The following is a 243,793-nucleotide window of genomic DNA, read 5'->3' as shown; positions in this document are numbered from 1 at the left end:
TTTGGTTCCAGGTAGAACCCTTTTGGATCCATGTAGAATCCATTCTACAGACGGTTCTACATGGAACCCAAAAGGGTTCTACCTTGAACTAAATAGGGTTCTCCTGTGGGGACAGCCGAAGAACTCTTTTGGAACCCTTTTTTTCTAAGAGTGCACACCTAGCACACATAACAGCAATGCACAAGGCCTATCTCCCTTCTAAGTCACTGCTAATAAAATAATAGGTATTTGATGTTTGAGATGAATCAGAACTGATGCAAATACGATTGCATAAATGTAAATTTACTAAATATTTGGTATGTAACAGAAATGATGGCATAATCAAATGCATGTATGGGGGCAAAATGCAGTGTGCAATACTCTTGAAGTTTGGTTGCTTTGCCAGATTACCAGTGCGAGGCCCTCCTCTTGGCTCTATGGTTAGGGGTTGTGAATGTGAGTGGTCTTTACTGTCTTCACCAGTAGATGTGGCTGATGGTAAGGCTGATGCAGAGCCCCAGACAGGGATCCTAGAGGTGATCTATGATGACGTGCCCTGTGAGGGACCACTCTCTCCTGACGAAGGTGAGTTCTGGGGTAAGGGCCGGGGCTGGGGCCACTGAGTGCTTTTATTGTGCATTGTGGGCACATCAGATCAATGGACATCAGGCTTGGGTTAAAATGTCATTTGGTTCCTTTTAAAAAACTTGACTTGTGCTTGATTAAGCTTGAGGGTCTGCTGTCTAAAAATGCACTTTCAGTATTTGTGCTGTATTGATGTCAGCACATCTCTGTGTGTGTGTGTCAGGGGACATGATCTATGAGGATGTGCACAGAGAAGAAGGGCCCCAGGGTGCAGGCAACGATTGGAGCTCCAGTGAGTTTGAGAGCTATGAGAGGCAGTCTGATACCGAGAGCAAACTACCAACCCTCAGCAAGGTAGGAGAGATGGTATTCCATTTGTATATCTATGTCTGTCTTTTTGTTTTTGTGCGTTTGTCTTAAATGCACAAGACATGACTCAAAGAGAATATTTCAGCCAATGTTACTGCTCCTCACGCATGCTTTTTTATTCATGTGAGAAACTGGTGGGGAAAATACAAAGGACATGAAAAATGTATCAACCCTGTCTGCGTGGGTTGTATCTCGCTTTGTGGCCTGAGAGTAAACAAGCTCCCTTGTCACTTGAAAGGCACCAATGCCATGACACTGTCTAGGTGCTGTATGTTATAACAGTTATATATAAAATCTATGGTTATAACCATACAGTAGGTGACTGTAGCCTCTCCCTCCTCCACATGGGGGCAGTATTTACTCATTGACGTTGTGCTCTATTCTATTTGGTCAGACTTGGTCCAGTCTCATCCCTGTTGCATGTATGTCTGTAGGGAATATTTGCCTGAGCTAGTGCTATTGGTACATAGATGTGGAAAATATTCCCTTAAATATTAAAAAAATAATAATAATGTATTGTAAACGCTGATACCACTTAATTTAATAATATCCTAATATCGTATGAAATTATATCCTCAGAACAGGGGAGCGATTACCTACTTGTTATGAACAATTGTTTGTTATGTTTGGGCAGTAACGATGGAGGCATTACTGTAATAAATATCACAGTAGGAGTGTGCCTCACGCCTCCCCTCCTGCACAACACTCCCTTCACCAAGATCAGTGCTATTAGTCTCGGTTGACATTACCCTATGACCAGCGCAGTGCTCTAAATTTCCAATCTCCATACTTGTGATTAATCCTGTTGTTGCCTTGCTTGTTTTGCCTTGATCATTTCCCCTCCATTTTCCGCCGTCTCATCTTACTTCCTTCATCCCTGTGCCCTGTTGTGTGGTTTAATGCGACCTGCCCTGACATGCCCCACACCCCACTGCTTTGACACCTTTCCCCGTACTGTAGCAGTACTCTCCTGACGTGCGTCGGCTGAGGGAGCATTGTGCCAGGACCAAACGTGAAATAGTCATGAAGCAGGGTGTCAAAAACAACTACGACACCAAGGTATATCACTGGCAGTAAGAGAACACAACATGACACCAAGGTATCTCAGCCTAGACCTCAAAACTACAGCACCCAGGAGGCTATGCAAGGATAACAATGACTAAAGCCAAAATATGTATTCTGTAGTATGATGTGCATTTTAACTGATTAGATATTCACATGATTAACTTTCTTTACCATCCCCCCCCCCTTGTGTTTCTGTACTCTCCTCCAGACTGTCGCTCTCATGAAAGATTTGTCTCCCTCCTTCTAGTTTAGTATCAGTTTTGGGGACACATGAATAAGTAAAACACATTTGCATCAAACACGTTGCCAGTTGCTCCCAGTTGATAACCTAGTTTCTATCATTTAAAAATAGTGACATCATTTAAAAATACTGTCACCATGTGTGTATATTGGGTCCGCAGGCTTTACATGACTCTGCAGGGCTTCAGTGATGCTCAGAGTGGGGTTTGTGGTTAGATGAATGGAGCCACACTGAGCATGACTCCACTACCTCCCCACAACTACAGCCCAGTCTGCTACCATAATCTCCTCATAGACTTCCTGATTAGAGACTAGACCAACGGAGATGCGCAGATGTCGGCATTAATGGCTTGATGCATCTAGTGCCCCATCTCTCAGATCTTCAGTCTCTCTCTCTCTCTCTCTCTCTCTCTCTCTCTCTCTCTCTCTCTCTCTCTCTCTCTCTCTCTCTCTCTCTCTCTGTGTGTGTGGATTACTGTGCAGTGTTTCCTGGCTCCACTCTCCCTCTCCTCGTGGACTAACTCTTCTAGTCTCTTTGTCCTTTTGAACCAGGTTCATCAGCTAATGAAGGCCGCCAGGAGCGGGGACCAAGGATGGACTGGACAAGACCAGAATAGCTTTTATGCAGAAAGTCTCCTTCCTGCACAAGAAGGACCACTCAGGTAATCTGAGAAAAAGTTATTCAAACCGATTGTTTGTCAAATGACTGTGTCAGATTAAAGTCTCCCTCTTATAGCGATATGTATGAATTTGTAGTGAAGTGAGAGTTTCTGTGGAAGATCGGAGTTCACATACATTTCAGTCGCCTCTTTTGAATTAAGCTGCGGTGAAGAATTTGTTTGATGCTAGCCGGGCCAAAACTAATGTTAAGGCAGATAAAGGAGAAAGCTTCCCATTGTTTTTCCAATCCCAGCTTTAAAATAGAAAAAGACTCCTGGAAAAATGATCTTAACAATGGAAGATATTTCAAACAAAACAGCCGGGATATGTCGAGCTGGCTTGCTCCCATTAAAGACAGATGTTGTGGCCAACTGAAGGTTTTGATGTGTAGGAGAGCAATGGGCAGAAAATCTCACATGACAGGCTGCACCCCAGGAAGCCTCGTTGCACAATGGAACCAGATTACCATCCATTAATGGAGTGTTGAGCAGCTCCAGAAACCACAGATAACAGAGCCACGACTCAAACACATCTTCAAACAATCAAACAGACCAGTGGTTCTATTTTTAGCTGTTGATCAGGGGGAATCTGTGCAGCATTTTATATTTCTGATACTGAGACACTATTATTGTTCCAAAATCATTAATTGGAATGGTGTTGGCTGGTGAAAAGCAGTTTTAGTATCTGCGTCTGTATGGTTGCTCAGTTGGCTCAGTTGATAGAACATGGTGTTTGCAACGCCAGGGTTGTGGGTTCGATTCCCACGGGGGACCAGTACGGAGAAAAAATGTATGAAATGTATGCATTCGCTGTTGTAAGTCTCTATGGATAAGAGCATCTGCTAAATGACTAAAATGTAAGTTGGGAATTTTTGAAGTGCTTTTTGAACACATTCGTACTCAAGCTGAGAAGTCCGAGTGTTTGAACGTGTTTTTGAAGACGTACTGTCTGTTCGCCTCTTTTACTTCTATTAAGATACAGTATTGTTTAAAATTTATTTTTCCCTCCTGAGTTTTTCTTGCAGAGTGCTAATCTCTTCATGTTTAAGAGGTAGTACATTTGGAGTGTTACTCCAGTTGAGATATGAAAGCTTTAAATGTGCCTCTGTGTGTGTTTGTGTGCGTGTGTGCCCCTGTGCAGAGGATGTGGAGGATGACGCAGGGTACCTGGATGTGGCTGTGTCAGATGTGAAACATCCTCCTGCACAGCTGAGCCCTATGCCTGAGGGACTGAGCAGCCAGCAGGTCTGTATGTGTGTATAACATATGTTTGTTTGTCTCTGTGTGTGTGTGTGTCTGTCAGAGGATTCTGTGAATCTCTTAGGTAATGTTATATGCATGCAATGATGCAAACATTATTTTTCTATTGCCAACACTGACTCGGTAGTACGTTTGGGAGGAATATGTCTGCTACAGTTAAGTACAGCGCTACTCATTTCAAGGGAAACCTCAAGGTAAATCCAGGCCTCATGCATAGAAGGCTACTCCACCCAAACTCTCTTACCAAATTACAATCACACACAGGCATAGTACTATCAAACAACCTGTCACACACAATTGAGGCTGTATGGCATACAATCAACTCCCATCATGCCCTTTTCTGTGTGTGACCTTTGATCTTCGACTTGTATGTTTCCTGATTGGCCTCTTCTGTCCTCAGGTGGTCAGACGTCACATCCTGGGCTCCATCATTCAGAGTGAGCGCAGATATCTTGAATCCCTCAGGAGAATCCTTGAGGTAAGTCCTTTTCTCCCTGCCCCACCCCTCCACTCCACCCTACCCTTACTCTGACAGATGTAATACGTTAATCTTTTCAGCATTTAAGAATGAGGCTGAAAGGAAAACTGGAGAGATTTATCAAATAACCAGGCTTGCTACATATAAATAATCATGATGAAATAGATTCCTTTTACATCTGTGGTGCCCCGCTGATGCTAATAAAGAGATTCTCTCTCTGTCAGGTTTTCACAGAATCACAGCATGGGTTTCACTCTTTTTTCTGTTGTCTCTCTTTTTCTGTGGCAGAGAGAGAATCATTCGTTATCTCTCCTATCAGATGAAGAGTGACACACCTGCTGAAATGGGATCAGGTGTGATCAATGAGAGGGTTATGCTCTGGAAAATATTTTCTGTGAATATACGATGTATTACCTTTGTTGTGGCATGTTTGATAATTTGGGATGTTTAGCCTTTTTTGTGATTTTGCATACCATTCAAGTCCAAACTCACTGATAAAGGAAAGATAAAAACAAAAGCCAAGAGCGCAATTATTAGGCATTAAGAACTGCGACTTCAGTCCTGTAATATCAGAAATTGCCTGTGTTATTCCCCATGTCCATATTCCACTTGTCGATAATTCATTTGCTGTGGAGGATTTATGGTTGGGCAGGGGAGGCTCGTAAAACAACAATAGTACCACTAGTCTGTCATCTATTGTTGTTTCCAAACATTGACTTTCATTGCTTTCACTTTCATTTTCTGCTGACTGCATCTGGCAGTTTCTGATTGTACAGGCTACATTAGCCATGACTCTCATCTTAAAAGACACTGCAGTCACACGTTTTACATAGTTGACTAGTTTGATACTCTACAGCATCTTGACTAATTACAATTACTTATAAGATTGTTACTAACTGACGATTCCATCAATGTACCTTTCATTAAGGGTCCAAGGCACACGTGATGGTGCTGTTGTATCTGTTGAGAGATGTTGCTATTGATGTGATACTTTTTATGATCAGGGCCTACTTGTGTGTTTTATTTCGTTCTCCACCGTAAAGCACACCTAATCCAAGTTAACCTGGGTATACTATTTCACCAGGAGTACCAGAGGCCCTTGCTGGAGGCGGACCCACGCATCCTGAGCCCACAGAAGATCCGGCCTGTATTTTACCGCCTACGGGAGATCACTCAGTGTCACTCCATGTTCCAGATCGCACTGGCGTCACGTGTGGCTGAGTGGGACAGCAGTGAGAAGATTGGGGACCTATTTGTGGCCTCGGTTAGTGTGTGTGCGTGTGTGTGTGTGTGTGTGTGCGTGCGTGCGTGCGTGTGAGAGAGTGTGTCAGTTTTCCCATAGGGCATTGGAAGACAATTTCCACAGACACAGTTATAATGAGCTGCACTTAAAATTGAGCAAACATCACTAACTTCAAACATGGAGACAATTACAGCTGAGATGAATATCTCTTCTGCAGCATATACACTCTGAAAATGTGTGTTTATAGAATTGGCACAGGACTATTGGACTAATGTATGAGTGTGCTGCTGTGACCCTCTGCAACGTGGTCATCCATAAGGGTTGCTGATTATTTACCTATGAAAGATGCCATTTTGATCCCTCTGCCCTCCTTCTGGTCTTGTTTATTGTAATGTTCCATTGATATCCTGACACCAGCCAAATGGGCCTATTTTGAGAGGTGGGAGGGAGGCTGGGTGTTGGGACTAAACACTCCTCATTCATTTCTCTTTTTCACCTGACAGTGGATTTGTTACCCAGCTGTTAATGTTTTATGCTATTAGTTGGTCTCATACTATCTGTGTGTTGTTTGTGGCTGGCTTGCAGAGAAGATGAAGGAGAAGGTTAATTTATGTGAGACTGCTTCTTCAGCTACTACTGCCTGCTTTGTGTTTAATCAAAAGAGAGCGAATGACTGTGTGCCGCCGCAGCAGGATTGTGGATTGTGAAGGGTGTTTGTTGGTCTCCTGGATGGTAAACAGGTCAGGGTCTTAAATACCACACTTAAATGGCAATTTTCTACCCTTTTCTTCCCTTCCATTCCATGAATAGGATTGTTAGATGAGCTGTGGAGCTACTGACTTTCAAGGAACTTAATGTTGTCAGATGCTTTTACAAATAAATGACCAAGCATGACTAGTTCCTGAATGAATTTGTTCCATGAAAAACCCAACAGATTCCTGATGTGAAATCCAAGGATTGTTTCTCTTGCGTTTCCCATAACCCCACCTTTCTGTGTTTTTACAGTTTTCTAAGTCGATGGTGCTAGATGTTTACAGCGACTATGTCAATAACTTCACCAATGCCATGGCACTCATAAAAAAGGCATGCATGTCCAAACCAGCTTTCCTGGAATTCTTAAAGGTGAGTCACAAAGTAGAACCGCCCATGTTTTTTTCTCTATTGTTCTTTCAATACACTCTAACCCACGGTCACTGTTGACCTTCATCTACTATTTAATTTGGCCCTCATAGTATAATTCTACTGGTGTCTTGATACTTGGTTAACCCATCAGAGTCTAAGCCCTGTCTAAGCCGGGTGAGGGGAAGGAGGGGGGGAGGGGTCTACTAAGCTATACGGAATTGTTTTAAGAAGGTCATACCAAGGATCATTTAGCTATTTGATTTTGAATTTTAAGACCCCTTGAAGTGAAAATGAACAATTATTTGATGAACAATTATTTTTGGCCTTACTGCTATTAGCCCATACAAACACATTGAATAACAGATTCACTACATGGAACAACAGACAGTTTCAAAAACATATCAAAAGTGTCACGCTCTGACCGAGGAGAGCTGTGTTTTCTCTGTTTATCGTTGCTGTCTATCGTTGTCTCTGATTGGAAGCCATACTTAGGCAGCCTGTTTTCCTGTGTTGGTGTGGGTAGTTGTTTTCCATTTTGTTAGTATACCTGACGGAACTGTTGGCTGTCGTTTTGTTGTTTTTGGTTTAAGTGTTTTCATTAAAGTAAAGTATGAGCACTCTACACGCTGCGCCTTGGTCCCCTTTATATGACCCTCGTTACAGAACTACCCACCATGATTGGATCAAGTGGCGTGCCCAGGCAGAAATGGACACCTGGTCACATAAGGAGTGGACGGAAAGGAGAAAATGGACTTGGGGCCAGGTAATAGAGAGATATCGGAGCCTACCGGGGAAGAACGAGAGGCAGCCCTCAAATTTATTTTTTGGGGGGCACACGGGTAGTTTGGCTGGGCCAGGGGTGAGACCTGAGCCAACTCCCCGTGCTTATTGTGGTGAGCATGTGCCTGCCTCTCGCACTCTCTCACCAGTGCGCCTCCATAGCTCAGTACGTCCTGTGCCTGCTCCTCGCGCTCTCCCTCCAGTGCACCTCCATAGTCCAGTAAGTCCTGTGCCTGCTCCTCGCACTCTCCCTCCAGTGCGCCTCCATAGTCCAGTGCGTCCTGTGCCTGCTCCTCGCACTCTCCCTCCAGTTCGCCTCCATAGCCCAGTACGGCCGGTGCCTGCTTTGAGCACTCGGCCCTCAGTGCGTCTCCCCAGTCCAGTGAGACCTGTTCCAGCTCCACGAATAAAGCCTCCAGTGATAATCGATGGTCCGAAGCCTGTAGAGATGATCCATGGCACGAAGCCTCTAGTGATGATCCATGGCCCGGAGCCTGTAGGGATGTTCCATGGCACGAAGCCTCCAGAGGTAATCCATGGCCCGGAGCCTGTAGAGATAATCCTTGGCAAAAAGCCTGTAGGGATTATAAATGGTCCGGAGCCTGAAGGGATAAACCATGGCACGAAACCTGTAGGAATAATCCATGGCCCGGCACCTGTAGAGATAATCCAGGGTACGAAGCCTCCAGTGATGATCCTTGGCGCGGAACCTGTAGAGATGATCCATGGCATGGAGCCAGCAGCAACGGTCACTAGTCCGGAACCTATAATGACGCTTCCCAGTCCGGAGCCTCCGGCGATGCTCCTCAGTCCGGAGCCCCCAGCGACACTCCTTAGTCCGGAGCCACCAGCGACACTCCTCAGTCCGGAGCCCCCAGCGACGTTCCTCAGTACGGAGCCTCCAGCGACGCTCCCCAGTCCGGAGCCTCCAGCGACGCTCCCCAGTCCGGAGCCTCCAGGGACGCTCCCCAGTCCGGAGCCTCCAGCGACGCTCCCCAGCCCCCAGCCTTCAGAGACGGTCTGCAGCCTCGAGTCTTCAGAGACGGTCTGCAGCCCAGAGTCTTCAACGGCGGTCTGCAGCCCAGAGCCTTCAGCAGTGGCTTTCAGCTCAGAGTCTTCAGTGGCGGTTGGCGTTTCAGAGCCTCTGGCGATGACCCACGGTCTGGTTCCTCCGGACACACAGAAGCGGGGGGATCAGTGTGCGGGTGTGGGGTGCTACGCCCGGAACCAGAGCCGCTGCCAAATATGGATGCCCATCCGGACCCTCCCCAATAGGTTCAGGTTTGCGGCCGGGAGTCCGCACCTTTGGGGGGCGGGGGGGTACTGTCACGCTCTGACCTAGGAGAGCTGTGTTTTCTCTGTTCAGTTAGGTCAGGGTGTGATAGGTGGGTGGGCATTCTATGTTTTTGTTTTCTATGTTTTGGCCAGGTATGGTTTCCAATCAGAGGCAGCTGTCTATCGTTGTCTCTGATTGGAAGCCATACTTAGGCAGCCTGTTTTCCTGTGTTGGTGTGGGTAGTTGTTTTCCATTTTGTTAGTATACCTGACGGAACTGTTGGCTGTCGTTTTGTTGTTTTTGTTTTAAGTGTTTTCATTAAAGTAAAGTATGAGCACTCTACACGCTGCGCCTTGGACCCCTTTATACGACCCTCGTTACAAAAAGGAAGTTTGTTCTGAATTTTCTATCCTATATTTGAGAGATATAATAAATATTTGGTTGTTTTTTTGAACATATATTTAACCCCATATTTTTGGCATTAAACAAACTCCATATAATCTTCCATACATTTTTTAACTGGTACCGACGGACCTTCAGACGAGCCTTGTGAGGCCTGAGCATGTAAATGTTCATCAGAGTCTCACTTTTGCACAGAGGGGTCATAGTGTGAGGGGTCACATCCGGTTCGGATGCTAGAGACAGAAGTTGGTAGATCGGCTGTACCAACTTCAGACCAGTCTCCTGATACTTGTGGAGGTTGTAGAGCAAAATGGAGAACACCTCTTTCCATAGAGGGATTCTTATAGGGATTTTTTTATTATGTTAATTCGATTTTCGCGGGGTGCGGACAGCAACTACATAAAAGTGTAGTTGCTTTATTCAAATATTTTCAAGCTGGCCTGGTTGTGTTTACTTGTTGCAAAACTCTGCACTAATCATAGAGAATATTTATATTGCACCAATTAGCAACTCTCACAACTCTCCCCGCCCCATACAGTATATTTAAGGATCTCAGTCCGGCTTCAACTTACTCTTGAAAGTTGTAATTGTAGAATAGACAAGGTGAAATTTAAACAATTTGTAGTAATGTTCAAGTCGCTCAAATTTCACATGAATACACATTAGACATTGCAAAATGTATAGAACTGCAAGAAAAGTTGCTTTAAAACTGCAAAAACAATTCTGCACCCCATGACAAAATGTGTAGAATTGCAGGAAATAAGCTTTAAAACTGCAACATTTTCTCTCCACCAACATGTGGGGTGTGAACAGTTTGTTTCATGAACAGTGCTTGTGCCCATATAAATAGATGTGGCATGTGAACACATCCACTTCCCAATTCTCTAATGACCAGCACAGCCACCAGATTCTATTTCTCCACACCTTACTAACCTAAACCCACTCCTACTCCCACAATCATGCACTTTCCATATCTTGTCCTCTGAATAAGAGGTGTCTAGAGGGGTCTTTCTCTCTGTGTTTTTGCTTATCTCCTGATTTTACTATGGTATGCTGTTTATCTAAAACGTCTTATCCTGTGTTGTGTAGAAGAAGCAGGCGTCCAGTGTTGACCGGATCACCCTATACGGCCTCATGGTGAAACCCATCCAACGCTTTCCCCAGTTCATCCTTTTACTGCAGGTATATGCCTTTAACAGCACCTTCACTGCTAACATTGACAAGATAATGTCACATGAGAAAACGAACAGATAAACAATCTGAAAATGTTTTATGGACCTAATCAAGAGATTAACACATGCGATGATACATTGAGCCATTGAAAACGGATAAATACATGAGATACGGTATAACACCATGCATGGTTCTACCTAGCTAGTCTAACCATATAAGCTTTTAATGCAGTAGGCTTCTTTGTCTTCCTTTACGTTTCCTGTCTCAACATTGTGTGTGGAAAGATTTTGATTTCAACTTGCGTACTGGAACTGCAGTACCTCATTCTATCCATAAGTAGGGGTTGATTATCCATGACTTCAAAAGATAAGTTGTGAATGTGAATGAGGCATTTTCCTCTTCCCTCAAACTCAGCACCCTGGAGAGGGAGTGTCTGTGTTAAACCATATATTACACAGGGAACTAAACTCAAAGCACTGAAACTCTTTTGGGACTCACACACAGAATACAAGGCCTTATTTATGCAGGTCCACAAGCACACACAGTTGCAGGTAAGCCAGACACACACACAGATCTGGGATGAACTCAATAAATACTTGGATTTTTAAAAGAAATATGAAAATGAGAACAATGTGCTTACTAGGCTCTGGGCCGTAAAAACACAGAAAACAATGCACACACACACTTACACACAAACCAACACCTCTTCACTTTATTTAGTGTTTGTTTCTCTCTTCACTGTTTCTCTGTCAGGACATGCTGAAGAACACACCTAAGGGTGACGTAGACTGCCTGCCTCTGCAGCTGGCTCTGACTGAACTAGAAATGCTGGCCGAGAAGCTGAATGAACAGAAGCGTGTGGCCAACCAAATAGCTGAGACTCAGCAGCTAGCACGCAGTGTCAGCGACCGCTCGCTCAGCAAGGTGACAGAAACACTGCAATACATATGTACGCAAGCACATGCACGCACACGCACCCCCCGACACAAGCACACACCGGCACACACAAACCGACACTGACACATACACACGCACGCACACAGAGTAATCAACCTGCTTACTGTGTGGCTCAACCCCAGAGCCCTTCCTCTACCTCCTCTGTGTTATCAGCATGAGCCAAACACCTATGCATTAGCATATATAGCCATCACTTACATTACTTTCCCAAACATTAGTCTAGGAAAGCATTTTATTTTTGAAAAATCTTTGCCCAGATATTATGTCCATTATGGCCCCTGAACAGTATCTAAACACCACGGCGTTTCTTCTCCATTACCACACTGGAATTACAGTCCAGACACTGCAAATCTGAACAAATGCATTTTTGAATAAGAGGAATTAAGGGGTAAATGAGACATTTAATTGGAAGCTATATCTCCCCGTTTCTCCTTGTCCTTCTCCCTATCATTTCCCCCCTCCTTTTCTTCTGCTATTATTTTCTTCCCTCTCCCTCTCTTTCTCTTGCTCACTTTCTCCCTCTTCCTCCCTCTCTTTGTCCCCACCTGGAGCCCATCATCTCCCTCCCTCCCTCCCTCCCTCCCTCCCTCCCTCCCTCCCTCCCTCCCTCCCTCCCTCCCTCCCTCCCTCCCTCCCTCCCTCCCTCCCTCCCTCCCTCTGTGCCTCCCTCTCTCTTTCTTTCTATTGGTCCATGGTGGTGAATTTTCCAGAGCCCTGAGATGAGCTGATTTGGCCAATCTCGTCAGCTCCACACAGAATTCCATTTACTGCGGTGAGACTGCAGAATTTCAATAGGAAGCAGTTCTCTTCCATTATCCCATAACATCCAATGAAATATTAATTATTTGTCACTAAGTATCTAAGTCAGTGGAATATGGGAGATAACACTGTGAGTGGGAACAGGCTGAGGTTTCCGTTTCAGTCTATATCTCAGACACACACTCACACAAAACAGTCACACATGCATACACACTGTTGACACTTGGGACTTTTCAGAGGGGCCTTCCATGACTTACGTCTCTCTGCCTCTGGAGGGTGCTGTAGTTCTGTGTTCATAGAAGACAGGCTACTGTTTGACTAATGACTCATTTCCCAAGCCATCTGAACAAAAGCCAAGCACAGCTACTGATTCTCCACAGATATAACAATCCATTTTGTGAGATGTGATGGGATGTAGAGCACTGTGCGTTGTAAAATGGACAAAACACAGATTATTATTATTCATAAAAATGGTGTTTCTATCGAACAAACAGAAACATCAGAGTGGGACACTATCTGAGCTGCATATTTGTACTTTACCGTTAGTTCAGTCTTTTGTTTTACTGTAGTTGTAATGACTCTTTTTTTCAGAAGATTGTTTTAGAATACATAAAACTGACTGTATTGATTCAGCTGTACATAAAAAATGACTGAACCAAGTAATGCTTTCAATCAGATTACCCTTGCCATATGTACCTTAGGAAAAGTATGTCTTGTGTGTTCTCACATACTGCAGTATACAAAGACATTTCTGTGGATATTTTCATGTGTCTGTGTGTATATAGTGGCGATTTTAGCATGTAAATCTTGGTGGGGAAAAACCCCCAACACTAAACAATACATTAATTGCTCTATAACGGTGCCAAACGGTGCCAACAAACTGTTAGGGCCTACATAAAGCTGTTCCAACAGCAATGTCCCAACAAACAGTCCCAACACCTTACCACTGCTACACCTGGCTACCAGAGGAGCCTTGTCTGGCAGCGAAACAGCCTCATTTACTTCCTTTAAAAAAACAACACTGATATGGCTGACTTGCTTAAACAAATGTGGTTTCTACTGACATCTGTGATGTACAAACTATGGAATAAGTTGACGATAAGAAGCAGTCCGTAATTTCGATTAAGATATTAATGATCGAGCTAGGATGGACGTAGTCAATATAACAATTTTTTTCAGCACTTCTGAAATGTACAGCGCCAGAATTCAGAACATGGGCCGTTCTTACAGTATTCTCCCTGTACACCAAGTCAGAACCATAGGATAAATAAAGGGGGCATATAAGCAGACAATGAAGCTCTTACAATATTCAATGACTACATTTCTCTAAAACAGGCTATAGGCTACCTGTGCACTACCAAGTCAGAACAGTAGGGGAAATGATGAGCCAAAAAGGGACCAAATGATTGAGGCACATGGACTACTAACAGCTTACTACACAACATACACTTAGTATTACTTTCTTAGCTACAGTAGTATACAGTACATATCTTCCTAGCATTTTACATAATTTATGCAGCAGCATACAATACATTTTTTGACTCACCTTGTTGTGCTGTGCTCACTTGAACAGGAAGGTGGCACGGCGGTCCTTCGAGGGAAAATTTTGTCATCAAAGTCTGCCATTCTCTGGATTTATGGTGCTGGTGAACTTCTGAACTCTACAAAAAACAAGTTTGAGTCATGATGTCTGTGATCTTCAGGTCGGAGCTCTAGAAAGAGACCCGAGTTCTCGACTTGCAATTCCGAGTTAGATGACCGTTCAAAACGTATTTTCCCAGTCGGACCTCGTTTTTTAAGATTTCCCAGTTACGAGTTTACAGTTGTTTTGAGTTTGGCAGAAGTCATGCTGGATTGTTTATCCTTTTAAGCTTGGAAAAGAGACCCTTAAACCTAGACATGGGACCACACACCCACTCCACTGAATAGCAGGCTAGTGATTGCTTTGCAATGCTTGCAGTTAACCACTGATTCCTTCCAAACCACTCATTGTTGAATTTGGGATTTTCAACTTGTTGTATAATGTTTATGTCCATTGAGCACCGATACGTTTTATCTATAATTTCTCCGAATTTTTTATCTTCATATGACAAGGATTGAAAAGGATTTGCCGATAGATTGTCGACTTCATGATGATGACTGCTAGCTTGCTAAGATTTTGAAAGTATGATGTTGACATGATCAGTCCAGAGCTACTGTAGATGTACAGTAAGGGGAAAAAGTATTTGATCCCCTGCTGATTTTGTACGTTTGCCCACTGACAAAGAAATGATCAGTCTATAATTTTAATGGTAGGTTTATTTGAACAGTGAGAGACAGAATAACAACAAAAAAATCCAGAAAAACGCATGTCAAAAATGTTATAAAATGATTTGCATTTTAATGAGGGAAATAAGTATTTGACCCCTCTGCAAAACATGACTTAGTACTTGCTGGCAAAACCCTTGTTGGCAATCACAGAGGTCAGACGTTTCTTGTAGTTGGCCACCAGGTTCGCACACATCTCAGGAGGGATTTTGTCCAACTCCTCTTTGCAGATCTTCTCCATGTCATTAAGGTTTCGAGGCTGACGTTTGGCAACTCGAACCTTCAGCTCCCTCCACAGATTTTCTATGGGATTAAGGTCTGGAGACTGGCTAGGCCACTCCATCTTCTCCTTCTTGAGCCACTCCTTTGTTGCCTTGGCCGTGTGTTTTGGGTCATTGTCATGCTGGAATACCCATCCACGACCCATTTTCAATGCCCTGGCTGAGGGAAGGAGGTTCTCACCCAGGATTTGACGGTACATGGCCCCGTCCATCGTCCCTTTGATGCGGTGAAGTTGTCCTGTCCCCTTAGCAGAAAATCACCCCCAAAGCATAATGTTTCCACCTCCATGTTTGACGGTGGGGATGCTGTTTTTGGGGTCATAGGCAGCATTCCTCCTCCTCCAAACACAGCGAGTTGAGTTGATCCCAAAGAGCTCCATTTTGGTTTCATCTGACCACAACACTTTCACCCAGTTGTCCTCTGAATCATTCAGATGTTCATTGGCAAACGTCAGACAGGCATGTATATGTGCTTTCTTGAGCAGGGGGACCTTGCGGGCGATGCAGGATTTCAGTCCTTGACGGCGTAGTGTGTTACCAATTGTTTTCTTGGTGACTATGGTCCCAGCTGCCTTGAGATCATTGACAAGATCCTCCCGTGTAGTTCTGGGCTGATTCCTCACCGTTCTCATGATCATTGCAACTCCACGAGGTGATATCTTGCATGGAGCCCCAGGCCGAGGGAGATTGACAGTTCTTTTGTGTTTCTTCCATTTGCGAATAATCGCACCAACTGTTGTCACCTTTTCACCAAGCTGCTTGGCGATAGTCTTGTAGCCCATTCCAGCCTTGTGTAGGTCTACAATCTTGACCCTGACATCCTTGGAGAGCTCTTTGGTCTTGGCCATGGTGGAGAGTTTGGAATATGATTGATTGCTTCTGTGGACAGGTGTCTTTTATACAGGTAACAAACTGAGATTAGGAGCACTCCCTTTAAGAGTGTGCTCCTAATCTCAGCTCGTTGCCTGTATAAAAGAGACCTGGGAGCCAGAAATCTTTCTGATTGAGAGAAATACTTATTTCCCTCATTAAAATGCAAATCATTTTATAACATTTTTGACCTGTGTTTTTCAGGATTTTTTTGTTGTTATTCTGTCTCTTACTGTTCAAATAAACCTACCATTAAAATTATAGACTGATCATTTCTTTGTCAGTGGGCAAACGTACAAAATCAGCAGGGGATGAAATACTTTTTTCCCTCACTGTACCTTGATTTGATGTAATTTTATCTGTGACCAATGACTTTGAGCCTACTTGGATGGGCACTTCTAACGTAACTCTATGGCAGCACCCAAGTGGCTAGAATTGTCGAGCTCTACCTTTAAATTTTGCGTTGACGAAGTGTCCCCATGTGTGACAGAACACTGAGCCAATCACGGTGCAACTAGAGAACATTACCAACCCCTACGCTCCACATATTCCACTGGCTGCCCCACCACCACAGAAAGCACTGAGCTAGGCTGAAACACCTGCATTTTAGAGCTCTCATACTCAAGAAAGCAAAAAAGAGACCATGTTTGTATTCTGCTTTATTAAGTCAATAATCTATACATTCTTTTTTTTACATTGTTTGTATACTAATATGTGACACGTATTAATGCCAAAATAACATGCAAAACAGGCACACAAAACACCTGCCCTGACTGACAGGTCGCATGTGAATGTATTCTGTGTGCACTGACTGGACAAATCTCCCTTGATCTGACACTGATCCCAAATGAGACACTCACTTAACCAGTCTTTAGGCTGCCTGTTGTGCTCCTTAGCAATTGAACTGAAACCCTGGAGAATTTGCCATTTGTGATGTGCCTTTTGAGACAGTGTCCTGATTGCTCTGCCCCTTTAGCAACTGATCTCAGACCAGGGGTCTCTGGTGCTTTGTGAGACACTGATTGAGACGGTGTATGGGGAGCGAGGCCAGGTCCTGAAGTCTAAGGAGCGCAAAGTCTTCCTCTTCAACGATATCCTCATCTGTGCCAACATCAACGTCAAGTAAGTGGTGTCTCTGTAGAGTAGAGTGAGTTCTGCTAAACAGCTCTACAGTCTGAATACACAAACACCTTCCCAGCTCCACAGCAGCAGCACCACAAGGCTCAGCCTACAAAGCTTTACAGGGATATATTTAGGCAAACTGCATAGCAAAGAGCAATAGCTAATAGGCGTTCTCTAGCACTATCTGGAGGAACAGGAGCTTTATCAGCTTTAAACAAACTGCAGGCAGCTTAACTAGAGCAACAAGAGTCCTAGATCACTGACATAAAATACTTCTTGGTCCCTCTACAATTTATCCTCTATGACAGCACCATTGTTCACATCGTCTCAGAGCTAAAGGTAAACAGCAAATATTTTCCTCCATTTACAAAGCTCCTGTTTGAGACGTTCATACCTCAAAGCTCTCTTGTTCAGCCTTCAAAGTAGTTATCACCCCATGTTTCGTTCAACTTGATTCCCCTGAAGTTGACTTTGCCTGCCCTCTAGAATTTTGACAACGTGATCATAACGTTGATTGTATGCGTGATTACAGGAATATATGAATATGAAATTAACTCTGCTCATAGCCGGGGGTCCCGCTGTCTGCCGTGAACACAGCTGATCAGAAGGATTCTAATTCAGCTTCTCAGCTCTTTATGTGACAATATAAGGAGCTATACCTCAGTTCTCCTCCTGTTGGTGGTTTGGGATTAGTCCTGCTGTTAGGAAGAGAGGGATGCTGGGAGAAGCGTTGACTTGTTTGCTTGTTTTCTTCTCTTTTCAACCACCAGGGGGCCCCTTGATATCAGCAGCCTAGTACCTGTTGGTCCTAAGTACACCATGAAGTGGAGTGCCCCCCTGCTGCAGGTCCAGGTAGTGGAGGTGGGTCAGGAGGCCTCCCAGGCCAAGGAGACCCTGTTCCAACATGGAGGTGCCAAGCACCCTGGCAGTGCCTGTCCCCCAGGTTGGTAAACCTACTGAGTGATCCATCCATCGCCTCTCTATCCCTGTAGTCCAGCTAATCTCATCACTTGGCCAGACTCCTAGTCTCAGCCCCATGGTCTGACTCAGCACAGCCTTCTAATCTGTTTGCTACTGTGAACTATCCCAGTGAATTCTGGTGACGCAGCGCTGTCACTCTGATTGAGGATGTGTTTGTGAAAAGAATAGCGATGATGGTCACTTGGTTCCATTTGCCTGGGCTGTTTTTATCTGCGAGAGATACAGTGGGAAAACAGAGCTGCACCCTCCACAGTCTCATTTCACTCTCTGATAGACCACAAACATATCTAGAGTGGTGTCATCAATCTGCAGAGATTATTCCCTTCCTCTCCAGCTCCAATTAGAGAAGCAGCAGCACTAGATAGGAATCTAATGGCGAAACAGGCCTTTTTTCACCCCTCACAAAACTCTGTTGTGCGTACAGATTGGTGGAGAGATCACTGATAAATGTGCTATGGGAAGGAGGAGATACAAAGCCTTATCATGATGTAATGGAACGGCCTTTAAATATTAATGGCGCCTTTTACAGCAGCGTCTGACCGTGTCACGCTCAGTGAACAGCAACAGTTTAACAGGGATGCCAAGATTAGGTTTAGATTCTCTGAAGATTAAGCCTTAAAGTCTTAAAAGTTTACTGCATCGCTGTGGGATGATTTAAGTTGACATTAAAGGGTCTATCACCCCCTTCTCTCGCTCTCTCCTCTCTCTCTTTCTCTGTCTCTCTCTCTCGCTCTCTCTCAATTCAATTTCAATTCAAGGGGCTTTATTGGCATGGGAAACATATGTTTACGTTGCCAAAGCAAATGAAATAGATAAATAAAAGTGAAATAAACAATAAAAAGTGAACAGTAAATGTTACACTCACACAAGTTCCAAAACATTTCAAATGTCATATTATGTCTATATACAGTGTTGTAACGATGTGCAAATAGTTAAAGTAAAAAAAGGAAAATAAATAAACATAAGTACGGGTTGTATTTACAATGGTGTTTGTTCTTCAGTGGTTGCCCTTTTCTTGTAGCAACAGGTCACAAATCTTGCTGCTGTGATGGCACACTGTAGTATTTCACCCAATAGATATGGGAGTTTATCAAAATTGGATTTGTTTTTCTAATTCTTTGTGGGTCTGTGTAATCTGAGAGAAATATGTGTCTTTAATATGGTCATACATTTGGCAAGTGCAGCTCAGTTTCTACCTCATTTTGCGGGCAGAGTGCACATAGCCTGTCTTCTCTTGAGAGCCAGGTCGGCCTACAGCGACCTTTATGAATAGCAAAGCTATGCTCCCTGAGTCTGTACATAGTCAAAACGTTCTTTCATTTTGGGTCAGTCACAGTGGTCAGGCATTCTGCCAAACAGCATTCTAGTTTGTGCAGTTTTTTTGTTAATTCTTTCCAATGTGTCAAGTAATTATCTTTTGGTTTTCTCATTATTTGGCATTAATTGTGTTGCTGTCCTGGGGCTCTGTGGGGTCTGTTTGTGTTTGTGAACAGACCAGCTTGCTTAGGGGACTCTTCTCCAGGGTCATTTCTCTGTAGGTGATCGCTTTGTTATGGAAGGTTTTGGAATCGCTTCTTTTTAGGTGGTTGTAGAATTTAACAGCTCTTTTCTGGATTTTGATAATTAGCGGGAATCGGACTTATTCTGCTCTGCATGAATTATTTGGTGTTTGTCCCATCTTGTGAATCCTTGGTTGGTGAGCAGACCCCAGACCTCACAACCATAAAGGGCAATGTGTTCTATAACTGATTCAAGTATTTTTACTCAGATCTTAATTGGTATTTCAAATTTTATGCTCCTTTAGAAGGCATAGAAGGCCCTTCTTGCATTGTCTCTCAGATCGTTCACAGCTTTGTGGAAGTTACCGGTGGCGCTGATGTTTAGGCCAAGGTATGTATTGTTTTTTGTGTGCACTAGGGCAACTGTGACTAGATGGAATTTGTATTTGTGGTCCTGGCAACTGGACCATTTTTGGAACACCATTATTTTTGTCTTACTGAGATTTACTGTCAGGGCCCAGGTCTGACAGAATCTGTGCAGAGGATCTAGGTGCTGCTGTAGGCCCTCCTTGGTTGGGGACAGAAGTACCAGATCATCAGTAGACATTTGACTTCAGATTCTCTCTCTTTCGCTCGCTCTTTCACTTGCTATTTTGCTCTCTCGCTCTCTTTCGCTCCACATCTATTTATAGTTACCTGTCCCCTGTGGGGGGGGGGTCCGGCCTAAATCCCACACTCCCACGGCTTGGCGAGAAATGGGCTCATTTTTCATCTCCTGCAGGCCCTGATGCCCTTCCTTATTGATGGAGAAGGCTGGCCTTCTGGGAACTGTTTTGTATCCCCACTGTGTCTGGTCTTGTGCCATCCCCATGTACCCACACACAGGCTTACCTTCTCCCTGCCACCATTACAGAGTTTTTTATACTGATACTGACACGAGACTGCAATGCACAGCAATGCTACACTGAATCTATGCTTCATCTACATGCAGTGAGCTGGTGTCCAGGTTTGGATGGGGATTAGTCTATGGCTTTGGTGCAGATTTGATATATTGGGGATTTGGAAGCAGTGGCTGCTGTAAATTCCCTCAGGTTAGTTCCCAGAGCTGGATGCAGCACCAGCTGGACTATATGCTGAGGATGAAGATTCCTGCTGGCTGTTGTTACATGAAGCGGCTGCCTCTGGGAGGAAGGGCAGGGGCCCCTGTGGGCTCAGCCCTGCCTTGCTGCTTCGTGCCTGGCGGCCAGTGTGATTGACCGTGTCTGAGTGTGAAAACCAATCCCGCCACACCAACGGGATTACGCTGGATTACAACTCAGCACATTCACCTCTGGGGCTGGGGCCAACTCTAGGCAGGCGGGGACACAGCGGACCTGTGTGCCAGCGAATCCCAAAGCCCCACAGCTACAGGGAAGCCATTGTTTACAGAGACTCGCGGCAGGCACACCTCTTTATATTCAGATGTGTCTGCTATTGATCGTGTCTCACAGATGTCAGATGTCTATGCCCGTCCATGTGAGAGATCCCATTAAATCAGTGAAGGCTGGTGGGAGTAGTTACAGGAGGATGGGCTCATTGTAATGGCTGGAATGGAATGAATGGAGCGGAGTTCAACGTGGTTTCCATATAGTTGCGTTCGATACCGTTCCATTTATTCCATTCCAGCCATTACAATGAGCCCGTCCTCCTATAGCTCCGCTCGCCAGCCTCCTCTGCACTAAAGGCTTAAAGGTTACAAAGGCTCTCTTAAGAGAACAATACCTGCCTCTCTCCACTCTCTGACTATTTGTCGATACAGCCACACAGCCACCCCCTGGCTTTACACAGCCACTAGATTCCCACAAAGGGCCATGCTTCAGTTACCTGCCTTGTGCCAAAGCCGGACTGCTACTTGATTATGTGGTTGTGATGACAGCACAGGACAAGGCTACAGCTACATCTTGCTGCAACATTGAATTGTGTTGTGCTCCTGGAGCCTTGTGTAGAGATGTGGACCAGGGCATTAGGGAGGGAGGATGGCAGTGAGAGGTAGAGCTATTGATTCCCTGAGGTTGGAGAGGTAGACTTTAAAGAGTGTGCTTCAAAATCGATTGGTGAATCTCACATCTAATGAGACACCTGCATTCCTTTTGTTTGGGAAAAGGGCATCATATAGCTCCAAATGGCCTCTCTCTATCTGCTTTTTAGTTATGCATTCAGACTCCCGACATCATTCAGACTGTTCAACAAATAACGGTGGTGATCGATCCATCACACATTGAACTCCTTTCTTAGTGGAACGAGAGTTTCAACAAGTGCACGTTTTCTTTATCACTTCCACTAGTTATTGTAGTTCAGGAAAGTTTCGAAATGCAGTTCCATTTGGGGATTGTTGTTTGACCTTGAGATGATTCATGATGTCTTCAGGAGCATTGATGTGTGTGACATGTTAACTGGTGTAACCTGTTGATGTGTGCACTGTAGTGTGACAGGCTGTGTTGTGTGTTGACCACAGGGAAAGTGATCCTGGGTCCTCCACGGCTTTACCAGGAACTCCAGGACCTGCAGCACGACATGTCTGTGCTGGAGGAGGTCACATTACTGGTGGGAACACTACAGGGGACATACCAGGTACACCCCACCCCACTACTTACTATATAACAATATCCCACCCCACTACTTACTATATAGCAACACCCCACCCCACTACTTACTAGATAACAATATCCCATCCCACTACTTACTATATAGCAACACCCCACCCCACTACTTACTATATAGCAACACCCCACCCCACTACTTACTATATAGCAACACCCCAACCCACTACTTACTATATAGCAACACCCCAACCCACTACTTACTATATAGCAACACCCCACCCCACTACTTACAAGATAACAATATCCCACCCCACTACTTACTATATAGCAACACCCCACCCAACTACTTACTATATAACAACACCCCACCCCACTACTTACTAGATAACAATATCCCACCCCACTACTTACTATATAGCAACACCCCACTACTTACTAGATAACAATATCCCACCCCACTACTTACTATATAGCAAAACCCAACCCCACTACTTACTATATAGCAACACCCCACTACTTACTAGATAACAATATCCCACCCCACTACTTACTGTATAACAACACCCCACCCCACTACTTACTATATAGCAACACCCCACTACTTACTAGATAACAATATCCCACCCCACTACTTACAATATAACACCACCCCACCACTTACTATATAGCAACACCCCACCCCACTACTTACTATATAACACCACCCCACCCCACTACTTACTATATAGCACCACCCCACCCAACTACTTACTAGATAACAACACCCCACCCCACTACTTACTAGATAACAATATCCCACCCACTACTTACTATACAGCAACACCCCACCCCACTACTTACTATATAGCAACACCCCACCCCACTACTTACTATATAACACCACCCCACCCCACTACTTACTATATAGCACCACCCCACCCCACTACTTACTAGATAACAATATCCCACCCCACTACTTACTATATAACAACACCCCACCCCACCACTTACTATATAGCAACACCCCACCCCACTACTTACTATATAGCAACACCCCACCCCACTACTTACTATATAGCACCACCCCACCCCACTACTTACTAGATAACAATATCCCACCCCACTACTTACTATATAACAACACCCCACCCCACCACTTACTATATAGCAACACCCCACCCCACTACTTACTATATAGCAACACCCCACCCCACTACTTACTATATAGCAACAACCCACTACTTACTATATAGCAACACCCCACCCCACTACTTACTATATAGCAACACCCCACCCCACTACTTACTATATAACACCACCCCACCCCACTACTTACTATATAACAACACCCCACCCCACCACTTACTATATAGCAACACCCCACCCCACTACTTACAAGATAACAATATCCCACCCCACTACTTACTATATAGCAACACCCCACTCCTTACTAGATAACAATATCCCACCCCACTACTTACTATATAGCAAAACCCCACCCCACTACTTACTATATAGCAACACCCCACTACTTACTAGATAACAATATCCCACCCCACTACTTACTATATAACAACACCCCACCCCACTACTTACTATATAGCAACACCCCACTACTTACTAGATAACAATATCCCACACCACTACTTACAATATAACACCATCCCACCACTTACTATATAGCAACACCCCACCCCACTACTTACTATATAGCAACACCCCACCCCACTACTTACTAGATAACAATATCCCACCCCACTACTTACTAGATAACAATATCCCACCCCACTACTTACTATATAGCAACACCCCACCCCACTACTTACTATATAACACCACCCCACCCCACTACTTACTATATAGCATCACCCCACCCCACTACTTACTAGATAACAATATCCCACCCCACTACTTACTATATAACAACACCCCACCCCACCACTTACTATATAGCAACACCCCACCCCACCCCACTACTTACTATATAGCAACACCCCACCCCACTACTTACTATATAGCAACACCCCACCCCACTACTTACTATATAGCAACACCCCACCCCACTACTTACTATATAACACCACCCCACCCCACTACTTACTATATAACAACACCCCACCCCACCACTTACTATATAGCAACACCCCACCCCACTACTTACAAGATAACAATATCCCACCCCACTACTTACTATATAGCAACACCCCACCCCACTACCTACTATATAACAACACCCCCACCCCACTACTTACTAGATAACAATATCCCACCCCACTACTTACTATATAGCAACACCCCACTACTTACTAGATAACAATATCCCACCCCACTACTTACTATATAGCAACACCCCACCCCACTACTTACTATATAGCACCACCCCACCCCACTACTTACTATATAGCAACACCCCACCCCACTACTTACTATATAGCAACACCCCACTACATACTAGATAACAATATCCCACCCCACTACTTACTATACAGCAACACCCCACCCCACTACTTACTATATAGCAACAACCCACTATTTACTATATTGCAACACCCCACCCCACTACTTACTATATAGCAACACCCCACCCCACTACTTACTATATAACAACACCCCACCCCACCACTTACTATATAGCAACACCCCACCCCACTAATTACTATATTGCAACATCCCACCCCACTACTTATTATATAACAACACCCCACCCCACTACTTATTATATAACAACACCCCACATCACTACTTACTATATAACAACACCCCACCCCACTACTTACTATATAGCAACACCCCACCCCACTACTTACTATATAACAACACCCCACCCCACTACTTATTATATAACAACACCCCACCCCACTACTTACTATATAACACCACCCCACCCCACTACTTACTATATAGCACCACCCCACCCCACTACTTACTAGATAACAATATCCCACCCCACTACTTACTATATAACAACACCCCACCCCACCACTTACTATATAGCAACACCCCACCCCACTACTTACTATATAGCAACACCCCACCCCACTACTTACTAGATAACAATATCCCACCCCACTACTTACTATATAACAACACCCCACCCCACCACTTACTATATAGCAACACCCCACCCCACTACTTACTATATAGCAACACCCCACCCCACTACTTACTATATAGCAACAACCCACCCCACTACTTACTAGATAACTATATCCCACCCCACTACTTACTATATAGCAACACCCCACTCCTTACTAGATAACGATATCCCACCCCACTACTTACTATATAGCAAAACCCCACCCCACTACTTACTATATAGCAACACCCCACTACTTACTAGATAACAATATCCCACCCCACTACTCACTATATAACAACACCACACCCCACTACTTACTATATAGCAACACCCCACTACTTACTAGATAACAATATCCCACCCCACTACTTACAATATAACACCACCCCACCACTTACTATATAGCAACACCCCACCCCACTACTTACTATATAGCAACACCCCACCCCACTACTTACTAGATAACAATATCCCACCCCACTACTTACTAGATAACAATATCCCACCCCACTACTTACTATATAGCAACACCCCACCCCACTACTTACTATATAGCACCACCCACCCCACTACTTACTAGATAACAATATCCCACCCACTACTTACTATATAACAACACCCCACCCCACCACTTACTATATAGCAACACCCCACCCCACTACTTATTATATAACAACACCCCACCCCACTACTTACTATATAACACCACCCCACCCCACTACTTACTATATAGCACCACCCCACCCCACTACTTACTAGATAACAATATCCCACCCCACTACTTACTATATAACAACACCCCACCCCACCACTTACTATATAGCAACACCCCACCCCACTACTTACTATATAGCAACACCCCACCCCACTACTTACTAGATAACAATATCCCACCCCACTACTTACTATATAACAACACCCCACCCCACCACTTACTATATAGCAACACCCCACCCCACTACTTACTATATAGCAACACCCCACCCCACTACTTACTATATAGCAACAACCCACCCCACTACTTACTAGATAACTATATCCCACCCCACTACTTACTATATAGCAACACCCCACTCCTTACTAGATAACGATATCCCACCCCACTACTTACTATATAGCAAAACCCCACCCCACTACTTACTATATAGCAACACCCCACTACTTACTAGATAACAATATCCCACCCCACTACTCACTATATAACAACACCACACCCCACTACTTACTATATAGCAACACCCCACTACTTACTAGATAACAATATCCCACCCCACTACTTACAATATAACACCACCCCACCACTTACTATATAGCAACACCCCACCCCACTACTTACTATATAGCAACACCCCACCCCACTACTTACTAGATAACAATATCCCACCCCACTACTTACTATATAGCAACACCCCACCCCACTACTTACTATATAGCACCACCCCACCCCACTACTTACTAGATAACAATATCCCACCCACTACTTACTATATAACAACACCCCACCCCACCACTTACTATATAGCAACACCCCACCCCACTACTTACTATATAACACCACCCCACCCCACTACTTACTATATAGCACCACACCACCCCACTACTTACTAGATAACAATATCCCACCCCACTACTTACTATATAAAAACACCCCACCCCACCACTTACTATATAGCAACACCCCACCCCACCCCACTACTTACTATATAGCAACACTCCACCCCACTACTTACTATATAGCAACACCCCACCCCACTATTTACTATATAGCAACACCCCACCCCACTACTTACTATATAACACCACCCCACCCCACTACTTACTATATAACAACACCCCACCCCACCACTTACTATATAGCAACACCCCACCCCACTACTTACAAGATAACAATATCCCACCCCACTACTTACTATATAGCAACACCCCACCCCACTACCTACTATATAACAACACCCCACCCCACTACTTACTAGATAACAATATCCCACCCCACTACTTACTATATAGCAACACCCCACTACTTACTAGATAACAATATCCCACCCCACTACTTACTATATAGCAACACCCCACCCCACTACTTACTATATAGCAACACCCCACCCCACTACTTACTATATAGCAACACCCCACCCCACTACTTACTATATAGCAACACCCCACTACATACTAGATAACAATATCCCACCCCACTACTTACTATACAGCAACACCCCACCCCACTACTTACTATATAGCAACAACCCACTATTTACTATATTGCAACACCCCACCCCACTACTTACTATATAGCAACACCCCACCCCACTACTTACTATATAACACCACCCCACCCCACTACTTACTATATAACAACACCCCACCCCACCACTTACTATATAGCAACACCCCACCCCACTAATTACTATATTGCAACATCCCACCCCACTACTTATTATATAACAACACCCCACCCCACTACTTATTATATAACAACACCCCACATCACTACTTACTACATAACAACACCCCACCCCACTACTTACTATATAGCAACACCCCACCCCACTACTTACTATATAACAACACCCCACCCCACTACTTATTATATAACAACACCCCACCCCACTACTTACTATATAACACCACCCCACCCCACTACTTACTATATAGCACCACCCCACCCCACTACTTACTAGATAACAATATCCCACCCCACTACTTACTATATAACAACACCCCACCCCACCACTTACTATATAGCAACACCCCACCCCACTACTTACTATATAGCAACACCCCACCCCACTACTTACTAGATAACAATATCCCACCCCACTACTTACTATATAGCAACACCCCACTACTTACTAGATAACAATATCCCACCCCACTACTTACTATATAACAACACCCCACCCCACTACTTACTATATAGCAACACCCCACTACTTACTAGATAACAATATCCCACCCCACTACTTACAATATAACACCACCCCACCACTTACTATATAGCAACACCCCACCCCACTACTTACTAGATAACAATATCCCACCCCACTACTTACTAGATAACAATATCCCACCCCACTACTTACTATATAGCAACACCCCACCCCACTACTTACTATATAACACCACCCCACCCCACTACTTACTATATAGCACCACCCCACCCCACTACTTACTAGATAACAATATCCCACCCACTACTTACTATATAACAACACCCCACCCCACCACTTACTATATAGCAACACCCCACCCCACTACTTACTATATAGCAACACCCCACCCCACTACTTACTAAATAGCAACACCCCACCCCACTACTTACTATATAGCAACACCCCACCCCACTACTTACTATATAACACCACCCCACCCCACTACTTATTATATAACAACACCCCACCCCACTACTTACAAGATAACAATATCCCACCCCACTACTTACTATATAGCAACAACCCACCCCACAACCATACTATATAACAACACCCCACCCCACTACTTACTAGATAACAATATCCCACCCCACTACTTACTATATAGCAACACCCCACTACATACTAGATAACAATATCCCACCCCACTACTTACTATACAGCAACACCCCACCCCACTACTTACTATATAGCAACAACCCACTATTTACTATATTGCAACACCCCACCCCACTACTTACTATATAGCAACACCCCACCCCACTACTTACTATATAGCAACACCCCACCCCACTATTTACTATATAGCAACACCCCACCCCACTACTTACTATATAACACCACCCCACCCCACTACTTACTATATAACAACACCCCACCCCACCACTTACTATATAGCAACACCCCACCCCACTACTTACAAGATAACAATATCCCACCCCACTACTTACTATATAGCAACACCCCACCCCACTACCTACTATATAACAACACCCCACCCCACTACTTACTAGATAACAATATCCCACCCCACTACTTACTATATAGCAACACCCCACTACTTACTAGATAACAATATCCCACCCCACTACTTACTATATAGCAAAACCCCACCCCACTACTTACTATATAGCAACACCCCACCCCACTACTTACTATATAGCAACACCCCACCCCACTACTTACTATATAGCAACACCCCACTACATACTAGATAACAATATCCCACCCCACTACTTACTATACAGCAACACCCCACCCCACTACTTACTATATAGCAACAACCCACTATTTACTATATTGCAACACCCCACCCCACTACTTACTATATAGCAACACCCCACCCCACTACTTACTATATAACACCACCCCACCCCACTACTTACTATATAACAACACCCCACCCCACCACTTACTATATAGCAACACCCCACCCCACTAATTACTATATTGCAACATCCCACCCCACTACTTATTATATAACAACACCCCACCCCACTACTTATTATATAACAACACCCCACATCACTACTTACTACATAACAACACCCCACCCCACTACTTACTATATAGCAACACCCCACCCCACTACTTACTATATAACAACACCCCACCCCACTACTTATTATATAACAACACCCCACCCCACTACTTACTATATAACACCACCCCACCCCACTACTTACTATATACCACCACCCCACCCCACTACTTACTAGATAACAATATCCCACCCCACTACTTACTATATAACAACACCCCACCCCACCACTTACTATATAGCAACACCCCACCCCACTACTTACTATATAGCAACACCCCACCCCACTACTTACTAGATAACAATATCCCACCCCACTACTTACTATATAACAACACCCCACCCCACCACTTACTATATAGCAACACCCCACCCCACCACTTACTATATAGCAACACCCCACACCACTACTTACTATATAGCAACACCCCACCCCACTACTTACTATATAGCAACAACCCACCCCACTACTTACTAGATAACTATATCCCACCCCACTACTTACTATATAGCAACACCCCACTACTTACTAGATAACAATATCCCACCCCACTACTTACTATATAACAACACCCCACCCCACTACTTACTATATAGCAACACCCCACTACTTACTAGATAACAATATCCCACCCCACTACTTACAATATAACACCACCCCACCACTTACTATATAGCAACACCCCACCCCACTACTTACTAGATAACAATATCCCACCCCACTACTTACTAGATAACAATATCCCACCCCACTACTTACTATATAGCAACACCCCACCCCACTACTTACTATATAACACCACCCCACCCCACTACTTACTATATAGCACCACCCCACCCCACTACTTACTAGATAACAATATCCCACCCACTACTTACTATATAACAACACCCCACCCCACCACTTACTATATAGCAACACCCCACCCCACTACTTACTATATAGCAACACCCCACCCCACTACTTACTAAATAGCAACACCCCACCCCACTACTTACTATATAGCAACACCCCACCCCACTACTTACTATATAACACCACCCCACCCCACTACTTATTATATAACAACACCCCACCCCACTACTTACAAGATAACAATATCCCACCCCACTACTTACTATATAGCAACACCCCACCCCACTACCCTACTATATAACAACACCCCACCCCACTACTTACTAGATAACAATATCCCACCCCACTACTTACTATATAGCAACACCCCACTACATACTAGATAACAATATCCCACCCCACTACTTACTATACAGCAACACCCCACCCCACTACTTACTATATAGCAACAACCCACTATTTACTATATTGCAACACCCCACCCCACTACTTACTATATAGCAACACCCCACCCCACTACTTACTATATAGCAACACCCCACCCCACTACTTACTATATAACACCACCCCAACCCACTACTTACTATATAACAACACCCCACCCCACCACTTACTATATAGCAACACCCCACCCCACTACTTACTATATTGCAACATCCCACCCCACTACGTATTATATAACAACACCCCACCCCACTACTTATTATATAACAACACCCCACCCCACTACTTATTATATAACAACACCCCACCCCACTAGTTATTATATAACAACACCCCACCCCACTACTTATTATATAACAACACCCCACCCCACTACTTACTATATAGCAACACCCCACCCCACTACTTGCTATATAACAACACCCCACGCCACTACTTACTATATAGCAACACCCCACCCCACTACTTACTATATAGCAACACCCCACCCCACTACTTACTATATAACAACACCCCACCCCACTACTTACTATATAGCAACACCCCACCCCACTTCTTACTATATAACAACACCCCACCCCACTACTTACTATATAACACCACCCCACCCCACTACTTACTATATAACAACACCCCACCCCACCACTTACTATATAGCAACACCCCACCCCACTACTTACTATATTGCAACATCCCACCCCACTACGTATTATATAACAACACCCCACCCCACTACTTATTATATAACAACACCCCACCCCACTACTTAATATATAACAACACCCCACCCCACTACTTATTATATGGCAACACCCCACCCCACTACTTACTATATAGCAACACCCCACCCCACTACTTACTATATAGCAACACCCCATCCCACTACTTACTATATAGCAACACCCCACCCCACTACTTACTATATAACAACACCCCACCCCACTACTTACTATATAGCAACACCCCACCCCACTTCTTACTATATAACAACACCCCACCCCACTACTTACTATATAGCAACACCCCACCCCACTTCTTACTATATAGCAACAACCCACTACTTACTATATAGCCACACCCCACCCCACTACTTACTATATAGCAACACCCCACCCCACTACTTACTATATAACACCACCCCACCCCACTACTTACTATATAACAACACCCCACCCCACCACTTACTATATAGCAACACCCCACCCCACTACTTACTATATTGCAACATCCCACCCCACTACGTATTATATAACAACACCCCACCCCACTACTTATTATATAACAACACCCCACCCCACTACTTATTATATAACAACACCCCACCCCACTACTTATTATATGGCAACACCCCACCCCACTACTTACTATATAGCAACACCCCACCCCACTACTTACTATATAGCAACACCCCACCCCACTACTTACTATATAACAACACCCCACCCCACTACTTACTATATAGCAACACCCCACCCCACTTCTTACTATATAGCAACACCCCACCCCACTACTTACTATATAGCAACACCCCACCCCACTACTTACTATATAACAACACCTCACCCCACTACTTACTATATAGCAACACCCCACCCCACTACTTACTATATAGCAACACCCCACCCCACTACTTACTATATAACAACACCCCACCCCAACACTTACTATATAGCAACACCCCACCCCACTACTTACCAGATAACAATATCCCACCCCACTACTTACTATATAGCAACACCCCACCCTACTACTTACTATATAACACCACCCCACCCCACTACTTACTATATAGCAACACCCCACCCCACTACTTACTAGATAACAATATCCCACCCCACCACTTACTATATAGCAACACCCCACCCCACTTCTTACTATATAGCAACACCCCAACCCACTGCTTACTATATAGCAACACCTCACCCAACTTCTTACTATATAGCAACACCCCAACCCACTACTTACTATATAGCAACACCCCTAACCACTACTTACTATATAGCAACACCCCACCCCACTTCTTACTATATAGCAACACCCCAACCCACTACTTACTATATAGCAACACCCCACCCCACTACTTACAAGATAACAATATCCCACCCCACTACTTACTATATAGCAACACCCTACCCCACTACTTACTATATAACAACACCCCACCCCACTACTTACTAGATAACAATATCCCACCCCACTACTTACTGTATAGCAACACCCCACCCCACCCCACTACTTACTATATAGCAACACCCCACCCCACTACTTACTATATAACAACACCCCACCCCACTACTTACTATATAGCAACACCCCACTACTTACTAGATAACAATATCCCACCCCACTACTTACAATATAACACCACCCCACCACTTACTATATAGCAACACCCCACCCCACTACTTACTATATAACACCACCCCACCACTTACTATATAGCAACACCCCACCCCACTACTTACTATATAGCAACACCCCACCCCACTACTTACTAGATAACAATATCCCACCCCACTACTGACTATAAAGCAACACCCCACCCCACTACTTACTATATAGCAACACCCCACCCCACTACTTACTATATAACACCACCCCACCCCACTACTTACTATATAACAACACCCCACCCCACTACTTACTAGATAACAATATCCCACCCCACTACTTACTATATAGCAACACCCCACCCCACTACTTACTATATAACAACACCTCACCCCACTACTTACTATATAGCAACACCCCACCCCACTACTTACTATATAGCAACACCCCACCCCACTACTTACTATATAACAACACCCCACCCCACAACTTACTATATAGCAACACCCCACCCCACTACTTACCAGATAACAATATCCCACCCCACTACTTACTATATAGCAACACCCCACCCTACTACTTACTATATAACACCACCCCACCCCACTACTTACTATATAGCAACACCCCACCCCACTACTTACTAGATAACAATATCCCACCCCACCACTTACTATATAGCAACACCCCACCCCACTTCTTACTATATAGCAACACCCCAACCCACTGCTTACTATATAGCAACACCTCACCCAACTTCTTACTATATAGCAACACCCCAACCCACTACTTACTATATAGCAACACCCCTAACCACTACTTACTATATAGCAACACCCCACCCCACTTCTTACTATATAGCAACACCCCAACCCACTACTTACTATATAGCAACACCCCACCCCACTACTTACAAGATAACAATATCCCACCCCACTACTTACTATATAGCAACACCCTACCCCACTACTTACTATATAACAACACCCCACCCCACTACTTACTAGATAACAATATCCCACCCCACTACTTACTGTATAGCAACACCCCACCCCACCCCACTACTTACTATATAGCAACACCCCACCCCACTACTTACTATATAACAACACCCCACCCCACTACTTACTATATAGCAACACCCCACTACTTACTAGATAACAATATCCCACCCCACTACTTACAATATAACACCACCCCACCACTTACTATATAGCAACACCCCACCCCACTACTTACTATATAACACCACCCCACCACTTACTATATAGCAACACCCCACCCCACTACTTACTATATAGCAACACCCCACCCCACTACTTACTAGATAACAATATCCCACCCCACTACTGACTATACAGCAACACCCCACCCCACTACTTACTATATAGCAACACCCCACCCCACTACTTACTATATAACACCACCCCACCCCACTACTTACTATATAACAACACCCCACCCCACTACTTACTAGATAACAATATCCCACCCCACTACTTACTATATAGCAACACCCCACCCCACTACTTACTATATAACACCACCCCACCCCACTACTTACTATATAACAACACCCCACCCCACCACTTACTATATAGCAACACCCCACCCAACTACTTACTATATAGCAACACCCCACCCCACTACTTACTATATAGCAACAACCCACTACTTACTATATAGCAACACCCCACCCCACTACTTACTATATAGCAACACCCCACCCCACTACTTACTATATAACACCACCCCACCCCACTACTTACTATATAACAACACCCCACCCCACCACTTACTATATAGCAACACCCCACCCCACTACTTACTATATTGCAACATCCCACCCCACTACCTATTATATAACAACACCCCACCCCACTACTTATTATATAACAACACCCCACCCCACTACTTATTATATAACAACACCCCACCCCACTAGTTATTATATAACAACACCCCACCCCACTACTTATTATATAACAACACCCCACCCCACTACTTACTATATAGCAACACCCCACCCCACTACTTGCTATATAACAACACCCCACCCCACTACTTACTATATAGCAACACCCCACCCCACTACTTACTATATAGCAACACCCCACCCCACTACTTACTATATAACAACACCCCACCCCACTACTTACTATATTGCAACACCCCACCCCACTTCTTACTATATAACAACACCTCACCCCACTACTTACTATATAGCAACACCCCACCCCACTTCTTACTATATAGCAACACCCCACCCCACTACTTACTATATAGCAACACCCCACCCCACTACTTACTATATAGCAACACCCCACCCCACTACTTATTATATAGCAACACCCCACCCCACTACTTACTATATAGCAACACCCCACCCCACTACTTACTAGATAACAACACCCCACCCCACTACTTACTAGATAACACCACCCCACTACTTACTATATAACACCACCCCACTACTTACTATATAGCAACACCCCATCCCACTACTTACTAGATAACAATATCCCACCCCACTACTTACTATATAGCAACACCCCACCCCACTACTTACTATATAGCAACACCCCACCCCACTACTTACTATATAACACCACCCCACCCCACTACTTACTATATAACAACACCCCACCCCACCACTTACTATATAGCAACACCCCACCCCACTACTTACTATATAGCAACACCCCACCCCACTACTTACTATATAGCAACAACCCACTACTTACTATATAGCAACACCCCACCCCACTACTTACTATATAGCAACACCCCACCCCACTACTTACTATATAACACCACCCCACCCCACTACTTACTATATAACAACACCCCACCCCACCACTTACTATATAGCAACACCCCACCCAACTACTTACTATATAGCAACACCCCACCCCACTACTTACTATATAACACCACCCCACCCCACTACTTACTATATAACAACACCCCACCCCACCACTTACTATATAGCAACACCCCACCCAACTACTTACTATATTGCAACACCCCACCCCACTACTTACTATATTGCAACATCCCACCCCACTACGTATTATATAACAACACCCCACCCCACTACTTATTATATAACAACACCCCACCCCACTACTTATTATATAACAACACCCCACCCCACTACTTATTATATAGCAACACCCCACCCCACTACTTACTATATAGCAACACCCCACCCCACTACTTACTATATAGCAACACCCCACCCCACTACTTACTATATAACAACACCCCACCCCACTACTTACTATATAGCAACACCCCACCCCACTACTTACTATATAGCAACACCCCACCCTAATACTTACTATATAGCAACACCCCACCCCACTACTTACTATATAGCAACACCCCACCCCACTACTTACTATATAGCAACACCCATAACACAGTCACAGTATACTCCAGCAATTTCCAAAGAGCCTCTCAGTGGAAAGGTGGCCTTTTGGATCTCTATTTTTTTAAGGTGGAGTAAAATGGGCTTTACGCCATATTACTGATTTTCACACTCAGCCCAGTTATATTATAAATGTCCACCAAACAAATATAGGAAATACTTCTGCATGGCTCATTGACTTCATCAATTTATTTGATTCTTACTGTTTGACTGGAGGGACTTAACTGTAAAAGTGGTGTAGGAGATGTAATGTGTATGACGTATTTGATGGTATAAAAGTGCTTTGCCGTGGGTTGATGAAAGGGTCTATAAATCGAAGCAGTTTTATGAGGAAGGGGTGGTGGGTTCTTTTAATAGAGAGTGTAAGTAAACTCAGCAAAAAAAGAAACGTCCTCTCACTGTCAACACCGTTTATTTTCAGCAAACTTAACATGTCTAAATATTTGTATGAACATAACAAGATTCAACAACTGAGACATAAACTGAACAAGTTCCACAGACATGTGACTAACAGAAATGGAATAATGTGTTCCTGAACAAAGGGGGGGTCAAAATCAAAAGTAACAGTCAGTGTCTGGTGTGGCCACCAGCTGCATTAAGTACTGCAGTGCATCTTCTCCTCATGGACTGCACCAGATTTGCCAGTTCTTGCTGTGAGATGTTACCCCACTGTTCCACCAAGGCACCTGCAAGTTCCCGGACATTTCTGGGGGGAATGGCCCTAGCCCTCACCCTCCGATCCAACAGGTCCCAGACGTCCTCAATGGGATTGAGATCCGGGCTCTTCGCTGGTCATGGCAGAACACTGACATTCCTGTCTTGCAGGAAATCACGCACAGAATGGGCAGTATGGCTGGTGGCATTGTCATGCAGGAGGGTCATGTCAGGATGAGCCTGCAGGAAGGGTACCACATGAGGGAGGAGGTTGTCTTCCCTGTAACGCACAGCGTTGAGATTGCCTGCAATGACAACAAGCTCAGTCCGATGATGCTGTGACACACCGCCCCGGACCATGATGGACCCTCCACCTCCAAATCGATCCCGCTCCAGAGTACAGGCCTCGGTGTAACGCTCATTCCTTTGACGATAAACTTCAATCCAACCATCACCCCTGGTGAGACAAAACCGCGTCTCGTCAGTGAAGAGCACTTTTTGCCAGTCCTGTCTGGTCCAGCGACGGTGGGTTTGTGCCCATAGGCGATGTTGTTACTGGTGATGTCTGGTGAGGACCTGCCTTACAACAGGCCTATAAGCCCTCAGTCCAGCCCCTCTCAGCCTATTGCGGACAGTCTGAGCACTGATGGAGGGATTGTGCGTTCCTGGTGTAACTCGGGAAGTTGTTATTGCCATTCTGTTAGTGTCTTAACGACCGTTCCACAGGTGCATGTTCATGAATTGTTTATGGTTCATTAAACAAGCATGGGAAACAGTGTTTAAACCCTTTACAATGAAGATCTGTGAAGTTATTTGGATTTTTACGAATTATCTTTGAAAGACAGGGTCCTGAAAAAGGGAAGTTTCTTTTTTTGCTGAGTTTATGTCAGTACTGTCCATAAATATAAAGGTGTGAGTGTAAGCATGAGATATGAATGTTAGCTTGTGAATGTACACAGAAGTGCATCATGTAGGAGTGGATATAAGAATATTGTGCACATGGGAGTATGTACTGTAGCTATATTTTCTTGTCACAGCAGAATGTTCTTGTGTGTTTGTGGATCATAGAACCTGAACACGACTGTGGCCCAGGACTGGTGTCTAGCTCTACAGAGACTCATTCGGATCAAGGAGGATCAGCTTCAGAGTGCCAACAAGTGCCGCTTACGCCTGCAGGTGCCTGGGAGACCAGACAAGTGAGTATTACATCAATATTACTGGGCCTTGTGTTAAAGTCATACTGTAGTACCACCCAATGTGTGGAATTCATCCATTATCTTCACACTTGTGTGATTTTACGATTTAAAGACGACAAATTGAACTGCAAGGGCTTGTTTTACACTGCCGTCTTGACTCCACAAAATGGGTTGCTGGAGAAATTGCCTCATCCATAACTCGGAAAACAGGCCATCACACTCAACACTAAAAGAGAATGGCCGGTGACAAACATTTTAATGTGCCTGGGCGCTAACGTTACGATGATGCAGGAGCCTGACGTTGCGTTCGCTTAACCTCACTGAGCACATTACCTGGCATTACGCTCAGCCAGTGTTAAAAGCCTGACCCCATCTCTGCCACAGCTGGCTGGCAAATTAGAGGTGTGCACCGCAATTGGTCATTAACTGATCGTTCACATATTCACTTCCTTGAGAACGCAAATGGAATGATAGTATTAGCCATGTTATTTTCATGGAGTTCCATTCATATTACAGGTATAGCCAGTATTGTGTGTTTTTCATTTGTTCGGACAGAATAAAAAAAATTAAAAAAGCTATTGTAGTTCAGCTCAAGGACACACATAAAGTGGTCTTTGACTGACAGGTAATTTTGTCATTTTTAGATATTCTAAATCTAAAGGCTCCTTAATGGGAGCTTCTATAATTCTCTCACACTGTGATGAGTCTGAATGTGCTTATCGTAATGTGCTCAAGTGGCTATGGACTCAGCTGAGAGTAGAGGAGGAGGATAGAGAATGAAGACAGATTAGAGTGGGAGTCGTGCTGTGGCTGCTAGTGTGTGGAGGATGAGAGGGGGAGGAGGGGAGTATTATGAGCAGGGAGGGAAAGAGACCTTGATCCACCTCCATAACATAAACGGGGCAAGGCAGGGTGACAGCAGTGAAGACCTAAATGTACCCATCCAACCTAAAGTGACAGCTTGAGCAGCACAGCACTGCAGATTGGTACCCCCCCCCCTGCAGGCCCAAGCTGCTTTCTCGATGTTTGGTGGAGCCAGATGTCATGCATACAAGAAAGTCCCAGCATCCCCTTTGAGGAGTACCACATCCCCTTGGTCCCATTGATAATGTCATTAGCAGCAGCATGGACCAGGGAGGAAGACCCCCGTACCCCATCTCTGTGGGTTGTATCAGATAGTGTAACATTATCTGTTTGTAGCAGCTGACAGACCTCATTCTGCCACACAGAGAAGCAGGTTTCTACAATGTAAAGTGGGGGAAATGCTTTGAGCAAGTAGAGTACTATACAGACCTGGACTCCAGTGTAGAGTGTAGTGATGGTTATAGTATATTGTGAAGAGAGGCATGCGATAAAGTAATAAAGAGAGAGAGAGCTGAGCAGGGTCTGATAGCAGACTAATTGTTGCTGGAGGCTGGGTGGTTGCTTGGCCGGCAGGGCTGACTGTTGAGGTGGCAGGGCCAGCAGAGTGCCTTAGGGCTGGGTTTGGTAGTGATTGGTGGGGTGTGGGGGGTGATAGTTGGCGCGGTGGGTGCCTCAGCCATTCAGACACGACCCAAGGTGCAATGGTAGCAGATTGCAGGAGAGAACAGAGGGTAGACTGGGCACACCTATCTCTTTCTTTCTTTCTCTCTTTTTCTTTCTTTCTCTCTGTGTGTCTCTCTTGCTCTTGGCATCTTGCTCTCTGTGTCTCTCTCTCTGTCTCCTTCTTTCTCTCTTTTCTCTATTTTCTCTATTTTGTTCTCTCTTGTTTTCTCTCTATTCTCAATCATGCACACAGGTTGATATACAGTCTTGCTCTGTCTCTGTGAGAGTGGTGGAGGGAGAGTGGGTCCACAGCAGAGTCCCCCTTTACTGAGTCGGTCCCCTCCTGTCATCCTGGGAGTTTCCAAGCAAGCAGCACATCACAGCCTCCTTTCCCTCCATCCCTCCACGCAGAGCAGGGACAGACTGAGCTGAGGACGTGAGGGGAATCTCTACTGAACCGCCGTACGTGTGACAACGCATCATTAACATCTGCTTTAACTATGGCTGCTTTAATGGTGCTATACACACACATATATAAGCCAAGTGTGGAAAGAAGACCTTTGACTTGCTGCATGGCACGTGCATCATTCACTCCCCTTGCAATGAGCAGCTAAGTTGTGACTTTCCCCGTCCAGCCAGGTCTGGCCTAGGCACACTGATGCTCCCACAGGACCTCTGTGTCTGTCCACTCTTTGTGCATTAATGACACATGTGTGCCTCAGCAGTGACCAGCAGCCATACATCAGCCCGGGTTTGGGCTGTGGGCCGGGTCCTTGCTCCACTCTATTCCGCCATCATGCCCGTGCCTACTTCCTCATGCTGCTTGTGTACCAGCACACCTGCACTGCGCCTGTCAATCAGGCGATGGGATGACTCCAAGTCTGCTCTGATTAGCATGTTTGGAGCAGCGTGAGCGTCAAGTATTACCCTCCCTGGCAATCTGATGAAGTGACCAGTTTCATTCTCATCTTTCTCCCCCTCTCCCTCCCCTCTTGCTTCATCTCTCTCTTTCTTCAGGAAATTGCTTCTGCTGTATTTAAGCAGTGAAGGGTATGAATTACATCTCTGTGTGAAAGCCCCACTTTTTCAACATGTCAAATAATTTGGAGATCTTACTCACATCTTTCTGTCCTCCTCTTTTCTCACGCTCTCACTCAGTCTGAGCAGGCAGGTATGACAGAAGCAGATTTGAGAGAGAGAGAGAGAGAGAGAGATACGAGTCACTGGGGATGTGTACTGCTGTTGTATCTTTTATCACTCAACCTGAAGCAAGTAGTATCTGTGTCCTTGTTTATTCATGTAGAACAGAGGAAAAACTAACATTTAAGACAAGTATTGCATAGAGACTGCAAGGATGAGTGTCAGCAGGAGGAGTTGGTGAATGTAAAACTGTGTGCCATTGTTGAGAGGTAACATGGTAGCACAATCACAGCTGCTGATCTCAGAGTGCTGAGCCACTACTGGAGGCCTAAGACCTTTAAAAAGTTCCACACTGAGCTCCCCCTGTTCAAGGATCACATTATTCCCACATTCAGGTCCAGAACTGTCAGCTTTTACCCAGGGTGTAAGAGGCATGTCGGGGGCCAAGGGGCGAGGAGCAGGGGGGCAGAGTGGGGATTCTGGCCTGTTAATCCAGCTCCCTGGCTCCTTCTTTGTGTGTTAGCAGTTCATGCTCCCCTCTCATCCCTTCTCTTATCTGATCTGGGCGTCTCTACCTTCAGGGTCCAACGGCGCATGCCGTATCATCTGACCTTTACATCACTTCCACCATCCTGATTGAAACAGGGGGAGGTGAAATGTGCTGTTTGTTACGGCTCTGTGGTTACAGGACTCTTACTCCTTCAAATCAAATCAAAGTTTATTGATCGCATCCAAGGTTTAGCAGATGTTATAGCGGGTGCAGAGAAATTCTTATGTTACTGGCTCCTAACTATGCAGTAAAATGTAATACACAAATTGTTATAATATTTCTTTTAAATAAAAATCAAGAAATGTCGAAACAAATGTAATTAACAACCCAGATAGCACTGTAACAGTAATCCAAATGCAATCTACCGTAATTTCCGGACTATTAAGCGCACCTGAATATAAGCCGCACCCACTGAATTAAAAAGAAATAAATATTTTGAACATAAATAAGCCGCACATGTCTATAAGCCGCAGGTGCCTACTGGTACATTGAAACAAATGAACTTTACACAGGCTTTAACGAAACACGGCTTGTAACAAAAATAAATAGGCTTTAACGAAACACGGCTTGTAACAAAAATAAATAGGCTTTAACGAAACACGGCTTGTAACAAAAAAATTATAATTAGCAGTAAGCTTTAGTTGTCTTTTTGCACTTTTTGCATGAGTCAATTCCTCATGCTGCTGTTTCCAACGTCTTATCATCGACTCATTAAGACAAAGCTCCCGTGCAGCAGCTCTATTTCCTTTTCCAACAGCCAGATCAATCGCCTTCAACTTGAAAGCTGCATCATATAAATTTCTCCGTGTCTTTGCCATGATGAGGTGACAAAATGACTACCGTAATCAGAATGATGGGAAGTTTGAGAGCGCTCGATTTAATCTAAACAGTAAACAAAAAAGTTGTTTGACCGTAACCCGTTCGGCAATTTCATTGGTCTAATGAAAGCTTCATGCCGCCAAAAAACTGAGCACGTCACAGAATGTGTTTTTTGGGAAAAAAGAAATTGAAAGCGGGAAAAATCCATATATTAGCCGCGTCATTGTTTAAGCCGCGAGGTTCAAAGCCTGGGAAAAAGTTGCGGCTTATAGTCCGGAATTTACGGTATACGTACAGTATATACAGTGGATGAATTTACACACGATTTACTAAGAAGGAAATGTACAGCAGTAGATATATTAGAGTGAGCTATGTCAAGAATCAAGTATATAAATGAATGTGTGGTGTGTATAAACAGTGTAATTAAACTATTAGAATGAGCTATGTTGAGAATACACTATGTTCAGTGGTTTAATGTCTCTATAACATGGGACAACAGTGAGTGTGTGTGTGTGTGTGTGTGTGTGTGTGTGTGTGTGTGTGTGTGTGTGTGTGTGTGTGTGTGTGTGTGTGTGTGTGTGTGTGTGTGTGTGTGTGTGTGTGTGTGTGTGATAGCTTGTGTGTGTGTGAGTAGTGTGCATCACCTGGTAGATGGCTAGTGATGGCTGTTCAACAGTCTGATAGCTTGGCAATAGAAGCTGTTTTTTAGTCTCTTGGTCTAGGTACTGATGCACCTGTACTGTCTGTCAGACAGTAGCCAAGTGAACAGTCCGTGGCTCGGGTGACTGAGGTCCTTAATTTCTTCAGCTGTCTGAGATTGTAGAGGCACTGTTCTTCACCAGGGTATCAGTTTGGTGAGACCATTTCAGGTCCTCAATGAAGTGCACGTCGAGAAACTTGAAGCTTTTGACCCTATACACTGTGGCCCCGTCGATGAGGATGGGGGTATGCTCCCTCGTCTGTCTCCTGTAGTCCACAATCAGTTCCTTTGTTTTGTTGACGCTGAGGGAGAGGTCTCGACATCTCCTCCCTTTCCCTCTCCCCCTCGTCATCCTGTCCCCAGAAGTACCTCAAGAGGAGAGGAGGCATTCTTATAGTACAGTAGAATATCTACAGTATGTCTTTATTAATGCAGAAGGGGGGTTTGTTTACAACATGTGTAAAATAGATAGGCCTACAGCATTGAATAGTCACATACGACTAAGCTTCCAAATAAAAAGCAGACCAGAATTTCATAATCACATAATCCAACCATATCACAATCCCATGGCGTATCCAAACATACATCCATAGACCAGTCTGCAGCGGTGTCCTGGTTTTGGGAAGCTAATGACCATAGACCTATCTTATATGACACTGTGTAGACCTAAAGAGAACTTGAATTTTTGGAATTTCAGTTTGAAAGTCTGAAATAGCACCTGGAACTTTTTCCTTGCTCTGTGTGGACTGTCACTGAGAAGGAACAGGCCTTTTGCAGAGCATTTGTATGTGGTATTTGTCTTTATTGATTTGCTCTGATTTGCTCTATGGAGCACTATACCATTATTCCTACACTTATGGCTCTTTTCCGGTGCAGTGAATGGCCCATAAAACACAGATGGGCTTTTAGCTGCTGCTTTCTGTAGACAGTAGAACAACGGTCTTGATGAGGTCCCCACAGAGCATGAGTCAGTTGTTTTAACTTGTGTGTGTGCATTCCCCTCCAGGTCGGGACGTCCCGTCAGCTTCATGGTGGTTTTCAACACCCCCAACCCCCTCAGCAAGATCTCCTGGGTCAACCGGCTGCACCTGGCCAAGATTGCGCAGCGTGAGTACTACATTACATGACCCTTCCTTACCCTTACTGAAACAAAACACCAGTTACATAATACAAGCTGCAAAATATACACAGTGAATTGATTTCTATGGTGTTGTTTAGGCTTTATAGAGTAGTAGTTACAACATTTCACTTACAAATCCTTGCAAAAGAGTAGTAATATATAGGATAAGGTGGTTAAGGCAGCTGTGCTCCTGCTAAGGCACTTTCTGGTTTGTTTTACAGTCATTGGCTCAGTGAAAGTCTGGTGTTATGTGTTATTGAATCACATTAACCAAAGACGTCCCCCAGGGATAATGTGTTCTGTATAATGTGTGCTTGGCCTCAGAGGCTAGGCCATATTGAGCTGAGCATGAAGGCACACACAGTCTGAGGAGACTGCATCAGCACTGGTCCCTTTCCAGCAGGGAGCAGCACTGTGATTTTCTTTCCTACTGCCTCCCCCTCCAGTCTCCCCCTTCCCCACTCCCCACTACCTATAGCCTGGCTCTATAACCGGAGTGAATCCACCCAGGGATGCTGGAGGCCATCCATTGGGAGGTTCATCAAAGCGTGCTCTGAGCAACTGACACGGGGCTAGCCAGCCAGGGCTACTGTACATGATATTAATCTGATTTGCCATGGTGAAACTAGCTCCCCCATCACTCCCCCCATGACTTCCCCTTGACTCACCCAAAAACACATGCACACATACATACAGTACTCATGGTTTTGTGTCTATGGTATTGCTCTCTAAGCGTCCTGATAGCGTGTTACTTGGGCCGGCTCTGTATTTGGGCTGCTTAAATCCCAGAGGCCGCTGGCTTCACAGTAAGCTCCTGTACACAAATCTGTAAAGGTTTCAAAGGAAGTTACTGGAACCAGATTAAACACCACAACATGAAATGCATTTTACAGATGAGCAGCCAGAGATGCAATTGAACATCATCCTGTTGTGGTGGTGAGGAATACACAGCCCCAGGGACAACTTGCAAAGGGATCGATAGGGCCAGGACTAAGTCTACTGTTATGTGTTATAGGCTAAAGTAGTCATGTCTGTTTGGCTATCTATCCACAGTGTTAGTTTCTGTAGACATCTGCATATCTCTCTGTCCTCAGAAATGCCAGTGAAAAGACCACTAGAGTGGATCTCTGCATGGTGCTGCAGCTCTGTGTCTCACAGTGGGGCATGAGGTAGTGTGCTGCATACGTCAGTGCTGGAGTACGTCTGTAGGCTCTCCAGCAGAGCCCGTGGGGTGTCTGACTGTCAGAAAGGCATAAAAAAAATCAGGCAGGGAGGATACTTTCAGTTGAGTATACCACAGCACAGCAGCATCCACAACACAGCAGTGCTGATTAGGACAGGTGATCTATTGAAATTATGTAGCTCATAGATAGCTTCCACAGTAGCAATTATAGCTTATATAGTTAACTTCAAAATATTGGGACAGTGACACATGAAATGATACAATGACAATGATGGTAAAGTGCTGTCAGCTTTAATATGAGGGTACTTTCATCCATATTGGGTGAACCATCTACAAATTACAAACATTTTTGTACATTTTTTGTATAAATTCACTTGTGTATTAAAGTAGTAAGAAGTTAAGTACTTGGTTTCATATTACTAGCACACAATGACTACATTAAGCTTGTCACTCTACAAACTTGTTGAATGCATTTGCTGTTTGTTTTGGTTGTGTTTCAGATTATTTTGTACCCAATAGAAATACTGTAAATGGTTAAAAATGTATAGTGTCCTTTTGGAGTCTCTTTTATTGTAAATAAGAATAGAATATGTTGCTAAACACTTCTACATTAACATGGACGAAATGCAAAGCCAAATTACTCTCAAAACACATTTTAGAACCATTCTGAAAGCTTTAGTCTATGTAGTATATTCTCAACCCCATGACCGTACAAACAATATGGTTTTGTTAGACTAGGACAACAGTGTGGAAATGTGGTTTGTTTGGTATTTTGATTTGAATTGTTTCCTCCCCTTACCCAACTTTTGCCAAGTGTTTGTATTATCCGGTTATTACTTGGAAAGCGAATGTTTTTGCAGAATAGATTGGTTGCACAACAACAAACCACCCCAATGCCAATCTCACGATGCTTCTCAAGCTCAAGTTATTGGAAATCTTTTAATGGTGATGAGCAAATAACGAAGTGGTTGTTGCGGTTTAAGTGGAAAGATCCCCAAAACACAGATAGCAGCTAGCTACTCAGTGAGAGGGACAAACATTTCCAAAAGCCTATTAAAAGTTCAATATTAGGAATGTTTTTAATATAAAACATTATGACCTGTCATAAAACATTCTCTCCATCACTTTACCTGCCTGTATGCACTCTATATGCACTTATTTTTCTGGCTTCCTTATTCCTTATACTCAGTATTGCAATAGTTACGTATAGAATAGGTTTATTACTGTAGGACTATACATTTAGACCTAACATACACTACAAGTCCAAAAGTATGTGGACACCTCTTCAAATTAGTGGATTCGGCTATTTGAGCCACTGTATAACATCGAGCACACAGGGGCGGCAGGTAGCCTAGTGGTTAGAGCGTTAGGCCAGGTTGCTAGATCGTATCCCCAAGCTGACAACGTAAAAATCTGTCTTCTGCCACTGAGCAAGGCAGTTAACCCAGTGTTCCTAGGCCGTCATTGTAAATAAGTATTTGTTCTTAACTGACTTGCCTAGTTAAGCAAAGGTAAAAAAAAATAAAACACAGCTATGCAATCTCCATAGACAAAAATTGTCTGTAGAATGGCACGTACTGAAGAGCTGTGGAATCGTCTAGGAGCACAACTGCTCAGCTTGAAGTGTTAGGACACATAAGCTCACAGAATTGGACCAGGGAGTGCTGAAGCTCGTAGCGTGTAAAAATCGTCTGTCCTCGATTGCAACACCTACTACCGATTTCTAAACTGCCTCTGGAAACAACGTCAGCACTGGAACTGTTCATCGGGAGCTACATGAAATGAGTTTCCATGGGCGTGCAGCCGCACACCATGCGCAACGCCAAACGTTGGCTGGAGTGGTGTAAAGCTCGGAGCCATTGGACTCTGGAGCATTGGAAACGCGTTCTCTGAAGTGATGAATCACGCTTCACCATCTGGCAGTCCGATGGACAGATCTGGGTTTGGCGGATTCCAGGAGAACGCTACCTGCCCCAATTCATAGTGCAAACTGTACATTTTGGTGGAGGAGGAATACTTGTCTGGGGCTGTTTTTCGTGATTCGGGCTAGGCCCCTTAGTTCCAGTGAACGGAAATCTTAAAGCTACAGCATACAATAACATTCTAAGCGATTCTGTGCTTCCAACTTTGTGGCAACAGTTTGGGGAAGGCCCTTTTCTCTTTCAGCATGACAATGCCCCCGTGCACAAACTGCGAGCCAGGCCTAATCACCCAACATCAGTGCCCGACCTCACTAATGCTTTTGTGGCTGAATGGAAGCAAGTCCCCGCAGCAAGGTTCCAACATCTAGTGGAAAGCCTTCCCAGAAGAGTGGAGGCTGTTATAGCAGCAAAGGGGGGACCAACTTCATATCAATTCCCATGATTTTGGAATGAGATGTTAGACGAGCAGGTGTCCACATACCTTTGGCCATGTTGTGTACTTACACTTTATACAAAATATGACAATGTCAAAGTGAAAAGAAAATCCTACAAATCTTTACAAATTACTAAAAATGATATAACTAAAATATAGTCGTATTCACACCGTTTGTTTAGGCAAGCCTAAATTAGTCCAGCAGTAAAATATGGCTTAACAAATCACATAATAAGTAACATGGACTCACACTGTGTGAAATAATAGTGGTTGACAGGATTTCCCTGTTTACACACAACATCTGTAAGGTCACACAGTCAAGTATTGAATTTCGAGCTCATATTCAACTACAAAGACCAGAGAGCTCTTCCAAAGCCTCATAAAGAAGGGCAGTGATTGGTAGATGGGTAACAATAACACATCAGACACTTAATATTTATTTAAGCATGCCAATTTAATAATTATGCTATGGATTATGTATTGAACCACCCAGACACATCAAAGACACAGTTGTCTTTCTGAACTGAGATGCAGGACAGGAAGGAAACTGCTCAGGGATTTCACCATGAGGTGATTTTAAAACAGCTAGTTCAATGGGAGAAAACTGAGAATGAATCAACAACATTGTAGTGACTCCACAATAATGACATAATTGACAGAGTGAAAAGAATAGGATCGGAATATACAGAATAAAAATCTTTCAAAACATGCATCCTGTATGCAACAAGGCACTAAAGTAATACTGGAAAAAAAGTAATGGCAGAGGAATACACCTTTTGGCCTAAATGCTAGGCCTTATGTTTGGAGAAAATCCAACACATCACTGAGTAACTGCCACCTTAAATTCAAGCATGGTGTGGTGGCGGTATCATGGTATGGGTATGCTTGACATTGACAAAGACTGACAAAGACCGATTAACATAAACGGATGGAGCTAAGCACATGCAAAATCCTAGAGGAAAACCTGCTTCAGTTTTCTTTACACCAGACCTATAACACAAGGCCACATATACACTGGAGTTGCTTACCAAGAAGACAGTGAATATTCCTGAGTGGCAACGATTTGACTTAAATCTGCTTGAAAATATATGGTAAGACTTGGAAATTGCTGTCTAGCCATCATCCCCAACACCTTGCCAGAGCTTGAGGAATTTAGAAAAGAATAATGGGCAAATATTGCATAATTCAGGTACCCAAGAAGACTCACAGCTGTAATCGCTGCAAAAGCTCTTTCTAACATGTATTGGCTCAAGGGGTGAATACTTATCTAATCAAGGTACTTTTTGTTAGTGTTAATACAATTTAGGATAACAAAACTCCACTTTGACACTACAAAATATTTTGGGTAGATCGTTGACAAAAATAGACAATTAAATCTATTTTAATCCCACTTTGTAACAACATAAAATGTGAAGAAATCCAAGGGGCTACTTATGATAGGCAATATAGGTGAAAATCCATTGAGACATTGTTGAGGCCACAGTGTGAACAAAATGGATTTGCATCAACCCGGCCAGGATGTCAATTACATGTTAATTGCATTACACCCCCACTTTGCTTTCCCATTTAACCAAATGTAATTACAATAAGGGAGTTGTTGATGTAATTTCACGGATGGCCTGCCATCACTAGGCCCTCTTGTCATTTCATGGTCATTTCTATTTCAATCAGCAGTTGAACTCTACTCAGCTGTATCCTGTACGGACAGAGAGGGGTTGCCTTGCTCCAAAATGTCTCCAAATGGCTGATGCCCCAAATAGCAAACACTCGAATGCATGATTTAGTGAGCTATTAAACATCACAAAGCTCATTTTGGAGCCATACTCAGCCTTGTAGCTACCAGTGTTTATGTTATAACCCCCCATTTATATAACACACTTATATCCCTCAGGTATGCTTTCATGTACACTCCTTACTGTACCGCACAGAATACGCTTAGTGCCAATTTGCCAAATGCTATCCCCAAAGTGTACTTTCAAAACACATCAATCACATCTCATTGCTTACACTTAAGCTACAGGAACATAATTGTATGCCTGAGGTACAACTTGAAGCACATTAATAGCATGATTTGTCTTGTAGCGTAGCTCTTTGTCTTGGGCACATACATTATATATACAGTAGGAATGTCTGCCAGATATGAAAAGTTTGTTGATGTAGAGGTTTTTACTTTGGATGCATCCAGCAGTAAGGCCTTACATCACAGACACAATATAGAACAGATGCCTCCAGTAAAAAAAACTTTGAGAGCTTGGGCTGATAAGGTTACATCTACAAAAATATGATTCTGAGATATTGGCTTTAAAGTTCCAAAACCCTTATTGGTTTGATTGGTGACAGCGACTTTTGTCTTGTATTCTTTTGTACTTAATAACATGAATTGGGGTATTTAGAATACTACATAGGTAGAGAACATTGAACAGAACAAGGATATGTCAATAATTACATTTTGCCAATTATAACCTTATAGTCCCAAGCTCTCGAATTGTGTCACCTTGGGACCACATGTCCACAATTGCCCAACAGTGGTGCTGCAGCACACTCAGAACTCAGGAAAGCTACGTGTTCCGCAGCATCTCCTATGCCACTTCAATTGGGACTAATGTTTCTAAGAGGGTCCTACAATAACATAGCCAGACACATAGCCTAATAATTAATAGGTTCATTTTGTGCAGAATAATTAATTACTATTTCAATGTATGGACTTCCAGCCTTTCCAGGCAAGGTTAGGACTGCTGATTTGACGGCCCACACAAGCAGAGCAGACAAGTGAGAGGAGTTGAGGCGCCAGAGACAGAGAGACAGAGGAGTGGATAGAGGCAAGAAGAGAGAGGTTGAAAGGGATGGGAGGGTGGAAAGGATGATTGAGACAAGCAATCAGTCCCACCACAGGGAGCAGAGGGCAGGCAGGGGGCTGTGGCCTGCGGTTACCTTGCTATCTCTAAGTGTGTCAGACTCTCCTCTTCCCCAGCAGCCGATTGATAGACAATGCTTGAGGAGTGGAGTGTGGCTTGACCGTCCTGGCACACACTCTAAGACGCCCTCTTAAAGAGATTCTCCAGTAGTTTTGTATACTTTTTAGCCAGTAGTTCTGAAAGTAGTGCTCACAAGCCAAAAGTGTTCCCCTAAATGGTGTACTACTTACTGTATGTCACATATGTGCAGATATGTGCACCACGTCATTGCTCTCTCTCTCACTCTGCTGTGTGTGCATCTCACTAGCTGTCACTCAAATAGCGAAGGGCTGAACCTTATTGGATGGAACTCGAATTGCTAGGCTGGCCCAGGAGGGGGGAAATGGCGATGCACAGCTTCCAGTAAACAGTCGCTTTCAAACTAGGGATTTCGTGGCTAATTAAGATTTTTTTTAATTCTGCTCATAGATGATGTCTGTATGAACTACACATTGACACATCCAGCCCAAAGTGTGAGGTTTAAAAAACACTTACTAGTCACCAAAGTTCCAGAGCATGTCTTTAATCCACTGCTAACAAGCACTATGATGAAGCACCGGGGAGCAGAACACAGGAGATGGGCCATGCGCTTCCTGTACCATGTTGTAGGTTCAAGTTGAAGAGATGTCCTTCAGATCCATGCTGTCAGTTCAAGTTCTGTACAAGTTAATGGAAAACTGTAATTTATACTGTAACTTAGGGTATCATCAACAGTAAAATACCCAAATGTTTTACTGCGGCATACTATAAATTATGGTGCATTGTGTGAACATTTTGTGGCGGGAAATAATTACTGTATTTCGAATGGTACTGTATTTCCACCCCACAGAATACAGTACCGGACCATATCTTTGGAGCGTCATAAACCTTTTGACCAATTGTGCATTGGATCCCAACCTTTTTTGAACCATGGCACCCCTTGATGGGATATACAATTCTGCAGCACATCTACAATTTCCCTATTATTGGTAATGACCTCCATCTCATCTGATCCATACTGCAAATCATCGATTTTCTGTGACAATTTTTTATAGATGAAGTATGGTTTATTTTTAATAATTTTCATAGTTTTCACAGTTCCTTACTCATGGTGGTGTATTTCTGTGTACCCCTTTAAGAGAGTCCTGTGAATATGAAACAGAAAGAAAAACATGTAGCTCTGGTAAAATAAGAAAAATGACCACTTTTGGGTTTAAAAAAATAAAATGTATTAATTGTATTAACATTTTTTATTCAGATTTTTCAGGGGGGGCTGCAGCTTTGGCAGAGGCTGTGGTGTAGCTAAGCCAAGAATCATATATTAAAAATTCAACCTCTCTGGCTAAGCCTAATCAGACTTGCCTATGATAATGGTTTTCATAGAAGAAGTAAAATGATTCAAATGGCTTTGCTTGTGATGCACATCCCTCAAATCATACAAATGTAACAGCCTGAGCACACTGGACTTGAAACAACAACAACAATACACCATGTGCCGTTTAATGTATTATCTGACAGGCACTAGCACTCCCAAGTAAAGATTCCATCTGCATTCCACAGGTCATGTTTATAAGCGAGTGTTCCAAAAAATGTATCAAGATTAGGAAAAGTTTCAGGGCATATCTGAGAGTTCCTCAAGGTACACCAGTGCCGCAGCACACCGGTGGGAACCACTGCAATAGTGGGGGCATGATATTGTTGTTTCTAGTCATTAAGATATTTTGAGGCATGCCTTGTAAGAGGTTATATTGTTGTACCTGCGAGTGAGAATGTTGTACCAATTTAACTCATATTTGGTTATAGTGCTCCATCAATTTATAATGTATAGGGGACAGATTGTAGTAGCAGCAAGTCTTAAACCTTAAATGGTTGAGCATTTTGCCATGTCCTTTTGATCTCTTTTGCCCTGTAGTGTCCCCTTTACAGTGTAGTATTGTGCCTCTGTGGTGTCATTCAATGTATCTCCTTCAGGGCTCACGTTACGTATTATGGTTGTTATGGCAACTGCACGTTTATTTGCCTTGCTTAAGCAACATCAATTTCTATATGTTTTTTGTTGTAGTTATTCAGCACTGGATAAGAATGATGGAAAGATGCCTAGTGATGATGAGTCAAATACAAACAATAAAGCCGTTGCCACATGCTCCACTGTATGCTGCTAAGCTTTAACATTTCTACACCCCGAAATGAATCTGTCAGACCGCAAAGATTATCTCAACATCTCACTGTGCTCAAACAGTGGGAAATGTTTATGATGAGTAATACATTATCAGGGATTTAATTAACAAATCCCACTCTTGCATTGATCCCTAGGAAATATCAATTGCGCTGGTATATTTAATTAGTCTATAACTTTGTATCATAGGGTTGATAGACTGCTGCACTCTGGAAATTAAATCATCATCAGCAAAAGACTTGAAACACAAGCCTGATTTGAATATAACATCACAACCGGAGAAACTAAACCCCTATGTGGAATGGCTTGAATGCACCTTTCCATGTTGGGATCAATCACCATTTCAACTCCTGTCTGTTGAATTGGACATGTCAATTTGTCACAGGATGCTATTCAATTCTTGAATGGATTAAAACTTGGATGGAATTGACCCCGACTCCCACCACATTAATAGGCTTCCAAATAGAACAGATCACACTGAGTATGAATAGTTGAAGGTCAAAATACAGCATTTAAACTTGGACAACAGCTAGAGAGCTCTCATTCATTAAACCAAAGGTGGTAGAGTGTGTTTTAATAAAAAAAACTAAGTGGGAGCAGATCGTCCATGGCCTAGTCCAATTGGTGAAGCTTTAAAGACAGTTGTCCAACATTCATTGTGCTACATTTGATCAAGTCAAGGGAACAAGGCCTGACATTTTGATGAATGCAATTGAGCGTTCTCTTGCTAATGGTTTAGCTATTCAAAATCACAGACTCCTACATGACCAAGACAAGGTTATTTTGGGGCAGCTTTTTGATAGTTCACTGCAACGACTTGCTTGACTTCTATGGAATGTTCATTTTGAAAAGGCAATTTTGCAATATGTAAATGTTTCTGTTCGGTTTTCAATGGCAAGAAATACATGAAGGACAGATTAATTGTTGGCTACGGTCATACTACAGTCTGTGTATTTGGATTTGGCCGGATTAAGTCGTCATTGTAAATAAGAATGTATTCTTAACTGACTTACCTAGAAAAAGTTAAAAATAAATAAAAATGTGGTCTTCAGCAGTAAGTCCAGTACATTTTGTACTGATGTAGTATACCACAGCACAGTTTACCACAGTACACTTTGCTTTATTATGGACGACAGGTTCAGTACACATCAATGCATCCTATATCAGAATGTAGGCACTGGCACTCACTTAAGGGTAGGAAGCATGATTTTTTTACTCATCAAATGAACAATACAGTGTGGTCAAAGACTTAGTAACTTAGTTGTAGTCATGATCTGGTTACCTATAACTACAAACAAAGTTATGATTTCTTCAAACATACTCACAATGGACTATTTCTCAACATCATATGGAGAATCTACTCTGCGTTAACTAGCTCGAGCTGGCTAACGTAAACCACTTGCCATACTGATTTGTTGGCAGTGGTGAGCTACAATACACCAATCATGAGGAGGTATAACGTAAACAACCAATCAGATTCCCCACACGTGGGAGCCACATGATCCTGCTCTGCTTTTCCATTCCATGTAGCTCTGACTTCTCCTGCACCACTGACAGGCTTGCCTCTGGCTCAAAAGGAAAGTAGAAAACCATTCCTGCCTGCTCTAATTGTTTAGCTAGTACTTCGTATGGTCTTCATTTGTTTTTCACCCTCCAAATTGTTTGGTCAACTTTGTATTATTGTCTCTGTAGTCTATCTACTTTGGATTTACCTCACTATATGTTAATTTGATTAGCTAACTCTCCGTGCTGCCATTTTTGTGTGTGTTTCTGTGGGTTCCTGCCTTTGCTAGACTAGTTGCTGTTGATTTCTGTCATATTACTTAGCTCTGTCTCCCATGGTGGTTGGGTAGCTAGGCTAGTTAGCTGGCTAGGCTAGCTAGCAGGCTAAAATAACTAACTTTAGCTTGCTGGATGACTGGCTTGCTGGCTAAGATAAATGCATATACCGGTAACATTATTTGATAACTGGTTGGATGTATTTCCAAAGTAACCGTTATTGATTTGACAAAACCTTGGTTTTATTTAATGTAGTTGTAAGCTAGGTGTTGATAGCTACTGGCTGACTCATTCTGTGTTAACGTAACGTTAGCAGGCTAGTAGGGCTAATGTTAGTAGCCTAGTTGGCTAGCAACCTTGCAAGCTGATTTGTAACAATAGATTCATAAAGTATTTGCTTGTAAGTTGGCAGAAAATCTTATTGAAATCAGTAGTCATGCAAATGACTTGGTTTCATTTCAAGTTATACTTTTGAAGTTATTTCTGTTGGCTTTTAAGAGTGTGCAAAGCTGTTATCAAGGCAAAGGGTGGCTACTTTGAAGAATCTAAAATATAAAATATATTTTGATTTGCTTAACACTTTTTTGGTTACTACATGATTCCATATGTGTTATTTAATAGTTTTGATGTCTTCGCTATTATTCTACAATGTAGAAAATAGTAAAAATTAAGAAAAACCCTTGAATGACTGTCACGCCCTGACCTGAGAGAGACGGTTTGTTTCTCTATGTGGTTAGGTCAGGGTGTGGGGTGGGCATTCTATGGTGTCTTATTTCTTTGTGTTGAGCCGAGTATGGTTCCTAATCAGAGGCAGCTGTCTATCGTTGTCTCTGATTAGGAATCATATTTAGGCAGCCTTTCCCCCCACCTGTAGTTGTGGGATCTTATTTTTGTACTGCTTGTTATAGCCTGCAAGACGTGACAGTCGTTTGTTTATGATTTTGTTTAAGTGTTCTGATTTATAATAAATAATAAGATGAACACTCACCACGCTGCACCTTGGTCTACTCCTTTGGACGGTCGTTACAATGACTAGGTGTGTCTAAACTTTTGACTGGTACTGTACATTCAGTCTGAATCTGCCATCCTATAAGTTGGTGTGTGACTTCAAAATGAGGGGTGTTGTAAAAAGAAAATTCATCAGTGATTGGATCGTATCTAACCAATCAAAGTATCAAAGTTGATAACGTCATCATGTAGGCTGGCTCTGGCCCAACCCATCGGTTTCTGGGACCAAGAATGTGTTTGCTTTCTAGAAATCGTAGGTGAGTGAGGCAAATCCAGACTCATCGTGGAGAAGAAACATTAGTTTGGGTAGCCAGGCAGTTTGGGTAACCAGGAAATAGAAGTCATATTATAGGATTCTTTTTTGTTTAGTTGTATATGAGGCAGCCAGATGGCATAGAGAAGCAGCCCCACAGCAGCATTCAAGACTGGAGTGGATGTGTCACGAATTCCACCGAAGGTGACTCCCCTGCCTGCTCGGGCGGCGCTCGGCGGTCGTCGTCACCGGCCTACTAGCCGCCGCTGATGCCTTTTTCCTTTTCGTTTGGTATGTCTTATTGTTTGCACCTGTTCCCCATTTGGTTCTCTTGATTTATGGTTATTTAAGCCTGTTTATGTCACCCGATTTGGCTATCGCTTTCTGTAAAAAGAGGGCGACCCGATTACCACCTCATCGACGAGGGGATTGCGTGATAAACCTCCAGGTAAACGCTACACTTCCCAGGAGTCACGTGTACCCATTGTCACAGGAGGAGACGTTGGCTATGGAGACATATGTCACGGAATCTCTGAGACAAGGGTACATTCGGCCCTCCATGTCACCCGTCTCCTCAAGTTTCTTTTTCATGAAGAAAAAGGATGGTGGGCTGCGTCCGTGCATTGATTATCGAGGTCTAAATTCTATCACAGTAGGGTTTAGTTACCCGCTACCGCTCATTGCTACGGCGGTGGAATCATTTCACGGCGCGCGTTTTTTCACGAAATTGGACCTCAGGAGCGCATACAATCTGGTGCGTATCCGGGGAGGAGACGAGTGGAAAACCGCATTCAGTACCACATCGGGCCACTATGAGTACCTCGTCATGCCGTATGGGTTAAAGAATGCTCCAGCCGTCTTTCAATCCTTTGTTGACGAGATTCTCAGGGACCTGCACGGGCAGGGTGTGGTGTAGTATATTGATGACATCCTGATCTATTCCGCCACCCGCAGGTCATTCTCCGGACGACTGCTGGAGAATGACCTGTACGTTAAGGCTGAGAAATTTGAGTTTTTCAAATGAGCCGTTTCCTTCCTGGGGTATCGCATTTCCACCTCGGGGGTGGTGATGGAGGATGACCGCGTTAAAGCCGTGCGTAATTGGCCGACTCCGACCACGGTAAAGGAGGTGCAGCGGTTTTTAGGGTTTGCCAATTACTACCGGAGGTTTATCCGGGGCTTTGGTCAAGTTGCTGCTCCCATTACCTCACTGCTGAAGGGGGTCCGGCACGCTTGCGCTGGTCAGCAGAGGCGAACAGAGCGTTCAGTCGCCTGAAGGAGCTGTTTACCGACGCTCCCGTGCTGGCTCATCCGGATCCCTCTTTGGCATTCATAGTGGAGGTGGACGCGTCCGAGACTGGGGTGGGGGCCGTGCTATCACAGCGCTCGGGCACGCCACCCAAACTCCGCCCGTGCGCTTTCTTTTCCAGGAAGCTCGGGCCGGTGGAGCAGAACTATGATGTGGGGGACCGGGAGTTGTTAGCTGTGGTCAAGGCTCTGAAGGTGTGGAGACATTGGCTTGAGGGGGCTAAGCACCCTTTCCTCATCTGGACTGACCACCGTAATCTCGAGTACATCCGGGCAGCTAGGAGACTGAATCCGCGTCAGGCCAGGTGGGCCATGTTTTTTACCCGTTTCCGGTTCACGATCTCTTATCGGCCAGGTGCACAGAACACGAAGGCCGACGCACTGTCCCGCCTATATGACACCGAGGAGAGGACCATCGATCCAGGCTCCCATCATTCCAGCGTCGTGCTTGGTAGCTCCGGTGGTATGGGAGTTGGACGCGGAGATCGAACGGGCGTTACGGTTGGAACCTGCACCATCGCAGTGTCCGGCAGGTGTCCAGTACGTGCCGCTTGGTCTCCGTGATCGATTGATTCGATGGGCCCATAATCTCCCCTCTTCGGGTCACCCTGGGATCGAGAGGACAGTGCGGAACCTGAGGGGAAAGTACTGGTGGTCCACCTTGGCCAAGGACGTGCGGTTGTATGTTTCCTCCTGCTCGGTGTGCGCTCAGAGCAAGGCTCCTCGACACCTGCCTAGAGGGAAATTACACCCCCTCCCCGTTCCACAGCGGCCGTGGTCGCACTTGTCAGTGGACTTCCTCACTGACCTTCCCGTCTCTCAGGGGAACACCACTATCCTGGTCGTTGTGGATCGGTTCTCGAAGTCCTGCCGTCTCATCCCGTTGCCCGGTCTCCCTACGGCTCTGCAGACTGCGGAGGCCCTGTTTACCCATGTCTTCCGGCACTACGGGGTGCCCGAGGACATCGTTTCTGATCGGGGTCCCCAGTTCACATCCAGAGTTTGGAGGGCGTTCATGGAACGTTTGGGGGTCTCGGTCAGCCTGACCTCGGGTTTCCACCCTGAAAGTAATGGGCAGGTGGAGAGGGTGAACCAAGAGGTGGGTAGGTTTCTAAGGACGTATTGCCGGGACCGGCCCAGGGAATGGGCGAGATACGTCCCATGGGCAGAAATAGCCCAAAATTCCCTACGTCACTCATCGACCAACATGTCACCGTTCCAGTGCGTGTTGGGCTACCAGCCGGTCCTGGCTCCATGGCACCAGAGCCAGACCGAGGCTCCTGTGGTGGAGGATTGGGTGCAGCGCTCGAAGGACACTTGGAGAGCCGTCCAAAACGCACTCACTAAGGCGAGTGGACGGCAGAAGAAGAGCGCTGACCAGCACCGCAGTGAGACCCCTGTGTTTGCACCAGGGGATCGAGTCTGGCTCTCGGCTAGAAACCTGCCCCTCCGCTTGCCCTGCCGGAAGCTGGGCCCGCAGTGTGTAGGGCCGTTTAAAGTCCTGAGGAGGATAAACGAGGTGTGTTACCGGTTACAACTTCCATCTTACTACCGTATTAACCCCTCGTTTCATGTGTCTCTCCTCAGGCCGGTGGTGGCTGGTCCCATGCAGGAAGGTGAGGTGCCGGAGGTTCCTCCACCCCCGCTGGACATTGGGGGGTCCCCGGCGTATAAGATACGCGCCATTCTGGACTCCAGACTTCGGGGGGGGGCCTACAGTACCTCGTCGACTGGGAGGGGTACGGTGCGGAGGAGAGGTGCTGGGTACCTAGGAAGGACATTTTGGACCCCCCACTACTGAGGGAATTCCACCGCCTTCATGGGGATCGCCCTGCGCCTCGTCCTCCGGGTCGCCCTCGAGGCCGGTGGCGGCGCACTGCGGGAGCCGCGCGTCAGGAGGGGGGTACTGTCACGAATTCCACCGAAGGTGACTCCCCTGCCTGCTCGGGCGGCGCTCGGCGGTCGTCGTCACCGGCCTACTAGCCGCCGCTGATCCCTTTTTCCTTTTCGTTTGGTATGTCTTATTGTTTGCACCTGTTCCCCATTTGGTTCTCTTGATTTATGGTTATTTAAGCCTGTTTAGCCCGCCCAGGTTTGTGCGGGATTATTTGCGTCAGTGTGTTTGTTATTGGATGTGCTGGCGATCGTATAGTGTTGTTTTATGTGCGTGCTGTGCGCCTGTTGTTTTTGGGCACCTCGCATTTTCACGCCGGTTGTGTTGGCGTCGACCGTTTTTGTTGTGTTAAGGAATAAACACATTATCTCCTTACCTCTGCTCTCTGCGCCTGACTCCTACCACCACTCCTAGCATTTACTGACAGGATGACTGTTTTACCTCCAGACTATCCATCCTTAGTGTATTGGTTCTAAGGTTTTATTTTTGAGTGGTTGACATCCAGACGCAGCTCCTGACAGCAATTTTATGTGATGGTGTGTAATCTGTCACAACTGATATTTTCTAGTTCTTTTCCACATTTGGCAGTGGTGTACTGACCAGTGCTGTACTGTGGCTAGGCCGAGCTCCCCTCTCTCTTTCCTCCCTCTTTCATTCAGACCTGATGAGACACGTTGTTTGTTTATCTTTCACCTTGATGCTTCAGTTTACAACACAACATTAAGCAGAATAATGGCAGCTGGAGAGAGGGAGGGAGGGAGGGAGGGACAGAGATATTTGGCTGTGGAGCTTTGGCTGTGGAGCTCTGGCTTTCTGCTCTATCTGAAAGGGTTAGAGGGTCTTTTGTGAATAGAATGTATTATCTCTGATTCATTAGTGACTTTGGCCGTGTGTGTGTGTGTGTGTGTGTGTGTGTGTGTGTGTGTGTGTGTGTGTGTGTGTGTGTGTGTGTGTATGCACATGCCCATGTGTGCTTGTGAGCGAAGTTTACTGTCTGTCTTTCTCTCATTAAGGCCTACATTAGACTGGTTGTGTGTTGACTGTTTGTTCCGAGGGGCAGGCACCATTACTTGTCATCATTAATACACAGGAAAAGCTGAATGGCAGGGTGTGTTTTCACAATGCCTGTATTTTGTTTTTCTTCTCCCTCCCTTCATGCACACAGTACTTAAGGAAATCAGAATGGGTAACAGTCTTGGATGTACTCAGGTATTTAATATCACCCTCCACAACAAATAACATCAGCAGGACCAATACCTTTGCTGAACCAACAATCACTTGGTTGCCAAACATACAGTAGTTGAGTGTTATTTATGCTCATTGAATGATTAGCTGAAGAAAGGTGCTGAGCACCTTTCTGCAAAGGAAATCAGTGGAACCTCTGACCCACGCGGACCAGCTTCGGGCAATCTGCCTTCAATTAGAGCCTTTTAATAAATTACCCTCATAGCCCTGATCCTCCCTGGGAAGAGCTCTATCTGAGAAAGGTTCAGAGATCATCTCAGAGGGAGATCATTTAGGAATACTTTGCAGTTATGAATACTTTATACATGATTGCAACCCAAACACTAAATAGCCCAACTTCATCATTATTGATTAATCAGTTGATGATCTGTCTGAGCCTGCTCCTCTGATTTGTCAGGTAGTCTTCTCTGGCAGGATACTTCATCTGGTTGCTCTGGTCAAATGCTGTACCATTTCTAATGTGTATTGATTTGACATAGTGCATGTGCCCATGTATTTCAATGGCCAACACTAGGGAGCTACAGTACATCATCATTTGCAACCTAACTTTCAACATAAATACCACCCCTCAGTGATTTAGACTAGTGGATTTTAGCGATACAGTATGTTTTTTCTTCTGGCATACGAGAAAGCCTGGACTTTCCTCTTTTTTTCTTAGCATTGTTGTCAAAAGACATCTCAACTCTATCATTCTGAAGACACACTCAAGGTTTCACTGTTCCTATTCACACTGGTTCAGAGAAATATGGAATAAGTTATCATAAGAAATGAGTATCAGATATGAAAGCCTGTCAACAGAAGGCGCTTTGACCTTGACCCTGTCCTCTCACTCACTCCAGACATCACTGAATGGATTCATATTTTGAAGGTCATCAATCTCAAGGAGGTTATAAATGTGTATCATCATGAACAATTATTCAGTACTGTACTGAGGCTTGTAAACATGAAGCTATGCAGAGTTAAGAGGTGTTAAATGTACGTGTCTCCAGTACATATTTATCTATGGAAAATCTGAGAATAAGGGTTTAAAAGCAGTGCGACATCTTGAGGTACTGTATCACCTGCAAATTCACTCCCTCTTTTTGTGTACCAGTCCTTCTAAGGGAAACCCATCTGAAATGTTATGAGTTGTGGAGACAGAACTCAACTAATTGGCCCTTAAGTCTCCTGTATTCCTACCTGCACTGCAACAGCCAAATAGCAAAAACAACCGCCCCTGTCAAATTAACTGGTCGCACATCTCAAACCAAATGAGGTGTTTAAGATACACTGTGATGTTAATGCTTTGGAAACAGCAACTCTGTATTTCTGTGGCTTATTGCATATTGATATATGCAGTTATGCACAAGACACAGGGAGTAAATTAAAACAAGCTGTTTGATTGCACGCACAATTGCCTTTTAGTTAGTTGCAATTGACAGTTACGAAATTACTTAATGGAGGTATTTTGGCAGATTTGTGTTGTGTCTGGCGAGCAGGTGCACCTGTTGTAGTGGCTTCGAGGTATTCAGATGTCATGCGCCAGCCAAATTCTTTATTAACCAGCGATTGCCTTTCTCCTGCTGGGGCAGATTCTTGCTGTTATTTTCTCTTTAATAAAGGATCATCACCAGTGTCTTAATCAGTGTTGGCCTAGCATGGAGCTGCTGGGCGTGGGCTGTACCTGGTCCCATCTCCCCTTGCTCTGACTGATTACACACACACAATTCTAATTATCCTATTCATATTACATACCTGAAACCAATTCATCGGGTTACACTTTGTTTTGGAAACAAGAAAATAGACCGTGTCCACTGTTCAGTCAAGTATTTCATATTTCTTGTGATTGCTTATTTGATGTGGGTCCTAAAGAGCCCACTTGGAAGGCTCAACTGCAGTAAGTACAAATACAGTTACAAGGTATATGCCATTACGACATATGATTGATTGGAATTAAAACCTGTTGTCTTTTCTTCTAGGAGAGGAGAACACACCAGGATGGTTCTGTGCAGAGGATGAAGGGAAGACCATGGCACCATTTTGGCCTTTACTGGCCTGCCGTGTGCCTGTCTTTACCACCAAATCCTCGGACAGGAAGGTGAGTTCCAGGTTAAAACGCCTCTTTGTTCGACTCAAGTCTTCTAGTTAAACAGAGTAGTGTGGGTTCTTCGATAGTTTTTAGAATTGTTTCTCAGACATGAACTGAGGCACACTGTAGGGCTAAACAGAATGGCCGCCCCCTATCGACATCACCACGCAATCAATAATCAGATCGCAGCAACAACCATGAATGAGGAGTATAATATTATGTCTACTCAGCTATATTACAGTGCAATTAAACACACTAATTTCCCATTGAAGGCAATCAAAGAGTACTTGCTGCAGCCCAGGAGCTAAAAATACCCTGTCTCAGGATGATCTCACTACAAAGGTCCTAGGCTATCAAAATATTAAGATTGCATTGAAAAGACAGGTCTACAGTTGAAGTTGGAAGTTTACATACACTTAGGTTGGAGTCATTAAAACTCATTTTTCAACCACTCCACAAATGTCTTGTTAACAAACTATAGTTTTGGCAAGTCGGTGAGGACATCTACTTTGTGCATGACACAAGTGATTTTCCAACAATTGTTTACAGACAGATTATTTCACTTTTAATTCACTGTATCACAATTCCAGTGGGTCAGAAGTTTACATACACTAAGTTGACTGTGCCTTTAAACTGCTTGGAAAATTCCCCAAAATGATGTCATGGCTTTAGAAACTTCTGATAGGCTAATTGACATCATTTGAGTCAATTGGAGGTGCACCTGTGGATGTATTTCAAGTCCTACCTTCAAACTCAGTGCCGCTTTGCTTGACATCATTGGAAAATCAAAAGAAATCAGCCAAGACCTCAGAAAAAAATGTGTAGACCTCCACAAGTCTGGTTAATCCTTGGGAGCAATTTCTAAACGCCTGAAGGTACCACGTTCATCTGTACAAAGAATAGTACGCAAGTATAAACACAATGGGACCATGCAGCCGTCATACCGCTCAGGAAGGAGATGCGTTCTGTCTCCTAGAGATGAACGTACTTTGGGGCGAAAAGTGCAAATCAATCCCAGAACAACAGCAAAGGACCTTGTGAAGATGCTGGAGGAAACAGGTACAAAAGTATCTATATCCACAGTAAAACGAGTCCTATATCAACATAAGCTCAAAGGCCACTCAGCAAGGAAGAAGCCACTGCTCCAAAACAACCATAATAAAGCAAGACTACGGTTTGCAACTGCACATGGAGACAAAGATCGTTCTTTTTGGAGAAATGTCCTCTGGTCTGATGAAAATAGAACTGTTTGGTCATAATGACCATCTTTATGTTTGGAGGAAAGAGGGGGATGCTTGCAAGCCGAAGAACACCCTCCCTACCATGAAGCATGGGGGGTGGCAGCATCATGTTATGGGGGTGCTTTGCTGCAGGAGGGACTGGTGCACTTCACAAAATAGATGGCATCATGAGGGAGGAAAATTATGTGGATATACTGAAGCAACATCTCAAGACATCAGTCAGGAAGTTAAAGCTTGGTCGCAAATGGGTCTTCCAAATGGACAATGACCCCAAGCATACTTCCAAAGTTGTAGCAAAATGGCTTAAGGACAACAAAGTCAAGGTATTGGAGTGCCCATCACAAAGCCCTGACCTCAATCCTATAGAAAATTTGTGTGCAGAACTGAAAAAGTGTGTGCGAGCAAGGAGGCCTACAAACCTGACTGTTACACCAGCTCTGTCAGGAGGAATGGTCCAAAATACACCCAACTTTTTGTGGGAAGCTTGTGGAAGGCTACCCGAAATGTTTGACCCAAGTTAAACAATTTAAAGACAATGCCAATCAAATACTAATTGAGTGTATGTAAGCTTCTGACCCACTGGGAAATAAAATCTGAAATAAATCATTCTCTCTACTATTATTCTGACATTTCACATTCTTAAAATAAAGTGGTGATCCTAACTAACCTAAGACAGTGATTTTTTAAAAGTCAGGAGTTGTGAAGAACTGAGTTTAAGTGTTTTTGCCTAAGGTGTATTTAAACTTCTGACTTCAACTGTAGATGCACAAAAGTCACATTGTGTTCTGATTGTGTTCAGATCTGTCTGACCACCACAGGAGGTGCATTGTGTGCAGATATTTCCTGTCTGGACACAATCAGGCTACCGAAGTGCATACAGTTGGTGACGTCATCAGCACTTCGCTTTGCTTGCTAGCTTTCTGGCTAGTTACAGAAGTTAGCAGGCTACTTAGCTACAGTAGTTAGCTACTGCCATCAAGTTGTTGTTGTGTAATTAACATATTTGCCTATTCCACCATTTTCAGAATGCATACTTGCATTTGCATATAGCGTGGGAAAAGGGAATCCGGAAACAATGTGGGCACATTTAAATGTAAATGTAGATGCATGATGTGTTCGGAATTCTATGATCAAAACTTCATGATTAAAATTCCAAAACTTTATTAACTGCCAACTCTAGACACGACCGTGGAGTCTTAGAATTACAAGGTGACACTGTACCTTCCACAGCAAAGCTGGTTAGAAAGTGGCGATCGATAGAGCCTGTGAAGAGTTGGGAGCCTCTCATAGATCAAATGGCAAACTCAGGTGAGAGACAGACTAAAAGGGTTTCAGGACTCCGTCAAAGAGTTATAAAAATCAATTTGCAGTGGCTGGAAGATGATATTCAGACTACATTTTTAGCTATAATGCGGTTATGGGGCTTGCATCGCAAGGTGGGTGGGGGATTCCAAATTACCACCAGAGGAGGATGTTATAAAGTGATCAGGCAGTTACCTTAATGGTCGTGGGACACCCAAGCATAAATCAATGTTCCGACATTAGATTAAGATCCCACACACAACCCAATAGTCTGTCTGGAAACTATGTGGGCAACGGAGCAAGGGGGGTCCTCGGCAGCTGGAAAAGTTGAGTCTAGAGGAGACAAACATGCCTCTCTATTACTGTGGGTTTTAGAACACTCCCAGAGGATCGCATGGAGCTTCTGGATTCTTCGACTAATATCTGGTACACCTGCTGAGAGAGTGAGCCAAAGCAATTCATGGACTTGGAGCCAGAAGTACCACATTGCTTCAGGATTTGCCCACATTCTCTATTTCTGACACTAACAAATGAAGCACCTGCGCATGCCAATAGAAGGGCATATCTGTCATTAATATGAGCTGACCATGAAATTGCCTGATACCGAATTATTTCCTTGGGATGAGAGACAGCTTTGTGTTTGTGCTTGCATGACAGTATGTGACTGTGTGGGTGAGTTTCTGAAATTAATGTTTTTGTGTGCACATTAGTTGTTGATGTAGAGGATGTGGGAACAAGGGGCTGGGAGAGGCGAGCTGAATATGTTTTCTCTTTAACCAAAGAGAAGGTGGTAAGTCTTTCATGCAGAACAGCCTGTGATTAAGGGCTTAACTCAACAGCAGCCCCCCTTCCTCTCTTTTTCTATCCCTTCCTCTCTCTTTCCCTGTCTTTCTCTCATTCTTTCTCCCTCTCTCTTCTTCTGTCTCTCTCTTATCTCTCTCTCCTGTTTCCCTTCCTCTCTCTGCAGTTCTGCCTTTGCACTACGACTGGGAAGCACACGCCTCTCTGTGACAAAGCTCCCAACATCTCTTTCTCCCACGTTGGCAGCCTCACTTGGCAGTCTGACTTGATTGAGGGCGAGACAAAAAAGACATCCAGATTAAAAGAGATGTGGCCGAAGGGGCCAGAGTCGTTACGAAAGAAAAATAAAGTTCCAAAGCAGCGTAGCATGAACAACATGTGAGCAGAGTATGGGTCACCTGAGGGAGCTCAGCCCACTGATCGCTGCTGTGCGCTCTGTACTCTGAACACTGCTCTGCTCTGCTCGCTGGGAGATGGAGAGGGCTGCCGGGCAAAGTCGTTAGGCACCAGAGAAAACCCTTATCACAAGTCTCTGTTGAGTGAGATCAGTAGGGACTGACTGACACACACGCACACGACCCAATCTACCAGGCATGGTTTGACCCACTTCTGAGGCACATAAGCAGTGTCTGTCATTGCTAATGTAAAACATACTGTAGCCCTTTGTTGTTCTTGGAACTAATTAGAATATGTTAACCATGCAATGCCTCCAACTTTAAGCTCTACTGTATGTTGAAATGAGGTCTTTGTAGAATGTATTGTATTATTAGAACACCATACCCCTACCCCATTGCCCACCTCACCAACCACATGTGAACCTGTTGTTCATAAAACTAATACAGAGGGGTGAAAGTGAGTGTTCATGTTGTCCAGGGAAGTGGCTGTAGGCTGTTGCCTTTGTCTAACTCTGCTGGGTGTTAAAAGGGTTTTAGTTGGCTTGTCTGTGGTGCTCAACTTGAATCCCCCAGCTAGGGTCCAGCTTCACCACTCCACTCTCCTCCTTTCTCCACCGTGAATGTCACAGGGAAGTGGTCTGCTGTGTTCCCAAGGCCGTCTATTTCCATTCCATGTAGCGTATGTCCCACTCAGACGCTCCAAGGCCAGGCTAATGGAGCAGGGTTTGGAGCAGGGTTCTTTCTCCCTCTCTCTTCTTCTGTCTCTCTCTTATCTCTCTCTCCTGTTTCCCTTCCTCTCTGCAGTTCTGCCTTTGCACTACGACTGGGAAGCACACGCCTCTCTGTGACAAAGCTCCCAACATCTCTTTCTCCCACGTTGGCAGCCTCACTTGGCAGTCTGACTTGATTGAGGGCGAGACAAAAAAGACATCCAGATTAAAAGAGATGTGGCCGAAGGGGCCAGATCCGACATACAGATGTCGGATCTTAATTTGAGCAAGTTTTCTACAGGAAATATTAATTATTATGTGGATTATAATAAATTGATACATTTTAATGTGGAAATTACAAACTTAACTTCTTGGGGCTATGTGGGACGCTAGCGTGCCACCCGTGGTGCACCCTATCAACAGCAGGTGCATTTCAAGAGCGGCAAATTTGAAACCAAATAAATGTCAAAATTCAAATTTTTCAAACATACAACTATCTTACACCCTTTGAAAGATAAACATCTCCTTAATCTAACCACGTTGTCCGATTTCAAAAAGGTTTTATGGCGAAAGCATAAAGTTAGATTATGTTAGGAGAGTACATTGACAATAGCTGTGTGTAATGTTTTGTCAATTCAAAGACGGGCGTCACCAAACCATAAAACCAGCTAAAATGATGCACTAACCTTTTACAATCTCCATCAGATGACACTCCTAGGACATTATGTTAGACAAGCATGCATTTTTAGTTCTATCAAGTTCATATTTATATCCAAAAACAGCGTTTTACTATGGCATTGATGTTGAGGAAATCGTTTCCCTCCAATAACCGGCAGTCAAGTCAGCACCACAAATTAAATAATTAAAATTAGAAAACATTGGTAAAATATTATATTGTCATTTAAAGAATTATAGATTTACATCTCTTGAACGCAATCAACTTGCCAGATTTAAAAATAACCTTACTGGGAAATCACACTTTGCAATAATCTGAGCACTGCGCCCAGAAAAATATGCTTTGCTATACAGACAAACGGCCATGTTGGAGAGATCTAAAATCGAAAATACTATGTAAATAATCCATTACCTTTGATTCTCTTCATCAGATGTCACTTCCAGGAATCCCAGGTCCATAACGAATGTAGTTTTGTTCAAAAAAGCTCATCATTTATATCCCAAAAGCTCCGTGTTGTTAGCACATGATCTAAGCCAGCCGGACTTCTCGTCATGAACGAGGGGAAAAAAATATATTTACGTTCGTTCAAACATGTCAAACGTTGTATAGCATAAATCATTAGTGCCTTTTTTAACCAGAACATGAATAATATTCAAGGTGGACGAATGCATTCTCTTTTATAACGTATTGGAACGAGGGTACCCAACATGAACTCGCGTGCCAGAGTCTAATCGGCCATCACCGTTCCATGGCTCTTGTTCGGTCAGATCTCACAGTAAAAGACTCAAAACACTTTGTAAAGGCTGGTGACATCTAGTGGAAGCAATAGGAAGTGCCAAAACATTAATCAACCCCTGTGTGTTTCAATGGCATAGGCTTAAAGGTAATTCAACACATCAGGTATCCACTTCCTGTCAGAAAATGTCTCAGGGTTTTGCCTGCCAAATGAGTTCTGTTATACTCACAGACACCATTCAAACAGTTTTATAAACTTTAGGGTGTTTTCTATCCATATATAATAAGTATATGCATATTCTAATTACTGGGTAGGATTAGTAACCAGATGAAATCGGGTACGTTTTTTTATCCAGCCGTGAAAATACTGCCCCCTAGCCCCAACAGGTTAAGAAGCCTTTTAAACCTTTAATTCTCAGCAACAAAAGAGTTATCAAATTAAGATCCTACATCTGTTGCTCCTACATACACCTGGCGGGTTCTAAGCTTTTTCGTCATGATTGAACAGCGGCCTTTGGTAAGACAAGGGGTGGCAGCCTTTGCATATTTGTAAACAGCTGCTGCACGAAATCTAAGTAAGTCTCGAGGTTTTGCTCGCCTGAGGTAGAGTATCTCATGATAAGCTGTAGACCATACTATTTACCAAGAGAGTTTACATCTATATTTTTTGTAGCTGTCTATATACCACCGCAGACTGATGCGGGCACTAAGACCACACTCAATGAGCTGTATACGGCCATAAGCAACAGGAAAACACTCATCCAGAGGCGGCGCTCCTAGTGGCCGGGAGCTTTAATGCAGGGAAATTCAAATCAGTTTTTCCTCATTTCCATCAGCATGTTACCTTTACTCCACACACAGAGACATATGCAAAGCTCTCCCTAGCCCTCCATTTGGCAAATCTGACCATAATTCTATCCTCCTGATTGTTGCTTACAAGCAAAACTAAAGCAGGAATCACTAGTGACTCGGTCAATATGAAAGTGGTCAGATGAAGCAGATGCTAAGCTATAGGACTGTTTTGCTAGCACAGGCTGGAATATGTTCCGCGATTCTTCTGATGGCATTGAGGAGTACACCACATCAGTCACTGGCTTCATCAATAAGTGCATCAGTGATATCATCCCCACAGTGACAGTACGTACATACCCCAACCAGAAGCCATGGATTACAGGCAACATCTGCACTGAGCTAAAGTGTAGAGCTGTCGCTTTCAAGGAGCAAGACTCTAACCTGGAAGCTTATAATAAATCCCGCTATGCCCTCCGACGCACCATCAAACAGGCAAAGCATCAATACAGGACTACGATTGAATCATACTACACCGGCTCCAATGCCCGTTGGATATGGCAGGGCTTGCAAACTATTTCAGACTACAAAGGGAAAAACAGCCACGAGCTGCCCAGTGACACTAACCTACCAGATGAGCTAAATTACTTCTATGCTCGCTTCGAAGCAAGTAAAACTGAAACATGCATCAGAGCACCAGCTGTTCCGGACGACTGTGTGATCACGCTCTCCACAGCCGATGTGAGTAAGACCTTTAAACAGGTCAACATTCTCAAGGCCGCAGGGCCAGACGGATTACCAGGATGTGTACTCCGAACATGCGCTGACCAACTGGCAAGTGTCGTACTGACATTTTCAACCTCTCCCTGTCTGAGTCTGTAATGCAAACATGTTTCAAGTATACTACCATAGTCCCTGTGCCCAAGAACACTTAGGTAACCTGCCTAAATGACCACTGACCCGTAGCACTCATGTCTGTAGCCATGAAGTGCTTTGAAAGGCTGGGCATGGATCACATCAACACCGTTATCCTAGAAACCCTAGACCCACCCCAATTTGCATACCGCCCCAACAGATCCACAGATGATGCAATCTCTATTGCACTCAACACTGCCCTTTCCCACCTGGACAAAAGGAACACATTTACATTTACATTACATTTAAGTCATTTAGCAGACGCTCTTATCCAGAGCGACTTACAAATTGGTGCATTCACCTTATGATATCCAGTGGAACAACCACTTTACAATTGTGCATCTAAATCTTTTTAAGGGGGGGGGGGGGGGAGTTAGAAGGATTACTTTATCCTATCCTAGGTATTCCTTAAAGAGGTGGGGTTTCAGGTGTCTCCGGAAGGTGGTGATTGACTCCGCTGTCCTGGCGTCGTGAGGGAGCTTGTTCCACCATTGAACACCTATGTGAGAATGCTATTCATTGACTACAGCTCAGCGTTCAACACCATAGTGCCCTCAAAGCTCATCACTAAGCTAAGGACCCTGGGACTAAACACCTCCCTCTGCAACTGGATCCTGGACTTCCTGACGGGCCGCCCCCAGGTGGTAAGTGTAAGGAACAACACATCTGCCACACTGATCCTCAACACGGGGCTTCTCAGGGGTGCATGCTCAGTCCCCTCCTGTACTCCCTATTCACTCATGACTGCATGGCCAGGCATGACTCCAACACCATCATCAAGTTTGCCGAAGACACAACAGTGGTAGGCCAACGATGAGACAGCCTATAGGGAGGAGCTCAGAGACCTGGTCGTGTGGTGCCAGGACAACAACCTCTCCCTCAACGTGATCAAGACAAAGGAGATGATTGTGGACTACAGGAAAAGAATGACCGAGCACGCCCCCATTCTCAATGACGATGCTGTAGTGGAACAGGTTGAGAGCTTCAAGTTCCTTGGTGTCCGCATCACCAACAAACTATCATGGTCCAAACATTTTTACATTTACATTTTAGTCATTTAGCAGACGCTCTTATCCAGAGCGACTTACAGTAGTGAATGCATACATTTCATTTCATACATTTTGTTTTTTCTGTGCTGGCCCCCCGTGGGAATCGAACCCACAACCCTGGCGTTGCAAACACCATGCTCTACCAACTGAGCTACAGGGAAGAGGGCACGACAAAGCCTATTCCCCCTCAGGAGACTGAAAAGATTTGGCATAGGTCCTCAGATCCTCAAAAGGTTCTACAGCTGCACCATTGACAGCATCCTGACCGGTTGCATCACTGCCTGGTTTGGCAACTGCTCCACCTCTGACTGCAAGGCACTCAGAGGGTAGTGCGTACGGCCCAGTACATCACTGGGGGCAAGCTTCCTGCCATCCAGGACCTCTATATGAGGCGGTGTCAGAATGAGGCCCTAAAAATTGTCAAAGACTCCAGCCACCCTAGTCATAGACTCTTCTCTCTGCTACTGCAGGTACCCTCTGTATATAACCTTGCATGTTATTTTACTGCTGCTGTTTAATTATTTGTTAATTCATTTTTACTCATCTATTTTTTCCTTAACACATATTTGTATTTTTTTTCTTGACTTAAAGCATTGTTGGTTAAGGGCTTGTAAGTAAGCACTTAAATGTAAGTTCTACACCTGTTGTATTCGGCGCATGTGACAAATACAATTTGATATGATTTGTATAGTAGCTCCGTGGGGGACATTGTTTCAGAGTTTACATGCAACTTCTGCTGTCAAAATACGAAGATTACATTGAAAAGACAGATCTGAACACAATCAGACCACAATGGGACTTTTGTGCATCTACTGTAGTCCTGTCTTTTGAATGCAATCTTCACATTTTGATAGCAGAACCTGCATGTAAGTCTGAAGTGTAGACACAGCGTAGGACCTTTGTAGTGAGATCATCCCTGAGACAATGTATTTTTAGCTCCTGGGCTGCAGCAAGTACTCTTTGATTGCCCTCAATGGGAAATGACTGTGTTTAACTGCACTATAATATAGCAGAGTAGACATAATATTATACTCCTCACCACCCTTTCCAAGTAACACAATAATTCAGATAGCCATGTTAACTTCACCTTCATGTGGGTGTTAGCAAGCTAACAACCAGGCTAGGTAGTGCTAGGTATCAACAGCCAATCCAGTAGGGACTGGAAGCTATAACAAGCATGTGTATTCTCTTCCCATTCTAAGGAGGACATCACATCACTTGTGTGCTGTGGTGCTCACTGTAGAGCATGTCACATGCTTGTCTCAGTTAAGATCATGCTTGTGCATACAACATGTCTCCCTAGAGCCCAGGAATGTGGCAACATCAAACTTCTCACTTTCAAACCGCCCTCAGAGGATGGCGGTTCTTGATCACGAAGGCAGCAGTGAGAGAAATGGGTGTGCCTGCACCTGGACACACAGCAGAATCCCTCCACGTCTCCTCCAGACTGAAAAAGCATCCTCCTCAGCGTCTCATAGGGCTCTAAGAGATCTAAGGCCATAAAGATTCTCAGAATAGTTTTTTTCCCCCACATTCCATTTATAAGGGCATTAGAAGGAATGAAGATGGTGATGGCTGGTATGCAGCACTAGAGCTCTTTATAATGCCTTTGCAGATTTCATTATGTAGTCTTTGAAGTGGATAGTGACAAGCTTTTTCTATTTTTTGTTGTTGAGGATTAGCTCCTGTAAACAGAGACTGCAACAGAGACTGCCTAATACACTCGATTAGTACACAGAGATCACTAGCCTCGCCAAGCAAGGTCACTGTTATTGGGTTTTTAAATCCATTAAACAGACGTCATGGCGAGACCATTTCAGTGCAGTGTAGACACATTAAACATGGTCACTGGGTTCTCTGCGCTTGTTTACTAGACTTGTTTTGTGTGTGTGCTGTGTGCTGTACATGTCCCTCTCGCTCTCTGTCTCATCCATCTTTCCTGCTGATGGGAGGATAAGAGAGGAGGCAGTGGCGTGTTCTACTACTGGCCCTAAAGGAGTGACTCAGAGTGCTGGAGATGAGTTTGTAGAGGGGCCATCACTACTGGTCTCAGGCTGTAAGTGTTAATGGAGTCTTTTTATAGCTCCGTTGGGTTTGAAAGATCTGCTGATTTATGACAATGACTCGAAGCTGTTATTTCGTTGGTGGAAAAGGTGGCTCAATTTGAAGGCTGTATGTGTGCTTGTCACCATGCCATAGATGACGTGCCCATGAAATAGGGATAAAAAAAAGAGGGAGAGAAAGGGAAAGGGAGAAAGGTGCCCTTTTCCCTGATGCAACATCCATCTGTTGGTTTATTTTTTTCCTCCCCAACATGTTTTTGGGTAAAGTCATCAGGATGACACCTTATGCAATCGCTCTCTTCCTCTGTTCTTCATGAAGGTCGTTCTCTTCCTTTCTGAGCAGCAGATATCATCCTCCTCTCTGATTTGTGGTGAACAGATGCCATAGCATGGATTAAAAGCTCTTCCTCAACACAGATCCGCTGGGACGTAGCAGGCTCCCTTTCTACTCTGCAGCGCTATCTCTCTGGCAAACATAAACACACAAACAGCGGGGTGAAAAAGTGCCTGTGCTTGCCTGTTTGAAAAGCACATTCCATCCCTGCAGCCATTTTCCCCATCCCTCATCAAGGCTTTGCTTTATTAATTGCTAAAGCCGTAACCTCCCCAGCCCCCCTGTCTCACAGGAGCAGCGTAATTCATTAGGAGGGCTATAGATTTCTGGTGAAGTGGGGTTCATTTCAAACAGCCCTAATCTGTCACTTGTTTATTCATCTCCTTCCTCCTCTCTCCCGGTGTGTCAAAAAGCGTCAGAGGACAACTGATCTCTCCACACAAACAGTCAGCCACTGCTCATCCCCACAGTTCAAACGGGACAAGGAGACAGGCCCTCGGAGGGAGGATTATGGGGATGCAGGAGGAAGTGTCAATCTAATTTCTCTGTGCTAGCTGGATCACAGCAGACGTGTCGCCTGGATACGGCTGGGCCTCCCGGTCAACGCGGTAGGGTCGCTGGGCTCAGCAAAAAAACACCTGCTGCAGTCCAGACACGCCTAGCCTAGGTTGTCACCGTCACCATCATGGGGACACAGTGACAGCACACAAGCTTCTACTGCTTAACACTCCCTATCAAAGAAGCACTCTTTACAGGGTCAGGGCAAGAGCCACACTTCTGGGTTTTAGAGAAAACAACTCACTTGGAGTTGTGGCTGTTCCAACATCTTAACCTAGATGTAGTGTAGACAGATACCAAGGTCTCATCTTTGTGGATCTCTTCATGTCAGTACTAAAGAGTATCAGATGCCAAACGTATTGAGCCAAGATAATGTTTTATATAGCTGGTGATAGTCTGCACAACTCTGCTCCCTAGCTTCCTGCTGGGTATATTGGGCTCCCCCCTGTGAGATTGTTAGTGTTGTTGCGGTCTGTAGAGTCTTCAGAGGTAAACTCAAATAGCACTGATGAAGTATATGAGTTTTATTGGAAATAGACCTAAAGTATGGCAATTAAATATATGTGAAGGTAGGATTAATCACGTGCTTTACATTATCATCCGTTCAAGCCTCTGAATGATGTCAACATCCTTATGAATACTCCCCAACTATATTAATGGATAGCCATAACACGTATGGTTTGACAGAAAATGTGGACTGTCTGGTCACATTTGTTTGTGTGATTACCATGGTAGTAAAATGGTTATCACAACCCTCAGTTTTTCCTTGCTTAAAGCTTTTTCTGTCTGGCTTCCATCGAGCTGAGGAACACTCAACTCTGTTCTCTTATATCAAGGCGGAGTCGACTTTAGATAACTGCTAGCAACAACATTGAGTCACCATCAGTCAATTCTTGTAAAAATGTAATTGTGAAAACGCTAAGTTTGTCCTGTACAACTGCGGTCCTGAAATTCATACCTTTGATAAACTTTTAGCAACCACTGACTTTTTCCTCATTTGTGTTGCTCATAGTACATACTACGTACTACGTACTACATACTACGTACGTAAATTGAGATTCAATTGGATCCGTGTAATCCAGGATCCTTGGGACGTCCCTACACCATTGAAGTTGAAATTAAAAATGGTTAGGTAAGGGTTAAGGTTAGGGTAAGAATAGGGGTTAGGGTTTAGGTTAGGGACGTCCCAAGGAACCCGGATAGCACTGACCAATTCAATTGGCGCACATTCGCGCTGAGTTGAGCAACACAAATTAAGAAAAAGTAGGTGGTTGTATTCGATAAAAGTTTTTTTTAGTAAGTATGAATTTCATCACCCCGCGGAAGGACAGCAGTTGTACAGGACAAACATAGATACAGCAGTGGAGGCTCCTCATATGAGTGAGGGGAGGACCATCCTCCTCAGTGAATTTCAGAAAATAAAATATTAGATAAAACTATACTAAATATATTCACGTCACCAAATAATTTATTAAAACACACTGTTTTGCAATGAAGATCTACAGTAGCCTCAACAGCACTCCCTGGGGTAGCACTATGGTGTAGCCAGAGGACAGCTAGTTTCGGTCCTCCTCTGGGTACATTGACTCTAATATAAAATCTAGGAAGCTCATGGTTCTCACCCCCTTCCATAGACTTACACAGTAATTATGACAATGTCCGAAGGACGTCCTCCAATGTATCAGAGCTCTTGTAGTTGTCGACCTAATCAAAGGATCAATAAATTAATCTAGTACGGAAAGAATAAACTACAGTAGGCTAGCACTGCAATGCATACAATGTGCTAGTAGTTTACTCAAAGAAAGAGAAATAAGATGTATTTATTCAAAAATGAAGGAGAAGCAAGAAAGAGTGCTAGCTATATTAATTTATTGCCACTGGGGGCCATCGGTGTAACTGCTAAACTGCTTGCTGTACACTGTACTGCATGATTGTAGCGGGTTTATTAAAGCGTTAGTTCTAGTAGCTAGCTATGTTGACTATGACGTTAGCTAATATGGTGACAACGATGTAGGCTGTGTGTAGCGGTTCGCGGTTGTCGTGTCTTTGACATCATTGAACTGAAGACTTATTTTTAGTTTACCAAATCAATACTATGTAATTATTATTACACGATTAACTAATCAGGTAGATGTAATTAACTAGGAAGTCCGGGCACCAAGGAAAATATTCATATTACAAAGTTATAATTTTCCTAATATAATGTTCAGATAGTTTAATATCTGATCAATTAGTCTTCTAATTAATGATGAATTGTTCTTTACCTCACGTTGGTCTCATTCCAAACGTTGTAAATTGTTGGTTATCTGCACGAACCCAGTCTTCACTATGAGTCATCCATACATCAATTGTCTTAAATCATTTATTTATTAACTAAATAAATAATCACAGAAATGCACAAACAAGCAAGTAGATATGGTTACAGGGAAATGATAGGGGAATGTGCCCTAGTGGGCTAAACCGGCATGGCGGCTTGGTGGACAAAAGGGAAGTGGGGGTCGACTGAGATAAAAGACACTACAAAGTTGATAATTATAACAATTAAATGCTAATCCCTTGCACATGAACACTCACTCATTCGGAAATAATTGCAATCAATATATATATTTACGCTCAGTGTGTCGTCTTGATCTCTGTTGGAAAGTTCGTTTCTGTTGGAGAGTTTGTCCGCACACTCACTCTCTCTCCTGTGGTTAAAATGGGTAGTTCAGTGTAACATTCAGCAATGTTGTTAAAGAATAGATGTTTCAGCGGTTGCCGGTCTTCACGTTCAATGATACCGAATTCCTAGCTGCAGACTAGTAATTAGTATCAAAGATTTGTTCCTATTCTGTTGGTTAGATAGTCTCAGAGTTTAACCACGTGGTATGGTTAAGAATTCAGCAATGGGCTCAAACCTTAGCCCTCTCGTAATTGAGGTAAGCTTGGTCTCTACTCATACCTTAAGCCCTCTCGTAATTGAGAGAAGCATGGTCTCTACTCAAACCTTAGCCCTCTCTGAATTGAGAGAAGCATGGTCTATACTCAAACCTTAGCCCTCTTGGTAATCGAGGTAAGCTTGGTCTGAAGTGGGAAAACCCAGGTGGGGGTTTTATTCGGAACATAGAAAAGGGCTGTCCCATGACGCCAGGTCATGTCTGTGCTCCTGGGGGCGGGCCAATGACTTAGTGAAACTTTAAACAGAAATACAATTCTCTCACATTAACATCATTACATAGCATCACATCATTTCACAAATATTTTCATTTTTACTCATTCATTTTATACCACAATTAGATGCAAGCCTCACAACTGAGACTCTTGTATAAACAGGGTCATGGTAATGTGGCTGTATTGTCTCTCATGAGTTTCACAAAATTGTACCAAACGGACCAGTTCGTAGCTGGCTGCTTCACCAACCTTTTATACATTCTCCAGAACATGAATATTGTTCAGTTCTCAAGTTCTGTGAGGTGGAAGAAATTCCTTTGTTTTCTCAATGAAACTCACTCTCTCTATATACTGTCTGGCCATGAGGAAGAATCTCCTCCAAGAATTTATGACCTGCCTAACAGCAACTTGGGTGTAGGGGAGAGAGAGAGAGAGGGGGATGGTGCAGAGAGAGGGGGATGGTGCTCACTGTACCCAAAGAGGGCAATGTCATGACATGGTTATGGTGTGAAGGTTTGGGTTGGAAAGGTTTTCGCCTGGTTACAGTCCACAAGCAAAGGGAAATGGTGAGTGGAGGAGAGCGCGTAGATATGAGAAGGAATTATACAACGAGCAAATAATCATGGTCTTTGTATGTGGCTGCTATGAAAGTGAATTGTGTTTGCGGTGATCAGGCGTGTTGAGGAAGAGCTTTTATGTTTCTTAAACAGAAGCAAACAGAACGAAACGGGGATAAACATACCTGAATTTGTAGAAACTTTTGCAACTGTTGGACTAATGATTACACCCTAGATCAGCTATATGCAGGCAAGCGTGTGCGAGGTGATATTGAATGTGTCACCTTGACGACTCAAATTTTTCTCTCGACCTACGTGGTAAACTTTCATTCAGAAGCTAGGTTGTAGCATTCTAATGATGGGTATAGGGAAAATGTTTGCATCACGTAGTAGTCTAAACCAATTGACGTTACATTGTGCTGGGTGAATGGAATATGAATGACAGTCATCCAATATGCTGTAATAGAAATAAGGCCATGCTTATTCAATTTGTTTTATCTTCCCTCAATTTAAACTGCACCGACCGGCACTGAGGTACAGGTAAGCATTTTCAGAATTGACATTTTTTAAAGAATCAACTGATGGTGACTCAATGTTGTTGCTAGCGACCAGTTCTCAATAGTCAACTCCACCTCGATATAAGAGAACAGAGTTGAGTGTTCCTCAGCTTGCTTCCATCCATGTCTTGTCTTCTTTACTACACTCCATACCAACAGAGGACAGTGTGGTGCTGGTGTTCAGATGCAGGGGCAGCCTGAGCCGTTGCACGGCTGGACTGTGAGGTCATCTACAATGAGGCTGATCTGTTGCTGTGACATTTAACATACTAATTACTGGAAATCATCCGTGCTCTAGCAATGCCTGGGAGTGGGGAAAGCCACCCTTGTCCTCAACCCCTCCACCCTCAGCCCAGCGTCTCACTTCACTCTGTTCCTGTCAAGATAGCGCACAGCCACATTGTACAACCAGGATGGGAACACAGCAGATGGGCTAAATCTTAGCCTACTTTTGCTTGATATAAAAGGAGACTAATGTGCCAGAATGATATGAAATCATTGCATCACTATAAAGAAAACAAAGCAAACTAGTTCTGCATCCCACCCTGTTTCTGAATGTTCCTGTTGCATTGTTCCTGTCTGTTTGTTGTGTTGGTTTGTTCTCTCCTTCGATCTGTGTTTGTTCTCTCCTTCTCTCTGTTCTTCTCTACTAATTACTCGTGTCAGTCACCCCTCTACCTGAACCCAATACATGGCCCACTGCCAGATTTTACTAGAACACTAGCTACCTCCATGACTACCGTGTTCATATTCAGAAATGTATAAGTCGGCTTGTTTTTTTTACATTGTCCAGAAAATGTATCAAGTCGCGGCATACAAAAACAGAAAATGTATTAGTATTTTTGAGAGAGTCGTGCATTGCATTTCTGTTTTGTCAAGCCAGTCAGGCCACAATAGAATGGTACAGGGGAAATTCCAAACCCAGGATATTACTTGATTCTATGTAGAGACGCCTTGGCAACTGTGCCCACGTCCCACTGTTTTTGTCTCAGGGGGCACCAGAGGACCCTTTGTTCTGAGTCCCATGCCATCTGATCTGGAGGATTAAACCCTGTGCCTCCCGTTTGGTGCCATCCAGAACCCCTGTCGAGACGCCGTTGTGGTTGTGACATCTTATAGGTGGGCAGAGATCCCCATAGCCCAGAACAATTTGGCCTCATGCAGATAGATTTGTGCCTGGCAGAGAGAGGGAAAGATGGATGAAGGGAGAGATGGAGGGAGGCGATTGACGCCACAGAGAACTCTTGACCTGTGGTCCTCTTTTGAAACCTATTCATCGGGGGAGAGTCCATCGCTTTCATCCAGGCAAGTTGGAACCGCCCGCCATGACCGCGGGGACGGAGGGAGCGACATGCGGAAATTGCATCACATTAGTCGGACATGTTGCAATCGGTCAGCGAGCAGCTGTGAAGGACACAAGGAAGAGAAAAATCTGTGTTGAGTCACGATTATGAGTTTGTGATGTCCTGGCAATGTCAGGCTGCGCTCAGAGCAGAAATATGCAAAACCACTCTCCCACTTCATTCCAGTTATTGCCTGATATGATCTGTGGGATAGCCAAAGGAGACAGCCAATCGTTACTCTACAGTCAGTACTTATAAAATTGAAGGAGACATCCCTGGCTAGGCTTAATAATAAGCTGATAGCCATATGTTTAGCCCGGAGCTTTGACCACACTATGAGCTTAGCTACGGGTCAATGAAGAGTTAAAAACAGAAAGAGAGCAGCACCCTATTCAATGAATTCCTACTGCTGCAGATGGTTTAATCATAGTCTTCCAATGACTTTGAATATTCTGAGTAATAGAGGGCTGCAAGCACAGCAGGTGGTTGACACTTTGATCTCTGTCCGTTGACGCTCATGGAATTTAAATCGCTGGATGACATCCAGCTCATGAAATGATAACATGAGCAGTGTGTCTCAACTTTGATCCTGCCATCCTTCTGGGTTAGATTCACTGGACGATATTGAACAACTAACAAGCAAACACAGGTCTGTCCCATTGGTGGCAGAGACATGTGCTCTTATATCTCCCTCTCTAACTTTAAGCATCAGCTGTCAGAGCAGCTTACCGATCACTGTACCTGTACATAGCCAATCTGTAAATAGCACACCCGACTACCTCACCCCATATTATTACTTACCCTCTTGCTCTTTTGCACCCCAGTATCTCTACTTACACATCATCATCTGCACATTCATCACTCCAGTATTAATGCTAAATTGTAATTATTTCACCTCTATGGCCTATTTATTGCCTACCTTCCTACTCTTCTACATTTGCACACACAGTACATAGATTTTTAAATGTTTATTTTCTATTCTGTTATTGACTGTGCGTTTGTTTATGTGTAACTCTGTGTTGTTGTTTTTGTCGCACTGCTTTGCTTTTTCTTGGCCAGGTCGCAGTTGTAAATGAGAACTTGTTCTCAACTGGCCTACCTGGTTCAATAAAGGTGAAATAAAAATTAAAAGTCTGGAAGCTGTCTTAGAGAGTCTCTATAAATACTGCCACTGACTGTGTGTGTGTGCCTGTGTGTGCATACACATGTGCGCGCGTGTGTGTGCGTGTGTGCGTGTGTGTGTGTGTGTGTGTGTGTGTGTGTGTGTGTGTGTGTGTGTATGTGTTGGTTTACTTTTGGGAAGGGGGCGTTACCTGACTGTCACTGTTCAATCCTAACCCTCTATTGATTACATTCCTGTGAAATAATCCACTGTGATTCCCTTGTACAGAATACTAAACATGTATCATGTAATGAACACATCCTATTCTCCAGCACATGCTCAAGGCAGTTTGTGTGGATGGTAATGGTGAATTGCCACACAGTCTTGTCTGCATGTTCACAATAAAACCCCTGAAAGTCCTAACCTGCTTAGTTTGCTTTACCTGCAGCCATTCATTTCAGTTTGACTGGAAATTCAGTTCCCGGCCATCCTGACTGTAGCCTACGGCAATGGGAGGGTGCAGTGAGGGATGCAGTTGGGAGCAGGCGCCAGAGCCAGTCAATTATCAGTTAATAAACAGCGGAGGTTTTCTATTAGTGTCTGTTAGTGCGTGTGAGAGATTGCTATGTGGAATTGGGAGGGGGGCACTGTGACTATGTGGTATTGAGCAGGAAAGGATAGGAGAAGGGAGGGGAGGGAGGAGGAGCTTTGCCTTGGGTGTATTATACCTAAATCCATTGGGTTGCTTTAACTTGGCTTGTTTTGTTGTTGTAATTCTGAGCTTAAAATATAATACATCTGCAAACAAACTCACAATTCTCTGCTGGGCAGGCCCAAACTGTAAGCTCAGGAATCACACTCTAAAAGACATCCCATCAGTGATGATACAGCACACTTTCCAATAAAGATAATCCATTACACAGACAATGCAAAGCCTGTTTGCTGCAGTGTGACTTCTCATTGATAACGTTACAGGTCCACTGGGTTCGATATTTGTGCCTCGTAGAAGCACGCCCAGCAATCTTCACACATCTAATGTGCGGTAAATGTAGACATAGTGGAGTATATATTTCACAGCGGCTGCACAGGAACTTAACTTTAAGGGTTAACACACACGTCCACCTGTGTTTCCCTCAGGAGGAGAACAACATTAATTGGTTCTGTCGAACCAGAGACAAAAGCCTGACAACACATGTAAACTGTATAAATAGTATAAAACATGGTTCTATTGTGTACTGTTACCAGTGACAGTACCTTCAATCACAGGCCAGATTATTGGCTTTGACAGCAAATGTTGATGCATATCTGTTTGGCTGCCATTGATGCAATATAAAACATGAATAGTGACTATCATAGAGGGGAAGGCCAGTCCCTGATGATGTGTGTAGGAATATCTATGGCTATACATCCTTCCCCTGTTTTCCTAGCATGCTGCAGTGCGGCTCTGGCCTACACTAACCATAGTGTCAATCTGAAGGCGGCATATGGACTGGCGCACCCTTGGGGTAATGGGTGGGGCAGACTCAGTGTCGGGCGTTGGGTCATTGGGAACCGGCAGCTGGGAGACCGCCCTCTCATCGCACCAACAAATCCCCCTTTAATTAGCTCACCTGCTGATCCTCTTCCCCTCTCTTCCCCACGTTCCCCAAAGTCCTCCATCAAATCTCCGCTCGATCTGGCTTACCTGCCTCCCTCCCTCCACCCTACATCCTCCCCCCTCCAACTGGGATCTTGTCTGCTCTCCTTGGCAGACAGCTGTAGTAGACGGTGAGGGAGAGTGGGCTGCTGACTGACAATTGCCTTAGCGGAACCTAGATTTTTAAATGGTTCCTCACTGACACCTTATTAGAATTGGCAACCTCAATGGCGTGTGCATCGCTGGAAACCCCACATGCTGCCTTTGTACCTGTCGATGCTTCCTGTACGTTTTAGGTGGAACTGGTTCACACCTTCCAGCATTATGATTTACATTATTGAGCGTCCGCTAGTCATTGTCAACACTAAAGATGTGCATAATCTAGCACTTGCTGTCTGCATTTAGTTCAATTTGGTCAAGGGCCTAGCTATATACACACACACACACACACACACACACACACACACACACACACACACACACACACACACACACACACACACACACACACACACACACACACACACACACACACACACACACACATATTAATTTTATTTTATTTTACTAGGCAAGTCAGTTAAGAACAATTCTTATTTTCAATGACAACCTAGGAACAGTGGGTTAACTGCCTTGTTCAGGGGCAGAACGACAGATTTTTACCTTGTCAGCTCGGGGATTCGATCTTGCAACCTTTCAGTTAGTCCAACGCTCTAACCACTAGGCGACCTGCAGCGCCATACATACACACATATATATATACACATGCACACACACACACACACACACACACACACACACACACACACACACACACACACACACACACACACACACACACACACACACATCTTTATTTTTACTATTTACACTACTATGAATTAACACATAGAATCATGTAGTAATGAAAAAAGTGTTAAACACATCAAAATATATTTTAGATTTTAGATTGTTCAAAGTAGCCACCCTTTGCCTTGATGACAGTTTTGCACACTCTTGGCATTCTCTCAACCAGCTTTATGAGGTAGTCTCCTGGAATCCATTTAAATTAACAGGTGTGCCTTGTTAAAAGTTAATATGTGGAATTTATTTCCAGCTTCACCTGAAATGCTATTCCAACAGCCTTGAATGTGTTCCCACATATGCTGAGCACTTGATGGCTGCTTTTCCTTCACTCTGCGGTTGAACTCATCCCAAACATCTCAACTGGGTTGAGGTTGGGTGATTGTGGATGCCAGGTCATCTGCTGCAGCACTCCATCACTCTCCTTCTTGGTCAAATAGCCCTTGCACAGCCTGGAGGTGTGTTTTGGGTCATTGTCCTGTTGAAAAACAAATGATAGTCCCACTAAGCACAAACCAGATGAGATGGCATATCGCAGCAAAACACTGTGGTAGCCATGCTGGTTAAGTATGTCTTGAATTTTAAATAAATCACAACAGTGTCACCAGTAAAGCACCATCACACCTCCTTCTCCATGCTTCACGGTTGGAACCAGACATGGGGATATCATCCGTTCACCTACTCTGCGTCGCACAAAGACACTGCGGTTGGAACCAAAAATCTCAAATTTGGAATCATCAGACCAAAGGACAGATTTCCACCGGTCTAATGTCCATTGCTCGTGTTTCTTGGCCCAAGCAAGTCTCTTTTTCTTATTTGTGTCCTTTAGTAGGGGTTTCTTTGCAGCAATTCGACCATGAAGGCCTGATTGACGTAGTCTCCTCTGAACAATTGATGTTGAGATGTGTCTGTTACTTTATTTGGGCTGTAGTCAGAGGTGCAGTTAACTCTAATGAACTTATCCTCTGCAGCAGAGGTAACTCTAAGTCTTCCTTTCCTGTGGCGCTCCTCATGAGAGCCAGTTTCATCATAGTGATTGATGGTTTTTGCAACTGCACTTGAAGAAACTTTAAAACTTCTTAAAATGTCCGCATTGACTGACCTTCATGTCTCAAAGTAATGATGAACTGTCGTTTGTCACGTGTGCTCCCTCTCCGGCCTTTAGGTCACCAGGCTGTTCGTTAAGCCGCACACTTGTCACCGACGTTACGCGCACCTACGCATCGTCAGACTCACCTGGACTCCATCACTTCCCTGATTACCATCCCTATATATGTCACTCCCTTTGGTTCCTTGCCGAGGCTTCATTATTTCTGACTCTGTTTTCATGTTGGTGCGTTGTTTGTGTTTCGCGTTCATTGTTTATTTTATTTATTAAAACACTCACTTCCTGAACTTGCTTCCCGACTCTCAACGCACTCATTACATCATTTCTCTCTGCATATTTGAGCTGTTTTTGCCATAATGTGGACTTTGTCTTTTACCAAATAGGGCTATCTTCTGTATACTGTCATGGAAATTCTAAAGAGGGGACTGTAGATCCTTTCAAACAACCTTATTATAAGATTTGCAAAAATTGAGCAGTCAACAATCCACTCAACATACAGTATAGTTCAGAGTTGAAAGGTCAATGAACAGACATTGGTTGAGAGACTGCCAAGAGTGTGCAAAACTGTCATCAAGGAAAATAATGGCTACTTTGAAGAATCTCAAATATGAAATATATTTTAATTTGTTTAACACTTTTTTGGTTACTACATGATTCCATATGTGTTATTCATAGATTTGATGTCTTCACTATTATTCTACAATGTAAACACCCTGGAATGAGTAGGTGTGTCCAAACCTTTGACAGGTACTGTGTGTGTGTATATATATATATTTGAGAGAGAGAGACAAATCAAACTCTGACTGTGAAAATTACCTGCAAAGGCCAGCGGTCTCCGGTGACTAATAAAACCCACTGTCTGCAGCCCACAAAACCAGCAGTAGCCCATCGCTACGCTGCTGTCCCTTTGCTTCAGCTACCAGCCTCCTCCTTCTAACCGCAGGGCTTCCATATGGAGCCATATTATTACTGCCGTTTAATTACCAATCAAAAAACATCTCACTCCTCGTAGCTAGCCAAGAGGAATAGCGAGGGAGAGACAGGCAGAGAGGGAGAGAGATTGGAACACGTGGGCTCTATAAGCAGAGAGAGAGAAGAAAAAAGGGGAGGCAGAGCAAGAGATTGATGGAGAGAGACAGTGCATCTGCGTGATGAATGTGAATAGATGTAGAGAGACCGAGGGGATGTGGAGGAACGCACTCACTGGACAGATGGGCAGAAGCAGTCATCTGTCCAGCATAATTTTTGGGGGGGTGTGTTTTGTGTTTACAAACACACCCTGCAAGGGAGAGAGGGAGGGATTTGGCAAGTGAATGTTATAAATTACCCATGATTGATGTTTCCTGCCTTTTGGACAACAGTAAATGGCGTGCAGCATCCATAGCTGACCTCGTTGAGCCACATTCCCACCCCAGCACCACACAATTAGATGTTCTGTTTGCCACATGGCCCAGCATCACCACCACCAATAAACATTCCCTCACAGCCATGGCTATAGTGCTGGTCAGGGAGGCTGCATGCCGACAGTGCTTTGTCTCATGGGGACACCAAGATTGAGAAGCAGCTATTCATTGGCCAACACTGAAAGCCTCCAGGCCTAAGACTGCTGTTGTTGCTCTTATTCTCTGAATGTCTATTTCTATTGTTTTACTACTGACTCATAGATCTGAGAGCTGTGCTTAGCCAGTTATAGCCCTTGTATTGCAGCGATTCATACTGCTCCAACTCTGGACTGGTCTGTTATGGTCAAGGTAAATGTCACACTCCAATAGCACTTAAAGTCCTCCAGTGGATTCCCTGTTTTTCATGTACTGTATACTGTACCCTCCCAAACTTTTTAGTAATAGAAAATGAGTTGATGCTAAAGTTTTTTTTTTCATCATCCATTCATACCCAAATAAATTCTCATTCAGGAGCAACATAATGGCTACAATTGTTCTGCAGGTCCCAGGTACTAACTGTGCTCTTTCAATTGTGAGGGTGCAAATAGCACAAACCAAGTACATGTACATTTATTGTATGTGAGGGGGTGTTGAGAAGCAGAATCTACAGATGGCTGTGGGCAGTAGGTAGGAGAGGTCTGTGCTGTAGTGAAAGGGCAAGGGTGCTATTATAACAGTAGGAGCTATGGAAACCATGGTTCAAACTCTGACAAGGTACTGTATGTTAGCCCATTTTAGACAGTCATAAAATGCCTTCGTTGCAGGAGGCCACTATTATGATTGACATCCTACCAAATGAAAAGCTTTAAAGAAACATCCTTTGTTTATTTCAACATGAAACAGTGCATCCCCATCAATTTCCCATGCCTGGTGCAATTTCTCAATGTGGTACTGTCATTTTGTCAGTAGGAGAACTGTGCTGTGAGTGCTGCTTGAAAGGAAGTTCCCAATATGAAAAGAGTGGCCTTTTTAGATGGAAAAACACCTGTCAGACTCCAGGGAAATAAACGTCACTCACAGGTTGACAACTTAGATCTGCTGGACATGGTAACACGTGTTGACGATGGAACACGTGAATTGATACCACACCACTGAGAAACGGGCCTATGTCTTGGCTGAATCTAATCCTCTTACAGGGCTCTATAAGCCGATCCAGATGTGTAGAGTCAATCCCAAGGGAAATCAGTCTCCAGCTAGAAGAGCAACTGTACCTAAACCATATGGGGATGAATATTTAATTATCTAAATGAACAAAACAATATATAATATTCAGTAGCGTTGCATGGGTAAAATCACTGGGGAAGCAAAGCCAGAAATGAAAAGCCATATTACAACCTTTGTGTTGTGATAAGTGCTTTGTTTGCTTTATAACCTGTTAGATTTATATGCCTTGTGACTGTGATATATAGGCCTAAGGCCGAGACAATAAGAAGAAACAGTGGCAGAATAAATTAAACCACACCTGTTTTATCACAAAACCAAAGACAACCTCTGTCTGGTGAAGTCCACAAAGTGTATTGCATGTAACAAACAGTTGCATGACCGACAGCATGGTCAAGTTAATGTTTCCGACATTTTCGGGTTAACGATACTGAACAACTATTGATTTAGATACACGGAGAGTTACTGCACGTAGCAAAGAAAACAGGAGCTGTCTCCACTATTCCAGCACCATCATCAAATCATCTATGCTAATACAGTGAAAACTAAAAGATACCAAAAACAATTTAGTCCAATCAACATAAGCTAAAAATTATTTGGCTGTCCATGGTTGTGATTTCTGTGTGTGTGTGAGTAAGTAGAAAAAACATGTTGACTCACCCTACTTGTAGAGAAATGCCAAAGCCATCCTCCTCTCTTTCATGTTGATGAAATAGTCTATGACTCCGTCATACAGTGCACGCTTTTTTCACTAGCCTAACTTCCTTTCATGGGCAATGATGAGTCAGCTACTTAACATCAGCCTACTACATTTAGCTACATATTGAACTTCCATCCTCTCAAGCCAGGGGCACTATGTACGAATTTACGAATGGATCAGAATCACCTTTATAATCATTGGCCAGAACGGAGAATTAAGTAAAACCACAAGTCCAAATCCTTATCTCCCTGCATGGCTAATTTAAGAAACAGACAATTTTAGCTAGCTAGCTAGCCACCTATGCTTTCTCCGGTGAGAAATATTCAGCCTCTTGCGAATTGGCATGTCTATTTTCATCCTCTTACACTGCCCCCCTCGGTCTAGACCCATCTAATTACTGGTGTCAAAGCAGTTAGTTACTTTCAGGAAGTTCCTGCTGCACTCTGACAACACAACAGAACTCTGACCAGGGCACGACTCCAGATATCTATTCCCACAAACAAGTAGAGATGAGTTTGCCAGGGGGTACATTTTTGGGGGAAGCCTGCCTACACGTCACTGGTAATATTTTTTATTGCTTAATATTTGTTTTGTTTCCTTTTTAGCTTGAAGCTGCCCTTCACAATCCGGTACAGTTCTCTGCAGGGTGCACCTTGCTACCTCAAGGCTACCTCTGGGTGAGTGACACATGCAGTGCTTACAGGCACACACACACATGCACGCATGCACACAAACACACACATGCACACACGCATGCACACAGACATGCACGCGCACACCAAAGTATTTAACAAACATTAACCATGACACCTTTTGATACTAATATCCTTCTGTAATATTCTATTTATATTGGCTGACCCTTCACTTTCATATACAGTGGGGCAAAAAAGTATTTAGTCAGCCACCAATTGTGCAAGTTCTCCCACTTAAAAAGATGAGAGAGGCCTGTCATTTTCATTATAGGTACACTTCAACTATGACAGACAAAATGAGAAAAAAAAATCCAGAAAATCACATTGTAGGATTTTCTATAGATTTATTTGCAAATTATGGTGGAAAGTAAGTATTTGGTCAATAACAAAAGTTTATCTCAATACTTTGTTATATACCCTTTGTTGGCAATGACTCAGGTCAAACGTTTTCTGTAAGTCTTCACAAGGTTTTCACACACTGTTGCTGGTATTTTGGCCCATTCCTCCATGCAGATCTCCTCTAGAGCAATGATGTTTTGGGGCTGTTGCTGGGCAACACGGACTTTCAACTCCCTCCAAAGATTTTCTATGGGGTTGAGATCTGGAGACTGGCTAGGCCACTCCAGGACCTTGAAATGCTTCTTACGAAGCCACTCCTTCGTTGCCCGGGCGGTGTGTTTGGGATCATTGTCATGCTGAAAGACCCTAGCCACGTTTCATCTTCAATGCCCTTGCCGATGGAAGGAGGTTTTCACTCAAAATCTCACGATACATGGCCCCATTCATTCTTTCCTTTACACGGATCAGTCGTCCTGGTCCCTTTGCAGAAAAACAGCCCCAAAGCATGATGTTTCCACCCCCATGCTTCACAGTAGGTATGGTGTTCTTTGGATGCAACTCAGCATTCTTTGTCCTCCAAACACGACGAGTTGAGTTTTTACCAAAAAGTTATATTTTGGTTTCATCTGACCATATGACATTCTCCCAATCTTCTTCTGGATCATCCAAATGCTCTCTAGCAAACTTCAGACGGGCCTGGACATGTACTGGCTTAAGCAGGGGGACACGTCTGGCACTGCAGGATTTGAGTCCCTGGCGGCGTAGTGTGTTACTGATGGTAGGCTTTGTTACTTTGGTCCCAGCTCTCTGCAGGTCATTCACTAGGTCCGCCTGTGTGCTTCTGGGATTTTTGCTCACCGTTCTTGTGATCATTTTGACCCCACGGGGTGAGATCTTGCGTGGAGCCCCAGATCAAGGGAGATTATCTGTGGTCTTGTATGTCTTTCATTTCCTAATAATTGCTCCCACAGTTGATTTCTTCAAACCAAGCTGCTTACCTATTGCAGATTCAGTCTTCCCAGCCTGGTGCAGGTCTACAATTTTGTTTCTGGTGTCCTTTGACAGCTCTTTGGTCTTGGCGATAGTGGAGTTTGGAGTGTGACTGTTTGAGGTTGTGGACAGGTGTCTTTTATACTGATAACAAGTTCAAACAGGTGCCATTAATACAGGTAACGAGTGGAGGACAGAGGAGCCTCTTTAACCTGTTGGGTCTAGGGGGCAGCATTTGCACGTCTGGATAAAAAAAATGTACCCGATTTAATCTGGTTACTAATCCTACCCAGTAACTAGAATATGCATATACTTATTATATATGGATAGAAAACACTCTAAAGTTTCCAAAACTGTTTGAATGGTGTCTGTGAGTATAACAGAACTCATTTGGCAGGCAAAACCCTGAGACATTTTCTGACAGGAAGTGGATACCTGATGTGTTGTATTGACTTTAAACCTATCCCATTGAAAAACACAGGGGTTTAGGAATATTTTGGCACTTCCTATTGCTTCCACTAGATGTCACCAGCCTTTACAAAGTGTTTTGAGTCTTCTGGAGGGAGATCTGACCGAACAAGAGCCATGGAACGATGATGGCCCATTAGACACCTGGCGCGCGAGTTCATGTTGGGTACCCTCGTTCCAATACGTTATAAAAGAGTATGCATTCGTCCACCTTGAATATTATTCATGTTCTGGTTAAAAAAGGCCCTAATGATTTATGCTATACAACGTTTGACATGTTTGAACGAACGGAAATATATTTTTTCCCCTCGTTCATGACGAGAAGTCCGGCTGGCTTACATCATGTGCTAACGAGACGGAGATTTTTGGACATAAATGATGAGCTTTTTTGAACAAAACTACATTCGTTATGGACCTGTGATACCTGGAAGTGACATCTGATGAAGAGAATCAAAGGTAATGGATTATTTACATAGTATTTTCGATTTTAGATCTCCCCAACATGACGTCTAGTCTGTATCGCAACGCGTATTTTTCTGGGCGCAGTGCTCAGATTATTGCAAAGTGTGATTTCCCAGTAAGGTTATTTTTAAATCTGGCAAGTTGATTGCGTTCAAGAGATGTAAATCTATAATTCTTTAAATGACAATATAATATTTTACCAATGTTTTCTAATTTTAATTATTTAATTTGTTACGCTGACTTGACTGCCGGTTATTGGAGGGAAACGATTTCCTCAACATCAATGCCATAGTAAAACGCTGTTTTTGGATATAAATATGAACTTGATAGAACTAAAAATGCATGCATTGTCTAACATAATGTCCTAGGAGTGTCATCTGATGGAGATTGTAAAAGGTTAGTGCATCATTTTAGCTGGTTTTATGGTTTTGGTGACCCTGTCTTTGACTTGACAAAACATTACACACAACTCTTGTAAATGTACTGTCCTAACATACTCTAAATTTATGCTTTCGCCGTAAAACCTTTTTGAAATCGTAAAACGTGGTTAGATTAAGGAGATGTTTATCTTTCAAATGGTGTAAAATAGTTGTATTTTTGAAAAATTTGAATTTTGACATTTATTTGGATTCAAATTTGCCGCTCTTGAAATGCACCTGCTGTTGATGGAGTGCACCACGGGTGGCACGCTAGCGTCCCACCTAGCCCCAAGAGGTTAAGCACTCGATATGTCAGATTTTAAAATAGCTTTTCGGTGAAAGCACATTTTACAATATTCTCAGTAGATAGCCCGGCATCACAGGGCTAGCTATTTAGACACCCACCAAGTTTAGCACTCACCAATATCAGATTTTCTATTAGAAAAGTTTGATTACCTTTCCTGTTCTTCGTCAGAATGCACTCCCAGGACTTCTACTTCAATAACAAATGTTGGTTTGGTCCAAAATAATCCATCGTTATATCCAAATAGCGGCGTTTTGTTCGTGCGTTCTAGACACTATCCGAATGCTAAATAAGGGTCGCGCGCATGGCGCATTTCGTGACAAACGATTTCTTAATATTTCATTACCGTACTTCGAAGCATGTCAACTGCTGTTTAAAATCAATTTTTATGCCATTTTTCTCGTAAAAAAGCGATAATATTCCGACCGGGAATCTGTGTTTCGGCAAATAAAGGGAAAAACAGAAAGACGGGGGCGGCCAGTGCACGAGCCTAAGCCCTTTGTCCTCTGATAGACCACTTAGCAAAAGCGCTCGTGTGTTTCAGCCAGGGCTTTGAATTAAGTCATTCAGCTTTTTCCTGGGCTCTGAGAGACCATGTGAGCCGTAGGAAGTGTCACGTTAGAGCAGAGATCCTTTGTAATGGATAGAGATGGCAAAGAAGTTCAAGAAATGGTCAGACAGGGTACTTCCTGTACAGAATCTTCTCACGTTTTGGCCTGCCAAATGAGTTCTGTTATACTCACAGACACCATTCAAACAGTTTTAGAAACTTTGGAGTGTTTTCTATCCAAAGCTAATAATTATATGCATATTCTAGTTTCTGGGCAGGACTAATAATCAGATTAAATCGGTACGTTTTTTATCCAGCCGTGAAAATACTGCCCCCTAGCCATAACAGGTTAAGACCAAGCTCCCGTGCAGCAGCTCTATTTCCTTTTCCAACAGCAAGATCAATCGCCTTCAACTTGAAAGCTGCATCATATGCATTTTTGAAAAATTAGAATTTTGACATTTATTTGGATTCACATTTGCCGCTCTTGAAATGCACCTGCTGTTGATGGAGTGCACCACGGGTGGCACGCTAGCGTCCCACCTAGCCCCAAGAGGTTAAAGAAGAAGTTACAGGTCTGTGAGAGCCAGAAATGTTGCTTGTTTGTAGGTGACCAAATACTTATTTTCCACCATAATTTGCAAATAAATTAATAAAAAATCCTACAATGTGATTTTCTGGAGAAAAAAAATCGCATTTTGTCTGTCATAGTTGACGTGTACCTATGATGAAAATTACAGGCCTCTCTCATCTTTTTAAGTGGGAGAACTTGCACAATTGGTGGCTGACTAAATACTTTTTTGCCCCACTGTACACTCTTAGTAAAAAAGGTGCTATCTAGACCTAAAAGGGTTCTTTGGCTGTCCCCATAGGAGAACCCTTTGAATAACTATTTTTGTTTCCAGGTAGAACCCTTTTGTTTCCAGGTAGAACCCTTTCGAAACCGTTTTGGTAGTATACGAGAGTGTGGGAGAAAGAAAAGACTACAGAGGGGTTTTGTGATGAGTGGAGCAAATTTCACTGGCAGACAAAAGTGCCACAATCCCTGGACTTGTTGGAATTTAGCTGGATTTAAAATAGGACCACTTTCTGTGAAAAACCATGCCTCAGAAAATCATCTGTTAATCTTAGTTTCATTTTTTGGTGCCCCTCCTTTCTGTGAAGAATGGGCAATTGATGGGGTAATCCTCCTAAAGTAGGTCGATAAATCAGGTGGATAAATTGGGTGGATAATGCCAGACAGTGGAAGAAGCCCTCTAGGACCTAGCTAGAAAGGCTGTGCTCCCTATCTGGGACTTAATTGTTTTAGTGGTTATCCTGAAGATTCTGAACTCTACTCACACAACTTACACTGACACCCCAACACACACACACAGTCTACATACGCCCACACACACATAACATTCACACACACACACACACACACACACACACACACACACACACACACACACACACACACACACACACACACACACACACACACACACACACACACACACACTGCTGCTACTGTCTATTATCTATCCTGTTGCCTAGTCATTTTACCCCAACCTACAGTAAATGTACAGTACATAGCTAGCTCAATTACCTCATACCCTTGCACATCGACTTGGGACTGGTACTCCCTGTATATAGCTATGTTATTTTCTATTTTGTTATTGACTGTGTACTGTATTTATTCCTTGTGTCACCATTTCTATTTCATTTTATTTTATCTTAAACTAAGCATTTCACTGTTATTCTACACCTGTTGTCTACGAAGTATGGGACAAATACAATTCGATTTTAGAGCACCAGGCCCTGTCTAGCTCTGAGGGGGTATACATGGTTTGCATCCCAAAGGGTACGCTATTCCCTACATAGTCCAAGACTTTTGACCAGGGCCCATAGGGCTCAGGTCAAAAATACTACACTAAAATGTTGCTAATAGAATGCCATTTGGGATGCATCCCTGCCTTTTAGAGGACAATTATGTTTATGTGGAAGAGACTATGCTCTATTTGACCTTGAATATGCACCAGAAATCACAATAATAGTAGACTTTATCATTGCTGAACCTTGTTTTACTCCCAATATTTTTTTGTTGAGGAGACCACAGCACACTTTTTATTCACTCCACTGGTGCACCCAGCTGGCGCATTGGGCATCAACAAAGGCTCTTTGGCCATCTTCCCCACTCAATGTACAGTCATGGCCAAAAGTTTTGAGAATGACACAAATATACATTTTCACAAAGTTTGCTGCCTCAGTGTCTTTAGATATTTTTGTCAGATGTTACTATGGAATACTGAAGTATAATTACAAGCATTTCATAAGTGTCAAAGGCTTTTATTGACAATTACATGAAGTTGATGCAAAGAGTCAATATTTTCAGTGTTGACCCTTCTTTTTCAAGACCTTTGCAATCCGCCCTGGCATGCTGTCAATTAACTTCTGGGCCACATCCTGACTGATGGCAGCCCATTCTTGCATAATCAATGCTTGGAGTTTGTCAGAATTTGTGGGTTTTTGTTTCTCCACCCGCCTCTTGAGGATTGACCACAAGTTCTCAATGAGATTAAGGGCTGAGGAGTTTCCTGGCCATGGACCCAAAATATCGATGTTTTGTTCCCCGAGCCACTTAGTTATCACTTTTGCCTTATGGCACGGTGCTCCATCAAGCTGGAAAAGGCATTGTTCATCCCCAAACTTCCTGTATGGTTGGGAGAAGTTGCTCTTGGAGGATGTGTTGGTAACATTTTTTATTCATGGCTGTGTTCTTAGGCAAAATTGTGAGTGAGCCCACTCCCTTGGCTGAGAATCAACCCCACAAATTAATGCTCTCAGGATGCTTTACTGTTGGCATGACACAGGACTGATGGTAGCGCTCACCTTGTCTTCTCCGGACAAGCTTTTTTCCGGATTCCCTAAACATTCAGAAAGGGGATTCATCAGAGAAAATGACTTTATCCCAGGCCTCAGCAGTCCAATCCCTGTACCTTTTGCAGAATATCAGTCTGTCCCTGATGTTTCTCCTGGAGAGAAGTGGCTTCTTTGCTGCCCTTCTTGACACCAGGCCATCCTCCAAAAGTCTTCGCCTCACTGTGCGTGCAGATGCACTCACACTTGCCTGCTGCCATTCCTGAGCAAGCTCTGTACTGGTGGTGCCCCAATACCGCAGCTAAATCAACTTTAGGAGATGGTCCTGGCACGTGCTGGACTTTCTTGGGCGCCCTGAAGCCTTCTTCACAACAATTGAACCGCTCTCCTTGAAGTTCTTGATGATCCGATAAATTATTGATTTAGGTGCAATCTTACTGGCAGCAATATCCTTGCCTGTGAAGCCCTTTTTGTGCAAAGCAATGATGACGGCACGTTTTTCTTGCAGGTAACCATGGTTGACAGAGGAAGAACAATGATTCCAAGCACCACCCTCCTTTTGAAGCTTCCAGTCTGTTATTCGAACTCAATCAGCATGACAGAGTGATCTCCAGCCTTGTCCTCGTCAACACTCAGACCTGTGTTAACGAGAGAATCACTGACATGATGTAAGCTGGTCCTTTTGTGGCAGGGTTGACATTTAGTGGAAAAGTTTTTTGGGGGATTCAGTTCATTTGCATGGCAAAGAGGGACTTTGCAATTAATTGCAATTCATCTGATCACTCTTCATAACATTTTGGAGTATATGCAAATTGCCATCATACAAACTGAGGCAGCAGACTTTGTGAAAAATAATATTTGTGTCATTCTCAAAACTTTTGGCCACGATTGTACAGTACTTAAATAATAAATAAATAACAATGATTGAAGTGTTTTGCAATGTTTTGGCAACGTTGAGCTTGAGAACGTCAAGTGCTGCAGTTATGTAGGCCACATGTGTGACAGGTTGCAACACATGATACAGTACCTACCTTGAAAGATCAAGTTTTGCAAACAATCCAGCATCCACTGTTACCTACCATGCAATCATCACACAAAGCTTTTCAAACAGCATATATCTTCACCTAAGTAAGTGTTCTTCCCAATCTACTTTATGTCACATGCCTGTAATTTATTTCCTAACAACATCCCAAAGTTAGGATTATTCTTTTTTGGAAGATACACAATATCATAATAAGAGCTAGTGGAACCATGAATAAACAACTGGTCGGGCGCTCTGCTCTCCTCTGCTCACTCCCCCACTCGTCTCAGATCTACCTCCCTGGCAGGCTTGTCAAATGAGGGATGACACTAATCATGTTAAAGTGAGATGGGCTGGTGGGATTTCTGCTGGCTTTGATCACAGCAATGCCATTGTTTCTAATCAGTCTGATTCACATGCATTTCCCTGCCTGTCTACATTCGCCGCTTCATTCCCCTTCTCTGACTGGTGTATTTCCCCCTTATACCATAAATGACCTCTCCTCGCTCCCTCGTCCTCAGCCACTCCAGATTTCAGACAAGTTCAGATTCATCCTCATGGTGTGTAACGTGGTAAACAAAGCGGGACTGAAACAGAATAAGAGCTAAGATTTTAGAATGAGTCATTGCCAACGTTACAAACTTCAGCGTTCACTTGAGCGTTCACTTAGCCTCACCACCAAGGCATGTCTATTTTCATCCTCTTACACTGCCTCCCTCGTTCCAGACCCATCTAATTACTGCTGTCAGAGCAGTTAGATACTTTAAGGAAATTCCTGCTGCACTCTGACAAAACAATAGAACTCTGGCCAGGGCACGACTCCAGATATCTATTCCCACAAACATGTAGTGATGAGTTTGTCAGGACACAGTCATTTCACTGGGTCTGTGGAGGAATTGGATGGAGAAGGACAGGGGCAGTTGGATGTGTGGGTGGTTACGTGTAGGAGAATGAGGGAGTTGGGATTGCTTCAGGCTCTTGTTACACAGAGCCACTTGTCTTGAAGCTTTGTTTTCGGGGAGCTCGTCTCCGTAGTTTTCCCCGTGTAACAGTCCATTATTTGCTCTGGCTCGCTAGCCAGAGCCCAAGGGACTTTTCCCTTCCAGATCAGCATGCTGATACAAATCTAACAAATGATTGCATGCAAATAAGGCCAGGGAGGGGAGTCGAAAGGGTCTAAAGACTATATTTATCCCAAGTCTTATTCACATAATGTGACTCCTGTGGAAAATCCATCTTTGCTATTCAGTGTCAGTTTTTGGGAGGGACAATACACTTCAGTTGGACAGTTGCATCAGTCCCATAGAGAGAAAAACAGCTTGGAGAATCCTGTTGAAAACCCATGACGACTTCACTTAATGATTGGAGAGTGTGATTTGGAGCCTCCTAATTGAAATTGCTACAGCTCTAGGTTTACCCTCTGCCTCTCTTCCCTTCCCTTGTAGTGACATTGGCAGGCTTGACACAAGGCCAATATTTGATTTGACTTATTATTTGATTTATTAGGATCCCCATTAGCCGACGCCAAAGGCGACAGCTAGTCTTACTGAGGTGCGACACATAATGAAAAGACATTACAAACAAAATACTTTAATTTACATACACTACCGTCAAAAGTTTGGGGTCACTTAGAAATGTCCTTGTTTTTGAAAGAAAAGCACAGTTTTTGTCCATTAAAATAACATAAAATTGATCAGAAATACAGTGTAGACATTGTTAATGTGGTAAATGACTATTGTAGCTGGAAACGGCAGTTTTTTTTATGGTATATCTACATAGGTGTACAGAGGCCCATTATCAGCAACAATCACTCCTGTGTTCCAATGGCACGTGGTGTTAGCTAATCCAAGTTTACCATTTGAAAAGGCCAATTGATCATTAGAAAAGCCTTTTGCAATTATGTTAGCACAGCTGGAAACTGTTGTCCTGATTAAAGAAGCAATAAAACTGTCCTTCTTTAGACTAGTTGAGTATCTGGATCATCAACATTTGTGGGTTCCATTGCAGGGTCAAAATGGCCAGAAATAAAGACCTTTCTTCTGAAACCCCTCAGTCTATTCTTGTTCTGAGGCTATTCCATGCGAGAAATTGCCAAGAAACTGAAGATCTCGTACAATGCTGTGGACTACTCCCTTCACAGAAGAGCGCAAACTGTCTCTAACCAGACTAGAAAGAGGAGTGGGAGGCCCCGGTGCACAGCTGAGCAAGAGGACAAGTACATTAGAGTGTTTAGTTTGAGAAACAGATGCCCCACAAGTCCTCAACTGGCAGCTTCATTAATTAGTACCCGCAAAACACCAGTCTTAACGTCAACAGTGAAGAGGCGACTCCGGGATGCTGGCCTTCTGGGCAGAGATTCGGCCCGCCTTTTCCTGTAGTCCATGATCAGCTCCTTTGTCTTGCTCACATTGAGGGAGAGGTTGTTGTCCTGGCACCACACTGCCTGGTCTCTGACCTCCTCCCTATCGGCCGTCTCATCGTTGTCCATGCCTACCACTGTTGTGTCATCAGCAAACTTAATGATGTTGTTGGAGTCGTGTTTGACCACACAGTCGTGTGTGAACAGGGAATACAGAAGGGGACAAGTACACCCCCAAGGGGCCCCAGTGTTAAGGATCAGCGTGGCAGACATGTTGTTGCATACTCTTTCCACCTGGGGAGCAGCCCCTCAAGAAGTCCAGGATCCAGTTGCAGAGGGAGGTGTTTAGTCCCAGAGGCCTTAGCTTAGTGATGAGCTTCTATGGTGTTGAATGCTGAGCTGTAGTCGATGAACAGCATTCTCACATAGGTGTTCCTTTTGTCCAGGTGAGAAAGGGCGGTGTGGAGTGCGATTGTGATTGCGTCATCTGTGGATCTGTTGGGGTGGTATGAGAATTGGAGTGGGTCTATGAGAGATAGTAGTGGCTATATAGTCAAGTAACATCCTTAGTATCTTTCCATGTAAGTTGTCAATGCCAGTACCAACTTTACAAAATTCCAACATACACTGCTTTTCTTTCATTATTTGTTTTTTTAATGCATTTTATTTCCAATGGTTTTTTGGTGAATAAACCATCTGATTCGATGAAAGATGGAATTGAATTTGTCTTTCTGCCCATATTTTCATTTAAAGTACTTCAAAGTTGTTTCCATCATTCTTTATATCATTGATCTTGACTTCATAATACAGTTTCTACTTTTTGTTGAGTTTAGTCACATCATTTCTCAATTTGCAATAAGTCAGCCAGTCAGATGTGTAGCCAAACTTATTAGCCATTCCTTTTGCCCCATCTCTTTCAACCATACGGTTTTTCAATTCCTCATCAATCCATGGAGCCTGAACAGTTCTAACAGTCAGTTTCTTAACATGTCCATGTTTATAAATAATTGGAAGAAGGACTTTCATAAATTCATCAAGTGCAGCATCTGGATTCTCCTTATTAATCACATCAGACCAACACATATTTTTTAACATCATCCACATAAGAGTCACAGCTAAATCTTTTGTATGACCTCTTATACAGTATTTTAGGCCCCGCTTTTGGAACTTTGGCTTTCCTGGATATAGTCACTATATTGTTATCACTGCATCCAAAGTTTTACAGTATTAGTAAAAATGTGATCAATGCATGTACCTGTAGTGTTTGTTAACATCCTGGTAGGTTGATTAATAACCTGAACTAGATTTAAAGACACTGGTTACATTGAGAAGCTTCCTCTTGAGTGGACAGCTTGATAAAAACCAGTCAATATTCAAGTCTCCAATTAAGTAGACCTCTCTGTTTACTTCACATACACCATAAAGCATTTCACACATATTATTTAGATACTGACTGTTAGTACATGGTGGCCTATACAAAATTCTAACATACAATGCTTTTCTTTCATTATTTGTTTTTTTAATGCATTTTACTTCCAATGTATTTTTGGTGACTAAACCATCTGATTCCGGATTAGTCTCCCGCTCATTGAAAGCGGCAGCTCTAGCCTTTAGCTCGATGCGGATGTTGCCTGTAATCCATGGCTTCTGGTTGGGATATGTACGTACAGTCACTGTGGGGACGATGTCGTCAATGCACTTATTGATGAAGCCAATGACTGAGGTGGTGTATTCCTCAATGCCATTGGATGAATCCCGGAACATATTCCATCTGTGCTACAAAAACAGTCCTGTAGTTTAGCATCCGCGTCATCTGACCAGTTCCGTACTGAGCGAGTCACTGGTACTTCCTGCTTTAGTTTTTGCTTGTAAGCAGGAATCAGGAGGATAGAATTATGCTCAGATTTGCCAAAGGGAGGGCGGGGAGAGCTTTGTATGCATCTGTGTGTGGAGTAAAGGTGGTCTAGGATTTTGTCCCCCTGGTTGCATGCTGGTAAAAATCTGGTAAAACTGATTTTAGTTAGCTTGCATTCAAGTCCCCGGCCACTAGGAACGCCGCTTCTGGGTGAGCATTTTCTTCTTTGCTTATGGCCTTATAGAGTTGGTTGACAGTGGTCATAGTGCCAGCTTCGCTTTATGGTGGTAAATAGACGGTTACGAATAATACAGATGAGAACTCTCTTGGTAGATAGTGTGGTCGACAACTTATCATAAGGTACTCTACCGCAGACGAGCAATACCTCGAGACTTCTTTAATATTAGACATCGCGCACCAGCTGTTTGACAAAAATTGACAAAAAGACACACACCCCCACCCCTCATCTTACCAGAGGTAGAATCTCTGTTCTGCCGGTGCATGGAAATTCCCGCCAGCTCTATATTGTCCGTTTCTTCGTTCAGCCACGTCTGGGTGAAACATAGGATGTTAAAGTTTTGGAGATCCCGTTGGTAGGATGATCATCAATTTTTTATTTTCTAACGATTGCACTAATGGAAGGCATTGGGAGTTTACTTGCTCGCCTCCGGCTTCTCAGAAGGATCCCCGATCTGCGTCCCCTTTTCCGGCGTCTTTTCTTCACGCAAAAGGCGTGGATCTGGGCCTGTTCCAGTGAAAGCAGGATATCCTTCTTGTCTGACTCGTTAAAGGAAAACGTTTCTTCTAGTCCGTGGTGAGTGATTGCTTTTCTGATGTCCAGAAATTATTTTTGGTCATAAGAGGCATTAGCAGCAACATTATGTAGACAATAAGTAAAAGATTAAGTTACACAAAACTGTAAAAGGTCAGCCATGTTCGTTGGCGACAACTTAACCAGATACACTATCAACCTTTTCACATATATTATTTAGATACTGACTGTTAGAACTTGGTCAATGTGCCCCCCCTCCTAATGACCTTGTCTCATTCTGTCCATTCTGTGAAGATGAGTTTTACAGGGGTCACCTTGTCATCTGATTCAACAGTCAACTGCTGTATTTCATCCCTTCATTGGGATTGAGTTTGTCATTGCTCAGTACCCGACTCAAGCATTAAATCAATCATCTTAAAGAAAACCCTCAATTGTCAAGCGATGCACAGCCTTTCAAAGTACAGTATTTTTTTATATCTCTGTTCTCCGTTGATGAAAAGATCTGAGTTTTAGAAATTGTTTGATGTTCTAGAGATGACATTATGAATCCATTACAGTCTGTGGTCTCTGAATCTGAGGGATATTTAAAAGTGATGGAGGACTATAGACAGGATTTGAAAGGATATTTGATTTTAACTTTAGTCTCTGCTGAAACTGCTGACAGGTGCGAATATCACATCTAAGAGGAATTACAGAAGACGAAGTGTTCTCCGTCTTCTGAAATTCTATCAAGACGTGCATATTGTAAGCATGAGCAAGTCACTAAAAAAGATGGCCCATAGTCTCCTATCCAACATATTTCTCAACCACCATTCACCCAGACCCTATTTGCCTGTGTTGTGTTAAGGCACCCGCATACTAGATTTGGTTTGATCCTAGCAGAACTCGGCTTGGTGAAGAAAACTTCTGTGCCTCGCAAACTCCCCTAAAAGACTGCTTGAAAAATGAGAAAGAAGCAGAAATATTAGTTTGTCTTCTTGAGCCAACGTAGAAACAACATAGCCATAACACTTCCTCTAAATAGTCAGAATTCATCTAAGATAAATCAAGAAATCTGTAATGAATTTTGACATTTTTGCAGAGAAGGTCTTAGTTGCACAATTTAACATTCACTAAGATGTTTGGTGCAGTATTTCTCAAGCGAATTTTATTTTCTGAAAACTATTTGTCTTTTGTTGAATGGCAAGAAATAACTGCTGACCAACCACAGACGAAGAGGGCGTAGACTTCGGCTACCAAACTTGGACTAGGCCTCAAGAAGAATGTCAAACAGCCGTAAAAAAAACCTGCCGAACACAAAAGTGGACAAATCATAATATATACCCAAACTGTTTAGACTGGGAAGCATGTTTGCTGTGACCGACGGTCTTTACTGACCTTTAAATGACCACCTCATTCTCTGCTGGTGGCTAGGGGAGAAGATGTCTTGACCCAGATACAGTTGAAGTCGGAAGTGTACATACACTTAGGTTGGAGTCATTAAAACTCATTTTTCAACCATTCCACAAATTTCTTGTTAACAAACTATAGTTTTGGCAAGTTGGTTAGGACATCTACTTTGTGCATGACACAAGTCATTTTTCCAACAATTGTCACTTATAATTCACTGTATCACAATTCCAGTGTGTCAGAAGTTTACATACACTAAGTTGACTGTGCCTTTAAACAGCTTGGAAAATTCCAGAAAATTATGTCATGGCTTTAGAAACTTCTGATAGGATAATTGACATCATTTGAGTCAATTGGAGGTGTACCTGTAGATGTATTTCAAGGCCTACCTTCAAACTCAGTGCCTCTTTGCTTGACATTATGGGAAAATCGAAAGAAATCAGCCAAGACTTCAGAAAATAAATTGTAGACCTCCACAAGCCTGGTTCATCCTTGGGAGTAATTTCTAAACGCCTGAAGGAACCACGTTCATCTGTACAAACAATAGTATGCAAGTTTAAACAGCATGGGACCATGCAGTTGTCATACTGCTCAGGAAGGAGACACGTTCTGTCTCCTAGAGGTGAACGTACTTTGGTGCGAAAAGTGTAACTCAATCCCAGAACAACAGCAAAGGACCTTGTGAAGATGCTGGAGGAAACAGGTACAAAAGTATCTATATCCACAGTAAATCGAGTCCTATATCAACATAAGCTCAAAGGCCGCTCAGCAAGGAAGAAGCCACTGCTCCAAAACCACCATAAAAAAGCTAGACTACTGTTTGCAACTGCACATGGGGACAAAGATCATACATTTGGAGAAATGTCGTCTGGTCTGATGAAACTAAAATAGTTTGGCCATAATAACCATCGTTATGTTTGGAGGAAAAAGCAGGAGGCTTGCAAGCCTGAAGAACACCATCCCAACTGTGATGCATGGGGGTGGCAGCATCATGTTGTGGGGGTGCTTTGCTGCAGGAGGGACTGGTGCACTTCACAAAATAGATGATATCTGAACATCTGAACATCTGAAGACATCTGTCAGGAAGTTTAAGCTTGGTTGCAAATGGGTCTTCCAAAATGGTAAATTACCCCAAGCATACTTCCAAAGCTGTGGCAAAATGGCTTAAGGACAACAAAGTCAAGGTATTGGAGTGGCCATCACAACGCCCTGACCTCAATCCCATATAACATTTGTGGGCAGAACTGAAAAAGTGTGTGATCCTAACTGACCTAAGACAGGGAATTTTACTAGGATTAAATGTCAGGAACTGTGAAAAAGTGAGTTTAAATGTATTTGGCTAAGGTGTATGTCAATTTCCGACTTCAACTGTATACTGTATCTTACTGACCATAGGTGCCTGCCTACTCTCTCTCTAGGTCAGTGGTTTCCAACTTTTTTTTAAAGGAATTCAGTCTGGATTTCAACTTACTCTTGAAAGTTATTATAGTAGAATGCACAAGGTTCAATTTCGAAATTTGGTAGTGTATCATCTGTTTTCCTCTTGTCATGTAAGTCATTGCATACCTTAGAGAACTATTTATAGCTTGTCAGAAATGTCCAGATCAACGAGCCTATGTCTGCTAACGTTTTTTAGCTAGGTTTTTCTAGTCCATAGATTTTGTAGTAATTTTTTGAGTCACTAAATATAACATGAATACACATTATACGTGTGATATTTGTATGAAATTGCAAGGAAATTTGCTTTAAAACTGCACATTTTCTCCACCGACGTGGGGTTTGTACAGAGAAATTGACATAGAAATAGATGTGGCGCGTACGTGGGATATTCCCTAATGCTGGTAGGGGTGCCTGAGTGAAAAGGTTTGGCAACCCCTACTCTAGGTGACTAGTGCTGTAGTATCTTAATGACCCAACTTTTCTCACTGTAGGTAGCCAGTGAGGAGTATCCCACCGTCTCTCTCTGCAGGTGACTAGTAAATGAGTATTTTACTGACCCACTTTTCTCTCTGCAGGTGGCCAGCGGAGGAGATGTCACCCAGGGGCAGGTGGAGATATTCTCCCTGAACAGGCCCACACTGCGTCCAGTGAAGACCCTCCAGGTGGGGGCCCCAGTGAGGTGTCTGGAGTATGTGCCTGAACCCAGACCCTCAGAGGAGGTGGAGGTTGTAGCCTTCAGGAGCTCTACTGGGGTGGGGAACACCATCTGTTTGGGACTAGATGATGGAAGGTGAGGAGAACACAGCTCTTAGAGAAATGGTCAAATACTGTAGTGTGAGTTACACAGCGATATTCTTGTATTTACTGTTGTTGGTATCACCACTATCATCCTACTCTGACTTCAATTTGTTTTCACAGAGAGTCATAATCTGTATTCAATTTATGTAAGGCTGCTCTCAGACTAGTAGTAGTAGATCGGACCAAGAAATCAGAGTTGATTTCATACACGTTGAATCCCGGTGCAAAACCATTTCTTATTTTCCTGTCTACTGTCTATATTTTCACATTTCTACTGCATGTCGTGATTGCATTACTTTCTCAGAACGAGAAAACAGTCTTCTTGCATTTGAGATGCAAGATATTGCCAGTTTACTGTAGTTATTTTCTCTTGTTTATTATTTTGATTTAGTGTTCTGAGTTATACTGAACATGAGCACTTACCACGCTGCACCTTGGTTTCCTCCTTTCGACGATCGTTACAGAAGATCCCACCACAAAAAGACCAAGCAGCGTGGTCCGGAGAAATGGACCTGGGAAGACATCCAGGACAGAAAGGGATCCTGGACGTGGGAGGAGATCCAGGTTGGATGGCATCGCCTCCCATAGGAACAGGTGGAAGCAGCGAGAGCAGAGCGGCGACGAGACGAGGAAGTAGCACGGCAACGACGGAAGCACGAGAGGCAGCCCCCAATTTTGGGGGGGGGGGGCACATGGGGAGATTGGCAGAGTCAGGGTGGAGACCTGAGCCAACTCCCTGTGCTTACCATGGGGAGCGAGTGACTGAGCAAGCGGTGATGTGCACGGTGTCGCCAGTGCGCACTCACAGCCCAGTGCGTCCTGTGCCAGCGCCCCGCATTTGCCGGGTGAAAGTAAGCATCCAGCCAGGACGGGTTGTGCCAGCTCTATGCTCAAGACCACCAGTGCGCCTCCACGGCCCAGTATATCCTGTGCCTGCTCCATGCACCTGGCCTCCAGTGAGGGTCTCCAATCTGGTACGCCCTGTGCCTGCTCCTTGCACTTGCCCGGAGGTGCGTGTCACCAGTCTGGCACCACCTGAGCCAGCCCCACGCATCAGGTCTCTAGTGCGCCTGCCCAGTCCTCTGTGTCCTGTTCCTGCTCCTCGCACTCGCCCTGAGGTGCGTGTTACCAATCTGGCACCACCTGTGCCAGCCCCACGCATCAGGGCTCCAGTGCGCCTTCCCAGTCCAGAGCTTCCGGCGACAGTTCCCAGTCCAGATCTTCCGGCGACGTCCCCCAGTCCGGAGTCTCCAGTGACATTCCCCAGTCCGGTGAGACCTGTGGCTTCTCCATGTAAGAAGCCTCCAGTGATGATCCATGGCACGAAGCTTCCAGTGATAATCCATGGCCCGGAGCCTCCAGTGATTATCCATGGCAAGAAGCCTGTAGGGATGATCCATGGCCCGGAGCCTGTAGGGATGATCCATGGCACGAAGCCTCCAGTGATTATCCATGGCCCGGAGCCTCCAGTGATTATCCATGGCAAGAAGCCTGTAGGGATGATCCATGGCCCGGAGCCTGTAGGGATGATCCATGGCACGAAGCCTCCAGTGATTATCCATGGCCCGGAGCCTCCAGTGATGATACATGGCACAAAGCCTCCAGGGGTGATCCGTGGCACGGAGCCTGCAGCGACGGTCCCCGGTCCGGAACCTCCTGAGACGGCCCACTGTCCGGAACCTCCTGAGACGGCCCGCAGTCCGGAATCTCCTGAGACGGCCCGCAGTCCGGAACCTCCTGAGACGGCCCGCAGTCCGGAACCTCCTGAGACGGCCCGCAGTCCGGAACCTCCTGAGACGGCCCGCAGTCCGGAACCTCCTGAGACGGCCCGCAGTCCGGAACCTCCTGAGACTGCCCGCAGTCCGGAACCTCCTGAGACGGCCCGCAGTCCGGAACCTCCTGAGACGGCCCGCAGTCCGGAACCTCCTGAGACGGCCCGCAGTCCGGAACCTCCTGAGACGGCCCGCAGTCCGGAGTCTTCAGCGGCGGTCCGCAGCCCGGAGCCTCCAGCGGCGGCCCGCAACCCGGAGCCTCCAGCGGCGGCCCGCAGCCCGGAGCCTCCAGCGGCGGCCCGCAGCCCAGAGCCTCCGGCGAGGATCTACGGTCCGGTGGCACAAAAGCGGAGGGATCACTGGGCGGAGCGGGGGCTACGCCCCGAACCGGAGCCGCCACCATGGGTAGATGCCCACCCGGACCCTCCCCTATAGGTTCAGGTTTGCGGCCGGGAGTCCGCACCTTTGGGGGGGAGGGTACTGTCACGCCCTGACCTGAAAGAGACATTTTATTTCTCTATTTTGTTACGTTAGGGTGTGGGGTGGGCATTCTATGTGTTGTATTTCTTTGTTTTGGCTGAGTATGGTTTCCAATCAGAGACAGCTGTCTATTGTTGTCTCTGATTGGGAATCATACTTAGGCAGTCCTTTTTCCCTCCTTCATTGTGGGATCTTGTTTTTGTACAGCTGAGTAAGCCTGCAGAACGTGACGTTCGTTTTCCGTTGTTTATTATTTTGATTTAGTGTTCTGAGTTATAATAAATACTGAACATGAGCACTCACCACGCTGCACCTTGGTCTCCTCCTTTCGACGATCGTTACAGTAATTTTGTTCTTGAAACATTATATTGAAATTGTAGAATTATATTAATTCCTATGGAATTGCTCCTTCTGGGGAGTACATTTTAGTACCCATAGAGTACCACAATATGAGTCAAAATACCTAGAGAGATTTACATGGTTATCAAAAAGTAATTCCAGGGTAGATCTACACGAAACACAACCCTTATTTTAAGTGTTTCTAAAATTCCCTATGGGAAAAATTTATGGTGGAAAAACAATTGGAATCATTTCCCTGTGTGACCGCTAGATTTGCTTTGGTATTATGACAGCATCAGCAATCCAGGGTTTATATATACATGTACATCATTGGAAAAGACAGAGTGTAATAGCAGCACAATTTCAGCATTTATTTTAGCGGGACACAATAGAATGACTGTCAACTCCGAAGTTAGTTAACGTTCGCTTTCAAGAAATAAAAAGTAATTGTAAAGAAAACAAAAAGCTCAGCACAGTCACTGAAGTTCAGATGGAATCGAGAAAGAACGAGAGGCTGCACACACAATACTGAAGCACCAAAGTGCCCAGTTACATCAAATGACACATTAACGAGGTACTCGGTCTTCATAAATTATGTTCATTTACGCTGTACCTGCTCCTTTTCCCACCAGCATCCTGGTGTATGGCAGTGTGAACACTGAGGCCCAGTGCCTGTTGAACCTGCGGAAACCTCATAGCTGCCCTGTCCTGTGCCTTAAACATTGCACCAACTTCCTGTTTGCTGGGCTCAGGGATGGAACCATGATGGTCTATGGAAGAAGTAATGGAGGTAAGAAGGTCTCTCCCTGGCCTCCCGAGTGGCGCAGTGGTCTAAGTTATGCCACTAGAGATTCTGGGTTCGAGTCCAGGTTCTGTCGCAGCCGGCCGCGCCCGGGAGACCCATGGGACGGCGTACAATTGGCCCAGCTTCGTCCGGCTTAGGGGAGGGTTTGGCCGGCAGGGATGTCCTTGTCCCATCGCGTACTAGCGATTCTGTGGCGGGCCGGGCACAGTGCATGCTGACATGGTTGCCAGGTGTACTGTGTTTCCACTGACATATTGGTGCGGCTGGCTCCCGGGATAAGTGGGCATTGTGTCAAGAAGCAGTGCGGCTTGATTGGGTTGTGTTTCGGAGGACTCACGACTCTCGACCTTCGCCTCTCCCGAGTCCGTACGGAAGTTGCAGCGATGAGACAAGACTGTAACTACCAATTGGGGAGAAAAACGGGGTAAAAAATAGAATAATAAAAAAAAGGTATCTCCCTGTATGTCAGGAATATAGTCCTCAGATTTAAATCCAAAATGGCAGAATTGTGTTGAAGCATCACACTACTAACATAGCAATTTATTTATGTCAGTAGTCATAGATGGACACTCAGAAATACATGTTTCAAGCTATCACCATTATAGCAATGAAAGCAATTGCAGTACAATTAAAGCAGGAGAATGGAATACATTTATAATTATGTCACGCCACTAATACTCTTACAAATATTAGCTAGTAATTGATATTAATTCAGATAATCATTGCATTCACTCATTAGCCTACTATAGCAACAATGTGTAAGAATTGTATTATATTGTATGGAATGTGACATTAAAATGGATAGGTTATTTTGTTATTAGACATTATGAACAGGGCTTGTATCTGTAACAAAAATGGCTTTTGATTTAGTAATCCAATCAAATTAGGAGTGCAATTATGAGTCTTACTGTTTCCTTGTTTCAATTTGTACATCTGTCGATTTGTACATGCTAATGCATGTTTCAATCTGCTGCAGTGAATGCTTCAGTGAGTGTGCAAGAAACATATTTTCTGTCATGCATTCAGTCTGCTTGGGAGACATGTAATGCGTGATAGGATTTTCAGGGGATTCCATCAAGTGGATACATTTGTGAAAAGCAACTTAATTAAGACTAGCAACCTTGGAAAATATTGCCTTAAAATACCTATTTTATTGCCCATTGTTGGTGATATTCCCTGCCAGTGTGAAGAAATGACACCTGAAGTCACCATACAGTGGTTGGCATGGTTGTGCTTTGGTCAGTCAGGCATATCATACAGTAGGGCCAGGAGGTTTAGTTAGCACAATCTCAATATTCACTCTCCCAGTCACCTCAGCCTGCGGGAGCACAATGGCTTTATCACTGTGCAGTGTGGTGTGGTGCGTCTGTCCTGGCTGTGTCAGTGTGGCTGCCTGCATCTCCACAGCACTCTACTCTGCTCTCACCTCCAGCCATGCAGAAAGGATGATTAATTACGCCAGTGTGCTGCGTGTCGATTAAATATGACTATTCATGTTATGTAAAATTAATAAATAAAAAAGAGGGAGAAGACAGGTGAAAAGCTCTGGAGTGGAGCGTGGATGGTGTCAGGCAATGTTTGTGCATTTTGCACAGCTGTTAAAGATTGATGCCCCTGGATGGTACGCTACTGCCTGGAAACCATGTCTGCAGGAGTAGGAAAATATCAAGTCCTCACATGGGACTTCTATCAAAAGGCATATGAACAGCCTTCCCAGCACATTGTTGCTTAACTGAAAATCCCAATTTCTTTTTTCCTTTTGTGGTGCATGTGGTAGAGCAGTGACATCGCTTGTGCATTGGCCGAGGGGACTTTTAAAAGACTGAATTTGAAAAGGTGGAAGAATGACATTTAGAACACGACAAGCAATTAACCTGTGCAAGTCATTGTGAAGCTATTCTGTTTTGAAAGGCAAGATATAAACAACTAAAAATGTTAATTAAATGGCTGTGTGCACTTTCTTCTTAAATGTTGCTTCATTAACGCACTGCAAATGAAATGCTTATGTAATGCGCTTTATAACACGTTGCCACAGAAGCAGGTATGGGTGCCCCGTGATTACAACTCAAAGGAAAAATGTCTGCTTCATTTTCACACTGATGTGCAAAAAAAAGAATGTTGCGATAAAGAAGTTGGAAAGCTGATTAAAGTGTATGGCAGATATTAGCATATGGTATTAAGAATGAATTATTGTTTAGCGCCCAAGTCTCAAAACATATTCCAGAGACACTGCTTTCATCAAATTGTGATTCAAGCTGGTGTGTGCATACGTGAGTACTCGTGTACAGTATGTGTGTATGTCTATTTGTGTGTATGTGCGCACATGTGCATGCGTAGTTGCGCATGCACATGTGTGTTTGTGAAACAGTAAGTATAAGTATTTGTATGTGTTTTCAGTTTGGAATATTTGTCTAGCAAACACCAGGGCAAGTTGCTTCAGTGTAAATAGAAGAAATATAGTTTAATTGCCTTGCTCAAGGCAACAGCTGCTGAATCACTACATTTCATAGTCAAACAGAAAGTGTAGCATGTATTTAAAACATAATCATAAACTGGTGATAACGAGTCATGATTTTGTCAGCTGTTTTAGCAGAGTTTTGATTTGTCCATTGTAAAGTAGGAGTAATGGGGCGGCAGGTACCCTAGGGGTTAGAGAGGCGAGCCAGCAGCCGAAGGGTTGACAGTTCTAATCTGTTGGGAAGTGAGCTGGCAACCGAAGGATTGCTGGTATCAAATTCTAGATGCTTTTGCTTGCCGTTGTGCCCTTGAACAAGGCACTTTACCACCCACAACAACTGCTCCACGGGCACCCTTCTACAACCTGTATGTATGTGGATCCTTCGGATGGGTTGGGATAAAAAAAGCGGAAGTAACATTTCGGTTGGATCTTGTGTAACTGACGAATAAAGTGATCTTAAATCTTCAGTTTAAAGTGTTCTAATCCTGAGTGTTGGTTGTGTTGTGTTCTCAGGTGAGCTGTGGGAGCCAGACTCCTGCAGGACTGTTATTGTGGGCCCAGAGCCGGTGCGGACTCTTCTGGTACTGGAGGACTCTATGTGGGCCAGCTGTGCCAACTCTGTGACCGTCATCGAGGGCTCCAGCCTTGCCACCCAGGTACAATAGGAGATGCACCAAGTGTTTTATAGTTTGCACAACAGCACACAAACACATACCTCCTGAAATGCTCCTGAAAAGCATCTTCACTTCCGCCTGGCATACTTTTCACAACTGCCTTAGAGCAGAGGCTCATGCACAGAATAGTCTCAACAAGCCCAACAATATCCTGTCTTTTCCTTCAACTCAACACACTTCCTATTGGAATTGTAAAATATATTCGAACTCAAAACTCCTTGAGTTATACATTGTTACTTAGCCTGAGTACAGAATGAGCTTTGAGGCAGCAGTGGCTCTCTGTGCTTGTACACTTTCCTGCCTGTCCAGTCCTCTGGAGATCAGAGCTTAGTCAGCTGAGTGACCACGCAAAGGAGACAAGGTTCTGTCTGGCTGGCTCCAGCATATCCCTCCTCCGCGTTGAACAGGCGTGTGTGCTCAGGTCGTCGCTGGTCGCTCCTTTCATAACTTTGTCTTCCTTACTAATGCACACCCTAGAGGGCTGACTTCACTGGGGCTGTGATGCGGAACTGGGATCAGGGAAGCAGCACTTGCCCCTGGGGCTGAGCAATAACTTTGTGATGGGGGCGCAGGCCAGGGTCGTGATCACTCAGACTCACCCCTCTCTACTACTTTAGTGGTCTAGCCCATTTACCTAAGTTAGAGCAGAGCTGACAGTAAGGCTGTTCTATCTTGAATTGATGATCCTTGATAGAGCCGGCAGTTAACACAGAAGGCTACACTGCGCTCCCTGCACAGCTCCTGTGTAAATGGGCAGCGCCACACTGGTGTGATATCGCAGTGTACCGAGCAAACAGAATAAAGCCCCTCAGACAGTCCTGTGGATCTGCATCCATCTCTCCTCCTTCTCCTCCTCTCTTCCCTTAGTGGGTTTGAAGCGACCTGTGTGTGTGTTCTGCATTATGACAGAGCTGTGGGAATGGTCCATCTGCCCTCAAAAAGAAGGGTTCTAAATCAGGCCTGTCGTCAGAGTCTAACCAAGGAAGACGGCATCGACACAGGGGCCTTTGATCAATATTGACAGGCTTGGCATGTCTACCTCCCTCTCCTCTCAACTCTATAAGATAGGAATATGCTTACTCCCCCTCCTTCCTCCTGTCCTACCCATGCCCACTCCCCTCCTTCTCACTCTCCTACCCATGCCCAATCCCCCTCCTTCCTTCCTTCACCTCCATGGCTGTGTGACTGTGGCTGTGGATTTGCTCCTCTCCTAAGAACAGACACATTGTCAAATCAAATCAAATCAAATGTTATGTCACATGCACTGAATACAACAGGTAAAATCAAATCAAATCAAATGTATTGGTCACATTCTGTACACATGGTTAGCAGATGTTAATGCAAGTGTAGCGAAATGCTTGTGCTTCCAGTTCCGACAGTGCAGTAATATCTAACAAGTAATCTAATAATTCCCCAACAACTACCTAATACACACAAATCTAAATGGATGGAATAAGAATATGTACATATAAATACATGGATGAGCGATGGCCGAGCGGCATAGGAGAGATGCAATAGATGGTATAAGATACAGTATATACAGTGGCTTGCGAAAGTATTCATCCCCTTGGCATTTTTCCTATTTTGTTGCCTTACAACCTGGAATTAAAATAGAGTTTTGGGGGGTTTGTATCATTTGATTTACACAACATACCTACCACTTTGAAGATGCAAAATATTTTTTATTGTGAAACAAACAAGAAGTAAGACAAAAAAACTGAAAACTTGAGCGTGCATAACTATTCACCCCCCCCAAAGTCAATACTTTGTAGAGCCACCTTTTCCAGCAATTACAGCTGCAAGTGTCTTGGGGTATGTCTCTATAAGCTTGGCACATCTAGCCACTGGGATTTTTGCCCATTCTTCAAGGCAAAACTGTTCCAGCTCCTTCAAGTTGGATGGGTTCCGCTGGTGTACAGCAATCTTTAAGTCATAAATGTTTGCCCTTAAACCACTTGTGTGTTGCTTTAGCAGTATGCTTAAGGTCATTGTCCTGCTGGAAGGTGACCCTCCATCCCAGTCTCAAATCTCTGGAAGACTGAAACAGGTTTCCCTGAAGAAATTCCCTGTATTTAGCGCCATCCATCATTCCTTCAATTCTGACCAGTTTCCCAGTCCCTGCCGATGAAAAACATCCCCACAGCATGATGCTGCCACCACCATGCTTCACTGTGGGGATAGTGTTCTCGGGGTGATGAGAGGTGTTGGGTTTGCGCCAGACATAGCATTTTCCTTGATGGCCAAAAAGCAACATTTTTGTCACATCTGACCAGAGTACCTTCTGCCATATGTGTGGGGAGTCTCCCACATGCCTCTTGGCGAACAACAAACTTGTTTGCTTATTTTTTACTTAAAGAAATTGCTTTTTTCTGACCACTCTTCCACAAAGCCCAGCTCTGTGGAGTGTACGGCTTAAAGTGGTCCTATGGACAGATACTCCAATCTCCGCTGTGGAGCTTTGCAGCTCCTTCAGGGTTATCTTTGATCTCTTTGTTGCCTCTCTGATTAATGCCCTCGTGCCTGGTCCGTGTGTTTTGGTTGGCGGCCCTCTCTTGGCAGGTTTGTTGTGGTGCCATATTCTTTCCATTTTTTAATAATGGATTTCATGGTGCTCCGTGGGATGTTCAAAGTTTTGGATATTTTTATTAATCACCCCTGATCTGTTGCTCTCCACAACTTTGTTCCTGACCTGTTTGGAGAGCTCCTTGGTCTTCATGGTGCCGCTTGCTTGGTGGTGCCCCTTGCTTAGTGGTGTTGCAGACTCTAGGGCTTTTCAGAACATTGTTCTATTGTATATATACTGAGATCATGTGACAGATCATGTGACACTTAGAATGCACACAGGTGGACTTTATTTAACTATTTGTGTGACTTCTGATGGTAATTGGCTACACCAGATCTTATTTAAGGGCTTCATAGCAAAGGGGGTGAATACATATGCACGGACCACTTTTCCGTTTATTATTTTTAGAATTTTTTTGAAATAAGTTATTTTTTAAATTTCACTTCACCAATTTGGACTATTTTGTGTATGTCCATTACATGAAATTCAAATAAAAAATTAATTTAAATTACAGGTTGTAATGCAACAAAATAGGAAAAAACGCCAAGGGGGATGAATTATTTTGCAAGGCACTGTACATATGAGATGAGTAATGTAAGATATCTTCTTACAACTAGGGGTTCCGCTAGTGGAATGCCTCGCCAATATCCAATGGAAGAACGTGGCGCGAAATACAAAAACCTCAAAAATACAATAATTTCAATTTTTCAAACATACGACTATTTTACACCATTTTAAAGACAAGACTCTCGTTAATCTAACCACATTGTCCGATTTCAAAAAGGCTTTACAGCGAAAGCAAAACATTAGATTATGTTAGGACAGTACTTAGCCAAAAACAATCACACAGCCATTTTCCAAGCAAGCATATATGTCACAAAAACCCAAAACACAGCTAAATGAAGCACTAACCTTTGATGATCTTCTTCAGATGACACTCCTAGGACATTATGTTATACAATACATGCATGTTTTGTTCAATCAAGTTCATATTCATATCCAAAAACTGCTTTTTACATTAGCATGTGATGTTCAGAACATGCATTCCCACCCAAAACTTCCGGTGAATTTACTAAATTACTCATCATAAAATTTGACAAAATACATAACAATTATTTTAAGAATTATAGATACAGAACTCCTTTATGCAATCGCTATGTCAGATTTTAAAATAGCTTTTCGGCGAAAGCACATTTTGCAATATTCTGAGTACATAGCTCAGCCATCACGGCTATTTTGACACCCGCCAAGTTCGGGGCTCGCTAAACTCAGAATTACTATTAGAAAAATTGTATTACCTTTGCTGATCTTCGTCAGAATGCACTCCCAAGACTGCTACTTCCACAACAAATGTTGTTTTTGTTCCAAATAATCCATAGTTATGTCCAAATACCTCCGTTTTGTTCGTGCGTTCAGATCACTATCCAAAGGGTAACGCGCAAGCGCATTTCGAGACAAAAAATTGTAAATGTTCCTTTACCGTACTTAGAAGCATGTCAAACGCTGTTTAAAATCAATTTTTATGGTATTTTTCCCGTAAAATAGCGATAATATTCCAACCGGAGAATTGTGTATTTATTCAAAGAGGAATAGAAAAAACAGCGTGATCTTGTGAACGTGCATATCCAATCTCTTAGTCACCAGGCAGACCACAGACAAACTGAGCTACAAAACTCTGCCCAGAGACAGGAGACGCCTCAATCCGCTTTCTGAAGGCTTTAGAGAGCCAATGGAAGCCTTAGAAAGTGCAATGTAACAGCACAGATACTGTAGTTTCGATAGAGAACCAAAAGAAGAACTACAAATTCTCAAACAGACCACTTCCTGCTTGGAATTTTCTCATGTTTTTGCCTGCCATATGAGTTCTGTTATACTCACAGACACCATTCAAACAGTTTTAGAACCTTCAGAGTGTTTTCTATCCAAATCTACTAATAATATGCATATTCTAGTTTCTGAGCCAGAGTAGTAACCTGTTTAAATTGGGTACGTTTTCATCCGGCCATGAAAATACTGCCCCCTATAGCGAAGAGGTTAAGTAAACATTACTAAAGTGGTATTGCTTAAAGTGACTACTGAGTCTCTATGTAGGCAGTAGGTTCTCTGAGTTAGTGATTGCTGTTTAGTAGTCTGATGGCCTTGAGGTAGAAGCTGTTTTTCAATCTCTCGGTCCCAGCTTTGATGCACCTGTACTGACCTCGCCTTCTGGATGGTAGCGGGATGAACAGGCAGTGGCTCGGGTGGTTGTTGTCCTTGATGATATTTTTGGCCTTCCAATGACATCGGGTGATGTAGGTGTCCTGGAGGGCCGGTAGTTTGCCCCCGGTGATGCGTTCTGCAGACCGTACCACCCTCTGGAGAGCCTTGCGGTTGAGGGCGGTGCATTTGTCGTACCAGACAGAGGTACATCTGTAAAATTGTGTATCTGTAAAAGTTTGTCAGGGTTTTAGGTGACAAGCCACATTTCTTCAGCCTCCTGCGGTTGAAGAGGCGCTGTTGTGCCTTCTTCACCATACTGTCCTTGTGGGTGGACCATTTCAGTTCACCATACTGTCCTTGTGGGTGGACCATTTCAGTCTGTGATGTGTACGCTGTGGGTGGAGACCTTACCGTGAAATGCTTACTTACAAGCCCTTAATTAACCAACAATATAGTTTAAGAAATAGAGTTAAGAAAATATTTACTAAATAAACTAAAGTAAAACAATGTAATAAAACACAAGATATTTCCTTAACAATAACGAGGCTATATACAGGGGGTACTGGTACCGAGTCAATGAGTGGGGGTACCGGTTTGTCGAGGTAATTTGTAAAGTGACTATGCATAGATAATAAGGAGCAGCGAGTAGCAGCAGTGTAAAAACAAAGAAGAGGGGTCAATGTAAATAGTCCGGGTGGCCATTTGATTAATTGTTCAGCAGTCTTATGGCTTGGGGGTATGAGTCTTTTGGTCCTAGACTTGGTATCGCTTGCCGTGCGGTAGCAGAGAGAACAGTCTATGACTTGGGTGACTGGAGGCTTGATTTTTTTGGCCTTCCTCTGACACAGCCTAATATATAGGTCCTGGATTTCAGGAAGCTTGGCCCCAGTGATGTACTGGGCCGTACGCACTACCCTCTCTAGCACCTTGCTGTCAAAGGCCGAGCAGTTGCCATAGCAGGCTGTGATGCTACCGGTCAGGATGCTCTCCATGGTGCAGCTGTAGAACTTTTTGAGGATCTGGGGACCCATGACAAATCTTTTCAGTCTCCTTAGGGGGAAAGGGTTTTGTCGTGCCCTCTTCACTTCTGTCTTGGTATGTTTGGACCATGATAGTTTGTTGCTGATGTGGACACCAAGGAACTTGAAACTCTCGACCCGCTCCACTACAGCCCCGTCGATGTTAATGGGGGCCTGTTTGGCCCGCCTTTTCCTGTAGTCCACAATCAGCTCCTTTGTCCTGCTCACATTGAGGGAGAGGTTGTTGTCCTGGCACCACACTGCCAGGTCTCTGACCTCCTCCCTATAGGCCATCTCATCGTTGTCGGTGATCAGGCCTACCACTGTTGTGTCATCAGCAAACTTAATGATGGTGTTGTAGTCGTGCTTGGTCATGCAGTCGTCTGTGAACAGGGAGTACAGGAGGGGACTGAGCACATGGCAGATATGTTGTTGCCTACCCTTACCACCTGGGGGCGGCCTGTCAGGAAGTCCAGGATCCAGTTGCAGAGGGAGGTGTTTAGTCCCAGGGTCCTTAGCTTAGTGATGAGCTTTGTGGGCACTATGGTGTTGAACTTTGAGCTGTAGTCAATGAACAGCATTCTCACATAGGTGTTCCTTTTGTCCAGGTGAGAAAGGGTGGTGTGCAGTGAGATTGAGATTGCATAATCTGTGGATCTGTTGGGGCAGTATGTGAATTGGAGTGGGTCTCGGGTGTCCGGGAATCATTTAGGCAGGTACAGCATTCTCACATAGGTGTTCCTTTTTTCCAGGTGGGAAAGGACAGTGTGGAGTGCAATTGAGATTGCTCTCAGTGTAATGCAGGGCTAATGAGCTGTTCAGGCGGTGGGACTTTAGTGATACTTTAGTGCTGGGGCTTTAGCCAGCAGTGCTTCTCTCCTCTGCTGATGAAGGACGTCGGGTGGTGCTGCTGTTTATGTGACAGCAGTGCTGGGTGGTAGGGGCATATTACCTCTGTCACGCTTTGCTTCCACTCTCGTGGTTGTAAGCAATGCAGAACTCAGCTCCCTAATACCACGGTGTCAATTGGGTGAGCAGTTGTTGCCTTCACTCTATTTGATGGTGAGGAAAGAGTGCTCCACTACATGTTCAGCATCACCATCCATTTTAGAAGAGACCTTAGTGCCAAATATATGCTCTGATAGGCTGATGGACACTCCAGGCAGTATCCAATGTTGTCAAGACTGGCAGTCATGCAGCCCTGTAAACAAATATCACTTCCACTAACCTCTTCAATTAAATTACCCTACCAGTCAATTAATTATTACTGTGGCTATGGCATTGGGCTCCCGAGTGGCGCAGCGGTCTAAGGCACTGCATCTCAGTGCTTGAGGCGTCACTACAGACACCCTGGTTTGAATCCAGGCTGTATCGCAACCGGCCGTAATTGGGAGTCCCATAGGGTGGCACACAATTGGTACAGCGTCGTCTGGGTTTGGCCGGTGTAGGCTGTTATTGTGAATAAGAATTTGTTCTTAACTGACTTGCCTAGTTAAATAAAGGTTACATTTAATTTTAAGTTTTGTGTTTGGCCTCACCAATGTACAGGGACAGATCAAATTTAAAGCAGCCAGATAATGACATATTCAGTGAAACATATGCTAGACAAGGTGTCATGATGACAAGGTGTCAGTTAATGATTAGTCTGTTAATTATGAATAAGTCTGTTTATGCCAAAATCACTGATTAAACCCCCCTCATAATTTCTCACGTTTCACTGACATTGTTAATGCTCTTTACATTTTGTACAAGTTTGAACTTGGTCTGTAATTAGATCTTAAATTCTTTGAAATAAGGCTTCTTGAATTGAAATCTCTATCAGAAAAAAAAACATTTGGTACCACTTTATTTGTATAGTCCATCCGGAGAAAACAAAACGTGTTTAAAATGTAGATGCTCTACAGATTATCAGTTATAGTTCAACTAACAATCTACCAACCCTTGCCCTAACCTTAACCTTAACCCTTGTCCTAACCCTAAACTTAACCCTAACCCTGTTCTTTTCTTTTTCTAAACCTAACCCAAACATATTTTTTTGTGGTTGCACTTGAAAAATGGGAGAGATGCAGTATCCTCTCCTCCCAAACAGAGCAGAGCATGCACCTACTGCTGTGGAGTCAATTAAAAGAGAAAACACATCAAAGGGTTCTCTTCTCTCCCCACTCTCAAACAAAGGAGGTCCCTCTGGCAAGAGCACACAAACAGGTGGAAATCCCTGTCCGCTGGTGCCTCGCGCTCTCTCTCTTTCTCTCTCTCTCACACTCACACTCTCTCACTCTCACTGTCTCGCTCTCTTTCTGACTAATCTCTTAGCCCCTGACTCTTAAACCAAGAGGACCTGGGAGATGATGCCAGAGCCAGCCCCTGTCATGGTGCAGACCTCGGGGGTAGCATGCCTAGCCATGATAAGGCGCGTTGCTCTTCCTCAGCGACTCATTCAGTTAAAAAAGTTTTTATTTAACTACGCAAGTCACTTAAGAACAAATTCTTATTTACAATGACAGCCTACCCCAGACGACGCTGGGACAATTTTGCGCCGCCCTATGGGACTCCCAATCACCGTCGGATATGATACAGCCTGGATTCAAACCAGGGACTGTAGTGACGCCTCTTGCACTGAGATGCAGTGCCTTAGACCGCTGTGCCACTTGGGAGCCCGAGTTTGTGCCTGAAAAGCCTTCTCTTTTCCTGTGGTCTTGAGAAGTTGGAGGGTGGGAGGATGTTGTATACTGACACAGTAGAAAAGATGCCCCAGTCTGTGAATCATTGATGCAGTTAATTACAAGCTCAAGAGAGACACACTATGGCCTTCTGAGAAAGCAGGTTTGGTAATCTCCAGTCATCTGGCCTACTTGGGTTTTGTGGAAAAGATTTAAAGAGGGCTACATTCAGATGTTCTATTGGTCTTTTCTAATCAAGTACTTCAAACAATGTGTAGGCAGGTTGCTTAGGATTCAAACCTTCTCAAACAGCCTAATTCATACTCTTAACCTCTTGGGGCTAGGTGGGACGCTAGCGTCCCCCCCGTGGTGCACTCCATCAACAGCAGGTAAATTTCAAGAGCGGCAAATTTGAATCCAAATAAATGTCAAAATTCAAATTTTTCAAAAATACAACTATTTTACACCATTTGAAAGATAAACATCTCCTTAATCTAACCACGTTTTACGATTTCAAAAAGGTTTTACGGCGAAAGCATAAATTTAGAGTATGTTAGGACAGTACATTTACAAGAGTTGTGTGTAATGTTTTGTCAAGTCAAAGACAGGGTCACCAAAACCATAAAACCAGCTAAAATGATGCACTAACCTTTTACAATCTCCATCAGATGACACTCCTAGGACATTATGTTAGACAATGCATGCATTTTTAGTTCTATCAAGTTCATATTTATATCCAAAAACAGTGTTTTACTATGGCATTGATGTTGAGGAAATCGTTTCCCTCCAATAACCGGCAGTCAAGTCAGCGTAACAAATTAAATAATTAAAATTAGAAAACATTGGTAAAATATTATATTGTCATTTAAAGAATTATAGATTTACATCTCTTGAACGCAATCAACTTGCCAGATTTAAAAATAACCTTACTGGGAAATCACACTTTGCAATAATCTGAGCACTGCGCCCAGAAAAATACGCGTTGCGATACAGACTAGACGTCATGTTGGGGAGATCTAAAATCGAAAATACTATGTAAATAATCCATTACCTTTGATTCTCTTCATCAGATGTCACATCCAGGTATCACAGGTCCATAACGAATGTAGTTTTGTTCAAAAAAGCTCATCATTTATGTCCAAAAATCTCCGTCTCGTTAGCACATGATGTAAGCCAGCCGGACTTCTCGTCATGAACGAGAAATATATTTCCGTTCGTTCAAACATGTCAAACGTTGTATAGCATAAATCATTAGGGCCTTTTTTAACCAGAACATGAATAATATTCAAGGTGGACGAATGCATACTCTTTTATAACGTATTGGAACGAGGGTACCCAACATGAACTCGCGCGCCAGGTGTCTAATGGGACATCATCGTTCCATGGCTCTTGTTCGGTCAGATCTCCCTCCAGAAGACTCAAAACACTTTGTAAAGGCTGGTGACATCTAGTGGAAGCAATAGGAAGTGCCAAAATATTCCTAAACCCCTGTGTTTTTCAATGGGATAGGTTTAAAGTCAATACAACACATCAGGTATCCACTTCCTGTCAGAAAATGTCTCAGGGTTTTGCCTGCCAAATGAGTTCTGTTATACTCACAGACACCATTCAAACAGTTTTGGAAACTTTAGAGTGTTTTCTATCCATATATAATAAGTATATGCATATTCTAGTTACTGGGTAGGATTAGTAACCAGATTAAATCGGGTAAAAAAAATTTATCCAGACGTGCAAATGCTGCCCCCTAGACCCAACAGGTTAAAGGAGGCGCTCCCACAATAATGTGGTTTGTACCGCATGCAAGGTAAATTATTGGATTTTTCACATACCACACTAAGACGTTATCCCATTCCACTACCTTTTCAAGCTATTTTTTATTAAATGAAAGCATGCTTTGCTTTTATACTTACAAGACCATCAGGCTTGATTGAGTGAGCTGTTTTGTCTCGTAGTAATGTGGTGCCTGCCTGTATTTCCTTTAACCTTTATTTTAGCAATAGAAATCAAATCACATTTTATTTGTCACATGCTTTGTAAAAAACAATTGTGACTGACAGTGAAATGCTATTTGGTTAACTACTTAGCAGTCTTATGGCATTGGGGTAGAAGCTGTTCAGGGTCTTGTTGGTTCAAGACTTGATGCATCAGTACCGTTTGCCGTGCGGTAGCAGTGAAAACAATCTATGACTTGGGTCTTTGACAATTTTTAGGGCCTTTCTGACATTGCCTGGTATAGAGGTCCTGGATACAATACGTCATTGAGAAAATGTTTTATTTTCATAATAAAATATGTTTTTTGGTCAGTAGGTGCCCAACATAACAAAAGGTGGTGGTGTGTTACTCAGATAGATAAAGCCTGTCTGTATTCCTGATTTCTGTAACCGTTAGCGTATCTGTGTAATATTGACATACGCTCAGAATATGCAAACATGGTCCTGTTTAATCAATTGCTGTGGTGATCAAAAGACAGTTCATTACTTCTGCCAAATGAATATGTAGCTTAAAGTTATGTTTGTATTTGTATTTATTTTTGCAATAAAGATTGTGATACTACAATTTCCAATAAGCTTATATCTAAAAATACATACAGCCTAAAGATGTGGGGCTAATATATACACACATCATTTTAATAGCAGGACACTGTAAAATCCATTATCTCTCTGAAGAGTATGAATTAGTGGTGTCTGAAAAATTCTATAATTTACCTTGTATGCGGTACAAATCACATTATTGTGGGAGCACCTCCTCTAAAAGTATGAATTAGGCTATTTGAGACGGTTTGAATCCTATGAAACCTGCCTAAACATTGTTTGAAGTATAATAGACCAACATAGCTACTGTAGTACTGTAGGACAAAGCTGTGTGCTGGAAAACCTTGGTAGAGCAAGGGTGGAGTAGACATTGTGGTGCTCATGTGAATTTCCATTCTTTTCAGCCTAATTATCACTTAAAGGTGCAATATGCAGAAATCGCTCTGCCATTTCCTGGTTGCTAAAATTCTAATAGTTTGCCTAATTTCAGTTTATGTGACAAAACAAGCAAGCGCAAAGAATCATTGTACCATCTAAACCACTGTGAAATATTTGTTAATTAACAAAAAATAGAGTATTTTCACCTGTTTGAAGCTGGTGCACAGAACCGAAAGTAAAAGACGTAAAAACACAACTTAAGAACGGGAAGCATAGAAATAGGGCACATTGAACAGATCTACCGCTTGTTAGACTTGCTTTCAATGAGAATGACAGATCTATAACTCACAATTCTATGTGAACTTGGTCAGGTCGCCCAAAAAGTTACATATTTAAGATTTAAAACAGTTTTTTGTTTTTAATCTGTATGGTTTTTACACAGGAAGGTGATTATGCCACATTATTATACAACACTATTAAATACAAATCTTGGAGAGGGGTTCTTATGTCATTGATCCACAGTACTTTCTTTAGTGTGCACATTTGTGTGCGTGCTTCTGTGTGGGTGAGTTTTTATGTGCATGCATACGTTTAATAAAGTCATATCTATGATATTATAACTTCATTATGGATAAAATGTCTATATACAGGTCCATAAAATAGTGATGTGCAAAGCAATGGTAAATAAGCAATTACAGACAGTAAAGTAAATTACAGACAGACAGTAAAGTCACACTTTATATGGTCATTTGTTTTGATAGCCAGAATGCAATATACCGGTATTATACCGGTATTATACCGGTATTATAAATGTCCAGATTTCTCTCACTGTACATGCTTCCACATTGGAAGCATGTACAGTGAGGGGAAAAAAGTATTTGATCCCCTGCTGATTTAGTAAGTTTGCCCACTGACAAAGAAATGGTCAGTCTATAATTTTAATGGTTCGTTTATTTGAACAGTGAGAGACAGAATAACAACAAAAAAATCCTGAAAAACGCATGTCAAAATTGTTATAAATTGATTTGCATTTTAATGAGGGAAATAAGTATTTGACCCCTCTGCAAAACATGACTTATTACTTGGTGGCAAAACCCTTGTTGGCAATCACAGAGGTCAGACGTTTCTTGTAGTTGGCCACCAGGTTTGCACACATATCAGGAGGGATTTTGTCCCACTCCTGTTTGCAGATCTTCTCCATGTCATTAAGATTTCGAGGCTGACGTTTGGCAACTCGAACCTTCAGCTCCCTCCACAGATTTTCTATGGGATTAAGGTCTGGAGACTGGCTAGGCCACTCCAGGACCTTAATGTGCTTCTTCTTGAGCCACTCCTTTGTTGCCTTGGCCGTGTGTTTTGGGTCATTGTCATGCTGGAATACCCATCCACGACCCATTTTCAATGCCCTGGCTGAGGATTTGATGGGTCATGGCCCCGTCCATCGTCCCTTTGATGCGGTGAAGTTGTCCTGTCCCCTTAGCAGAAAAACACCCCCAAAGCATAATGTTTCCACCTCCATGTTTGAAGGCGGGGATGGTGTTCTTGGGGTCATAGGCAGCATTCTTCCTCCTCCAAACACGGCGAGTTGAGTTGATGCCAAAGAGCTCCATTTTGGTCTCATCTGACCACAACACTTTCACCCAGTTGTCCTCTGAATCATTCAGATGTTCATTGGCAAACTTCAGACAGTGCTTTCTTGAGCAGGGGGACCTTGCGGGCGCTGCAGGATTTCAGTCCTTCACGGCGTAGTGTCTTACCAATTGTTTTCTTGGTGACTATGGTCCCAGCTGCCTTGAGATCATTGACAAGATCCTCCCGTGTAGTTCTGGGCTGATTCCTCACCGTTCTCATGATCATTGCAACTCCACGAGGTGGTAAGACACTACACCGTGAAGGACTGAAATCCTGCAGCGCCCGCAAGGTCTCCCTGCTCAAGAAAGCACATATACATGCCTGTCTGAAGTTTGCCAGTGAACATCTGAATGATTCAGAGGACAACTGGGTGAAAGTGTTGTGGTCAGAATGCAATAGAACAGATTTTTGTCAAATCACGTGATGTTATCTGGGTTAGCTTTCTCTGCTATCAGATATAAGGGTCATGTGACGAACTGCTGAGGTACAGTGAGGGAAAAAAATATTTGATCCCCTGCTGATTTTGTACGTTTGCCCACTGACAAAGAAATGATCAGTCTATAATTTTAATGGTAGGTTTATTTGAACAGTGAGAGACAATAACAAAACAATCCAGAAAAACGCATGTCAAAAATTTTAAACATTTATTTGCATTTTAATGAGGGAAATAAGTATTTGACCCCCTCTCAATCAGAAAGATTTCAGGATCTCTACATGTAAAATTAATTGTATTCATAAAAAACTCAGATGTACAGTATATCTAATTTAAAATACCAATGTAAACCGGGTCTAACGGTGGCCATACTGTTTGGTCATTGATTTGTATCTACATGTTCTGTGTGTAAGCATTTGGTTGCCAGCTCTAGGCCTATTTTAAGTCCCATCTCTACTATGGTTTCCATGGTGATGTTATTCACTGCTTCCATAGTGATGTTATTCACAGCTTCCCCCCTTCCCTCTCTTCCAGAGGTTTGAGGTGCACCCAGACCCCATGGTGAGCGTGGCCCATATGGTGCGGGCTGGGGGAGGAGTTTGGATGGCCTTTAGTGAGGGCTCTTCTATTCGCCTGTTCCACACTGAGACACTGGAGCATCTGCAGGAAATCAACATCTCCACGCGAGTATCTTTGCACAACCCAGGTACAGTACAGAACGCCCACCCTCAGGTTGGCATAGGGATTCATCTTGACCTTCTAATTCCAGGGACCAACATTTTCCTTCTGTTATTACAGTAGAGCCCAATGTCGCACTCTCTAACACTCCTGCCCTTAAGTCAGGTGTTGTATGACACAACGTCAACTCCACAAGTCTTTGCTATTTTTCTATCACAATCAAATCTGTCTTCAAGCACATGCAAATGCATGAGCCTAACCTGTTGTATTAGTGGGGTTAGGAGGAAAACATATGGCATACATTAGTCTGTTTTTGGGGCCCTCATTGTACAAGAGCAATGAGAGGGCACCAATTAAGTCACGCCGACGATGCGCTCCTCACTGGACAGGTATCTTGTCTTGCTGGAGCTAGCTGCTCCTTGGGTCCTGTGCTCCAGGGATTGACCTGAATAAGTAGCCTCCAGAACCTGAGAAGCCCTAATGAAGCTGTAGGGTAAGAGGCTGGAATTAATAAAAGGAGTAGAGTCATGAAGGCGCTGTTAAAATGCTGCCAGGCAAAGTTTTTCATTGCAGGAGTTGCCATGGAAACACTTGTTTTTCCTTTAACATCCCTGCAACGCTGGTATTGTGCCAGTTTTTCCCCCTTCTTTCTATTGGCGTCTCTCCATTTTCTTCTCTCCTCTCTCACTTTCTCTCTTCTCACCTTATCTTTCTCCCTTTCATTTTGTACTGCCACATCTCTTTTCTTCTCACCCGTATTTGCTGTCTTCATCTCACCCTCATTTTACCTCTCACTAAATCCCCTTTAGGATGATGTATACATTCTCCTCACCCTCCACCTTCCTACCTTCATGATACATTATATATACTGTATATCAGCCAACCCAGGTATTTCCATGGGAGAGTCAGGATAAACACGCAGCAGACACAGAAAAGAGTATGTCTGAGGGTAGTCATTCCACACATTGTCATATTGATTCAATCTCAGCCCAGGGACCTATGGCCCAGGGAGTCATTACATCCTGATTAACCTGGTGCCTCAACTCTCACACTGATTCTGAGGCTTATTTTGAGCTGATTCAGTGTAGCCTGTGCTCCCTTTCCCCTAATGCTGTCTGAATGTATTCAAATGTGCCTCCTTCCACCATGCATCTCAGCCCAGACAGAGTTTGATATTCTCCAGGTCAAAAGGACTGAGCATCAGAGTCGGACAAAACTAAAATGAGAAAAAGGCAGTGCACCAAATCAAGCTTCAGCAGCCAGACAAAGATAATTACTGTCAAGGGTTCCACTGTTGTAGCCCTTTCTCATGAAATGGATGGAGAAGGAAATAATAATAAAAAGAGTCATGTTTCAGAAAGCCCAAGCTTTTTTTTCTCAGATCAAAATGTTTTTTTGTTAGACCCTTGTAGAAGACATTCCTATCGGTCCAGATGTCTAGACTTTAGATAGTTCGGTGATCCTGAGGTCATTTCCTCCCTACTCCAGCACTTCCTGATGAAATATGCAGCATGTATGAGAATGAGAGAGGGTGGCAGGTTGGCCTCAGGGAAAGTTGGGAGACAGGGTGCAAGGGGGGTTAGGGGGGCTAGGATGAGGGGTGGCTAGAGGGGTCCTCAGGGCCTGAGAGAGAAAATGCTCCAGCTTCTCTTCTGCTGTGCTCATGGGTAAAGGAGCACCTGGTTTTTCTGGATACACTGAGTGCACATGAAACATGGAATATTGATTGAGTTATTACAGATCAATGCTCTTCCATTTCCACCGGCCTCTCTATTAATAGATAATTCATTCATGAATGATCTTTTCCCAAAATCCTCACCCTTTAACCTTTTATACTCGTGGGAATTGGCCTATATCGATGTGGCTAAATTGAAATGTTTCTTACAGAAGAAACATGGAAAGCATATGCATAACCATAGTAGCAATTGAAAGGGAACAGCTTGGAGATAATGGGAAAATTATTAGACCAAAGGTGAGGACACAACAGTTCACTTGACACAACACTGAATCCAAACATTACACTGATGATTTTATGAGCATTTTACATGTACTTCCTTTTTTGCCGCATTTGTTGATACCGAAATCTGAAAATACTCTGGTTGCATTCATTAACATGATAATAAGTACACTGCTCAAAAAAATAAAGGGAACACTTAAACAACACAATGTAACTCCAAGTCAATCACACTTCTGTGAAATCAAACTGTCCACTTAGGAAGCAACACTGATTGACAATACATTTCACATGCTGTTGTGCAAATGGAATAGACAACAGGTGGAAATTATAGGCAATTAGCAAGACACCCCCAATAAAGAAGTGGTTCTGCAGGTGGGGACCACAGACCACTTCTCAGTTCCTATGCTTCCTGGCTGATGTTTTGAATGCTGGCGGTGCTTTCACTCTAGTGGTAGCATGAGACGGAGTCTACAACCCACACAAGTGGCTCATGTAGTGCAGCTCATCCAGGATGGCACATCAATGCGAGCTGTGGCAGGAAGGTTTGCTGTGTCTGTCAGCGTAGTGTCCAGAGCATGGAGGCACTACCAGGAGACAGGCCAGTACATCAGGAGACATGGAGGAGGCCGTAGGAGGGCAACAACCCAGCAGCAGGACCGCTACCTCCGCCTTTGTGCAAGGAGGAGCAGGAGGAGTACTGCCAGAGCCCTGCAAAATGACCTCCAGCAGGCCACAAATGTGCATGTGTTTGCTCAAACGGTCAGAAACAGACTCCATGAGGGTGGTATGAGGGCCCGACGTCCACAGGTGGGGGTTGTGCTTACAGCCCAACACCGTGCAGGACGTTTGGCATTTGCCAGAGAACACCAAGATTGGCAAATTCGCCACTGGCGCCCTGTGCTCTTCACAGATGAAAGCAGGTTCACACTCAGCACGTGACAGACGTGACAGAGTCTTGAGACGCCGTGGAGAACATTCTGCTGCCTGCAACATCCTCCAGCATGACTGGTTTGGCGGTGGGTCAGTCATGGTGTGGGGTGGCATTTCTTTGGGGGGCCGCACAGCCCTCCATGTGCTTGCCAGAGGTAGCCTGACTGCCATTAGGTACCGAGATGAGATACTCAGACCCCTTATGAGACCATATGCTGGTGCGGTTGGCCCTGGGTTCCTCCTAATGCAAGACAATGCTAGACCTCATGTGGCTGGAGTGTGTCAGCAGTTCCTGCAAGAGGAAGGCATTGATGCTATGGACTGGCCCGCCCATTCTCCAGACCTGAATCCAATTGAGCACATCTGGGACATCATGTCTCGCTCCATCCACCAATGCCACGTTGCACCACAGACTGTCCAGGAGTTGGCGGATGCTTTAGTCCAGGTCTGGGAGGAGATCCCTTAGGAGACCATCCGCCACCTCATCAGGAGCATGCCCAGACGTTGTAGGGAGGTCATACAGGCACATGGAGGCCACACACACTACTGAGCCTCATTTTGACTTGTTTTAATGACATTACATCAAAATTGGATCAGCCTGTAGTGTGGTTTTCCACTTTAATTTTGAGTGTGACTCCAAATCCAGACCTCCATGTGTTGATACATTGGATTTCCATTGATTATTTTTGTGTGATTTTGTTGTCAGCACATTCAACTATGTAAAGAAAAAAGTAATTAATAAGATTATTTCTTTCACTAGGATGTGTTGTTTAAGTGTTCCCCGTATATTTAGGATAATGTTTTATAGCGTTGTAAATTTCGATTTTAAAATCATCTAATGTTAAAAAAAAAATGATACTGTATATTTCACGTGATCACACAGGTCACACAGAGGGCCAGAGACGAATGTGACCGACCGGCTCGATTCGGTCTTTTGTAGCAACATTTTTAATTGTGTTTTTTACATTGGATAAAAGTAAAGACCTTAAAAAAAAGTAAATGCTCTAGAAAATGGTATTTCATACACTACAGTTGGGGAACAATGGGAAAGTATTTCTGCTTTGAAATTTGATAAACTTGTGGCCCCACTTTTTTTGGTACACCTACTGGAGAGGTTTTCTTTGTCTACACCCATTCAGCATCGTTTACACCCTCTTAAGCCTTAGCCCACCCATCTCTTTAAGGATTCACATGAGGCTAAACAGAGTGAGTACGATATTGTACTAAACAGCCAAAGATTTCAAGACTAAAGGCTGGTTTATGCTACATCTATCGACATGTCTGCATACAGTTGTCACAGTGACATCATGAACATTCTATTGTCTTCCGACATCAAATTTGTCATTATGAAAAAGTACAAATACAAAAACGACAGGCTGCATGACATCAGCAGCATGGTGTTCCAAAATAGCACAGCTGGTGTATTTTCACACCAGTAAACCCATCCATTTAAACATTATAGTATATATGTCAATCTAGCAAACTAGGCAACTAAAAGTGACTTTCTAAACAATGTTTTGGTTTGTTTTCTAGCTTGTTAAGTTTAATATTATATATATTTTTTGTACTTTAACCCCTTTTTCTCCCCAATTGGTAGTTCCCAGGGTATTTACAAACAGCACAATTGGTAGTTACCAGGGTTTTTACAAACAGCACAGGAATGAAATCAACAACATGTGTTGACCACATCTTTACTAATGCTGCAGAAATTTGCTTTAAAGCAATATCCAAATCCATTGGATGTAGTGATCACAATATAATAGCCATATCTAGGAAAACCAAAGTTCCACAGGCTGGGCCTAAAATAGTGTATAAGAGGTCATACTTAGGTCAGCTTATTCCAGTTACTAATAAGCACGCACCCATTAAGAAAATTACTGTAAAGACTGTTAAATCCCCTTGGATTGATGAGGAATTGAAAAATGTTATGGTTGAGAGGGAAACTATACTATGAAACAAAGATAAAGTATATAAAGAATGATAGTAAAAAGCTTTGGAGCACCATAAATAACATTTTGGGGAAAAAAGCCAACTCGGATCCATTGATATTGCCAACTACTTTAATGACTTTTTCATTGGCAAGATAAACAAACTTACTGTAGGGATAACATGCCAGCAACAAACGCTGACACTACACATCCAAGTCTATCTGACCAAATTATGAAAGACAAGAATTGTACTTTTGAATTCCGTAAAGTCAGTGTGGAAGAGGTGAAAAACGTATTGTTGTCTATCAACAATGACAAGCCACCGGGGTCTGACAACCTTAATGGAAAATTACTGAGGATAATAGTGGACGATATTGCCTCTCCTATTTGCCACATCTTTGATTTAAGCCTACCAGAAAGTGTGTGCCCTCAGCTTCCCTCCATGCCTAAAGTCATTCCGCTACCCAAGAATAGTAACGTCCCCTTTACTGGCTCAAATAGCCGACCAATCATCCTGTTACCAACCCTTAGTAAACTTCTGGAAAAAATTGTGTTTGACCAGATACAATGCTATTCCACAGTAAACAAATTGACAACAGACTTTCAGCACGCATATAGAGGACACTCAACAAGCACAGCACTTACACAAATGACTGATGATTGGCTGAGAGAAATTGATGATAAAATGATTGTGGGGCTGTCTTGTTAGACTTCAGTGCAGCTTTTGACATTATCGATCATAGTCTGCTGCTGGAAAAACTGATGTGTTATGGCTTCACTCCCCTGCTATAATGTGGATAAAGAGTTACTTGTCTAACAGAACACAGAGGGTGTTCTTTAATGGAAGCCTCTCAAACATAATCCAGGTAGAAGCAGGAATTCCCCATGGTAGCTGTTTAGGCCCCTTGCTTTTTTCAATCTGTACTAATGATATGCCACTGGCTATGAGTAAGGCCAGTGTGTCTATGTATGTGGATGACTCAACACTATACATGTCAGCTATTACAGTGACTGAAATGACTGCAATACTTAACAAAGAGCTGCAGTTAGTTTTGGAATGGGTAGCAAGGAATAAGTTAGTCCTAAATATTTTGAAATCTAAAAGCATTGTATTTGGGACAAATCATTCACTAAATGCTAAACCTCAACTACATATTGTAATGAATAATGTGGAAATTGAGCAAGGTGAGGTGACTAAACTGCTTGGAGTTACCCTGGATTGTAAACTGTCATGGTCAAAACATATTGATACAACAGTAGTTAAGATGGGGAGAAGTCTGTCCATAATAAAGTGTTGCTCTTCATTCTTAACAACACTAACAATAAGGCAGGTCCTACATGCCATGTTTTTGTCGCACCTGGACTACTGTTCAGTATTGTGGTCTGGGACCACAAAGAGGGACTTGGGAAAATTGCTGTTGGCTCAGAACAGGGCAGCAAGGTTGGCCCTTAAAAGTACACAGAGAGCTAACATTAATGACATGCATGTCAATCTCTCATGGCTCAAAATGGAAGAGATTGACATCATCAGAACTTGTTTTCGTAAGAGGTGTTGACAAGCTGAAGGTACCGAGCTGTCTGTTAGGGATAGCCCCCTTTTAAATGTTTTGTTTGTTGCCTAAACGACATACCCAAATCTAACTGCCTGTAGCTCAGGCCCTGAAGCAAGGATATGCATATTCTTGGTACCATTTGAAAGGAAACACTTTGAAGTTTGTGGAAATGTGAATTGAATGTTGGAGAATACATCACAATAGATCTGGTAGAAGAAAATACGCTATCTTTGAAATGGAAGAGAAAGGTCCCGGTTCTAGCCATCAGTCTGGTTGTAATTCAGATAGTGTCCACAAGATGACAGCAGTGTATGTGCAAAGTTTTGGACGGATAACTTGAAGTATGAGTGAACTACAATACTTTTAGTGTGAAGTCCACAGGTACATTTGGGCAAATCGTGAAGGAGACATTCGCATTCATATTACATTTTCCTGCAAGAATATCGTCAAATCTGTATACTTGGACTTTGATTCAGCTTTCCAAGTATGAGTAGCCAGATTATAAATTCAACATTTGCAAAACAACCAGTTTTCATAACTTCATAACTCTGAATACTCTTATAATTTGTGTCCAAAATGAAAAGACATGCTGTCGCACAAGGTTAGTAGCTACATTTTACAACATATACCTGGTTTCCGGATACTGCCGTAAAGCCCAGCTCATTGGCTATCTAGCTTGCTTTGTTTGACCCCGATTGGTGCTTATTTGACAAAGATACAGTCATTCAAGGGATGACCGCCAGCGTCATCATTGTGCCATTAAGGCGTCGCTCTCTTAACAAATTTGGTGTCCCTAATGATATAGTGAAGTCTTGTTACGTTCTAGGATCTCTGAGGTATACATACAAACGTGATTTGACTCGTTGAAACAACGTTTAAGGTGAGATTTTCACAGATTCCTTTCTTTGCAAATTGAACGAGTGGATATACAAAATCAATCGTGCATGCTATATGGACCTTTTTAGGATATGAAAAATTGTCTTATCTAACAAAACAACACTTGTTATCTCTGGGACCCTTTGGATGATAAATCAGAGTAAGATTTCAGAATGTAAGTACACATTTCATATTCAGAGGTGAATTTATCAAACCTATCAGGTGAAAAAAAGTGTTTTGTTTTTTGGCGCTCTCCTCAAACAGTAGCATTGCATTTTTTTCCGCAGTAATAGCTACTGTAAATTGGACAGTGTGGTTATATTAACGAAATGTAATCTTTCAGCCGATATAAGACACTTGTATGTACCGACATTTGTTTCTCTAAAATCTGCGATCTGAACATGAGGCTCTGCATGATTTACAACTGTCCTGTTGACGGGACGCCGATCCTTAAGAAGTTTAAAATACTTGCACACAGCTCGGACACCCATGCATATCACACAAGCCATGCCACCAGAGGACAGGGGTGATGAGCTGCCAGGACTTACTGTGGGTGAGGTGTCGGACAGCAGAGTTTTGAACCATTGAGTTGATACCGGAGAGCAGTGAGTTGCAGTGGTCAAGATGGGAGGAGAAGAATACATGTATGAGGGTTTCAGGAACAGGATGGGAGAGGGAGGACCTGACTTTGGCAATGTTGCGGAGGTGAAGAATGAGGATTTGACAGTCTGTCTTATGTGGTGATCAAAGGAGAGGGTGGAGTCCAGGATGACGCCATGGTTGCGTGCGTGGGGGGAGGGAGGGAGAGACAGTGGTATCATCAATGGTGAGGGTGAGGTTGCCAGCTTTGGTGAAGGTGGATTTGGTGCCTATGAGGAGGAGTTCCGTTTTATCACTGTTGAGCTTGAGGAAGTTTTGTTGCATCCATGTTTTTATTGCAGAGAGGCAGGATTTAATGTGTTTAGAAGTATGTTGAAAAGGGATTTGGTGCTGAGGTAGATCTGGGTGTTATCGGCATAGCAGTGGAATTTAAGGTAGAAGTGACAGAGGATCTGACCAAGGGCGAGGATGAAGAGTAAGGGGCCCAGCACAGAGCCCTGGGGGACACCCTGTGTAACTGCAGCTGAGGTGTGGCCATTGAGGGAGATGTAGTGGATCAGGTATGCGAGGTATGATTGTAGCCAGGAGAGTACAGTGCCTTCAACGCTCAGACCCTCAAGCCTAGTGAGGGGATCTGATGGCTCACTGTGCCAAAAGCGGTACCCAGGTCGAGGAGAATCAGGATGTTGAGGGCACCAGCTTCAGCAGAGGTGAGGTCATTGACAACTTTGAGGAGTGTAGTTTAAGTACTGTGGAGGGGATGGAAACCAGACTGCAGGGGCTCGATTATAACAATAATTAGGTGGGTGCTTACATTTGTCCTATTTCACACATGCACAAGTTCAGTGGTGGAAAAAGTATTCAATTGTCATACTTCAGTAAAAGTAAAGACACCATAATAGGAAATTGCTCAAGTAAAAGTCACACAGTAAAATACTACTTGAGTAAAAGTTTTGGTTTTAAATATACTTAAGTATCAAAAGTAAAAGTAAAAGTATAAATCATTTCACAAACCAGATGGCACCATTTTCTTGTTTTTTAAATTTACGGATAGCCAGGGGCACACTCCAACACAGACATAATTTACAAACGAAGCATTTGTGTTTAGTAAGTCTGCCAGATAAGAGGCAGTAGGGATGACCAAGGATGTTCTCTTGATGTGTGTGACTTGGACCATTTTCCTGTCCTGCTAAGCATTTAATGGAGTACTTTTGGTTGTCAGGGAAAATGTATGGAGTTAAAAATACATTATTTTCTTTAGGAATGTAGGGAAATATAAGTAAAAGTTGTCAAATACATAGTAAAGTAAAGACCAAAAAACTACTTAATTAGTACTTTTACTTAAGAACTTTACACCACTGCAAATGATTATAAAACACTTTTGCATATCCCATTCCCCCTGAGACACCCTTGGAGAGTGGGGTTAAGAGCCTTGCTGAAGGGCACACTGACAGATGTTTCACCTACTCTGGGATTTGAACCAGCAACCTTTCAATTACTGGACCAATGCTCCTAACCACTAGGCTACTTGCACCCATATATAGGTTGCTGATTAGTAGGTGGGTTTGTAATTGGGAGGCAACAGTCCATTCCAGAGTCTTGGCAAGGAAGGGGAGGTTGGAAATGAAGTGTGTAATGCAGTGAGTGTACCAGACCATATTTATCAAGAATATCAACATGAGGGGGACAGGTAACCTAGCAGTTAGTGCATTGGGCCAGTAACTGAAAGGTTGCTAGTTTGAATACCCGAGCCAACAATGTGAAAAGTCTGTCGGTGTGCCCTTGAGCAAGGCACTTAATGCTAATTTGCTCCAGGGGTGCTATACTTCTATGGCTGACCTTGTAAAACAACACATTTCACTACACCTATCCGGTGTATGTGACAATAAAACATATTTTTACAATGTTAAGACAGTACTTAACAAAACCCCCATGTTTCCCTATTCCTATGTTGTAGGCCAGAAGAGCATGCGTGTCACCAGCCTGCTCATCTACCAGGGGCTGCTGTGGGTGGGCACTGTTCAGGGAATCATCATCACTCTGCCCGTGCCCAAACTGGAGGGCATCCCCAAAATAACAGGTACAGATGACGGAGGAGGATACCTAGTTGCTTCTGGGGGTATGTATGTCACCATTGTTCTTTTCTGGTTGTATCTCTGTCCTGCAGGAAAGGGGATGACCTCTCTGAATGCCCACTGTGGTCCGGTGGACTTCCTGGTGGCCACGTCCAGCACCCTGTCCCCAGAGCTACTGAAGAGGGATTCTGTGGCGGACGGACCTGACTCTGCCTGCGGAGAGGAGGACCGCAGTGACTCCTCCTCCCAGGAGTCTCTGTCGCAATCAGGCTCCTCCCAGGGGGAGGGGGGGCAAGGGGCGGGGTGTGCTGCTACAGTACAGGTTGCGCTCCACTTCGGGGTTGCCAGGGCGACCTCTAACGGCGGGGGGCGATGAAGCATCGGACTCCTCCCTGGAGTCTTTGGAGCACAGCCTGGAGGACGGCTTAATCTATGAGTTCAGTGACGACCCAGAGTTGTGGGTGCGGGGACGCCCCTGTGAGTGGGACAGGGGGCGCAGGGACAGAGTGACCTCGGCAGCGGTCATATCTGGGGGCAGGGGCTTCCACAGACTGAGGGAAGGGACAACGGAGCAGGCAGGGGTGGAGTCTTCAGAAACCACCCTGATGGTATGGCAACTACCACTGACAGTGTGATCTGGGTATCAACATTCAGGCAGTGTAGAGGGGAGAAGCAGATCTTTGCCCCAGCCCTGAATCCTCTCCATCCCGTAATTCCAGGAACATGAACCATGTGAAAAAGGACATTAGTGCTGGCACAGAGCACAAGGCCAGTTGATGACTCTTTGTGTTAGGGAGCTCCTGCATGCTCCATCTGAGCATGGGGCACTGCCATCCCATTGGTGGATCTGGATGGCCCTGCTTACTCATTCTCAGCCACAGGCCCAGAGCCTTTCTCGTGACAGCTTAAACTGGTCCTCTCCCCTCCTTACAAAAATGGATATGCCGAAATCAAGCATCATCAGAGCTGACAGTGCTTGCCTCACACACAGATTTCTCTCCCATGGTTGACAGCCTTCCTTTGTGAGTAAGAATGGACCACATTCCTTTGAGAGTGACACTTTGTTGAATCTACCATGCTGCAGTGCCGAAGATGGACCTCTTTTATCTGATCCTTTGGGAGAGAAGCCATCTGTTTAGGACTGAGAAAAGCTGAGAAACTACTGTAGGTGTACAAAGTACTTCACTGTTATTTAGTTCTATTAGTTCAGCAAACCTCAAGCACTCCCTGGCAATGTGAAATATGTGAAATGTCTGTCAATGTGTCACAAGTGAATCTGTGCTTTTAGAAAAATGAAAGCGTGTTGGACGCTGACTGTGAGTCCTTAATCGCCCGATTTTTTTTCCTGCTGCATAAATAGATAGGTTATCTGAGATATGAGAGGGAATAGAAGGCAATGTCTTTGATGTGTCCTGGTCTATCAGAGTTTAGTAGTTTTACATTTAAATGTTCCCACTTCTATTACTACAAAGTACAAAATGCACACCATACATGTTTCTTGTGGATGACGATGATATTGTCAATTTTAAGTCAGTTAAAGCAAATACATATCCACACCAGCATGATAATATGCAACAAACTTCATTTAACCTATGTTACACATCAAAAGGCCTACTGAATTAACTACAAAAGACAACGGCTACAACTAGACGCCATTAGTGGCTGTGTGGAGGCACCTAAAAGGGAGAATGCTTTGTATGGGTTTTTGTGGCAATTTAACACACACAAACCTTTGATAAATCTATCCCCTAGTGTCCTTAAGCATTTTTATCTCCTTTCGTTCACTCCCTGTTTGAAGCCATTGCCATCGGTGGTTTGGTGTGCTAACAGAGACATAGTAATCTCCTGCCCTGTTTCTGTTTCTATTCTATTCTGCTACAATGGAAATGGCCTACCTTTGACAATGTCTTTGAAAAGAGTTGATTGACAAATTAATTCAGATGTTTGGCTATGAATGCATGGTGTTGAAGACTTAGTGTTATTTTGAGTTTCCTATGCTGCTGGATGAAAATGATGGTTGATTCCATATTTTTTCACCACTTCTATAGAATCTGTTGTATTATTCCCCTTACATCTCCGTACCCGCGTTCTCTTTTTCATCCCAGTAGAAGGTCATGCTTTCTATGGTTCTGAAACATTATTTTATTTTACTTCGTCTCCCCGGCATTAATATACAGTTTCTTTGTTTAACAGGTCAAGGTCAACAGAAAACATAACTCAGTACAGTGTTGCGTTGTTTCTATCAAAATGTACAGTGCACATGATAAAAGCTGTTGAAAGCCTACTGTACAAGACTTGTTTAGTGTTCCTATGATAATACTATTCTACAACACTATTCTGGAGGTCACCCACATGTCAAGGTTATTTGGATGTAGCCAGAGTGTATGATTGAGTAACCTTTATGTAGTATACATCATTGGCGGTCGGTGCTGTTTAAGATGAGGGAGGCCAATCTTTTTTTTTTAAATGAGAATGGCCTTATTTCTATTACAGCATATTGGATGATTGTCATTCACATTCCATTCACCCAGCTAGCTCAATGTAACATCGATAGGTTTAGGCTACTACATGATACTCAAATTTTCCCTATACCCATCATGAGGTTACAACCTAGCTTCCAAATTAAAGTTTACGACGTAGGTGCACAGGTGGAGAGAGAAATGACATATTCAATATCGCCTTGCAGAATCTTGCCTGCATCTAGTTGATCTAGGGTGTAATCATTAGTCCATCAGTTGCAAATGAGAGTTTCTATTGGACAAATTCAGGTATGTTTATCCCTGTTTCATTCTGTTTGCTTCCATTTAAGTTTTTCAACAGAATCGGCAGAATGAATACACCCCTGACCACCGCAAACACAGTTGACTTTCATAGCAGCCACATACAAACAGCATGATCATTTGCTTGTTGTATAATTCCTTCTCGCATCTACAGTACGCATTCTCATCATCTTATACTTTCGCTTTCTCTTGTGGGATTCATATCTTAATGTGTATCTTAATGTGTGTCCGTCCTCTCATCCTTTCCCATCATTTTAGCCTCAATATTATTTTATCTATTCACACTCATAAATGGAGATTGTCTATTATAACTTTACACTCATACTAACCATGCTGTCTGTTCCTATAAAACTGATTTTGCAGCTACTAGAAGCTACCCATACTTTGACTCTCATTCACATAATTGAAAATAATGTGCCCTTATAATACTATAGACTTTGACACCCCTGTGGTAGAGAAAGAGGCTTATGATAAGTCACTCGGTTTAACTTTTGAACATGATGAAATAATGTGAAGCAGTTGTATATGTGGATAGAGTGAGCAGTTTAACATTAGATGTACAGTATAATGTTAAGTTACATTGCACATATAAAACATTGCTTAACTCCATTAAATGTCAATTCCAATTTCCCTTTGGTACGTTAATGAATACATGCTTACATACTGTACTTTGAAAGTGTTTCATAATTCATGTGTAATACGTCAATGTTAAATAAATACTTCATAGCGATAACATGATATTCCAATTATCTTTTGTGGGGCTCGAATTAAGGTTGGTGTGTTGATTTGAAGGTATCTTTGCAAGTCTAAAGCAGTTCAATTACAAAAAAAAAAAACTTTTGTCTACATTTCGACCTATTGTGTGATGCCTAATATGAGTCTAATCTGTCTGTTAAAGACCACTGTGTCTCTTGGCTCGTCTGATTTGGAACCGGACTTCACATTTCTCTGTTTGGACAGCCCATGTTAGTGAGGTCCAGCCCAGTCTGTTAGACCTGGTGACCCTCCTTGCGCCATCTGCCCATATGTCTCCACACCACTAGCCTTCCACGTGGGACACCAGCTGCATATCTAATCGCTGGCTCTCTACAGTTTGGGAGACATTCTCTCTGTGTAGCATTGCTGTCTGCCAACCCAGCCCAAGCAGCAGCTGACGACCCTGCTTACTACGGTTTCTGGATGGCCTGGTTGGCCATTAGGACTGTGTGCTACAAACCCCTGACCTGCCAGTTGCATGTCTTCAACACCCTCTCTTGTCCCCATGTCTCCTCATAAATAGCTAGGATAGCTCCCTGCTGACAGCAGCTGATAAACAGGGGAATGTCTTCAGCTAATAACGTTGATCAGCTAATAATCATGTTTTCCCCACTGTAGCCTACTCTCTGCAACAGAACGCAGAAGAGAATGGATCATAATGTGCTTCAACAGTCTTTGAGTGTGAATAATCCACATTGTTGTTCGCTTCTCCTTATTTCTCTTCATTTTCACAGCAATTTCTCATTTACCAAGCTGCTCACTCTTATTACTCACCATGGCCTTTTTTGCCTTTACTTCCCTTATCTCACATCATTTGCTCACATTGTATATAGTCTTATTTTTTTTCTACTGTATCATTGATTGTATGTTGTTTTACTCCATGTGTAACTCTGTGTTTTTGTATGTTGTCGAACTGCTTTGCTTTATCTTGGCCAGGTCGCAATTGTAAATGAGAACTTGTTCTCAACTTGCCTACCTGGTTAAATAAAGGTGAAATTAAAAAAATATATATATATAAAAAATTAGGCCTCCCCTGGAGAGAACTGCTTACCACAGAACAGAAGACAATGCAGAGGCAGAATGAAGAACATATAATGCCCTGTGCTGCTGTACCTGTACGGTGCCCAAAACCATCCATAGAACAGGGAACATAATACTGATCTGATAAAGCTCTGCTGAATTGCACCTTGTACCTGGGTCAGCAATAGAATGCATCCTTCCCTGCAAGCAAAACGACACACTGAGAAAAAGCCCAAAATGCTGCGCAAGCTTCCCCTGTCAAATAGAACTCAAACAGTAGTTAGTGCATTATGTCCCTTTTTTCCAGGGGAACTTCACAAACCCCTTTCTAAACCTTTCTAATGATATTTTTCCCAATTAACCCTGCCCCAGGAGAGATTTGGCTATCTTGAGCCCCAGCTTTGCACCTGTGAAGCTGGCGGCGTCACTCTCCCTGCATCTCAGGTATAATTTGCATGGCTCGGTCAAGGCTAAACTGGAGCGAATGAAGCGATGCAGTTTGAAGGTCTTCATGCTTTATCTATTGGCTCCAAAAAGCTGGGCATATTTGCATTGCTTTTCATTTCCGCCGGCTCAGCAGTACCCATGATAAAGGAAGAACAGCACAATGTACCAACTATCCTCGACAAAGAGGCTGGGGCTGACGATTTGCATTAAGAGAATACAAAGATAGGGCCCACATACACAGTCATATTGGGTGTTATTATGGGCCTCCATCAAAGCTCTTAGTGTATGTCTGTCCATAGTAACAAATATTAGGAATAGGCACAGCAATGGGCTTAGATCTGGTTTATGGGATGGCAAATGTTGGTAATACTGACCATTTAAATCTCATATGAATAAGCATAGGCCTATATTTCTCAGAGGTTTCTAGAAACCACAACTTAGATGGAAAGCTACTGAGGATGGTAGCTGACTCTATAGCCACTTCAATCTGTTATATATTTAATCTGAGCATAGAGGAACGTCTTTGTCCTCAGGCCTGGAGGGAAGTCAAAGTAATTCCACCACCCAAGAGTGGTAAAGCAGCCTCTATTGGTTCTAAAAGCAGACCTATCAGCTTGCTGCCAACTCTTAGCAAACTGTTGGAAAAAATGGTGTTTTACCAAATACAATGATATTTCTCTGTAAATAAATTAACAACATACTTTCAGCATGCTTATAGAGAAGGGCACTCAACATGTACTGCACTGATGAGTAGTTGAAAGAAATTGATAATAAGAAGATTGTGGGAGCTGTACTGTTAGATTTCAGTGACCATAATCTGTTGTTGAGAAAACATGTGTTATGGCTTTTCAACCTCTGCCATATCATGGATTCAAAGCTGCTGTATCTAATATAACTCAGAAGGTTTTCTTTAATGTAAGCTTTTATAATGTCAAACATATAAAGTGTGGTGTACCGCAGGGCAGCTCTCCAGGCCCTCTACTCTTTTCTATTTTTACCAATGATCTGCCACTAGCATTAAACAAAGCATGTGTGTCCATGTATGCTGATGAGTCAACCATATACACGTCAGCAACCACAGCTAATGAAGTCACTGTAACCCTTAACCTGTTGTGGATAGGGGGCAGTATTTTCACGGCCAGATGAAAAAAACGTACCCGATTTAATCTGGTTACTACTCTTGCCCAGAAACTAGAATATGCATAGTATTAGTAGATTTGGATAGAAAACACTCTGAAGTTTCTAAAACGGATTGAATGGTGTCTGTGAGAATAACAGAACTCATATGGCAGGCAAAAACCTGAGAAGATTCCAAGCAGGAAGTGGCCTGTCTGAGAATTTGTAGTTCTTCTTTTGGTTCTCTATCGAAACTACAGTATCTGAGCTGTTACGAAGCACTTTCTAAGGCTTCCATTGGCTCTCTAAAGCCTTCAGAAAGTGGATTGAGGCGTCTCCTGACTCTGGGCAGAGTATACTAGTACAGTTTGTCAGTGGTCTGCCTGGTGACAAAGAGATTGAATATGCGCGGTCCCGCGAACATGCTGTTTTTTCTTTTCCTCTTTGAATGAATACACTATTGTCCGGTTGGAATATTATCGCTATTTTATGAGAAAAATGCCATAAAAATTGATTTTAAACAGTGTTTGACATGCTTCTAAGTACGGTATTTTTTTGTCTCAAAATACGCTCGCTCGTTACCCTTTGGATAGTGACCTGAACGCACGAACAAAACGGAGGTATTTGGACATAACTATGGATTATTTGGAACAAAAACAACATTTGTTGTGGAAGTAGCAGTCCTGGGAGTTCATTCTGACGAAGATCAGCAAAGGTAATACCATTTTTCTAATAGTAATTCAGAGTTTAGTGAGCCCCGAACTTGGTGGTTGTCAAAATATCTAGCCGTGATGGCTGAGCTATGTACTCAGAATATTGCAAAATGTGCTTTTGCCGAAAAGCTATTTTAAAATCTGACATAGCAATTGCATAAAGGAGTTCTGTATCTATAATTCTTAAAATAATTGTTATGTAACGTTTATGATGAGTCATTTAGTAAATTCACCGGAAGTTTTGGGTGGGAATACATTTTCTGAACATCACACACCAATGTAAAAAGCTGGTTTTTGATATAAATATGAACTTGATTGAACAAAACATGCATGTATTGTATAACATAATGTCCTAGGAGTGTCATCTGATGAAGATCATCAAAGGTTAGTGCTTCATTTAGCTGTGTTTTGTGTTTATGTGACATATATGCTTGCTTGGAAAATGGCTGTGTGATTGTTTTTGGCTATGTACTCTCCTTACATAATCTAATGTTTTGCTTTCGCTGTAAAGCCTTTTTGAAAGGCTTTACGTACTTCGAAGCATGTCAAACGCTTTTTCTCGTAAAATAGCGATAATATTCCGACTGGGAGACGTTGTTTTCGTTCAAAGACTGACGAAGAAAATGGTGTCTTCACGTGCACGCGTGCGCCCGTGTCATTGTTCTCAGATCGACCACTTTCCAAATGCGCTACTGTTTTTCAGCCAGGGACTGCAGAGTCATCATTCCCCGTTCTAGCGCCTTCTGAAAGCCTATGGGAGCCTTAGAAAATGTCACGTTACAGCAGAGATCCTCTGTTTTCGATAAAGAGGCTATAGAAGGCCAAGAAATGGTCAGAGAGGGCACTTCCTGTATAGAATCTTCTCAGGTTTTGGCCTGCCATATGAGTTCTGTTATACTCACAGACACAATTCAAACAGTTTTAGAAACTTTAGGGTGTTTTCTATCCAAATCAAATAATTATATGCATATTCTAGTTTCTGGGCAGGAGTAATAACCAGATTAAATCGGGTACGTTTTTTATCCGGACGTGAAAATACTGCCCCCTACCCAAGAGAGGTTAACGAGAGTCTTATCTTTAAAATGGTGTAAAAAAGTCGTATGTTTGAAAAATTGAAATGATTGCATTTTTGAGGTTTTTGTATTTCGTGCCACGCTCTTCCATTGGATATTGGCGAGGTTTTTTAACAAAGAGTTGCAGTCTGTTTTGGAATGGGTGGCCAGCAATAAACTGGTCCTGAACATCTCTAAAACTAAGAGCATTGTATTTGGTACATATAATTCCCTAAGTTCTAGACCTCAGCTGAATCTGGTAATGAATGGTGTGGCTGTTGAACAAGTTGAGGAGACTAAATTACTTGGCGTTACCTTACATTGTAAACTGTCATGGTCAAAACATATAGATTCAATGGTTGTAAAGATGGGGAGAGGTCTGTCCGTAATAAAGAGATGCTCTGCTTTTTTGACACCACACTCCGCAAAGCAAGTCCTGCAGGCTCTAGTTTTATCTTATCTTGATTATTGTCCAGTCATATGGTCAAGTGCTGCAAAGAAAGACCTAGTTAATTGCAGCTGGCCCAGAATAGTGACACGTCTTGCTCTTCATTGTAATCAGAGGGCCAATATTAATACTATGCATGCCAGTCTCTCTTGGATAAGAGTTGAGGAAAGACTATGTCACTTCTTGTTTTTATAAGAAATATTAATGTGTTGGAAATTTCAAATTGTTTGCATAGTAAACATACACACAGCACAGACACTTACACTTACCCAACAAGGCATGCCACCAGGGGTCTTTTCACAGTCCCCAGATCCAGAACAAAATTCAAGGAAACTCATCCTATATAGTGCAAGTGAACAGCAAACCTGGTTTCAAAAAACAAATAAAGACACACCTCACTGCACAATGCCTCTCCCCCTCTCAAATAAAATGTTATTGGTCACATACACGTCTTTAGCAGATGTTATTGCTGGTGTAGCGAAATGCTTGTGCTTGTAGCTCCAACAGTGCAGTAATATCTAACAAGTAATATCTAACAATTTCACAACATATACCCAATAAACACAAATCTAAGTAAGGAATGGAATTAAGAATACATACATATATTGACAAGCGATGTCAGTGCGGCATAGACTTTGATACAGTAGAATAATATAGAATGCAGTATATACATATGAAATGAGTAATGCAAGATGTGTAAATTTTTTTAAAGTGACTAAGATACAGTAGAATTGTATAGAATACAGTATATGCATATGAGATAAGTAATGCAAGATATGTAAACATTATCAAAGTGACTAGTGTTCCATTACTTAGAGTGGCCAATGACAGAGGAAGAACAATGATTCCAAGCACCAGCCTCCTTTTGAAGCTTCCAGTCTGTTATTTGAACTCAATCAGCATGACAGAGTGATCTCCAGCTTTGTCCTACTCAACACTCACACTTGTGTTAACGAGAGAATCACGATGTCAGCTGGTCCTTTTGTGGCAGGGCTGAAATGCAGTGGAAATGTTTTTTTGGGGGGATTCAGTTCATTTGCATGGTAAAGAGGGACTTTGCAATCTGATCACTCTTCATAACATTCTGAACTATATGCAAATTGCCATCATGCAAACTGAGACAGCAGACTTTGTGAAAATTCATATTTGTGTCATTTTCAAAACCTTTGGCCACGACTGGTACTGACATGTATGTGTAACTGATAGATGCTCACACACTACATGTTATTGTTTTTAAATGTAGGTAAAATGTAAAGTATTGTCTGTAGTGTCCTTTTTGTTATGTGTCGGACCCCAGTAAGACTCGCTGTCTCCATTGGTGTTGGCTAATGGAGATCCTAATAAATCAAATAAAAAATCTAATTGTATTAAGCTTCCCAGACAGACCTGCCATGCAGGAGAAAAGTAAGCAGAGGTCCTTGCTCCAACTCCCACCATGCTGCTCTAATTGTCAGGCCCATCACTCTCTCATTGCTCTGGAAAGACCTGTCTGTACAAAGTGCTTTGTGGAGGCTCCTGGAGCGACTCACCCAAATATTTTATTTATTGCCTTTTAATCATGCAGCGGATTGATAAAATTTTGATCGCTGTACATTATTCAGCCTGTCTCTAAGGACAAGGTCCGCTCCATGGCTCGACACCATGGTGATATTAAATACTTATCATCTTCAGCGATATATATCGCCATGTCCGGAGACTGGGAGAAGGGCTATTGAAAAATAGGTACGTCTTCCTTACACTCTTCATAAAAATAACAATGATAGTTTTCTTTTTTTGTTTAGTGTATTCACTGCTCCCTGGTCCCAGTCCTTGATGTTATGATTTATATGTTAACAGTGTGTAAAATGATAATTGGTAAAAAGCTAAAGAATTTTACAGGCAATCTCCTCAAACTACATTATGGTATAAGCACCATTGTAGCCCCCTCTCCCTTCTCTTTATTTACCTTTGGAAATATAAAACATTTTATACAGAGTACTTTTTTTCCTGACTTGCTGCGTTTATTTTATGAGAATGTTTAGTCATTTGAAGGGTGACCTTCAATTCATATCTATCGCTGTAACTCTCTGCTACCATCTCACTGGGACCTCCATCGAGGAGATAAAATGTTGTTTTATGTCTTGCAGTAAATCAAAATCACTTTTATTCCAACATTTCTCCCACTATTCAAACAAAATGAGAGTGTTAGCATTCAGGTATAGTCAATTCAGTCCTCGCTCTCTCTTCTTCCTATCACTGGTTTATTTGGATGAACAAGTCAGAGGTAAATAATGTGTTGAATATGACAACAGCCCTGTTCCGTTTTACAAGGTGAACAAAATATGACTTGCTGCATCCTCAATATAGAAAATAACAAATACAAATCGATACTTTCCCCCCTTGGTATCCATATTGAGAGGCTATTATTTCACTATGTGTCTGTTTGGTGCCCTGAATCAGCATTGCCTCTCCTATCTTCTCCATCTGACAAATGCCCAGTAATACCACAGTATTTATTGTCTGTGTCCTTTGTATGACAGCTGTACCACCAGCCAAGAGTCTTGTGGGTGAGCAGCACACACCATATCAGTTCCCTGGCAGTCATCTCTTGCATCTCTCTCTCACACATACACTCTCTATATTTCTCTCTCTCTCAAAAGGAAATACACTTGTTGGTCTTTTCCCCTACATGGCAGATTGAAGGAGTACAAACATATTCCGTAGACATTTTGTGACATGGCTGTGCTCTTCATTATCTTCTGTATGTACGTTTTTTTTATTAACCAAAATGCTCTGCTTTCATGCAGGTAAGCACAAACATACCCAGCCCTCATAAGTTTGTTTTTTAAGTCAGCCAATACCGAATTCCCCCTGCAACCTGATGTGTAAGATGTGTATTTTGATTCAATTAGGCTGTCCAAAGGGAACTAGAAAAGGGTCTAATCCTCCCTGTCAAGGCTGATCTCTAATCTGAGAAAGAAGTGAAGCTGGATAATGGACTTTTTACACAGGGCCCCAGGACTGACTGGCACACACAATGTCGTTTTGGAGTCTTAGCTTTCAAAGGGAGTGAAAATCAATATTAATGGTGGAAGAAATTATATTTATTCAAAATACAATTCTGCTTCTGATAGCATGAGGAAAGGAGGCTGCAGCCTACACAGGAAGCATACCAGCCTGAAAGTGTTAAGTCTTAGCGTGTGGACATTCAATGTAACCAACATTGACAGGGAATGTTTTTTAAACCTCTGTCATCCTAGTCTCACGTTGTATTACGTCATCCATATGACTCCCGTTACGCAACATGCAACATAGTCCTTCTGTTTTCATGTGACATAATCGAATGTAAAAAAAACAATTGAATCTATTGTTATCAAAGCAACAGGCAACTTAAAAAAACTGCAGTCTGTTTTTTTCCTTTGTGATGTTCTTACTGTCATACGCAGAGCCATTTAGAAATACAGCTATAGATATATACTGTAAATATGGTTTTGGTTGTAATCCTTTGAATTAAAGATTGCTGAAGAAGTAGAGCTCCATCACGCAAACGATAAATCAATTGTTTCCCGTGGCTAATTTGTTTTGTAAAACAGCTCTACAAATGCACCACAACAGATGTGATACTATACACAAAACGGTTAGATAACAAATATTAATTTCAGTAATCCTTAACAAAACAATCACATGGATTTCTTTCCCAGAATTATCATATGGAATTTTGATGGGTCCTTCTAATGGAGTAACTGTACCCCCGAAACACATTTGTAGGGGTAAAATAGCTGAGTAAGAAATGGTGGACATCTTTCTGGTGGTATCTATACATCTGCCAATCGCAATTGAACTCACAATTGTGCAGAATACAGAACAAGTATTTCACAAACAAGTCATGGTGAGAAATGTATGATCCATTGTTCATTACTGCAGGAATCAATTACTGCCATCCGTAATTATTGGGACAGTGTATCATGACACAAGGCGAGATCCAGATGCAGACACAGGAGGCAGATGGTTGGAGTCTTACAATGTTTATTAATCCAAAAGAGTAGGCAGGAGAATGGTCGTAGACAGGCAAAAGGTCAAAACCAGATCATAGTATAGGAGGTACAGAGTGACAGACAGGCTTGTGGTCAAGGCAGGCAGAAAAGTCAGGCAGGTGGGTACAGAGTCCAGAAACAGGCAAGGGTCAAAACCGGGAGGACTAGAAAAAGGAGAATAGCAAAAAGCAGGAGAACAGGAAAAACGCTGGTTGACTTGGAAAACATACAAGACGAACTGGCACAGAGAGACAGGAAACACTGGGATAAATACACTGGGGAAAATAAGCGACACCTGGAGAGGGTGGAGACAATCACAGGGACAGGTGAAACAGATCAGGGCGTGACAGTACCCCCCCGGGATGCCACCTGGTGTCCTACCTGGGCGCATACCTGGCTGACCGGGGTGTCGGAAATCGGCGATGAGGGTCGGGTCCAAGATGTCTTTAAATGGAACCCAGCACCTCTGCTTCGGGCCATAACCCTCCCAGTCAACCAGGTACTGGAAACCCCTGCACCCCATGGTCGAACCTTCGGGAGGCGTCTCACCGTATACGCTGGCTGGCCATCAATTACCCGGGGGGAGAGATGGGCCTGGAAACAGAAGACAAAGGCTTGTGAGACTCAGGCTTAATTCTGGACACATGGAAAGTAGGGTGGATACAGAGGGTACGGGGTAACACAAGATGGACAGCAGTGCAACTCAGGCCTCTGGAGATGGGAAAAGGACCAATGAACCGGGGAGACAGTTTGTGGGACTCTACCCACAGGGGTAGGTCCCGAGTGGAAAGATATACTCTCCGCCCAATGCGTTTGCGGGGAGCTGGGGTCCGGCGACGGTCCGCTTGTCGACGATACCTGGAGTTGGTCTTGAGAATAGCCGCCCTGGCTCTTCTCCAGGTACGTCGACAGTGGACAAACATCTGGGCCGAGGGTACGCTGACCTCCTGCTCTTGTTGAGGGAAGAGTGGAGGCTGATACCCCATGGAGCACTCAAAAGGAGAGAGTCCCGTGGCAGAACAGGGAAGGGTGTTCCGGGCATACTCCACCCAGACCAGTTGACGGCTCCAGGTAGTGGGGTTGGTTGAGACCAGGCATCTCAAGGTGGGTTCCAAGTCTTGGTTGGCTCGCGCTGACTGACCGTTGGTTTGGGGATGGAATCTGGATGACAGGCTGGCCAATGACCCAATAAGGGTGCAGAATGACTTCCAGAACTGAGAAGAGAACTGAGGACCCCGATCGGAGACCAAGTCTACCGGGAGTCCATGGATCCGGAAGACATGCTGCACCATAAGCTGGGCTGTCTCCTTGGCAGAGGGTAGTTTGGAGAGAGGGATGAAATGGGCGGCCTTGGAGTCCAGGGATATGAAGTCAAGGGATATGAGACCAGGGACGATGAGGGTTTCGGTAGTGGCCAAAGGAGGACAGAAGGAGCTTGCCGTGGAGTCTTGTTCTGAGCACACACTGTGCATGTGGAAACGAAGGCAGAGACGTCACGAACCATAGTAGGCCACCAGAAACCTTGTCGGAGGAAAGCTAGTGTACGACCAGACCCTGGATGACAGGTCAGCCTGGAGGAATGAGCCCATTCCAGGCCCCGGGACCGGACTGGGTTAGGGACAAACAGCCAGTTAGCCGGACCCCCTTCAGGTCCAGGCTTGGAGCGTTGCACCTCACAAACCAGGTTCTCAATACCCCAATCCACAGTGGCAGCAAAGCATGAGGTAGGGAGAATAGATTCGGAGGTCGAGGGTGTGGCAGAGGAAATGTATAGGCGGGTGAGAGTGTCAGGCTTCACATTTTTTTACCCTGGGCGGTAGGAAATGGTGAAGTTGAATCTTGTAAACAAGAGGGCCCACCGGGCCTGCCTGGAGTTGAGGCGCTTTGCTGTACGGAGATATTCCAAGTTTTTATGGTTGGTCCAGACCAAGAATGGCTGTTCTACTCCTTCCAGCCAGTGCCTCCACTCTTCCAACGCCATCTTAACCGCCAGGAGTTCTCGGTTGCCTACATCGTAGTTCCTCTCTGCAGGATTGAGACGATGGGACAGGAAGGCAAAGGGATGAAGCTTTTGGTCCTGGGCAGACTGCTGGGACAGGATGGCCCCTACTCCAACACCCAAAGCATCACCTTCCACCACAAATTGATGCGAGGGGTCCAGATGGATGAGGATGGGTGCTGTTGTGAACCGATGCTTCAGGTCCACAAAGGCTTTGTCAACAGCTGGAGACCATTTGAATGGTACCTTGAGAGAGGTGAGAGGGTGGCCACCCTCTGCCGAGAGGGTGGCCGCCAGGGTGCTGTAATCCTGAATGAAACGGCGGTAGAAGTTAGCAAAACCAAGAAACCGTTGCAACTGCACCCTGGACATTGGTTGAGGCCAATCCACCCCTGCTTTCAACTTTCCAGGATCTATCTGAATATTGCCCTCAGCAATGACATATCCAAGAAAGATGACAGTAGAGCAGTGGAACTCACACTTCTAGGCTTTCACGAACAATTGGTTCTCCAGGACGCGCTGAAGGACCTGTCTGACATGAAGTACATGTTCTATGGCAGAACGGGGAAAAACAGGATGTCATCAAGGTAAACGAACACAAACAGTTTAACATGTCCCAGAGCACATCGTTGACCAAAGCCTGGAAAACAGCGGAGGCATTGTGGCATGTCCTGGTACTCATAATGTCCACTGGCTGTGTTGAAGGCTGTCTTCCACTTATCCCCCTCGCGTATCCGAACCAGGTGGTAGGCATTCTGAAGGTCCAACTTGGAAAACATTGTGGCCCCCTGGAGAGGTTCAAACCCCCGAGGAGAGGTAGGGTGTAATGATTTTTAACCGTAATGCTGTTTAGTCCCCGGTAGTCAATGCACGGTCACAGGGTCTTGTCCTTCTTCTCCACAAAGAAAAACCCTGCGCCGGCAGGAGATGCAGACGGATGGATGGCCCCAGTGGCCAGAGTCTCCTCTATGTACTCCTCCATAGCTTTGGTCTCTTTTCCGGACAGAGAATACAACCAAACCCGAGGTGGTGTTGTGCATGGGAGAAGCTCAATGGCACAGTCATAAGGACTGTGCGGGGGAAGGGAAGTAGCACGTGCCTTACTGAACACTTCCAGGATGTCATGGTATTCAGTGGGAATAGCAGAGACATCCACAACCCAGGATGAAGCTTTTGGTCCAGTCAATCACAGGATTGTGCTTTTGAAGCAAGGAAAATCCCAAAACAACTGGAACATGGGGAGATGCAATGAGGAGGAACTGTATGGTCTCACTGTGGTTACCAGAAACCCGTAATTGAACGGGCACAGAACTATGGGTGACTTCCCCTATAGAGCGGCTGTCCAGTGCCCTAGCATCCATGGGAACAGAGAGAGGCTGAGTAGGAATACCAAGCTCCGAAGCAATAGTGCCATCCATAAGACATTCATCAGCCCCAGAGTCAATGAGCACTCGGAGAGACTTAGATTGGTCTCCCCACAGCACAAGCACAAAAAAGGGTGTGCGGGTGATGGGAATTAGTGAACTCCCAGTTTGACTCACCATAGTGCTGGTACCCACTAGAGACAAGGGTTTCCTAATAGGGCAGGTAGCTATAAAATGTCCTGCCGCTCCACAGTACAGACAACAGTTACTGTTCATCCTCCGTGAGCATTCCCCAACTGATAACTTAGCACTTCCCAACTGCATTGGCTCAGGAGTATTCAACTCACTCATCGTAGATTCACGAGAGCGCTCGGGTTGCTTCAAATCCTCTCGGAAAAGCTGCCTTCGAAAACTTCCAGATTCCCTCAAAGGTGAACGAGCCATAGCGGGTGCACGAGAGTGCCCAAGACCAGACCTCCTCTCACTCCTACGTTCCCTTAGGCGTTCATTGATTTTGATGGTAAGGGCGATAAGGGAGTCGAGGTCCACCGGCAATTCCCGAGCAGCTAGCTCATCCTTTACCTCCTCAGATAATCCGTGCAGAAAAGTATCGAAAAGAGACTCCGGATTCCAGGCACTCTCGGCAGCCAACGTGCGAAAATCAATCGCGTAGTCTCCCACACTACGGGAGTTTTGACGTAAGTCAAGCAGTTTACTGGCCGCCTTTTTCCCGGATACCGGAGACTCAAATACTTTTCTCACCTCTGCCATAAATTCCTCCAGATGACCACAAATGGCACAAATGTTGTTCCCAAACTGCCGTAGCCCAGGAGAGCGCCCTTCCCGACATTAGCATAATAATATACACTATCTTTGATCGGTCTGAATGGAAACGAAGATGGCTGTAGCTCAAAAATAAGCGAGCACTGAGAGAAAACCCCGGAAGGTACCAGGATTCCACGAATATTGCTCCGGGGGAGGTAAGTGGGGTTCTCGGGGAGCCGGGATAGGCTGTACAAACTCACCACAGAAAGGGAATAATTTACTGGGTGATTGGGGTTTTTCAAAGGTGGCAGGCAGCCTCTGAGCTAACTCCCTGATTTGCTCCATAATAGCCTTTAACCCATGGTCATTGTATTACGTCAAGTAACTGAGCCCTTCCAAAAGGCCCTGTAACAACTCCTCATGTCTCCTAATGTTGGCTCCCTGCAGGGAGACAGCGTGGCGGGGAAGGTCCAAGTCTGCTGGGTCTGTCATGCCCAGTTCGTACTATCATGACACAAGGCGAGACCCAGATGCAGACACAGGAGGCAGATGGTTGGAGTCTTACAATGTTTATGAATCCAAAAGGAGTAGGCAAGAGAATGGTCGTGGACAGGCAAAAGGTCAAAACCAGATCAGAGTCCAGAAGGTACAGAGTGCCAGACAGGCTCGTGGTTAAGGCAGGCAGAAAGGTCAGGCAGGCAGAAAGACAGGAAACAGAGGGATAAATACACTGGGGAAAATAAACGACACCTGGAGGGGGTGGAGACAGTCACAGGAACAGGTGAAACAGATCAGGGCATGACACAGTGACACATTTGTTATTGTTTTCGCTCTGTATTCCAGCATTTCGGATTTGTAATGACAATTACTATTGTATGAGGTTAACTTGCAGACTGTCACCCTTAATTTGAGGGTATTTTCAGCCATTTGGGTGAATTGTTTAGAAATTACAGCACTTTTTGGATATAGTCCCCACAATTTAGGGGACCAAACAAATTGGGACAAATGCCCTTATATGTGTTAAAGTAGTAAAAAGTTTAGTTTTTGGTCCCAAATTCCGAGCACGCAATGATTACACCATGATATTTGTGAGTCTGTAACTTTCTTACTCATCATTATTCACGATTCATTCAGGACCATCCGTAATCATGGTAGCATCCACATTAATTTAGAAGTGTTTAGAAACATATTCTATTGTTATTTACCACAAAAGTGACTCCAAAATGACACAATACATTATTTACCATTAATTTCTATTGGGCACAAAATAATCCGAAACACAACCAAAACAAATGCATCCAAAAAGTTTGTAGAGTCACAAGCTTGGTGTAATCATTGTGTGCTAGGAATATGGGACAACATTCTAAACTTTTGACTACTTTAATACACATATAAATGAATTTGTCCCAATACTTTTGGTCTCCAAAAATAGAGGGACTATGTACAAAAAGTGGTGTAATTTCTAAACGGTTCACCCAATATGGATGGAAATACCCACAAATTAAAGCAGACAGTCTGCACTTTAACCTCATAGTCATTATATCATTTCAAATTCAAAGTGCTGGAGTACAGAGCCAATTGTCCCAATAATTAGAGAGGGCACTGTATTATCTAGCTCAGAAAAGCCAGTTCCCTTTCCAACCCACCAGCATCATAGGCCAGGGAAGCAATTTGACTTAATTTCGAGATAAAACTAAGAACTTGCAAAAGCACAGCATTAGACAAATTGATCTGAATTTCATCTTTGTATATTTCTGCTCCTTGTTTTCAAACTGTACATTAACTGCTGGTTGAATTTCACTTATTGATGTAATTGTCACTCACAGTCATCTACAAATAGAATATGCAGACAAATCAACCTCTGGTTACCATAGTTATTGTGTTTATTGTGTCACTGTTACAAACTGCTGAGGCTATGTGTTGGTTCAGCTCACAGGACAAGATTTGCTTAATCACAAAACAAGATTACCCTTTTGGCATCGGTGAAGCCTGGATGTGATACATCACGCTGTGCACTTTTATCAGTTGAGCAGTGTCCTTTTTACTGACCAGTATGGGGCCATCGTCAGACAACAGCACACCGTGATTGCTCGGTAGGGACCTTCGACCTCCCCTTTCAAAAGGCAGCTTTGAGGCAATCTGTGATGTTGTACAAGCCATGCAAATGGAAGCCAGTGTTTTTTATCTGCTCCCAGCTGTAATAGAACAAAAGGGTGATGGAATTATCACAGCCAAAGTTGTTTGATGACTGTAAAGTGCAGACACAGGTTGCTATTTAGAAAATTGGTCACTCAAATCGAATTGATGCCTATTACTCATTAAAACAATGTTTTGGTCTGTGATTCCAGATGAAAGAAAGCATTGTATTCTGTCATGGATTTGACTAATCAATTGACCACTTCCTTGCAACAGAGAATGAATCCTTGTCAAGCATAATGGCATGCCGAGTTGCAAAGAAAAAGCCATATCTCAGACTGGCCGAGATCTTCAGTTTTTTGGCAATTTCTCGCATGGAATAGCCTTCATTTCTCAGAACAAGAATAGACTGACGAGTTTCACAAGAAAGTTCTTTGTTTCTGGACATTTTGAGCCTGTAATCGAACCCACAAATGCTGATGCTCCAGATACTTAACAAGTCTGAAGAAGGCTAGTTTTATTGCTTCTTTAATCAGAACAACAGTTTTCAACTGTGCTAACATAATTGCAAAAGGGTTTTCTAATGATCAATTAGCCTTTTAAAATGATACACTTGGATTAGCTAACACAACGTGCCATTGGTGTTTGCTGATAATGTGACTCTGTACACCTGTGTAGATATTCCATTAAAAAACAGCTGTTTCCAGCTACAGTAGTCATTAACAATGTCTACACTGTAATTCTGATCAATTTGATGTTATTTTAAATGGACAAAAATTTCTAAAGTTTCAAAAGTTTCTATCAAAAACAAGGACATTTCTAAGTGACCTCAAACTTTAGAACGGTAGTGTATATAGGGCAGCAGCCTCTAATGTGCTAGTGATGGCTATTTAACAGTCTGATGGCCTTGAGATAGAAGCTGTTTTTCAGTCTCTCGGTCCCAGCTTTGATGTACCTGTACTGGCCTCGCTTTCTGGATGATAGCGGGCTGAACAGGTAGTGGCTCGGGTGGTTGTTGACATTGATGATCTTTTTGGCCTTCTATGACATTGGTTGCTGTAGGTGTCCTGGAGGGAAGGTAATTTGCCCCCGGTGATGCGTTGGGCAGACTGCACCACCCTCTGGAGAGCCCTGTGGTTGCGGGCAGTACAGTTGCAGTACCAGGCGGTGATACAACCCAACAGGATGCTTTCAATTGTACATCTGTAAAGGTTTGTGAGGGGTTTAGGTGCCAAGCCAAATTTCTTCAGCCTCATGAGGTTGAAGAGGCTCTGTTGCGCCTTCTTCACCACACTGTCTGTGTGGGTGGACCATTTCAGTTTGTCAGTGATTTGTCAGCTTTCCACCTTCCCCACTGCGGTCCCGTCGATGTGGATAGGGGGGTGCTCCCTCTGCTGTTTCCTGAAGTCCACGATCAGCTCCTTTGTTTTGTTGATGTTGAGTGAGAGGTTATTTCCTTGGCAACACACTCACAGGCCTTGTAGGCATCCCGGAAATTGGAGTAGCAGTGGTCGAGTGTTTTAGCAGCGCGAGTACTACAGTCAATGTGTTGATAGAACTTCAGTACAAATTTTCTCAAATTTGCTTTGTTAAAATCCCCAGCTACAATAAATGCATTCTCAGGATATTTTGTTTCCAGTTTGCATAAAGTCCAGCAAAGTTCTTTGAGGGTCGTCATGGTATTGGCTTGAGGGGGAATATACATGGCTGTGACTATAACCGAAGAGAAATCTCTTGGGAGGTAATATGATCGGCATTTGATTGTGAGGTATTCTAGGCCGGGTGAACAAAAGGACTTGAGTTCCTGCATGTTATCACAATCATACCGTGAGTAATTAATCATGAAACATACACCCCCGCCCTTCTTTTTCCCAGAGAGATATTTATTCCTGTCTGCGCAATGAACTGAGAACACAACTGGCTGTACGGACTCAGACAGTATATCCAGAGAGAGCCATATTTATTTGTATTTACAGATGGCATACAAGTTTGTTATTAAGGCACATGAAAGTTCACATGTTCCAGAAGGCATTTCTGCAAAAAATACATTTTGATTACAATTTTCTTTACCCCAACTACCTCGTACCACCGTACACTTACTCTGTCCCTGTACTCCTCCTTGTTAGCCTATATATATAGCCTTGCTATTCCTATTTTATTGTGTTACTATTTTATTTTAGTCTATTTGTTCATTGTCGTACTGAGAAAGGGCTCGTAATTAAGCATTTCACGGTAAAGTCTAGACTTGTATTCGGCACGTGACAAATACAATTTTATTTCATGATTTGACATGCTGTTAACATGTCTGTTCATTTATTCATAGAAGTTTATGATCGTTAATACTCTTTCCAAGCAATTAAAGAGTACCTTTTAACATAGTTGAGACGTCATATAACAAGACATTAGTGCACATTTCTTCATAACGAGAGACATCCTTGACTTGGACTCAGTGGTGGAGAAATCCATACCCCATTTAATTGGTCCACTCAGGGCACATAGGTTTAATTCTAGATCAAGAGTACAAACACAACTGGAACAACAACATATCAATGGTGGGTAATTGACCAAGTCAAAAGGCACTCCCCCACACAATCGATCCCTCTTAGACCACCTTTCTCTCTAAGGGGGGAATTCAGAGCTGTGTTGCGGGTGCATAAATGGAACTTTATTCCCATTTTATGCACTTTTCTCTCTACATGTATTCTGACCTTGAACTGACGCATGGGGAAAAACTAGGCCAGCAGGTAGCCTAGTGGTTAGAGCGTTGGTGTAACGCTCGTTGTTGTTAGAAGGAGAAGTGGACCAAAGCGCAGCGTGGAAAGTGTTCATGATTTTATTAGATCAAAAAACACTCGAACAAAGTAACAAAAACGAAAAGCCAACAGTTCTGTCAGGTAACAGAATACTAAACAGAAAACAACCTCCCACAAAACTCAGGTGGAAAACAGGCTGCCTAAGTATGATTCCCAATCAGAGACAACGATAGACAGCTGCCTCTGAATGGGAACCGCACTCGGCTCAAAACAAAGAAATTGAAAATATAGATATTCCCACCCGAGTCACACCATGACCTAACCAAACATAGAGAATAAATAAGATCTCTAAGGTCAGGGCGTGACAGTTGGACTAGTAACCACAAGGTTGCAAAATTGAATCCCTGAGCTGACAAGGTACAAATCTGTCGATCTGCCCCTGAACAAGGCAGTTAACCCACTGTTCCTAGGCCGTCATTGAAAATAAGAATTTGTTTTTAACTGACTTGCCTAGCTAAATAAAGATAAAATAAAAAACTTTGGTGTGGAGATCAAATAAATGGAGGTGTGTTTACAGAGGGAGGTGTGTCTACAGCCCCATATTCTGACTTTGAGTTAATTCCTTCATAATTCCACCACCTTTACGTGCGAGGAAACGATTAACAACCTGTTGGTTCCAAGTGGAAAAACATCAAATAAATATTTTCCTGATAGAAATAACACCATTGTCAATACACTGTAATTTGAAAATGGATAAGAGCTATTGATAAGATCTAGGTAAATAAGCAATATCTTTGTAAAGGGGATTGTAAATATAAATGACAATAGTTTTAGATCTATTTTACCATATGATCGCTGGAGACATCTGAAACCAGTCATATGGCTGCAAACTGAAGCATATCAACAGGTAGGCTATGTGTTCCCCTTTCCCACATTGAAGTATATGAAATGCTGTGCTGTTATCTTCTATGGGCTAGGTGGGACGTTCCCACTCTATTCAACAGCCAGTGGAAGAGCGTGGCGCGAAATACAAAAACCTCAAAAATTGTATAATTTCAATATCTCAAACATACGACTATTTTACACCATTTTAAAGATAAGCCTCTCGTTAATCTAACCACATTGTCTGATTTCAAAAAGGCTTTACAGTGAAAGCAAAACATTAGATTATGTTAGGAGAGTACATAGACACAAATAACCACACAGCCATTTTTCAAGCAAGCATATATGTCACAAAACCCCAAATCACAGCTAAATGCAGCACTAACCTTTGATGATCTTCATCAGATGACACTCCTAGGACATTATATTATACAATACATGCATGTTTTGTTCAATCAAGTTCATATTTATATCAAAGAACAGCTTTTTACATTGGCATGTGATGTTCAGAAATTGTATTCCCACCAAAAACTTCTGGTGAATTTACTAAATTACTCATGATAAACGTTGACAAAATACATAACAATTATTTTAAGAATTATAGATACAGAACTCCTTTATGCAATCACTATGTCAGATTTTAAAATAGCTTTTTGGCGAAAGCACATTTTGCAATATTCTGAGTATATAGCTCACGGCTAGCTAATTTGACACCCGCCAAGTTCGGAGCTCACTAAACTCAGAATTAGTATTAGAAAAATTGGATTACCTTTGCTGTTCTTTGTCAGAATGCACTCCCAGGACTGCTACTTCCACAACAAATGTTGTTTTTGTTCCAAATAATCCATACTTACGTGCAAATACCTCCATTTTGTTCGTGCGTTCAGGTCACTATCGAAAGGGTAACGCGCGAGCGCATTTCGAGACAAAAAATGTCCAAATATTCCATTACCGTACTTTAAAATCCATTTTTATGGTATTTTTCTCATAAAATAGGAATAATATTCCAACAATGCGGTATTCATTCAAAAAGGAAGAGAAAAAATGGCGAGGTCTTGTGAATGCGCATTTCCAATCTCTTAGCCACCAGGCAGTCCACTGACAAACTGTGCTCCTGTACTCTGCCCGGAGACAGGAGACGCGTCAATCTGGTTTCTGAACGCTTTAGAGAGCCAATGGAAGCCTTAGAAAGTGCTACATAACCCCACGGGCACTGTAGTTTCGATAGAGAAGCAAAGGGAGAACTACAAAATCGCAGACAGGCCACTTCCTGCTTGGAATTTTCTCAGGTTTTTCCCTGCCATATGAGTTCTGTTATACTCACAGACACCATTCAAACAGTTTTAGAAAGGTCAGAGTGTTTTCTATCCAAATCTACTAATACTATGCATATTCTCATTTCTGGGAAAGAGTAGTAACCAGTTTAAATCGGGTACGTTTTTTATCCGGCCGTGAAAATACTGCCCCCTAGCCCAGACAGGTTATGCAGAATTTAAATTGTATGGCCTTCTAACTTGCAGGAATGAATCGGTGAGACGCAAGGCAAAAGAGATGATAAGCCAAATCCGGGCAGAGTGAAAGTGTGGCTGAATTTAACTTTTGGGCGCTCTAGAATGTTTTCATTTTAACAATTTGTATCATGTTAAAAATGAGCTACAATCGGTAGCCACCGCCACTTAGTTCCCTTCAATTTGTAGCATGCATTTATAATCATTCAATTATATTGTTAAATTAACTTTCTTTATACTGTCACGTCTGTGTAGCTGATCCTGAGGGTCGCTAGCAATAGTGGATAATATTTCATGTATTACAAGTTAACCTGTTAGGGCTAGGGGGCAGTATTGACACGGCCGGATAAAAAACGTATCCGATTTAATCTGGTTACTACTCCTGCCCAGTAACTAGAATATGCATATAATTATTGGCTTTGGATAGAAACACCCTAAAGTTTCTAAAACTGTTTGAATGGTGTCTGTGAGTATAACAGAACTCATATGGCAGGCCAAAACCTGAGAAGATGCCATGCAGGAAGTGGCCTGTCTGACAAGTTGTGTTTCATCTTGGCTCTTTTTATTGAAGACTGAGGATCTTTGCTATAACGTGACACTTCCTAAGGCTCCCATAGGCTCTCAGAGCCCGGGAAAAAGCTGAACGATATCGAGGCAGCCTCTGGCTGAAACACTTTATCGCGTTTGGCAAGTGGCCGATCAGAGTACTATGGGCTTAGGCGCGTGCCCGAGTCGACCCCATGCTTTATTTTCTTTCGTCTGTTTACCTAAACGCAGATTCCCGGTCGGAATATTATCGCTTTTTATGAGAAAAATGGCATAAAAATGGATTTTAACCTCTTGGGGCTAGGTGGGACGCTAGCGTGCCACCTGTGGTGCACTCCATCAACAGCAGGTGCATTTCAAGAGCGGCAAATTTGAATCCAAATAAATGTCAAAATTCAAATTTTTCAAAAATACAACTATGTTACACCATTTGAAAGATAAACATCTCCTTAATCTAACCACGTTTTACGATTTCAAAAAGGTTTTACGGCGAAAGCATAAATTTAGAGTATGTTAGGACAGTACATTTACAAGAGTTGTGTGTAATGTTTTGTCAAGTCAAAGACAGGGTCACCAAAACCATAAAACCAGCTAAAATGATACACTAACCTTTTACAATCTCCATCAGATGACACTCCTAGGACATTATGTTAGACAATGCATGCATTTTTAGTTCTATCAAGTTCATATTTATATACAAAAACAGCGTTTTACTATGGCATTGATGTTGAGGAAATCGTTTCCCTCCAATAACCGGCAGTCAAGTCAGCGTCAGAAATTAAATAATTAAAATTAGAAAACATTGGTAAAATATTATATTGTCATTTAAAGAATTATAGATTTACATCTTTTGAACGCAATCAACTTGCCAGATTTAAAAATAACCTTACTGGGAAATCACACTTTGCAATAATCTGAGCACTGTGCCCAGAAAAATACGCGTTGCGATACAGACTAGACGTCATGTTGGGGAGATCTAAAATCGAAAATACTATGTAAATAATCCATTACCTTTGATTCTCTTCATCAGATGTCACTTCCAGGTATCACAGGTCCATAACGAATGTAGTTTTGTTCAAAAAAGCTCATCATTTATGTCCAAAAATCTCCGTCTCGTTAGCACATGATGTAAGCCAGCCGGACTTCTCGTCATGAACGAGGGGAAAAAATATATTTCCGTTCGTTCAAACATGTCAAACGTTGTATAGCATAAATCATTAGGGCCTTTTTAACCAGAACATGAATAATATTCAAGGTGGACGAATGCATAGCCTTTTATAACGTATTGGAACGAGGGTACCCAACATGAAGTAGCGCGCCAGGTGTCTAATGGGACATCACCGTTCCATGGCTCTTGTTCGGTCAGATCTCCCTCCAGAAGACTCAAAACACTTTGTAAAGGCTGGTGACATCTAGTGGAAGCAATAGGAAGTGCCAAAATATTCCTAAACCCCTGTGTTTTTCAATGGGATAGCTTTAAAGTCAATACAACACATCAGGTATCCACTTCCTGTCAGAAAATGTCTCAGGGTTTTGCCTGCCAAATGAGTTCTGTTATACTCACAGACACCATTCAAACAGTTTTGGAAACTTTAGAGTGTTTTCTATCCATATATAATAAGTATATGCATATTCTAGTTACTGGGTAGGATTAGTAACCAGATTAAATCGGGTACATTTTTTTTATCCAGACGTGCAAATGCTGCCCCCTAGACCCAACAGGTTAAACAGCGGTTGACATGCTTCGAAGTACGGTAATGGAATATTTAGAATTTTTTTGTCACGAATTGCGCCATGCTCGTCACCCTTATTTACCCTTTCGGATAGTGTCTTGAACGCATGAACAAAACGCCGCTATTTGGATATAACAATGGATTATTCGGGACCAAACCAACATTTGTTATTGAAGTAGAAGTCCTGGGAGTGCATTCTGACGAAGACACCAAAGGTAATAACATTTTTCTTATAGTAAATCTGACTTTGGTGAGTGCTAAACTTGCTGGGTGTCTAAATAGCTAGCCCTGTGATGCCGGGCTATCTACTGAGAATATTGCAAAATGTGCTTTCACCGAAAAGCTATTTTAAAATCGGACATATCGAGTGCATAGAGGAGTTCTGTATCTATAATTCTTACAATAATTGTTGTGCTTTTTGTGAACGTTTATCGTGAGTAATTTAGTAAATTCACCGGCAGTGTTCTGTGGGAATGCTAGTCACATGCTAGTCACATGCTAATGTAAAAAGCTTGTTTTTTATATAAATATGGACTTGATTGAACAAAACATGCATGTATTGTATAACATAATGTCCTAGGGTTGTCATCTGATGAAGATCATCAAAGGTTAGTGCTACATTTAGCTGTGGTTTGGGTTTATGTGACATTATATGCTAGCTTGAAAAATGGGTGTCTGATTATTTCTGGCTGGGTACTCTGCTGACATAATCTAATGTTTTGCTTTCGTTGTAAAGCCTTTTTGAAATCGGACAGTGTGGTTAGATTAACGAGAGTCTTGTCTTTAAAATGGTGTAAAATAGTCATATGTTTGAAAAATTGAAGTTTTTGCATTTTTGAGGAATTTGAATAACGCGCCACGGGATTACACTGGCTGTTGAGTAGGTGGGAAGCGTACCACCTAGCCCATAGAGGTTAAATAATTTGGGACAAGTAGCCCACTTCATGGAATACCATGGAATCATCATGGAACACAGACCAAGCATGGCAGTTTAAACCTGGAATCTGGGGCATGGTTTGTGACGACTTGTAACGCCCTGGCCATAGAGAGGGGTTTTTTGTTCTTTATTTTGGTTAGGCCAGGGTGTTACATTGGGTGGGCGTTCTATGTTCGTTTTCTAGTTTTTTTGTATTTCTTTGTTTTGGGCCGTGTGTGGCTCCCAATCAGGCACAGCTGAAGTTCATTGTTGCTGATTGGGAGTCACACATAAGGAGCATGTTTTTCCTTTGGGTTTTGTGGGTAATTGTTTCTGTTGAGTGTTTTGCACCTGACAGGACTGTTTGGCTGTCAGTTTTCTCGTTTTGTTTTGTGTAGTGTTCTTTATTAAATTAAAATCATGATGAACACTAACTCCGCTGCACCTTGGTCTACTCTCTCTTCCGACAGCCGCTACAGAATTACCCACCACAAGAACACCAAGCAGCGGAGTAAGGAGCAGAGCAAGGTTAAGAACCAGGAGAAAAGCTATCTGGAGTCGTGGACTTGGGAGGAAATCCTGGATGGGAAAGGACCATGGGCTCAAGCGGGGGATTATCGCCGCCCGCAATGGGAAATAGAAGAGTCGAGAGCTGAGAGGCGCTGGTACGAAGAGAGGGAGCGCAACGGACATGGGAGGCAGCCCCCAATTTTTTGGGGGGGAGGCACACGGGGAGATTGGCGGAGTCAGGCGGTAGACCTGAGCCAACTCCCCATGCTTACAGGAGGCAGCGCAGTACTGGTCAGACACCGTGTTATGCGGTAAAGCGCACGGTGTCCCCAGTACGTGTGCATAGCCCCGTGCGCTATAGGCCAGCCCCCCGCAAGTGCCATGCGAGGGCAGGCATCGAGCCAGGACGGGTTGTGCCAGCTCAGCGCGTCTGGTCTCCAGTGCGCCTTTTCGGGCCAGGGTATCCTGCACCGGCTCTGCGCACTGTGTCTCCAGGGCGCTAGGAGGGTCCAGTTCACCAAATGCCTGCTCTCTGCCCATGCCGGGCCAAAGTGGGCAGTCAGCCTGGAGTATGGGTAAAGAGCGTAAAGTTTAGAACTCCAGTGCTCCCCCACAGCCCGGTTTATCCTGTGCCTCCTCCTCGGACAAGGCCTCCAGTGGATCTCTCCAGCCTGGTCCGTCCTGTGCCACCTCCCAGGACTAGGCCTCCAGTGGGTCTCCCCATCCTGGTTAAGCCTGTGCCTCCTCCTCGGACCAGGCCTCCAGTGGATCTCCCCATCCTGGTCCGTCCTGTGCCGCCTCCTAGGACTAGGCCTCCAGTGGGTCTCGCCAGTCCAGAGCCGCCAGAGCTGCCCGCCAGTCCGGAGCCGCCAGAGCCGCCCGCCAGTCCGGAGCCGCCAGAGCCGCCCGCCAGTCCGGAGCCGCCAGAGCCGCCCGCCAGTCCGGAGCCGCCAGAGCCGCCCGCCAGTCCGGAGCCGCCAGAGCCGCCCGCCAGAGCCGCCCGCCAGTCCGGAGCCGCCAGAGCCGCCCGCCTGTCTGGAGCCGCCCGCCTGTCCGGAGCCCCCAGAGCCACCCGCCTGTCCGGAGCGCCTGTCCGGAGCCGCCAGAGCCGCCTGCCTGTCCGGAGCCGCCAGAGCCGCCCGCCAGCGGGCGCAGTCATCGCCGCCCGCCAGCCGGGCGCAGCCATCGCCGCCCGCCAGCCTGGCGCAGCCATCGCCGCCCGCCAGCCGGGCGCGGCCATCACCGCCCGCCAGCCGGGCGCAGCCATCCTTAAATGTTTAAGTTGAAATGGTACTGGAATAGCGGAGGCAGTGCTCCCATCCATTGTCTTTGTGCTGACTTGCACCACCAGTGGTTCTAAATCAGTAGTTGTTTAGTAAACTGTGAAAAACATTAACTTGCTTGACCATGCTGCAGGTCATAACTGTTTGTTACAAGCAATATTTGCTTTGTGGACCACCAGACAGATGTTGCTCTCCGGTTTTGTGATGAAACAAACGTATGTGTAGTTGAATATATTCCGCCGCTGTGTGACTGTTGTCTTTTTGTTGTTATGGCCTTATTGTATATCAAGGTGGCGTATGATCGAAAGGGTTATAGAGCAAACACAATTATCACAACATAGGTTGTAATATGGCTTTTTTACTGGCTTGGCTTGGCTTTCCCAGTGTTTTTACCTACATACCGCTACTGCTGAAAACACTAAAGAATGAAAACTCCATGAGGAAATCAGTTGGCCAGCAAATAGGAGGGTTTTCAGTGGTTGAATTACATTTATTCAGTGCACATAAGGGAGCCACTCCCAAAGAGCTTGTTGTGCACCTGTGTAAGGTAAGTCTGAATACCAAATACTGAGAAGTGCCCTTAATAAGAGGGTAAGCTCTTAACATATCAGCAACTATCAGGAATTGGAGCTTTCAGTTTCCTCGTTCAACCATTGTGTTCAAGGACAGCTTTTTTACAGTTTACCAACCAACTGTTTTATATCGTCTACCTTTTTCAAATCGAATGTAAGAGTATGATTAACAACATGATTGAACATTACCAGGCAATGCAAAGGAATGAAATTGTTTACACATTTGGAAGCTATGTAGGACACGTCACCTTTGATTTGCATGATTCTGCAAAGTACATTTACATTTAGATGTACTTGCTGATGAAGTGAAATTGAGTAGGAGGATGTTTAATCTTGGTTTGTCTTCATTTCAAGGTTCAGCTTGAAACATTATGCACTGACCTTGCTTTACACTGCATTTGTTTATCTGATCATTTTAATCTAAAATAATTACCATGACACACAACTATAATTTCTTGTTGGTAAAAACTGAGCAGATTCATAAAAGGTTTCTGTATTCACAGATACTTTTTGCCTTTCTTCCCTCCATTTTCATATTGCACCTATTCTTCTTTCAAACTTGCCCTATTCCTCCCATTATTCCACTAGACAGCTCTGTTCTCTTCCTTAAACAACTACCATCTGTAACACACAACCTTTAATTCTGATTATTGTTCATAACATAATATTGACCCTAGAAAAAAATGTATGCTATGAGGTAATCGTCACATTTCTGATACAATAAAGGGAATATTAGATAGCTCTTCAAATCTAGGGTTTAATCACTTAAAATTGAGAATGTTACAGAAATAATTTGGAGAGTCAGCTACTAGGTGGAATTAAATCTGTAACAACTATGAAAAAAATACCGTTAATGCTCAAAATACCCCCAACATGCCCATGTTAAACAGTTAAATTAATCAATCATCCAATCAACAAATTGGCCAAGCAGATGTAAATGGACCACACCATATGCCACATTAATGCCTATCCATACTAATTCATATCCCTAGTTTCCTCACCATCTATTATCTTTCGAAGAACCATAGTGTAGCATATGGGGTTGTGTTAAACTTAGTCCTCAGCCTAAAGTGTCGCCACTTGCGCCGCCAAATTGCTAGCTTTTCAAGTGGTGCCAACTGGTAAGATGCTTCAGGTGGGCAACCGCATGTGCTAGCAGGGCAGAGGTCCTGTGTTTGTGCCTCGGTGTGACATCCTTTACAATAGCAGAACACGGTGTGGGACTAATAGAGATTCAGTCTTCTGGGTTATTCACAGGCATTCCTGCAGGGTGAGGGGTGTGAAGGCTGAAGGTAATTTCTAAACCCACTTCGTCTTGAAGGCTCTAATATGGAGAAAAACGACAGATAATTTACCCATCGCTAAGCCCTGCCCACCTTGGTTACTGTTGCAACCTTGAATAACATTTTCCCAGGAAGCCCAAATCTCTATTCAAACTACTAGCGAAATCCCCTCACAATCATCTCAAACTGTGTTTTATACACAATGATATTAAACCTAGATTACCAATTGCTAAACAGGAAACTCTCGGGTATGTTGTGGTGGACTGTCATTACAATTGCTTCACGAGAACCAGGTACAATTATGTTAATAGCGAGTCTCTGAATTCACTGTCAGCATGTAGTCAAAGCTACTAACTACATTTGGAGCTAACTAGTGCTCTCAAATCTTGTCCTGAATTCCAAGGCAGATGGGAGTTGTATTTATAACATGGCTAACATTTTGAGAAAACAGTTATATTAAGTGGTTAGCTAGCTAGCATTAGCAACATGTGGTGGTCAAAATGAGAGCTAGTTAACCAGCTGATCATTGCAGATTCAAAAAAGATTCCATAAACAGGCTCTGCATTTCAGGAATCACAGTAGCAAGTAACCCTGATGTACTGCTAAATTATTTAGCCATCCTGCTCTCCGTAGCCGATGTGAGCAAGGACTTTAACCAGGTCAACATTCACAAGGCCGCAGGGCCAGACGGATTACCAGGATGTGTACTCAGAGCATGCGCAGGACCTACTGGCAAGTGTCTTTATTGACATTTTCAACCTCTCCCTGACCGAGTCTGTAATACCTACATGTTTCAAGCAGACCAGCATAGTCCCTGTGCCCAAGAAAGCGAAGGTAACCTGCCTATATGACTACTGCCCCGTAGCACTCACCTCGGTAGCCATTAAGAGCTTTGAAAGGTTGGTCATGACTCACATTAACACCATCATCCCAGAAACCCTAGACCCACTACAATTTGCATACCGCCCCAACAGATCTGAAGATGACACAATCGCACTCCACACTGCCCTTTCCCACCTGGACAAAAGGAACACCTATGTGAGAATGCTGTTCATTGACTACAGCTGAACGTTCAACACCATAGTGTCCACAAAGCTCATCACTAAGCTAAGGACCCTGGGACTAAACACCTCCCCCTGCAACTGGAACCTGGATTTCCTGATGGGCCACCCCTAGGTGGTAAGGGTAGGCAACAACACATCTGCCACGCTGATCCTCAACACGGGGGCCCTTCAGGGGTGCGTGCTTAGTCACCTTCTGTACTCCTTGTTTACCCCGACTGTGGCCAAGCACGACTCCAACACCATCATTAAGTTTTCTGATGACACAACAGTGGTAGGCCTGATCACCGACAACGATGAGACAGCCTATAGGGAGGAGGTCAGAGACCTGGCAGTTTGGTGCCAGGACAACAACCTCTCCGTCAACGTGAGCAAGACAAAGGAGATGGTCGTGGACTACAGGATAAGGAGGGCCGAACACTCCCCATTCATATCAACGAGGCTGTAGTGGTTTGAGAGTTTCAAGTTCCTTCAGGTCCACATCACCAACAAACTATCATGGTCCAAGCACACCAAGACAGTTGTGAAGAGAGCACAACACCTTTCCCCCTCAGGAGACTGAAAAGATTTGGCATGGGTCCCCAGATCCTCAAAAAGTTATACAGCTCCACCATCAAGAGCATCCTGACCGGTTGCATCACTGCCTGGTATGGCAACTGCTCGGCATCTGACCATAAGGCACTACAGAGGGTAGTGCATACGGACCAATACATCACTTGGGCCAACATTCCTGCCATCCAGGACCTATATACTAGGCGGTGTCAGAGGAAGTGCCAAAAAATTGTCAAAGAATCCAGTCACTCACTCAAGTTATAGACTGTTCTCTCTGCTACCGCACGGCAAGTCTGGGTCCAAAAGGCTCCTTAATAACAGCTTCTACCCCCAAGCCATAAGAATGCTGAACAATTAATCAAATGGCCACACGGACTATTTACATTGATCCCCCCCCTTTGTTTTTACACTTCTGCTACTCGCTGTTTATTATCTATGCAATGTCACTTTACCCCTACCTACATGTACAAATGACCTCGACTAACCTGTTCTCCCGCACACTGACTTGGTACCGGTACCCCCTGTATATAGCCTCGTAATTGTTATTTTATTGTGTTAATTCTTATTTTTTTACTTTAGTTTATTTAATAAATATTCTCTTAACTCTATTTCTTGAAATGCATTGTTGGTTAGGGGCTTGTAAGTAAGCATTTCACAGTAAGGTCTACACCTGTTGTATTTGGTGCATGTGACAAATGCAATTTGATTTGATTTAAATCATTTCTTTTTTGAAGAAAACTCAGTTTTGCCCACTGCCTTTCATGCGTTTGAAATGTGAGCTTGTCGGAGGCGTCGGTCTCGACGACACTTGTTATCTATTGGAGCGCTGCAATTGGTTGCCCAATGATGGTTAGCATGATAATCAGATAAGTTTATATGTAAAAGGCTGGAGGCAATGCAATAGACTACATATCGCTCTCAAAATTAGATCAGACCCTGGGACCTCCACAATGTAAATACACATGGGTTCACGGAGACTGCATTCACAGTAAACGCTGCACATGTCGGCTCAATGGGAAATTACCTTTACATTTCAATCGCGCTATACCGCGGACCTGCCACCATACAGATAGAATTGAGCCCTTTATATATAATATTTAATATACTTAAATCATACTTCATTAACATATTTAAAGTATATTTTAAATGATCTAAATTGGAACAATTTTAAATACATTTAATGTCAATTTTATCTGTATTTTATTAGCATTTAAGTATCTGAATTGGGACACCTTTCTGTACTTACTGTAAGTATATTAGTATATTAGATAAATAGCAAAACAAATGTACTTTGAATACATCTTAAGTACCTTTTATTATTATTCCTCATAAATTTGAAATATACTAAAATGCTATTTAACATCCTGCATTTTCTTTACAAAAAAAATTCATAATCATGTTTCAAGTATACTTTTACAAATACATCTCTACTGATTAACCAAATTAGCTACTGTAAATCCATGTAAATGTTACCTTGATTGACCAAGGCATCTTCTCAGCCAATGTTAAAATTCTATTTACAAACCATCAGTGGCTGGAGCATTAATTTAAAAATAACTTTTGCGAACTGTGCACAATTGGTATTTTACACTTTAGTCGTTCATGTTGTGGTAATAACTTAACATTTCAATAATGTGTGATGCTTAATTAAAAGTACAACATTATTCAGTTTGAAAATCAACATCAAAACGTTTGAATAAGCTAAATCTGAAGAATAATATCATGTTATAAATCCAAATTTCAACTGCTGAAAAGGATGCTGGGGAATATGCATTTTTGTGCACATATATTTTTGAAAGTAAACTTTAAATATATTTTGTGGACATTTAAGGTTAAGTATACTTATTTTTAAAGTATAATTAAGTACATTTTCTTGAGATTTGAAAAAGTATACGCTCAGTAAGCATGTTCCTCAGCTGTGCAATAAACAATTGTTATCATTGTCAACTTTCTCTGCACTCTTCTGAACAGGAATCCACAAAGAACTTCAAAACTCATTATTATTATTGCAAAAGTATTCATATCCCTTAGATTTATTCACATTTTGTTGTTAGAAAGTGGGATTAAAATGGATTTAAATTGTAATTTGTCAACAATCTACAAAAAATACTTAAATGTCAAAGTGAATGATTTCTATAAATGTTTTCAAAAGATGAATAGAAAATAAATAACTAAAATATAGTTGATGCATAAGTATTCAGCTCCTTGAGTCAATACATGCTAGAAACACCATTGGCAGCGAATACAGCGGTGAATCTTCTTGGTTAACTCTCTAAGAGCTTGACACACCTGGATTGTGCAATATTAGCCCTTAATTATTTTCATAATTCTTGAAGCGCTGTCAAGATTTTGTGCTCATCGCTACACAGCAATTTTCCGATCTTGCCATAGATTTTCAAGCAGATTTTAGTCAAAACTGTAACTTGGCCACTTGGGAACATTCACTGTCTTCTTAGTAAGCAACTCCAGCGTAGATTTGGCCTATTGTCCTGCTGAAAATGTGAAGTCCTGTCCCATTGCATGCTGTAAAGCAGACTGAATTAGGTTTTTCTCTAGGATTTTGCATGTGCTTAGCTCCATCCAGTTTCTTTTTATCCGGATAAACTCAAGCATACTCATAAAACGATGCAGCCACCATGCTTAAAAATAAGGCTGCAATTACTCAGTGATGTGTTGTGTTGGATATGCTCCAAATGTAAGGCTTTGCATTTATTTGTATTATTATTTTCCATTTGTCATTTAAATCATTATTGTGGAGTTACTAAAACATTGTTGAGCCATCCTCAGTTTTCTCCCATCACAGCCATTGAACTCTGTAACTGTTTTACAATCCCCAATGGCCTCATGGTAACATCCCTGAGCAGTTTAATTCCTGTCCTGCAGCTCAGTTCAGAAGGAAAACTGTATCTTTGATGTGTCTGGGTGGTTTAATACATAATCTACAGCATAATTATTAACTTGACCATAATTAAAGCGATATTCAATGTCTGATTTGATATTGTTGCCGATCTACCAATCACTGCCGTTTTATGAGGCTTCCGAAAGGCTCCCTAGTCTTTGTAGTTGAATCTGTGCTTGAAATTAAATACTTGACTGAGGGACCTTACAGATGTTATACTGTATGTATGGGGGACAGGGGAAGGGTTAGTCCTAAAAAAATAATGTCAACCCCTATTATTTCACAGTCCATGTAACATATTCTATGATTTGATAAGCCAAATTTGACTCAACTAATTTCAGCTCGCTTAAACAAAATACTTAAGCAATTAATATATGTTTTAGTATTCAAATTTTAATTAATCTTTACATTTATTTACTTTGACATTGAACAGTATTTTGGAGTTCATTGTTGGCAACAAATGACAATTAATAAATCAATTGTAATCCTACTTTTTAACACAATAAAATTTGAAGAAATATAAGGGTTATGAATGCCTTTGCAAGGCACTGTATACTTATAGTGTACGTGATCACTCACAAGCAGAGTTTCATTTAAAAAAAGCAATGCTTCAACTTAAAAACAAACTCCAACTGTAGTTGGAATAAATATACTAAATTACAATTAAAGGATTTGAAATTTGAGTGTTAATGAGTGTGTTTACATTTAATGATAGTGAACTTATTGAATACTGAAAGAATGAAAAACAATGAATTTAAAGTACACTTTTAATACGTGTGTTGAAGGTTGATGAAAGTAAATTTATAGAATACTAACAGACTGAAAAACAATGAATGTAAAGTATACTTTTAATAAGTGTATTGAAGGTTCATGACAGTATATTTATAGTATACTAAAAGACTGAAACAATAACTTAAATTACACTTTTAATAAGTATATTAAAGTGTGATGATAGCATATTTATAGTATACTAAAAGACTGAAAAAACAATTAATATAAAGTACACGTTTAAGTGTGTTGAAAGATAATGATATTATATTTATAGTATACATAAGATATACTAGAAAAAAAGTTCTCGTAATTGAAGTATATTATTTAAATTCTTTGTATATTTAAGTATACTTTTTTTTCCGCTTGGGATGGAAAAATCATTAAACATATTACCGATAATCCAAAGTCTAGCAGCCAAACTAAATACCATACTGTAGACTGGATCTCCAATTTGACACCAGTGCTTCAAAGGTTTCATTGATACTGTTTCTTAAACTGTAGAGGAAACTGCAAATGTAAACCCTCTTTTCATCAGGGAGATTGGTTTGTGTACTTTAGAGTTGGTTCCCAAGAGGGACGTGAAGCACCTCTGATTCTAATGAAATAAACGGGTGGATAATTATGAACTCTCTGGTGGCAGTGCTAGATAATTGCTGATTATGCGAGTCGGCCATTGTTTTTCCTCATTGCTCCGAGGATTAATGAGATGGCCACCAGTTTAGTGTAGCTGACTCACCTTTCAGTGTGGAAAGGTGCCAGTAATTGAAAATCGGTTGGTTCCAGCAGGGCCGGCTTTGGTCTTTTGGGGGCCCTAAGCGAGATTTGGTTGGGGGGAATCATTGATGGACAGCAATATTTAAACCTTGTCTTCCCTTTCAAGAAAATGTAAGTCAGGACTGAGACTAGACCACTCAGGAACACTCCACACCTCTTGGAAAGCCATTTTGTTCTGTCTTTGCTATTTACATTTGTGTAATTATCTTGCTGAAAAATGAAACTCTGTCCCATGGTTGGGTTTTCTGAAGACTGAGGGGGGTTTTCCTTTAACTTTTTACCTCGGCTTTGCTCCTGTCATATTTATTTTGATCCTCACAAACTCCATAGTCTCTGCCGATGACAAGCATACCCATAACATGATGCTTCCACCAAAATAGGCACAGTATCCCTGGTCAGGGAAGGCAATTATGGGACCTGGGCTGTGGTAAGGGCATGCAAAGTGCTTAGGATGCATTTACACAAGCAGCCCAATTCAGATCTTTGGCCAATTATTTGCATATATGATACCTATCTGATCTTTTTTCTAATGTGTAAACAGCAAAACAACACATGGAATCTGATCTTTTACTTCTGATTTATATTGCTTCCATATGTCCTCCATATGTGGATCTAAATCCTGATACAAACCCAATCTTCCATATGCAACCTCTGTCTGGGTGGCAGATAGCATAGCGAATAAGAGCGGTCGGCCATTACAACCAAAAGTTTGCTGGTTTGAATCCCCGTACCGACTAGGTGAAAAATCTGTCAATGTGCAAGGCACTTAACCCTAATTGCTCACGTAAGTCACTCTGGATAAGTGGATTATCATTATCATGCCAACCACCACACAATGTAAAGGAACACTGACAAGAAATTTGCATTGCATGCACTACCGGTCAAAAGTTTTAGAACACCTACTCAATCAAGGGTTTTTCTTTATTTTTACTATTTTGAAAAATAGTGAAGACATCAAAACTATGAAATAGCACATATGGAATCATGTAGTAACCAAAAAAGTGTTAAATAAATAAAAATCTATTTCATATTTGAGATTGTTCAAATAGACACCCTTTACATTGATGACAGCTTTGCACACTCGGCATTCTCAAAACCAGCTTCACGAGGTAGTCACCTGGAATGCATTTCAATTAACAGGTGTACCTTTTTTTTTTTTTTTAAGTGGAATTTCTTTCCTTCTTAATGTGTTTGAGCCAATCAGTTGTGTTGTGACAAGGTAGGGGTGGTATGCAGAAGATAGCCCTATTTGGTAAAATACCAGGTCCATATTATGGCAAGAACAGCTTCAAAAAGCAAAGAGAAACAACAGTTCATCATTACTTTAAGACATGAAGGTCAGTCAATACACATTTCAAGAACTTTGAAAGTTTCTTCAAGTGCAGTTGCAAAAAATATTAACATCTATGGGCTAGGTGGGACGCTAGCGTGCCACCCGTGGTGCACTCCATCAACAGCAGGTGCATTTCAAGAGCGGCAAATTTGAATCCAAATAAATGTCAAAATTCAAATTTTTCAAACATACAACTATTTTACACCCTTTGAAAGATAAACATCTCCTTAATCTAACCACGTTTTACGATTTCAAAAAGGTTTTACGGCGAAAGCATAAATTTAGAGTATGTTAGGACAGTACATTTACAAGAGTTGTGTGTAATGTTTTGTCAAGTCAAAGACAGGGTCACCAAAACCATAAAACCAGCTAAAATGATGCACTAACCTTTTACAATCTCCATCAGATGACACTCCTAGGACATTATGTTAGACAATGCATGCATTTTTAGTTCTATCAAGTTCATATTTATATCCAAAAACAGCGTTTTACTATGGCATTGATGTTGAGGAAATCGTTTCCCTCCAATAACCGTCAGTCAAGTCAGCGTCACAAATTTAATAATTAAAATTAGAAAACATTGGTAAAATATTATATTGTCATTTAAAGAATTATAGATTTACATCTCTTGAACGCAATCAACTTGCCAGATTTAAAAATAACCGTACTGGGAAATCACACTTTGCAATAATCTGAGCACTGCGCCCAGAAAAATACGCGTTGCGATACAGACTAGACGTCATGTTGGGGAGATCTAAAATCGAAAATACTATGTAAATAATCCATTACCTTTGATTCTCTTCATCAGATGTCACTTCCAGGTATCACAGGTCCATAACGAATGTAGTTTTGTTCAAAAAAGCTCATCATTTATGTCCAAAAATCTCCGTCTTGTTAGCACATGATGTAAGCCAGCCGGACTTTCGTCATGAACGAGGGGAAAAAATATATTTCCGTTCGTTCAAACATGTCAAACGTTGTATAGCATAAATCATTAGGGCCTTTTTTAACCAGAACATGAATAATATTCAAGGTGGACGAATGCATACTCTTTTATAACGTATTGGAACGAGGGTACCCAACATGAACTCGCGCGCCAGGTGTCTAATGAGACATCATCGTTCCATGGCTCTTGTTCGGTCAGATCTCCCTCCAGAAGACTCAAAACACTTTGTAAAGGCTGGTGACATCTAGTGGAAGCAATAGGAAGTGCCAAAATATTCCTCAGCCCCTGTGTTTTTCAATGGGATAGGTTTAAAGTCAATACAACACATCAGGTATCCACTTCCTGTCAGAAAATGTCTCAGGGTTTTGCCTGCCAAATGAGTTCTGTTATACTCACAGACACCATTCAAACAGTTTTAGAAACTTTAGAGTGTTTTCTATCCATATATAATAAGTATATGCATATTCTAGTTACTGGGTAGGATTAGTAACCAGATTAAATCGGGTACATTTTTTTTATCCAGACGTGCAAATGCTGCCCCCTAGCCCTAACAGGTTAACCTGCATTGACACGGCTGGATAAAAAACATACCCGATTTAATCTGGTTACCACTCCTACTCAGTAACTAGAATATGCATATACTTATTACATATGGATAGAAAACACCCTAAATTTTCTAAAACTGTTTGAATGGTGTCTGTGAGTATAACAGAACTCAAATGGCAGGTCAAAACCTGAGAGATTCCTTTACAGGAAGTGGCCTGTCTGACCATTTGTTGAACTTCTTTTCCATCTCTATCATTTACTAAGGATCTCTGCTCTAACGTGACACTTCCCACGTCTTCCATAGGCTCTCAGAGCCCGGGAAAAAACAGAATGTCGTCATTCCAGCCCCAGGCTGAAACACATTATCGCCTTTCTCAAGTGGCCCATCAAGAGAAACTAGCTTATGCGCGTGACCCCGACCGCCCCCGCCTTTGGGATTTTTTCCTCTGTTTGCCGAAAAGGAGATTCCCTGTCGGAATATTATCGCTTTTCTACGAGAAAAATTTCGTAAAAATTGATTTTAAACAGCGGTTGACATGCTTCGACGTACGGTAATGGAATACTTAGAATTTTATTGTCACGAATTGCGCCAAGCGCGTGACACTTCTTTACTATTTCGGATAGTGTCTGGAACGCACAAACAAAACGCCGCTATTCGGATATAACGATGGATTATTTTGGACCAAACCAACATTTGTTATTGAAGTAGCTGTCCTGGGTGTGTATTCTGACGAAGACAACAAAAGGTAATGACATTTTTATAATAGTAAATATGATTATGGTGAGTGCTAAACTTGCCGGGTGTCTAAATAGCGAGCCCGTGATGCCTGGGCTATGTACTTAGAATATTGCAAAATGTGCTTTCACCAAAAGCTATTTTAAAATCGGACATATCGAGTGCATAGAGGAGGTCTGTATCTATAATTCTTAAAATAATTGTTATGCTTTTTGTGAACGTTTATCGTGAGTAATTTAGTAAAATGTTAGCGAATTCCCCGGAAGTTTGCGGGGGTATGCTAGTTCTGAACGTCACATGCTAATGTAAAAAGCTGGTTTTTGATATAAATATGAACTTGATTGAACAAAACATGCATGTATTGTATAACATAATGTCCTAGGGTTGTCATCTGATGAAGATCATCAAAGGTGAGTGCTGCATTTAGCTGTCTTCTGGGTTTTGGTGACATTATATGCTGGCTTGAAAAATGGGTGTCTGATTATTTCTGGCTTGGTACTCTGCTGACATAATCTAATGTTTTGCTTTCGGTGTAAAGCCTTTTTGAAATCGGACAGTGTGGTTAGATTAACGAGAGTCTTATCTTTAAATGGCTGTAAAATAGTCATATGTTTGAGAAATTGAAGTAATAGGATTTTTAAGGTTTTGAAAATCGCGCCACAGGATAGCCGTGGCTGTTACGTAGGTGGGACGAATTCGTCCCGCCTAGCCTAGAGAGGTTAAGCGCTATGATGAAACTGGCTCTCATGAGGACCGCCACAGGAATGGAAGACCCAGAGTTACCTCTGCTAAGTACATTAGAGTTATCAACCTCAGAAATTGCAGCCCAAATAAATGCTTCACAGAGTTAAAGTAACAGACATCTCAAAATAAACTGTTCAGAGGAGACTGTGGGAATCAGGCCTTCATGGTCAAAATGCTGCAAAGAAACCAATACTAAAGGACACCAATAAAAAGAAGAGACTTGCTTGGGCCAAGAAACATGAGCAATGGGACATTAGACCAGTGGAAATGTGTCCTTTGGTCTGGAGTCCAAATGGGAGATTTTTGGTTCCAACCGCTGTGTCTTTGTGAGATGGGGTGTGGGTGAACGGATGATCTACGCATGTGTATTTCCCACTGTAAAGCATGGAGGAGGAGGTGTTATGGTGTGTGGGTGCTTTGCTGGTGACACTGTCTGTGATTTATTTAGAATTCAAAGCACACTTAACCAGCATGGCTACCACAGCATTCTGCAGTGATATGCCATCCCATCTGGTTTGGGCTTAGTGGGAATATCATTTGTTTTTTTTTAACAGGACAATGACCCAACACACCTCCAGGCTCTGTTAGGGCTATTTGACCAAGAAGGAGAGTGATGGAGTGTTGTATCAGATGACCTGGCCTCCACAATCCCCCGACCTTAACCAAATTGAGATGGTTTGGTATGAGTTGGACTGCAGAGTGAAGGAAAAGCAGCCAATAAGTGCTCAGTATATGTGGGAACTCCTTCAAGACTGTTGGACTAGCATTCCAGGTAAAGCTGGTTGAGAGAATGCCAAGAGTGTGCAAAACTGTCAAGGCAAAGGGTGGCTACTTTGAAGAATCTCAAATCTAAAATATATTTTGATTGTTTAACATTTTTTGGGTTACTACATGATTCCATATGTGTTATTTCATAGCGGTGATGTCTTCACTATTATTCTACAATGTAGAAAATAGTAAAAATAAAGAAAAGCCCTTGAATGAGTAGGTGTTCTAAAACTTTTGAACGGTAGTGTATTTGTGCTACTTCAGAGGCTACATCAGTGTGAATGAGCAAATCTGATTTGGTCACATGTAAAACTGAGTGTGGACAGTCAGAAAAAAGATGAGGTATAGAAAGAAAATCCGTTTTGGGTTTAGGGTGGCTGTGTAAACACAGCCTTAGCTAGGACGTAATTCTTATTAATGTGAACATACCACTTATAAACACAAGATATCAAAACTGTGAAATTAGTTGTGTTTTTTTTTTAGGTAATTGATGAGGAGTACAGATGACTAAATTGTCACATGTACCCTTTTATACAACCACTCATAGATACATTGCATTCGGAAAGTATTCAGACCCCGTGACTTTTTCCACATTTTGTTACGTTACAGCCTTATTCTAAAATGGATTAAATCATTTTCCCTCATCAATACCCCCTACACACAATACCCCATAATGACCAAGCAAAAACAGGTTTGGATACATTTTTGCAAATGTATTAGACATGGAAAACTGAAATATCACATTTACATACAGTAAGTATTTAGACCCTTTACTCAGTACGTCGTTTAAGCACCTTTGGCAGCGATTACAGACTCGAGTATTCTTGGGTATGACGCTACAAGCTTGGCATACCTGTATTTGTGGAGTTTCTCCCATTCTTCTCTGCAGATCCTCTCAAGCTGGATGGGATCGTCACTGCACAGCTATTTTCAGGTCTCTGGCTGGGCCACTCAAAGACACTCAGAGACTTGTCCCGAAGCCACTACTGCATTGTCTTGGCTGTGTGCTTAGGGTCGATGTCCTGTTGGAAGGTGAAGCCTCGTCCCCAGCCTGAGGTTCTGAGCACTCTGGGGCAGGTTTTCATCAAGGATTCTGGACTTTGCTACATTCATCTTTGCCTTGATCCTGAGTAGTCTCCCAGTCCCTGCCGCTGAAAAACATAGCCACAGCATGATGCTGCCACCACCATGCTTCACCGTAGGGATGGTGCCAGGTTTCCTCCAGATGTGACACTTGGCATTTAGTCGAAACAGTTCAATCTTGGTTTCATCAGACCAGATAATCTTTTTTCTCATGGTCTGAGAGTCCTTTAGGTGCTTTTGGTAACCTCCAAGCGGTCTGTCATGTGCTTCTGTCTGGACAGAAGGCCTGATTGTTGGAGTGCTGCAGAGATGGTTGTCCTTCTGGAAAGTTCTCCCATTTCCACAGAAAATCTCTGGAGCTCTGTCAGAGTGACCACTGAGTTCTTGGTCACCTCTCTGACCAAGGCCCTTCTAACCCGATTACTCAGTTTGGCTGGGCGGCCACTCTGTTCTTGGGGACCTTCAATGCTGCAGAAATGTTTTGGACCCTTCCCCAGATCTGTGCCTAGACACAGTCCTGTCTTGGAGCTCTACAGACAATTCCTTTGACCTCATGACCTTATATAGACAAGTGTGTGCCTTTCCAAATAATTTCCAATCAATTGAATTTACCACAGGTGGACTCAAGTTGGAATCAAGTTGTTTAAACATCAAGGAATATCAATGGAAACAGGATGCACCTGAGCTCAATTTCGAGTATCATAGCAAAGGATCTAAATAAGGTATTTATGTTATTTTATTTTTAATAAATGTGAAAACATTTTTAAAAACCTTTTTCACTTTGTCATTATGGGGTACTGTGTGTAGATTAATGAGGAAAAAAGTAATTGAATACATTTTAGAATAAGGCTGTAACATAACTAAATGTGGAAAAAGGGACGGGTTCTGAATACTTTCTGAATGCACTGTAACTATTCCCAATACCCTAAAGGTTTAGAACATTTTCTAAATATCTGACATTCACACACAGTGTATGCCAAATTCATGGGCTGTATTGAGGTTTGACCTTGGCCAGTGTAAAGTAGTGGATATACTGTAGAAACACTTGGCTTGGAGGGAAGAGTGATTTCAATCAGGACTAAAAGTGTCAGCATGCTTCAGTTTGGCTGGCTGCTAGCCAAAGTCGGCTAGACGAACCGAATGAGTGTACTCGCATACTCCCTTAAAAGACCTTCTCTTGAAAAATGAGAAAAAAGCAGCAATAGTACTATAATAGTGTTTGTCCTATTTGAGACATCGTAGCCAGTATACATTTCCTCAAAATAGTTAGTACTGATCTAAGATAACTCAAAGAAATGTACGTTTTTGTCAAGGAGATCTTAGTCACGCAATTTTACATCTAAGTAAGATTTTTGTTGCAGTATTTCTCAATGACAAAATCAGCAGAGAAACAAATAATCTCTCGTTGAATGAGAACAAAGACGTTATTGAATAATCCCTACAGTTGACGAATCACGAATGAAGGGGTGTAGACTTCGGCTGGCCTCGAGAAAAAATGTTTTGTGCCCGAACAGCCGAAAAACCCGTATGAAGTCCAAAACGAACAAAACGTCACAATGTTGTGATAATATATGCACAAACTCTTCCGAACTGTTTCGGCTGGGAAGCTTGTGAACGCCTTAATTGGAACAGAAGATGGAATGTGTGGCCTAAAAAGATCACTGGGAGGCATTCCTACCGCTGTATAGCATGATAAGTACAAAGACCATGTTAATGAGCATATACCCTCTCAGAGACAATTGATGAGCATGAAGAATGATCAGGGCCGGTTCCGGGCATAAGCGACATAAGCGGATGCTTAGGGCCCCTGGCCGCTAGGGCCCCCCCGCCCAAAAAGGAACTCAGAAGGGGTCTCAACATACTATTGAGAGTAAGAATAGTAGAATACACCAGGTGCAATTTCAAAATTTGGTTGTGCATCAGCAGTTTTTCTCTTATTATGTTAATCACTGATTGTCACTCAATTAGTAATGTCACCTAACAATTTTCAGATGGGTAGTAGGTCTAATCAGCCATCTAAACTTGTAGTAATCATGGCCAAATACTGACCGGGAAACGGGGGCAAGTGCCCAGGGGCCCTGACCTTAAGAGGGCCCTGATTTGATTTTGTTAGTCATTCTCACTCAGATATCATATTAAAACGGCATAAGTCATTACAAAACGAGTGGAATTATCTGAAATTTGTCCTAAAATTGCTAAGTTTTCTCTCCGCCCATGGCAAAATGTGGAGAATTGCAGGAAATGTACTTTTCACCATCAAGAAGGGGTCCACTAAAATATTCCCCCCCCAAACAAATCTTGCTTAGGGCCCCCAAAAGGCTAGAGCTGGCCCTGACACCGATGGCGTCAACAGACTGATATGCAGAGTAACCACCAACACCACAAAGCAAACAGCCACAAAATGATGCTTTTAATAACTAGTCAACTTTTATTTTTTTATTTTTTTTGTTTAATTTATTCCGATCTGACAATTGAATGTGTCCACAGCTGTCACATCGCTCTTTAAGACCATTAAATAGCAAATGGTTTGTTTGCATTCAAGTAGCAAAGGCACTATGCTAATGCATTAGGCAGATCATTTGTTTGCTGCTTTTAATGAATACGATGGTCTCATCAAGAGGAGAAGAGTCTTTTAATTATCTCTTGTCCATTCCTTATTCATCATGTGTGACGGAAAAGCAACACTTTGAATAGAGTAAAACATCTATAGCTTAACGCTCATTAACTCCTTCCTATTACATCATTTTGGTCAAGAAGCTGAAATTAGCATCTGTGTCTCTAAGGCTGTGTTTACACAGGCAACACAATATAGATATTTTGCCAGTTATTTGCATATCTGATCCCTACAGTATTTGATATTATCCCTAATGTGTTAACAAAGAAAAACCACATGGAATCTTATCGTTTGGCTTCCGATTTATACCGCCTCCATATGGCTGAATTTATACAGACAGCCCAATTCTGATCTTTTTTTCCCCCACTAACAATTGGACAAAATATCAGAATTGGGCTGCCTGTGTAAACACAGCCTAAGTGGATGTGAATCCTGATACAAACTCTATCCATATATATGCGACCTCTGTCTAGACTCTCCAATCACATTTTTTTGTCTCTGAAGTGTTTTTTTTGCACGACCTGCTGTTACCATGACAACCACACCACTTATTTTAGGAACAGTGACAGGAAATGAACATTGCATCTGTGTGCTACTTATAAGGCTACATCAGTGTGAATGCACAAATGCTCATTTCAAATGCATTCACACCGATGTAGCCCCTGATTGCTCAGTCCAAACTTCTTCCGTTTAAGAATGATGGAGGCCACTGTGTTCTTGGGGACCTTCAATGATGCAGAAATGTTATGGTACCACTCCCCAGATCTGTGCCTCGACATAATCCTGTCTCGGAGCTCTACGGACAATTCCTTCGTCCTCGTAGCTTGGTTTTTGCTCTGACATGCTCTGACATGTCAAATGTGGGACCTAATATAAACAGGTGTGTGCCTTTCCAAATCATGTCCAATCAATTGAATTGACCACAAGTGGTCTCTAATCAAATTGTAGAAACATCTCAAGGATGATCAATGGAAACAGGATGCACCTGAGCTCAATTTCAGTTCTCAAAGCAAAGGATTTGAATACTTATGTAAATAAGGTATTTCTGTTTGTTATTTTTAATACATTTGCAACAATTTCTAGAAACCTGTTTTCACTTTGTCATTATGGGGTATTGTGTGTAGATTGCTGATGATTTTTATTTATTTAATCCACTTTAGAATAAGGCTGTAATGTAACTAAATGTGGAAAAGGTCAAGGGGTCTGAATACTTTCCGAAGCGCACTGTATAAGTGAATTTGTCCCAATACTTTTGGTCCCCTAAAATGGGAGGACTATGTACAAAAAGTACTGTAATTTCTAAATGGAGATTTTTGGTTCCAACCGCCATGTCTTTGTGAGACGCAGTGTGGGTGAATGGATGATCTCAGCATGTGTATTTCCCACCGTAAAACATGGGAGAGGAGGTGCTATGGTGTGGGGGTGCTTTGCTGGTGACATGGTCTGTGATTTATTTAGAATTCAAGGCACACTTAACCAGCATTCTGGCTAGCACAGCATTCTGCAGCAATACACAATTCCAGCTGGTTTAGGCTTAGTGGGTCTATCATTTGTTTTTCAACAGGACAATGACCCAACACACTTCCAGGCTGTGTAAGGGCTATTTGACAAAGAAGGAGAGTGATGCGGTGCTGCATCAGATGACCAAGCCTCCACAATCCCCCGACCTTTTATTTCACCTTTATTTAACCAGGCAAGTTGAGAACAAGTTCTCATTTACAATTGCGACCTGGCCAAGATAAAGCAATGCAGTTCGACAACATACAAAAACACAGAGTTACACATGGAGTAAAACAACATACAATCAATGATGCAGTAGAAAAAAAAATAAGACTATATACAATGTGAGCAAATGATGTGAGATAAGGGAGGTAAAGGCAAAAAAATGCCATGGTGGCAAAGTAAATAAAGTATAGCAAGAAAAACACTGGAATGGTAGATTTGTAGTTTGAAGAAAGTTCAAAGTTAAAATATAAATAATATGGTGCAAAGGAGCAAAATAAATCAAATAAATAAATACAGTAGGGGAAGAGGTAGTAGTTTGGGCTAAATTATAGATGGGCTATGTACAGGTGCAGTGATCTGTGAGCTGCTCTGACAGCTGGTGCTTAAAGCTAGTGAGGGAGATAAGTGTTTCCAGTTACAGAGATTTTTGTAGTTCGTTCCAGTCATTGGCAGAAGAGAACTGGAAGGAGAGACGACCAAAGGAGGAGTTGGCTTTAGGGGTGACCAGAGAGATATACCTGCTGGAGCGCGTGCTACAGGTGGGTGCTGCTATGGTGACCAGTGAGCGGAGATAAGGGGGGACTTTACCTAGCAGGGTCTTGTAGATGACCTGGAGCCAATGTGTTTGGCGACGATTATGAAGCGAAGGCCAGCCAACGAGAGCGTACAGGTCGCAGTGGTGGGTAGTATATGGGGCTTTGGTGACAAAACGGATGGCACTGTGATAGACTGCATCCAGCTTGTTGAGTAGGGTATTGGAGGCTATTTTGTAAATGACATCGCCGAAGTCGAGAATTGGTAGGATGGTCAGTTTTACGAGGGTATGTTTGGCAGCATGAGTGAAGGATGCTTTGTTGCGAAATAGGAAGCCAATTCGAGATTTCACTTTGGATTGGAGATGATTGATGACCTCAACCAAATTGAGATGGTTTGGGATGAGTCGGACCGCAGAGTGAAGGAAAAGCAGCCAAAAAGTGCTCAGCATACAGTATGTGGCAACTCCTTCAAGACTGTTGGACACGCATTCCAGGTAAAACTGGTTGAGAGAATGCCAAGACTGTGCAAAGCTGACATCAAGGCAAAAGGTGGCTATTTGAAGAATCTCGAATGTAAAATATATTTTGATTTGTTTAACACTGTTTTGGCTACTACGTGATTCCTTATGTGTTATTTCATAGTTTGGATGTCTTCACTATTATTCTACAATGTAGAATACTATTATGTATACATTTTTTCCTTTATATTTTTTTACCTATGGTTTAGTATTATTTGTAAATTATGTGTTTTTTTATATATATATTTTTTCAGTCTTTATGCGATGCACAATGCGGAGAACACCGGAAGAATTATCATTTTATTACCATAGTGAATTGTGATGTTTTATTATGTGGCAATTAATCCCATAAGAGATGGGAAAGGGGGATACCTAGTCAGTTGTACAACGGAATGCCTTCAACTGAAATGTCTTCTGCATTTAACCCAACCCCTCTGAATCAGAGATGTGCTTGGGGCTGCTTTAATCGACATTCACGTCTTCGGCGCCTGGGGAACAATGGGTTAACTGCCTTGCTCAGGGCAGAATGACAGATTTTTACCTTGTCAGCTTGGGGTTTCGATCCAGCAACCTTTCGGCCCAACACTCTAGGTCGATCCTACTTAGTGGTGTGTTGCGTAGGGCACTATCCTAAGTAGATACCTACATGATATGTCTACAGCTGTAAGGCACTAGCATCGGACAGTCTACAAGTATGACCTATGGACCACTGGGAAGAAACTGGTGATTAATGTAGCTATAGAGTCAAAGGGGTTTCAGGGTAAATGTTCAACTTTCAACAAATGTTATCCTACCAGAACACATGACTAGAGCATTTTACTAGTTGCATTGTAGTAGAGACTACACATGGCAAGGAATTATTATTGTTCCCATTTTTGGGGGGAGGTGGAAAGTCCACTGGACTCCCCGGGTCATTGGCGGGACTGACGCCGTTAGTTTCATAGAAAGGGGTTTCAGTCCCTCTCAAAGCGGAAAATGTATTATCAGAAGCAGAGTCCACTCTACACGTTGATGCTTTTATTCCTGAGACGGCAGCGGTGCTTGCGGAATTGTCTGAAGGACAAGAGAAGTGAATCTTAGCTACAGTATCGATGAGGGTAGTTGCTCACTCACAGAGACTGCTGAAATGAAGAAAAGAATAGTCAATCAGGTTTACTGATTGAATGTGACGAGATATCGTAATATCGGCTTGAGTCAGATTCTGCACCAAGAAGTGTCGAAACATTTTTCCCAAGGGGTCCTTTTGACAGATAGTCCTTGTGGATGACTGTGTTGCAGCCAGCATTAGGAGAAGACAGTGTGGTCAATGGAGACGGCATGGTTACTTGTGACCACAATTGGTTGTTTTTCAAATCCATCAGTAGGACCAAACAATCCACCAAGTCTGCTCCGAGTGGCAGATGTTCAGTTTTGAGGCTGGTCACATACATAGGGTGAACAAGCGATACGCCTTTGAAGTGTAGTTTCAACATGAGTTGCATTGTGAGAGGCGAGGTAGTCCGAGTGAAACCTCAAAATGTAGTGTCGCATCATTACGTTTTCCACCAATGTTTAGCTGGGATTGAGATCATTGAACAACGTTTGAGAGATGAGCAGTATTGTCAAGCCCGAATCAATAAGCGCATCACGGGTTAAGCAGTCCTCCAGGACTGTTTTGAGGTATGGCCTTTTTGAGTTGCATTTTGTGGTCATAATCCCCCAAAATTGGAGTGATTGTTCGCAACGGCGTGATGTTGTCATTTGTGTTCATGGTGAAAACAGATAGACTTATCGGAGTTCGAGTGGAATTGGCTATTGCGACGCCGTTTACCTTGTGCGTCGCAACATTTGTTTCCAAGTCTATAGTGAAAGCCCGTGGGCTTGTTTCTTGATCAAGCGGGCCCTGGATAGGGTCTCAAGTGAGAGTGGCGGTAAGTAGATTTTTTACGTCCTTGCAAAAGGTGTTAATTTTGGTGGAGCTGTTGTCCGGCAATTCTACACCTAGTCATGGTGACTCATTGTTTTACACTTTCTCCAATTTTTGGCGCTTTTGTACTTGTCTTAGCAGAGCTTCTAGAGAACATCGGTCTACGATTTGATCGTCATTGAGAAACAGATGCTTCACAAGTCCTCAAATGGCAGCTTCACTAAATAGTACCCCAAAAACACCAGTCTCAACGTCAACAGTGAAGAGGCGACTCTGGGATGCTGGCCTTCTAGGCAGAGTTCCTCTGTCCAGTGTCTGTTTTATTTTTCCCATCTTAATATTTATTTTTATTTGCCAGTCTGAGATTTGGCTTTTTCTTTGCTACTTTGCCTATAGATACAGACCTCCTCTATGCACTCGATATGTCCGATTTTAAAATAGCTTTTTGGTGAAAGCACATTTTGCAATATTCTAAGTACATAGCCCAGGCATCACGGGCTAGCTATTTAGACACCCGGCAAGTTTAGCACTCACCATAATCATATTTACTATTATAAAAGTTGTCTTCGTCAGAATGCACTCCCAGGACTGCTACTTCAATAACAAATGTTGGTTTGGTCCAAAATAATCCATCGTTATATCCGAATAGCGGCGTTTTGTTCGTGCGTCCCAGACACTATCTGAAATGGTAAATCAGGGTCGTGCGCCTGGCGCAATTCGTGACAAAAAAAATCTAAATATTCCATTACCGTACTGCGAGGCATGTCAACCGCTGTTTAAAATCCATTTTTATGCAATTTTTCTCGTAAAAAAGCGATAATATTCCGACCGGGAATGTCCATTTAGCTAAACTGAGGAAAGTAAACAAAGCTTTCAGTCGACGCGGGCACGCGCCTGAGTCTCACAGTACTGTAACCAGCCACTACCCAAACGCGCTACTTTGTTTCAGCCAGAGCCTGCAAAGCCACGATTCAGCTTTTTGCCGCCTTCTGAGACCCTATGGCAGCCGTAGGAAGTGTCACGGGACAGCTAAGATCCTCACTCTTCAATAAACAGAGACAAGAAGAACGACACCTTGTCAGACAGGCCACTTCCTGCCTCAAACCTTGTCAGGTTTTTGCCTGCCAAATGAGTTCTGTTATACTCACAGACACCATTCAAACAGTTTTAGAAACTTTAGGGTGGTTTCTATCCATATGTAATAAGTATATGCATATTCTAGTTACTGGGTAGGAGTGGTAACCAGATTAAATCGGGTACGTTTTTTATCCAGCCGTGTCAATACTGCCCCCTATCCTAAACAGGTTAAAAAACAAGGACATTTCTAAGTGACCCCAAACTTTTGAACGGTAGTGTATATTAATCATGTCTTTGTTCAGCCACGTCCCAGAGAAACACAGAATATTATAGTTCTTCAGGTTCCTTTGATAGGATAGTCTCGAACGGAGCTCGTCCAGTTTGTTCTCTAGTGACTGTATGTTCGCCAACAGAACTTATCCTCTTACATCTAGACGTTCCGCTAGCGGAACACCTGCTCCAATATCCAATGATAGGCGTGGCGCGAATTACAAATTCCTCAAAAATACAAAAACTTCAATTTTTCAAATATATGACTATTTCACAGCATTTTAAAGACAAGACTCTCCTTTATCTAACCACACTGTCCGATTTCAAAAAGGCTTTACAGCGAAAGCAAAACATTAGATTATGTCAGCAGAGTACCAAGCCAGAAATAATCAGACACCCATTTTTCAAGCTAGCATATAATGTCACAAAAAACAAAACCACAGCTAAATGCAGCACTAACCTTTGATGATCTTCATCAGATGACAACCCTAGGACATTATGTTATACAATGCATGCATGTTTTGTTCAATCAAGTTCATATTTATATCAAAAACCAGCTTTTTACATTAGCATGTGACGTTCAGAACTAGCATACCCCCGCAAACATCCGGTGAATTTACTAAATTACTCACGATAAACGTTCACAAAAAACATAACAATTATTTTAAGAATTATAGATACAGAACTCCTCTATGCACTCGATATGTCCGATTTTAAAATAGCTTTTCGGTGAAAGCACATTTTGCAATATTCTCAGTAGATAGCCCAGCCATCACGGCTAGCCATTTAGACACCGACCAAGTTTAGCCCTGATCAAACTCCGATTTACTATTACAAAAGTTTCATTACCTTTGTTGTCTTCGTCAGAATGCACTCCCAGGACTGCTACTTCAATAACAAATGTTGGTTTGGTCCAAAATAATCCATCGTTATATCCGAATAGCGGCGTTTTGTTTGTGCGTTCCAGACACTATCCGAAATGGTGACAAAAAAATTCTAAATATTCCATTACCGTACTTCGAAGCATGTCAACCGCTGTTTAAAATCAGTTTTTATGCCATTTTTCTCGTAGAAAAGCGATAATATTCCGACCGGGAATCTCCTTTTCGGCAAACAGAGGAAAAAATCACAAAGACGGGGGCGGTCAGGTCACGCGCCTAAGCCCACAGTCCCTTGATCGGCCACTTGAGAAAGGCGATAATGTGTTTCAGCCTGGGGCTGGGATGACGACATTCAGGTTTTTCCCGGGCTCTGAGCGCCTATGGACGACGTAGGAAGTGTCACGTTAGAGCAGAGATCCTTAGTAAAAGATAGAGATGGCAAAGAAGTTCCAGAAATGGTCAGACAGGCCACTTCCTGTAAAGGAATCTCTCAGGTTTTGACCTGCCATTTGAGTTCTGTTATACTCACAGACACCATTCAAACAGTTTTAGAAACTTTAGGGTGTTTTCTATCCATATATAATAAGTATATGCATATTCTAGTTACTGGGTAGGATTAGTAACCAGATTAAATCGGGTACGTTTTTTATACTGCCCCCTAGCCATAAGAGGTTAGGGTAAATGCGGTTTATTTGCTCTCCAATGTAGTCTCGTCAGGATACCGACACGTCGGCCTCTTTTGCGCCGTCACCACCTCTTTCGAGTCCCAGGGATTAGGGCCTGGTCCGGATTAAGCAGTACTTCCAGACCTGCTGACTCGTTGAAGTAGAAATTGTCATCCAAATTGAGGTTCATGATCTCTGTTCTGATCTTCAGAAGCTGTTTTCGGTTAAATGATGGTAGAGACATTATGTACAAAAAAGTTTGTATTAAAAGAAAACACAAAATAGCAGAGTTGGTTAGGAGTCCGTAAAAAGCTTCTATCTACTGCAGCTCCATTCCAATGATGTGCCAAATCTACTATATGGCATTATTATAGGGAAGCCTAATCATTAGAATAACCCATCTCAATATTTGCAGCCATATAGGTGATAATATATAGGAGCTGATCTGTTGTCAATATTGTGGAATAATTTGAATGTAAGATGTGAACTGAGAAAGCTGATCTGAAAGCAGCGCTGCCTTTGTTTCGATCCTATCAGTATCAAATAGAGGTTTTCACGGATCCTCCTGTAGCTGAATACCCGAGACCCGATCCGGGACCCAAGCGGGTCCGTATCCAGAATTCTAAATAATGTCACGGGTCTGGGCCGGATCTGATATGATTGTTACGTGTATGTATAATTTTAAATGACTTGTCCGGATAGACCCATACAGATCAGATTGCGACAGCTGCAGGAGAGAGAGAGAGATTATGTATTATATACATATATGTATAAATTATGCTTCTGCTCTTTTCAGGAGAGTGGCACATGTAGCTTGTTGTTGGCCAATCATAAGTCATCAAAGCGGGCAATAGGCTACAGTCATAGAGCCATTGTGTTGGGCAAAAGTTAGGAGATATATAATCAATGAAACTTAGTTGGTTGCTGTCTCTCATCTCTCACACCCTCCTCCCTGTTCTCCATGTCACTCGCTCACACTCACAGTAGCCTACACACACTGCACGGCCCCTGCTAGAGCGTCACCTCTCTCTACCTCCCGCTTTATCAGCTCCGGTTAATAAAGTAACTTAAAAATGAATTATTCTGCTGCTTCCCTCACTCGGATTGGACTGGGTCTGGATCAGACCAGGTCTATATGGAAAGGATCTAGTTGTCCTTGGGTCTGTTCAGAACGGGTCTCTAATATTTTACAAATTAATTTATGCATATCGGGTCCGGATGGGAAAGCCCCAGGTCCTTTTCGGAAAGGATCCAACTTTTTGACCCGTGAAGGCCTCTAGTATCAAACCATGCTCCAACGATAAACTTAAAGCTAGCGGAACGCCTCGCCAATATCCAACGGTAGCGCCTGGTGCGAAATACGAAAAACCTTAAAAATGCTATAATTTCAATTTCTCAAACATATGACTATTTTACACCATTTGAAAGATAAGACTCTCCTTTATCTAACCACATTGTCCGATTTCAAAAAGGCTTTACAGCGAAAGCAAAACATTAGATTATGTCAGGAGAGTACCCAGCCAGAAATAATCACACGCCCATTTTTCAAGCTAGCATATATGTCACAAAAACCAAAACCACAGCTAAATGCAGCACTAACCTCAGATGACACTCCTAGGACATTATGTTATACAATACATGCATGTTTTGTTCAATCAAGTTCATATTTATATAAAAAAAACAGCTTTTTACATTAGCATGTGACGTTCAGAACCAGCATACCCACCGAAAACTTCCGGTGAATTTATTAAATTAGTCACGATAAACGTTGACAAAAAACATAACAATTATTTTAAGAATTATAGATACAGAACTCCTTTATGCAATTGCTGTGTCCGATTTTAAAATAGCTTTTCGGTGAAAGCACATTTTGCAATATTCTGAGTAGATAGCCCGGCCATCACGGCTAGCTATTTTGACACCCACCAAGTTTGGCACTAACCAAACTCAGATTTACTATAAGAAAAATTGGATTACCTTTGCTGTTCTTCGTCAGAATGCACTCCCAGGACTTCTACTTCAACAATCAATGTTGTTTTGGTTCCAAATAATCCATAGTTATATCCAAATAGCTCCGTTTTGTTCGTGCGTTCAAGTCACTATCCGAAGGGTGATGCGCCGGCGCATTTCGTGACAAAAAAAATCCAAATATTCCATTACCGTACTTCGAAGCATGTCAAACGCTGTTTAAAATCAATTTTTACGAGATTTTTCTCGCAAAATAGCGATAATATTCCAACCAGGAGACGTTGTATCTGTTCAAACACTGAAAGAAAAACATGGAGTCGTCACATGCACGTGTGCGCCAGTGCCATTGTCCTCAGAAGGACCACTCTCCAAAACCCCTGCTGTTTCGCCCAGAGACTGCAGAGCTATCATTCCACGTTCTGGCGCCTTCCTAGAGCCAATGAAAGCCTTAGAAAATGTCACGTTACAGCAGAGATCCTATATTTTCGATAAAGAGGCTATAGGAAGACAAGAAATGGTCAGACAGGGCACTTCCCATATAGAATCTTCTCAGGTTTTGGCCTGCCATATGAGTTCTGTTATACTCACAGACACCATTCAAACAGTTTTAGAAACTGTAGGGTGTTTTCTATCAAAATCGACTAATTATATGCATATTCTAGTTTCTGGGCAGGAGTAATAACCAGATTAAATCGGGTACGTTTTTTATCCGGCCGTGAAAATACTGCCCCCTATCCCAAACAGGTTAATGAAAGTTCTCCCTAGAAGATGTTTTTGGAAATGCATGCGAGTTCTTCGACGGTTATAGGAACGATGCATTGCTAAAGCCTAAGTTCCATCGCTATCGAGAAACCGGGGCCAAAGCAGTAGTCATCCTCACTACGAGCGCTCTGCCATTTCCACAATGCAGTCAGGTCTCATTGATCAAGAAGTAGCCGGTGCTGACTAGCTAGCTAGCAAAACCAAACAAGTCAACGTTCCATCAGTTCTCGAACTTTGTGGGTAAAAACAACCAGATATATTCAATCAACAACTCATTAAAAAAAAAAGATGATTGTGGACAAAAAAAAAAAAGGAGGACCGAGCACGCTCCCATTCTCATCGACGGGGCTGTAGTGGAGTAGGTTGAGAGCTTCAAGTTCCTTGGTGTTCACATCACCAACAAACTAACATGGTCCAAGCATACCAAGACAATGGTGAAGAAGGCACGACAAAACCTATTCCCCCTCAGGAGACTGAAAAGATTTGGCATGGGTCCTCAGAAGGTTCTACAGCTGCACCATCGAGAGCATCCTGACTGATTCCATCACGGCCTGGTATGTCAACTGCTCGGCTTCCAACCGTAAGGCCCTACAGAGGGTAATGCGTATGGCCCAGTACATCACTGGGGCCAAGCTTCCTGCCATCCAGGACCTCTATACCAGGCTGTGTCAGAGGAAGGCCCTAAAAATTGTCAAAGACTCCAGCCACCCTAGTCATAGACTGTTCTCTCTGCTACCCCACGGCAAGCGGTACCAGAACGCCAAGTCTAGGTCCAAGAGGCTTCTATACAGCTTTAACCCCGAAACTATAAGACTCCTGAACATCTAATCAAATGGCTATCCAGACTATTTGCATTTTGACCCCCCCCGTCGTTTACGCTTCTGCTACTCTCTGTTATTTTCTATGCATACACTTTAGTGTAGTCACTTTAATAACTCTACCAACATGTACATATTACCTCAATTACCTTGACTAACCGGTGAACCCGCACATTGACTCTGTATCGGTGCCCCTGTATATAGTCTCCCTATTGTTATTTTACTGCTGCTCTTTAACTAATTGTAACTTTTATTTCTGATTCGTATTTTTTAAACTGCATTGTTGGTTAGGGGCTTGTAAGTAAGCATTTCACTCTAAGGTCTACACCTGTTGTATTCGGCGCATGTGACTAATACAATTTGATTTGATTTTCACATTGTGTGCGCGAGAGTTACAAAATAAATGTACACATACATGTTATTCAATCATTGCACCCACACTGATCATTGAATTAATGAAAAGGAAAATAGCAATCAGTGGTTCATTATATTTTTAATACAGGCCTACACATTGCATAACCACAGCGCATTCCTGTTTAGTGAGACTTGTTTCCCAGTTGTTTGATTGTCGGTGGTTATTGCAGGGAAATTACCCTGGGTAATTGGGTGTCTCTGCTTTAGGTGATCCATGTGCCACAGACATCAAAGCAATATTCCAGACTAATTGTCATTTCAGCGTCCCTGATATTTCCGATGTATGACATTTCATTATTCATTTAATTGGGTGGCTAGATAGGGCCCACAGAGATTTAACAAAGAAAATGTCTGATCATCCCCTCCCTATTACCTATTACAACTGAATACCTTTTCAGCTGAGCTGTTTAAACTGATAGTTTTTTTTGTCAGAGCTCTCTGCAGAGCATGAGTATGAACCCCCTCCATTTGATGAGGTACTGTCGAAATACAAGTCACTTCACCGATGTGCTTCGTTGATTTACACTCGTATGACCTGATTAGGCATTTCTTCATTATTCATGGAACAGAAAGCTCCCTGAATGCAGACACTGTTGTACTCACACGGAGGGGGATATGACAGCATTGTCTCTCACCCTTGTTAGAATTCAGCTGTGAGTAATGGGAGACACATACAGACACCCTCAGTCTCATTAGAGGCCAGCACCATGTGTCCAACACTATGGATGGTGAACGCCTAAACAGTCACTTGCCAACAGTCAATGCACATTTATTTTCATTGCAACATACAGGTAACTGCCAAAATAATGGAAGCACTTGAGTAAAGTAGGGATACAAAGTATATTGAAAGTGGGTGCTTTCTCACATGTGTGGTTCCTGAGTTAATTAAGCAATTAACACCCCATCATAATTAGGATCATCAACAACAACACCAAATTATGGAATTTCTCATGGAAGAATGGTGTTGCATCCCTCCAATAGAGTTCCAGACACTTGCAGAATCTATGACAAGGTGCATTGAAACTGTTCTGGCTCGTGGTGGCCCAATGCACTAAGACACTTTGTTGGTGTTTCCTTTATTTTGGCAATTACCTGTATATTCAACAGCAGGGCACCATATATTGACATCCATAGGTCACTGTTAACCATTTAACCATTGCAATAAGTGGAAGCATTGACTGCTTTCAAAAATAACATATTAACTGTTTATTAACAGTTGTGGTTAATCAATTGCATGAAGCCATGTCTCTCTTTGAGCCACCAGATAACATTACATCTCAAAAGATGACCTTATTTAAAAGTCACTGCAGTAATAAAGAATTAAAAAAATATATATATATCAAATTTACATAAGTATTCAGGCCCTTTACTCAGTACTTTGTTGAAGCACCTTTGGCAGCAATTACAGCATAGTGTCTTCTTGGATATGACGCCACAAGCTTGGCACACCTGTATTTGGGAACTTTCTCCCATTCTTTTCTGCAGATCCTCTCAAGCTCTGTCAGGTTGGATGAGGAGCGTTGCTGCACAGCAATTTTCAAGTCTCTCCAGAGATGTTTGATCGGGTTCAAGTCCGGGCTCTGGCTGGGCCACTCAAGGACATTTAGAGACTTGTCCTGAAGCCACTCCTACATTGTCTTGGCTGTTTGATTAGGGTCATTGTCCTGTTGGAAGGTGAACCTTCGCCCAGTCTCAGGTTCTGAGTGCTCTGGAGCAGGTTTTCATCAAGGATCTCTCTGTACTTTGCGCCGTTCATCTTTCCCTCGATCCTGACTAGTGTCCCAGTCCCTGCCGCTGAAAAACATCCCCACAGCAAGATGCTGCCACCATAGGGATGGAGCTAGGTTTCCTCCAGACGTGAAACTTGCCATTCAGGCCAAAAAGTTCAATCTAGGTTTCATCAGACCAGTGAATCTTGTTTCTCAGGGTCTGAGAGTCCTTTAGGTGCCTTTTGGCAAACTCCAAGCGGGCTCTTATGCCTTTTACTGAGGAGTGGCTTCCATCTGGCCACTCTACTGTAAAGGTCTGAATGGTGGAGTGCTGCAGAGATGGTTGTCCTTTTGGAAGGTTCTCTCCACAGTTTGGCCGGGCGGCCAGCTCTAAGAAGGGTCTTGGTGTTTCGAAACTTATTCCATTTAAGAATGATGGAGGCCACTGTGTTTTTGGGGATCTTCAATGCTGCAGAAATGTTTTGGTACCCTTCCCCAGATCTGTACCTCGACACAATCCTGTCTCGGAGCTCTACGGACAATTCTTTCGACCTCATGGCTTGGTTTTTGCTCTGACATGCACTGTCAACTGTGGGACCTTATATAGACAGGCGTGTGCCTTTCCAAATCATGTCCAATCAATTGAATTTACCACAGGCGGACTCCAATCAAGTTGTAGAAACATCTCAAGGATGATCAATGGAAACAGGATGCACCTGAGCTCAATTTCGAGTCTCATAGCAAAGGATCTTTTTCCACAAAATGTGGAAAAAGTCAAGGTGTGAATATTTTCTGAATGTACTGTTTATTGTATTTATTTTTGAATGTAACTGCACATACACAAACAGTGGTGGTGATCTCAGGCATAATGCTGCACCTGCTAATGCATAACCTCTGTTTAGAGTGTGTGTAAATCTTACTCGCACTAGTATGGTTAAATGTGATTAATATATGAAATCTGAAATCTTCATCCCTAACAAGAACATTTTCCGACAACATAGAACGGCCAAAGGGGGCGGTGTTGCAATCTACTGCAGAGATAGCCTGCAGAGTTCTGTCCTACTATCCAGGTCTGTACCCAAACAATTTGAACTTCTACTTTTAAAAATCCACCTCTCTAAAAACAAGTCTCTCACCTTTGCCGCCTCCTATAGACCACCCTCTGCCCCCAGCTGTGCTCTGGACACCATATGTGAACTGATTGCCCCCCATCTATCTTCAGAGCTTGTGCTGCTAGGTGACCTAAACTGGGACATGCTTAACACCCCAGCCATCCTACAATCTAAGCTTGTTGCCCTCAATCTCACACAAATGATCAATGAACTACCAGGTACCACCCCAAAGCCGTAAACACGGGCACCCTCATAGATATCATCCTAACCAACTTGCCCTCTAAATACACCTCTGCTGTTTTCAACCAAGACCCCAGCGATCACTGCCTCATTGCCTGCATCCGTAATGGGTCAGCGGTCAAACGACCTCCACTCATCACTGTCAAATGCTCCCTGAAACACTTCAGCGAGCAGGCCTTTCTAATCGACCTGGCCCGGGTATCCTGGAAGGATATTGACCCCATCCCGTCAGTAGAGGATGCCAGGTTATTTTTTTAAATGCCTTCCTCACCATCTTAAATAAGCATGCCCCATTCAAGAAATTTAGAACCAGGAACAGATATAGCCCTTGGTTCTCTCCAGACCTGACTGCCCTTAACCAACACAAAAACATCCTGTGGCGTTCTGCATTAGCATCGAACAGCCCCCCTGATATGCAACTTTTCAGGGAAGTTAGAAACCAATATACACAGGCAGTTAGAAAAGCCAAGGCTAGCTTTTTCAAGCAGAAATTTGCTTCCTGCAACACAAACTCAAAAAAGTTCTGGGACACTGTAAAGTCCAAGGAGAATAAGAACACCTCCTCCCAGCTGCCCACTGCACTGAGGATAGGAAACTATGTCACCACCGATAAATTCACTATAATTGAGAATTTCAATAAGCTTTTTTCTACGGCTGGCCTTGCTTTCCACCTGGCTACCCCTACCGCAGTCAAAAGCACTGCACCCCCCACAGCTACACACCCAAGCCTTCTGCTGCAAAATCTGGACCCCTAGAAATCAGCCGGGCTAGACAATCTGGACCCTTTCTTTCTAAAATGATCTGTCGAAATTGTTGCAACCGCTATTACTTGCCTGTTCAAACTCTCTTTCGTGTCGTCTGAGATTCCCCAAGATTGGAAAGCAGCTGCGGTCATCCCCCTCTACAAAGGGGGGGGACACTCTTCACCCAAATTGCTACAGACCTATATCTATCCAACCCTGCCTTTCTAAGGTCTTCGAAAGCCAAGTCAACAAACAGAATACCGATCATTTCGAATCCCACCGCACCTTCTCCGCTATGCAATCTGGTTTCAGAGCTGGTCATGGGTGCACCTCAGCCACGCTCAAGGTCCTAAACGATATCGTTACCGCCATCGATAAGAAACAATACTGTGCTGCCGTATTCATTGACCTGGCCAAGGCTTTCGACTCTGTCAATCACCACATTCTCATCGGCAGACTCAATAGCCTTGGTTTCTCAAATGATTGCCTCGCCTGGTTCACAAACTACTTCTCTGATAGAGTTCAATGTGTCAAATCGGATGGCCTGTTGTCCAGGCCTCTGGCAGTCTCTATGGGTGTGCCACAGGGTTCAATTCTTGGGCCAACTCTTTTTCTCTGTATAGATCAATGATGTCGCTCTTGCTGCTGGTGAGTCTCTGATCCACCTCTATGCAGACGACACCATTCTGTATACTACTGGCCATTCTTTGGACACTGTGTAAACTACCCTCCAGACGAGCTTCAATGCCATACAACTCTCCTTCTGTGGACTCCAACTGCTCTTAAATACAAGTAAAACTAAATGCATGCTCTTCAACCGATCGCTGCCTGCATCTGCACGCCCGTCCAGCATCACCACTCTGGACGGTTCTGACTTAGAATATGTGGACAACTACAAATACATAGGTGTCTCGTTAGACTGTAAACTCTCCTTCCAGACTCACATGAAACATCTCCAATCCAAAGTTAAATCTAGAATTGGCTTCTTATTTCGCAACAAAGCGTCCTTCACTCATGCTGCCAAACATACTCTCGTAAAACTGACCCTCCTACCGATCCTCGACTTCGGCGATGTAATTTACAAAATAGCCTCCAATACCCCACTCAATAAACTGGATGCAGTCTATCACAGTGCCATCCGTTTTGTCACCAAAGCCCCATATACTACCCACCACTGCGACCTGTACGCTCTCTGCTCACTGGTCACCATAGCAGCACCCACCTGTAGCACGCGCTCCAGCAGGTATATCTCTCTGGTCACCCCCAAAGCCAATTCCTCCTTTGGCCATCTCTCCTTCCAGTTCTCTGCTGGCAATGACTGGAACGAACTACAAAAATCTCTGAAACTGGAAACACTTATCTCCCTCACTAGCTTTAAGCACCAGCTGTCTGAGCAGCTCACAGATCACTGCACCTGTACATAGCCCATCTATAATTTAGCCCAAACAACTACCCTTCCCCTACTGTATTTATTTATTTATTTTGCTCCTTTGCACCCCATTATTTCTATTTCTACTTTGCATTTTCTTCCACTACAAATCTACCATTCCAGTGTTTTACTTGCTATATTGTATTTACTTTGCCACCATGGCCTTTTTTGCCTTTACCTCCCTTATCTCACCTCATTTGCTCACATTGTATATAGACTTAATTTTCTACTGTATTATTGACTGTATGTTTGTTTTACTCCATGTGTAACTCTGTGTTGTTGTATGTGTCTAACTGCTTTGCTTTATCTTGGCCAGGTTGCAATTGTAAATTAGAACTTGTTCTCAAGTTGTCTACCTGGTTAAATAAAGGTGAAATAAATAAATAAAATAAATATAACAGATTATATCTCATTATCAGATTGTGACATTGTATGTGAGTGATACTTGAATTGTATTTCTGTTCATGTCCTTTCTATAAATCTGAGTAAATCTTCAGTTTTCACATGTGTAACTCTGTGTTGTTGTATGTGTCTAACTGCTTTGCTTTATCTTGGCCAGGTTGCAAATGTAAATGAGAACTTGTTCTCAAGTTGTCTACCTGGTTAAATAAAGGTGAAATAAATAAATAAAATAAATATAACAGATTATATCTCATTATCAGATTGTGACATTGTATGTGAGTGATACTTGAATTGTATTTCTGTTCATGTCCTTTCTATAAATCTGAGTAAATCTTCAGTTTTCACAAAAAAAGTTAAATTACCTCTGAGTCAAACGGTTCAGGAGGATGTGAGGACATGGAGATTGTTCCTGTCACCGTGACAGCTGTGTCCCAGGCTGCACACGGACACTGGTGACTGACAGCCAAGAAGTTGGGAGGATGACTGGCTCAGCATGGACAGTGGCAGATACAGATGTCACACGCAGCACAGGCCCATCTTCCACGTGGTAACGGAGAGGCCCAGGGATCATAGGAACAGGGCAGGGGTGGTGTGTCATTGTGAATAAATTAGCATCTTCTGAATTTTGAATACTTTCCCTTCATGGATTGTTTAGCTCTCACTGATTGTTTGTGTATCAACAAGAACATTTACAAAGCATACTTGAAGTGTTCCTGGTGGCTGTAAGGAGTTAACATTATCACATTATATAGTCTAATTCAGTGTGAATGAATGACACACAGCAACCTCCATTCTGGTTGAGAAGCTGCTCCATCATAAACACACTCACAATCCTCTGGAGAAATACCCACTCAGTGATTTTGGAGTGCTGGAGCCCTGCAACTCCCATCACACTCTTCATGACTCCGCTGTCAGGTAAGATCATATGACTGGCCATGTTGGAAATACGTTTAGGCAGTTATGGAATTCAAAAGCACAGGTTGGCCAGATTAACATGCATATAATGGAGAGGTTGGAGAGGCTGTCTTAATGCAGCTGACTCCAGCTGACTAATTAGATATGACAAAGTTCAGAGTCTCTCGAGGTAGGGATTAAGAACACAGTGTGCAATGAAGGCCCCTCGGACAAAATCGATTATGACAGAAATCCTTGATGAATAATGAATGTGGTCATTTAGCAGGGGAATGCTGCTGTTGGAAGTTCGTTGTGTGATGATAAAGACAGGTTGCCCAGTATGAATGAGCTGGACTGAGCCATTCCCAAAAGATTGATCGTAAGAGATCCCTTAGCCATCAATGTCATCGAATACCGGGTCAAGGTCATGGATGCAACTGCCAAGACAAAGCACCTTTTAATTTGTGAAATAGCGTTTACTCACTTTTTATTTGGTTAATTATCGTTTACCCACGTATTATTGAGTTCCCAGCATTGGTCAATGCTCAGAATGATAATATTATTGGTCAGAGTTCTAATCATGCCTGTCTCTCTGCGAACGTGATTCAGGTATACTCGTTATGTTTGCCTGCTCCCCCCGGATTTGCTTTGTTAGCAGCGCATTCATTCACCACTCTGTTCAACGGCAAACTCCGCCAAAGGCGGATCTACCTCAGCCCAGACCAACCTTGGCAAGTGGCAGAGAGAGGCCGCTGACAGTGGGTTTGTGATATGCCGGACATAAGACAATTTTTAAACGTCCATCGACTCCTGTCACAGGCGTCGTATTGAATAGACCAAGGCGCAGCGAGGATAGTGCTCATTCTGAATACTTTAATGAATAACACTTTACAAAATACCAAAAACGACCAACAGTTCCGTCAGGTACAATAACTTAACGGAAAATAAACACCCACAAAACTCAACGAAAAACAGGCTGCCTAAGTATGGCTTACAATCAGAGACAACGAAAGACACCTGCCTCTGATTGGAAACCATACTCGGCCACACATGGAAAATGAAACATAGAAACAGAAAACTAGAACAAATCCCCTAGAAACAAACCAACCCCAAAACACACAAAACAACCCCCCTGCCACGCCCTGACCATACTACTATGGCAAAATGACCCTTCTCACTGGTCAGGACGTGACAGTACCCCCGAAGGTGCAGACCCCGATTGCACCCTAAACAAAAAACCCACAAAAACCCCAAACCTAAAGGGAGGGAAGGGAGGGTGGCCACTGTCTACGACGGTTCCTGTGCTACACCCAACCCTTCCGCCAATCCTCCAGCTACGGAGGTGGCTCTGGCTCCGGGTGTAGCCCCCGTTCTGCGCTGCTGACCCCCGCTGTAGGCTCTGGGCTGTAGACCGTTACCGGAGGCTCTGGGCTGTAGACTGTTACCGAAGGCTCTGGGCTGTAGACTGATACCGAAGGCTCTGGGCTGTAGACCGTTACCGAAGACTCTGGGCTGCAGACCGTCGCCGAAGACTCTGGGCTGCAGACCGTCGCCGAAGACTCTGGGCTGCAGACCGTCGCTGGAGGCCCCGGGCTGAGAGGCGTCGCTGGAGACCCCGGGCTGAGAGGTGTCGCTGGAGGCCCCGGGCTGAGAGGCGTCACTGGAGGTCCCGGGCTGAGAGGCGTCGCTGGAGGCCCCGGGCTGAGGGGCGTCGCTGGAGGCTCCGGGCTGAGGAGCGTCGCTGGAGGCTCCGGACTGGAGAGCGTCGCTGGAAGCTCCGGACTGGAGAGCGTCTCTGTAGGTTCCAAACTGGGGAACTTCGCTGCAGGCTCCATGCCATGGATCATCACTACTGGTTCTGCGCCATGGATCATCACTGGAGACTTTGTGCCATGGATCATCACTGGTGGCTCCGGGCCATGGGTTATCACTGGAGGCTTCGTGCCATGGATCATCCCTACAGGCTCCGGGCCATGGATCATCACTGGAGGCTTTGTGCCATGGATTAACACTACAGGCTCCGGGCCATGGATCATCACTGGAGGCTTCGTGCCATGGATTATCGCTGGAGGCTTCAGACCATTGATCATTACTGCAGGCTTCCTACGAGGAGCTGGAACCGGTCTCACCAGACTGGGGAGAAGCACTGAGCACCGCGTGCTCAAAGCAGGCACCGGCCGTACTGGGCTATGGTGGCGCACTGGAGGGAGAGTGCGCGGAGCAGGCACAGGACGTACTGGGCTATGGTGGCGCACTGGAGGGAGAGTGCGCGGAGCAGGCACAGGGTACACTGGGCCTTGGAGGCGCACTGGAGGTCTGGCGCTTAGGGCTGGCACAACCCATCCTGGCTGGATGGTCACTGTAGCCCGGCACGGGCGGAGCGCTGGCACCGGGCGAACTCAGCTGTGCTGTGGAATGAGGGCTGCCGTGCGTAGAGCAGGCGCAGGATAAACTGGGCCAAGAAGACGCACTGGCGGCCAGATCCGTTGTGCTGGCGCACTTCTCCCTGGCTGCCGGCCAACTCTCGCACGGCAACGCTGAGGAGCCCGTACCGACCGCATCGGACTGTGCATGCGGATGGGCGAGATAGTGCGCATCACTCCTTAATGCATTTCTCGCCCCTCTGCACGCCCGCTCCGCAGTGCCCTTTCCGCCAGTACCATTTCCCGGAATCTCGCGTCGAACTCAGTGCTTGACTCCTTTATTGGCTTTGGTTTGCTCCACGGCTCTCTCTTGTACGCCCGGGAAGTTAGGGGCTCCCCCCTGACCTAGCCAAATTACCCGTATGCCCCCCACACATTTTTTGGGGGGGCTGCCTCTCAGCCTCCTCCTGCTGTTCCAGCCATTCCTCCCAGTAACGCCTTTCCACCTTCGCTGCCTCTATCTCCTCCGGCGGGCGGCGTTACTCTCCCGGCCTTGTCCACGGTCCTGCCCCATCCAGGATTTCCTCCCAGGTCCACGACTCAACGTACCTCCTCCTACGCTGCTTGGTCTTCTTATGGTGGGTGCTTCTGTCACAGGCGTCGTATTGAATACCCCAAAACACACAAAACAACCCCCCTGCCACATTTACATTTACATTTACGTCATTTAGCAGACGCTCTTATCCAGAGCGACTTACAAATTGATGCATTCACCTTATGATATCCAGTGGAACAACCACTTTACAATAGTACTATCTATATGTTATTTTTTTTTTGGGGGGGGGGGGGGTTAGAAGGATTACTTTATCCTATCCCAGGTATTCCTTAACCTCTATGGGCTAGGTGGGACGCTTGCTACTCAACAGCCAGTTGAATCCTGTGGCGCGTTATTCAAATACCTTAGAAATGCTATTACTTCAATTTAAAAAAAATATGACTATTTTACACCATTTTAAAGATAAGACTCTCGTTAATCTAACCACACTGTCCGATTTCAAAAAGGCTTTACAACAAAAGCAAAACATTAGATTATGTCAGCAGAGTACCCAGCCAGAAATAATCAGACACCCATTTTTCAAGCTAGCATATAATGTCAAATAAACCCAAACCACAGCTAAATGTAGCACTAACCTTTGATGATCTTCATCAGATGACAACCCTAGGACATTATGTTATACAATACATGCATGTTTTGTTCAATCAAGTTCATATTTATATCAAAAACCAGCTTTTTACATTAGCATGTGACTAGCATGTGACTAGCATTCCCACCGAACACTGCCGGTGAATTTACTAAATTACTCACGATAAACGTTCACAAAAAGCATAACAATTATTTTAAGAATTATAGATACAGAACTCCTCTATGCACTCGATATGTCCGATTTTAAAATAGCTTTTCGGTGAAAGCACATTTTGCAATATTCTAAGTACATAGCCCAGGCATCACGGCTAGCTATTTAGACACCCGGCAAGTTTAGCACTCACCAATATCAGATTTACTATTATAAAAGTTTGATTACCTTTTGTTGTCTTCGTCAGAATGCACTCCCAGGACTGCCACTTCAATAACAAATGTTGGGTTGGTCCAAAATAATCCATCGTTACATCCGAATAGCGACGTTTTGTTTGTGCGTCCCAGACACTATCCGAAATGGTAAAGAAGGGTCGTGCGCATGGCGCAATTCGTGACAAAATATTCCATTACCGTACTTCGAAGCATGTCAACCGCTGTTTAAAATCAATTTTTATGCCATTTTTCTCGTAGAAAAGCGATAATATTCCGACCGGGAATCTCCTTTTCGGCAAACAGAGGAAAAAAATCACAAAGACGGGGGCGGCCAGGTCACGCGCCTAAGCCCACAGTCCCTTGATCGGCAACTTGAGAAAGGCGATAATGTGTTTCAGCCTGGGGCTGGGATGACGACATTCTGTTTTTCCCGGGCTCTGAGCGCCTATGGACGACGTAGGAAGTGTCACGTTAGAGCAGAGATCCTTTGTAAAAGATAGAGATGGCAAAGAAGTTCCAGAAATGGTCAGACAGGCCACTTCCTGTAAAGGAATGTCTCAGGTTTTGACCTACCATTTGAGTTCTGTTATACTCACAGACACCATTCAAACAGTTTTAGAAACTTTAGGGTGTTTTCTATCCATATATAATAAGTATATGCATATTCTAGTTACTGGGTAGGATTAGTAACCAGATTAAATCGGGTACGTTTTTTATCCAGCCGTGAAAATACTGCCCCCTAGCCATAAGAGGTATGTCTTATTTTGAAGTCAACTTTTGGTGTAGTACCACATATGAATGTGTCTTTTGAAGTATAAGGAATTCTCACATCAGCCATAGGTGCCATTATTGATATGAGTCTTTTGCCCAGCTGTCTTCCTCTTCTTTGGAAGAACTTCAGCAGGTTATCGGAGTGTATATCAAGTTGAGAAAAAAAATTGGACTGGAGTGGGGTTGTGATGATTCGCTTAAACACAGCATGACCTGAAAATAGTAGTTAAACAAATTAGATAAAAAAACTGCAGAAATGAAAATAGACTGGAGATAATCACACAAGCAGCAAACTAGAGGGTTCTCTATAGAGAAAAATAACTTGGCAGTCAGCACAAATGGTGAGAACTCTGAATAAGGCTCACTTATGTGGCAAGCTGAGGGAAAATAATCATCTACCTTCACCAACAAATCCCAGATAACATACCCAATAGATCAACAATAAGACAAGCATGGCTAATTTACCTCAATGACTTCAAAGAGCGCAGGCCATCTTGCCATGAAGTCCTCTACCATGGGTGCGTCATGGACAACTTCATGTCTCCTGTATGCAAACGTCTTCTCCATTTTGAACTTCACTGTCTCTCTGTTGTTCCTTTTCTTCACATCGGACAGTAGAGCTTTCTGCATGTCCTCGAGGCTCTCTTCTGTTTCTCCTGAGGGATACGTGGGACAAAAGTTTACTTCTGCTCTTTTTGGCTTTTTAACAATATAGGCTGCACTTGACTTCCCTGCAGGTTTGTGCTTCAAGGAGTTTATCGTCACCTCTGGACATCCCAGTCAAGTGCGGTAGTTTGCTACTTTGTATTTCAAACTGGTTTTCCATCCTCCACATACAGTAAAGGAACACTTCTCTGTCATATTTTTAAAAACCTCTGTTGAGTGGACTTTATTTTGGTGCACAATTAAGGCATTCCAGGTCTTAAATGAGCATGGACAGTCAATGTATGTACATGGGTAACGGACAGTACGGCCGTAATGTGGGTGCTTTAACTTGTAATGATGCAAAAGTTGGGACCTACTTAACACCAATTCTGAACACCCCTTACATTTCCACATTCACACAACTGTAACGTAAGTCATACAAAGGGGACCAAGGCACGGCGTGTAAAGTGCTCATATTTTACTTTAATGAAAACACTAAATCAAAACAACAAAAACGACCGTCAACAGTTCCGTCAGGTTACAAGGAACAAAACAGAAAACAACTACCCACAAAACCCATAGACAAACCCCAACTTAAATATGATCTCCAATTAAAGACAACACGAACCAGCTGCCTCTAATTGGAGATCATCCCAAAACTCAACATAGACATAGAAAAACAAGAACTAAACATAGACACAAAAAACAGAATGCCCACCCACCTATCACACCCCGACCTTAGTAAACAGAGAAAACACAGCTCTCCTAGGTCAGAGTGTGACAACAACACTGAAAAAAAGAGAACAGAAATACCATAAGACCTAAAGACTGACATTCGGAGGATACATTTATTTTTGGTATTAAAACAACCTGATAACAGTACTCACCAACACTATATAGCATTTGAATGGGTAGACAAAGCAGCACAAATGTAGTAGGCAAACATCATGGACCTGTAAATATATATTATGTTCATGAAACTATAATTTTTTTCATTATGAAGTGTTTGATTCAATTACCTATTGATTTATGCTGCATCCACTCATATGCACATACGTTGAATAATTTGTATTTTTGTCAAATAATTTCAAGTATATTGATAAATGGACACCCACAATATAAAGTAATAGTGTTCAACTGCTAAAATGAACTCCACATCTCATTTCAATAAGTCTGTCACCTTTGCACCACATTTTACAACATGGAGGCAGCCATGGGCAAACTGTTAAACTGCATGAAAGCACCAATCTCATAGGATTAGAAGTATAATCATTAAATACCAAATATGTAATGAAAAACAATTTATTTTTATGCAAATAAATTAACTTTATTTTTTTTTACTTTTACCTCACAAAATAAATTGGCACACTAAATGCTGCTGCAAAGTGATTGCCGACAATGTTATGCACAAGCACCAAGGCATTAGATATCTAACAAGTTAGCTAGCATGTTAGCTAGCTCAAGCAGTGTGCACTCCTCAGCAAACCTTAAAACCTCTTCAGCGTCTCATCCCGTCAGCGGGATCAAAATCCAGCGAAAAATCATATCGCCAATTAGCATTAAAAAAAATCATAATTTAAAAAAAATATATATATATATATATATATATATATATATATATTTTTTTTTTATAGATACACCTCTCCTGAATCGACCCACGTCATCCGATTTCAAAAAGGTTTTACAGGAAAAGCAAATCATTAGATTATGTTAGATGAGTCCATCGTAAAAAGCAGCAACAGAGCCATTTTCCGACCAACCACTTGCATCACATATAACCAAAAAACAGCTAAATGCAGCACTAACCTTTTACAAACTTCATCAGATGACACACCTAGGACATCATGTTATACAATGCATGCATTCTTTTGTTCAATAAAGGTCATATTTATATATAAAAACAGCATTTTACATCGGCGTCTGACGTTGACTAAATAATTTCCCCTCAAATGCGTCCCGGTAAACAATGCTACAATTCCCTAAATTACTATCCGATAACGATTTTTTACATTTATATTGTCAATCTAACATTTATAGAAGAATATCTCTTGAGAACACCTGTCATACCAGATTTTAAATTAACTTCACTGGGTAATCACACTTTGCGATAAAAGGAGATGCGATACTCAGAAAATGAGCTAATATACAGAGCTCGGCGCCATCTTGGACCAATCGCATGTCACATCTCATCTTGTATAATATTGTCAATAATCGCCTACCTTTAGTTGTCTTCATCAGAAAGCATCCCAGGTCCACAACAGATGTATTTTCGGTCGAAAAAGTCCATACTTCACGTTCCATTAGCCTGCTGTTGGTAGCGCGTCCTAGGGCTCACTCCAAGCGCAGGGCTGAAGTTCCGGATAAAATGAGATTCTCCCGCCTGTAGGTTCGTTCAAACATGTCAAACGTTGTAAAACATTAATCTTCAGGCCCTGTAACACCAAGAGAGCCAATAAGATTCGAGGGGGATGATTTCATTGCCTTTAAAACCGTTTCCAAAGGTGGGGGTAGACATGGCCGCCGGCGTCATAATGGTGATGGCCCATCCCCTGTGACCAATTTCCAATGACTCTCATTCACTGAGTTTCGACTGTATAAGGCTCAAACCACTGTGAAAAGACTGGCGACATCTAGTGGAAGCAATAGGAAGTGCTCACTGAACCATGGTTAACGGTGTGATTTATAGGGAAAGATGAGAAGTCGAGTCAACAATTCTGAATTCCACTTCCTGTTTCAATCGGTCTCGGGGTTTTGACTGCCATTTGAGTTCTGTTATACTCACAGACACCATTCAAACAGTTTTAGAAACTTTAGGGTGTTTTCTATCCATATATCATAAGTATATGCATGCCCTAGCTTCTGAGTTTGATTAGTAGGCCGTTGAAAATGGGAACGATTTCTTTTCAAAATGCGCTGTGGCGCCCCCTATCCTAGGGTATCCTCAAGAGGATTTATTAATTAGTTATTGGCTTGGTAAATTCAAAGTTCTTGAACAATAGGTAAATATCATGGTGTTTCGCCAACTAACTTTACCTCCTTGCAAAATGTTAATCTTGACCTAGTCCTGTTTTACTGTTCATAGAACCTAGCTAGCAACATCGCCTTTTACCTTTAGCTGCCATGGCAATATGTTTCAGACTCGAGCACAAAATGAGGATATGGAGCAATCACTAATAGCGTTACTGCTTACAATTCTGACTACAACCACATAGACAAACGTTGAATAAATCAATCGCCATGCTTACCTTGACGAAAATTCTAGGTACTGTCTTCTCCGCTAACGCGCCAGCGTTTTTTTCTGGAAGATTCTTCTCTCGCGTGTTTTGAATTGTTCCTCATTACTCATCATGAATTAACTTTATTGGTTCACACTCCCCCTACAAGATTCAAACTAATAGATCTGATTTTGCTTCGTGTTGCATTGATTGCAAGCAATGAAATCATGTTGAAAGGAGAAACAAAACATGTCTGAGAAAATCACACATAATATGTTTTCGTATATCTGACAGCCCACCTTGTACTGTTTTTCAGTGTTAATCTGATTACAATATTTCAGCTGGTAACGTAACAGATTACATTTAGCGTTTTTTTTGTAATCCCTTACATTACATGTAATCCGTTATTCCCCAACCCTGGCCACCTTAGTCTGCATTTGAGGCTATGTGATAGGCACATCCTCACCATATAACAAGAGCTGAACCCACCCATTTTATCCTCAGGGGAGGTGTTTCAAACCCTGATGAAATTTTTCAATCTCTGTCCTTAGCAAGATTGAGTCACCCCGGGTTGAAAATATTACTGTGGAGTGAAAATGTGGAAACACCAGCCTTGCTGCTGGCAATCAAGCTGGGATGAAAATGTCTGTGTGAAAATGCTTGATGTGTTATAAGCAATGACACTGATGAGTTACCAACTCCTTTAGGAGGATATCAACTCCCACCTCCCAAGCTGTAGAATACTTTTTAAATAATTTAACACATAAAGACTGTGTGAGTGATGTGTTGGCTGAAAATCAATTGAGTGTCTAGGCTTATCTGTCTCCTTCCCTGCATTGATACTTGCAGTATTTCAAAAAACATAACAGATTTTCTCTCTATCCAAAAGGCAGATAGGGTGGCTTTTTGTAAAAGTAACATTTAGATTTGGGTGAAAATGCAATTTATACCATGTAAACATTTTCAGCATGGAGATGGAAAACCAATATTTGTCACATCATGATCCAGCAGTATTTCATATTTTTGTTTTAAATGTGTCAATAAAAGTGACTGGGGATCTGAGTATTGTCAAATAGGGCCTCCATAGTAGCTTGTTTCCCCTGTCTCTTACCTCTAGCACAGAAGATTCATGAGTGGAGCAGGTCTTGCTAGATCACTCCATTTATAACAGCGCCGGAGCTGGACTTCTAATTTATGAACAGTCAAGGGTCTACAAGAACCCATTAACTATGGAGGACATGGAGGAGTGAGAAATGTATAAATTAAACGAAAACGCAAGATTACATCCTTCTCCATAATTTAAAATGTTGTTTTCTTTCATGAAAGTGGGGTTGAACTTCACTGAGTTAAAAAAATAAGTTTACAACCCCCCCACCCCTGACGTGTCAGGAAAACAATTCAATGTAAGTATTTGTGTATATGTGTGTGTATGTGCATGCGTGCCTGAACGCTACTGTTGTCAATGGGTTAACTCTGACCCCCTTTGGTGGCATTTTCTAAACAACACGTAATATTGTATAATACCCTCAATGTAAATTTCGGTTTCAAAACTATAAGTCCTACAAACACATGCTTAGTACTGTTAGATCTATACTTTTTCAATAAATGTTAATCAAATACAACCACCAACTGTTTGCTAATTGCTGTTGCCACAGTATAAGATGGGAATTGAATCTCAACAAAGAAACAGCCGGTGGTTGCATTTGATAAATGTTTTATTAAAAAGTATGGATATTAGCAAACAACAAAAGACATGCAATATAGGTGTTTTTATAAGAGGTGTTGATAAGCTGAATGTACCGAGCTGTGTTTAAACTACTAACACACAGCTCGGACACCAATGCATACTCCACAATACATGCCACAAGAGATCTCTTCACGATCCCCAAGTCCAGAAAAGACAATGGGAGGCGCACAGTCCTACATAGAGCCATGACTACATGGATTTCTATTCCACATCAGGTAACTGATGCAAGCAGTAGAATCCGATTTAAAAAACAGGTAAAAATACACCTTATGGAACAGTGGGGACTGTGAAGAGACACACACAAAGGTACAGACACACGCACACAAGCGCTAGCACACACACACACTCTACACACACGTACATTGTAATATTGTTGTATGGTGTATTATACATTTTGTATTGTAGATATGTAGTGCTGTAATAATTTGATATGATGTACTGTTTTGTATTTGTTTAAATGTAATGTAAGTGCCTTAATGTGTTTGGACCCAAGGAAGAGTAGCTGCTGCCTCTAATAAATACAAATACAAATAGGTACAAGGTAAGCGTTTCATTATGTATTTTTTTTTTTTTTTTACCTTGGAATCGCTTTAGGCGGAGCTGAATTCCACAAAGCCTGGTCTCTGCTCAACTCCATTGGTGGAGTTCATCAGAAACGTCCTTCACCATGGAGAGAAGTTTAGTCAGCTACTGTGTATGAGGACAGAGACATGCCACCGATCATTACTGTGTTTTTTATGAACACAGAAATGCAGCAGAGTGTACTTTCTGGTCTTTAAAGTTCCGGAGCGTTGCGGCGCTGATCCAAGCATTTTTATCCCAACGGAGATATGTGTAGTAATTTAAATGATTTGACAGGTACATCCGTTCTGTGACAGAGGCAGGCTATTACAATGAGTCTGTCATTCATCCTATATGGGCTGAGAAGAGACAGCTTTGCAACTTACAGAAGCAGACAATCCCTTTCAGTCAAGCTCATTCCCCGAAACAGCCAGTGACACCCCTATGTAAATTGTGTCTCTGGAAAGAAATTCAGCTCAATACAACAGTTGCCTCAAAACGTCTACAACTTAATCTAGATTCCCCTCACTACACTGCCATAAAATAAACAATTTGGGATGGAAGCGGTGTGCAATGTATCGTTACTGTTCATGTACAGTATGAGGGTTGTCTTATGGGACATCATTTCAGAAACAACTTCCAGAATACAATTCCATTACAGGTTAAAGATGTCACTAGGGCAACCCCTTTATCCTCTCTGGTATCATTGGGACGCTAGCATCCCACCTCGACAACAGCCAGTGAAATTGTAGGGCACCAAATTCAAACAACAGAAATCCCATAATTAAAATTCCTCAAACATACAAGTATTATACACCATTTTAAAGATAAACCTCTTATTAATCCAACCACAGTGTCTGATTTAAAAAAGGCTTTACGGCGAAAGCACACCATTCGATTATGTTAGGACAGCGCCTAGCCACAAGAAACCATACAGACATTTTCTAGCCAAGGAGAGGACTCACAAAAGTCAGAAATAGCGATTAAATGAATCACTAACCTTAGACGATCTTCATCTGGTGGCACTCCCAGGACTCCATGTTACACAATAAATGTTCATTTTGTTCAATAAAGTCCCTTTTCATGTCCAAAAACCTCAGTTTAAATTGGCGCGTCATGTTCAGTAATGCATTGTCTCAAATAACATCTGGTGAAATTGCAGAGAGCCAAATCAAATTACAGAAATACTCATCATAAACATTGATGAAAGATACAAGTGTTATACATAGGATTAAAGATAAACGTCTTGTTAATCCAGCCGCTGTGTCAGATTTCAAAAAGGCTTTATGGCGAAAGCACAACATTTGATTATGTTAGGACTCCGCCTAGCCACAAAACATCATACAGACATTTTCCAGCCAAGGAGAGGACTCACAAAAGTCAGAAATAGCGATTAAATTAATCACTTACCTTTGATGATCTTCTTCTGGTGGCACTCCCAGGACTCCATGTTACACAATAAATGTTTGTTTTGTTTGATAATGTCCCTCATGTCCAAAAACCTCCATTTTGTTGGTGCATTTAGTTCAGTAATCCAAAGGCACAAAGCACGCTCTCAACATCCAGACGAAAGTCAAAAAAGTATAATAAAAGTTCATAGAAACATGTCAATCGATGTCTAAAATCAACCCTCAGCTTGTTTTTGTCATAAATAATCAATAATATTTCAACCGGACAAAAGCTTCGTCAATAGAAAAGGAGAAGCAAGAAAGGCGCGCTCCCGATCACGTGCTGGACTCATGTCTGGAAATCTCCACTGTCCACTCATTGAAAGTGATGTATCTCCCTCATTTTTCAGAGTAAAAGCCTGAAACAATGCCTAAAGACTGGCCACACGTAGAAGAAGCCATAGAGATCGTGAACTGGGTCCTAAGTCTTTGTATGGTGGATGGGAAAATCAAAAGAAATCAGCCAAGACCTCCGAAAAAATGTGTAGATCTCCACTAGTCTGGTTCATCCTTGGGAGCAATTCCAAACGCCTGAAGGTACCACATTCATCTGTACACACAATAGTACGCAAGTATAAACACCATGGGACCACGCAGCTGTCATACCGCTCAGGAAGGAGACACGTTCTGTCTCCTAGAGATGAACGTACTTTGGTGCGAGAAGTGCAAATCAATCCCAGAACAACAGCAAAGGACCTTGTGAAGATGCTGGAGGAAACAGGTATAAAAGTATCTATATCCACAGTAAAACGAGTCCTATATCAACATAACCTGAAATGCCGCTCAGCAAGGAAGAAGCTCCAAAACTACCATGAAAAAGCCAGACTACCGTTTGCAACTGCACATGGGGACAAAGATTGTACTTCTTGGAAAAATGTCATCTGGTCTGATGAATCAAAAATAGAACTGTTTGGCCATAATGACCATCGTTATGTTTGGAGGACACCATCCCAACCGTGAAGCATGAGGCTGGCAGCATCATGTTGTGGGGGTGCTTTGCTGCAGGAGGGACTGGTGCACTTCACAAAATCGATGGCATCATGAGGAAATGAAAATTATGTGGATATATTGAAGCAACATCTTAAGACATCAGTCAAGAAGTTAAAGCTTGGTCGCAAATGGGTCTTCCAAATGGACAATGACCCCAAGCATACTTCCAAAGTTGCGACAAAATGGCTTAAGAACAACAAAGTCAAGGTATTGGAGTGGCCATCACAAAGCCCTGACCTCAAACCTATAGAAATTTTGTGGGCAGAACTGAAACAAGTGTGTGAGCAAGGAGGCCTACAAACCTGACTCAGTTACACCAGCTCTGTCAGGAGAAATGGGCCACAATTCACCCAACTTATTGTGGGAAGCTTGTGGAAGGCTACCCGAAACTTTTACCCAAGTTAAACAATTTAAAGGCAATGCTACCAAATACTAATTGAGTGTATGTAAACTTCTGACCCACTGGGAATGTGATGAAAGAAATAAAAGCTGAAATTAATCATTCTCTCTACTATTCTGGCATTTCACATTCTTAAAATAAAGTGGTGATCCTAACTGACCTAAGACAGGGACTTTTTACTTTGATTAAATGTCAGTAATTGTGAAAAACGGAGTTTAAATGTATTTGGCTAAGGTGTATGTAAACTTCTGACTTCAACTGTACATAGTGGCCCGTTTGGGTACTTCAGATTATCACAGGTGTCTAATTATTTCTGGCCTATAAAAAAAAAATTGAATGACAAAGCTGCTCAAGTATAAATTACCAAAGTTACGATAGATTGCCATAGATGTTCTGTTAATTACTAAACTTACTGAAACTTCCAGTAACTTTGGTAAATTACCAGTAGCTTTGCAACCCTACTTGTGAGTAATCTCCCATTGTATCTTGTTTAACTGTAGAATACACTAATTAGACAACATGTTTATAATACCACTGTACTTTTCATGGGGTAATTATCATTGCACTCTAAACGTATGTATTCATCACCAACGACAAAGCTACTATTTATCCCCTGGATGACGCACCAAAAGGATGGTGTCATGATGAAGGCTATTGTTCTTCTTTACCAAGGACTGTCTTTTCACAGCATTTCTTTTTTTTTACAGCCCAACAAGTACATGCTTTACATAATTACAAGACATGAGAAAGTTTAATGGCATTCATTAATGAACACAAAAGATCAAGGCTGTGAATATAAATATAGAGGGGGGAAAACAAAGTGTCTTGTGATCGCTATAGTTTCCTTCACTGCTGTTGTCAGGAGTAATTATCAAATTTGACATGAGAGGTTGACAAACTGTAAATATATGTTATCACCCTGGGTTCAAACTCATTATTTTCAGTTCTGTAAAAGAGAGATTAGAGTTCCCCTTGCTCTGGTCTTTTTATACACTCTGATGAAATGTGTCAAACTGCGGACACCATTCTGTGCCAGTAAGGAGTTTAAACAAGCTTTGGAACTGTACACCAGCACCACTGCATATTTCTCAGCATATTCTCTGAGCTGTTTAAAAAAGTCTTGATGTCAAAGGTCCTGTTGATACTATCTGGACTGTGGCCTCGCCAGTGACTTTCCCTTCACCCATGCAGTGCCCACGCACCCCTTTGCCCTCTCAGAGCTGTAAACTGATCTATAAATGTGGCAGCTTAAATAACCTATGAATATTTCAAATATTATAAAACCCTGAGAGGACGAAGTGTTAGGCATATGGTTAAATTATACATTCTAGTGTATTGAGCTCATTAGGCCCCCGGAGGTCTCTACATGGTCTAGGGTGCCTAGATACCAATCCAGCAACCTATAGACACAGAAAATAGCTTTTCAATCTGTACTAATGGTTCTAAACCAGACTAAAGTGACCTGATAATAGCACAATAGTCACATAATGAAATCAAATTAGATCCCTCTGTCTCATATTGTACTATACATTACTAACTGCAGGCTAAACATCCATCTGCAAGTGATTCATAACAGCTCTTTATGACTCCTTCCCTGAACATTTTGTGTAATAAAGACTGCAAAATAGAATAAAAGTGATCACACATCAGTCTGGTGGCATGGCAGGCTAATCCAATAAGGACTCCTCCAAGAGGGTCATGCTGAAAACTGTAGGTTTCTCTCACACAGAACACAAGGGCATTACAGGCAATTTATGTTCGGTTATTCTCATGATCACCAAGTGCAGTTAGGATGATTGTTATGTCTAGGAAGGTGTGCCACTTCAAAACAGCACTATCCGTACACAGTTATATCTTTAATTGTCCCAAATGGCTGTAATGCATTAATCAACTAACCTCAACTAACCTTACCAACATAACCTTGTCCAATCCTAGCAGACATACAGGTATAACTGTTCAGTAGCCTACTCCAAATTACTGTTTTCTTGGAAGAAATGTTGGTTTAGTCCCACTGCTCTAAAAAGTCTCCTGTCTAATTACCACCTGGTAGAAATGGACCTGCACTCAGTGCAGTGGAGGTGGATGGTCTCTCTGGGAGCTCCTCTGCTCCCTAACAACCCCACAATCTTTGCCTCTAGCTGCTTAGAGGGCGAGTGCCTGTCATGATATACACCTCCACATTAGGCCTTGACAGGAAAGGGTTGTTTTTGATGAAGTGCAGTGCTTTGATGACAGCCTTCTCTCTCTCGTGAAGAATATTTACACTGGCTCAAGTGGAGGGCTGTAAATAAATGGCTTTGTGGTGAAGTGCAAAGCCAACAGAGCCGTTCCTATAGAAAGGTGGAGAAATCTGGTGAGGCTACTGGCTCTCTATTTTCCATCCTCTTAAAAAAATGTACTTATGGAGCAATTATATACAACATTGGGACAACACGATTAATAGAGTATCTGCCTGTGGCTTTGTGGGGGTGAACTGGCAAACAGAGGAAGAGTACTCCTCTCCCTGACAAGACTAGAGAGGTTCTGTGTTTGATACAATACTATGTTCTGCATTTGCTGTCGCTTGACATATGAGCTTCTGCAGTTTCACCCTCAAGCTTAAAACATGGGCAAAACATTTCCTTAGAGGAGTAGCCTCCGCAGTAGGAGTAGGAGCAGAAAGGGTATTGAGTTTTACTGTCTTCAGGTTTTAAATGGAGGGGAACAATTACAGGCACCTGACAATAATGGTTAGTCAGTTGGCTCCTTCAGGAAGAGATATTTCTCTATTCTGTCACTGTGCGCTCAATGAGATGTTCCTCCTGGCTGTTAGGTTGGTGGTTGACAGGGTTGCTCTGTGTGGTCACCCTGAAAGCAACACAGTTAAATTAAACATTTAAGCCATGCTATAGGCTGGGTTGGCCTGGCACACAGAGAGGCTGTCTGGAGCAGATGGAGAACCAAATAACAAGTGCAACAATATTTCATTAAATGAAAAGTTATTTCTAGGAGAGAAATAAATGCACTGACAATCACACTGTTTACCTTAATCAGTTGAGTTGACTTGTATTGTTAAGCACACTAATTAAATTCTGTCAAGACACGAGGTACACTATCAAAACATCTGTGTTTTTTGTGCTCATTGCCTATTGCATTCATGCCTGGGTTATGTACTGTTACTTTTATCTATATTTCTATTGTATTACGGACAGCTGTTGTGTAGTGACAGCAGTAGTAATAGGCTTAGCAATGTGATATATCAGATTACTAAACCTAATACATTGGTTTAATAAGAAAACATTCATCCTTGATCTGTGAATGTACCACAGTGTAAATGGATGTTTTATTGGGTAGTGCATTCGTTGACCATTATCATTTCCATCATGACAAGATGATGACATGTCATCAAAATCTAAGCACCACACCACTGGTGGACAACCTTAACCTTCCTGTGAGATGGTCATAAACAGATGAACATACATTTTCGTACATTGAATATTGAAATTCTAAACTGAAGCAGTATATCCAGAATATCTAGCATATTATACATACTGTATATAATTATAAACCATTAGTATAACCATTCACAATCTTTAAAGGTTAAAAAACAAATTATGCATGACCAACAAGGTTTACTGAGACAATCACAGAGCTATATGTACAGTACTCTATGTGACTAATTGATGGACATTTCTAGTGTGCATGTCACAGTTAAATATGTACAAGTCCAACCCTATCTTTAGCCACATCTTGTAATCTGACAGCTGGTGTCTAAGAATGACATTTTCATAGAGAAATTATGAAATTATGATTTTAAGCCAACAATCTCTTCTTGAGCCACCATAATTCATAAAAATAAACAGAAAGCCCAGTTATCTTCGTCTCATTTTCATTGGAAATTATTCCTGTGCAATATTTCATGAGGGCAGCTGTTAGAAATTGTGTGATGGTGTCTGTTACTTTTTCTCTTGGTGAGGTATGCATTTGGATATACATGGATCTGTGTAAAGACAATCATCTCGCTATACAATCTGCATATCTTTGTTTCTAATCTATCTGTCTTATTATCTCTCCTTTCATATCTCTTTGTAACTCTATCTTCAATTTGATCTATTCTTTCCCCCTCGCACGTCTTTTATTATTTTATCTTGATGCTGATAACATAAGTAACAAATAACGGAAATATCTGGGTACTGAAATGGTTAGCTGCAGAACACATTCTCACACACGACATTACATGTGCACATACAAACATGCATATATACACATGCAAACTAAAGCACATTCCTAATTACAGTATATAGTTGTCATAAGATTAACATTATCAGCATACTTTCAACTGCAAAATAATTTGTATTCCAAGGTAGACTTATATACTGGTGGTTCTGTTGCCATTGTTTTATCCATTAATGTGTTATTTTGGTAACACTTTATTTGACACCTATCATCATAGCATGTTATGACACGGCCATAAATGTGTCATAACAGCTGGCATAACCTGTCATATCATTGTCATAACACTGTTGTGACATATTGCACACTCCGCCAACCCGGATGTCGTAGCCCTGTCCGAATCCTGGCTTAGGAAGACCACCAAAAATCCTCAAATTTCCATTCCTAAATATAACATTTTCTGACAAGATAGAACTGCTAAAGGGGGCGGAGTTGCAATCTACTGCAGAGATAATCTGCAGAGTTCTGTCATACTATCCAGGTCTGTGCCCAAATCATTTGAGCTTCTACTTTTAAAAATCCACCTTTACAGAAACAAATCTCTCACTGTTGCCGCTTGTTATAGACCCCTTCAGCCCCCAGCTGTGCTCTGGACACCATATGTGAATTGATTGCTCCCCATCTATCTTCAGAGTTTGTACTTTTAGGTGATCTAAACTGGGACATGCTTAACACCCCGGCCGTCCTCCAATCTAAGCTAGATGCCCTCAATTTCACAAAAAGTATCATGGAACCTACCAGGTACAACACTAAATCCGTAACCATGGGCATGCTCTTAGATATCATCCTGACCAACTTGCCCTCTAAATACACCTCTGCTGTCTTCAACCAGGATCTCAGTGATCATTGCCTCATTGCCTGCGTGTGTAATGGCTCCGCGGTCAAACGACCACCCCTCATCACTGTCAAACGCTCCCTAAAACACTTCAGCGAGCAGGCCTTTCTAATCAACCTGGCCCTGGTTCCTGGAAGGATATTGACCTCATCCTGTCAGTAGAGGATGCCTGGTTTCTCTTTAAAAGTGCTTTCCTCACCGTCTTAAATAAGCATGCCCCATTCAAAAAAATGTAGAACTAAGAACAGATAGAGCCTTTGGTTCACCCCAGACTTGACTGCCCTTGACCAGCACAAAAACATCCTGTGGCGTTCTGCATTAGCATCGAATAGCACCCGCGATAATGCAACTTTTCAGGGAAGTCCGGAACCAATATACTCAGTCAGCTAGGAAAGCTAAGGCTAGCTTTTTCAAACAGAAATGTGCATCCTGTAGCACAACTTCCAAAACGTTTTGGGACACTGTAAAGTCCATGGAAAATAAGAGCATCTCATTGTCACCACCGATAAATCTACGATAATCGATAAGCATATAAGCATTTTTCTACGGCTGGCCATGCTTTCCACCTGGCTTCCCCTACCCCGGCCAACTTCTCAGCACCCCCTGCAGCAACTTTCCCAAGCCTCACCCCCCCTTCTCCTTCACCCAAAACCAGACAGCTGATGTTCTGAAAGAGCTGCAAAACCTGAATCCCTACAAATCCACTGGGCTAGACAATCTGGAACCTCTCTTTCTAAAATTATCTGCCGAATTACTAGCCTATTCAACCTCTCTTTCGTATCGTCTGAGATTCCCAAAGATTGGAAAGCTACAGCGGTCATCCCCCTCTTCAAAGGGGGAGACACTCTAGACCCAAACTGTTATAGACCTATATCCATCCTGCCCTGCCTTTCTAAAATCTTCAAAAGCCAAGATAACAAACAGATCACTGACCATTTCGAATCCCACCGTACCTTCTCGACTATGCAATCTGGTTTCCGAGCTGGTCATGGGTGCACCTCCACCACGCTCAAAGTTCTAAACGATATCATGACCTCCATCGATAAAAGACAGTACTGTGCAGCCGTCTTCATCGACCTGGCCAAGGCTTTCAACTCTGTCAATCACCACATTCTTATCGACAGACTCAATTGCCTTGGCTTCTCAAATGACTGCCTCACCTGGTTCACCAACTACTTCTCAGATAGAGTTCAGTGTGTCAAATCGGAGGGCCTGTTGTCCGGACCTCTGGTAGTCTCTGTGGGGGTGCCACAGGGTTCAATTCTCAGGCTGACTCTTTTCTCTGTATATATCAATGATGTCGCTCTTCCTGCTGGTGATTCTCAAATCAAATCAAAACAAATTTTATTGGTCACATACACATGGTTGTCATAATTACAGCCGTGTTGAAGAGACCAAACTGTGAAATGTAGATACTCATCTTTTTAATATATAAGAGCAAAGTATCCACGGGAAAAACAATAAACAAAAACGGCTAACAGGCTACGTACATACCAAAGACTAGCAGTGTTAGCACAACCACCCACAACCCCAAGTGACAAACATACTCCTAATTATATGACTCCCAATCAGGAACAACAATAACCAGCTGTCCCTGATCGGGAGCCACACAGACCCACATAGAAATACAACACCCAGAACACACATACACAGACATACTCTGCCACGTCCTGACCAAAACTACACAACAACACCCTCTGCTGGTCAGGACGTGACAATGGTTAGCAGATGTTAATGCGAGTGTAGCGAAATGCTTGTGCTTCTAGTTCCGACTGTGCAGCAATATCTAACAAGTAATCTAACAATTTCAGTAGCCAACATACTGATGGCTGTTTAACAGTCTGATGGCCTTGAGATAGGTGTTTTTCAGTCTCTCGGTCCCAGCTTTGATGCACCTGTACTGATCTCGCCCTCTGGATGATATTGGGGTGAACAGGCAGTGGCTCGGGTGGTTGTTGTCCTTGATGATCTTTTTGGCCTTCCTGTGACATCGGGTGGTGAAGGTGTCCTGGAGGGCAGGTAGTTTGCCCGCCGGTGCAGACCTCACCACCCTCTGGAGAGCCTTACGGTTGTGGCCGGAGCAGTTGCCGCACCAGGCGGTGATACAGCCCGACAGAGTGCTCTCGATTGTGCATCTGTAAAAGTTTGTGAGTGTTTTTGGTGACAAGCCAAATTTGTTCAGCCTCCTAAGGTTGAAGAGGCGCTATTGCGCCTTCTTCAGCACGCTGTCTGTGTGGGTGGACCATTTCAGTTTGTCCGTGATGTGTACGCCGAGGAACTTAAAACCTTTCACCTTCTCCACTACTGTCCCGTCGATGTGGATGGTGGGTGCTCCCTCTGCTGTTTCCTGAAGTCCAAGATCATCTCATTTGTTTTGTTGATGTTGAGTGTAAGGTTATTTTCCTGACACCACCCTCCGAGGGCCCTCACCGCCTCCCTGTAGGCCGTCTCGTCGTTGTTGGTAATCAAGCCTACCACTGTAGTGTCGTCTGCAAACTTGATGATTGAGTTGGAGGCGTGCATGGCCACGCAGTCATGGGTGAACAGGGAGTACAGGAGAGGGCTGAGAACGCACCCTTGTGGGGCCCCAGTGTTGAGTATCAGCAGCGTGGAGATGTTGTTTCCTACCCTCACCACCTGGGGGTGGCCCGTCAGAAAGTCCAGGACCCAGTTGCACAGGGCGCGGTTGAGACCCAGGGTCGAGACCCAGTTTGGAGGGTAGTATGGAGTTAAATGCTGAGCTGTAATCAATGAACAGCATTCTTACATAGGTATTCCTCTTGTCCAGATGGGTTAGGGCACTGTGCAGTGTGATTGCGATTGCGTCGTCTGTGGACATATTGGGGCGGTAAGCTAATTGGAGTGGGTCTAGGGTGTCAGGTAGGGTGGAGGTGATATGATCCTTGAATAGTCTCTCAAAGCATGATGAGGGAAGTGATTGCTATGGGGCGATAGTCGTTTAGTTCAGTTACCTTAGCTTTCTTGGGAACAGGAACAATGGTGGCACTCTTGAAGCATGTGGGAATAGCAGACTGGGATAGGGATTGATTGAAGAAGTCCGTAAACACACCAGCCAGCTGGTCTGCGCATGCTCTGAGGACGCGGCTAGGGATGTCATCTGGGCCGGCAGCCGTGCGAGGGTTAACACGTTTAAATGTTTTACTCACATTGGCTGCTGTGAAGGAGAGCCCGCAGGTTTTTGTAGCGGGCCGTGACAGTGGCACAATATTGTCCTCAAAGCGAGCAAAGAAGTTGTTTAGTTTGTCTGGGAGAAAGACGTCGGTGTCCGTGACGGGGCTGGTTTTCTTTTTGTAATCCATGATTGACTGTAGACCCTGCCACATATGTCTCGTGTCTGAGCCGTTGAATTGCGACTCTACTTTGTCTCTATACTGACGCTTAGCTTGTTTGATTGCCTTGCGGAGGGAATAGCTACACCTCTACGCATACGACACCGTTCTGTATACATTTGGCCCTTCTTTGCTTTTAAATGCAATTAAAACTAAGTGCATACTCTTCAAATGATTGCTGCCCCCACCCTCCCGCCCGACTAGCATCACTACTCTGGACGGTTCTGACTTAGAATATGTGGACAACTACAAATACCTAGGTGTCTGGTTAGTCTGTAAACTCTCCTTCCAGACTCACATTAAGCATCTCCAATCCAAAATTAAATCTGGAATCGGCTTCCTATTTCGCAACAAAACCTCCTTCACTCATGCTGCCAAAGATACCCTTGTAAAACTGACTATCCTACCGATCCTTGACTTCGGCGATGTCATTTACAAAATAGCCTCCAACACTCTACTCAGCAAACTGGATGTAGTCTATCACCGTGCCATCCGTTTTGTCACCAAAGCCCCATATACTACCTACCACTGCGACCTGTATGCTCTCATTGGCTGGCTCTCACTACATATTCGTTGCCAAACCCACTGGCTCCAGGTCATCTATAAGTCTATGCTAGGTAAAGCCCCGCCTTACCTCAGCTCACTGGTCACCATAACAACACCCACACGTAGCACGCGCTCAAGCAGGTATATTTCACTGGTCATCCCCAAAGCTAACACTTCCTTTGGCCGCCTTTCCTTACAGTTTTCTGCTGCCAATGACTGGAATGAATTGCAAAAATCATTGAAGCTGGAGTCTTATATGTCCCTCTCTAACTTTAACCATCAGCTGTCAGAGCAGCTTACCGATCACTGTACCTGTACACAACCAATCTATAAATAGCACACCCAACTACCTCATCCCCATATTGCTTTTTATCCTCTTGCTCTTTTGCACCCCAGTATCTCTACTTGCACATCATCATCTGCACATCTATCACTCCAGTGTTAATGCTAAATTGTAATTATTTTGCCTCTATGGCCTATTTATTGCCTTACCTCCCTACTCTTCTATACTTCCACACACTGTACATAGATTTTTCTATTGTGTTATTGACTATATGTTTGTTTGTGTAACTCTGTGTTGTTGTTCTAGTCGCACTGCTTTGCTTTATCTTGGCCAGGTCACAGTTGTAAATGAGAACTTGTTCTCAACTGGCTTACCTAGTTAAATAAAGGTGAAATAAAAAAATAGTGTGTCAAAGCCCACAAGTCCTACCACACAAGGCAAACCAATCCATTGTACTTGTAAAAAGTATCTTACTATATATAACATATCCTAAAATTGGCATTGTATTACCATTGTAATTGTAGACACATTGATGTCAAACATATGCCGAGCCAAATGCTCTGTTACTGATAGCTGAATGCCTCAGAAGGACAAATCACCCTATTTGGTGTACATGATAGGCCTATCTGGCTTATATTATTACCCTTACAACAACAACAAAATGTCCTGTGAGATTCTATACATTTACATATTTTGGAATTAAACTTTGTTTGTTTACAACATTATATGCATGTATTCTTAGTGCTACCGCTAGGGGGAGACATTCAAACTGTTAGCTGCAGGCGCGCGCCTCATACGATGGGTGAAGTCAAGCAGGAAGAGAAGCCCAGTGGAAACAATTTAATTGTCCTTGTTTTCAAGTTTGCAAAAACAAGTGAGATTTTAACTGCAACATTTATTTTTATGTGTATTACATCATCACGCACAGACTTTAATCCGCAATAAGTCAATTTGATGGAAACAACTTCTGCACATATTTTATTTATGCAGATTTTAGAATATTTGAATGAAAATCTGTCGCCAATTTGGATGGAAACCTAGCTAGTCATGTTTTTTTTACATTGTATTTTAAATAACTTGTAGAAAATACACTTTATGACATTATCATGAAGCATTATGACCATTCTGTGTCACTTTTTTTACATTGTATTTTAAATATTATTAAAAACACACTTTATGAAACTGTCAAGAAGCATTATGACCATCAAAATCATATATGCCCGTATGTCAGTCACAAAGAGTGTGTCTTGTCCTGCAATGTTTTAATTTTACTTAACTAGGCAAGTCAGTTATGAACAAATTCTTATTTTCAATGATGGCTTAGGAACAGTGGGTTAACCGCCTTGTTCAGGAGTAGATCGACAGATTTTAACCTTGTCAGCTCAGGGATTTGATCTTTCAACCTTTCAGTTAGCAGTCCAATGCTCTAACCACTAGGCTACCTGCCACCCCGGTCGGTAGCATTCATCCCAGTTATCAGAAACAGAGCATTGGGGTAGGTACATGTCTGACATCAATGTGTGCGTAATGACATTGATAATTTAATATGGTACATTTCAGAAAATGTTATATAACATAAACATACTGTTAACAATTAGGCTATGGTGTAATGGAATGGTTTGCCTTGTGTGGTAGGTTTTGTGGGTTTTGACAGTCTTATGTAGGTGTCATAAGCAGCCATAAAATAATGCAATATATGTCAGAACAGGTCTAAATATGTGTCATGACAGCGTTAAGACCATATTATGACAGGTTATGACAAGTTATGTCAGCTGTTATGGCCTTCCCTGTGGCTCAGTTGGTAAAGCATTGTGTTTGCAACGCCAGCATGGTGTGTGCAATGCCAGGGTTGTGGGTTTGATTCCCACGGGGTGCCGGTACAAAAAAAAAAAAAATGCATGAAATGAAATGTATGCATTCACTGCCGTAACTCGCTCTGGATAACAGCGTCTGCTAAATGACTAAAATGTAAAAATTACATAATGACATGGTTATGACCATGTCATAATGAGTTACGAGGCTAGGTGTCAAATAAAGCGCTACTGCTATTTTCTTCATACTATGCGGGTGATTTTACATTCCAATTTTTGCCAGTATGTATCGTAATCTCCAGTACTAATAGACTGGTTGGCTGACATTGTCACGAAAATGATGTGTGTGCATCAATGTGACCTGAAGTCCCGCGTTGTTATGATTCTGAACAGCTGGAAAGCTAGCAACAATGACAAGAAGCTGCCATTTGGGGAATCGTAAGGGGCTCATTTCAGCTAGTTTCATCTTGTTCTTTATACCCTGTCATTTTTTTAGGTGTTTTGACTTATTTCATGTTAATGCCAATATGGCCAAAAAAATTGCTAGCTAGGTAAACAACAACTGTAACAATGTATTTGAGACAACAACTGCTCATTGTGCAAATGTATTTATATTTTCAATAAACACTTGGAGACTAAATATAGTTAACATGTTGTCAACAATCTAACCATCTGTTTTTCCCCATAGTTGAGCATGAGTCTGTTTTGTTGCTAAACAACCAACCAGTCTGTGTGTTACACAAAAAGCCAACTAGTCTTGTATCTGTTACAGTATGTATGACCATAAGGCATACAGAAATGAATTGTATAGGCTTACATGGAGACACTCAAATGCTCATTATAAAGCAGAACGACAAATGCATATAGAGGTAATGCAGTGTACTGTAGGGCTGTGAGGGTTGTGGTGCACCAGGCTAACAAGGACACATGGTGAGCCCGTCTTCATGTGGCTCAGCAGGGGTTATGCTGGGCTGTCCTCTCAGAGCACCACTTATCTGCTCCCCCAGAAAAGTTTCTGGCTTGTGTTTTTCTTCATCCCCATGGCCCCTCCTGGGACTCCACAGCATTCTTTTGTGAAGAGGAGGGCAGATTTATACCTGGCCTGTTTTGCAATGCTCAGGAGCATCTTATCACGAGCTGGCAAAACCCCTGGCCGGGGGATCGGAGAGAGCAGGCCAGTCTCGTTGGGTTGGGGGCTGGAGCTGCAGAACCAAAGGCAGGGGGTGGCATGGTGAAACCTTATCTCAGTGTGAGCAGCCATGGTTCCCCTCCCTACCCCTCTGAACTACATACAAGTCTCTCAGATTAGCACCACCCCCCTCCCATCCCCCTGTTATCCACCTCCCTACCTCCCCTGATCCCCTGAACAGACATCATTACCCTGATTATTACTGTTATCAGCCTGATGAATGGAGGACAAAGCGTGGACCTTTTGTTGTGAATGGCTTTGTTCTGGTTCTATGTGAGTTCATGGCTGTGTCAGGAGGGTTGGCTAAATATGCACACAGGCCCACTGGGGAGAAAGATTCCATTGGACAGTCAGCTGGGAGTCTGATAATATGCCCTCCACACAACATTGCACACATCAACAACACTGTACCTTGTTCTCAGCTATGAAAATACTATCAGATTGGTCCAGGGTTTCCTAGTACCTCAATGGCAAGACAATCCAGTGTTTTTGAATTTCTCTGTTGAATTACAGTGACACTTTACCTAAGTTGGTCTGACAACAGACATGTCAATGATGTCATTCAAATGTCAATGTTACTTCAAATCAAATTTTGTTGGTCACATACACATGATTAGCAGATGTTATTGCGAGTGTAGCGAAATGCTTGTGCTTCTAGTTCTGACAGTGCAGCAATATCTAACAAGTAATCTAACAGTTCCACAACAACTACCTAATACACACAAATCTAAGTGAAGGGATGGAATAAGAATATGCACATATAAATATATGGATGGGCCATGACCGACCAGCATAGACGAGATGCAATCGATGGTATAAAATACAGTATATGCATATTTACACTTGATACTATGTCAGGCCCTATCATGTTTAAAATTATATATGGTATTAGTTAATATAATATACAAAAGCACATTATTTAAATTGCATTATATAAAGTATTTCTGGAAACGTTTAGACTTGTGGTGGGCAGACATTAGCTGAAAGTAGGCCTGGGGCATCTGTGGACAGGACGGCCAACAGGCATCTTAATTAAATCCAAAGTGGTTTATGTGAGGGCGTTATTCAAATCAAACCATGTTTGTCTGGGAAATTATGTAGAATTGTATTTGAAACATAAAGTCAAAGATACTCAAAAGAGAGCAACATTGTTTAATTAAATCCCCATAGTTGTCATTAGCTTGCAAGCTTCTGGAGCCCTGGTCACAGATTACATGTCAAAAAGCTGATGAGTACTTTAATTCAAAGTTATTAACTTTTTAAGCACCCCATTACGTCTGCTGAATCTAAAGCACACAACTTATAATTTTGTAAAGGCAACTTTGGCTGAAAATCATTGTGTTTCTAAAGTACAGTATGGTCAATTAAGCTGTGTTAAGACTGATGACATAGAGACCATATTGTTCCCATACTTTTTGGGGCACAAAGGTCTGGAGACACTATATATTGAGGGAGACACTGACAAACCTATAGTATATTAAATTGCATTCAGAGTTATTTAAATTAAGTTATATACTATAAATCTTCTGAACAGAGACAAATCTCAAACAACACAAAATAGTACATCCAGTTCTGCCAACATGTCAGATTTACTTGAGACTTGTCAGAACTTGTTTTTGATGTACTTCGGTACTTGCTTTCTAATCAACATATACAGTGGTCCTTTGGCCTTAAGTCAACATACTTTAAAGTACTTCTTAAGTAGTTTTTTGGGGTATATGTACTTTACTATTTATATTTTTTACAACTTTTACTTTTACATTCCTACAGAAAATAATGTACTTTTTACGCCATACATTTTACCTGACACCCAAAAGTACTTGTTACATTTTGAATGCTTAGCAGGACAGGACAATGGTCCAATTCACATACTTATCAAGACAACACATGGTCATTCCTTCTGCTTCTGATCTGGCGCACTCACTAAACATAAATACATATTTTGTAAATTATGTCTGAGAGTTGGAATGTGCCCCTAGCTATCCATACACTTCAAAAACAAGAAAATAGTGCCATCTGCTTTGCTTAAAATAAGGAATTTGAAATGATTTATACTTCTACTTTTACTTTAGCAATTACATTTACTTTTGATACTTAAGTATATATAGAACAAAATACTTTTAGACTTTTACTCAAGTAGTATTTTACTGGGTGACTTTTACTTTTACTTGAGGAACTTTCTATTAAGGTATCTATACTTTTACTCAAGTATGACAATTGGTTACTTTTTCTTCCACAGATTTTTACAGAACTTCACATACTTATCCTTTCTGTCATGGAAACAACATTTGTGTTATTGTTTCCAAGCACCACACATTACTGAACACAGGAATGTGCTGAAGTGCGTTAAAAGACCGGGTGGCAGGCGAAGTAAACCCTACATTTTACATTCTCTACACATTCTCAAACTCTCAATTTGAGCATGACAATGTCTACAGTACCTTCTTATACTAATGCCTAGGAGGCACCATTGTGCCAGAAAAACAGTAAATAACAAAAGGTTTTCCAACCAGTTTGGGTTTTAGAAATTTACATCTATAGCAATATGGTACATGACTAGTAGTCGTTTTGAGAAATGGGAGTTTTAATTTTAATATTTTTTATTTAACTAGGCAAGTCAGTTTTGAACAAATTCTTATTTACAATGACAGCCTACCCCGGCCAAACCCGGCCAACACTGGGCCAATTGTGCGCTGCCCTGTGGGACTCCCAATCACAGCCGGATGTGATACAGCCTGGAATGGAACCAGGGACTCTAGTGATGCCTCTTGCACTGAGATGCAGTGCCTTAGACCGTTGCGCCACTCAGAAGACCACTGGGTCAGAAAAATAAAGAAATGTTGCACATGTTGAGTAGTGTGATATGCGCTTATACTTTGTATGTGTCCAATTACAATAAAGGGCGTGTACCTTTCCAGAGGACAGAAGGCTTGGTATTTGTCAATCCTTTGCGATGCTGGCATCCAAGTAGAGAGAGAGGAAACCGTTAAAGAGACGTGGGTCAGTAGAGCTCCTGCTTTGGATCCATCCAGTGACCTGTCACTGCATCTTTAACCTCTGGCCTCGTCTCCTTTCCTTACACATACGCTGGTACACAGTCATGCCTTTGCCATATAATTAATCACAGACCAGGAGAAGAATATCTCCTTCAATGTTTTGCCCTATAATTCATAATTTCACATGCATTTGAGTTATTCATATACTTTGATCATGACCTTATTAGGTCATTCACAATACTACAGCCAAGGTGAAAGTCAGATAACTTACACAATGCCAAAGGGAAATACAGTATACCCTCTTTCTATGCATATTGTCATAGATAGCTTTTTCCTTTAGAAAATGTTGAGATGCTTGTGCAGAGTTGGTCAAAGGTAACAATGGACAATAAAAAATGTTTTGTGTCTAAATGTTTGCTGTTTGGGAGGGGAACGATATATACTGTAATAACTGGTGAAAAACTATTGGTTGGGTTTCATCCCTCATCCCACACTGTATGCCTGGTTTTAATTATTCAGAGCATGGACAGCTATAAGATCTTGCAAAAAATACTTAATCCCCCGCTAAACTAGCAAACAGGCCTGATACCATGCTCCAGACTAAAAGCTGACATGCAAGTGAATAGCACACACCCAAGCCCCTGGTTTGACAAAACCATTCTTGCTTTTAATCTTCTTATTGAGTCCAACACTAGCCTTTTAAAGACCACTGGAAGGAATTTAAATCACATAGGCCTACAAATTAGCAATAATTCTGATTTCTCAGTCCGCTTGTCCCTCAGTGACCACATCCAATTTTCTGAGTAATTTTATCAGCCTTGGCAAAACGGTCAGCAGACTAAAGGAGCTAATATCTGCCAGACCAGCCACTCAGCCAGGGAATAGGATGGGGAATGTTAAATGTGCAACCAGAGGGAAAAAAACTCTAGACCATCTTTGCTCCACACACAGAGACGCATAATACAAAGCTCTCCCTCGCCCTCCATTTGGCAAATCTGACCATAATTCTATCCTCCTGATTCCTGCTTACAAGCAAAAATTAAAACAGGAAGCACCAGTGAATCAGTGAATAGAAACGTGGTCAGATGAAGCATATGCTAAGCTACAGGACTGTTTTGCTAGCACAGACTGGAATATGTTCCGGGATTCTTCCGATGGCATTGAAGAGTACACCACATCAATCACTGGCTTCATCAATAAGTGCATTGATGATGCCATACCCACAGTGACTGTACGTACATACCCCAACCAGAAGCCATGAATTACAGGCAACATCTGCACTGAGCTAAAGTGTAGAGCTACCGACTCTAACCCGGAAGCTTATAAGAAATCCCGCTATGCCCTCCGACAAACCATCAAACAGACAAAGAATCAATACAGGACTAAGATCAAATTGTACTACACTGGCTCCGATGCTCGTCGGATGTGGCAGGGCTTGCAAACTATTAAAAACTACAAAGGGAAGTACAGCTGAGAACTGCCCAATGACATGAGCATATCAGACAAGCTAAATTACTTCTATGCTCGCTTCGAGGCAGGTAACACTGAAACATACATGAGAGCATTAGCTGTTCCAGACGACTGTGTAATCACGCTCTCTGCAGATAATGTGAGTAAGACCTTTAAACAGTTCAACATTCACAAGGCCGCAGGGCCAGATGGATTACAAGGACGTGTATTCCGAGCATGCGCTGACCAACTGGTAAGTGACTTCACTGACATTTTCAACCTCTCCCTGTCTGAGTCTGTAATACCAACATGTTTCAAGCAGACCACCATAGTCCCTGTGCCCAAGAACACTAAGGTATGCTGCCTAAATGACTACCGACACATCCAACACATCCCAGAAACCCTAGACCCACCCCAATTTGCATACCGCCCCAACAGATCCACAGATAATGCAATCTCTATTGCACTCCACACTGCCTTTTCACACCTGGACAAAAGGAACACCTAAGTGAGAATGCTATTCATTGACTACAGCTCAGTGTTCAACACCATAGTGCCCTCAAAGCTCATCACCAAGCTAAGAAGCCTGGGACTAAACACCTCCCTCTGCAGCTGGATCCTGGAATTCCTGATGGGCCGCCCTCAGGTGGTAAGGGTAGGTAACAACACATCCACCACGCTGATCCTCAACACAGGGGACCCTCAGGGGTACATGCTCAGTTCCCTCCTGTACTCCCTGTTCACTCATGACTGCACGGCCAGGAACGACTCCAACACCATCATTAAGTTTGCTGATGACACAACAGTGGTAGGCCTAATCACCGACAACGACGAGACAGTCTATAGGGAGGAGGTCAGAGACCTGAACGTGTGGTGCAAGGACAACAACCTTTCCCTCAATGTGATCAAGACAAAGGAGATGATTGTGGACTACAGGAAAAAGAGGACCGAGCACGCCCCCATTCTCATCGACGGGGCTGTAGTGGAGCAGGCTGAGAGCTTCAAGTTCCTTTGCGTCCACATCACCAACATACTAACATGGTCCAAGCACACCAAGACAGTTGTGAAGAGGGCATGACAAAACCTATTCCCCCCAGGAGACTGAAAAGATTTGGCATGGGTCCTCAGATCCTCAAAAGTTTCTACAGCTGCACAATCGAGAGCATCATTACAGGTTGCATCACTGCCTGGTGTGGCAACTGCTTGTCCTCCAACCGCAAGGCACCACAGATGCGAGTTTGTACGGCCCAGTACATCACTGGGTCCAAGCTTCCTGCCATCCAGGACCTCTATACCAGGCAGTGTCAGAGGAAGGCCCTAAAAATCAAAGACTCCAGCCACCCCAGTCATAGACTGTTCTCTCTGCTACCACATGGCAAGTGGTACCGGAGCACCAAGTCTAGTTCCAAGAGGCTTCTAAACAGCTTCTACCCCAAGCCATAAGGTTCCTGAACATCTAATCAAATGGTTACCCAGACGAGTTGCACTGCACCCCCCCTCCCCTTTACAATGCTGCTACTCTCTGTTATTATCTATGCATAGTCACTTTAATAACTCTACCTACATGTACATATTACCTCAATTACCTCGACTAACCGGTGCCCCGTGTACATAGCCTCACTATTGTTAATTTACTGCTGCTCTTTAATTATTTGTTACTTTTATTTCTTATTGTTTTAGGTATTTTTCTTAAAACTGCATTCTTGGTTATGGGCTTGAAAGTAAGCGTTTCATTGTAACCTGTTGTATTCGGAACATGTGACAAATACTATTTTATTTTATTTGAATGGATGGTAAATTACACATTTCATTGTTACTGTGATCAAGTGAGTGGACTAAACAACAAAATATCTACGCTGAACAACAAAATATAAAAACGCAACATTTAAAGTGTTGGTCCTATGTTTCATGAGCTAAAATAAAAGATCCCAGAAATGTTCCATACGCATAAAAATATAATTTTTCTCAGATTTTGTGCACACATTTGTGTACATTCCTGTTAGTGAGCATTTCTCCTTTGCCAAGATAATACATCCACCTGACAGGTGTGGCATATCAATAAGCTGATTAAACAGCATCATCATTACAGAGGTGCACCTTATACTGGGGACAATAAATGGCCACTCTAAAATGTGCAGTTTTGTCAGACAACACAATACCACAGATGTCTCAAGTTTTGACGGAGCATGCAATTGGCATGCTGACTGCAGGAATGTCCACCAGAGCTGTTGCCAGAGAAATTAATGTTAATTTCTCTACCATAAGCCGCCTCCAAAATTGTTTTTGAGAATTTGGCAGCACTTCCAACCGGCCTCACAACCACAGACCAAGTGTAACCAAGGACAGCCCAGGACCGCCACATCCAGTTTCTTCACCTGCGGGATCATCTGAGACCAGCCACCTGGACAGCTGAAGAATTTCTTCACAAACTGTAAGAAACCATCTTGGGGAAGCTCATCTGCATGCTCTGTGTCCTCATCAGGGTCTTGACCTGTTCGCAATTCGACATTGTAACCGACTTCGATGGCCACTGGCATGCTGGAGAAGGGTGCTCTTCACCGATGAATCCCGGTTTCAACTGTACCAAGCAGATGGCAGACAGCATGTATGGCGTCGTGCGGGCGAGCGGTTTGCTGAGGTCAACTTTGTGAACAGAGACCCCATGGTGGGATTACGGTGTGGGCAGGCATAAGATACAGACAACGAACACAATTGCATTTTATCAATGGCAATTTGAATCCACAGAGATACCGTGACGAGATCCTGAGGCCCATTGTGTTGCCATTCATCTGCCGCCATCACATGTTTCAGCATGATAATGCATTGCCCCATGTCGCAGGGATCTGTACATAATTCATGGAAGCTGAAAATGTCCCAGTTCTTCCATTGCCTTATGTTTGGGATGCTCTGGATCGACGTGTACAGAGTGTTCCAGTTCCAGCCAATCTCCAGAAAATGTGTACACCCATTGAAGAGTATGACAACATTCCACAGGCCACAATCAACTATGCGAAGGAGATGTGTCGTGATGCATGAGGCAAATTGTGGTCACACCAGATACTGACTGGTTTTCTGATCCTACCTTTTTTGTAAGGTATCTGTGACCAACAGATACATATCTGTATTCCCTGTCATGTGAAATCCATAGATTAGGGCCAAATGAATTTATCTAAATTGACTGATTTCCTTTTAAATGAGCTGTAACTCAGTAAAATCTTTGAAATTGTTGCATTTTGCATTTATAGTTTTGCTTAGTGTAAATTCCTTGGTCAAGAAAAAAGTATATTAACATACATTTTTTAAATAAGAAAATAGTAAGTCAAAATAGTATCAGATTTTACTTTTAATTTATTATCTATGAGAAATAGAGTGTGAATCATGTTGTCCATCTCTGTCTTGGGTCGCGAATCCATAATCGAATGTGAGTTCACGGTGATATAAAATATTTTCTACACTAGTACAGTGCCATTTTTCATTTGGCATTTTATCTGAAACATCATGTCACTGTAGTACAAACATTTCGAAATGAAAGCACTTTGCAAGTCCTCCATCATGGTGGGCTGTCGATGAAAAAGGGCCTCCCATTGAGTCTGTCACACAAATTAAATATTGAATTATTAAAATGGGAATAGTATGTCAATTCAAATCCATATGCTTTCCATTAAAATTGGGTTCATTGAAAGAGAGTGTTGAACTGGTGGTAATGACTGCATTAGGCTTGTATCCTTACTGTTTCCTGGTAAATTGTACTGATTGTAAATCTGGAACGAGCATGGTCACTAGGAGTGATGAATTCTAAATGAGAAGAAAAAGGGGTGCACATATAGTGATCATTAATATGGAAAATAGGATATTCAAGCAACTACGTGAACCCTTCTCCGTATAAGTCCTCCCTGTGGCTCAGTTGGTAGAGCATGGTGTTTACAACACCAGCATGGTGTGTGCAACGCCAGGGTTGTGGGTTTGATTCCCACAGGGGGCCAATAAAAATGGATGAAATGTATTCATTCACTACTGTAAGTTGCTCTGGATAAGAGTGTCTGCTAAATGACTTAAATGTAAATAAGATATGCATGAACAAAAAAATGGAAATCATTTGCCCACCACCATAGCTCTTGAAAAACAACAAGGGTTCAAATAAATATACACATTTAGTATACACTATAGCCTTAGCTAATATTACAGGGAGTTTAAAAACTTTTTTTTCTCCAAAAAGTGGGACTGCGCTGTTGTTCTTCTGAAACGCTTTTACTGATTAGTATGATAGAAAATTATGTTTTGGTTCGTTCAACCTATTCTATTCAAATTGTCTGAAATCAAATAACAAATTTGACAGGTCAATGTGATTTTAGTTTTTACTTAATGCAAGCTTCCATATTGCTTTCAACACCTAATGCGCATGCGCATTGCATAGCAGTGGGGGGAAATGTGGTGGCGGCAGCCTATCAGAAGAGTTGAAGGCGTGGGCGGCTTATTGGGGACGTGGCATTCATTTTGTTATTTTCAGCAACCTGTGAGAGTGTGTCATACTTGTGTCATACTGTTAAATTCATTATTATTGAATACCAGCATTATTCAATGAATCTGTAATGAAACTTTCATAAGAGCATGTGACCCTAAAGAACCTGATCGGGTTTATATTGTTAAAATGGTCACCATTTGGTTACAATATTGTGGCCAATAAATCAATCACAAATGTCTTATGTAAAGATTGAAGTTGGAGTCATTATTTAATGCTATTGAACTAACTTAATTTCTTGAATTACATGGAATTTATGTAATTGCGTGTAACCCAATTGAAGAAATTTGGATAGGTAATTCCAAAGTGAAAATCAATTTGGAACCAGATGAAAAAAATAATTCAGGTGATTGGGATCTGGAGAGTGAGCTGCTTTCAGGGGATCTAGGTGTTTGAGAGTGTGAGCTCGAAAGTGGGCTCGAAAGTGAGCTGCGTTCAGGGGATCTACGTGTTTGAGGGTGTGAGTTGGAAGCGGACGTTACAATTCGTTGCCCCTACACAATGAAATCCCCACATACAGTAGGGGAGGCTTTGGAGTAGGCTAAGGGCTAGGACAGGAAAGCAGATTTGCCAAGGGCATTGACCATCTTAAACCATACGATATACTGTATGAGTCCTGCCTGGATGCCTCCAGCTCCATCATGGATATGCATCCCCAGGGGCATTTCTAGGATTTGAAGACATTAGGGGCTTAGCTCAAAGCAAGTAGGGGGGTCCAGTGGCATCCTCCCCCAGCCAAGAAAATAAGAATTTCAACAGGTAAATGCATGCATTTGGTTCATTTTGAGATGAACATTGAGCGATTAGAACATTGAGAGATCAGATTTATTTCAGGTAATTTGTATCTTCCCTCCTGCCACAGCAGACACTGCCAGTACTCAATTTCAGTAGCTATTGTGGTTCTATTTACTCTGGAACACATACAGGTACAGTGCATTAAGAATGTATTCAGACCACTTCACTTTTTCCACATGTTCTTAAGTTACAGCCTTATTCTAAAATGGATGAAATACAAATATTCCTCATCAATTTACACACAATAGCCCATAACGACAAGACAAAAACTGGTTTTTAGAAAACAGATTATTTACATAATTATTCTTTGCTATGATACTCGAAATTGAGCTCTGGTGCATCCTGTTTCCATTGGTCATCCTTGAGATGCTTCTACAATGTAAATGGAGTCCACAGATTGCGAGTTAAAAAACATACACTACCGTTCAAAAGTATGGGTTCACTTAGAAATGTCCTTGTTTTTGAAAGAAAAGCAAAAAAAAATTGTCCATTAAAATAACATAAAATTGATCAGAAATACAGTGTAGACATTGTTAATGTTGTAAATGACTATTATAGCTGGAAACGGCTGATTTTTTATGGAATATATACATAGGCATACAGAGGCCCATTATCAGCAACCATCACTCCTGTGTTCCAATGGCACGTTGTTTTAGCTAATCCAAGTTTATCATTTTAAAAGGCTAATTGATGATTAGCAAACCCTTTTTGCAATTATGTTAGCACAGCTGAAAACTGTTGTCCTGATTAAAGAAGCAATAAAACTGGCCTTCTTCAGATTCGTTCGATTACAGGCTCAAAATGTCCAGAAACAAAGTACTTCTTCTGAAACTCGTCAGTCTATTCTTGTTCTGAGAAATGAAGGCTAATCCATGCGAGAAATTGCCAAGAAACTGAATATCTCGTACAACTCTGTGTACTACTCCCTTCACAGAACAGCGCAAACTGTCTCTAACCAGAATAGAAAGAGGAGTGGGAGGCCCCGGTGCACAACTGAGCAAGAGGACAAGTACATTAGTGTCTAGTTTGAGAAACAGATGTCTCACAAGTCCTCAACTGGCAGCTTCATTAAATAGTACCAGCAAAACACCAGTCTCAACGTCAACAGTGAAGAGGCGACTCTGGGATGCTGCGTCTAATCATTTAAGTGTTGTTTTGCATATCAGTTCATAAACCATGTGCTACGGAATCAGCACTTAAAAAAATGTATTCCCAACTATTTTGCAACCTGTTTGGCGCCGCTATCAACATTTTGGTCCTCAAGTAAAACTGATGATTTTGGTCTTTAATAATGGGCAGCCAAACAAGTTCCCTACCTTCTTCCCCTTACATTTACATTTTACATTTTTGTCATTTAGCAGACGCTCTTACCCAGAGCGACTTACAGTAGTGAATGTAAACATTTCATACATTTTTTTCCGTACCCTTCCACTTGCCGCCTCCAATTTTGTGGTAATGCTGCAATCAGTTGGTTGTAATTGTGGCTAGAGCTAACATTTACTACTACTAGGCTTTCAAGCTTTGGTTGATTTTCAAATTGTATCTTCTAGTTAATCATTATTTTTGTTAGATTCATGTCTCCATCTCGACCAAAAATCGAAGTTAAATAATCAGACTAAATCAAATCAAACTTTATTTAAAGTGCATTTAAAGTTTGATTACATTTAGTTGAGATGGAGATGTGAATCCAACATATAATTTTTTTTATTTTTAGACAAACTGGATATTGAATTAATGTTGGTTTTCAACGCAAGTTAAAGTTGTATCTTCTGCTTGGATAGTTACATCTTTGCCAGTGACTTAGTCTGGCTTTAATTCCAGTTTATATACAAATTAATGAATTGATATATTGGATTTACGTCTCAATCCCAATCAAAATCTAAATTAAAGTATAGGACTATTTCCACCCGGCACACCCAGAAGAGGACTGGCCACCCCTCATAGCCTGGTTCCTCTCTAGGTTGCTTCCAAGGTTCTGTCCTTTCTAGGGAGTTTTTCCTAGCCACCATGCTTCTACACCTGCATTGCTTGCTGTTTGGGGTTTTAGGCTGAGTTTCTGTACAGCACTTTGAGATATCAGCTGATGTAAGATTGGCTTTATAAATACATTTGATTTGATTTAAATCAAATCAAACTTTATTTTAGTCATATTCTTTAACTTTGATTTGTAGACAAACTGGAATTTGTTGACAACCAAACACAATTCAATTTCACTTTTGCAATACTGTCACGCCTGCTCCCGCTCTCCGCGCCAGGTTGCCCTTCATTATGCACACCTGTCACCATCATTATGATCAGCAGCGCTCATTGGACTCACCTGGACTCCTTCCCTTTGTTGATTGCCCCGTCTATAACTGTCTCCTCCCCCGTTTGTTCCCTGTGTCTGCATTAATGTCATTATGTGTTCTTGTCCAGACACTGTCCTGTTCCATGTCCGTTGCCATTAAATGTTCACTCCCTGTACCTGCTTCTTGTCTCTACCAGCGACGATCCTTACAAATACAGTAAATAGCCTATTAACTTGGCAAAACATTAACAAATGATATGTTAGATTCACTAAACCAACAATAAAAGTTAAAGGATTAAGCCAGTGGCTCAGATGCATTAGATAGCCAAGCATTAGATATTGTTAGCAGTTGATGTTATTCTTCAATAACACAGACCCCAAAGCAAATCAGGGGGAGAAAAATAGGTTTATTCAAAGAGAACAAATAATAGATGTTATACTGAGATGTTCATTCTTCCTTGTCTTCAGTTTTCTCCACAGAACAAAGGGACAGGATGTAATTTATAACCTCCAACCCTAGCCTGTGGTTGATCAATTAGAATTCCTCGCAGTAAAATTGGGCCAACGGCTCAGGCTCAATGTATAGACGATTCAGACCAATGAGATCTTGCCACACGTAGCTATGAGTCCTGGACTGAAATCCCTACACAGATCTAACCAGATGTCGATCTGAAAAACAACTATTTCCATTGATCGTGAATTCCATATTGACCTCTAGTCCTCTGCATTGTGTATTATCTTAAAATATTCTTACAATATTCTTCAAATGTTTATATTTGGTTGTGTTGTCAACCAAACACAATTCAATATATATTTTTGTAATACAGTAAAGATCCTTAAATTAAGGTTATTTTACAAACTAATGTAACAATAGTTATTCAACCTTAAAATGAGTAACACATTCATGGCCACATTTTGATGTCAGTCTAATGTAACTATAAATGTCTTCTTATGGAATCATAGAAAGTGTGCATGTTCAAGATAGCATACAAAGGTCACATGTCTGTGGCGATCTTCACAATTGCTGTAATAATCTGTGCAGAATCTTGATCACTTGCACTATGTATTTATAATGTAATCTCAACTGCATTCCAGATCATTTGGTTGTGCTAGTAGAAGAGGCACAGTGATAACACATTAAGTTGTATAAATTCAAAATATCTGACAGTGTATTCCCATTTGTACTGTCTTTTGATTTTAAATGGTTGAAAGCATAGTGATAGCACATTGCAAAATCAACTAACTTCTGCATGTTTCTTTGAGTGGGTGAATAAAGGTTTAAATCCAATTGATCAACATTTCAACCAAATATTACCAACATTTCCATGTTGAAATGACATGGTGTGCCCAGTGAGTAGTGTCTTATTAGGGTGTTGGGCCACCACGAGCCAGAATAGCTGCACCTTGGCATAGATTCTACAAGTGTCTAGAACTCTATTGGAAGGATATGACACCATTCTTCCACCAGAAATGATTGGTGTTTTGTTGATGGTGGTGGAAAATGTTGTCTCAGGCACCGCTCCAGAATCTCCCATAAGTGTTCAATTGGGTTAAGCTCTGGTGACTGAGACGGCCATGGCATATGGTTTACATTGTTTTCATGCTCATCAAACCATTCACTGACCACTCATGCCCTGTGGATGGGGGCATTGTCATCCTATGGGGGCATAGCCATGGTAGCCAAAATAATGGCCTGCCCAGCATTTAAATACATAACACTTATCAAGATGTGATGTTAATTAATTAACTCAGGAACCATAACAGAAAGCACCTGCTTTCCATTTTTTTGGCAGTTAACTCTACATGAACTACACAGTGCAATGAAATGCTTGCTTGCAGGTTATGCAATACAACAACACTAGAAAAAGTCAGTAGCTAAGTGAATAAAAAGAGTAATACCAATATAAGCTCAATTAAATAATTTCACCAATATAATAATGGCCAGTTTTATTTGTATTTATTTTTAGAAATAGTTATATAGCCTATATGGAACTAACATATGAGCCAAGCATGTTTACCTGTAGATGTCACACCCTGATCTGTTTCACCTGTCTTTGTGCTTGTCTCCACCCCGCTCCAGGTGTTGCCCATCTTCCCCATTATCCTCTGTGTATTTATACCGGTGTTCTCTATTTGTCTGTTGCCAGTTCGTCTCGTTCGTCAAGTCAACCAGCAGTTTTGTTTTCAGCGCCTGCTTTACCCCAGTCTCTTTTTCCTGTGTTTTATCCTGGTTTTTGACCCTGTCCTGACCTTGTACCCGTCCCTGAGCCTGCCTGCCTACCATCCTGTACCTTTGTCCCACCTCTGGATTTTGACCTCTGCCTACCTTGAGCCTGCCTGCCGTCTGGTACCATTGCTCCTCCTCTGGATTACTGATCTCTGCCTGTCCCTGAACCTGCCTGCCTGCCTTGACCTGTCGTTTGCCTGCCCCTTTTGTTACCATAAACATTGTTACTTCACACGGTCTGCACTTGGGTCTTACCTTGATTCCTGATAGTAGAATGAAATAGGTTATAAGAACTCTATGATTCTTTTCATTTAGTCAGTTCTGCCACTTCAACATTAGCCCATTTTTAAACAGGGGTTAAATATCTAGTTGTCGTGAAGTTCAGCTTCTGTCAATAGGGGGGCACTGTGTCACTGTCAGAAGATATGTAGCTAGCTACAGAAACGAAACCCATCAAAATGATTTAATACACTCACTTGAAATAAACACTTGACTTATATCAACATCCGTAGCTGGCCTATTAACTAAATGTACTGTTAGATCATTCTGACCAACATCCAATAGCTTAAGGATGCTGAGTGCTAACGCTAGTTTATTAGCATTAGCCAACCCTTATGCTGAGGGAGACAAACTAGTTAGGTATCACCAACCCTGCAAAAGCCTATGGTTAACTCTGCTGCTGCACTTTGACTTTCTGGCTGTTCTGCCTTCTCCACGTCATTCACTGCTGCCTGCTCATGCTCAACCTGCTCGCTTTTTTTGCTTATCTTTCAGAAGTTCAGAATTTCCATATTTGCTCTGTGCTATGCTGCAGACTCTGAGTGACAGGAGTTTTTATGAGCGATGCCATTGAGATCTAACCGGTGCTGAGGGGATGGGGGAGGGGTCAAGGGATGTGAGCACAATGTTGCTAACACATTTTTTTATAGAAAGTAGTTATTAGTTGCTTCATATGTTTCTAGAAGTTGCTAGACACAAGTCATGCCATAATGTTAATACATGCATAATATATATATATATATATATATATATTTAATGCTTATGCTGTCCCTCAGTATCTCATGCAATGTGAAATTCTTCACAGCAAAACTAAACAACGTTTGAAGGAGAACAGAAAGGAACCAATTAAATAATTAAACAGAAGAGAAAAAACTGATTAAGTTAGTTTTTTTCTAAAAAAGTTATTTAATTTACTTAAGTATTATTATTATTTATGCCTTTGATAGCTGTTGTGTCATGTAACAACAAGGAACCGATTTAATAAATTCACGTCACTCCTGCAGCAGCGGGGGGAGGACCGAGAGGCTAGAGCAGAGAGAAGTGGGGGGAGAGGTGCAAGTGGGTGCACACCAATGGTGCACACAAACCCAGCAGTCGGCGGAGGCTAAGCCGCAGAGAGGAAGCAGACTGCAGAGCAGAACAGCACAGTTGAGCTCAGGCGAGCGGGCACACATACACAAACAGGGAAGTCGCTCAATACACCAAAAGTCGCTGGGGCAGCCTTAAAAAGTAGCTACATTTGGCGCTATACTCTTTTATCGATAAAAGACGCTGGATGGGTCTGAACTCGCCCAATCTAGCGACATAGTCACTAAATTGTCAACACTGCATGAGCACTCCGCTGCGTTGTAATCTCGACCAATCACAGCAGGCACCATATCACTCCAGGGCTTCTTGCAGTGCCTGCTACTGCCTAGCGCAGTATATTGTATTGTATATCAGACAGAAAAAAATATTATTATTTTAAAAATGTTACATCAAAAGGTTCAGGGCTGGACCAAAAACACCCTTGGCTGAAGCCCTGGAAGCCCAGGCCTAATGACTCCACTGAGTAGCCATACTGACATTATTGGAGTGTTGGCACTCATGGAGCCAATGCTTTATCTGCTGATGAAGGATCCTCCCAGCAAGGACAATACATCTGTATTGTACTTCCCAGCAGCTGAATCATGACAGATATTTGTAAATGTCCAATATGTGCTCAACATGTTTATATTTACTTAACAAATAAGTTGCTGTGCTCAAACGAAAGATGCACAATTTGTATCATTCAGACATTGTGTTTCATTGGTGACACTGTGAAGCTTACTTCTCAGTATGTGTCCTATATATAAACTGTGTGTCATGCACACGATATAACCATTAGCCGCATTATGCAAAACAAGTTTGAAATTAAGTGCTGTGCCAATTATTTGAAATGTTATAGTTATTTCTTATCTCCACAATGTCGCCCAATGCCTCTGCCTTTTAAAAAGCAACAAATTCCTTTGAAAACAGCCCATGACGCATTGATATGAGTCAGAAATAGTTATTCTAATGTCCAAACTTACTACAAAGTGTAAATAGGATAATTTTGGTCATAAAGTCAGTCTCGTCTAAAACGGAATTTGGAACATCTGTGCGTCACAATAGGTAAAAGAAGGTTAGGTTTTGATTTGATGATGTACATTTGCCCACTAACATGGAGTGAACAGCGAGTGAACAGTGATTGCTCTCTATCCAATAGCATAGACAGTGAGACAGACCTGCTCAGCAGCCAAACTTTGTTTACATTTTACTTGAGAAATATGCAAAAACGTGAATTTATTACATATTCTTGAGTTATCTTAGATTCATTCAGTGCATTTTGAGGAAGTGAAATAGGCTTCCGCATCTACAGACGTTTCATGGAGGACAAACATCATTAACCAAAGGCGGAATCGGTCAGGAAACACACCCCCAAAACTTAAATCTTGTTTTTCTAATGAGCAACAGAAAAACGTGCTAATTGGAGTGTTCAGTGGCTCTTTAAGCTGCCTGAAAATGTTGCCCTACTGTCTGTTCACTAGATTCAAAGCATCTATAAAATGGCTTTCAATATGTTGCTCTGCGAGGATAGTTTGAGTAGCATGTATTGACAGAAGATAAAGTAACTGTAACCCCTCTCTAAAATGAAAGGTCACAATCCCAAAAGGCATCCTGTCAACTGCTATCACAAACAGTATTAACGCAGCTCGCTGGCACTCCAGCGGAAATCCCACCAGCATTTTTTCCATCTAAATGAACTGTCATTCTCTTGTCATAGTTAACGGTAACAGATTGTCATCCACTAATCTCCTAAGCAGATATCCCAAAAGGACAGAGATACAAAAAGGAATTAAGGAATCCCTTCATAATATCTTCATGTTTTAGGTTATTTGACAGTCCGTGTATAGTATGTTACGGACAAATAGCTAAAGCTCATTTCAGAAACATTCCTCATACATTCACACATTGTTGAAGGACATTTGACATGTTTTCAACTTTTCTAGGATTTTGAATGCATTGCTGAGTTGAGTGGTGAATGGAGACAACCACATTCAAATGTTGTCTAAGTCCAATGCAGTATGCATTACCGAATCACTCAACTCTTCAACAGCTTAAAATGTTCAATTACATAGTTGGATGGCCATTATGACTACATGAGCAAGTGACAAGACTGAGTCATTGGAACGGGTTATGCTGCTTGGAGTTATTTATATTCAAATTATGATTATGTAAATTATAATAAATATTTGGCAAAGTAATTGCAGTTGTGCTCATAAAACTCCAAAAACTACTACCACTGCACAACTACCAAGTGTAACTTGTTTAAGTAGAATTCTGCCTTAAGGACACAAAGGACTCTGGCGTTAGTTCAATAACTTTTTACTTTTCCCTTTGGACTGTCATGATCATTCAAGTCTTTTGTCAAATGTTGTATTTTCTTCAGCACCGCCTGTCAGAAATCTTTTCATCACAGTCCACATCTGTGCCAGTCTGATTGATGCACGTGTTTGATGGCAGCCAACTGGAAAATACCTCCATCAAATGTGGAGATGCTCTTCACCGTTCAGCTTCACTTTGCCTCTTGTTGATGTTTTTCTAGCTCAGGCAGTTTTTTTCTGTTTCATATGCGTGCATCTGTCATATCGGAGCAGCCTCTGTATGGTGATGGCTTTGTAAATCACCCCCCCTCATACACAGGTAAAGCCCCCTCCCTTATAATTTAACCCTGATATCCCTGCTATTTATTTCTACTTTCCTCATTTATATTCTCTTTCTTTCTTTCTTTCTTTCTTTCTTTCTTTCTTTCTTTCTTTCTTTCTTTCTTTCTTTCTTTCTTTCTTTCTTTCTTTCTTTCTTTCTTTCTTTCTTTCTTTCTTTCTTTCTTTCCTTTTTGATACCTTGTTTCCCAGAAAATCCATGCAAAGCATGATTATCTGCACTGTGACCAGAAGGGCAGCAATGTTGAATAAACAGGGATGGGTTAAATTATTGTCACAGACAAACCCAGCGACAGAAAAAAATATATTTTCGTCCTATTTTGCATGTCAGCTTCTGTGTTTTATGTGTACAATTAGGAAAGGTGTGGGCTGGTGTCATCAGTAGCGATTTTAACATGTAACAAACACCTTACCACTGCTACACCTGGCTATCAGCAGTGCCTTGTCGGGCAGCGAAACAGTTCATTCAGCCTCATTTACTGCCTTGAAATAAAACATAGCTGATATGGCTGACTTGCTTAAACAAATGCGGTTTCTACTGACAATTGAGATGTACAAACTATGGCATAAGGGGACGATGAGCGGATACAAGGCAATCCGTCATTTTGATTAAGACATTAAGGAGTGAGCTAGGATGGACGTAGTCAATATAACTATTTGTTCAGCACATTTTAAATGTACAGCGACATAATTCAGAACATGGGTCGTGCGTACAGTATTCTCCCTGTACACTAAGTCAGAACCATAGGATAAATAAAGGGGGCATATAAGCAGACAATGAAAGCTCTTACAATATTAGATTATGACATTTCTCTAAAACAGGCTATAGGCTGCATGTGCACCTAGTAGAACAGTAGTACGAACAGTAGTCTAAGTTATGAAAGGAAAAATGACCAAATGATTAGGGGCTACTAACAGCTTACTGCACAAAATACACTTAGTATTACTTTCTTAGCTACAATATACTTGTGATTGGAGCATTGGGCCAGTAACCGAAAGATTGCTGGATCAAATCCCAGAGCTGACAAGTAAAAACTCTGTCATTCTGCCCCTGACCAAGGCAGTTAACCCACTGATCCCCGGGAGCCAAAGACGTGGATGTTGATTGCGGCAGCCCCCCGCACCGCTCTGATTCAGAGGGGTTGGTTTAAGTGTAGAAGACACATTTCAGTT

The 243,793-nt window shown here is 42.7% G+C and overlaps 1 protein-coding gene across 1 annotated transcript; it reads left to right on the top strand.

The window, feature by feature from the left end:
* The first annotated feature begins 537 nt into the window (after positions 1-537).
* Positions 538-138,429, top strand: LOC106582977 (rho guanine nucleotide exchange factor 10-like protein). Its single transcript, XM_045705436.1, is given in 23 exon segments — positions 538-564; positions 788-918; positions 2,791-2,900; positions 4,039-4,142; positions 4,558-4,635; positions 5,720-5,899; positions 6,884-7,000; positions 10,548-10,640; positions 11,385-11,555; positions 16,782-16,927; positions 17,698-17,870; positions 21,902-22,017; positions 38,304-38,431; positions 44,174-44,274; positions 62,380-62,498; positions 88,262-88,333; positions 104,154-104,368; positions 107,600-107,757; positions 110,744-110,886; positions 124,854-125,025; positions 134,799-134,921; positions 135,009-135,199; positions 135,201-138,429. Coding segments are annotated over 21 exon segments (2,991 nt in total). The 5' UTR covers positions 538-564; positions 788-918; positions 2,791-2,860; the 3' UTR covers positions 135,552-138,429.
* Positions 138,430-243,793: the final 105,364 nt, after the last annotated feature.

Source organism: Salmo salar, chromosome ssa22 (genome assembly GCF_905237065.1).
Source record: "Salmo salar chromosome ssa22, Ssal_v3.1, whole genome shotgun sequence".
Lineage (NCBI taxonomy): Eukaryota > Metazoa > Chordata > Actinopteri > Salmoniformes > Salmonidae > Salmo > Salmo salar.
This window is presented reverse-complemented; position numbering and strand designations above follow the sequence as displayed.